The sequence below is a fragment of the Engystomops pustulosus genome, chromosome 1 (genome assembly GCF_040894005.1).
Source record: "Engystomops pustulosus chromosome 1, aEngPut4.maternal, whole genome shotgun sequence".
In the NCBI taxonomy this organism is placed as follows: Eukaryota; Metazoa; Chordata; class Amphibia; order Anura; family Leptodactylidae; genus Engystomops; species Engystomops pustulosus.
Genome location: NC_092411.1, coordinates 232,771,419 through 233,040,640, shown reverse-complemented (window position 1 = coordinate 233,040,640; position 269,222 = coordinate 232,771,419). Strand labels below are relative to the sequence as shown.

At 41.0% G+C, this 269,222-nt stretch overlaps 7 protein-coding genes, 1 long non-coding RNA gene, 1 other non-coding gene and 1 pseudogene across 11 annotated transcripts in view; 4 read left to right on the top strand and 6 right to left on the bottom strand.

Moving 5' to 3' along the window:
- LOC140105904 (uncharacterized) overlaps nucleotides 1–19,059 on the top strand; it is a 20,378-nt gene extending 1,319 nt beyond the window's left edge. Inside the window, exons 2-3 of the long non-coding RNA XR_011850684.1 lie at nucleotides 11,091–11,694; nucleotides 17,974–19,059. This is a non-coding gene — a long non-coding RNA (uncharacterized lncRNA). The remainder of the gene's footprint in view (nucleotides 1–11,090; nucleotides 11,695–17,973) is intronic.
- Nucleotides 19,060–27,754: 8,695 nt separating this feature from the next.
- On the bottom strand, nucleotides 27,755–48,073 carry PLRG1 (pleiotropic regulator 1). The gene is made up of 15 exons (XM_072120991.1): nucleotides 47,914–48,073; nucleotides 42,725–42,831; nucleotides 41,277–41,410; nucleotides 40,467–40,520; nucleotides 39,610–39,703; nucleotides 39,104–39,194; nucleotides 37,769–37,861; nucleotides 37,375–37,467; nucleotides 35,214–35,363; nucleotides 34,796–34,897; nucleotides 34,581–34,683; nucleotides 32,186–32,294; nucleotides 31,399–31,538; nucleotides 31,099–31,292; nucleotides 27,755–28,253 (listed from the first exon to the last, which is right to left on the bottom strand). Exons 1-15 carry the CDS (start codon nucleotides 48,043–48,045, stop codon nucleotides 28,194–28,196), a joined length of 1,656 nt encoding a protein of 551 aa, XP_071977092.1. The 5' UTR covers nucleotides 48,046–48,073; the 3' UTR covers nucleotides 27,755–28,193.
- On the bottom strand, nucleotides 45,595–45,687 carry LOC140087793 (Z30 small nucleolar RNA). The gene has a single exon (XR_011850034.1). It is a non-coding gene; the product is annotated as a Z30 small nucleolar RNA (small nucleolar RNA).
- An 8,537-nt stretch (nucleotides 48,074–56,610) lies between the features above and the next one.
- On the bottom strand, nucleotides 56,611–144,870 carry FGG (fibrinogen gamma chain). 3 transcript variants are annotated; one of them, XM_072121031.1, is made up of 11 exons: nucleotides 144,712–144,870; nucleotides 144,551–144,601; nucleotides 144,279–144,462; nucleotides 144,103–144,190; nucleotides 142,675–142,805; nucleotides 142,223–142,356; nucleotides 140,927–141,111; nucleotides 140,220–140,497; nucleotides 139,801–139,961; nucleotides 138,963–139,054; nucleotides 56,611–56,623 (listed from the first exon to the last, which is right to left on the bottom strand). In XM_072121031.1, the coding sequence occupies exons 1-10, from the start codon at nucleotides 144,778–144,780 to the stop codon at nucleotides 139,040–139,042; spliced, it is 1,296 nt and encodes a 431-aa protein (XP_071977132.1). In that variant the 5' UTR covers nucleotides 144,781–144,870; the 3' UTR covers nucleotides 56,611–56,623; nucleotides 138,963–139,039. The 3 variants fall into 3 exon arrangements, with proteins under 3 accessions (XP_071977132.1, XP_071977115.1, XP_071977125.1); XM_072121014.1 differs by lacking the exons at nucleotides 56,611–56,623; nucleotides 138,963–139,054 and having other exon boundaries at nucleotides 139,658–139,961; XM_072121024.1 differs by lacking the exons at nucleotides 56,611–56,623; nucleotides 138,963–139,054 and having other exon boundaries at nucleotides 139,658–139,961; nucleotides 144,551–144,598; nucleotides 144,712–144,867.
- Nucleotides 65,252–72,104, top strand: FGB (fibrinogen beta chain). The gene is made up of 9 exons (XM_072120975.1): nucleotides 65,252–65,381; nucleotides 65,483–65,503; nucleotides 65,954–66,145; nucleotides 66,490–66,673; nucleotides 68,387–68,614; nucleotides 68,812–68,925; nucleotides 69,253–69,375; nucleotides 70,891–71,176; nucleotides 71,440–72,104. The coding sequence occupies exons 1-9, from the start codon at nucleotides 65,295–65,297 to the stop codon at nucleotides 71,666–71,668; spliced, it is 1,464 nt and encodes a 487-aa protein (XP_071977076.1). The 5' UTR covers nucleotides 65,252–65,294; the 3' UTR covers nucleotides 71,669–72,104.
- Nucleotides 78,278–84,200, bottom strand: LOC140075288 (fibrinogen alpha chain-like). The gene is made up of 3 exons (XM_072120963.1): nucleotides 83,980–84,200; nucleotides 80,245–80,390; nucleotides 78,278–78,986 (listed from the first exon to the last, which is right to left on the bottom strand). Exons 1-3 carry the CDS (start codon nucleotides 84,095–84,097, stop codon nucleotides 78,702–78,704), a joined length of 549 nt encoding a protein of 182 aa, XP_071977064.1. The 5' UTR covers nucleotides 84,098–84,200; the 3' UTR covers nucleotides 78,278–78,701.
- Nucleotides 85,179–93,263, bottom strand: LOC140075284 (fibrinogen alpha chain-like). The gene is made up of 6 exons (XM_072120949.1): nucleotides 93,104–93,263; nucleotides 91,532–91,648; nucleotides 89,827–90,010; nucleotides 87,542–87,687; nucleotides 86,449–87,436; nucleotides 85,179–86,010 (listed from the first exon to the last, which is right to left on the bottom strand). The coding sequence occupies exons 1-6, from the start codon at nucleotides 93,158–93,160 to the stop codon at nucleotides 85,304–85,306; spliced, it is 2,199 nt and encodes a 732-aa protein (XP_071977050.1). The 5' UTR covers nucleotides 93,161–93,263; the 3' UTR covers nucleotides 85,179–85,303.
- LOC140075280 (fibrinogen alpha chain-like) lies at nucleotides 122,818–127,716 on the bottom strand (annotated as a pseudogene).
- A 21,875-nt stretch (nucleotides 144,871–166,745) lies between the features above and the next one.
- On the top strand, nucleotides 166,746–233,086 carry LOC140075277 (uncharacterized). The gene is made up of 21 exons (XM_072120921.1): nucleotides 166,746–166,817; nucleotides 170,548–170,832; nucleotides 171,872–171,972; nucleotides 172,832–172,901; nucleotides 173,806–173,936; nucleotides 181,763–181,851; nucleotides 187,466–187,565; nucleotides 189,953–189,996; nucleotides 194,066–194,143; nucleotides 196,801–196,997; nucleotides 204,742–204,800; nucleotides 205,145–205,251; nucleotides 206,479–206,584; nucleotides 213,327–213,426; nucleotides 221,069–221,108; nucleotides 221,491–221,542; nucleotides 222,374–222,485; nucleotides 224,769–224,852; nucleotides 225,634–225,757; nucleotides 229,928–230,018; nucleotides 232,234–233,086. The coding sequence occupies exons 2-21, from the start codon at nucleotides 170,625–170,627 to the stop codon at nucleotides 232,306–232,308; spliced, it is 1,968 nt and encodes a 655-aa protein (XP_071977022.1). The 5' UTR covers nucleotides 166,746–166,817; nucleotides 170,548–170,624; the 3' UTR covers nucleotides 232,309–233,086.
- A 13,969-nt stretch (nucleotides 233,087–247,055) lies between these two features.
- LOC140105830 (lecithin retinol acyltransferase-like) lies at nucleotides 247,056–251,048 on the top strand. The gene is made up of 2 exons (XM_072129967.1): nucleotides 247,056–247,822; nucleotides 250,764–251,048. The coding sequence occupies exons 1-2, from the start codon at nucleotides 247,289–247,291 to the stop codon at nucleotides 250,914–250,916; spliced, it is 687 nt and encodes a 228-aa protein (XP_071986068.1). The 5' UTR covers nucleotides 247,056–247,288; the 3' UTR covers nucleotides 250,917–251,048.
- The last annotated feature ends 18,174 nt before the right edge of the window (nucleotides 251,049–269,222 follow it).

Here is a 269,222-nt window from a genome sequence, read left to right as displayed (position 1 = left end):
AATGCAAAGATGAACCTATCTTTATTCCTCTTCTTGTTTCTGGTATTGTGTAAGAGTTGGTGTCTGTCTAACTGTGCTGCTTTCTCATACGCTGCACCAATTATATCATCCGGATATCCTCTAAGTCTGACACTGTCCCTCAGCTTAATAGACTGCCTCTGAAACGACTCATCGTTTATACATCTAAGATGGACGAATTGGCCCTAGGGTACAGCCTTTTTCACAATTTTCAATTGCTCGTAAAAATGAATTTGAATCCTTCAAATATGATGGAATATCCATCAAAATAGGTCTCAGAATCCAGTCCAAGAACCGGGAGAGGGATTCAGTCGCCGAGTCGATCCCCGCGACGATAGGTCGCCCGGCGGTCGGCGCGGCGACTTGTGGATCTTAGGGAGGGAATACCATAATGGTTTTTTTGGAAAAGCATGAAGAAGTTTCTCAGCCAGTCTCTACTGCATGTCTAAGAACAGTACGTAATTGGGAAATATATTTAGTTGTAGAGTTACTGGATAATTTGACATATGTTCCTCAACATAGTAGTCCCTAGACATGACCACTATGTTGCCCCCCTTGTCGGCCGGCTTTATAACGATTGATCTCTCCTTCTTTAAATTTTGTAGAGCTCTCCATTCTTCAGCAGGTATGTTAAAATTGTGGGTAGGGTAAATTAAACTTTTAACGTCCCTACACACCTGTTCATAGAAAATATCAATCGATGAGCCGGCCGGCAATGGGAGCTCGACAAAGCGCCGCAGTGCGCGAAATAGCCTGTTGCCGTGAGTTTGTCCTGTCATACCTCCTTGTCCTATGAGATGTAAATAAATTAAGAGTTTTTGGGTGAGTGCCGTTTGTTTTTTTCTATTTTTTATATTGAGATGCTGGTTTTAGCAGCTGAGCACCACCCGTGTTACTCCTGATACCCGGTAGATGTTACATGTGTCATCTCGCCACTGTAAACAGGTTTAGTAGTGCTGACGTACTCATTGGATGGTATGAACACCATCCTACATAGAATTTCTTGTGAACTCTATCTGCAATTATTTAATTCCCTTTTGCTCCCACTGTCATACACCCTCAAGCATATATACCTCTCCCAAATAAGGTTTATCCCACAAAGGAGTTAATCTAGTCCAGGGCACCAACTACTCTACTAGCGGAATACCCCAACCACCAACCTGGGTCAAGGTAGAGTGAGCCAGTGGAAGTATAGCAAACTTTGCTTAATAAATATGAAGGCCTGAGTAGTCTCCAAACTGTGCAATAACCTCCATCACCACTAGCAGCAATTGGTGTACCTTAGAAAGAAAGAGTAATACATCGTCTGCATATAAAGCAATTCTTTCCTCCCCTTCATTACATCTAAAACTGTATATGCCAGTATGTTGCCGTATCCAGCAAGCTAGTGGTTCCATAGCCAATGCAAACAGCAGGGTCCATTAAGGAACCCCTGTCGGATGCCTGTTGTAATGAAAACTGTTCAGATATGGCCCCATTTGCCCAAACACTAGCTGCTGGCGTGTGATAGAGTAGGCGAACCCATCAAATAAAGTTGAATCCAAATCCCAGACCGCCTACATGTATCACTATTCTATACTAACGAAGGCTTTAGCATCGTCTATGGAAACTACCACCGCTTCTTCCCACTCCTCTTTACCCGCTTGCAAATTAAAAAAGAGCCTTCTAAGATTAATTACCATGGATTTAGATGGAATAAATTCTGATTGATACTACTGAGCCAACCACAGAACCCAATCTATTGGCTAATACACTAGTTAGGATTTTTATGTCTGATGTCAAAAATTACACCAGCCTATAGAAGTCGGGAATTTGAGCATCTGTTCCATCCGTCAATAGCACTATTATCAAAGCCCCATAGCACGAGGCCGGCAAACTAACCTCAAAACTCTTCTTCAATGATTCCCACCACTGCCGCAGTAAGATGTCACCAGACTCCTTATATACCTCCGCAGTCAGCCCATCCCTGTGGCCTTGTCATTAGCCATTTCCGACCACCAATTCCAACTCTTCCAGGGAAATTGGGGCCTCCTATAAAAAGCACCAAAAACTTCCAATATTCCCTTAGTATTAGAAACTAAATGGCCTCCAGCGTCCTTTACCCCCTACACATAAGAATGCCATTTTTGTGCCTCCCCATTTGTCCCCTTTCTGCATAATACTTATCCTAAACATCTCGTAAACATACGTTTATTAGCTGCCTGTTGTATCAAATGCACATTTAACTGTTGCTGTTAAATCCTGCATCACCAGTACATCTGGAAGCCTCGCCAAATTCTCCACTAGGGCTTTTAGGGGTACACTAGAGTACAGAGGTGGAATATACACGACTACTAGCACACATTCCCATCTGTATATTTGGCCATGTACTCAGACATTCCAGATTGGCAAATGAAGAAAGACATGTAAAATGTAGTGTCTTATTTATGAGCAAGCTTACCCCTCTAGAGTAACTAGAATGTAAAGCATTATACCCTTGACTGAATCCCCCCTATTAACTAACTGTACAGTATCCTTTGCCAGATGCGTCTCTTTCAGCCCCACCACCTGCACTGATCAGTCTTTGATATTTGATCCTCTACCAACAAGCTAGAATTCTGGCTCTATTGGTGCTGTTAGTTTTTATTTAAGGAGCTCCTCCTACTCTGTATATTGTCTGTATATTGTGGACCCCCTCTCGCATCCCACAATATTGTGGGCCCCCTCTTATTCTCTCCAATATCATGGGCCCCCTCTCATATCCCACCATATTGTGGGCTCTCTCTCATACCCTCTCATATTGTGGGCCCCCTCTCATATACCACCATATTGTGGGCTCCCTCACATACCCTTCCATATTGTGGGCCCTCTCTTATACCACCCTTAAGGGCATAACTACAGTGGTAGCAGCCATAGCAGTCGGTATGGGGCCGCATCATCTGACTTGACACAAAAAAATAGAGGATATGCACCTTTATATACATATTATGCTGCACAATGTACAGTATAATATGTATGTAACATATATGTGATGTATATATGCTGTATATATGTGTGAGTATGTGTGAATCTGTGATATGTATATACAGTATGCGTGTATATATGCTGTATGTCTGTATATCACATTGTATGAGTGTGTATATGTAATGTATATTTTTAACAAGTTTGCCATGCGGCCCTGGCTCTCCTAATTATGTCCCTTTCCCCTGATATTGTGGACCCCCTCTCATATTCCTTTATATTGTGGGGCCCCTCTTATACTGGTTCACGTGGATCCATGCTGTTATACAGAGATAAAACTAGCATGCCCAACACTTGCAGCTACGATTTAGGGCTCCCTATAATTTATAAATGATTTAAAAATCATACAATGTGATTTTCTGGATTTTTTTTAATTCTGTCTCTCACAGTTGAAGTGTACATACAAAATACATTACGGTCCTCACCAATCTTTGTAGGTGGGAAAGATTGTAGGACTCTGGGGTCCTGAAGAAAGAATGGGAAGTTAAACGTAAACCACATAATACGGTAAATTAAGTTCCCAAACAAATTAATATCAGGCTTTTCATCTTAAACACGTTCCTATCTAAATTCTCTATATCTGTTGTATTTTATTGTATTTACTCTTATTGTTCACGAGACTTATTTATTGCTTCATTCATTCCTGGAAGGGTCTTGTGTAGTTCTTCCTATCATAAAAATAAAGCTGTCCCTGGGATTACTACTTGTTTCATCGTTAATTGGCCAATTGTTTTATAATAGTGTGAAAATGTTACATTTAATTAAATGTTTGTTATTCTCAGCAGAAATTACTGTCGTCCTAGTTACTTTTATGTTCTAAATGAATCCCTAACAAATATTTGTCTTTTCCCAGGACAGGGCTGATCATTTCTGTAGTTTGATGACTTTCCTACCTTTTCTTATAGCACAAGCATTACCCATCGGCTGAAATAGAACCTGCTGCTTTTCCATCCTAAACTGAACAAGTAACTAAGAGACTCAATGGGGGTCATTTACTAAGGGCCCGATTCGCGTTTTCCCGACGTGTTACCCGAATATTTTTGATTTGCGCCGATTTTCCCTGTATTGCCCCGGGATTTTGGTGCTCGCGATCGGATTGTGGCGCATCGCGCCGGCATGCATGCAGCGGAAATCGGGGGCGTGGCCGAGCAAAAACCCAACGGATTCGGAAAAAACCGTCGCATTTAAAACAATAAAAGTGTCGCTTGGGACGTGCTTACCTTCACTTGGTCCGGCACGGTGAACTTGAGTGCGTTCAGATGCTTTTCAGCACAGCAGCGCCACCTGGTGGACGTCGAAGGAACTACCTTGATGAATCCCGGCCGGACCCGAATCCACCGCAGAGAACGCGCCGCTGGATCGCGAACGGACCGGGTAAGTAAATCTGCCCCAATGGCTTATACACCATTTCAGAAGCCCATATGTTGGGATCTGTTGTAACTAAAACAATGCTGTTGGAATCATGTTAATGATGAGAATATCATCTTTCATATCTGTGTGCTACTAAATCACAAATATAAACAGTTAAAGAGATAGGGGAATATTTATCTGCAGCTCATATTCCCAACGTTGTCTTTGACCGTATCTTGGGCTCAGTAACTTATAGAACCGCAAGCCTGATGGGATTTGAAAAATGAGATGCTTATATATTGAGCTCAGCTTGGTGAGTGATGAAGTGATGCTCTTTTTCCAGGCTCTAAAAGTTACTCATCTCTTCTAAGCTCATTTGCATATTAATCTGGTGACACATTTATATAGGTAAACAAGCAAGTTTGAACATAAAACAGGGAATGATATGAAGAATATTAAATACCCTTCCTGAGGGTCCTGTTAGTTTAGTGCTGTAAATACTGGTGACAGTTTCCTTTTAACCACTTACCGACACCTGATGTAGTAGAACGGCGGGTGTCGGCTGCGGGTGAATGGAGAGGGCTCACGGGGCTGAGCTCTCTCCATAGCCGGTAAGTGTTCGTTGCATATTGCAGCAAACACTTACCGGTAACACCCTTGATCGGGTGATGGCTTCAAAAAGATGGGCCATCCATGACGTCATCAGTTGCCATGAAAGCCCCGGGTCTTCTGAAGACCCAACACTGTCTGATTTTAACTTATTCAGTTCAATGATCAATTGGTACATTGGAATGAATGAGAAGGAAAATCCCCATGCAGTATGGCAGTATATGGTAGGATCAGTCAGACAACCTTGGGTTATAGTATCCTAGGGGGTCTGAAAATATTTAAAAAAAATAAATGAAAAAAGTAAAAAAAAAAAATATTAAATTTTTTTTAAATTCTTAGTTTTATTTAAAGGGGTTTTCCCACAAACACAGAATAGGGCCCAACTTGCTGATCAGTGGGGGTGTCAGTGATGAGACCCCCACAGATCACCAAAAAGAGGGGTCCAATGGGGTCTCTCTCGGACCCCTCATTGCTCATATGACCGTTCTGCTCCATTAATCTCTATGGAGATACACACACATATATATACAGCATAAATACATCACATATATGCTATATATATATTATGCTGTAATATGTTTCCACCGATCAGCAGGATAGGGCCTAACTTATGTTCGTGGGAAAACCCCTTTAAAAAAAACTAAAAGTTCAAATCACTCCCCGTTCCCTAGAAGTCATATATATATATACAGTAAAAATCATAATCAAGGTATCGTCGCATCCTAAAATATAATAATGGTTTTGTCTGCTATTTGGAAATTACTATCAATTATTACTGTAGATACTCGAATATATGCTAACCCGAATATCAACTAATTTTACCCCAGTATATAGTTAGGCAGCCCCCCAGTATATACCTGGCCATTCCCCTACCCTCCAGTATATAGTTAGCCAGCCCCCTGCCACAGTATATAGCTAGCCAACCCCTGCCCCCAATATATATCTAGTGCATTGGTCACAGGCTCCCCTTAGTATATAGTTAGCCAGCTCCCAAGTATATAACTAGCCATTCCCCTGCCCTCCAGCATATGATTAGCCAGCCCCCTGCCCCAGTATATAGCTAGCCAACCTTCGTCCCTGGTATATATCTAGTGCATTGGTCACAGGCTCCCCCTAGCATGTAGCTAGCCAGTCACCCAGTATATAGCTAGCCAGTCCACTGCATTCCAGTATATAGCTAGCCAGCTCCCTGCCCCAGTATTTAGCTAGCCAACCCCTGCCCCCAATATATAGCTAGTGCATTGGTCACAGCTCCCCCAGTACATAGCTAGACAGTCCCCCAGTATATAGCTAGCCAGTCCCCTGCCCCCCAGTATTCAGTTAGCCAGCCCCCTGCCCCCAGTGTTAAGTTAGCCAGCTCCCTGCCCTTCAGTATAAAGGTGAGTACTGAGTTTATATTTTTAGATACCTGAGTATAAGTAGGGCTTTTTCAGCACAAAAACTGTGCAGAAAATATCGGGTTATACTTAAGTATATATGGTATATGATGCTTTGTCTATTATTCTTGTATTTTTATTCTTACAATGGTTTGGTTTATATAAAAGACATTTTATACAAAAAGCCAAATGAAAACAAAATTGTTATGAACAACCAAACTTTTCTTTGTGAAGATCTGCAGGGCAGTACATGTAATACTGCAGCCACATCTTTAGTTCCATTTTACTATAGAAGGAGTCTTTATAATTACATAAAAATGGAAAACAAGGCAGGGACAGATCCATCGTAAGACAAAAATGGATTCTGATGTACAGGCGGTCCCTTACTTAACACCCGACTTACAGACAACCCCTAGTTACAAACAGACCTCTGGATGTTGCTAATTTACTGTATTTTAGTCCCAAGCTACAATGATCAGCTGTAACAGTTATCAAAGGTGTCTGCAATTAAGCTTTATTGTTAATCCTGGTTCTTATGACAATCCAAAAGTTTTAAAATCCAATTGTCACAGAGACCAAAAAAATTTTGACTGGGGTTACAATTATAAAATATACAGTTCCGACTTACATATAAATTCGACTTAAGAACAAACCTACAGAATCTATCCTGTACGTAACCCAGGGACTGCCTGTACTTTTTTCATTATGAACATATCTGTTGGGCCTACATTATGGAGTCCATCATTTTGCCAAAAACAATTGAGCCAATGTATCATGCTTTATGTGCCTTTTTTTGGCATATAAGGCATGAAAAAATTCCTGGTGCATGCCATGGAATTGGAGACTGTTTGGCTCTTTTGTGTAACAAGTTCTACTTTAAAACAAATGGCAGGGAACATGGTGGGCCAAGGCAGTCATGCATTGACTAGACAAATTTACTGTAACCTAGAATCTACACCAAGTCCGGATTTCAATGCTGACTCACAACCTCTTAGTAACAGCTTAGTAATTCCAGCATGTTACACACAAGGTGAAGCGATTATTAAGATTGCCGCACAATGCGCCATTCTTAATACATAGGCCATAATGTGTTTTATATCAATCATCATTTCATATATCATCATTATTTTTCCTACAGACCATATTTTTAGCACAAAAAAGAACCTTGGCATAATCATGTCAAAGTTTAGTAATAATTTATGTGTTAGGAACTTGCTCTGGAATAAGCAATGGATGTAGAAGATGTAGAAGAAATTGTGAATCACAACATGACCCGGATCAATGAACTGGAACATGGAAGTTTCTTCTAAAATGGGCCATTTCACATGACAGCGCATCCTGTCATAGTCATTGAACTGTTCACACTTTCTAAAACTTGGTGAACATTACAACTTCAATGAATCTGTTTCCAGCTATGCTAAATCATGCCTCTGAGTGAAAACAATGGCCGTGCTGTCTTTCTTCCACTGTACGAGGAAATAGTGGAGTGAAGCGAGTAAGTAGGTCTTCCTCACACATACGCCATAAAACTGTGTGATAGAATTCGATAAAGTATTTAACTTCAAATAACTTAATCTATTAGTAAGCCACAGTACCCATATAAGAGACAGCACAAGGACAATGGGAGATATTGGGGGCGCAGAAGCCGTGATATAATCGCAAATGCTAGCTTATAGCTACAACTTGTGATTATTTCCCCCATTCCGCCAGGTCCATGCCGTGCCTGCGCACAGAAATAAACAATGTTGGATACATCAAGAGGCTGTCACAGGTGGCCCGCGACGCATATCGCAGGTCGCAGGCTCACCCGTGTCCCTTGGGGCTTGCAGGCGCGGCGCCAGCGCAGCTCACCTCTCCCCATTGCGGATCCACGGCTGAGCTCCGCGCGCGCCCTAGGAGACGGGGACGTGCACCGAGCTCAGCCCTAAGCTCCCCCTTTAGCTCTATTACAGTGAAATCCATCATTTTAGGCAGATGGAAAAAGACACACAGAAACACATTTTTTGAATGAAAAATATTACAAAGTTCCCTATTGTCATCTGCACAAAAGTTTAGTTACTTTTTAAATCAAAGGGCAATACTTTGGAATATGGTATATTTTTTCCATCTACAGTTGGAAAGACAAGAGAAACATATGTATTATGTTCCATTGCTTGTCAGCCACAGCCCTGACCATCAACTTACTACAAATGTGCAAATGAGCATCAATGACATTGATCCTGATAATATTCTCTAAGGACGAAAGTTCTAATAGCAACACCGGGGCCCACATTTATTATAGTAATTGCACCAGTTTTTGTTCTGGCTTTGCACTACAAAGAACATGCAATCTGCTTGCACATGTATTTATAAAGTGTCTGCGCCGGTTTTGTGTCGCGTCTGCAACGTGTCCGGCAAGACAGAAAAAATGTGCACCAAACGGGGCTTGTTGGTGCTTAGTCGTAGTTTGCTCCACATTGATTACTGATGTGCGCCACAATTCTGTCTGCACCACGATTCTGCACCATGAACGAGGTGCACCAAAAAAAAAATGGTGCGCACTTCCAGAGCAGTGCAGGAAGGGGTGGCAGATTAATGAAGACTGTGCAAAATTACTGAATCAGGCACATCCTGCACACTCCACAGGCAAAATATTTGATAGATGACGGCCCATACGTTTTTTTCATTAAAGGATTCACTGGGAAGCATTTAAGAGCAAAAGTGTAGGGCCCTCCTAATAGAGAAGACATCTTCAGCAAGCTATTCTCAGTACTATGTATCTGGGTTTATAATTGAAAAAATATATATTGAAATCCCACATCTAATGATTACGGCGCCTCTTCTCTCCACCAAGCTCATTCTGCAGATGTGGCTGACAGAAAGGATTGTGCTTGGTATGTAAAAGACACAATGGTGCCATGATAAATGGCATTACTACAATCCAATGGGTACCACCTAGACAGCATAGGAATAATTGTTTAGGACACAAATGAATATTTTTTTATCACATTCTAGCTCTGCAAAGTGTGAAAGATTAGAAATCATCATCATTATGCAGGCCGTTTCTCAGCATGTATTTGCCAAACAGAGGCAAAGAAGCGAAGAAAGATTACTTGGAGACAGTACTGAGGAGGTGCGCAATAAACTGCAAATACAATTTTTTTTTTAAGAAATGCATTCTGCATGACAAGTGGCTGCACTGAGCTTTACTGAATTTTATTACAGCCGAACACCTGAAAGCCATTGTTATTCACTGCAATGACAGCTACTGAGTAAGAAGAGGAGTAATGTAAACTAAAGAGTGGAAAAAAGTTATCAAGTACCAAATCTAACACCTGAGTAAAGGTCACTTGCCATTCACAGGATTTTTTCGAGGGACTGTTTATGAAAACAGTGTAGTACGGTCCACAGTTTTCATGACTCCTCTAGACTTCTACGGGTCACTGGTGTCCATTACAGACAGTTGGCTATTCTCATCTCAGCTATGAAAGGCTAAAACAGGAATCTGTCATCCCCTTATCCCCCTAAGCCCCCTAACAGTACCTTATGATGTACAATGCATGTCCCACAAGGCATATTTCTACGTGCCTGCACTTCTGAAAAATCATCTTTTATTCTCATGTAAAAGGCAGTCAAGGAGGTAGGGCTGCTTGTCCAGGCAGTCATCCTTACCTCCTGACCACCGTATGCTCTGCCCATTCCAAGCATGATATGTACCAGCCCCGCCTCCTAATGCCTGTCTCTCATTTTCCTCCAATGACACAATGCACAGCGACAATGCACGCTGAACATTGCTTCGGATCACAAGAGCACCACTCAAGTGCCCGATGTGCAGTGTGGTGCCATTATGTGTCTCGGCATTGGAGGAGAATAAGTGATGGAGAATAAGGGATTAGAAGGCAGAGCTGGCACCCCCAATTCTTGGATTGGGCAGACTTTATGGCGATCACGAGGCAGGGCTGCCTGACAGCCTGGACAAACAGCCTTACCTCCTTGTCTGCGTTTTACATGATAATAAAAGAAGATTTTTCAGAAGTGCTGACACTAGAAATATACAACATGAACCTTCAGGTAGGTTTAGGGGGATAAGGAGAATCACATGTTCCTATAAAAATTTAGAATAGATCTGATAAATTAATCAAAATCCTAAATACATTTAGGCCCCATACCCAAAAATATTCAGAAACAACATTATATTTAGAATGTGAGCTCTATGGTTGAATTCTGTACTAAATATTTCTGCATACAGGGTCCAAAACGCATTTTTTTTCTTGTGATTTCTTCACATGATTATTAGAGCTGCCATCTTTCCTATGTGTCTGCTATGCTCTGTTTACTGTATTTAGCCATCTCACAGCCACAGGCAGCTCTATGGAGTTGCCTCATTGAGGTCTCAGGAGATCTGTGGAGAAAATAAACTGTGGCATGATACCGAGATGTCATCTTGTACTGTAATTCTGTCTAAGATGTCATATATATCTCCTAAAAATGTTCAGCCATATATATTGCCAGCTATCAGGTTTTGGTAAAGAGGGATTGAAGGAGGCTTAGCCATAACTTTACAGTATTTGTTAATCAAAACAATGTCATTTCAACAATGTAATATTATTTTTGTCATTGAGTTTAAAATCTGATCAGCCCGGTCATTATACTATGTTACCTATATATAGACCTATCACGTCAGATAAGCAGCCATAATAGAGCTCATTAATGCACCTACATTACCCTTATCTGACACCAACTTTAGTTTTTTTTCAGCGCAAACCAAATATTTTCTTCATTCTCCCAAAATTAAGGATTTTGGTGAATCCACAACTTTTGGTATTAGTCCTGCATGAATTGCCACAAACCAGGGGAAACAGAACTATGGAAAGGGGGAGTTCAATGACCTTGGGGAGACCCTAGATGGATAGATGGCTTCGGAGAGTTGTTTCTCCATAGACCAGGAGAATCAGGCCTTGGTTGGGTCCTTGGATAGGAGGTCTAGAATCTGGTATCACTGACTGTGGCCAGTGACCTTATCTGGCGGTAGACTGTCAGCTCCTATTTGTTTCATGATAAACATCAGAAGTTTCTAAATTTATTCTCTTTGCTACATTTCGGATTGCCCTCATGCGAAATTTACATGATCACATAATCTTCAATTCACTATCCAAAATATGATAGATTAACACACAAATTATTTATTGGATGTCAGATTAAAAGAAAATCCCTGCATTTTTACCTCTGATTTCTATGTATAATAAAGTAGAAATCTTGTCTTGTTAGAGAACAATCAATGACTGCCTTATCCCCTGCACAGTCTTATAAAATGTCTAACCATCTGGCGCAATCATGTCACCGGGAAGGAACATTTGTCAAGGTAATAGACATTGCTTTGAAAATAAACACCATGGCTTAGCTGCGATTTATATTTCCGACACACGGCTTGTTATTGCATTGCAGGCACGTGGTCTCAGATGAATAGCTTTATGTTCCAATGTTAATGCTCTGAAGGTTTTATGAATGTGTTCTTAGCTGGACAAGTAAATTCTACCATGATGGCCAGAGATTGTTCTATGTATTCATTACAGTACTCAAGCTTCCCTCAGCAGGGAAAGAAATGTTAGTTTTTTCACTAGGAACAGGATTTTTAGTATATATGGGTCTTTCTTTTTGTTTATTTTTTCAATTACATGAGTGGCATACAGCTAAAAGGACTCACACAGGAGTAATAAAGAGGTTATGACTATGACTCTTTGGAGAGATCATCAACATCAATATCAGATCAGTAGGGGTCTAACAAATGCCCCCTCACTGTCATGTTGAAATGCTGCAGTTTCTTTACTGCTCTCCAGGCACAGTGCCATACACAGTAGAGTGGTCATGCTGGGTGTTGCAGCTCAGCTATATTCTCTTGTATGGTACTGCATAGTAACCGGGACATGTAACCAAAGGACATGGCCTGACAAGGACAGGCCTAGGAAGCAGAGCACTGTTGTTGCTTTGAGCTATGTGTCAGGTATCAGACCCCTACTAATCTAAAAATAATCTATCTTAAAGATAGAGAAAGCAGAGTTCTGTATAATATAGTTTTATAAGATTGGAAGGATTTAGTAAAGAGTAAACAACAGAGTAAACTTATTTGGGCTGTATTTTACCGGAACCCCCTCCTAATATCAGATTATCACTCCATAAACTGGCCGCACAGCCATAGAAGGTGGCCAAACTAGCTAACCACACAATTTTCAGATGTTGTTTCTGAAATGCCACTTTGGCAATCCAGTCCTCCCCCAATTGGAGATGTTGGAGGTGTCTGCAGCCTGGAAGGTCAAGGGCAAGCACTCTCTGGGGTATGATTATAATCTTGACAACCTGTTCTAATTTCAGGAAATTTGACACAAATAAATCCTTCTTCTACTGTTAAATTCAACTCTGACATATGCATTCAACTCTGATTGAAGCCCAGTTTCAGTGCCCTGAGCCCCTCTATGTATCCTTTGTTAGATATACAGTACACAGGACACAAGGACCTAGTGGACTCCTTTCTGCTGTATACACCCATTTAATTGCATGTGAAGTGGAGGGCACACACTTAGCAGCAGTACACCGTATCCCCATTCTAACTCAAGATTCCACCTCACACAAAACAGCTTGATCCAGTTCTATTTTATACCCCAAGTTCATCTTACACCTTGTAAAGGAGTTTTTGAGTGGTCACTGTCCGTATTATAGTTATTTATCCACTACTTATACTTATTTGCAAATGTTGGTAGACTTACAGCATTGAAGGTTTTGAGATGATAGGGTTGTGTTCTGTTCAGAAAGATTCAATCTAGACTTCGCGAAATATATGAAAGGAATGGCACTCACCTGGAAATCTTCTTCTTTGTTGTTTATTCAAAACATAGACACATCAATAAGGTTGGTAGAGAGGACAATTACAAGGTTTTTCCATAAGGAAGCAATGGCCATATAACCGTATATGATAACATTCTCACTGGACTCCAGGGAGACGCTAAGAGTCCTGTATACTTTATTATCTTATTTCCCAGTGTGAGTTTGTGCACAGAGAAAGGGTAATATTTTGTAGAAATTATGCTCAGCCATACAACTTTATATATAAAAGAAATCTTTACCCCTAATATATATATGACTCTTTGAAAGAGCATCATACTGTTCACTTTATATAGACTGTTATAAACAGTTTAAATTTATATAAAAGAGGACGCAGTTGTTCACATGACATCACAAAGCCCTTGTTCCAAAATCTGTACTGTAGAATTTTATGTATAGTGGGTATTGACTATAAAATCTTGAGTTTATTCCCAAGTGTACCTCAAAGGGCTTGTCCACTTTACGCACATCACAGCAAATAATTAATATTGTTTGTGTAACCAGAAGCTATACAATCTTCCAATACCTGTATCAATTCTTCACCGTTTTCCAGATCTCTGCTTGCTGTCATTCTATAGGAAGTTTTATTGTTTACTTCCTGTAGATAAACACCGGTCCATGATCATGTGATGTCACACAGGTGCATTGCTCATTATATTTTGCAGTATAATCAAAGCTGTGTCATGCTAATGAGCCCTGCACCTGTGTGACATCACATGACCATAGACATGTGTTTGTCTACAGGAAGTAAACAATGGAGCTTCCTGTTCCATGACAGCAGGAAGATATCAAGCAGAGAACTACAAAACGGTTTGAATTGATTCAGATAGCGTATTGGAAAATTGGAAAATTGTATAACTTTTCATTAAACAAACTATATTAATTATTTGTTGTAATGTGCTTTAAGTGGACAACCCCTTTAGCAAATATCATACTAAGGTCTCATGCACACAAACGCTTAATGGGGCGGGTGCTAGCCATTTGTGCCCAAGGCCCAATTACTTTCTATGGGCTCATCCAATGAGCGTATGAGGCCGACTGCCTGTGGCCACTGTAGATAGGGAAGTAATTTTCTATTGGCATCAGTGGGGTGAGCATCACTCACAGGTTGCCAAGAAGGGATCATGTTCCCCTACTTGTGGGACATGTGCATGTGACCTAAGCAATAGCACACAGACAATGAATTGTACATCAATTGAATTCACTTGGAGGTAATGTTTTTTTTTTTACTGCATATTTCATTACTGTTATGTCATGACAGAAAATACGATAGCACAGTCTAGTGATATACACATTGCATGGGTCTCTGTATAGTACAATGGAAGTGTTATCTCAAGTGTGGTGGACTAATAGGGGACTGGGAAAGGATGCATAATATATTATCTTTCTTTTAATGAGTGTGAGGTGAAAATGTGACTATTATTTCACTTTTAATAAGTTAAAAAAAATCACTATTTATAAGCTGTTAAACATGGAGTAGGAAGTGTAACTTAACTAAAATGAGGCCGTAATGTACTGGCACATCTCATTCCTAATGGGATGAATGGTTTTGCTTAACCCCTTCAGGTCTAAGCCATTTTAGGAATTTAGGACCAAGCACGATTTTTTAAAATTTGCCCCGTGTCATTATAGGAGGTTATACCTTTGTAGCACTTTAACATATCCAGGGGATTTTGAGATGCAAATTAATGGATCTTTTGTGTTTAGTTGTGAAAAAATGGAAATTTGACAAAAATTTCTAACAATTATTCATTTTCAAAATTCTAAATTTGTTTGCTTTTCAGGCAGATAGTCATAGCACCCAAGAAACCTTATAACTAACATTTTCCAAATGTCTGCTTTTTATCAGAGGTTCAGAATTGTGGGTGTAATTTTTCTCACTTTTATGAAAATCACCAAAACCCTTATTTAGAGGCACCTGCTCAGCTTTAAGTGACTTTGAGAGGCCTAAATAACAGTAAAATCCCAGTGAATTATGCCATTTTAGAAACTATACCCCTCAATCCGTGACGCATCAACATTTAGAAGTGTGTTAACCCTTAAGATGTTTCACAAGGGTTAAAACAAAATTTTAACAATACATTACTTTTAGACAAAAATTAAGCTGTCACAAGTTTGATACCCAATTTCTCCCAAGTGTGAGGATGCCCCATATGTGTTGGTAAACTGCTGTATGGGCACACAGTTGGAAATAGAACAGAAGGCGCCATTCAGAGCAGATCTGCATATTGTCATTTTACAGGCTGTTTATTTTTTTGTAATTTGGACATATGGGGGATTATTTTCTTTTGCGGATGAGATCCACTTTTCAGGAACATCTTTTAGGTGGCTAATAGATAATAATCAGATGTTAACTCCTTTTTGGTGGTGGTTAAAAAAAACATTCATTCTTGTTTAGGGTTTTTAGCATTTTTTTTTTTACTTTTTTTAGTACCATAAAATAATGTGTTATCTTTATTTTTTGGGTCATCACGATTACTGCGATATCCCATTTATATAGCTTTTTTATGGTTAACTTGTTTTGCTAAATATAGAACTCAATTTGTGAGATATTAGCTTGTTTTTGCATTGCCATGTAACAATGGGTAGAACATTTATATTTTTTTTTTAGGGCTTATTTTTTGCAGGGCAAGCTTTACTTTTTCTTGGTATCCTGTCAGGGTAAATGTTACTTTTTGATCACTTTTAATGCTGTTTTTATGAGGTCAGATGTGAACATTTCATAATTTTTGTGACATTTTGCCTTTTTTTTCACAGCGCTCACTGTACTGGTTCGGTGACAATTTTATTGTATGGGATGATACAGACATGATATCCAACATGTTGTATATTTTTTGTGATTTTCACTTATGTTGTAATAGATTATTATATGGGATGGAACTTCAGGGGACTTTTATTCTTTTTGAATAATTTTTTTATTGGCACTTTTTTTTGCTGTTTTATTCTGTGTAGGTGTGTAAATGTATATATCAGTGAATAAATGGGTGCACATAAGTGTAAAAATGTGTGTATGTGTGTAAGAGTATAATGTGTGAGAATACAAATATGTATAGTGGACCTCATTCAGAAGTCTGCTATGGGACCCTGCCTCTTCTAGTTACACTCCTGGTCTAAGATATATATACAAAGACACATATCTGTATATCATTTATAAAATGTGAAGATTTTTCTCAATGCAGCTGTCACAGATGCTCCTGCGACCTACGTCCTGCCCTTCTCTGCTCCCAGGACCCCCTCTGTCACTTGCCTTGATCCAGCACTAGCTTTGGCAGTCAGTCACACGTCCCCGACTCCTAGGGCGAGCGCGTGTCGGCTTTCAGAGATTTGAAGGGCCTGCGCGTTGATACTTGGCGCTGGGCAGCTTCCCATTCTGTTAAATTCCCGGCCCCTTCCTGTGTCCCCTGCTGGATCTTTGTGCTTCTATGCCATAAAGCTGTGTTCCTCGCCCTATGCGATTATACTGATTTCCCGTTGTAACCTGAATTCCGTCCCTGACTTTACTCCTGTGCTGCCTGTCCTGACCTACCACTACTTCCCCAACTCTGATCCTCTGCTGCCTATCTTGACCTCCTGCCTGTCCCCGACCACGCTTTTGCCTTATGACTCTGTACTACACCTTGGCTGCAACCACGGATAGAGTCGCTCCTGTGGAGCGACTTGGTGGTACCACGCCGCAGCAAGTCCAACCAGCTTTGCGGCGGGCTCTAGTGAAAACTTGGTGCCACTTAGACTCCGCTTCCAGGTGACGACTAATGCCATCGTCCGTGGTGGTCCATTGGGTTCACTACCCCTGGTTCCTGACATCAGCATTGTTCAAAACTTAGCCAATATCGATTTTATCAAAGCGCAGCACACGGCGGCACACAGAAAAGTGACAGTGAACCATATGATATATTTATATATCAAAATTAGTCCAAGTGAAACTACATTGAAGGTATTTTATTAATGCATTTTGCTTTTCTGTTTATTTTACTGTCCACTGGGACAATACTGTTTCTTAACACTGCAGTTTATTCTAATTTTCATTTTCTTGCTAAGTTTATGCAGATGTTAGATGTTTCACTTAGTTAAGTAAAATATTAAGTACACTTTAAACAATGGCTCACATTTGCTAATAGTTATGTATAAAATTAGACTAGACAGTCTATTAGTGGCTGATACTGGATGATAAATCGAATTCATCTTTATTAGAATGTTTAGTCTAAATTTTCTACCAATAATTAGTTGACTTACTTTATGTTGTATGGAGAATGGTCAGGAAACAAGGAGCAGGAAGGAATGATGTTGATACCTAATAAAATCTGGGATTAAAAATAATTGATGCGGTCCCATGATCTTTAAAGGGGTTGTAGCAAGTGGCTGAGGGTCAACTACTGGGACCCCCCACCAGTCAGTAAAGCGAGGTCCCATTCTATGTAGTTGAAGAAGTAGCATTCCAAACATGTGTCCTGTCCCTTCATTCGATAGAATGGGTGTGTCAGAAATTGCTGAGCTACCTTCAATAATCCCCTGTCTATTAGAGTATTGGGAGTTGCACTGTGTTCTGCAATTTCTGACACTCCCTTAGTACTGAATGGAAAAGCAGGACACATGCTTGACCTGCCACTCCATCAATTAGTGACAACACGACCCCCATTCTGATGAACGGTTGGGGTCCCAGCAGTTGGATACCCATGGATCTCATTGTTATTCTTATTCTTTGGATATAAGCTAACGATATTACTTTGTACAATTATTATAAATGATACATTACTTTATCCTACAGACCCAGCAGCCCATAAGAAGGAGAAGCACATCTGAAGATGGATTCTGTTTTTGTGTAACTTGACCAATTTTTGGACAATCCATGTAACATTGAGACTATATCTAAGACTTATAAAGTATTGCAGAGTTTATGGTTTGGATGTAGAAATATTCTCCTGCTTTACCCTTTCCCTTGTTGTTGCTAAAGCGGTCATTAATATGTATGCTGATGCAGGTGTATGAAACAAATTAGACTTTGCAAATTTTTACATAATGTGTAATGCTTCAGTGATCAGAGAGAAATCCTCGGAGCTTCCCAGAGAATTTTACTAAATATTTCTTGTTCAGAAGAAAAATGGATTTCAATTACTTTTTTGGCACTACAGCGTTCCTTGTGCTTTATCTCAGTCTGGCTCCCTGTACTTTCAGAAAATACAATGCTCTCACTTAATTACATTTATAGTGTAATGACCTGCATCCTCCTTAGCACACACCTAGTATCAGTGAAGAATTGGGCTCATTTATAACCGTACTTGACAGTTCTATAGGGACACTTCTTTATATTGAATGTGTTCGTGAATCAAAGTCTGTGCCCATTTGCTGATGAAATCTTTTTAAAATAAAAATGCTGTAAGTAAGGGAGCTCTGGTGTTTAGGAATTTGTCAAGAGGTCAAAATACAATACGAATTGGGTGGTAATTGGGTGACTACCCTGGAGGAAGCCTGTGCTATACAAGTGGGGATTCCTACCCCCTCCATTCACATGTCTGTGAATTAGGTAATGATTATTCTTTCATCACCCCTACTGCATTTTCCTTCTATCCAATGTATCGTATGGTATAATTTATGGATGACATTCACTGCATTGATCCTTCACTTACCTACTAGTCACCCTTTATTTAATTACCACCCAATTTTGTATTGTCTTTTAGATCAGACTTATGTAGGGGAGCTACTTTATACATGGTTTTCAATACTATTTGCACATTGTACTATACATGTTTACATATTAATGGATGTGAGGGGTGGTTTGTAGTCACATGCACATGGTGTGTGCTTTTAGCTGTTTTTAATTTTTGAAGTGTATAATAAAGATTATTTTGCATGACGTTTGTTTGAACAGACTTCTTTTATATAAAAAATACAAGTTTTGACTTTTCTCTACTTTGATCTATGGGACCTAACCCTTGATGTTGTAATACAGGGATAATACACACAGTAATATCATAGTACAAGCATATTGCACACAGTAATGTCTGGGCCACTGTCCTTTTGCTCCTAAATACTGCACTAAATTATAGTAAACTTTACATCACTGACCTGATCTCCTATCCCTGTATACAATGTTGTCCTATAAACTATAACTCAGAGAGCTTTACAGTTGTATTTGAATGTCACATTAGTTTATCAGATTTGGATTATCGACAAAGCGAAGGAAAGCAACTCTTACACAGTCACTTAAGAAAATGTGTAACAAGTCTTGAGAATCTTCTCTACAGGTAATCAATAATCCACTTCTAGACACCGCAGTAGATTTGTTCCATCTGGCTATGACCTCCGGCTTTGTTTGAAATCTATAGTTTAAAAATCTACAGTTGTCAAAATCCCTATTAAACCATATTATTAGTGAAAAACTGAAAAAATATATTTTAAAACAGAATATCTTCATGCCTGTCCTGGGAAGCACCACATGCAGGTGGGTGGTAGCATACACCGGCCTTCAGTAAGTGCACTAATAGGGTGGCTGTAGGCGATGCAGCATGACTATTGTTTCCAGATGATGTGATCTTCAGTCAATTACTGAATCGGAATGAAGATAACAACATTTTATTTATTCTCTTTTTGTTCATTTTTTTTCACCACATGAAGATCGACATTGTCTGCAGCTACTCACATAACTACAAAAGTAAGTCCACTCTATCCAAACTATTGTAAATGCCATGAATGATCAAACATTAATCCCTGGTAGCCTGGTGCCAGAAGATGGCAATCCTAGACAATAGCTCCTTTGCCATTCAAACTGTGTGATGCAACATTACTGAAAACATGATCTTGTGACCGATGTTCAATATTTGGTATTTTTTGTAATTGTTCCCAGGCCTATATCTTTATTTTATTATTATTGCTTTGCATTAAATGTGAGGTAAACGTTATTTAATTCGGTTTTCTCTTTTGTAAATGCTTTATTTCCAGCCAACGGTACTGTCTGGTGGCAATATGGTCATTCAAATGGATGGCCATACTCCCCATTCAAGTGAATGTACCAAAACGGTACGGGTAGCACGCAGCTGAAAAAATCTATCCATCTGAATGGGGCCTTAATGCTTTGCTTTTAATTTATATGTTCATTTCTAAGCAAGACAGAGAGAGCGATGCGGCTTTTCTTGTGGAGACTTCTCTTCTGGATCGGCTCCAGGTTTCAGTAGACCCCTGGGCGACAAAGTTTTTTAAACTTACATAGGGGGATTAAAAATTCAGAAGCTAAAACAGTCTCCTGTTCCCTTAAATATTCGCTAGTTTATCATCCAAAATAGCCCCTTCATCAGCATTTTTTATAAAGCCCCCCTTAGCCCCATGGTTTCCTTATGTACAGTCTTATGTGGGCCCCCAAGAAGCTCTTGGCCCCGGCACTTGCCCAGTTATGCCCGGTGCTGGCAACGGCCCTGCTTCTCTTATCTATCTTCCCCTAAGTGGTTAAAAAAAACCATATCGAAACTGGATTCAATATAATTCCTGTACCCAGGGCACAGCAATGTTGATAGGTCTTAGATCTTCATCAAATCCAATACAGAATAGTAGAATTACAGCCAACCACTACCAGACATCAGTAGTGTCCAGGGTTGGAGCCGGATTATATCTTATATAAACTAGAAAGTAAGATTGTCAGGTCGGTAAATTAATCCCAAACTCTTCTTGGTAGGTTGTGTGCACTCGGCCTGTGTCTTCACTGAGAGACAGCAGGGAGAAAAGTATCCAGTAACAGAGTATGTTTTGTGTGGAAAGATCATTGAGCGATGGCAGGATTATTCAGGATATGGCAAGACAGATGAAAATCCAGGCACATCCGCAATAAAAGAGGAGGAAATTTTATTTACAGACCCATCAAGCCTTCGGTTCACATACAAAGTCTAGTTCAGATTACATTTACAAACGTATTATGTCCTGCAAGGACTTCAGGAGAAGAAATTTGCCAAGTTAACATATTCCAATAAGCCACAGTAAATAACATGGGAAGAAGATGGCGAATTGCCTGATCCACTGGATCACAATGTACCATTTGGGATGTTTATACTGTTCTTCTTTACTATATACAAGATTTGATATGATCTACAGGGATTTTTATCCTAAATTTATCCAAACTCAACAAGCACAAATCCCCATCATTTCATGTATTCTTTTATTTATAAGACAGGGAACACAGGAAAATTCTGTGACTGCAGAATTACCAGGGACTGACTGGCTACACACTAAATGTATATACAGTTGAATCCAGAAATATGCATGTTCTCACTGTATGACATGAATTTAGAATAACCTTTTCCGGTTTTAGGTCAATTAGGATTACCAAAATTATTTATATTTGCCAAATGCCAGAATAATATGATATAAGTTTTAGGCATTTTTATTACTTAAAGTCAAAAGTTTACATACCGTACATTTTATTAGTACAGGCGGTCCCCTACTTAAGGACACCCAACTTACAGACGACCCCTAGTTAAAGACGGACCCCTCTGCACTCTCTGACCTCTGGTGAAGCTCTCTGGATGCTTTACTATAGTCCCAGACTTCAATAATCAGCTGTAAGGTGTCTGTAATGAAGCTTTATTGATAATCCTTGGTCCCATTACAGCAGAAAATTTTGAAACTCCAATAGTCACTGAGGCAAAAAAATTTTGTCTGGATCTACAATTATAAAGTATATAGTTTCTAGACGGCCGTTTCACGCTTCATCCGGTGTGTTTGTGTGTGCAAAGTCTCACATGAATGTACATTTTATATACCATTCTTTTATTACAATGAAACAATTGCTTATGATAAATGTCAATAAATAAACTCAGTGATTCTTTATTGACCTTCCACAATTTCTATGGATTGCAAAAGCTTTTCCATTCATTCATGTACATTTAAAGGAAACCTACTACTTGAAGTGGCAGGTTTCAGATGGAAATACCGAGCACCAGCTCAGGGTGAGCTGGTGCCGGAGCTTGTTTTTGTTAGTGTTTTAAACTGCGGTATTGCGGTTTAAAACACTTTTTAAACTGTATAGCCGGCGCAGGGAGGTACGCGCTCGGCGCTTACCATGCGCGCGACCGTGCGCGTGGCTACATAGGAAGTGAAGGAGAGCCGCGCACACGGTAAGCACCGAGCGCGTACCTGCCTGCGCCGGCTATAAAGTTTAAAAAGTGTTTTAAACCGCAATACCGCAGTTTAAAACACTAACAAAAATAAGCTCCGGCACCAGCTCACCCTGAGCTGGTGCTCGGTATTTCCATCTGAAACCTGCCACTACAAGTGGTAGGTTTCCTTTAAGTAGCAAGAAAGTTGCTCCATCAGCACCCAGTTTAGGGCACACAAATCTACTGAAAACACAAATGTGAATGTAACTTATCTTAATCATGACATCCAGTATTCACTGCCAGGATTATGGCATGAACCAGATGCAGATACATAATGTATGAAGTACGGGAATGCTGTAACCATATACATGAAATCTTCCTACGTTACATGATGTCATGTTATACAGAAAGTTTATAGCTCTGAGAACATGGATAAGATGATGTAACAGTCAGATAATAAATTATACTCTGTTCCGCTCTGAGGTTTTCATTTAGTCACTGCAGCCAGCGCTAAAGTGTCCGAGCTTTTCATTTTTGTTTTATGCAAACTAATGAGTATTCTGTCCTCATGTTACTGCATAAGGGCGTCAGTCAGAGGTCTGAATTACCTTGAGAATTGTATCCATCCAAAGTTCATAGCTCCACAATTGAATTTGGGGTTAAAGAAACATTATACAGGTGCATCTCAATAAATCAGAATATCAGTCAAAAGGAATTCAGCATTCAAAAATTCTATTCAATTTATATTATATAATATAGAGTCACCACAGAGTGAACTTTTTTAAGTGTTTATTTCAAGGTTGTTTATTAATGTTGATGATTATGGCTTACAGCCAAGAAAAACCTAATAGTCATTATCTCAGAAAATTAGAACTGTATAAAAAAATTTTGTACACAGAAATGTCGGCCAAATGAAAAATATGTGCAGTAGATGTACATACATTTGGCCGGGGCTCCTTTCGCATGAATAACTGCATCAATATCTTTATGTATCAAATGTATAAAAGTTACACCCTCAGGATTTGTTAAAAAGTGGTCCAAAGTAATACAATAAAACCTTGAATTTCTAATTATTTTTCGGACTATAAGACGCACTGGACCATAAGACGCACATAGGTTTTAGAGGAGGAAAAATAAGAAAAAATGTTTTTTTCCCCAAATAGTATGCTAAAATATTTAATAAAGTAACAGTAAAGTAACAGCGCCTTACGGTGCAGTGCAGCCATGTTTCTCTTTGGAGAGGGGCAGGGACAAGCAGCGCTCACTCCCTCCTCCTCTCCGGGGCACTGCCGTCTATCTTTAGATAGAATTATGCTGGAACGTAGTCAGGGGGTCTCAAGAGTTGCAGGGCTGTATAGGTATGAGTATACTGTATATAAAGAAGATTTTACAATTACATCGAAGAAAAACTTATATATAAATATATATACACTCACTGGCCACTTTATTAGGTACACCTGTCCAACTGCTCGTTAACACTTAATTTCTAATCAGCCAATCACATGGCGGCAACTCAGTGCATTTAGGCATGTAGACATGGTCAAGACAATCTCCTGCAGTTCAAACCGAGCATCAGTATGGGGAAGAAAGGTGATTTGAGTGCCTTTGAACGTGGCATGGTTGTTGGTGCCAGAAGGGCTGGTCTGAGTATTTCAGAAACTGCTGATCTACTGGGATTTTCATGCACAACCATCTCTAGAGTTTACAGAGAATGGTCCGAAAAAGAAAAAACATCCAGTGAGCGGCAGTTCTGTGGGTGGAAATGCCTTGTTGATGCCAGAGGTCAGAGGAGAATGGGCAGACTGGTTCGAGCTGATTGAAAGGTAACAGTGACTCAAATCGCCACCCGTTACAACCAAGGTACGCAGAAGAGCATCTCTGAACGCACAGTACATCGAACTTTGAGGCAGATGGGCTACAGCAGCAGAAGACCACAACGGGTGCCACTCCTTTCAGCTAAGAACAGGAAACTGAGGCTACAATTTACACAAGCTCATCGAAATTGGACAGTAGAAGATTGGAAAAACGTTGCCTGGTCTGATGAGTCTCGATTTCTGCTGCAACATTTGGATGGTAGGGTCAGAATTTGGCGTCAACAACATGAAAGCATGGATCCATCCTGCCTTGTATCAACGGTTCAGGCTGGTGGTGGTGGTGTCATGGTGTGGGGAATATTTTCTTGGCACTCTTTGGGCCCCATGGTACCAATTGAGCATCGTTGCAACGCCACAGCCTACCTGAGTATTGTTGCTGACCATGTCCATCCCTTTATGACCACAATGTACCCAACATCTGATGGCTACTTTCAGCAGGATAATGCGCCATGTCATAAAGCTGAAATCATCTCAGACTGGTTTCTTGAACATGACAATGAGTTCACTGTACTCAAATGGCCTCAACACTCACCAGATCTCAATCCAATAGAGCATCTTTGGGATGTGGTGGAACGGGAGATTCGCATCATGGATGTGCAGCCGACAAATCTGCGGCAACTGTGTGATGCCATCATGTCAATATGGACCAAAATCTCTGAGGAATGCTTCCAGCACCTTGTTGAATCTATGCCACGAAGAATTGAGGCGGTTCTGAAGGCAAAAGGGGGTCCAACCCGTTACTAGCATGGTGTACCTAATAAAGTGGCAAGTGAGTGTATATATACGCATTCCCCTACTTAAGGACACCCGAGTTACAGACGACCCCTAGTTACAGACGGGCCTCTCTGCACACTGTGAGCTATGGTGAAGCTCTCTGGATGTTACTATAGTCCTAGGCTGCAAAAATCAGCTGTAAGGTGTGAGTAATGAACAGGTGCATTGCTAGGGTGGTAAAAGATCTGGGGCATATATAGCGCTCTTACAGTAATGCCCCCTCCTGTACATAACCCCCTCACATGTGGTTGTGCCAATAACAACTTTACTGACAGTGTATACAGCTACAGAAACCACAAGAGAAATCCCTACTTTTTCCCTCCGGTGACTTTAGATGACTGATCTTCTCCATTAGGCCCTGCATCACCACATCTTATGTTCCTCATTGTCCCTACACCTTGGACAGTGTTATCCTGCTGCTGCCCCTAACAATCTCTGCCCCTACCCCAAATACTGTAAGGCTTGCATTTAATCAACACCAGGAGCTTGTTACCCATCACACTGGTTTCACTGAAAATGTAAATGAGATCAAACCAAGGCCTTCCCTAGTGCGAGTGTGAACATGCCCCAAGAAATGTTCCCCACACCATTACCCCCAGTAATGTGCCCTAAACAGCCCTCCAGTAATGTCCCCAATACAAACCCCTGGTATTGTGCCCCACAGCTACCCACAGTAATGTGCCCCACGCAGTAGCCCCCCATAGGTAATTTGCCCCCACGAAGCCCCCCAGTAGGTGATGTGCCCCCACACAGCCATCACCTCACTGATGCATCTCTCAGTGTGTGCACTGCTTTCCCCGGCAGGTAATGTGACCATGACATCATGAAAGGTCCTTCAGCCTCGGAGTATTATTCCCCAGAGGCTGCAGCTCCTGCTGAGGGCACGGATCGTGATGAGAGAAGAGAGGATGCCTGGTGGAGATTCAGGGCTCAAGCCCCGGATCTTTTAACCTAGTGACACCCCTAGTAATGAAGCTTTATTGATAATCCTTGGTCCCTTTACAACTAAAAATTTAGAAACTCCAATTGTCACTGGGGCAATTTTTTTTTTTTTTTTTTGCCTGGAACTACAACTTTAGAACAAACCTATGGAACCTATCTTGGACTGCCTGTACATATGGGAAATCTCATTTATTTCTGTATCGCCATCTTTTCAGAGGCATAACTTTAGTTTTTTGTTGACAGAGCTGGTTGAGGGCTTATCTTTTTGTGTGGAGAGTTGCTCTTTTTGGTGGCAACATTTTGGTAACAGCTTTTTACGATCACTTTTTAGAACATTTTTGTGTATGGATTTATGGAAAAATTAACATTTTAGGAAAGTTTTTCCCCTTACACGATTGACTTCAGCATGTAAGGCAGTGGTGGCGAACCTATGGCACGGATGCCAGAGGTGGCACAGAGAGCCCTTTCTGTGGGCACCCAGGCCTTCAACCCGACAAAGTTTGCCAGATAGCACTCAAGACTTTCTTCTGTGGCCCAATATAGACCAGAAAGTGCCATGCCTGGTGCTATTTTAAAGCAACATCCTTGGCTGCCAGGACTACAGGAGGAGCGAGAAGGTGTGGATAGAGATGGATTGTCATTGGTGCTCCCGCTCTGGCTCCCCTGATTCTTACTTTTCAGGGGACCCTGGAGAAAATCTACAATACAATTTTCTCCATCTTTCTATTGTATTGGTGAACTCAGGACACCAATACAATTAAAACCTGTGATACGGCAGGGATCAATAAGTTACTGCTTTGTCATGTTGGCACTTTGCGACATATATGTGTGTTTTTGTTGAAGCTTGGGCACTCTGTCTCCAAAAGGTTCGCCATCACTTAATCAGCTCGGCTTAATCACGATCTGAGGTATTTTGGGAGCAGATTCCAGTAGCAGGATATAATAGTACGCCATGGGTCCGGAAGTACTATTAGGTTGTGCATTGGGGAGGGGACCAGTGCAGTGTGCCCTTTTCACTTATGAAAAATATTGAACTAAAAGAAACACAACTCAGCTGATTGAAATGGTATTGCATGCTCTGAAACATTCCATTTATAAAAATGTGATCATATTTTGTACCTCTGGGTGTAGTCTCTTAAACATTAATCTTACTATTGTAAGATCATATAGCAACAGAATAGAATGACAAACATGAGACCTCAATAATGGCCGAATCAAACGTGCAGAAAGAGTCTGCTGTCTAACGGCTCATACTACAGGCTGTTTAAAATATACAAGACCCTGACAATACAGACATGAGAAGCGATATTTTGTGTAAAGGATGGCTATAATGAACACCAGGTGCCAGTTTTGCAAGGTTCTGATTGTGCTGCTTTTCCTTGGCATCCACTGCCACGCATTCTTCCATTTGGCTGATGAAGTGTAATTTGACTTGTGATATACCCATTGATGTGCACGGCTCGCAGACCTCAGACTTAATCTGTCTGAATGCATAAGCTGTAAATATCCTTCCTGGACTACTGCACAGAATTAACATTTTTAGGGAGAAGCTGTTTTGTTTAGATAATGCTATAAAGCTTAACCACATTCACCGTTACATCATTTCCATTTTCCTTACCGCAGCTTTAACCAAAAAAATTGGGAATCATTGATTGTTTCCTGTGTTATGACTTGAAGACGTAATCTGACAATCCTGGCACGTTGCTGCCAGCCATTGTCTCTTCTGCCTTGATAATAGTGAACATCTTACCTAAACTGCTTCCATTTTTGGGCAAAGACTAAAGGATCCATTTCTCCACTCCAGAGATGCCTTTATAACAAGCAAGTCACGTCGTAACCTCAGAACACCTCATTAACCAGCAACAAAATACCAGTGTAGACTCCGGCATATGTTTTATTGGGACAAAGGAAATCTGAAAAAAAACTTTTTTTAATGAGGGAAAGTTGCAGATAACATTTCAGATAAGGTAAAATCAGTTTTAAATAGAAGAGGGTGGAGGAATACGTTTCTGAATTCTCAATGATTGGACTATATTTACATTTGTTCACAATGTGCTTGGGTCTTTTTTATTTAAAAAAAAAAAAAACTAAACAAATCCACCGCACAACAGGTTTTGTTTTAGACATTGAAGCACTTTTTCCCTTAAATTGTGACAGCTTCCAGGGATTGCAGAAGGAATAGCCATAACAGGATGTATCAGAACACAATGATGAAAGGCAAAGGCCGCGGCCAATGTTAGGCTCCATGTTTGAAACAGAATCCATGCTATGTCAAAATACAAATTGAAACTAAAAAAAATTGCAGATGCAGCTTATTAAAATCTTTTCCTTTTGATAATTTCAGGTTTCCAGTTGATTGGATGGGTTTCTTCAGTCTGAAAAAGTGAAAGAGGAAAAGTTTAAATAACACGCTCAGATTTTTACTAAAGAGGTTCTTTAACCTCACTATGAAACATGAATGAAGTTGTTGAAACAACTTGGGGCCCAAATTCACACCTCAATCATTCCATCATTTTTCACATTAGTTATTGTGAGCCAGGACTGGGAGTAATAGAGCACAAAGGACAGGCCACAACTTATGAAACTATCCCCAATGCTAGGACTCCATAGATGAATCTTGAGAACCAGACCCTCAGCTCTCCCTCAAACAGGAATCCAGATCTCACTAATAAGTGGAGCATCAGACAAGTAATACACCCTGCCATCTCCGGGCAGAGATTGCCAAGCACTATGCTGCCCCATTTCCAACACTCGCATATAACTAAATGGAGTGGGAGGATGCATGCTCATCCTGATGCTCCACACACACACCACGCGATCTGGACCCCCTAATCTCATGATCGGAGAGTTCCCAGCAATCAGACACCCACTGATCATCTTGTTGCACACTATTCTGTGGATAGGAGATAACTTCATATGTCGGTATAAACCCGGTGAACTGTTTGCAATCTGTACACCAGGAAGAGGATCAGAAAACCTGATGCAAAAAACTGATCATTGTCCCTTAACAAAATACCTTTGTAATCTCATCTTTGCCATTATCACACAAAAATTGTCACAACTCCCCCTTTGAATGGAAGAGGTTGGATAACGATTCTGCAACGGCTTCATTAATAGTTCCTACTGAACTAATCCATTAACCAGACCCAGGATATCTAAAAACTAAAAGGTCATACAGACAACCACTCTCTGCCATCAATAGGTTTCATAATGTTACAGAAGAATCCTTTATTGCACTGGCTTTAAAGCAGCTTTAATAATTTATCTGGCTCATCATATAAAAAAAAGTGTGATCTTTCTAGCAAGTGACAGGAGCCCTTCACAAACCTAATTAAAAAGAAAGACCGCTGAGCAGAGTCTCATTAGATATCTGCAGACATGCAATGGACAAATGTATGAAAGGAAAACCACCAGCCCTGGACAGGCACAAGTCAGCACAAATCCAAATCTTTACTAATAAGGGGGGGGGGGGGGCTCCAAAAAGCTGGGGAACATTTATATCCTGATAGTGGCAAGAGAGGTTATAAACTATTTTTGTATCATCAACCAACTAAAAATATAAAAGGTACAGTGGGACTTGGCCAAGAAGTCCAAGTAAAAACATGAATTTTTTGTGTTCAGTGATCAGCAGGTTTTGGCAATATTACTTACCTTTATAAAAAAAACCTGTAACATTATGATCTTTCAGGGACTGTGCCAGCAGATTTAACCCCACTAAAAACTAAAATTTCCCTCAGGACGAGTATTAATGCCTTTTCTAAAATTCCTTCTAGAAATCTTTGAGTAGAGGAGTCAATTGAGTGCTGGGGGTGGAAGGCCTGGAACCATGGTATCAGTGTAAGGCTACATGCACACTGCCGTGTGCCCGCCGCACCGTAGCACGGCGGGCACACGGCAGCACGGGGAGAGGAGGAGGAGGTGAGCGCAGCTCACCCCCGGCCCTCTCCATAGCGATATATGGCCGCGGCGCCGTAATACGGGAAAATCTTTTCCCGGGCTACAGAGCGGTACGGTGCCGCACACCGGTAAACAGGCAAGATTTAAAGAAGGCCTGTTAGTCGATTTGGGACTCTAAACCAACTAGAAGTCATTATGGACAATAGGGCCCCAAATTGATCTTTTTTGAAATTTTTTAAAAAAAAAAACAAAATTAAATTTAGAGAGAACCCGTCAGTCAAATTAACCCCATAAACTATATATATTTTCATAAACTGCCATTAGAGAGCATTGCCTCTATCCCTTCATTGTCCCTCTACATGCCTGTAAGCCTAAGCAATGAGGTCCTAAAGCTGTATGCAAATGACCTGAGAGATGTCCAATGAGTCATTATCATATTCAGCTATGATATAGTAATGGTGTATAATGGTGTAATGGCTCCTACATGTGCTTCCTGGTGCTGGCGCCCCCTGCAGCCTGTGTGTGTATATAGGAGAGATAAAACAGCTCCAGGATGCAGCCATGTTATAGCAGAACATGTCAGGTACTTGTGTAGCTGATGTCTGTGTCTGTGTATTAAGAGGATGCAGGATGTCAGCAGATGCAGCACACACTAGCAATGCTTTACTATACATTACACACAGACATGAGCAGGGGGAGGAGAGGGGTAACAGAGGTGACATCACTGTCTCTGACCATGTGACTAGGTTACATAATAAAGAAAAGATGATTTTATAATGATTAATGTGTGAATTGACTTGATAAAGGCTGGGATGGATCCCTGTGAGCTGCTCCAACAGGTAGTGGTGACAGAATTAGCTGCGGAGACTTTATGACAGGTGTCCTTTAAATACATACCTAGATGTGAGATCCTGCGCCGACACCTCAACTCACTATTAGGGAAGTGAAGCCAAGACAGCATACCCAGCTTCACCGTGCGTGCACTGTACCTGCAGACGCTTGCACAGTGCAGACATGGTATAATGCTCTGGCTTCACTTTCCGGCACCATAAGGACCTGTGGGTGGTATAGCGTTTAAAATTTCCGCAACAAGCTCCCTTTTATATTAAAGAAGGGGATTCTAGAAAGACTATACTCTACCCGAGGGTCTGGTAACTTACTGGGGTTGTAGAGGCCATTTACCTTGAAGATTTTTTTAAAAACTGCAACAAATCTGCTAGAATTAATACATGGTTTAAGTGGTATCCACAGTGTGTATTTGGAATTAAAATAGAACCATCAATATAATTAGATCCTTATGGAGATGCACAAGGGAATACGTACCGCAGTATCATCCTCTCTGTAGACTTTTACAGTTTTGTCAGCTTCGGCAGTGATTAACCTACTCTCTGACTGGTCAAAGGTGCAGGCAAATATGCCAGATTCACTGTCTAAAGAGCCGGGCTGAACAGCAGCATGAATTCTCTGGAAGTTATAACCTGTCCGCCAGTCCCATAGGTGCATTGTTCCATTATCAGCTGAAAGCCAAAATTGTAAAGTGTTAGTCAGGACACACATGTAATGGTCTTACTAGGAGGTAAATTTAATGTTGCCTTATCAAAAAGCAGAAATTAAAAGCGGCACCTCCTGACACCAGCACTCCATCAGAATTGACGGCTAAAGTGTTAATGATAGCATTGTGACCGGACAGGTTCTGGATGAAGTTTCCATCAGGGAATTTCCACTGCTTAATATTGTCTGGTGACCCAGATGCAAATGTGTACCTAGAAGAAAAGAAACGATTATGGCATGTAGAAATTAAGTGGATAATTTTGGAATAGACATAGCGGCACAATAGGAGCTGTGCTGACTATTCCACCAGGCCAGAACTGCAGCCACGGCACTTATCGTGTCACACTGTGAGCGGCTCTGCATCCAGTGCTATTTCTGGCCTCTCTGAAGATGAGCTGCAGGAAAACATCTTCATATAGATATAGAGAGATGTACATCTCCATCTATAACCACACATTCGTCTTTGGATCTACACTTTAATCTCCCCGTAACTTATACGACTTCCGCTTGAATTTCATTTAGGATCAGTATGTACAGACCAAGAACTGCTGGTGCCCATACAGTTGGGAGCACATCCATGTCAACTAAAAGTGATGAGCTTCCAATAAAACACTATGACCACATAAATGATGGGACGGACAATATACAAGCGCTCACTTTACTCATATCATATGAACGCTGTGCTACATGGCAATTCCCAGACTGACACAAAGGGCTGGTGCTTCTCATCCCTGGGAACAGACACAGGAAGTGACAATATTCAGATCTCTGAAAAATTGTTTATAATGTGGATGTTCACGATTCAAGTCAAAATTCATTGTGCAATGTTTTTTATGAGACAAAAAAAAATGGCTCTTACTGTCTAGGATGCAATACAACAGCTCGGACAGACTTCTTGTGATTTGTCAGTGTTACGCGAGTCTTTCCACCCACCATGTCCCACAGCCTAATCGTGGTATCGTGGCTTCCTGGAAAAAAAAAAGAATCATAAGGGAATTAAAGTAAATGTGTATATGAAAGGAAATGGACTTGAACTTTGTAAAGGTTTATCTGCTGCCTATAAACTACAAAACCAAGTGAAGCTGAAGGCACACTGGTTGCGCTGCCTGATCGTACCACTAGAGGACAAGAAACATGTACAGACTGTGCATTTTGGGGATCGACAAACTCCTTCATATGTTGATGGCTACTAGGAGCAGCCCACTGATACAATTGTGCATAACAGCAAAGCGAGAGCACATCCGCATTGGCACTGCCCAGACAGGATCCCTCTACGTTTTTTTTACCCAGCAATAACTCTACAGAAATAATATGACTCCAGTTCCAATGCACAAAGCTGGTCACTCTTTCCTGTTGCCATTTTTTTTCAATGAATTTTATGAACAAAGGGCCACATTTATCACTTTTGTGCGCCTAAGTGTAGTAGTTGCGCCTAAATTCTGGCGCACTGTTTTGCCAGAATTATCACAAGCTACAACCATCTGTGATAAGTATATTTTCTGCCTCTTATTAATCACTTTACTTTAACACAGTTTAGGCGCAGTTTAGGCGCAATGTTAGATTCAGGCACTTACATGTGATCCTGCTACAAGCTCCTCTCTGCTTCTCCCACAGCCCAGAATGAAGATAACACTCACAGCAGCACCCAGGTGTGTGACACCCAGCACCCAGTTACCTCCTCAGCAGCACCCAGGTGTGTGACTCCCTGCACCCAGTGACCTCCTCAGCAGGGGCTTCTCCTGGAGGGGATCCCCCAGTGCTGGTCTCCTGCTGCACCCCTGTAATTCTGCACAGTATCCCCCTCAGACACTGTGCAGAATTACATGGGGGACACTTGTTTGTAGCATCTGCAACATTCTGCAAACTTTTGCAAACTTCTCTTCTCTCTTGCTGTGAGCTCAGGTTTTGCAGAATGTTTTGTAAATAGAAGGTGATGAACTGTAAATAGAGTCTACAGCTCCTGTCTGCAATGTATCTATTATATGTTCCAGTGTCTGGCTGAGCTCTGCTGCTAGAAATGAGCTGTTCTGCAAAGGGGCTCAGTGCTTTCTTCTCAGATAACGCCACCTTCGGGCTGGAGTGTTTTTGCGCCCGTTTTTGCGCCTAAATGCAAAAGTCGCACGTGATGAATATCATTAGGCGCAGCAAAACATCTGGAATTGAACGATAGATGAAGGAAAGGTGGTTATTTTATCTGCGCGGCTAATTTGACGTTTAATCGCAAAAATGGCGCAAAAACGGTGCGCCTAAACGAAAAGGCGCAAAAACAACAGAAAAAACAAGTGATAAATGTGGCCCAAAGTTTCAGTTTATATACATTATAACCGCATTATATATTCCACTGTACCATTCACATACCCTTGAGAATCCCCAGACAGAAACTATTGAGTCGATTGCATTGATCTTTCTACTACTGGGAATTGTTCAATACACTGTCTGTATACACTGCACATGTTTGTGCTGTTCTAGGATACTTGCATAAAAGTATACCTTGCCCGAAACAGCTGAAGGATAGTATGACCATTGGTTCTTCCAATGAAAAACCATAACTATTAACATCAACATATGTATGTAGGTGTAGGGCTACACAAACTAAATATATCAATATTAGGACAACTCTTAAAGAGAACCTGTATGCAACTTTCGATTTTTGGTACGATGCTGTAAAAATACGTCGAACCCATTTCCAGTAAAACTGTACATTTATATGCTTGTATATGGTGGCCGGGCGCTAGGTGTTTGAACTGCAGCTAGTGTACAACCACCACAGAAATGCAACGTGTGTCTGTATGCTATGCATTCTTTTGTGGATAGCATACTGACCCATTAATTCCTATTGATCTGTTCACACCTCCATTTTTTTCACTGCAGACCGTGAGAAAAAAAAAATTGAAGCATGCACTATTTTTTTCTCACATACGGACCACAGACCTCTATAGAAGTCAATGACATCCATATGTGGTCCATTTTTTTCTCAAATTTTGCTATTCGTCATTTTTTGCGGATGTGCAGCAGATATGTGCAAAAGTCTGTTTGAATTATTCTGTAATGAAGATTTATGTAGCCTTGTTCCTATGACAGCCCAAAATTATAAAAATTCTATTGTCACAGGGACGAAAACACGTCTACAAAATATACCAAGTCCAACTGACATACGTATTAAACTTCAGAACAAACCAACAGAACCTTGTACAGATCTTGTATGTAACCTGGGGACTGCCTGTACTGCAAGCAGAGAAAACAAAACTACTTACCTGTAATAATCTGAGGCTCTGCACCCTGGCAACGTACTGTAGCCACAGCATTGGTATGTCCGACCAGTGTATGGACACCCGCTTTAGTTCTTATATCCCAGACCTATGTCAACAATGATGACATTACATTAGAAAATGATGTTAGGAGTCACTAAAATAAAGGGGCCACCAATGAGACCCCAAGACAGTTAAGAACATGAACAGTCATAACTTACCCGTGCTGTAGAGTCTCTGCTGCACGTCACCAGCACGTCAATGGTGGGATGCAAGTCTAATCCATAGACTGCACTTAGATGACCGTGGTAATGTCTGATGACCTTGTCAGGGGACAAAAAAATAAATAAATCAGCGCCCATATTTTTAACTCATCATTTTAAGTGTATGGATTACAATATAGAACAAAAATAACTGAGCATCGCCTCTGGCTGCATGCGTAATCTTCTGCGAGATCATGCAGAGTAAAAAAAGCAGATGGTATTGAGAGTCAACAAATGCATAAAGCACAGACTGTTCCTCACATCATCAAAGGCATTTTCAGGTAAAACAGCTAGTAATGAGCAAAAGTCCATCCAAAAGTGGATGCATAAAGGGCTGTATCCCGTAGGATGGGAGTTTTATGGATGTAAGGCATACCTTGTTATATTCCAGATCCCAGCATTTCACCTGCTTGTCCTCGCCGCAAGAAAACAAATATGGGCTCCTGGCACTGACAATGACTCCCCGGACAGTGCTTATGTGTCCTGTTAAGGACAGCTTTAATTTACCACTTGCCAGATCCCAGATCTCGAGAGAAGAAAGAAATGAAGTCAAGCACTGAGTAGCACATCATTAATACTGCACGACACAAATAGTCACCATAAAGCAAGAACCTTATTAAAGAAATGGCATGAAAATCACACTCCAGCTGCGCTCTGTATTAGAGGAGATTTCTCATGGGACTAACCACAGGCTCTCTGATGGAAGACAATGCAAGCTAGACTCCACAAGATGCCAAAGTCAGAGCTTAGGAACGTGGAGCTGGACATGACAGTGACCAAAAGCATCTCCACACCTCTAGGCACAGACAGGGCCTTGTATTGTTACTAAACACACCCTGGAAAACTTATTGATAAATGTACAATTGTACAGCTTATTCAGACAGCCGTGTGTGGTCCTGGTAATGTAGTCCATGTCCAGCTCTAACATTAGGACCAACCAATTGCTTTGGTGAGCCAAATTACACAGTGCTGGAAGACAAATTCTGCAAAGCAAAGGCTAAAATGCAGCCTTAAAGGGGTTGTGCAGAGGTTGTAAAACATGGCTGCATTCCTCCTAAAAAATAAGTGCCCCGCCTATCCATTCTTCTCTATGCAGCTAAGTTGCAATATCAGCACAAACCATGGTCCAGTGTGGCGCTCTTTTTAATAGAAAGTTCCTTTAATCAATGCAAACAATAAATGATAACAGGAGTTTACACGATCTCCGATGCTTGAAAGACAATCCAAAATGGGAGAAGCCAAAGACCTTGTATAGCAGATGAAGTGACCCATATAATATCAGTCCTTATTTGTAGGACCCGGTTAAGGTCAATGTACATTCTCCAATATTATGAAAACTTGTTCTACTGATTACAGAAAAACAAGATGCGGGCGCTATAGCCCTTCCCCAATTATGACATCAGCAAAGGTAGAAATCATATTGCACCATCTAGTGGCCAAGAATGGTAAGTATTTTTAAAAAGCCCTTTAATTTTAGTATTCACACTCCCTAGACCAGTGGTGGCGAACCTATGGCACTCAGAGCCCTCTCTATGGGCACTCACACCATCACCCCAGAGAGGGTTCGCCAGACAGGACTCAATGCCTCTTGGTGTCCCAGGCAGCCCAGCACCCTCGAAGGAAGCTACAATGATAATCCAATCATCATCTCCTTGGTGGCCTATATTTACTGCTTAAATTGTCACATTGGCACTTGGCAAAAAATACCTGGGTTTTGGTTTTAGTTTGAGCACTTAGAGTCTAAAAGGTTTGCCATCACAATATTATTCACCAGTTGATATCATTATGGTCCTTCCATATATTTTGTGCACCAACATAGTGATTTTTATACCAAATCATGAAATAGTTGTTGACCATCTGTGCAACATAGCGATGCATTTACAGGTCACTCACTAGTAATTGCAACGCGACGTACAAGCCCTGATAAATATGGCCCTACGGCATTTTCAATGTTCAATTTTTATTCTCAATCAAACAGTTTGGACATTTCTGACTGGTGCCAAATGTTTATCTTTTTTCCTTCCTTTAACTGCAATGTGGACCATTTGTAGCTTAACTAGTTTGTAGGTTGTTTCTGATATAAGAGCAGTGAAATGTTCTGAGAAACACTTATACAGTAGGTTGCCTCATTACTATATCACCATGAACCTAAATTGAAGGTATACAAAATTAAGGTTTGTATATAATATGAGATTTCTATCAATTTAATTATGTAAATACAAAGTATCACCTCTAAATATGTCTGCATAGTGTGAGAATAGAGTGAATCCAGCTTAACTGCATGAAAAACAAAATGATGCGCTATGATTAGATGTACTTTGAGTTCAGTAAGGACACTTTAGCAATTTACTTAGATGTACTGATCTCAACTTCTAAACACCCCAACATGGAAAAGAAAATTGCCTTTCCTCTATTGCACGGAAAGCTGCTGAAGCCGGCATGAAGAAAATTACAAAGACCCAAGGGGAGCACTGGAAATTATACCCTTAAGCACTTTGGTTTAGTAAAGGAATACATCCGCAGCTATGGCTTCTTACCTTTATTGTTCTATCTGCTGAGCCGGTGACAAACCACTGGTTCCCAGGTTCCACCGCAATGCAGCGCACCCACCCCAGGTGACCACTGATGACCTGTGAAGGAACACGCACCACTATTACTATGCATAAAACAAATGTGATAAAATACAGATAAATAATAGATAAACTCAATGTGAGAGATTTACCATAAAACAGCGTTAAAACAAATCAAACACTCTAAAAGATAATATCATTGTATAATATTTGACAATTTATATTGCCATTAGGACAGTAACTATTAATATGGAAGAAACATAATCCCCGCTGGTTTACAATTCATAGGATACTTATTATATATAAATAAAACAGACATGACAGTATAACCGTGAAAAAGAAGGAATAGAGTAACACCTACTCTGTACAGCTTCCAAGGTGGATGCCACTGTGGTTTGGGCATGGTTGGGGCCTTCTTTGCCATTAATGCAGAGTTCTTCATTCCACCGGACTCCTAAAACAAATGAAGATATAAAATAACATAGCCCCCACATCCTGACAGCTCTGTCACCAGTGATAGAAACACAGGAGTTGGGTGGTAACAACATTAGAAAGCAAAAGACATGCACTAAATAGGAAACATTTTCAAATATTAATGGGGTGGTCCAGGAAAATGAAACACAAATGCCTTCATAAAAACACACACCCTGTCCGGTCATACGTGGCATTGCAATTCAGCTCCATTTACTTTAATGGAATGGAACTGCAACAGAACTCATGTACAAAATTGGCGCTAGTAAGCAGCCATAGTGTTCTAATCCTTTTATGGCTGTTGTCACACTTAAGGCTGCTGGGTAGCCATAAATTTATTAGTTTGGATAAAAATAAACCTTTATGCAAATCAAGCCAAAGTGCTCCAGGGGCGTCTCCACAGCCCCTCTGACCTCCCAAGGTCTGGCTCTTAACACTTTACCCCTGATCACTTCTCCCCGCCTGCTCACTCCCTCCCCAAATCTCGCGAAAGGACAAAGTATGTGATGTGAACTTCCGAAAGATTTAAGTGGGCAAGAGGGATGGGGTAGTGGAGGAGTAGGGGTGTGCTGTGGTGGTGTGAAAGATGCAGAGCCCCCAAAGCAACTGAATTTGGTTTATATTAAGATTAAAATTATTTTTTAGCCAGAGTACCAGTGCAGAACTTCCTCTGCCGGGAGCTACCGAGCAGCATTAAAGCACAACTGTAAAGTTTTTTTTTTTCCCACAAATCAATAGCTTCTGGGAATAACTTTTGCCTATTACCCTGATTACCTATATCCATATTATAACTTGCTACTTTTCACATATGAGAATTTAGTAAAATCATTATTAACTACGGAGTTACACTTTAAGGGTGAATACATTTACAGAGTCTTGGCAGGATTAACTACTTTTACTACTAAATCCTGCACATGTATAAATAAATCAGAGCTCACTTCTTATTCTCACAGATATGGCACCATAGGTGAGCTGATAAAGTTCTCAAAAGATTCAAATCCAATTTAACTGCAGTTAAAGACAAATATAAAGAAATGAAACACATGAAAAAAGTTAGAAAAAACTGCACAAAGACTGAGGCTAAAGCAGAGGGAGTCTGCTCCGTACAGTAGTGTGTAATGTATTGGCACTAGCCTGTGAATTACTAATGAAGAATAAATAATTCTGGATTGTGAAAAGAAAAACTGGAATTAATTATGTCAATTACGCAAAATATAAAACTTACCATTGACAAGCCAGGGGGCTGTGATCGCTCAGGATGTCCAGCATGTCTGTAAATATCTCCAATGCCAGCGGCAGTGCGATGAGCGTCCTGTCTGTGAACACAAATAGCAATCAGATAATGCAGGCTACCATGGCCATGTTACATCGTAATCATATATAAGAAAAGAATCAGCTCACCCCCATTTGTGAGAGTGCCAGTGTCTGCTCATGAGATCCCCTCACACCAGAGTGCTCATATAAGCTTCTTTTAAATAGCTCCAGCGTCAAACTATTAGTAGCAAAACTTCCATATTGAAGTCACATCCTTAACAACATACATGGCGTTTCAAACAGGCTCTGGCCATGACGGAGAACAGCTAGAGCGTATGAAACATGTTGGTATGGACAACACTTCCAGGTATCGTTTTAGGGGGGACTTCAAAAAAGACCACAATGTTTTGCTGCTAAAAGTTTGGTGCTGGGTCCATTCTAAACAAAGAAAATAGTGGAAAGTTTGGTAGTGGTTACCTTGCCTGTGATGGTGGAAGCGCCAGTGCCAAAGATTGTGCTGCGGATTCACTGGGCATCCTTTGGATCTGAGTGTCAGCTGTTAAGGCTACACCTGGGAATAAAAACATAAACCTGATCAACATCCCAGCAGTAAGTCATCATAACTGCCACATAATGTAATCACAAGACACACATTATAAGTGCTCCAGCTATCCTGTGGTGCATCCATCAATGCGTCAGACTCCAACCTGGTGACTATTAACTGGACTCTAAAAGCAGTCAAACTTAGGGCTCAATCAGATGACAGTGGCTGGTCCATGAATCCTAACCCATGTTGTCCCATGAAAGCCAACCACAGTGCTGAGGAGAGGACTAACAGAGCTATACAAGGAGTTCCTTCATGATTACAATCTGGCACTACTGTTCCACAGGTAAGTAGGGACTCCCTATATCATATAACTATAATTACTAGGAGCCCCTAATTCTCTTCATTATTAAACTGGTTATCAAATGAGTTCACAATCATTATAACCTATCAATATAATTCAGGAATAACAGTTTGGAGGCAGTTCTGCTGGGAGAAGGCTACATGCTGATAACAGGTTCCCTTAAACACAACAATTTGCATGATAATGTAGGAAGCCAGTATGTTATATTCTAGTCATACCATTAATATTTATATATTTTAAAATACAGACGAACCAATCCTCATCACGCAAAACTTATTTAGGCCTAGTTATCAGGGCCCTCTTATCAATGGAGTAGCCAGAGTCCATTCCATACATGAGACAAGTCCATAATAATAAATGGCTGAGTGAATATAAACATGCAACTCTGTAAATATGAGTGAAGTTAAAAAGAAATTCTTAAAATACCTGGTCCTGAAGGATATGGGTGTGTTCCTGTTACCATATAATCAGAGTCAAGCCCTAAAAAAAAAAAAAAAAAAGCATGTCAATGTTTTTCTTGCAGGAATATACAACTAGTGAAATTTATTGTCTTTAGCAACTGAAAATTCTTTAGCAACTGTGTCAAAAAAAAAAAAAAAAACCATTAACCAATAAGTATCAGTTTATAGGGTTGGAAAAGAACTGGTCCAACAAATCCAACATACCAGATTCAACAAATGTCCCCCTCCCCCTGGGGTTATTTTTGCTCTCCAGAAAGTCATCCAGGCCTCTCTTGAACATGTACAAAGTATCCGCCATAACAACCTCCTGCGGCAGAGAGTTCCATAGTCTCACTGCTCTTACAATAAAGAATCCCTGCCTATGGCGATGGTAGAAACGCCTCTCCTCTAGGCATAGAGGAGGCATATGGCTCCAGATCTCACCATATGAAAATCATAATCATACAAATAGCTCAATTTTGCACAGAGGTGCGTTACTGTGTATCAGAATAAAAGATTACTATTTTGGAGATGTGAAATGGATTCATCTACAAATAGCTATAACCTCCCAGCTGAGAGGTGGCACAGAGCAGATTTGTCACAATGTGTTTCCTCTGAAAGCTCTACATGCACTTACATGAACAGTAATGCCATGTATGATCTCTGGAACGACTAAAGAGCTACTGTACCGATCTCCCGGCTTTATGTTCACACAGCAGTGGTCTCGGGCTGTTGCACACTGTGGTTGTACCAGCCACCAATGGACACAACCAAATCACAGAAGGGTTGTACACACCTTGAATACTGGGATAATGTTCATATGAATCCCCAATGGCCATTAGACCCTTTTCACGATTTTCACGAAGTGTGGGCAGATGCAGTACAGGTCCATATTCGGTGCGTAACTTTACAGACATTTTCAGCTTGTGGCTAAGGGAGAAGGAAATACAAGAGTACTGAGTTAAGAACATATAGTACACCCATCCTTACACTTAACACTAATCACAAATTAGATTTAAAAAAAACCCCCCACAAAAACTGCACCAACTCCTGAATGAACAAGGTGACAGCAGGAGGCAGCACTGAGTTCTGCGTTATTTATTCCCAGGATTAACATGGTTAGACCCCCACCAAAAATACTGTAATGGCAAATCCTAGAGATGGAAATACTACGGTACTTTACTTGTGTACCTGCTAAGGTTTCCCTTAGAAAGAATTATACTTCTATAGTTTCTAATAGAAGGTTGTACTTTCAGAAAGTATGACTGTGGCAAGAGATAACTTCAGAAGAGTCAGGACAAACCTCAAAAATCAGGCACTTAAGTCCCCCCTAAAATGGTAATGGTTCCAGTTAAAGGAAATAAACCACATGGATTCAGTAGTTAGTAACTGAAGCATACTTTCACACGGGCAGGTCCCTCCTGAAACAGGATCAGTCATTTAGCTGCTTATTTTTTCGTGAAAAAGGACTTTTTAAAATATGCAAATGATCCTCTTGAGCTCGAATGTATGTTACAGAAGCCCCTTCTGGCTCGGGCAGCTGCTAATTATTCGCCTTCCATGCTTATGCCCACCTCCTCACTCCATTTCCCTGCCAGTGAGTTGGTGGCAGGCAAAAGAGACAACCAAGATAAAGGCTTCTGTCACGTACACAGGAGCCCCTGAGTCTCATTTGCAAATTTTCACGAAAAATAATCCATTAACAGCTAACGAAGATCAGCTAATAATAATCCTGTTTCAGGGGGCACACACCAGCGTATAAGTGTGCTTGAGTTAAAACCACTAAAATCCATGTAGGTGATTACCTTTAACAGTTTGGTAATAAGTATGATGACCATATGAAAGCCCCCACCAGCCAGAGAATATAGCAACCCCCTTCTATGCCATAACAGCCTTACTTAGCATTCAGGTATAATAATCATGTAAAGCTTTCCCTCTAAACAAAGCAGCGGGTACAACAATAACCTGTTTATTTCCCTGCATTATTTATTGTGCTGAGGCTCGGGAGCCTGCAGGACATGGGTAATTGAATTCCCCACATGCTGCTTGAGGAAGCCTTCAGACTCAATCAGATAGGTCTTAATTGTACCCCCCTTCAGCAGCTCCCCTGGCACAGCCATCTATTGCGCTGTAACTACGGATCACCAGCTCCTCCTAATGCGATATTTACGCACAAGCCATTAAGCTGAGCGACAGGCTTCATCAACTCATAAAGAAGGAAACCGAATGTGAAATGTATCTTACCTTACTTCATCTATAGGTGCCGTCTTGGCATTATCAGCCACAAACATGTCATGAGTCCTCTTCAAAGATCGGAAAACCAGGGTGTGGACAGAGTGCTTCTGCACGTCCTGCAAAACAGGAACAAAGACATAGGAATTGGTTGGGTTATACACATCCAGGGTTGGGGTAGTAAGGTGGTAATGTACCCACACAGCATGGTCTCCCTCTCCACCTTCCCAATAAATAAAGATGTGCTGTAGAATATAAAACTATATATAAAAAATATAGCAGTGCACATTGTATGTAACAGTGATGAGTGTGTTCCTATTTCTGTTTGTGTGTCTGAAGCAGAGCTGCGTGCGCAAATGTATGGGCGAAAGCAGAGCTGTGTGCGCAAATGTATGGGCGAAGCAGAGCTGTGTGCGCAAATGTATGGGCGAAAGCAGAGCTGTGTGCGCAAATGTATGGGCGAAAGCAGAGCTGTGTGCGCAAATGTATGGGCGAAAGCAGAGCTGTGTGCGCAAATGTATGGGCGAAGCAGAGCTGTGTGCGCAAATGTATGGGCGAAGCAGAGCTGTGTGCGCAAATGTATGGGCGAAGCAGAGCTGTGTGCGCAAATGTATGGGCGAAGCAGAGCTGTGTGCGCAAATGTATGGGCGAAGCAGAGCTGTGTGCGCAAATGTATGGGCGAAGCAGAGCTGTGTGTGCTCTGCTTTAGTGCAACCAACACATATTTCAATTGGTGTAAAATATATTTTCCTTTTTTGGAAGACTAAATCTGGAGTGCGTCCTATAGTAAGGAGCTTCTTATAGTCCAAAAAATACAGTAGTTCATCCTTTACACAATGTTGTGGGGATGCAGGGACTAGTAGCATGTTATGTAATTATGATGGGACTGTGCTCAGTTTGTGAAATGTGGCCTCCACACAGACCACGTTTCACGGACCTAAGGGTGATGAAAGTACTCACAGCACCTATATAGAACTGTTGACATTACACAATGGGGGTGTCACAGATCAATAATTTTGTAAGTTGCATGAGAAAACACACAAATACAATCTGCAAATTTATGGCTGAGTATAAGTGGGCCTGAAAATGATACATGCCCATGTACAAATCTGATGCATATTCTTCATCTCCACCAGAATACAGACACCAGATAATAGCATTAGGTCTATTAATAAAACACAAGACATTTGACGCATTTGCTTGCAGTGTAAGTGCCAGGAACCGGGATCAGCTCTGTGACTTTACATCAGCAGCTTTGTACAACTACTGCAGCGCCAGACATAAAACATGATCTGAATTACTAAGTGAATAGTGAAGGCATAAAGCGACTGCATCATAAACTGCAGCCAGCGTTACTAGTCTCCCAAGGGCAGTGTATTCTCATCACCGAACAGGCCACGTCCTGTATATAAGAGACTGGCACAAGGTCTGGAAGAGCCGGTGATTACTGCAGATCTAAGATATTACATTGAGATAGAAAATCAGAGGGACAGGATGAAATGGAGGCCTGAAAATACCAAAAATACAATAACTGTTGTCATTGGAAAAATAAAAGAGTAAAAATATACTCTTCAAGTGTTACCAATTAGCATTGGGAAATAACAATACTCTACTCATGTTTTCCACAAAAATCATATTTAGAACATTCCAGTGGAATTATGTTTATGCCATTTGCAACCATGTGTTTCCTGTTCCACTGCTGTTTATAATAACGCCTCCTCCGAATTCACGCACTACGGGCTATGACTGCAGGAATAACAGCAACTATTACTCAATTGTCATCTAAAGGGTTGATAAGTGGCTGTTAGGGACCCCCGAAAAATTCCTCCAGACGAGCCCTATTATTTTCTGCTTGTTTAAAAGTCAACTCAGGGAGGGAAAAAAGAAGGGCACGGAAACATATTTCTTCAATAAAGGAGGTTACAAAGTTTACTATTATCGTCTGCACTATTTATTTAGAAAAATGTGAACACTTTGAGGATTTAGGCAAACAGAAAACGAGATCCATCATCGATACCAAAAAATTGAGAAAAACTTTCAAAATATCACCTCTGAGGATTTGTCCATTTATGTATATTACATACTGAGAGAGATTTATCAAGCTAAATGCTCAGAACACACTTATTTAACATGAATAGCTTTGTAGGAGAGGCACAAGGCAACCTCAAAACGTCCCTCAAACAAATGTCACCAGCTTTTAAAGCAAAAAACAAAAAAACAAAAAAAACAATCAAGAACCTCAGGTGAGCGATGAAATATACTTTCGAGCATCTCCTCTTAGCTTTGGCACGGTGGGCACACGGCAGCGCGCGAGGAGAGAAGGAGGGGGTGAGCGCTACTCACCCCGCCCCTCTCCATAGGAACATATGGGCCACGGCACTGTGATACGGGAAAAACATAGGACATGTCCTATCTTTTACCGGACTACGGAGCGGTACGGTGCCGCACGTGTGCTGCACCATACCGCTCCCGTACCATGTCGTCAGCCCATAGAAGTGTATGGGGGACATATATCGGCCGTATATACGTCCTCCATACATGTGTGTGAATGCAGCCTTACACCTAATTTCACCCAGAAAAAAAATCATCCCCAAATTCATATGCAAATGATCTGGTCTAGAAAATACATGATAGGAGAATAGGAACTTCATGTTCAGTGTTCTCTCTTACTCTGGCTGCGCATAGGCTACTGGTAGAAGCAGATCAGGAATCTATCACTACTCAGCCCCTCCGAAAAGTTATAATCCAATGGGTATCAGCAGCATGTGGGGATCTGCATGCATCACAAGACCAAACATACATTATACAACGTATACACAGAGCTGTCATGCAGTAAAACCTATCCCCTAAGAATACCAGAAGAGTCCAGGTCCTGATAGTCACAGCTCAGAGAGAAGATTATGTATGCATTTACTGGTCAATGCAGATTTTACTCGTGCAATACCAGGTCATACTATATCTCATTCATCACAGCTGAAGACAAGTCAAGTGACTTCTGCACGCAGCATCCAGCATGCCTAGATTTCTCTGGCAAGTAACTACCGTGCCTACCAAAAGACAACACTCAAACACTTACTACCCAAACTTAACATTAAAGCAAAATTTAAAAACGCGCATTCACTGCAGCGGTAGCCTCTGCCAGAAAAAGAAAAGAAAAGAAAAAAGAACAGTATACAGGGGTATTCCGAGAATATGAACGTAGGCTACAAAAAGCAATAATGCTATAAATAAATGAATACAACACTCAATGCCATCACAGAGCAGAGCTTAAATAGTTCATTTTTATGATTCACAAAATTTTTATGGGCTTTCTATAGTAGGCAGAGTTATCTCCAAGATGTCTGCCATAGGATACTAGTTCTTAGTAATAGCTCATCCCTCTTAGTGCCTTAGTGCAGAACGGAAGTCCTTGTATTATACAGAAATATGATTCATAGACTCCGTCATACTGCATTCTGGCACTGTGATAGTTCATAAATTGCCTGTGCTGCAGTGAAAGTCCATGCATCCGATTTCTGTGTAATGCAAGGACTCCTGTCATGGGTAAAGTGTGCAGTCCGTGGGATCTGCCGCGTTACCCTGGCCTGCACATGTTTATCTGAATCTGGAGAGCAGAGAAAACGCCATGGGATGGATCTGCGACTTCTAAAAGTCTAAATCTGCGACTTCTCATACAATGGTGCCACACTGAGGTTGGCTGGGCATTTCATCTGTCACTATAGGGGTTTTCTTATGTAACTGAATTCCTGATTGTCTAACACTTATATTTCTTTTATTTTGAATTATGCAGTTTCCTATTGTCACCGTTACAGCATCCTCCTGTCATATCAATCACAGTCAAAGCTGTTCATAGTCTATTAAGGGAAATCTACCACCAGGATGAAGAATTGTAAACCAAGCACACTGACATACTGGTGTGTGCCCGCTTTGGCAGGATCTGCTCTTCCTTGAGCTTTTTATGCCTTTGTTTATATGAATAAAAGGCATTAAAATATTATGCAAGTGAGCCTGCTGGGTTCCAGACTCCAATAAAACCTGTTGAGCTCAGAGCCCCTCAGGCTCATTTGCATAATTTTAAATTCCTTTTTTGTACAAACAGGGAAACAAGTAGCTAAAAAAAGAGCAGATCCTGCCAGAGTGAGACACACAGCAGTATGTCAGTGTGCTTGGTTTACAACCCTTCATCCTGGTGTTACATGTGCTTTAAAGGGGTTATCCGGGTTTAAAAAATTTTTTATGGCCGGGCTGGGGAGGGATAGTTAAACATAATAAACATGTACTTACCTCCTCCGGCGCTGCCGATGTCCTGCGCCGCGGTCACTTCGATCCGTGCCCTGTAAACAAACAGGGGCACGGAAGCCGCGCACAGGGAGCTTCCGGTCCGCGTTGTGGACAGCTCCTCCCATCCGTCCCTACCTCTCAGCGTTGTAAGCGCTGGGAGATGGTGCGCATGGGAGCATCCGGCCGGCCGGAAGCTTCCTGTGCGCCGGTGTAATGAAACCGGCGCACGGAGAAGACGGGCCGCGGCGCGGGACATCGGCAGCACCGGAGGAGGTAAGTACATGTTTATTATGTTTAAATAGCCCTCCCCAGTCCGGCCATAAAAAATTTTTTAAACCCGGATAACCCCTTTAAGCCTGTGCAAGTCCCGCCATTGCACTTTTTCCCCCAGGACACTCCAATGACCACTATAAATCATCCCACAAAAAAGAAGTTTCTGAGGCAAGGCCTGTAAGACTATAGACAGTGTAGGCCTCATGCACATAGCCGTAGATGATATCTGCTGCAGAACTTCTTTGCGGTGAGCAGCTTGTGATCAGGAGGACTGCACAAAGCCTGTGCTGCTGATCTTAATCTGCCTGGCAAGAAAACAAATAAAAGACCTGTCCCACTACTATATCTACAGGGTGGGGGGATAAGCGGCGCTCAGGTACAGACACCGCTCATCTCCTGAGATATGGTTAGAAAACGAACCCTCTAGCTTTCGGACCTCACGCGGCACCCGTACATATCGGGCATTGGTATATAAAGGAAAATGCGTGCTGCATGAGAAAACCGGCTCCATAGCAGCAGCAGCAGCATGCTGAGAGTGTGAACAGCGCCAGAATGATAAGGAGCCCACATGTACAGGTGCTCAGCCCCGGCATATACAGTGTGACCATGCTGAGCCCTGCACCGTCACATACACACATCAGCCTTACCGCCACGACGCCCCACTCCCGCTGAGACATCCCGCCTGGTGACCACAAGCCTCGGGTGCGAAAATGCAGCGCCGCTCCAACACAAACCTGACCGGAAGTGACGCTCCACAAGCGGAAGACGATGACGAGCATAGAGGCGGGGGTGGCTGTGATGTAGCGCCCTCCCCTGTGTAGCGACACCGTGCGGCAAGGAGGTCTGTGCGCAGCGCCTAAGAGCTATTCCTTACACAGCAGATTAGGCTGCATAAATTATCAATTCATCTGCGATGTATTATTACAGTTTATTTTGCAGGTTTTTTTTATCTACGTTACTTTGTACAGACATATTCACCTTTAACCCCTTAAGGACGCAGCCTGTTTGTACGTTAAGGCTCGGTACTTTCTTTTGAAATTTGACCAGTGTCTCTTCAACGCTTTAAGATATCTCTGTGATTTTAAGATTGTTTTCTCGTGAGACATTGTAGTTTATGTTAGTAGTGTCATTTCAGTGATCCGTTCCTTTTTTGGGGGGTAAAAATTCAAAAATTTAGGAAAAATTGACTATTTTCAAAGTTTCAAATGTTATACTTTTTAGACAAAAAGTGATATTATTATATTATTTGTTGTTTCCATTTTTTTATGGATGTGAGAAGGTTTGAAGTTTTAGTAGCAACTTCTCAGATTTTCTTGAAATTTGAAAAATGCGAACTTTTTGGTGATCAATTCAGTTTGGAAGTGCTCTATAAAGGCTTATGTACTATATACCCACACAAGTAACACCATTTTATGAATCTAACATCTCAACCTATTCAAATCAGCATTTAAGAAGTCTGTTAACCCTTTAATTATTTTTCCGGAAGCATATGAAAATGGATTGGAAATTTTGAAATTTCAATTTTTGATTTCAATCTTTCTAATTTAGCCCTAAAATGGATACATTCAGAAGGAATTTGAGGTAAATATATATTCCTAATTTCTTGCTCTGCTTCTTCCGAGTACGGCAATACCAGACATGTGGATGTCAGCTGCCGTTTACCCGCACAGTGATGTCCAGAACAGAATTTGGAAGGCCAATACTGGGAATTTGGAAGGCCAATTTGGCTGCAAATATTTTGTGGTGCCACAGTGTAATTGAAGAGCCCCTGAAGTAAAAGTACAATAGAAAACCCCAAAAAATTTCACCATTTCGGAAACTAGACCCCTCAATGTTTACAGACTGGGCACACAGCAGGGCTGAGAACGGAAGGAGTGAAATTTTGATTTTCCAGCTCGGTTTTTACATGTTTGGATTTGGAGTGCCATGTCATGTTGGCAGGGCCCGTGAGGTGCCAGTGCAGTAGAAACCCCCAATAAATGATAGCATTTCGGAAACTAGACCCCTCAAAGAATTTATCGGTGGTTGTGGTGAGCATTTTAACCCCCAACACGCTGGTCAAAATTGAATGCAAATTAAATGGTGCAGAGTAAAAATTGCGTTTTTATCTCAAAAATGTCATTTTAGTGCCTCATATACCGTGCCCAACCCGTGCCACTTTAGACAAACATCCCAAAAATCATTCTGCGGGTTGTCCCGAGTACGGCAATACCACACATGTGCCAATAATTTACAGACTGGCACACGGCAGGGGTCAGGAAGAAAGAAGCACAATTTAGGTTTTCAAGCTCCGTTTTCACTAGATTGGTAATGGGGGGTACCCCCGAGGTACCAGTACAATAGAAACCCCCAAGTAGTGAACCCATTTTGGAAAGGGCACCCCTCAAAGAATGTATGTTGGGTTGTATGAGCATTTTAACCCCCAACACACTGGCCAAAATTGAATGCAAAGTAAAGGGTGCAGAGTAAAAATTGTGTTTTTATCTCAAAAATATCATTTTAGTGCCTCATGTACTGTGCCCAACCCATGCCACTTTAGACAAACACCCCAAAAATCATTCTGCGGGTTTTCCCAAGTACGGCAATACCACACATGTGCCAATACCGTATTTTTCGCCCTATACGGCGCACCAGACTATAAGGCGCATTAGTCCGATTCGCCTTATATATGTAATAATTCCATATATAAGGCGCATCGGACTATAAGGCGCGGGGTCCGGGGGCGTGGCGGAGGTCCGGGGGCGGAGCGGAGACCGGACGCGACGCCGAGACGCGACGGGATGCGACGCCGAGACGCGACGGGGAAGGTGAGCGGGGAAGGTGAGGGGGAGGTGGAGGAGGGCAGCGGACCATACTTACATAGGTCCCCGCTACCGGAGACAGCAGATCTCCAGCGGGAACTGCAGACCACGCGGCAGAAGTTGTTCGTGCCGCATGGTCTGCAGTTCCCGCTGGAGATCTGCTGTCTCCGGTAGCGGGGACCTATGTAAGTATGGTCCGCTGCCCAGCGCCATACATAGGGCGCACCGGACTATAAGGCGCACTTTGGATTTCCACGGAAATCCAAGGCTTTTAAGTGCGCCTTATAGTCTGGAAAATACGGTAATTTGTGAACCCATTTTGTGATCCCATTTTGGAAAGGGCACCCCTCAAAGAATGTATGTAGGCTTGTATGAGCATTTTAACCCCTAAGGTGCTGGCTCAAATGTCATACAAAGTGAGTAGTGCAGAGAAACAATTGTATTGCAATTTATCAAATATGCCATTGAAGTGACAGAAGTATTTTGCCCAACTCATGCCACTGGGTAAAAACACATCAAAAATCATTCTGCGGGTTACCCCGGTTAAGGCAATACCCCATAGGAGCCAATAATCTGTAGGATGGAGACACGGCAGGGCTCAAAAGGGAATAACTTGTTGGGAGCACAGACATTGTACATTTTTTTTTTCTTTTTGGCATCATGAAAGATTTGTAGATGCCAATAGGGGCCAGTAGAGTAGAAACCCCTAAGAACTGACCCTATTTTGGAAACTACACCCCTCCATGAATTAATCTAGGGGTATAGTTAGCATTTTAACCCCACAGGTGGACCCCTGAAAAAGTGCATAATGGATAGTGCATAGTAAAAAATATCCATTATGTCATTTTGTGCCCAGCTGCTGCCATGGGAGACAAACACCCTAAAAATCATGATGCATGTTTTCCCGGGTAAAGCATACGGGACAGTAATCTACAGGCTGGGCACATGGCAGGGCTTAGAAGGGAAGGTGCGGCATGATGTATAAGCTGTGTGTCAGGGTAACAACAGGGTACTCTAAAAATCCAGGGATGTATGATAAATTCGGAAGCAATCTTTCATACATAACCCTGGTTTTTCTGGGCATGTCTCACAGTGATGAATGGTGTCCTTCCGAATGCCATTTTTGGAGCACACCCTGCACCTCTTTTGTGACCTTCCCTTGCTGGCTGTTTGGGGAACTACTCCTGGAAAGTGCTGCCCTGGTACAATACGTGATGTGGCCTCACTTCCAGATGTGCTAGCACTCCCCCCTTCCTGGTCTCCAAAAAGAAAGTACCTTATTACCACCTCTTGAAATTCCAGGAAAGTTCCCCTGTGGCCGGCATATCGATGCAGCACATAAGCATTATACAATGCCATCTGCATCATGTGCACGGCCAGCTTCTTGTACCACACCCTCGACTTCCGCATGGCATTGTATGGCTGAAGCACCTGGGAGGGAGAGGGAGACCTCTCTGATTTCTGCGTACAGTGCCGCATGCCGCAGTATTTCTGGAAGTGAGGCACTTGAACAGGGTGGTGCTGGTGTAGAAATTGTCCAGGTAGAGGTGGTAGCCCTGGTCCAGCAGTGGGTGCACTAAATCCCACACTATCTTCCCTGTAACACCCAGGAAGGAGGGGGGGGGCATTCTGGGGGCACTATAGTGGAGTCCTTCCCTTCATATACCCTGAACCTGTAGGTATACCCTGATGAACTTTCGCACAGCTTATACATCTTCACACCATACCTTGCCCTCTTATTGGGCAGGTACTGGCGGAAGTGAAGTCTCCCTTTGAATTGTACCAGGAACTCGTCTATGCTCACATGTTTGGCGGGGGTATATGCCTGGGCAAACTTGGCACTAAAATGATCTAATATGGGCCTGACCTTAAATAACCGATCATAACTGGGGTCACCTCTGGGTGGGCACTGTGTGTTGTCAGTGTAGTGCAAAAACTTATGGATGGCTTCAAAGCGCATCCTGCTCATTGTAATGCGTAACATGGGGGTGTGGTACAGTATATCTGTGCTCCAGGAGTCCCTGATTGAAGGCTTCTTTACTATCCCCATAAGGAGTATTATGCCCCAATACTTGTGCATCTCTGCTGCAGTGACAGGGGTCCACCTGTAGGGTTGTGCATAAAATAAAGTGGGGTTTTGGGCAATATGCTGTGCAGCGTAAAGATTTGTCTGAAATATTATAACATTCAGCAGCTCCTCATCAAAAAAAAACTTTAAAAAGTCCACAGCTCTGAGCCCTGCCGTGTCAAAATTAATTCCAGGATGGCCCAAAAAGTCAGGGACCTGAGGGGTATAATTATCTGGGGCTACCCATGTGGGGTCAGTGGAAGCCCCAGACGCTTCTGCAGAAGTCCCAGAAACTTCTCCTGCAGAAGTCCCAGGCACTTCTCCTGCAGAAGTCCCTGGAACCCTACGGCGCCTTCTTGGGGGTCCTTCCAGGTCACTGGAAGATGAGCAGGAGGATGATGATAGGTAAAAGGGGACATCATCCCCACTAGCTGACTCGGTGTCAGAGGCAAGCATGTTATATGCCTCCAACACGGTGTACGTCTTCTGAGACATTGCACACAAAAAAAATAGAGAACGTACACTAGAAAAATTAGATAATGTGCACCAAACTACACGGATAAACCGCACAGATGGTACACACAAAAAATAATGCGCACCAAACTACACGGACAAGCCGCACAGATGGCACACACAAAAAATAATGTGCACTAAACTACACGGACAAGCCGCACAGATAGCACTCACAAAAAAAAAAGATAATGCGCACCAAACTACACGGACAAGCCGCACAGATGGCACACACAAAAAATAATGTGCACTAAACTACACGGACAAGCCGCACAGATAGCACACAAAAAAAAAGCTAATGCACACCAAACTACACGGACAAGCCGCACAGATAGCACACAAAAAAAAAAGATAATGCACACCAAACTACAGGGACAAGCCGCACAGATAGCACACACAAAAAATAATGCGCACCAAACTACACGGACAAGCCGCACAGATGGCACACACAAAAAATAATGTGCACCAAACTACACGGACAAGCCGCACAGATAGCACACAAAAAAAATAATGTGCACCAAACTACATGGACAAGCCGCACAGATGGCACACACAAAGAATAATGCGCACCAAACTACACGGACAAGCCGCACAGATAGCACACAAAAAATAGCTAAGTACGGGTACACCTACGGCGCTCTGGAAAAAAATATTACCAGGCACCGAAAAAAACCCTATGTGCACCGCGCAAAAAGGCGCTACAAATGCACTTAGCTTTCCCTAAGACAAACTAACTACCGCTAAAGATTCTGTGCAGCGCTATTCACACGGCGCACGGAAAAGTGCGTCCAGTGCAGAACAACGCTAACACAGCGCGCTGAAAAGTGCGTTTGGGTTCAGAAGGGACAGACAGGGAAAAACGGAAGACACGTGGGATCACACAAGGCGATCACACAGGGAACACACAGGAAAAAACAGATAGGGATAGGGATTTGTAGGGAACAATAGGGATCAGAACAGTAATTATAGTGTAAAAGTGTATTTTGGTGCACACAGTAACGCTCTTTCCTCTCTGCAACGATACCAAACCAAAATGGTGCCGCTGGAGGAAGACGAAGGAGCTAAAACCACGTTTTTTATCCCAAAATCACTGCAATTGGCCAGTCAGGTTTGACTGGCCAATCGCGGCGATCGGCGGGCGGGACCGTTTTGATTGGTCGGGTGACGGAGACAGGAACTCCTCCTGCCTCTGTCACCCAAGTCCCATCCCGATATCACCAAGTCTCGCGACGTGGTGACATTTTTAAAATCCTATGCGCTCGCACAGTAGCTGTACTGCCCTGAGCGCTAATAGTGGGAAGCAGCGCAGTACAGCTACGGCAGCTTCAGCTTACAACATATTTAAAGCCAGAATTTTTTATTTTTCCTGTGAGTTTTATGAGGGCTTTTTTCCTGTGGAAATATTTGTACTTGCTAGTGTCAGTATTTAATATTCCATGTATGGGGAAGCTGGAAAAAAAATATACAAATTACGATGACATTGTAAGCAAAATCCAGTTGTGAAGGGAGCACATTGATAAAGTTGTGTTATGTTTGAATCCCTGAAAACAAACATTCTGAACTTTCTGGAAAAAAATTGTAACGACTACAAGTGTACAAACCTGTGTAAGGTCTCAATTACAGAAATTTGGGAATTAATTTATCATTCATTTACTTCCCAACTTTTTTTTTATTGAGAAAGAGGGACAAAAGATGGACTGTTTTATGCCCTTATGATGGGGACAACAATCTGACCTAAGATGGTGACACCCAAGCACCACTAGCCTTTAATTGATCCCGGCGGCTTTGTCGGTGGCATTTAAATTGTTAACACCTTCAATTGGTGCTGGGTGTTAGTGGTGGTTGTTTGCTACACTATTCAGAAAACACCCCTCATACACCCACTGCTACACCATTCTGTGCCACACTGGGATGTCCTATTGTGGTAAGGGGTTAAAAGTAAACATTACAAAGAAGTTGTTGCTTTTGCGTATTGTTTTTTTTAAATGTTTGCTAACAACAAAGTGAAAACAATGAAACTAAACTAAACTTATAGAATCTCACGTCATAACAAAAGCAAAAATTGAAATTATAAACTGATGCAAAGGTTTTGTCATTTTACTTAACTGCAAAAATATGACCTGTCCCTAATCGGTCCATGTGTCTATTCATTCCCTGACTAGACCCTTAGCTTCAGGTGGAACATCCTGGACCTCCTAACTAACCTAATCTTCTAACAACCTTTCTAGTGATGTCTTCTAGTCAAATAAGCCAGTTTGGTGATGCTCACTGACCTAATATGGGGAGAAAAATGTGTGCTATGAAAATAACCCTGGTATCATACGGTAAAGTCAAATAACGAAGGAAGTAAAACAGATTGGGGCTCATTTACTAAAGGTCCGCGGTTCGCACTTTCATCAGATTTTCAGACGTTTTCGTGATTTGCGCCGCTGTGACAGCTATTTAACTTGGTGTTATGTCGCACGCGATCGGATTGTGGCGTAGCTGCGCTGGCCTTCATGTGTCAGAAATGGGGGGGGTTGATGTCGGACGAGCGTGGGATTTAACTTTCAAATTGTATTGCAAGACAATGCACTTACATGCACCATGAAGAAGAAGGTGAATTCTGTCGGACCTGAGCGGGGAAGCAACACATCGACAATATCAGGCGCACAATCTTAGTGAATCGCGGCAGAGTGCATTCTGGTTGGACAATGCACTTTCGAGGAACGCGCCAGAACAGGTAAGTAAATGTGCCCCAATATGATGCAACACAAAGGTCTCCTCGGCAATATTTTAGTAAAATTATTTATTAAAAATATATAAAAAATAAATGCAATAGAATGGAACCTACTCTTGGGGTTCGAAATGGATTAAAATAACACAATAATAGTTGTATAGATTCAAAACATATGAGGATAATAATCAAGTAACTAAAGAGATCACACACCGGAGTTATTCAAATCCTGATATGTTTTGAATCTATACAACTATTATTGTATATTTTAACACATTGATGTATTGCATGTTTTACAATATTGTGTTGGCCCCACGAGTAGGTTTGATTATTGCATTTATTTTTTTATATATTTTTAATAAATATTTCTACTAGAATATTGCCCTGAGGAGACTTTTTGTGTTGCATCTGCAACATCCCCCACCGGGGCCTAGCCTTTTCTTGGGGCCTGGAGGCAGCCGGGGCCCGGAATACCAGAGTGTCTAGCGGTTGCGGCCTAGGCACGCTAGTGTCACGGTGCTTGGTATAGGGACCGGAGGGCTGTCCTACAGCAGGTGCTGTTGGCAAGAAATGATGTAGAGGGAGAGGCTGTACTACTGGTTCTCCCTGGGGGAGCCCTTCTGTAGTGTGTGTCCATGGTAGATAGATGGAGCGCCCTTGGTGGTGATACAGCCTTAGCAGGTACCAGACGTAGGCAATGTTGTGCATAAAAGTAACTTACAATTCTTTATTCAACCAACGGTAACAACACGCCAAACTATTCTGTACAAGTTCAGTACAGGAGTGATCTTGGAGAAGAACCTCAGGAGTTGTGTCACCAGCCTGGATGCAGGGGAAGGCTGGGATGTAGCTGTGTCCAATCCCGGAAGCTGCAGCTTTGTCCTGTTTGTGGTTCAGTATCACTCAATGTGAAGTTGCTGAGCTGAGGCCTAGCAGGCCTGTGTGCAGAGCAGGTGCTCTAAAAGATGCTTCCCTGTCAGAAGCTTCTGGAACTCTCATCACTCCTCCCCTGACTAAGGGTTTAACTACTCCCTAGTCAGGTTGTCTCCTCCTCCAATCACACTCCAGTTACAAAAGGTGTAACATCATTGAATGGTGACATTAACATGCTTTTATCCCTTGCCTATCCAGGCAGAATCTACCGCTGCTCAATTACCTCTACATGTATTACATAGGAAAAAGGGCTTATTTGCAATTCCTCTGTCATGCACATTGGCAGGGACGTTGCACATTATACAGTATACTGTTTAGCTTCTTTCTATCCAGACCAGTGATTGATATGACTGGTCCTCCAAAGAGAGCTAGAAGTGAATAGGAACTTAGACATTGATGGTCATATAGTATAATCTCTGTTTGCTTAAGTGTCCCATTTTATGTAGTCATTATGTAGCCCTTATAATATCCTCACTTAAAGAATATCCTGCTTTTCTTTAGCCAAATCCTTCTAATGCCCCCTTTTCTGTAATCCCCTCCTCTTAACACCCTCTTTTTCTATAGGCCCGCAACTTTTTAACCCCCACACACACACACACACTTATAATTGCCCCTTTATATAATGACCACATTTCTATAGCCCCATCTCCACCCTGGCTTTCTGAAATACTATACAATGTATACAGTATTTGATAATTTTCCCTCTTTTTCTTATGGAAAAAGAATGAATCAATCTGGTCCCTTATCTGTCCCTGTGTCTCTAATTTCACTGAATAAACTGTCAGCTACAGGGCTGCTCCTAAAGGTGGAACAGCCTGCACCTTATCCCGACACTGTCCCTACCGTGGTTCCCATCAGTGATTGATTATATTGGGCTGAGGCACCTGCAGCTGGAGTCTTGGAAACTTCATCTTTACTCCTGAGTGCTGAGGTTTTGGAGTTTTCTGACAAGGAAAAAGTTCAGATTTTACTTTTTTTTCCACTGTAGAGAGCAACAGCATAGTCAATATATTTGCTAACTGTCACATAGCATTAAGAATACATAAATTATCTCACGCTGGCGCTCGCCGGCTGCACTAGTGCGCAGATATGGGGACAGGAATGCCCCCAAATGGCCCACTTCCCACCGGCCACACCCCCCTTTGGAAAGAGGAAAATAATGCCAAGTACTAGCAATAACCAATAATTTTTGCTTAATGCTGATGTAATATTTAGGTTCCTAATCCAGTCCGCAGATCATAAATCCTCATAAGAGTAGTAGTATTGTGATGTATCCATATATGTAGGATAAGAGCAGTAGTTCTGTGATGTATTCATAAATAGATGATAAGTTAACAGTAGTAGAACTGTTATATATCCATATATACAGGATAAGAATATTAGTACTGTGCTGTGTCTATATATAGAGCATTAGAGTAGTCGTACAGTGATGTATCCAAATATGTAGAATAAGAGTAGCAGTACCTTTTTTTTGGTGCACCTTTAATGTAGGGTGAGTGACACAATTTGGACATTGCATGGTAAATGTGGCGCATGGTCCGACAGAGCACTGGAACGCTCCCATCACTGCAGAAATTTTGCCTGAATTCTTTTTAGCTATTGTAATTGTAGATTGCGCCACTAGGGGGAGACAATGACTAGGACTAAGGATCATCACCCTCTAGAAAACCTCTTGTGGTTAGAGTGAGCTTGTGATGCAAGAATAACTTGACTATAAAATTGTTACAGCAATAATATATATATATATATATATATATATATATATATATATATATATATATATAAAAATTGTATTAAATATGTTGTCTTACAATCCGTTCTGATAGTAAAGCAAGAAATCCCCTGTTAAAGAGCAGTTGTTGCACATACTAGAGCAGTAGAAGTTTGTCTTCACTTTTCATTTCCTTTCATTAAAGGGGTATTCTAATCTGGGCATTCACATTTATTTGAATTCATCTGCCACATAGATATATTTATTTAAATTGAATTGGAATTTAAAAATGTTCCTGTGTGAAAAAAAATTTCCCATAAATGTAGTCATATGGTCCCTTAGAAACAAGATTGTTGTCCTTGGATACAACCACCACTTCTCCAGTCATTGCATTCCAGTCAAGAAACAAATTGTTTATGCATCCACATTGCCAGGTGGAGCTACTATATGTCCTAACACCGTCCTTTGGTTATGAATGTTGAATCCAGCAGGTCGGGGGCCTTAATAGCGCAAGTGTGGTCACTGTTGGAAGAGTTCAGGGTGGTTGTATCCAAGGTCTGCTGTCTTGTTTCTAAAGGACAAAATGGCAACATTTATGGGAAATGATCTTCACATAGGAACATTTTTTAATAACATCTAATCGAAGAAATGTTAATTTATGGCAGATGAGTTGAATAAAATGTACTTGTCCAGATGGGAATACCCCAGAAGAAGGAAATGACTGGTAATCACTTTCCACAGAGAGAATGGAATGTAGAACTGACTAATGTGTTCTTGTAAGGCTGAGGATTCTTCTTTATATGAACCTGAAAACATTGAACAGCGGAAGTTATTTAATTCAAATATAATTATCTGTTTCCTGTGAGTGCTATAGTCTGGGCCCCTAGACCACCTGGGACAAAAGACTTATTTTTAAGGTATAACTTTGTTACTTTTGTTCATGTTTGATATTTATTGTTTTAATTAAAGAAGACCTGTCCTGTCATGTAGGTTTTAGTAAATAAGTAAATTCCTCATTAGAATATGCCTAGAGGAGAGATAATTCTACCATTGTGATAGACAAAGGTTCTTTACTGTGAGAGCAGTGAGACTATGGAACTCTCTGCCACAGGAGGCTGTCTAGCAGATAATTGGAAGATGTTCATGAGAGGCCTGGGTGACTTTCTGAAGAGCAATAATATCACAATATATGGCAGTAAAACTTTGTAAGTACTGTACATGCTCGAGTATAAGCTGAGGCACCTATTGATTCTAGTATAAGCCTAGGGTTGGAAATGCACTGGTCACAGCCTCCCCCCAGTGTATAGCCTGCCAGCACCCTGCTCCCAGTATAGCATGCCTGCCCCCAGTACATAGCCAGCCCCATGTCCCCAGTATGCCCAGCTCATTAAAATAATAAACTCAGTAATCACCTTTCCGACACCCCCCTCCCCCGCAGGTCCTTTTCATGATTTCGGTGCACCGGCCATGACAGGTCTTGTGCGTGAGTGCTGCTGACATCTTACTGTGTGCGTGTTCTGTGTGCACAGACCTGACGCTGCCGGCGCACAAAAATCAAGAAGAGGACCTGCTGGGGACATCGGACAGGTGATTACTGAGTTTATTTTTTATATACCCGAGTATAGACCCAGTGGTGAAATTGTGCCGAAAAACTTATAAGTATAGATGGTAGTTTTTGTTGATTCAGGGAATTATTCTGACCACTATAGTAGGGGTTTGGGAAGGATTTTTTTTGGCATCAGCCTTGCAGGGTTTTCGCCTTTCTCTGGATCAACATTGTACAATGTAGAATTATTAGATTGGACTTGATGGACAGATGTCTTTTACATAACCTTATTTACAATACTGTGATACATGCACCCTCTACATCTGAACCTGAGAAATGGCGATGGATTGACAAGGTACTGTACATAATTGTAACATATTCTGGTTTAGGTTTATACGATTTTACCTCTTATTAAAACATTTTTAATGGGAAAAATGACAAAAAAAGCTTAATTTTCACATGTTCAGTTATTTCTCTGGAATAAAATGATTCCATCAAGTTAACCTCTACCCGCACCAGGGGGGTATATACTGCAGTGTATTGAATTGATGGGAATTTAAAGCACCAAAATGTACCCGTGCTATTACAGTAGGTGCCTGCCACAGTGGCCATGGTCAGGGTACTCAACGATCGCCATTTAATACCCTATTCTTCTTTTTAGTCTACATGAAAATCTTTGAAGGATCCACAGAACACAACTACAGTTCTGTAAGGGATTTATCAAAAACAAGTCAGCCCTTTGAAATGGCCTTGTTATGATACAGTATTTGTGATTCAAAACCCATGATCTAAAACCATGCAAATGCCAGTTAGATTGACTTAAGTGTTGTGCAATAATCCCTTATAGGATCTCATATATGTATATAAAATTCCCTTATTTGGTTATTCTTTGCCGATTCCCTGTGAAAAGGAAAATATTATTTCCATGCACACACAAGTAACCATACCTGCATGTTACACAGTTTTACTTCCATATCTGCACATTTGAGTAACTTGATGTTTGTTCTAAGCACAGAGGGTCAGGGACTGACAGACTGATGACACAGGACAAGGCAATCTTTGTACTAACATTTGTCCTTCAAATCTCTGTGGGCTGAGGAAGGTGCATTGCCCTTAGGACCAGATAGACAGGAAAAAAACAACCATATTTTTATTAGAAGTTATACAGGACATTGTAAAATTAAAGGTATAAGGGAATACAATGGGATAAATGCAAGGCTGCAATCACACTCAACCCCTTTGAAATCTTAGATGTCTTTCGCTCTTATTACGCTAATCTGTACAACATTTGCAACCAGTTTGCGGACATGGACAGCATGCAGACCGCATAAACTCATACATCTCCAATACTGCTTTTCCCACCCTGACAAGGGATATTATGGGGGTCATTTACTAAGGACCCGATTCGCTTTTTCCCGACCTGTTACCCGAATATTTCCGATTTGCGCCCCGGAATTTTGGCGCACGCGATCGGATTGTGGCGCATTGGCGCTGGCATGCAAGCGACGGAAATCGCGGGGCGTGGCCGAACGAAAACCCGACGTATTCGGAAAAACTGCCGCATTTAATAACCGAAAATGTGTCGCTTGGGAAGCGCTTACCTTCACCTGGTCCAGCTCGGTGTATTCCGGCACGTTCAGATGATTTTCAGCGCAGCGGCGGAGGAACTACCTTCATAAATCCCGTCCGGATCCGAATCCTGTTCAGAGAACGCGCCGCTGGATCGCGAATGGGCCAGGTAAGTAAATCTGCCCCTATGTCTTTAGAACAGCACTTAGATAAGGGTGAGATACCAAAACCCGGCAAGGATCTTATAGCCTACAATAGTTATAGACCTATATTCCTACTTAATGTAGACATTAAATTAGACTCCAAAACTTTAGCGAATAGATAGATAGATAGTTATGCATTGATGCTGAAAAAGCAATTGACTGAGTTCATGGGGGCTTCATACAGGCTGCTCTTTGACAGCTGGGCTTGGGCTTTGGTTTCCTGGGTAAAGTTGTGGCCTTACACTCTACACCTTCCGCCCAAGTCCGGATCAATGGTTCTCTGTCTACTTCCATGCCCCTACATAATGGCACTCAACAGGGATGCCTTTTGTCTCCCTTACTGTATGCTATCATCATGGAGCACTTAGCTGTGGGATCTGAATATATATGACATCTATGTGGGAGATACAGAATTTGAAAAGGCACGTCTATTATGTTTGTGCCGTGCCAGCACTTTGGCAGAGACTGCTCTGCAGGAGTCTTCTCTCCCGCCACTCAGACCCTCTCACGTTTTTTTTCGGAACCCACAGTTTCCCCCATAAATTAAATGCCTGGGTAACCGAGAGGCTCTCGGGCGGCATCAGCCTGAGCGCCTCTGGCACTTTCACATGCTAATAATAATATTTTGGTAATAAAAACATCTAAAAAACAGTCCCCCCACCCCCTAGACCAAACAAGCAGTCTAATGAGGACACTCTATCATCAGTAATCTGGTGATAGAGGTCCTTTAAAGGTTGGATTTGATGGACTGCGCCTTTTTCCAGCCTTATATACTATTATACTCTATCCACTTGTTATATACATAATTTTGTTCTGATAACATGATTATTTTGCATTACACTATGTACGGAGATAATCTTGTCATATATTTGTTTCTGTGTAATTATATGTTCATTATATCCATTTGCATATTCAATCCTCTGTTTATACCATACCTGGGGCCTCATATGGTCTCAATGTTCTCCATTAACTGTGTCCATCTAGTGGTGTAACCACTCTGTGTGACAGATATTTCCCCTCATTTGCATCCATCAGGTCCTGTGCGACTCATAGTGGTTTCAATTTGTATTGTTATATAATACAAATAATATACAATAATGTAATAATATACAAATAATCTAATATTATTGACCTACTTTTTGCACCTTGTATGCAAACCTCAACGTTTTTGAATAAACTATATTGAATATAAATTATAGGCTTGTGAAGTTGGTAGAGCTGAAAGTTTAGTGTTACAAAGAATGTGCAAGCCACAGGATAGATGATGCTAACAACCGTCTGTTTACTGTCTGTGTTATATAAAAAGCTTTGTTCTGCTCTAGAGATTTAGCAGTGATGCATCGGGCGCTGTTGCATCACAAATATATATATACGGATGACAGGAATTGATTTATTTATTCCGGTATTTCTGATTATTATTCCATAGAATGAAATTCATACTTCCAAAATATATTTCCTATAAATATATCTATTTCTATTTATTTGCATGTTAATCAATAAATTCAGGGGGCAGTGAGGGCAACAAACCACGGGATGCAGATACAGCTGAACCCATGGTGATGCAGTTAGCCAAAGGCTTTGGTCTCTGCCATCCACCATCCTCCCATCATTCATCTTGTAATAGCAGTGACTTCACCCTTATTAATGAGTTTTCTCTCTTTTTTCCATTCACACTACATTCAGAGAAGACATCACTGGTTATAACTAACTGATCGCTCTGTACAGCTGCCATACCAACAATATATATATATAGGTAACTACCATACATTGAACAGAACCACTGTATCTAAGCTGCCATTAAATAGGCATCCACCTTAAAGCAAATCAACCACATGGATTTAGTGGTTTTAACCGAAGCACACTTACACGCTGGTGTGTGCCCCCTGAAACAGGATCCATTCTTCATTTAGCTGTTAATGGCTTATACTGGTAGCAAAAAAGACTTTAAAAAATATGGAAACCAGCCTCAGGGACTCCTGTGTACAACACAGAAGCCCCTTGCAACTTAGTTGGCTGCTAATTATTCACACCTTGTTTCATACTTATCCCACCTATTCCCTTGCTTCCCCTGCCAAGAGAGTTGGTGACTGCAGATGGAGCCATATGGGGCTTCAGGGATGAACAAAGAAACCTCCGAGGCTCATTTGCATTTTTTTTTCCAAATAAGCTATTAAGTTATTAAACTGATTGTATTTCAGGAGGCACAGGAAAGCATATAACCCAGGGACACTTACTTGTAGATCCAGATACAGTGGGGTTTATTTACTAAGGATCGCGGATCGCACTTTCGTCGGACTGTTCACGGTTTTCGTGATTTGCGCAGCTTTGACAGGTATTTAACAGGGGTTTTGCTGGGATTGTGTCGCACATGATCGGATTCTGGTGCAAGACAATGCACTTACATACACCGGGAAGAAGAAGGTGAACTCTGGCAGACCTGAGCTGGGAAGCGACACATGTAGGATACCGGGCGCACAATTTTAGTGAATCGCGGCTGAGTTCATGATCGTCGGACAGTGCACTTTCATATACTCTGCCCCTGCCTGACCTGCCTTCTGGCCATTGATTTTTTATAGGTTTACTTGCCTTACATACCTTTTTTATACTGCGGTATGGTATACATTGGTCTTCTTATACTTATTAAGCACATTTGTATACTTGGGCAGTGATTGGGGTTCTCTGTAGGGAGGGTGAGTAAGGTTTGTGGGGTTCCCTGGGCACGCGACTAGTCCCTTTCCCATTGGGTGATGTGCTCGATTGTAGCACATTTTTATTTGATTTTACCTTGTATGTATCTCCTTTTTGTTACTAATTTTCTAATAAAGATATTTTGTATTGGCCACATATTTCCATCGCTTTCTTTTTGTGGATTTATAGATTTGGTATTTAGTATCACTATTGAATTCCAAATTCTGGTATAGTAGCAACACTAATCACCCTAACTCAACTTAAATGTAAGGAAATAATAGGTCTGACAATGATAATCTTTAATATGACAACAATTGGAAACTGTCCTGTTGTTTATTGTTGTTGAGGTTATATGTATGCTGCATTCTGATGATTATATAATATATACTAGATGCTGATAATCACTTGTTTATAATTCAGCCCTTCTGCCTCATAGAGTGTAAGTTTTTGTGAGCAGGACCATCACTCCTATTGTATTCCAAGTCCATATTATTCATCCTATCATCCATCCTATATCCTCTTCCTATTGGTTATCCGGAAAACACCAGATATATACTGTACCAAGCTCCAGGCTTTACTGCATAAGATGGCGTCTGATGGCTGGTTCATGCAGCAGCATTTTTATTTATCAAATTAATTTTATACTGTTCCCTTATAAAGAATGGCTGGACCATTATACAAGCTCTTTACCTCATCCTCATAGACTGTAATCTCTTGTGATCAGGGCTCTCACTTCTATTTTCCATATGACAGTCTGTATTCTGTAATGTATTTGTCCCCTATGATTTGTAAGGAGCTATGGAATATGATGGTGCTATATACATAAACATTATTATGATTATTATTATTATGTCATTAACCTGTATTTTGTTATTGTGTTTTTACATGTACCCCATATTCTGTAAAGCAATGCGGAATATTATGGTGTTAAAGAAAAGAAAGATTTATAATTATTCTTATTCTTATATAATTATTATTACACTACAATACCAGAATGCTGATCATATTAGGGATTGAGGGTTTTTTTTTATTTTTAAGTGGGATAAAACAGAAGACAATAGTTTGTCAATTTCACCAGTTATCAGTGGATTTTTTGTAATAATTCGGTCCGCCTACACATCCTGAATAATAGTTCCCATAAGTGATGGGGTTGGTTACCTATTAACACTGCTGTTGTCTGTGTGTAATAGTGTCCCTATAAGAGCACACACAGGGATCACGTGTCACTACCTGGAGGCTATATAACAAGAAGCTTACACCCATAGAAGCTATCACAGCTCAGCATGGCTAAATTATTGAGGGTGGTGGTGTTACTAGTCCTCTGCACCACAGCGGTGTGGTGCGCCAGTGATTATGATGATGATGAAGGGGTAATTACATAGTTGTAACAACTGTATTATAATGCCTGATCTTATGTATGACCCACATTTTGTGCCATGATTTTTAACTGTTCTTATCCTATCATTTACAGGAAGAAAAAACAGCAGGAGAGGTAAAAATGCACATTTTATACAATAGTAATATCATTCTTACCTTTACAATACATTATAAATATCTGACCGGAGCTCAACACCAGGTTTTTCAGCCACTCTGTAGAGGGTGTTCATATACAATGTGAAGATTTTTTGAAAAAGTCTAAAAATATAAGTTTGTAAACAGTTTCTTTTGAGACTTTTTCACAAAATCTTCACATTCCGGTATATATATATGTATGTATATTGTATTGCTTACTTCGTTTACATGTAAGTAGTAAAAAGCTGCTAAAAATATGATGTTAAATTTGTTTAATTTGAATAACCTAATAATTATTCCAATATTAGAGATATATTTATGATATGAGGATTTAAAGTGTTACAAATCTCTCCCATACCTAAAGTAAAGATTAAAAATATTAGCAATGATTTTAAAAACGTAATGCTTAATAATAAATTATTTTTCTCAGACTTTAGATCCAAGAGGGCACAGGCCACTACCCCCCGGACAAAAACTAACCCCAACCAGGAGACCACCTCCACCACCAGTCAGTGGAGGTGGCTACAGAGCCCGGCCAACCAAAGCCCCAACCAGAGGACAGAAGAAAGAACCCGTAGTGTTTCCTGACCAAGGAGGTTGTAAACATCTCCAGGAGGAGCTGGTAAGAACATCTTGTAATGAATTTTGGGTTTCTAAAAATATGATTATTGAAATAATATGTAGAGTTGTATAGAGTCCAATAATGTCAACTGTACTTAAAGAGTGTATAACAATGTATGGGGAACAAGGTATACAAGCAGTGTGTTGTAACAATATTTTAAGTACATAGGTATAGCAAAAGGAAGGCTATCTTGCTAAAATATTATTACTGTTGAGTCTATAGATGAGGAATTCTGACACCAGGAAATGTTAGGGAAGATGTTGCATAAACCTCACTTTAATAAGACCACAACATTTTTGGAGTGAATTTTGGTTTTTCTTTGATACATAACTCATGTTTTTTAGGGAGTATTATGTCCCACCGGTTGTGAATTGCGTACCAATCTTCTTAAGCAAGAGAGGAATGTCAAAACATCTGTGAATGATATTCGTCCCAAAGTGGAGTCATTGTCACATTCATCAACTAATATATACACGTATGCCTCTCTCCTTGGAGAAAAATTCAAAGAACGTCAGGCACTCAACCAAGGTAAATTTTCTGTTGTATCTCAACATATGGGTAATGGTAATGTTAACGGGTTGTCCCATTTCAGCAAATAAATCTTATTGTTTGTATATTGGAAAGTTATAGAATTTTGCAATATAGTTTTTGTATCAATTCCTTACGATTTTCTTGATCTCTGCTTGCTGTCATTCTTTAGAAGCTTCGATGTTTAGTTCCAGTGGACAGAAATCTTACCATGGTCACTGAGGTGCACATCTCGTTGGTATATCAGAAAGTAATTGGAGCTGTGTGTTATAACGAGCCGTGCACCTGTGTGACCATGGTCAGATTTCTGTCCACAGGAAGTAAACAATGAAGCTTTCTGTAGCAGGAAACCAAACAGTGATCTAGAAAAATGTGAGGAATTAATACAGAAAGTATATTGGAAAATTTCATAACTTTCCATTATACAGACATTCACATTTATTTGCTGAAATGGGAAACCCCCTTTAATTGCATGTCTACATATGTTAGAAATAAAGTGTTTAAGTATACAAAACCTCCATGTGACCTTTGTATGTTCACCATATCCACTGTATAAGAACAGTATCTGTAGAGAGGGGTGAAATCATTGAGTCACATTTATTCCCTTATGGTCAAAAAATCACCGTCTTGTACAAATACATTAATAGATTAGCAATGACATAATTCAATATTAAAGGGACCTTTAATGAATGACCCAAAGATATATTTCTTACTATTCAAGATGATTTTTTAAGTTACTTAAAACATGTACATGTTTAAAAATGAGATTATTATTAATGTTTTTGGTAGTTAGTGGCCCTGAAATTGTTGGTAGATAACCCACTGTGATCTCCAGTAACATCTTTGAGGGTGAGATTACAACAGTTTAATGCACATTCTGTGAATTAACTCAGTTATTGTGTGTGTTGTGGCAAACACCGAAGACCCTAGCATTCTTTTTAAACTAAAATTATCCACTTATGGTTTCAGCTGAAGTCCTAAAGTTGTGTTTTTCCCAAGGAATGAACCACTCTTCATATGGTTTTTAAACCTGCTAATTCATTGTATGCAAGTAAAGTTTTTCCCCCCAGATTTTAACATATCATAAATACTGCTTCCCTCTTCTTTCCACCAAAAAAATAAAGCGCCACAGCTCCAACAGTCCCCCAGACCCTCACATGTGGCACCAAATAGCAATCGTGGCAGCAGTCACTTTTTGGCTGTCAGCAAACAGTAAAAAGTTCATTTGGGGGTACACAGGACCGCTGTTCTCCTGATCCTTGGGGTCCCACCATTGGGAACCCCACCGTTTAGCATGTTATCCGCTCAGGTTACCCCCCCCCCCCCATCATGCTGCTTATTTTATAACATTTTACCATGGGAGTTTACTTTTCCAAATTTTAGAAGGTATTTCTCATAATTATGACTTACAAATATCCCAAATTACAGCTGTCTATTTCAATTTGAATGCAATGTCTGGGTTAGAATACACAGGGCAAAATGTTTCCTTATTTCACCTAATGTATAGAGCATTTGTTTATTTTTTTAAATTATAAATATTCCTTGCGTTTTTCCTCTATAGTAGATAATTGTAGCTATATATACCGTATTATTGATGTGAATGGATTTTGTGGAACACTTCGTCACTTTTTGCCTGTGCGAAGAAAACCCTTCAATCGGTTTTGTAGAGCCCTGATCAGTACATCATGTCAATGTTACATCTTTCCATTTTAGAAAATAGTAACGCTATCAATGAATACAGTGTAGAGATAGAGGAACAGTACACCTACATGAAGGAAAATTTGGATAACAATATCCCATCCAACATCCGCATCCTCCGCCAAGTGTTGGAGAATTTAAGATCCAAAATCCAGAAAATGGAAGCCACCATTTCCTCCCAGGTGGAGAACTGCAGATCTCCATGTACTACAACCTGCAATATTCCAGTGGTCTCTGGCAAAGGTATGGTCTACTTGTTCTCCTAATGTAACAAGATGTGTTAACAATACAATATTCATTCTGTGTAATGAGCAAGATAATGTCCCATATTCAATTGTTAAAATGGTGGGACTACATTAGATAGGTCTTCATGCATTTTATAAATTCTCAAACTATTTTCTCACTGTCTAATTGTTAATTTCTTCCGTGTGTAATTACAGAGTGTGAAGAAATCTACAGGAAAGGTGGAGAAACATCAGAGATGTATCTCATACAGCCAGATGCCTTCTTCAGACCATACAAAGTGTACTGTGATATGACCACACAAGATGGTGGTAAGCATGTCAATAATACAATACTTATATAATAAGTAATAGATTTTAACAAACCTCTAGCCTAGTTGGTCGACGTTCTATGAAGATATTGCATTTCCAATAAATGTTGGAAAAGACTTTTTAGGGCACAGTCACATGCTCTGGCAACCCCCATCGATAGGATAACCCTAAATCAATGCTGTGGAGGGGGATAGTTCGCACATGGTTCCTATAGCATGTGGCTGTGCTAACATAGTTTAGTGTAATCTACTCTCATAATTTATCTGTTCATGGATCTGTGATTAGGATTGTATTATGCAGAAATGAACACAATGTTGACATTTTTAGGATGGACATTAATCCAGAACAGACAAGATGGCAGTGTTAACTTTGGAAGAACATGGGATGGCTACAAGAGTGGATTTGGAAATATTGCTTTCAATGGAGGAAAAGGAGTCTGCGATACACCAGGTACATCTTAGTTACATCTTTTATATGGGCCATGGTCACTGACGGCTCAAATGAAAACATAAACAGACAACATATTTTTAATTTTTTCAGTGGAAAGTTGATCCATGCCACTGAATAGTCTAATCGCCTCACAGAGTGGATTTATCAAGTTAAATATACTATATGTTTAAAAACGATACACGGATACACTGCTCACTGAGGGAGAAGGAATAAGCCAAAAAAGCCATTACTAGCAGTTATTACTGACCACAAAATGGCAGGAGATGGATGATCATCTGATTTTAACTGTCCACGAAATATCTACCTTCTACCACCTTAATAATAAAATCATGAATACTAAAGACTAATTGATAATGAAGAGAAATTGGTAATGAATACTAAGGATTATATGATCCTTTATCTCTGACCATTTTATGGACAGGAATGGCAGCTGACATGGCAGTTAAAGACATTTCTGAACCAAGGGCTTTACACATGAAGAAAGCAGTGCAGAACTTTTAATACATGTATATTGATAAATTACTTCAATTAAAAAAAAAAAAATATATATATATATATATATATATAAATAACAAGGAAGCAGCAGTCCTGAATAAAGTAGTTGGCTTTATTCCCCCATGATGCAAGGCACAGCGTTCAATTATCATTAGAGCCATTGTCACACAAGTGTACACCTGAAAGTCAGCACTTAAAAATGGCTCTTATGATAAGCTGAAATGTTGTGCCTTGCATCATGGATGAATAAAGTCCACTACTTTCTTCACGAGTTCTGTTCGGTCCATTCTAGCTTGAAGCGTTCACCCAAACCTAGGACTTGATCCTTCACACAGTGCTGCTCCTACTTGTTCTCTCTGTACATAATTTACCTAATACACACAGTCTTCGACTTAACACATAGCTTACAGATAACCCTTATTTACAAAAGGACCTCTCTGCCCACTCTGACCTCTAGTGCAGCTCTCCGGATAATTTACTGAACTTTACCCCAGCTGCAATGGTCAACATAAGAGTTATCAAAGGTGTCTGCGAGTTAGCTAACCAAAATTATGAAAAATTACTTTGAAGTTACATTTACAAAATATACCAGTTCATACAATTTCATACAAATTCAACTTAACAACAAACCTACAGAACCCATCATGTTCATAACCCCAAAACTGCCAGTATCCTGACCATATATATTACAAAAAAAATAAAGTTGGCCAATCTGATGTGAACATTATTTCATGTATGTCAATAGCATATGGTTGTGGTGTCGTAGTCATGTTTGTTGGGAGGGGTTTCTTTTTTTTTCTTTAACCCTGTGGCGTGCCATTAAAATATAAACTTTTTACTGACCTTGTTTATTGTATGACAGAAATAATACCAGCTCCCATTATGAAACAGATATTTTGCAACCTATGACTATCATAAATGTATACACTGTGACCAGAGGGACATGACATGGGATGAAAATATTTAGTAGATATTTGTCAAGTGATTTCTGTGAATTGAACAATGTGTGATTTACTTCAGGTGAATACTGGCTGGGCAATGACAGAATTAGCCAGCTTACTAACCTCGGACCCACAGAATCTTTGATTGAAATGGAAGACTGGGATGGCAACAGAGTTTCAGCCAAGTACACTAGTTTCACCGTGCAAAATGAGGCAAATAAGTATCAGCTCTCTGTCAATGGTTACCAGGGTAATGCTGGAAATGCACTCATGGAAGGGGCTTCAGAACTAAGAGGAGAAAACCGAACCATGACAATACACAATGGAATGTTCTTCAGTACTCATGATAGAGACAACGATGGCTGGTATGTGTATCTATTCATTTACTAGTCCGAATAGCTTTCTGTTATAGATTTATAGCCTTATACTGATCATCTCAAAATTTTATACTATGTTAAACTAATAAATTGTCACTTTCTCTAAAATCACATCTTTCCTGTACTTGAAAACCATGTGTAGATGGCATATTATCACTTCCTAAACCCCTTCTCTTTAATTCTGGATATTGCCATTATTTATATCAAATTTGTAATGTTTATATACTCATTATAAAAAAATTTCTCTCCAGGATACATGCAGATCCAAACAAACAGTGCGCCAAAGAAGATGGCGGTGGATGGTGGTACAACAGATGCCACTCTGCTAATCCTAACGGAAGATATTACTGGGGTGGACACTACACATATCAAATGGCAAAACATGGCACAGATGATGGTGTTGTATGGATGAACTGGAAGAGATCTTGGTATTCAATGAAGAAGATGAGCATAAAAATCCGCCCATTCTTCAGCAATTAAGTAACTAAAATACCAACAACAACAGAAGACTGAAGAACAGAAGACTTCATCAAATACATGAACACTTAAGGTCACCTGTCAAGAGGATGTTTTAGAAATTGTTCTGGGATCAAATAGAAAAACCTAAACAAAATAATATATGTGGCACATGATTCATAACATCCCACACTTAGATTTCCCACTGTAGAAGTAATGTACTCAGCAATGGAATTTCAAAATACTCAATGTCGCCCATCAATGAGAATTACTTTGTTGTAAAAAGGGCAACAATTTGCTGACTTTTCCCATTTTCTTATTTATGACTGAATATTTGGGTTTTATTTGTTAGCAAATTCACTAACTACATTAAAAGAATGAAGATACTGTGGAGCAGGATGATCAGTGCTACATGTTGTAATGGTGGCGTCATATGAAACAATAAAGATGCTGAAGTCTATAGTGATTGGTTTTTGGTGTTTTTTAATATCCTGTGGCTGTAAAGCCCTACAGGGGAGTAACTAGGAGAGATATATACATAGTTACAAATATTTACATATTTACAAATGTGTACAGATTTCTACACCTGTATATAATCACAATCATTTATACAATGAAATATAAACACATTTGTATATGAATATATACACACATTCTACACTTTTACACACATACATACATACATACATGTATGCATAGACACACACATACACACCATAAACACACATACTGCATATACACACCTACATTTATACGCTCATATACACATGTATGTACTCACTGTCAGTCAGTCTTCTCTGTTATGTTAATTATTTTAAGCATAATATGTATATAACAGTGCACAACCTCCATTCTTTAGAACTGTGCTTCAGATTCGGTGGCCACTTAAGACCCCATAGCAGCTACTATGCCTGCTACCCCTGTTGTTACGCCCTTGAAGCCTGATTATGTTGGACCCAGATGCATATGGTGTCTATAATTTAAAATCTAACATCTGTTCAAAAAATATGACTCCCAGATGTTTCCATGAGCTCATACTAGTAAAGGGGGAGAAAGCCTTTTATCCTCTTGGGCGATGTGCCTCTGTATACTGTATGGAAATACAAGGTTACTACCCAACTGGTTACTATGATTTGACTTACATATATGGGCCATCTCTATTCAATGTTTGAGAACAATACTATTAAAAAAGGTCAGCAATATCATATTGGTGAGAGTCTTATAATTGGATCCTTGTTCTTAGCAATCAATCTATGGTGAAGTTAAATATAGGAAGAGGACGCAAGCTGTTGTGTTCTCTGTGTTGTGTCCAGACAGCGTTACTGCGGATCAGCCAATATTCAAGTTATTGCACATCTCAGATTCTGTCATAATAACTTATCATAACATTTACCTAAAGGAGTCAATGCAAAGCCTGGTTTACAACTGGTTTTATTACAGAACTGTAAAACAGTAAGTGATTACTCCCTGCCACACTTATCTAAATATAAAGTTTGTGTTTTTTTTAAATTTGATATTACTGCAGAGGGGACAAAATAATATTTCATAAAGGTAAGTAAAAAGAAAAATCAATATCCTTTGCAAGGCACTGTCCTCAGGATGAATATAAGATTAAAAACTTGTTTCAGATCCAAAACGGATCCTTCTTCAGTTTCATCTGAAAGACGTTTTCAATTGTATCCTACTTTTATATTGGTTTTACCAATAATTAACCTTTTAATCCTGTGGAAATAGTTTTTCCATTTTACTTACATTTATGCATATCAACCAGTTACAGAAAAGACACTGAATCCTGGGTGCAGCACCCACAATCCAATATGAGTGTATGATGGGGGAATTTATCATGGCCTGTATGCAAATGTGTTCTTTGTCTCGTCAGAAAGGGGTGGGGAACAGGCCGAGGCCTCAACTCAGGATCACATGCTTCACATTAAATAATTGCTTGAAAAATTGTGAGTCTGGACTAGCTGAGTTATAGACCAAAACAGCTACATGTGTGGTACTCCACAAACTTCTCATAGTGCTGCTGTATGCCTTGCGCGCTACACACCTCCAACCCAAATGGGAAATTTGGATCTGGTCATCTCTAACAGTGACCAGAATAAAGACGTCTATTATGCAGTCTTCTGCAAAGGCTCTGCTGAGTTTATAACATGAGGTAAAAAAAACATACTTAAATTGATGTAACTACAACTTGGCAATTCAACTGAATTTCCTTTCAATAGATGCAATCTAGGCTGGAAGATGTTATGCAGCCATAGTATGCATGATGTATGCCTGAGCTGCTTCATTCTACAATAATACTTTTATCTTTTAAATTATGTTCAGTATAAAAAGTTTTTCAAACTTTCTCAATTCTACTTTGTCTAAATATTGCCAGTATTATATTAGGTATGGCACACCCTGGTGTTCCATTTTAACCCACTCAAAATGGTTACCTAATATGCCTAGTAATGGTGAGAAGAAGCCTTTTCCAGTGTACTGATTGTTAGTGAGCTGCCTGCACAATAGCACTGTGCCATTAGAAAACAAAAAGTTCCCCATAGTGGGACTGTGTGGCCATGCGTAGCCACTGATAATGGACACATTAGGGGCAGGTCCTGAAAGGGAATTTAAGAAACAACATAAAAAGTCAAAATCGAGAAAATAAATTACTACACCCATATTTTCTGTTCCCTTTGGTGATATGGGTGTTGCCGGGTTGGTTGTCTGATTCAGGGAAGGACCATCTACCTGTACTGTCAGATGGGGATCCTGGGCTAGAGCACACATCCAGGCTCCTCCAATCTGACAGTAGATATGCTAAAATAATTACCCAAATTATTTGTGAGAAAATGCTAACTTTATCAGATTCAGTGGAGTGGCACTTATAGAGTTGGAGGTGATGCAGGTGGTGAAATGTCCTCTTTATCACAATGAAACACTGTTCACATCTGAATGATTTCATCAGTTTATTTTTTTGCATTAGTTATTGTTAAACAAAACCATAAGTCACTTTAGTGATATTTTCTACATATAATGGAACGATTTTCTTCTGGTCACGTGGTTTTGGCTCAGAATAACTGATGCAAAATGACAAAATAACTGAGGTGTGAAATGGAACTTAAAATGATACTGCTTTAATCCATGGAGCTTTATCCTAAGCATCTGTATATAGGTTAATGGCCCAACATTTATCATAAATGATGCAAAGTGCAGTTTGGCTGTGTGGTGTGCAGGGTGTGCCAGATTCATGATTTCTGTTGCACATTCTGCATGAATCTGGGGCCCCCTGCATTGCTCTGACAGAGTGCACACAGGGCGTGCAACACAATTCTGTTGAACACTGCATGATAAATGTGGCACACGGTCTGACGGTGCACCGGAACGCCCATTTATGTGCAGAATTTTGTGTGGGGTATAGTGAAGTGCGACACATATGTGGCATGGACACTTCTTAAATACATTTGCAAGCAGTTTACACTAAAAAACATGCAAAGTCCAACAGAAACTGGTGCAAGGGCTTCAATAAATCTAGGCCAATTTGTTTTCTTTTTCTTAAATGGATCCCGCAGTTCAATTCCAACTTTCTTGATCCTTGTCTCCCCTGATCTGGTAAGAATGGAGTGAAAGTCAGAAGCCCTATACACATTAAACAATCAGTTTAACCCACCAAAAGGGTTGAATTTGCCTGATTTACATATAATATATTTGGAGCCTACATACTAGAAATGTACAGTGTGATACCTAGCTGATATTATAGAAATAACATCCAGCATCCCATTAGCTTTGAAGACAAAGTGGCAAGAGATATCCGTGATATTTGGTAATTTCTAGAGCTTGACCACCTTCCTGGGCCACAAGATTTTGCCATTGCTTCGATAATGTTGGGCTTCAGCGTAGACTGTTCTCAAATGAACCATATCTCATCTCATCTTATGTTAACATTTTGTAAGTTCCCCTTTGATATTTAAACAGCGTATTTGCTGAATTTAAGTCAATAACTACCTGAACTTTGGAGCACTAAACTTTTGTCAGGTTGTGAATCAAAGTTTCTATTTGTCAGTATATAAAATTGTGCGAACAAGGTGTAAGAGATTAGCAACGATGTACTAGTGCTATCTACCTGCAGGAATAGGGACAAACAACATACATATCTACATTTTGTTAATTTTTTGTTAATGGTTCTTGATGACCAAATAATGTGGTAAAACATCCAGGCATAGGAAGCCCTGTCTCTCTGTCACATACCTTAGTTACCATGTTTGCTATTGACCACATCTTCTAAAAATATAAACCTACCATGATGAGGGTATTTTATATTCTACAACCATGGTCCTGCCATTGATGGTGCAGTGTAGTATCTGCTGGATGGGCCATTAAAAGTTGATCTATGGGGGCCAACACTAGGCACCCCAGAGTAACCAACAGGTTGAAAGCATGGGACCCCAAGGTGAAAGAAAACAGCTCCATATCCCTGTTGTGCGCAGAAGCTGTCACAGCAGTCGCCACTCAATTTCATGGTGTATTTTTGTTTACCACATTCATAATATCTAATTGGTATGGGACTTAGGTGTCAGCCCCCCCATGTGTAGGCCATCAATATAAATTTTAAGGTAACCCCCCAAATATCCCCCCAGACTAAGCGAATTGCGCGAAACACGTGTCAGGGCTGGTGCTCACTACCTCTGGTCGGTAATTTGTATTTATGTAGTTACTGGTCTCCTATTTTCCGGTTCCCCACTCTATGTGCTTTTTCCCCTTGGGTGGGCTTGAGTGGGTGTTATGAACACTAATCTTACAGCTATGTTAGCTTATATTTCTACAAATTGTTTTACATTCTATACATAGGACTACTATACATAGGTATACTATAGGATTGATACCAGGGTAGTGTCTGCCATTTTATCTGTTGTTGCTCCAAATATGTCTTTTATATTTTATATTTAGTTTACACAATAAAGATTACCTGCATATACCTTATTTTGTGTTATTTGACTACTTTGTGTAAACTTAGAGATCTCTTTTTGGTGTTCTATATGTGGGGTGTCTCTGCTTGGCCCAGCTCTTTCATCCCACCATACATAGGTTTACAACCCCCAACATACCGTATGTAAAAGTCAGTTTTTCTTGTTAGAGCAAAAAATAGCAAATGAGCAATGAAATGACTTTAATTATCATTTTTAGAATTGTTATTACAAAATTAAACATAACAGTGATTGGTGATATGACAATGAAGCATGCCTATTTTATGTATATTTTGGGAGGGGATTAATGTGACTTTTTGATCAGTTTTCCTGTAGACTTGATTGACCTAGATTTTCCAAATTTATGAACTATTTGAAAAATTAGGTACATTTTCATGTCTGTCCTGTGATATTACTCCACTTTACCCCTTTTTATACTGCATTTCATATGGTCAACATAGATTGGTTAATTTTCTTTGACTCCAACCAAGAACCATTGTTTGTTTTCCACTTGTTGCCTGTTTCTTGCTTTTCATGACACAAAGGAAACAGTGGCGCACGGCCGCACACTCACAGAAAGATAAGGCATGCTCTATCTTTTTGTGGTTTGCAGCGCGGATTGGTGACACTCATGCGTGGCACCGTACCACCGCCGTCCCGCCATTGTCGTCTATTGGGGCGCATGTACGTCCTTAGGGTCATTTATTACCCAGTCTACATAGGCTGCTTAAAAGATACCAATGCTTTTTTGCAATGGAAAAGATACAAAAGTAGTTAAAGGGATAAAAAAAAATTACCTAGTAAACCACTATCGGTATGAAGTCAAGCAGATGAATGCCTTGGAGTTCATGTTTCCTTCACGGACCATCGTGGTGGCATCATCCGGAAAATCTACATTTGTAAAGAGTTAAGAACTGATGCCAAGTAAAAATGACAAATACCATGAATTTAAAAAAACGGCTTTTCTATGCAATCCTCTTACAGTGGCTATTTAAAATATCTTGCAAACATGTTCTCTCCAACTTTTCAAAAATGAATGGGTTTAAAAAGCCCAAAATGACCTGTTTGTAATATGGGACAATGTTAAAGTTTTGTATAACCATTATTTTAAATGCCTTCCATATAGATAGTGACAAAAGTATAAAGAGTGTTTACAGCATATGATGATGAAAACCTCAGGTATAACTAGTGGTAGAGGGTGTCACAAAAAAGTCTTGTTCAGAAAATTTTTGTAGTCACTGCTAAATATGGTACAGAACTATTATACTATATTATTTCTCTACAGCCCAGATCTTGTTTATTTCCCAACAAAACACAAATTTCAAGGACATTTAAAAAAAAAAAATCAGGCCACACTCAGAACATTGAACTCCAATGTAAATAGGAGCTAGATGAGTTTAGTAAATGAGTCACTATGCAATGATATGATGGACAAGGACAGGTTATTTATCAGAATATTATCATTCATAATGCTTAGGGACAATGGGGAGGTTATCATTTCTCTTCAAGCTCGTTTTTTTTCTTGTTTCACAAATTTATAGTTTTTTTGTTTGCCTGGTGTTAATATAGAAAAGCATAAGTTTATGACATAAGTCCATAGAATTTTCACAGCAATTAGAAACATATACAAGTCTACACTTATATATGTAGAACATCAAACGCCTGTTCCATTTTATACCACTTTATTTCAAAGGTTTTGTTTTATTTCATGTCAAATATGCAAAAATACAGTAGAGGACTTAGTGATATACAATATATAATAAAGTAACTGTAGTTTCGGTAGGCACATAGATATGTTACAAATCTATTATAAACACTGATTAAAAAGCAATAAAAAATGGTTGATAAAATGGTTAACGGGATAATAAGACGCAAGTAAGGACTTGCTCTTAAGACATTATATTGTGTAGTTATCCGTCTATAACAGTGTTCCACTACACAATGAGTGGATATTAGGGCCCATTGTTTTACATAATGTTTGAGTATTGTATTGTATTTTTATTGCTTTTATTGCTTATAGATAATATGATGTTTTAGTTTATAAACACTTGCACTATGTAGTTATATACATATGTAACGCAAGGAGTTCAGATTATGTTTTAGTCACTTCATCATACATCTTCTAATATTAGACTACATTGGTCCACACTGTCAAACATCTCCAGCTGCTTCATCTCCATAAGCGGCCAAAGTTTTTTGAAGTTGGCTTCATCCTTTTGTACACGAGGGTTAACCAGGACAATTTTATGCAGCTTTTTGGTGTTATCATCTATTGGATAATTCCTTAAAGAGTCAAAATCCTTTTTCCAGGACCCATCATTTTCAAAGTTGTTCATGAAAACCTGGACATTTTGGCATGAACCTTTGCATGTGCGAATCTTGATTTCAATATCAACCTGAAAAAGGAACAATGTTTTTAAAATACACTTTACAAAAATCCAGAACCATCCCTATTAAATAAATACAGAGAGAAAATTGCATCACTAGTTGTTTAATAAAATGAAAATTTATATAATTTATATACTTTATAATTTATATACTTTCTGTATCATTTCCTCATGGTTTTCTAGATCTCTGCTTGCTGTCATTCAACAGGAAGCTTCATTGTTTACTTCCTGTGGAAGTAAACTGATCTGTGGTTCTGTTGTCATGTGAGCTTATCCATTGTTATCAGTATCTGGAAAATTCTCCAAATGTTTTCTTCATTGAGCAGTCACATTAAAGGACACCTGTCATCAGGTCTGTGTCACTAGTCCTGTCACCTCTACCTGTTGGAGCAGCTCACAAGGATCCCATCCCAGCCTTTATCTAGTTATTTCATACATTATTCATTGTAAAATCATCTATTCTTTATTATGTAAATGAGGCTGGTCACATGGTCAGAGGCAGTGATGTCACCCCTGTTACCCCTCCCCTCTCCTCCCCCTGCTCATGTCTGTGTATGATATAAAGTAAAGCATTGCTAGTATGTGTGCTGCATCTGCTGACATGCTGCATCCTCCTAATACACAGAGACACAGACATCAGCTACACAAGTACCTGACATGTTCTGCTATAACATGGCTGCAGCCTGGAGCAGTTATATCTCTCCTATACACACACAGACTGCAGGGGCCGCCAGCACCAGGAAGCACATCATTATACAGCCTCACATTATTATACAGGATGTCAGTCAAGCACTGGGGGTGTGGCTGTACCTCCCACTCATGAATAAGCTGGACAGCTTGAATATGCTAATGCTTCATTGGACATTTCACAGGTCATTTGCATACAGCTTTAGGACCTCATTGCTTAGGTTTATAGGCATGTAGAGGGACAATGAAGGGATAGAGGCAATGCTCTCTAATGGCAGTTTGTGAAAATATATTTAGTTTAGGGGGGTTATTTTGCCTGACGGGTTCTCTTTAATGACAGAAGTCCATGCTCATGGATCATAACAGTGATGAACTCTCAAAAATCACTTGCTTATTTCTTGCATACCTTGAATTGAGTCTTTATACATGTTATACTGTAAGTGAATAAGTAGTTTATGAACCTTCTGGGCATGGAATAGGTATGGCCTGTTCTTTATATAAGCATATCTATGCTGGGAACTAAGTACTGCATCTGCTGTATGTATACATTAGTAATATAGCTAAAATGAAAGCTACTTACCTCCAATATTTTCATTATTGCAAGCTGATCTTCTATCTTGGTGGAGAGGTGTTTGACTTTTGTCATCTGTTCGTTCACCTTCATTTTAAGATCAGTAAGTCTCTTCTGTAATTGATTTCCAATTTGGGCAAAACTGTTCAGTTTTTCTAATAAACAAGATGTCCAGTATTTTGAAAATCATGGGAAAAGAAAAGTTCAGTTTCTCTAAATCCTTTGAGGGAATATTCCTTTTTGGCTTATAGAGGTACACATTGATAGTGACATGCTACCATGGACACTTTATTATTAACGTACATGTATGTTAAGAAATAGGATATGGAATAGTTTTAAAATTTATATATGTTGCTACTGATATGGTACTTTTCTATTTGACATGTACAAGGCTACTGCTGTGTTTGGGGTTTTTGTCATGCTTTGAAAGTTATTTAATTAAAAAAAAAAAAAATTCTTTAAATCCACATGCCACAGGAGTCAGTAAGTCAGTATGAGTACAGTATATCCACAGGGTATTCCATATCTTGCTAGTTGTGAGTGGTAGTTGTGACTAGATGCACTAGTGTACAGAGAATGAGCCTAGAGATCAGACCTCTATTGTCATATCCTTTTCATATATCACAAAATAATTAGATGGGATTGTGCCTTTAAAAGATTTGAATAAAATGATAAACATGCAGTAACAAACCATTATTCCCTTTTTAACACTTTTATTATGTTTGTTTTACATTGATTTATATGTACTGGCAGCAAGTCAGAGTGAACTCCAGGTTTCAATAGGCCCCTGGGAGACAGAGCCTCAGTGGGCCCCTTTGCAGTGAACTCAGAAATTCTGAATCTAAAACAGTCTCCTGTTCCCTAAAATATTTCCTAGTTTATCATCCCCAACAGCCCCATCATGGTTATTTTATATAAAGCTCCCCTCACTACCTATGGATCCAGTATGTGGGCCCCCAGCAGTTCTAGACCTCAACACTTGCCTAGGTATGCCCAGTGCTGGTGCCGGCCTGCAGCAAGTGTTGAACTCCCTACTGAGCAACAACATATTAGAAATGAAGCATTATTTGTTGTCAATCAGTGGACTATGTAATGTGTGAATGATTCTGTTTTTGTGGTGGCCATTCCCACTGCAACTATGGCTGCCCATACAGAATAATTGCAAGCCAACTCACCTATTTTGACTGACCATCTAATGTTTTTTTCTTTAGCTATCATGTACACAAACATACTTTTTTCACATGTGTGCCAGCCATAGTTTTTGCATCCTCATGGATTCTATGTGCTCATATAGACAACTGTGGTTTCCCCAGCCTCTTGTATGAGAAAAAAACTCAGAGCAAGTCCATTTCTGTTTGCAATTCTTCTCTCTCTAGAAGTGTATTGGAACGTGATAAGTACAGATGCAACACACATGCCATCTTTGGACAGTTTAAGGGTTTTGGAAAAGCTACAGACATCATTTGCCTGGCTTCTGTTTTTTTTTTTTTTGCAGATCCCAAGTAAGTGGATGACATACAGGTGACGCACAGACCTATGGCTCGTGGGCAGTGGAAAGAAACCTTTGTGTGCAGATAGCCCTTGAGTCATACGGATCCACTAATCAAGAAAAGGGGAGTCAGTTGTAATAGTTGCCTTCCAAATAAGCAACTGGCTGACCACTTTCTAATTTTTATATGCAAATAAGCATTACAAATTATGTGCCCACCAGGAGCATAACTACAGTGGTAGCAGCCATAGCAGCTACAATGAGGCCCAGAGTTTCAAGGGGCCCCATGACCTGACCTGACACACTAAAGAATGGAAGATGTGCATTATTATATACATATCATGCTGTACATTATAGGGCAAAATAAGTAATATAACAGTGCACATCTTTCACAGATCACAGCATGAATTAGCAATTCAGAAAAAAAGGGTGGGGGAATGGAGAATGACACAACTAGGGTTCTCTAATCTCTAATTCTTGCTGATTACTTCCCCCATTTGGTGAGCAGCTACAGGGACAGACCTGTGCAAGTGTATTAATGTATATATATTAGTGAATAAATGTGTGCACATAAGTATACAAAAGGGTGTAAGAGTGTGTAAATGTGTGAGCACAAAAATATACATATATTTTATGAGGAGGTAGAGGGGCCAAATTGAGAAGTCTGCTATGGGCTATGGGCCCTGCCTCTCCTAGTTATGCCTGGTGCCCACTCTTTCCTACTTTCTCCTCTTAGCACAATTGAGATTCTCATGCTACTCATGAATCTCTATTTCACACTTTAGAATTTCTTAAGAAATACATGGTTATGTCCTCATCTTAAAGTGAACCTGTCACCCCATTTTCACAAATACAGCTAGTGGCTAAAGTCTTATTAACTAACTGACACTCTTCTTTTAGCTAAACATTGTTTCCGTTACATCCCCATAAATATGTTATGCTATATTCCCTGGCATCAGAAGGGGTGTGTCCTGCTTGAAAAACCCCTCCCATCTACCCCTCCCCATGCCCTATGCCCCTTCTAAGTATTCAGCACTTCATGTCATGTGGCCAGGGTGATGTCATTGAGGCATGGGGAGGTGTAGAAGTCTATGGAGGGTGGGAAGGAATAGAAATCCATGGAGGCTGCTGTGATTTAATGTGATCATGTGCATAAATGGGGTTCACGTTACAGATGTAACAGGACCTGTCACTTAGGAACAAGGAGGCAGGGTAATGTAGTAACCACTGAATATTCAGGGCTTCATTGGACTAACTTAGTGTCATTAGACTCACATGAGGTGAGTTGAATATAAGTTTACAACTGAATTTATAACATTGCATCCATGGAAATGAACCATTTAGGGATAAGTTCAATGTTTTTAAATCATAGTTTTTAATGAAGTATTTATGTTATGTGGGTTAATTTCAATGGCAGGTTAATGTAATGTATGTGAACCCCTAATTGAATGTATATCACTATTATATTAATGGAGCTATATAAATAAACAATAATAATAATCATAATTGCTGTACAAAATTAATTTGGAAAGAAGGGTGCTGTATATAATATAAATAATAGAGAAACATTCTATATAATATAATTATTTTGGGGCACTGCATATAAAATAATTAAGTCAGGAATATAAGCTATAGTTAAAGGGACATTGTCTCCAGCTTTAACACTACTAAACTGCCATTATACCGGGCTACCCAGCATACAAATCTATGACAGCTTGAGCAATCGTGAGCCTCCTTTCACGTCGCTCCATGTCCCCTTGGACTGGAGCCAGAGGAAAGGGGATAATAATTCTATATTTACATGGCATAGCAATTAGCAATCTATTTAGTGCTCTAACCTCACCCACAAGTTTTCCCATGAAGTACAATGTCCCTAATGTATATTTCCCCACTTTCATTGGGTGCCACCTATAATGCACAATCCCTTAATCTTTGATCTGTAAGAGTTGTGAATTGTTGGCTTTGAAACATATATATGGGGGTAAAACTGGATTACTTGATGTCACGAAAAGAAACCACTTCCCTTGATATTATTGGAATTAAAGTCAAGTGGCATTACAGGTATATACTGTATATATATTAATATCAGTTCAGAAGGAGCCCAAATGTTAAATGAAGCATCTCCCTAAATGTATTTCTCCCTTGAATCTAGGCCATTGGCTGCCTACAGTAGTGTACATTTGTATCAAAATTTTAGTGAATGACTTATTCCCTATTTGACCCTATGAATTAGGTTTAGCTATTGCTGTACTTGCCTTTCTCGGTAAGCATGTTTCGATCAGCAACTTCATGAAGCTGTTTTAATTCTGAAAGGATTTTTATATTCTGAGAGTTACTTGTCACCCAGGATTGTTTTGCAGCTTCCACTCGCATGAAAATCTCCTTCTCAGTTTTGGTAATCAGGCCTTGTACCCTACACCCATTTGGGCATTTGCTGACCTGCCAATAAGGAGAGTTTGAGTCACTTCTCTGGGCTTTTTCATAGTGTTTATTGATCAATCTTAATACTTGTTGGTATGTGTGGTACTGCTATACTATAGACAAGTGATGGCGAACCTTTTAGGGACTGAGTGCCAAAACTACAAACAAAAGCCACATATTTTTTACAAAGTGCCAAATGCCAATTTAAAATAACTAAAGTAACTCACAGGTTTCAAACATATTGGCGTCCTGAGGACACCAATACAGTAGAAAGAAGATCCCTTAAGGCCGGTTCCACACTTGCGAGTGTGGTGCGATTAACTCGCATCACACTCGCAATGCATGCTGCTCGGATCGCACGGCCCGAACGCTGCACACTGGGACTGAACTGACATGCTGAGTTCACTCCCGGTTCGCAGCGTTCAGGCCATGCGATCTGAGCAGCATGCGTTGCGAGTGTGATGCGAGTTCATCGCATCACACTCGCAAGTGTGGAACCGGCCTAACTGGATGAATATCATGTCCGGAGAAGGATCTACAATGATAAGTCAGCACCTCCTTGCTCCTCCTGCACTTCTAGTCACTTTAAAATAGCGCTGAACGTGGCACGTCCTGAGCTGCCTGTGACTGCAGGAGAAGGCATTGAGTCCTAAACGGTGACCTTTGTGCTGGGTGAGGGCCTGGGTGCCCACAGAGAGGGCTCCGAGTGCCACTTCTGGCACCTGTGCCATAGGTTCGCCACCATTGCTGTAGACTGTCCATGGTACTTGGTGGATGAGCTATGGAGCATGAAACACAAGTAGGATGATATTTCCAATCTAGTGCAACGCATTACTACTATTGCACCTTACACTTCTAGCTGTGTGATAATTGAGTATTATATGGACATGCTAAGATTTTATGCATACTACAGCTATTACAGAATATGACACTCCTTTTATGACTTGTATTATGTCATTTACACCGACTTCCACTAGTACTATGACGACTTTTTTGAGATGAGAACAGGAAAAAAAACACAAGAAAGCGTTAATGAGAGTGAGTTATTTAGTCTTCTTTTCAGTAACAGTTTCTATATATTAAGCCAGGAATAATAATACAAAACACATAACACAATGATGCTTATGGGAGTGCAGTATGAAATAATCAAAGAAAAATTTACGCAGTGTCTACAGGACGAATTTTCATTCTCACGGTTTTCAGGGAGTAGTCAGCTGGTTTGAACAAAACCCATACAACTCCATTTTCAATCTCATAGGGCACATTATTTCTGGGATCATACTGCCCTCCCCTATAATAAATCCCATTAAGATTGGCTGCCTGGCAGTTGTTATACCACCACCCCCCTCCATACATTTCTGCACAATTCTCCTCCCACTTGTCACTGTCCCTATCATGTGTGCTAAACTTCATGTTGGCATGAGATGTAAATTCTCTTTCATCTTTAGAGCCTTGCACCAGGGCATCTCCAGCAGAACCGTCATAACTATGGACTGTAAGAGCATATCCCTCTGATTCGGATCCTAGGTGGAAACTGTATTCTGCATAAACCTCATTCCCTGACCAGTCTTCTAACTCAATTCTCAAAACTGTTTCATTTTGACTCAATAGGTGGATGTATTCATTTCCCAGCCATAGTTCTCCTTTCCCATTTGCATCCACAGATCCAAATCCATTCTTGTAGTCTTGCCAAGTCCTGTTAAAATTCACAGATCCGTCTTCTCTTTGTTGAATCAAGACCCATCCTCCTAGTTGGGTTTCTTGGTCGCAAAACACTGACAACTCTTTATTGGATCCTTCTGGCCTGATTTTGAAAATGCCACTTTTGGCACCAGTACTGTGTTTCTGCAGGATATCAGCACAGTCTAAAAAGAAATGCATTTTATCTTGTTTACCTGGATTATTATGGTAATTGTCGCACAATGATATGCTTAAAAACTTGCTGACAGTGTCTTCTGACTTCCTGGGGTATAGACCTACATAGGAATAGTATGTGGATGTTTCATATTTTGTAAGTACTTCATATGGTATTTTGTATGACTTTTTGGTTCTTACATCTGAAATGTAGTAAAGCTTTATAAACTTTCACTGAAATAAATCAAGACAGTGAATATGACATTTCCAATAATAGGTACTATTAGTGTCTTGAAGCCTAACAATGAAAAATGTGTCACTGCAGATTTTTTGTTTTCTCCCCTGTAGGCATTCTAGTAGATATTGTTGTAGTTTAATGCTGGATTATGTGTTTTCCCAGCTTAATATTGAAACCTAGCACTGCCACTAAATCCCACAATTTGAGTTACCTTTCACAGTGCAATCGTCAGTGTTTTTCACTCCTGTTGGTATACTGCGGGCCGAAAAATCAGGAATGTCTTCATCACTGTTCTCATGCTGGATCGGGCCAAGGTCTTCAAATACTGGCCCACTCTTTAGTTGTTTGCTTGACTCATATCCATCCTTCGTGCTGCTACTGCTGTATACTGTCTTAGTAGAAGTGGATGAGGTTTTCACTGGTGTAAAACTAGGAGAGCCAAGGTCTATATGGCTGAAGTCATCAAAATCAACATCTGCATTATCAGAACCTTGGGTTTTGGAGCCACCACTAACACTGCTGCTGCCACCACTCACAGTCTTCCCACTAATGAATTCTTCCCAGCTTGGAATGTTGAAACCTCCTGAGCTACCACCCCCTGTCACCCGGATGGTATATGTGCCATCAGCACTTAGTTCTCCCTTTCCTTCTTCCTTGAGCTTTTCTAATTTTTCACACTCTTCTCCACCACTGATCACTTCACTAATTTCTTCCCTAGTTCCAGTAGGTCCCTTGACTATTTTCTTTTGAATAGTTTTAGTGCATGAAATAACTCGGGATTCTGAAGTCACTGTTCCCCCGGTTTTGCTAGGTTGAGAAGTTTTATCATTGTAATTGACAACAAATTCAGTAGTTTGGGAAGGCTGTTTCACACCACCCCCAACAGGTGAAGTAGACACTGGCTGTCCAGTTACCTCTTTAGATCTCCCTTCTAGAACAAATGAATATTGGTTAATGTCAGAGAAAAGTGGAAACTTTTCTTTTTCCTGAGCCAGTGCCTTGTATTTGGAATCAACAGTAGAGTCTTTCATGGGTCTCATCTTGAGGATAGGAACAGGATCCACATTGGGTCTTAAATCGGTGGATTCTGCTTGCAAGAGCTGTTTCTGTATATTTTCATAGCTTTCACCATCAACATGGAAGTCAACTCCCTTTGCACATGATCCTTTGCAAGCACGAAGTTTAATATCGATATCAACCTAAAAATAGGAGCATAACATTAGGGGATCATGTTATCTTCAATGTATTTATGAGGTAAATTCTGTTCTTAGTTCTCAAAACACAAAGAATTATTAGTGTCTTACCTCAAGGCGTTTTATTTCCACCACTTGGTCTCTGAGGCTCCCCTGCAACAACTTGATTCTTTCTATCTGTCTGGACACCTTTACTTTCAAAACATCAATTTTTTGCCTCAGGCTCTCAGACACCTGGTTATATGAGCCATCAGTTTCTAAAGAAAAGAAACATTTGTCACATTTTCAGTAGGACATTTAACATTTGTGTTGTCCTTAAAGGGAATCTGTCACCAAGGACCTAATTTTCACTAAAGACTGGTTGTAGAAACCCATTACAGCTACATTGCAAATATGCCTTTCTGCCTTCTTTAAGCATTTGCATTACAATATAATTGTGTGTTATAACTTTTCTGGTGGGAAATCCTCCTCAAAAACTGCAGCTTGATAGGGTCCTCACAATACCGTTTCACTGGCTTTTATAGTGTTTTACTAGTGGATAACGATAGTTAAAAATCTATTCTTAAAAATGTTTAAAAAACATCAAACCAGCCTGCTTTCACATTTCACTTCTAAAATTAAATGATACAATAAAGAATTTAAAAAAGTTACAATATATAACAATGTGTGGACTGAAAAATGAACTCTTTCCCCCCAAAAATAGCACAAATTTATTAACAAATCTAAATGTAAAAAAATGTCCTATATATATATATATATATGACATTCATATATTAACAATGGATTTGAGCTTCAGCCTTATTCAGGCTTTTTACACAGAAAAGAGAAACACCAATATTTAAACATACCAGGGCCGATCCAGCGGCGCGTTCTCTGCACAGGATTCGGGTCCGGCTGGGATTTAAGATGGTAGTTCCTCCGCCGTCCACCAGGTGGCGCTGCAGCGCCGAAAATAATCTTAACGCCCCGGAATGCACCATCCCATAGAAGGTGAAGGTGAGCGCTCCCCAAGCGACAACATTTTCGGCATTTAAATGCGGCGGTTTTTCCGAATACGTCGGGTTTTCGTTCGGCCACGCCCCCCCGATTTCTGTCGCGCGCATGCCGGCCCCGATGCGCCACAATCCGATCGCGTGCGCCAAAAACCCGGGGCAATTCATGTACAAGCGGCGCAAATCGGAAATATTCGGGTAACACGTCGGGAAAACGCGAATCGGGCCCTTAGTAAATGACCCCCATCATGTCTTGAATGCACAAAAAAGTAATTTCTGACATACACAGTTTAAATTGCAACTTTATGGGGGATAAAGGGCCTGGCGTAGAAATAAGCACAACCCGCGACTTTTCACGTATGAAAAGTCGCCGGCAGCAGCGAGTGCGCAGGCAGTAACGCCCCGTGCTGGCCCACTCCAGTCCGGCCGCGCCCCCCGCTCGGCCGGCCGCGCCCCCCCTTAACGCCCCTTCACACCCCACTGGCGTGAAGGTGGCAGATTGTGAAAAATAATCGCAAAAGCTAGCAATAAGTTAGCATTTGCGATTATTTCAGGGCCTCTGCGCCACTGGCGGTGCGCAGAGGTCCTGATAAATATCCCCCTATGTTCCTATTGTCACACAAGGGGTCCGGTGCAGTAGCTGAAATCTATGCCAACACAAAACACCAGTCTTTATACATCCCACCCTATTCCAGAAATCTAAGGGTGCAAATGATAAAACCACACAAATCACCTTAGGGTGGTTTCACATTGGCATTTTTGCTCTGCTTCCAATGCGCATCCGTTACATTTTGTCTCCTGTTTTGCTTCAGTTTTATCTGCGCATGCACAGAAAAAACTGAAGGTTTAATATTGCTTTGTAAACACCTGTTCAGCCTCATCAGTGAAAAAAACTTGATGTTTCATCAGTTTTTTGCAGACCCATAGACTTCTATTACATTCCGTGATCTGCATCCGTGAAAATCAATGGACATGTTTCAAAATATTTTCAACGGATCAGTGAAAAAATAAGCCAATGTGAAAGAGCCCTTTAATTTCTCACATTCAAACTGGTTAGTGTCTCTGGTTCACATTGAGAGAGATCTCATTTTGTATAATTAATGCCATAGCTCATCGGATTGGCTTGTGACTTGATCAATTTATTCTGTATTTTTCAATCCCTGCTTCTTTCAAGCATATGGTCATTGAGAGTTTAAATGTGAATTTATTCCTAGTAGACAAGGGCACAGTAACCCTTTATTTTCTCTGGAGGTTTGTTTCTATGTGTTATATGAAAATAAATGGTTACCACCCCCTTGGCTAGTCTGAGCTAATTCACATGTAAATTACAGCGGGCCATATCTTTTGAAGCGGTATTACTGTACTAGCGAGTGACTATGATAGATGGACAGAAATTATACTTACGTTGGGCTGCAACAAGTTTATCCCTGATTATTTTGTATACATCTTTGGTTCTGATGTCAATCAAGTCATGACTGTTTTGACCATCCTTCAATTTCTTCTTAATTGCATCAATTCGATTGCTAAATTCTTTGTCTGTACTATCAGATAAACCTGCAATTCTGCATCCTGAAGGACATTTGGGACCCTGCAGGGATAAAACACAACATTAATAAACAAATTAACTGTAAGTAGAAAGACATAAGATTCCAAGAGACTGATTACAAAATGCATCATAAGAATTCCTTCATGTCTGTCATTGCTTCTACAAAAGATCACAGTCAATGAACTTGACTCCATTCGATTCCTAAAATGAGCATAGAGTTGTCATATGAGTGCAGGTGTATTCATGTGTTGTGGTTGAGGTCCAGTTTAAGAGCATCTTTCACCATCTCAACCAAATTCAAATCCTGTATTAAATGGATTTTCCATGAAAATGTAAAGCCACATGGGGCCGGGCCTGAATACTTCCAGTTTTAAAAGAAAACATACAATTGAAATTAAGCATGATAAAGCAAGGAATCATAGATCCGGGCACTGTGACTGTTATTCTTCTTATATTTGTTATCCATGGCCTCCTTCCTTCTAAAATTAACTTTTAAAATTATGGTTATGAGCCAAAAGGACTCTCCTCCATTCTGCATATTTTACCAGTTACATGAAGTATATAGTCTGTGCTGTATGAGCACTAAGGGTTAATAGCTTCTCTGCACATTGCAGAAAATGGCAAGTACAAGGTGGGGAAGGGGAGCAGCATGAGGTGAGGAGAAAGATAGAGGAAGTTCTATAGAATCACAGACTGGGGTGGAGGAACTGGGGAGTTCTTGTACCTCACTTTTCTGTATCCACAGCAATGATTACATTCAGCTCTGCTAAATGCACTGCGTGAGAACTATCACGTGACCTCACCATCCTTCCTCCTCTTTCAGCAGGGATCACAAGCCCCTTCCCACCTGTGAGTCCATAGAGTTGGTTACGGGATGGTCTGCAGGGCTTATCAGCACACAATCGGTCCCAGCACTGACCACGGCGGTTACGAGCTCTTGTCAGCAGTGTAATTGAGCCATCTCCATACTCCCCTTACTGCTGTATGACATATATAGTCTTACAGCATTATGGAAGAGGTTAAAAATGTTGAAAAATCAGTACTCAATGTTGTGCAATCTGATAGGGGCATAGATATGAATGTGAGCTGCAGATACAGGTCTAATTCCTGACTTTGTCATTAGCTACTTGTAGCTGCAGATGTATAAAACACAAAACCCAAATTATGGGAGTTCTCATCCTCATTCTAGGTGCAAAAAGCTCAAATTCCAGGCATCTAAAAGGATGCTCCTCATCCAGGCTCTAAAAGTGACTCATCTTAGGCAAAACGTGACTCATCTTTGCTCTCTTGCAGGTAAATGAGGGAATGCTAAAAAAGACATTTCATAGCCTACCTTATGGTGCTGTTCATTAAGCGTGGAAATTCAAGTTACTGGTTTACTGTATTTAGAATACTTATATTATATAATCTCTTATATTTATTTATTATTTTTAATAACCGTTGGTTCAGTAGAGAAGACCATTTCTCTTCTACTGTGATATGACTGATAGGTTTCTATAACTATTATATATAATGGCCTGAGCAGCAATATACTGATAGTAGTGTAAGTAGAACAGGTCATACCCAGTCATCATCGGAACAGACTTGCCAGTTGGTTTCTTGTTTGCATGTAGAATCAGATTTCTGCTCCACAATTCTGGGACCACGACCAGTTGCTCCAGCCTCCTCAAAGGTCTCTGACTAAAAAGGAAAATCTACATGGTTATGCTGTCATAGTGTGCTTGTAAGAAATAAAAAGGTTGTGTTCATATCCAGCCAGGAACACTATAATAGGAACTGCATAAACCTATTTTGTCAATCTTTCTCAGGTAACACTTCCTTTTTCAAGTAACATACAGTATGTGCCACCATAATTTTGCCATTGTTCTACTCCTTTACATTGGAGATGTGAACAATAAATAAAGTAAAAATATGTAATTAAAATAGTTTAGGGAAAAATTTATATTATTATTATATTTATTATTATAAATATTTTTATATTATTTATTATTATTATAATAGAATTTATATTATTATTATATTTATTATTATAAATATTATTATATTATTTATTATTATTATTATTTATATTACTCCATACAATACAAATGACTACAGAATTTATAGGCGATTCCAGCTAATTGATATTTAGGAGCTATTTATAGGATTGGTCATTATTATCAGATGGGTAGGGAGCCCATAATGTGATATTGATCACATATTCCATAGATTGGTCATCAATATCAATTTGCTAGAAAGTCCACTTAAATGCAGCAAATAACTGGGCAATATGTAGGAACTAAAACTCCTAGGGACTTCTGTTTCACCCGATTACCTTCCAGATCAGCTTGTGTATTACAGAAAGTATACATGTAAGGGCTGATTCACTCTACTATCGCTCAGTCTGTGAATCGTTAGTCCTGTTTCACGGACTAATCACACTGCCAGGGATATGACTCAGAACATCATAGTGATATATAATACAAGGAGTCCCTTCTTCTCTACAGTAGCAACATTGTAATCATGTTAACAGTTAGGCAATGATGTTCTGCAGGGAAGCAGGGGCTCTCCACATCATATATCACTATTCATGGATTGACCACGGCAATGTGAAACAACTATAAATATGAAAAACAGTTAAAATAAAAAGCTCATTTGCTTCTGGTAATGTATATAAATATGCAAATATGTTCCTGGAAATCTATTCTAAGCATCTGAATGTGGATGTTTCTGCAACAGGTGCATAGATTTATGTGAACTGCATTCAGATTATCACAATTATCAAGCAGAACATATAGAATGAAAAAACCTTTAGCCTCTCCCGAAAATGCTGAAATTTATATAGATAAACAAAATATGAAAATGACTATGAAATATTTCTTATGTTATCGACATAATAGTAAATTTTATATATATATGATATAATATTAATATAATATGAATATATGTATGAAAGCATTCACAACATGTGAATTTTATAGTCATTTCTAAAATGACTATATTATTTTGTATGTTGCTATATATATAAAATGACTACTGATAAAGTTACCAAAATGGCCAGAATCACAGTTCACATGTTGTATACTATGTATCTATCAATAGATATATATATAAAATACATGTTGGAAATATTTAGGTAAATGAAAGATGCCATACCCATGTGGTGCTCACAAGGCAGAGCAACAAGGTTACAAGTGTTGCTCTCAGCTTCATTTTGGCTTTGGCTGAGTGAAGACTATAGTGAAAAGTTTGTTGCTCGGTGTCTCCTTTATAATCCCATCCTCCACTCTGTAATCATTATCTGGATTTTCCTGTGTTTACCAAACTAATAAGACCTATGGACTGCTCCATGTCACTGTCCTGGTCCGTTATTGCTCAAGTTGCTGAGTAAATTTGCTTTTGCTGCAGTTCACATATTTGCCCGGAATTATAAAAAGTGGTGCTATCTGCCTTTGTGCAGTTTTCCTGACTTATGTGGAGGGTGTACCAGATTATACAATAATGGCGCACGGTGTTGAATTATCTGCCGCTTGCGGACACAGTTTTTATTTTTGGTCCACTTTCATTATACAGCTTGCGATGCAATTGTGTCGAGTTGCAATAATAAATGTGTTGCCATCTTTGACTAAGCATTACCACGCCCCTTTAGGTGCACAGATTTAGCCGTGATACAAAAGTGCTGCAAACACCTCATAAAAACATGTGCAAGCTCCAAAGACATTCTTTTTAGTGCAAAGATAGATAAAAAAACTGACACAGACACATTGATATATTGGGGCAAATTTAGTTACCTGGTCCTGTCGCGAACCATGATTCGGATGGTCCGACGAAGATGAAGTTCGGCGCGATTCATGAAGCTCGTACGCCCGATTTCCTGCATCCGTCGCTTCCCCGCCGAGGTCCGTCGGAGTTCACCTTCCTCTTCCCGGTGCTTGTAAGTGCGTGCCCGCCCCCTGATTTGTGTCGTGTGCAAGACGGCACCAATGCGCCAAATCCGATGGTCACAATTACTTAATTGATGCGGCTGGATGCATCACAGGAGTGTTTCAGTCACCTAATGGCCACACTCTGGCCGCTCCATCTAGTCACATACTAATGTCTTTGTGTTTGTTTCATTTAGATGTATTTTACTATAAACTGTTGCTACTTCTGTACCAAAAATCTGCGACAAATCCACCATGATATTTGGGGCTTTAATGGGGTATTCCCAGGAAGACAAGTTTCTTATATATACTTAGGATAACAAAATCACATTCAAATAATTTCAGCATTTCACAGATATAAGTCCAACCTGTCTCTATCAGTCCTAGTGTACATAATTTCCGTTGCCCCTAGACACGATCCTGTAACTTCTGGCCACCATCTCTGATTTCTGTGTGAGATTGTGGAGCTGACATTTCTATGTCTCTCTGCTGTGTTGCTGTAGCCACACCCCATGCATGGAGCTCAGAAACATTTGTTTCATTACTCATATTACTTACTTTCCTATTGTATAGATCTGAGTTTGTGCAATAGAAATAAAGATTATTATTAACAAACCTTTCTTATCAAAGACCAGAATATGCAAATAAGCTTTAAAGGGCACCAACCACCCCGATTCTTCCTATAAAGGTAGAAGGGGTGGTAGGTGGATGGATGGGACGTGAGGATAGCCCTTTTTTGGGCTAATCCTCACGTCCCGGGTGTCTTTTAGAAAACTTTATTGTAGCTATATGCAAATTTTTTTATGCGGCTACTGGGGCATGGAGTAGCCGGACATGAGGCTACTAGTCGCGGCTACTCCACGCCCCAGTAGCTACGTTACTCTGCCTACCAGATAATCTTCGGCGCGCAGCTCCTGCCCATGCGCAGTAGTTCCGGCCCCAGAGCCGCGGCACTGATAAGTGTATGTGTGTGTCTGTATAGGTGTGGTTGAGCTGAAATTTTTACCCCACGCTTACCAAAATCCACTTATTAACCACCATACACATGAGCCATTGTCTGCTGCTGCTGTGATTGGTTGCTATTTTGCCACAGGTTAATATTAGATCTGAGCTGTGATTGGTTACTATAGGCAATGAGTATAAGACGCTTATGTATGAGTTAATATGGATAGAGACAGAAATAGGGTGATATTTATCAGAAATGTCTGTGGTAAAACTATTCCAGTTGCCTATGGAAACCAATCAGAGATCAGCTGAAATTTTATAAACAGCTGTGGAAAAATGAAACACAAGCTCTGATTGGTTGCCATGGGCAACTAGAACAGCTCTGCTCTCAGACACTTCTGATAAATCTCCCCATAGAGTCAGAGACATTCACAGTCATAGCTGGAAACAGTCGGAGACAGAGACAGTCAGAGGCACTCAGAGACAAAGATTGCCAGAGACAGTCAGAGAAAATAAGACAGAGACAGACAGAGATAGTCAAAGACAGACAGAAACATTTAGACAGAGACAGTCATAGACACTCAGAGATAGAAATGGTAAAAGACAGTCAAAGGGACAGGGGCATTCAGAAACAGAGAAAGTTAGAGACAGTCAGAGAAAACTGGAGTCAGAGATGGTCAGAGAAAGACAGAGATAGTCAGAGACAGACAAAGACAGTCAGAGACAGAATCTGTCAGACAGAGACAGTCAGAGACAGAGATGGCCAGAGGCAGACAGAGATGTTCAGAGACAAGGATGGTCAGAGAAAGTCAGAGACAGTCAGTGAGAGACAGAGAGACACAGAGACAGTCAAAAAGAGAGACACAGAGACAGTCAGAGAGATAGCTTCTTTACTATAAAAACTGTGAATCTGTGTAATAGCTGACTCCTTGTGTACTTCCTTTCCCCTCAACCGTCTTCCTTTTCTTCCTTGGTTGAACTGCATGGACAAATGTCTTTTTTCAACTGTACTTACTATGTAACCTCTTCATTAAAGTTACTATTCAAAAGTGTACTTTCAAGTGACCTTTACAGAGTGATTTTTGTAGTAAACATGATCATCCATAGAATTACTCTGAATTATTTTTGGGAAGAAGCCACATAAATGAAATTCATTCTCTTCTGGTTCTAGAAAATCCTTACATTATAAACCGATTAAGAATCAAAGCGTAACTGTAAAGTTATGTGACAGAACTGCTGGAGAGATCTTTGACAGCAATTCCAGTGAAGCTTGTATCATGCTTCTGGCTTCTTCCTAGCCCGTGATCTAGGACTAATAGATATATGAGACTATCTGTAAAATCCTCTCAGCTTCTGAAGTGGATGGGGCTTCCAGTTTGTGACATCAACTAAGGGCAGTGAGGCCAGAGCACTAAGGGCATTCATGTGAACGTGCACAAACCCAGCAGGCACAGAATTAGCTGCTTGTACAGTGATGTAGTGCAGAATAAGACACAGATCTGGCAGCCAATATTAGCTAATATTCTGCAGGGTTATGTATGTCAGTCACATAACCTTAGAAATGATAGGTTTTTGAAGTCCAAAGTGCCAAAAGTTTAGTGTTACAGAGAAAGGGCAAGCCACGGGATAGATGATCCTTACAACCATGGTCTGTTTATTTTCAGTGTTGCACAAAACGATTTGTTCTGTTCTAGAGATTTAGCAGTGATGCATCGGGCCCTGTTGCATCACAAAGATAAATATACGGTGACAGGAATTGATTTGTGTATTCCGGTAATTCTGATGATTATTCCATTGAATGAAATATATACTTCCAAAATATATTTCTGTATGTATGTATTTGAATTTATTTGCATGTAAATCAATAAATGCAGGGGGCATAGAGGGCGACAGCGTAAGGAGATCAGTAGCTTTTTAATGTCCTGACTTGCTAAATACAGTCAAGTAGCTGAGGTTACACATACTGTATATATGCAGCAGCAAAGGTTTCAGTTTTCTATTTGTTCTCCACTATATTCAGAGAAGATATCACTGGTTGTAACTAAGTACTTACTTTTCACTGTGTACAGCTGCTATACCAACGATATATGATTGGTAACTCTTATGTACAGAAGAAAACCACTGAATCTAATCTGCCATTACATTCGTCTTAACGGAAATCAACGACGTGGATTTAGTGGTTTTAACCCAAAGACAGAACTTAGCTGTCATCGGCTTATTTTTGGAAAAAAGACTTATAAAAATATGGAAATGAGAATAAATCATCTGACTTGACAAACAACTCGAGCAATAATGGAGAACCTCTAATTCAACGCAGCAGCTCTTCCTCTCCACTGGCCAATGAAGGGACGAGGCCTTCTCCAGCAAGATTTGTTTATGGAAAAGAGATTTTTTTCATGTTTCATTGTTTATCTGACTTATTTGGCTTGTGAAGTAATGGAACTGATCCCCTAAGTGGATTTAAAGGAGACTTTTCACCACCTCCACCAATTCCAACTCTTTGCATGTATTAATTGAAAGTGTTCCAAAGTTTGCCTTTGGTACAGTTGGAATTTCTCCTTTAGTCCTCATTGTTGTCAAACAATCAGTGCTGTCAGTTTTGGCCTCAAATAGGCTGATTAGGCACTTTACTGGGAGTTCCTGGACTAGAGTAACTTGGTACAACACACAATGACTATGGCAGGGGTTTGAGAAAAAAAATCCAACTATGCAGGAGTGCAAAGTTGACGGTTAAAATAAGTTTGCTAGAACCTGTATCATACAAGTGACCCAATCGCAGGTTCCTTCCTCCATGGAGATGATGGAATGGTCAGTTCTGGCTCCATCCACAGTTGGCGCCATGCAGTATCTGGGTGTAGTCATAGGTGTCAGTCAGATAAATAAAGGGAAAACCCCTTTAAGCGTAGAAATGAATACCAGTAAAATAGTCTATTATCACATGGTATGCTGTATGTAGCACACCATCTTACATACAGCCGAAGCAAATTGGTTATCCATTCATATCATGTCCACCTATTGTTCATACTCAAAGGATATACGACCTAGGTACTGGTTTGATTTGGTGAGTAAAATTACCTTAGGAAATTACTGTGCCCTGCTCCTAACCTCACCCAGACTTAGACATGCAGTTGTCCATGTTCAGCAAATGACTGATATTGTTTGTATAATTAAATGTTATATAATTTTTCAATACACTTTCTGTATCAATTCCTCACAAATTTATAGATGTCTGCTTGATGTAATTTCATAGGAAGCTTCATTAATAACTTACAGTGGATAGAAATCTGTCCATGGTCATGTGATGTCACGCAGATCTGATTACTCGCATGTCATAGAATGAGCCATGCACCTGTGTGATATCACATGACCATGGACAGATTTCTATCATGATTACTCTCATGTTCATACAAGAAATATGTTGAAGTGGACAATCCCTTAAAAAAAAGGATGAATGGTAATACACAGTATATTCACAAACATGTATGAAATAATGACAAAAACATTTTGATAAATGATAAATTTACATAGAGTACATACTGAGGACCACATTGCTATTTTTAAATACATTTTTACTAAATTATTATTTAGTTTACCTATTCTTATGACAGTGTTTGAGCTGAATGCATAGATGGATACATCATAATTTTCACTCCTTCTGTATCCACTGTAGGGGATACCAGTGGTCGGCAGATCCGTAGATCATTATGGTGTAGTAAGTTTGAGGAAGCCTAGCTGTGGCGTGCCCAAGAAATGCGCCTGTCACAAGGATCAGGGTCATTTGAAGTGGCCCAAATGGATACTTTGTCAAAGGGGTTAATTGGGTTTTTTAGTTTAAATAAATTCTTCTTAGGATAGATGATCACTTTGAGGTTGGTGGTGACTTAAAAATGAGGCACCTATTGCCTCATGCAGCCAATGTGCCCATTTGTTATACCTCTGGATACCAGGATGGTGATCATGCACAGCCACTTCAACATTTTTATTTTTTCTTGTTGCAAAGTATCAATTTGTTATCTAGTATCACTATTGAATTCCAAATTCTGGTATAGTAGCAACACTAATCACCCTAAGGCTGCATTCACACACATGTATGGGGGACGTATATACGGCCGACATATATACGGCCGATATACGTCCCCCATACACTTCTATGGGCTGACAGCATGGTACAGAAGCGGTACGGTGCAGCACACATGTGGCACCGTACCGCTCCGTAGCCCCGGAAAAGATAGGACATGTCCTCCTCTCCCCGCGCTGCCATCTGCCCGCCGTACTCAACATAAATGTAGGGTTATAATAGGTCTGACGATGATAATCCATGGTATCATGACAATCAGATACTGCACCATGCACCTAATATGTCATATCTGGTTGTTTATTGTTGTTGAGGTGCTATGTATCCTGCATTCAGATGATTTGTACAGTCACATTGTGTGTACTAAATGCTGATAATTCACCCCTTATTTCCTTATAGCTTGTAAGGTTTTGTGATCAGGGCCATCGCTCCTTTTTGTCATTAATGTTATGTGTTATTGTGTTTGTTCTTGTACCCCATTATCTGTAAGGCATTGTAAAATAGGATGGTGCTAAAGAAATAAAGATTTATGGGACACTACAAATGCAAAAAATGCTTATAATTTGATCATGTTAAAACGTTAGGTTTTTTTTTGAGGGCTGAAACAGAAAACAAAACAGGTGGTCCCCTGCTTAAGGACACCCAACTTACAGACGACCCCTAGTTAAAGACAGACTTCTCTGCCCACTGTGACCTCTGGGGCAGCTCTCTGGATGCTTTACTATAGTCCCAGGCTGCAATGATCAGTGATCGCAGAAATGATCGCATTACAGCAAAAAAATTTGAAAATCCAATTGTCACTGGGTCCAAAAAAAATTTGTCTGGAGCTACAATTATAAAATATACAGTTCTGACTTACAAATTCAACTCAAGAACAAACCTAAAGAACCTATCTTGCACATAACCCGGGGACTGCCTGTAATTTGTCAATTTCAAAAGTTATCAGTGTATGTTTTGAAGTCATGCCACTTCAGACAGAGTCCGCCTACACATGCTGGATAATAGTTCCCATAAGTGATGGGGTTGGTTACCTATTAACACTGCTGCTATCTGTGTGTAATAGTGTTCCTAAAAGGGCTCTTTCACATTGGAGTTGTTTTTATGGATACCTTACAAAGCCATTGTTTTTAATGGGTGTTTCCACATTGACAACGGATCAGTGAAAAAAATAAAGCCAATGGAAAAAATTATTCAAAACAAGTCCTATTTTTTACGGATGTGGATTATGGAAGCCCATAAGTCTATGTGTGAAAAAATTTACATGAAAGGTGGGGAGACATCAGAGATGTATCTCATACAGCCAGATGGCTTCTTCATACCACACTCAGTGTACTGTGATATGACCACAAAGAGTGGTCCAAAATAATTGAATATATATTAGATTTACAATAAATGTTTGAAAAGGTTTTTCCTAACCCCATGTTGGGTAAAAGGTATCAAAAAAGACTAAAGGGGCGCATAGTAACCATAGCTCCTGCTTCACTGTGCAGCTACTCCACGCCCCTGTAGCCTCTAGACAAAATTTGCATATACCAGCAAAACCAATTTGTTACAGACAACACTAACTACAACCTGGATATCACACATATTCCCCGCATAATTTCTTGACCTTCCTCTATTAGAACACCAGAACCCAGAAATACTATACAAATGAATACAATTTTATTAATTATCAATAAAAGCCACATATACATTACATTAATTTAAAACCATTAGATATAGTGTGACTCCAATAAGTTGTGATGTGTTTTAATTAAATCCACTACATAACCTTCATATATAATACATCAGGGCATGTCAATTCATAAAGTTTCACATTTGCATCAATAGTGTGGGGCATAGGTAAAAAGTTTTTTAAATATACATCACCAAACATATACCTGGGCACAGTGTCCGCAACCATAATAACTAGTGCTCCCACCAATCAGCAGATATGCATCAATAATTGCAAACATACCCATGATGATTCCTACCGGGAAGAATAATGGATAACCCCAATAGTGAATAATATAACATACATACACAGTTCTGGTACCCTAAAAGTTTGAACAAAAAAAGCATGTGGTTGGAAACATTATAGGAACCTGTCATAGAATCTATCTTATTAGGTAGATCCATGATGGTTGGTTTCCTTTAAGAAAACCCAACTTACAGATGACCCCAAGTCACAGATGGACTTCTTTGGCCACTGTAACCTGTAGTGAAGCTCTACGGATGAAAGTTTACTGAACTTTAGACCCAGCTGCAACCGCCAACATAAGAGTTATCAAAGGTGTCTGCAATGAAGCTTTATTTTTTATCTTTATTCCCATGACAACTTTTCATGACGAAGGGGAGAATGAAGAATGACAATACACAGTGGCATGTTCTTTAGTACTCTTGATGGAGACAATGATGGCTGGTATGTGTAGAACCTAATCTAACTATTAATTTAATAATCATACAATCATACTGATTGTCTCAAAATGTTATACTAATTTAAACTAATAATTGGAGACAAACAAATGATCAATCGTCACTCCTGCCATGGCCTTACCTCCCAAGAACAAATGGATCCTGCAGTTGAATTCCAACTTTCTTGACCCTTATCTACTCTGATATCTGGGAAGAATGGAATGAAAGTCGGAAGCCTAATAGATTTTAAATGGTCATCTAAACCCACCAAAAATGTTGGATTTGCCTGATTTACATATATTTTATTTGGAGCCTACATACTTGAAATGTAAAGTTTGTTTAAATTAGTTTTGAACATGACAATGACTGTTATAGGCTTAACTTCCCAACCATAGTCACAAGCCTCTCATTCAGCCAAACCAGTTCCTTATGTTGTACTGAGGAGAAGTAATCAGGACAAAACTGTGCTGCCTACAGTTGGGAGTCGGTACCTTCTGGAATAGATATACTGGTTTGGATTTTATCCTGCATCATATCATTAGGCCTCTTGTAGGTCATGCTTGATGTCAAAGGAGCTGCCTTACAAGGTAGCTAAAAGAGGCGTGGTTTTCCCTATCCCATCCTGGGAAACGTATTTGCATATTTTCCCAGATGACTTTTATATTAAGACAAGAGATATCCGTAATATTTGGTCATTTCTGGAGCTTGACCAGCTTTCTGGGCTACAAAATTTGGGCATTGCTTTGATAAAGGTGGGCTTCAGCATAGATTGTTCTTAAATGAACCATATCTTATCTCATTTTATGTTAAGTTCCCTTTGATATTTAAACAGCTTATTTGATGAATACAAGTTAATAAATACCTTAACTTAGGAGCATTAAACTTTTGTCAGGTTGTGAATCAAAGTTTCTATTTGTCTGTATATAAAATTGTGTGCACAAATCTGTGTTTTATCTGCTGAGACATTTAAATATTAAAATAACGAGGTGTAAGAGATTAGCAACGATGTACAACTAGTGCTATCTACCAGCAGGAATAGGGACAAACAATATACATATCTGCATTTTGTAAATTTTTTGTTCACACTAGGGACCCCAGAGTAATCAGCCGATTCAAAACATGGGAAATAGCTCCATATCCCTGTTGTGGTCAGAAGCTGTCACTGCAGTCGCCACTCAATTTCATGGTGTAGTTTTGTTTACCACAGGCAAAATATTTGATTGGTATTGGATTCATTGTGTAATCCATCAATATAAATTCCTAGCCATCGCCTTTAGGGTAACTCCCAACATATGTAAAAGTCAGTTTTCCTTGTCAGAGCCCATAAGTAAAAAATATCAAGTTCATTACAAAAGCATTTCAGATGTGCAAAATAAAATGACACAAATGATAATTTTTTTACGTTTTCATTACAAAATGAAGCATAACAGTGATTGGTGATATGACAATAAAGCATTAGGGCTTCATACCTATTTTTATGTATATATTTTTTGGGGCGGGATTTAACTATTATGTGATTTTCTTGTAGACCTAGGTTCAGTCTACCGCAGCTGCTTAAAAGAAACCATTGCTATTTGCAGCAAAAAGACTAAAAGTGGTTAAAGGAAACATATCAGAAGAAAATAACCTAACAAACCACTACCAGTAGGTTGTCAAGCAGATTAACACCTTCCAGGTCATGCATCTTTCATGGATCATTGTAGTGACATCATCTGGAAAATCTACTTTTATAAAGTCGTCGTATAAGGTTAAAGTTCCCCCTATGATGGGCCTACATCCACTAGACCTCATAAGAACCAGTTTCTCTTACTTTTTTTTTTTTTTTTTAATTTATTATTTTTTATTGAAATTTTCCATAACAATACAGCTGGAATAATAACATTCAGTATAACTTTCCACATCAGAATGATAATGAGTTATAGTGACGATAATTCGCAAACTCCAATTATGGTTTCTTATAGCTGGATTCTCCTGGGCACATTGCCTTGGTCATTGTTTCCTAGGTTTATAGACCTTGGTGCTGTTCCTGAGGTGTCCATGAGATCTGTTAGTCCTGCTGAGCATCGAGGTCAAGAGGGAATACCTCAGAATACCCAAACAGGGATCAAGTAAATCTTACTCTGCGAGTTAGGTTAATAGCCTTTGTTGTCCGGTTAGATGCTTCTTCATATCAGTTATGACATGGAGTTTACAGTAAAATGTTATTCACGAACTTTAACAATAAACTATACCATTAAACAACTACAAACTTGACCTGAGAATGCCTCTGTTGGATGTAATGCCTTTAACCTTGTGTAAATTGCTTTATTCTTTATAGTAAGCACTGTCCATCCACCCTCCCCAATCTCCCTTCCATTTATTATAGTTCCTCTCCTGAAAGGTTATAGCTTTTTCGTATGCGCAAGTAGTGTTCATTTGCCCAATCATTTCTTCTATATTAGGACTAGTTGCTTCTTTCCAGTGTCTGGTGATTACTAACTTTGTGACCATTAACATGTGTGCTATTACTGTCTGGGATTTAGTTGGTAGCTGATCTACGTCCATGAGAAGAATGGCCATGGCTGGTTTTAGTATTAATTTGTTCCTCAGTATGTTAGATATAATATCTGCTGCCTTTTCCCAGAGATTTCTAATCACTGGACATAACCATAAAGTGTGAAGGAGTGTCCCATTATTTCCGCAGTTCCTCCAGCACCAAGGCGAGGATTCCGGGAAAATCTTATGTAATCTTGTAGGAGTGAAATACCACCTCATATGTGATTTAACTATGGCTTCACTATGCGAAACACATCTAAAACATTTACTAGCAAAGTAAATGGCCTATTGCCATTGTTTATCTGTAAATTTTTCTTTTAAATCCTGCTCCCACCTCAGCATATATGGTAACTTATGGAATGTCGCTTTATCGTTAAGTATATTGTATATTGTTGATGTCCCTTTTGTGACACCTGGTGTTGAACCAAATAGTTTCACCAGGTTTTTGTTTATATTATCAGCACAAGTGAAAAATTAGTTAAAACTTAACTTTTACTGTATATATTAAAATTAAAATTCAAAGCTCCACACAAAGATACAAAACAACATTTTCAGATGAAGAAATGTTCCACAATTCCTGCTATAACAGTTAGAGCAGGGAAAATCCAGGGACCTAATAACCCCACATTTTTGCCTTATCCGTGAACAATAGATTAGCAGTGCAGATTTGAGTTGTCTAAATGCGTACCTCTGCAACACTTCAATTGTTTATTAGTCAGAGGATCAGATAAAGGGTTATGGTCCAAAATGCGACACTAAACAACAATATGGAATGTTCTTACCATTGCTGTCTTGAGGCTGGGTGCGTTGATCCAAGGTGCTGCGGCTCACCTGGTTTTGAGTCCAGCTCTATGTAATTGGATATGGGGGGTTCCTAAAGGTATAAGGAGACCCTAATAATCCCTATTGCACCCTGGCCCACGTGAAATATAGCTCCCGCCCTTACAAGGGCAGTCCCAATTCTGACCCTGGTACGTTTCTATCCTCGCCCTACGCGTTTCATACTTTGATAGGTAATCATCAGGGGCTTAAAATGGAGGTCTAGGGGTAAAGCAGGAGTCCCATGCATACGTCTTTGCGTGGGACTGGGTCAATCAATATCCCATTGAGGAGGTCGTTGGGGCGTCAGAGTTTCTACCCCTCTCCCCTCAAGGAGGGAAAACAACAGTATGGGAGCCGTGTCTACCGCTGGTCGTATCAGTCAGGTTTTTGTTTAGCAGAGGAGAGGGATTTGTGATGTGCTGTATAAAATTCCGTATTCTAAGATATGAGTAAAAATTGTGTATTGGAATCATATACTTTGCCATCAATATTTCAAAGGAGGAAACCTCTGTTCCTGACATTATGTCCTGAATGGACTGAATTCCCTTTAGTCTCCATGAAGATATGTCTAGGTTGTCTATGAGGAGTTCTAGCATTTCTATTGGAATTTGTTGTAGCGGGAGTGGATCTTTTTCAGATGTATCGAGCGATGTTGTTTTCCATGCCTGATCAGATGCCTGAATGGTTACTAGTGGTGTGTGTGGGGTATTGGTTTTCCACATGTGGGACAGAATCCTGAGTTTTAAAGGATGGCCTTTCTGGTATTGCTTCTCGATCTCACACCATGCCTTCTCATTAGAGTTGTGCCACCAGTATTGTGATTGGTCGAGGATAGTTGCAGTATAATAATCTTTTAAGTCTGGAACCCCCAGTCCTCCTATAGACCTATGTTTTGAAATGATTGAGGAGGCCACTCTCGGGTGTTTGCCCTGCCAAATAAATTTTTTAAGTTGGGTCTTGGTCGTCCTAAAGAAGAAGTTTGGAATGGGGATTGGAATTGTGCGAAAAAGGTATAAGTACTTAGGAAGGACCATCATTTTATACGTGGCTATACGTCCCAGCCATGATAGCATTATTTTCGAGTAACTGGTGAGTTCTTTATCAATTGCAGCTGTCACTGGTATAAAATTGTATTGCATGAGTTTTGCAATTGGGTGTGTGAGCTGTATACCTAAGTAAGTGATCTTTGTGTCTTGCCAGTCAAGAATGAATTTTTGTTTAAGAGAAATTAAGTGATCACGTGGTACATTTATGGGCAGAATTTGAGATTTTGTGTTATTGACTTTATAATATGAAATTTCTCCAAATAAGGTCATAACCTTGAAGATATTTGTAAGGGAGTTCTCTATGTTTGTGACGATCAGAATAATGTCATCGGCAAATAGTGCTATTTTGTGTTCTGATTTTCCTATGGAAACTCCTTTAATGTCTGGGTTGGTTCTTATAGCCACTGCTAGGGGTTCTATTGATAGTATGAATATAATGGGGGAAAGACTCACAATGTTGCATGAGATTTATTACTCTTCTTGTGTTGTCATATGCCTGTCTTTGTGGTGTAAATCCTGCCTGGTCTCTGAATATCAGATTGGGTAATACCAGTTTAATCCTGTTGGCTAATATTTTGGCATAAATCTTGACGTCAGCGTTAAGTAAGGATATGGGGCGGAAATTAGCTGGACAGTCTGGATTTTTCCCTGGCTTGGGAAGAGTGATAATCACAGCTTCCAACATTTCTTTTGGGAACTCTCACTAGCTGCTAGTGAGAAAACTCTTAGCAAATGAGGGGCTATGATATTGGAGAATTTTTTATAGTAAGCACCCGGTAGCCCATCCGGTCCAGGTGCCTTATTAAGGGGGAGGGATTTGATGGTTTTGATAACTTCCTCAGTGGATAGTGGGGTATTTAGTGTGAGGAGTTGTTCCTTGGAAATTTTGGGTATTTCTAGGGCTTGAAGAAAGTTTTGTATTAAATCTGTGTGAGTATTTGGTGTTGAGTCCTCTTTGGCGATATTGTATAGCTTGGAGTAATACTCCATGAAAGCGTCTGCTATTCCCCTAGGTGTCATGATCTTTTCCCCTGTGTTCAGGTGATATATAAAGGGAATTTTTGATTTTTGTGTCCTTTGTTTTAAGCGACGGGCAAGGAGGGCTCCCGCTTTGTGATCTTGTGAATAATATTTGATTTTCATTTTATGTAGAGCCTTCGTATATTTGTAAAGCAATAGGTTTCTGAGCTGAAGCCTTTTTTCATTTAACTCATTAATGAGAGAATGTGATGTTTGTGTTTTATTTTGGCGTTCTAAAAATTGTATATGCATTAAAATGGCATTTACTTCCCTCTCCCTTTCTCTTCGCAATCTACTTTCTATTTTAATTAATTCTTCTTTGACAAATAGTTTATGTATGTGCCATGCTGAGAATGGGCTCACTTCCCCATTATCGTTTAATGTGAGGAATTCTTTAATTTTCTTCTCCAAATTGTTAGAGATGTCCTTAATTGCTAAGGAAGATAAATTGGCTCTCCAAATGAAATCATTTTGTGTGGAGAAGGAGTCTTGAAAGGTTGCCTCTACTGGGGCGTGGTCTGACCATTTTATACTCCCTATAGTTGTAGATTCAATCCTATCCAGCATGTGTCTATCCGTTAGGATCATATCGACGCGGGAGTATGATCTGTGTCTGGGTGAAAAATATGTATAGTCACGTTCTGAGACATGTTGTACCCTCCACGCATCATATAAGTCATTTTCCCAAAGAAACGGGTTGAGGGTAAATTTCCTATGCGTTGTTTTGCTTGAGGTGTCCCAGTTGTTGTGTCCTATTGTATATTCCACGTTGTTTATGGAACATGTTATTATTATAAATCTACTTTGCGGATCTACCACAGTATGTAGGATGTTGACCGCTAACGTGTTTTTGAACGCTATAAGAACTCCTCTTTTCTTTTTTATAAAAGAGGAGAATACTATCTGAGGGAAACGATTATGGATTAATTTAGGGGTTTTTTTTGAGCTAATATGTGTTTCCTGGACACATATGACGTCTCCCCCACATTGCATGGCCTCCTTCCACAGCATTGCCCTTTTGAAGGGGCTGTTTAGCCGTTTGGCATTTAATGACACTATTTTAACTCCAATTAAAAACAAGGATGTCTCCGCTTAGGTGAAGAAGTTGAATAGTGAATCTATACACAGGAATAAAGCATTTTCCGATTACCACAAAGATAAACATAAAATTTGCATTCAGGTCACATAACAAACAGGTGTCCAACCTAGAACTAGTGGGCACATCAAACATTAGAGCGGTACTAAGCATGAGCATGTTAGTACTGAATCGGGTACTTATCCTAGTCCCGTGGAAACGTGAGAGGGACCAAGTATCTCCACCGACCGTCTTCTTGATAGTAGATCAGCCCAAGAGTAACAAGAGAGTTCTATGATCGCCATTCTGGATCCATTCTTGATGGAGGTTTTGGGTTGCTCCTTGCTGCTTGTAAGTCTTCTTTGGGTATGCCCCAAGACACAAGGAACTCCATTCCTTCTTCTACCGATTTTATCGCTGTGATGGAATTTTGATGTTTAATCAAGACTTTGGTGGGGAAGCCCCATCTATATGGAATTTCGTGTTTTCTTAACATGGAGGTGACCGGTAAGAAATCTCTCCTGGCCTGGAGTGTGGCTGCTGATAGGTCTACGAACAACTGGATAGAGTCATAAGGAGCCTGCAGAGTTTTGGTTTTCCTAGCTTGAGCTAGCAGTCTTTCTTTTACGTGATAGAATGAAAATCTGGCTAATACGTCCCTGGGGACTGAGTCGGGCAGGTTGGAGGGTTTTGGGACCCTGTGCGCTCGGTTGATGCAAAGTTCGTATTCAGCAAGATCCGGTAAAAGTGCCTTTGTCATTTGCTGTACGTAAGATTTGAGATGAGCATTAGGGACAGTTTCCAAGATTCCCCTTATTTTTACATAGTTACGTCTGTCTCTATCTTCTGAATCGACCAGCTTAGCCTGGATAGTTGTTACAGACTCTTCTAGTGTGTTATGCGCATCAGCCAGATCATTAAATGTATTGGCATATTCCGCCATTTTATTTTCCACATGTGAGACTCTGTCCCCCAGCTCATCTATGGAGGATTGCAGTGGTTTTATTAATGAAGATAAGTCTCTCTGGAGTGAGGACCTTAATGCCTCTAGCATGGCTTTGAGCATGTTCTCTGACACATTTTTGTCAGATGCTTGGAAGGATGCAAAGGTGTCAGCTTCATTGTTATGTAGTATGACGCTGTTAGTGTTATCACCCACCTTCACAGTGTTAGCGTCTTCATGTTTCTTTGCCTTTTGTTTGGCTGGACTGCTGGTTGGAGTTCTTTCTCCACTTGAGCCTGAGGATGCTGGAGATCCTGAGGCCTCCAAGCTGCTCTGCACCTGCAGCATCAATGGTGGCATACTCCCCTCATCTTCCGTGCCTGCTAAAGAAGAAGGTACATTGGGGGATTGTCTGGACCAGTGCTCCATCTCCCCGGGATGTCAAATAAGGGAGAGGATCTGCTGGGAGTGGGTCTGGTGGAAGGGACGACCCGTTGAGGAGAGACCTGTCCTCCCCGGAGATTCAGCGGTGTTGCGCGGGAAGCTGCTGCACGAGAGGCTGCCGCGTGTGTGCTGGGGTCGGCGCCATCTTTAATGGGCCCGGGGTCCATGTGAAAAAAGTGCCGGATCGGCTTGTCGGGTGCTCCTTTTGCCCCTCGCTTCCTGCCAGTCTGTCCCCCGATGCTGATGGGGAGTTTGCTCGGCATTCTTACTCCTTGGGCGCTGGTAAGTGTCGCTGTGAGCGGTTGGTTTAGCGGAGCTCGGCTCTCACGCGGCCATCTTCCTTCGCGGCCAAGCCACGCCCCTCATAAGAACCAGTTTCTGATGTACAGAATCACAGGCAGGGAGGGCTTGACTGAGCCCTCTGACCCTATGACTTGAAAAAAACATTTTACATCACACTTTAAAGTTGATACCCTGAGCCATGAAAGGGACATTATCTAGAAGGTGTTAAGATGCTGGACACCAGTTTGCTGACATGTTCCCTTTAAAGCCAAGTAAATGTAACTAAGTATCATGAAGTTAAGATTTTTTTTTACTATGCCATACTCATACAGTGATAATTTTAAATATCATGCGTACACGCTCTCTCCATCTTTCCATAACTGATTTAGAGAAAAAAGCCATAATGTCATAAATGACCTATTTGTTATATTTTGTAACCAGAATCCTGAAGTCCCGTCACCCAATAAACTTGTATGTATCTGCAGAGCCGGATCTCCATTGGCGCTCCTGGAGCACTTGCGCCGGGCCCCGGGTTCAGCCCTCTCTCTATGGGGCCCCAGCATCTGGCGCTGTAGATCCGGCCCTGTACACAAGAACATGCTACAGGGGCCCCCGCAAGTATCAGCTGCTAAGTATGGGGCTGCTAAACGCTATTAGCAGCCCCATACTGACACGCACACACTATATGGTACTGTGCCTTTAAGGCACAGATACCATAGAGTGGCAGAAGTGCAGGCAGAGCGACCTCTGCCTGCACTTTCAGTCCTCCACAGACGGCCGATCTATGACTCATAGATCGCGCCGTCTGTGTCTCCACACTGCAGGGAGATGAAGAGCCTGGATGCAGATCATCCTGTCAGCGCTGCGAGGGATCGTCTGGAAAGGTGAGTGAACTTTTATTATTTTATTGTTTTACAGGGGCCCAGAAAGGAAGATAGAAGATAATTTATACATATTAAGGGGCAAATGTATAGTGGAGGGGTGTATTTATATATGGAGGAGGCACTGTATAGGAGACAGTAGGGGGAAGCCACTGTATAGGAGACAGAGGGGGGTGTAATTTATATATAGAAGAGTCACTGTATACGGGGGGTGTATTTTATATATGTTGAGGAGCAAATGTATAGTGGAGGGGGGTTATTTATATAGAGGAGCCACTGTATGGGGAGTGGGGGGTGTAATTTATATATAGAGGAGCCACTGTATAGGGGACGGGAGGAGGTGTCATTTATATATAGAGGAGACACTGTATAGGGGACCGGAGGAGGTGTCATTTATATATAGAGGAGAAACTGTATAGGGGACCGGAGGAGGGTGTCATTTATATATAGAGGAGACACTGTATAGGGGACCGGAGGAGGGTGTCATTTATATATAGAGGAGCCACTGTATAGGGGAGGGGGATGTCATTTATATATAGAGGAGCCACTGTATAGGGGACGGGAGAAGGTGTCATTTATATATAGAGGAGCCACTGTATAGGGCACGGGAGGAGGTGTCATTTATATATAGAGGAGCCACTGTATAGGGGACGGGAGGAGGTGTAATTTATATATAGAGGAGACACTGTATAGGGGACCGGAGGAGGGTGTCATTTATATATAGAGGAGCCACTGTATAGGGGACGGGAGGAGGTGTCATTTATATATAGAGGAGACACTGTATAGGGGACCGGAGGAGGGTGTCATTTATATATAGAGGAGCCACTGTATAGGGGACGGGAGGAGGTGTCATTTATATATAGAGGAGCCACTGTATAGGGGACGGGAGAAGGTGTCATTTATATATAGAGGAGACACTGTATAGGGGACCGGAGGAGGGTGTCATTTATATATAGAGGAGCCACTGTATAGGGGACGGGAGGAGGTGTCATTTATATATAGAGGAGACACTGTATAGGGGACCGGAGGAGGGTGTCATTTATATATAGAGGAGCCACTGTATAGGGGAGGGGGATGTCATTTATATATAGAGGAGCCACTGTATAGGGGACGGGAGGAGGTGTCATTTATATATAGAGGAGCCACTGTATAGGGGACGGGAGGAGGTGTCATTTATATATAGAGGAGCCACTGTATAGGGGACGGGAGGAGGTGTCATTTATATATAGAAGAGCCACTGTATAGGGCACGGGAGGAGGTGTCATTTATATATAGAGGAGCCACTGTATAGGGCACGGGAGGAGGTGTCATTTATATATAGAGGAGCCACTGTATAGGGGAGGGGGATGTCATTTATATATAGAGGAGCCACTGTATAGGGGACGGGAGGAGGTGTCATTTATATATAGAGGAGCCACTGTATAGGGCACGGGAGGAGGTGTCATTTATATATAGAGGAGCCACTGTATAGGGCACGGGAGGAGGTGTCATTTATATGTTTGGGTTTAGTTGTTAAGTGGCGGTTGCTGTATAGCAGGGGCAGCTTTATATAAATGAATGTAAATGGCAGTGTACAGTGAGTGGCCTATAGCAGGGGTACTGTTCATTCATAAATGGGGGTGCCATATATAGCTTTAGTAAGTAGGTGCTGTGTATATATATCCAGGTGCCATTATACTGTGATTGTGGTATCTTTAAGGGCACAGATGTGCTGCCAAGAGCTGAAGACATCTAGGGGCGAATTCATCACAGCTGGAGGAGTTACACCGGATGAAGAAGAGATCCCAGTCTACAGGGGGCGCTATAGAGGCTGTAATGAGGTTGTAATGAAGAAGACCGTAAACAGATTATTTATAAAATTATAAATTATATTAAAATATTTTTGTTTATCTGCAGAGCATTTCATTTTTAATTTGAATACATTTTTTGGTACTGGTTTTTTATTGAGTATGTGTTAGGTGGTATTATTTTGCAGTGGTAATGGTAGCGGTCTGGTGGTATTATTCAGTCATACCGCAGCGGTAATGGTAGTGGTGTGGTGGTATTATTCAGACATGATGCAGGGGTAATGTTAGTGGTGTGGTAGTATTATTCAGACATGATGCAGTGGTAATGGTAGTGGTGTGATGGTATTATTCAGTCATGATGCAGTGGTAATGGTAGTGGTGTGGTGGTATTATTCAGTCATGATGCAGTGGTAATGGTAGTGGTGTGGTGGTATTATTCAGACATGATGCAGTGGTAATGGTAGTGGTGTGGTGGTATTATTCAGACATGATGCAGAGGTAATGGTAGTGGTGTGGTGGTATTATTCAGTCATGATGCAGTGGTGATGGTAGTGGTGTGGTGGTATTATTCAGACATGATGCAGTGGTAATGGTAGTGGTGTGGTGGTATTATTCAGACATGATGCAGTGGTAATGGTAGTGGTGTGGTGGTATTATTCAGTCATGATGCAGTGGTGATGGTAGTGGTGTGGTGGTATTATTCAGTCATGATGCAGTGGTAATGGTAGTGGTGTGGTGGTATTATTCAGTCATGATGCAGTGGTAATGGTAGTGGTGTGATGGTATTATTCAGACATGATGCAGTGGTAATGGTAGTGGTGTGGTGATATTATTCAGTCATGATGCAGTGGTAATGGTAGTGCTGTGGTGGTATTATTCAGACATGATGCAGGGGTAATGGTAGTGGTGTGATGGTATTATTCAGACATGATGCAGTGGTAATGCTAGTGGTGTGGTGATATTATTCAGTCATGATGCAGTGGTAATGGTAGTGGTGTGGTGGTATTATTCAGACATGATGCAGTGGTAATGGTAGCGGTGTGGTGGTATTATTCAGACATGATGCAGTGGTAATGGTAGCGGTGTGGTGGTATTATTCAGACATGATGCAGTGGTAATGGTAGCGGTGTGGTGGTATTATTCAGACATGATGCAGTGGTAATGGTAGTGGTGTGGTAGTATTATTCAGTCATGATGCAGTGGTAATGGTAGTGGTGTGGCGGTATTATTCAGTCATGATGCAGGGGTAATGGTAGTGGTGTGATGGTATTATTCAGACATGATGCAGTGGTAATGGTAGTGGTGTGGTGGTATTATTCAGACATGATGCAGTGGTAATGGTAGTGGTGTGGTAGTATTATTCAGTCATGATGCAGTGGTAATGGTAGTGGTGTGGTGGTATTATTCAGACATGATGCAGGGGTAATGGTAGTGGTGTGATGGTATTATTCAGACATGATGCAGGGGTAATGGTAGTGGTGTGGTGGTATTATTCAGTCATGATGCAGTGGTAATGGTAGTGGTGTGGTGGTATTATTCAGACATGATGCAGGGGTAAAGTTAGTGGTGTGGTAGTATTATTCAGTCATGATGCAGTGGTAATGGTAGTGGTGTGGTGGTATTATTCAGACATGATGCAGTGGTAATGGTAGTGGTGTGGTGGTATTATTCAGACATGATGCAGTGGTAATGGTAGTGGTGTGGTGGTATTATTCAGACATGATGCAGTGGTAATGGTAGTGGTGTGGTGGTATTATTCAGACATGATGCAGTGGTAATGGTAGTGGTGTGGTGGTATTATTCAGTCATGATGCAGTGGTAATGGTAGTGGTGTGGTGGTATTATTCAGACATGATGCAGGGGTAATGTTAGTGGTGTGGTAGTATTATTCAGTCATGATGCAGTGGTAATGTTAGTGGTGTGGTAGTATTATTCAGTCATGATGCAGTGGTAATGGTAGTGGTGTGGTGGTATTATTCAGACATGATGCAGTGGTAATGGTAGTGGTGTGGTGGTATTATTCAGACATGATGCAGTGGTAATGGTAGTGGTGTGGTGGTATTATTCAGACATGATGCAGTGGTAATGGTAGTGGTGTGGTGGTATTATTCAGACATGATGCAGGGGTAATGGTAGTGGTGTGGTGGTATTATTCAGACATGATGCAGTGGTAATGGTAGTGGTGTGGTAGTATTATTCAGACATGATGCAGGGGTAATGTTAGTGGTGTGGTAGTATTATTCAGTCATGATGCAGTGGTAATGGTAGTGGTGTGGTGGTATTATTCAGACATGATGCAGTGGTAATGGTAGTGGTGTGGTGGTATTATTCAGACATGATGCAGTGGTAATGGTAGTGGTGTGGTAGTATTATTCAGACATGATGCAGTGGTAATGGTAGTGGTGTGGTAGTATTATTCAGACATGATGCAGTGGTAATGGTAGTGGTGTGGTAGTATTATTCAGACATGATGCAGTGGTAATGGTAGTGGTGTGGTAGTATTATTCAGACATGATGCAGGGGTAATGGTAGTGGTGTGGTAGTATTATTCAGACATGATGCAGTGGTAATGGTAGTGGTGTGGTAGTATTATTCAGACATGATGCAGTGGTAATGGTAATGGTGTGGTAGTATTATTCAGACATGATGCAGTGGTAATGGTAGTGGTGTGGTGGTATTATTCAGTCATGATGCAGTGGTAATGGTAGTGGTGTGGTGGTATTATTCAGACATGATGCAGTGGTAATGGTAGTGGTGTGGTGGTATTATTCAGTCATGATGCAGTGGTAATGGTAGTGGTGTGATGGTATTATTCAGACATGATGCAGTGGTAATGGTAGTGGTGTGGTGGTATTATTCAGACATGATGCAGTGGTAATGGTAGTGGTGTGGTGGTATTATTCAGACATGATGCAGTGGTAATGGTAGCGGTGTGGTGGTATTATTCAGACATGATGCAGTGGTAATGGTAGCGGTGTGGTGGTATTATTCAGACATGATGCAGTGGTAATGGTAGTGGTGTGGAGGTATTATTCAGACATGATGCAGTGGTAATGGTAGTGGTGTGGTAGTATTATTCAGACATGATGCAGTGGTAATGGTAGTGGTGTGGTAGTATTATTCAGACATGATGCAGTGGTAATGGTAGTGGTGTGGTAGTATTATTCAGACATGATGCAGTGGTAATGGTAGTGGTGTGGTAGTATTATTCAGACATGATGCAGTGGTAATGGTAGTGGTGTGGTAGTATTATTCAGACATGATGCAGGGGTAATGGTAGTGGTGTGGTAGTATTATTCAGACATGATGCAGTGGTAATGGTAGTGGTGTGGTAGTATTATTCAGACATGATGCAGTGGTAATGGTAATGGTGTGGTAGTATTATTCAGACATGATGCAGTGGTAACGGTAGTGGTGTGGTGGTATTATTCAGTCATGATGCAGTGGTAATGGTAGTGGTGTGGTGGTATTATTCAGACATGATGCAGTGGTAATGGTAGTGGTGTGGTGGTATTATTCAGTCATGATGCAGTGGTAATGGTAGTGGTGTGATGGTATTATTCAGACATGATGCAGTGGTAATGGTAGCGGTGTGGTGGTATTATTCAGACATGATGCAGTGGTAATGGTAGCGTTGTGGTGGTATTATTCAGACATGATGCAGTGGTAATGGTAGCGGTGTGGTGGTATTATTCAGACATGATGCAGTGGTAATGGTAGTGGTGTGGGGGCACAGTGTGGTCATTTATGGTGTGAGGGGTATATATGATATATGGGGGGCTCAGTGTGGTCATTTATGGTGTGAGGGGTATATATGAAATATGTGGGGGCACAGTGTGGTCAGTTGTAGTGTGAGGGGTGTGCATGATATATATGTGGGGGCACAGTGTGGTCAGTTGTAATGTGAGGGGTATATATGATATATGGGGGGCTCAGTGTGGTCATTTATGGTGTGAGGGGTATATATGAAATATGTGGGGGCACAGTGTGGTCAGTTGTAGTGTGATGGGTATATATGATATATATGTGGGGGCACAGTGTGGTCAGTTGTAGTGTGAGGGGTATATATGATATATATGTGGGGGCACAGTGTGGTCAGTTGTAGTGTGAGGGGTATATATGATATATATGTGGGGGCACAGTGTGGTCAGTTGTAGTGTGAGGGGTATATATGATATATATGTGGGGGTATAGTGTGGTCAGTTGTAGTGTGAGGGGTATATATGATATATATGTGGGGGTATAGTGTGGTCAGTTGTAGTGTGAGGGGTATATATGATATATATGTGGGGGTATAGTGTGGTCAGTTGTAGTGTGAGGGGTATATATGATATATATGTGGGGGTATAGTGTGGTCAGTTGTAGTGTGAGGGGTATATATGATATATATGTGGGGGTATAGTGTGGTCAGTTGTAGTGTGAGGGGTATATATGAAATATGTGGGGGCACAGTGTGGTCAGTTGTAGTGTGAGGGGTATATATGATATATGGGGGGCTCAGTGTGGTCATTTATGGTGTGAGGGGTTTATATGAAATATGTGGGGGCACAGTGTGGTCAGTTGTGGTGTGAGTGTTATATATGATATATGTGGGGGCACAGTGTGGTCAGTTGTAGTGTGAGGGGTATATATGATATATGTGGGGGCACAGTGTGGTCAGTTGTAGTGTGAGGGGTATATATGATATATGTGGGGGCACAGTGTGGTCAGTTGTAGTGTGAGGGGTATATATGATATATGTGGGGGCACAGTGTGGTCAGTTGTAGTGTGAGGGGTATATATGATATATGTGGGGGTATAGTGTGGTCAGTTGTGTTGTAAGGGGTATTTAAATATATGTATATAGGATGATGCCAACCAGGTCTGTTTTATAAACCTGCAGAGATGAGTCTTGGCTGCAAGAAGTCTCCTTGAAGATTAGACAGGAGGGAAGAGACAACATCAGGGGCGTCACCTGAGGACTGGGATCTACTACTATATAATTACTATATGCTGGTACATACTGGCCTGTCTGTGTAGGTTATCATATAGTATTGCAGTATTATCCAGTCATTATGTAGTGGTGATAATCAGGATGTAATGTTATTATTTGGGCCTGAGGTGTCATTAGTGATATTGCCCTTTGCTCGTGGTGTTCATCAAGTTCATCAATAAATGGAGTTTATATGTGTTAAATGATTGGTAATACTGGTCTGTGTACAGAGTCTTGTGTTCAGTATCAGGATGTTGGTATTTTATTTATGTTGTGGTGATGCTGTGGGTTGCAGTTTCGAGGCATCTTTTGGAATAGTTTGGAATATTGGTTTTATGATAGTTTTAATTGGTAACAGTATTGTGGTATCATTATCTGGTAGTAGTATGGCGCTGATATTTGTAATAGGATAACTATGTGGTATCTTTTTTTCACATATATTATATACATATGGAAGGGGGCCCCGTGTTGGCTGCCGAGCTGGGGGGCCCCATCTTAAATGAGGTGCTCCGTACCGCTGGGACCCTTAATCTGGCCCTGTGTATCTGTAATATGGGCCAATGTTATCCGATGGAGGTTTTTATAAGAGGTATTTTAATTTCCTACCATCTATACCGGTAAACTTCCACTTGGAGGAGTCATGTAAAGAGCTTCGGAGGAGGGTTGTAAAGGGATGTAGATAGATTGCTTTCATTACTAAGATGTAAGCTTGTGGGCTATGTAGTCATGTAGACCCATTATGGCTGGATGATCCAACTCTCCATCACCGGCCTGGGACCGCTGGACCATAGATCATCGCCAGGCAAAAAAAAACCTGCAGTTGAATGATAAATGTGAATCCTCTTCCCTATTTATGGCAGGGTTGGAAATATTGACAGTCAGGAAAGAAGGATTCTTCCCTTTATGACTAGTATAAGCTATTCTCATTATGTTATATACACCAGAGAGTGAAAAATGTATAAAGGGTGTTTACAGCATATGATGATGAATACCTCAGATATACCTAGTGGTAGACGGTCATGTATAGTCTTGTAAAGTCAAGAGAATGTTTGTAGTCATTGTTATATATGGTACAGAACTATTATACTATATTATTTCTCTACAGCTCAGATCTTGTTTTTTCCCAACCAAACACATATTTCAAGGACATTGTTTGCAAAATCAGGCCACACTCAGAACATTGAACTCCAATGTAAATAGGAGCTAGATGAGTTTAGTAAATGAGTCACTATGCAATGATATGATGGACAAGGACAGGTTATTTATCAGAATATTATCATTCTTAATGCTTAGGGACAATGGGGAGGTTATCATTTCTCTTCAAGCTTGTGTTTTTCTTGTTTTCGCAAATTAAATAGCATATCCTACCCTGTTTCCCTGAAAATAAGACAGTGTCTTATATTATTGTTTGCTCCTAAAGAGGCACCAGGTCTTATTTTCAGGGGTCGTCTTATTTTTCCATGAACATAAGTTTACATTTATCGTTGAATTCCGAGTTTGCTGCTGTATTTCTTGTGACTCCATTTCTATTAGAATCATTGGCCCCAATCTCTCATGTTTAGTGAAAGCACTTTCCATAAATGACCCTTCTTATCCAGGTAGCTGCCGGTATCACATTTGCAGCACAACAGTCAGTGATTTACTTCCATGAATCCTTCCCCATGTCACAACTTTCTGCAGCATCTAAAACATTTCCTAATACTAAATGTATGGCATGGGGGGAGCTGCTGCAATGACTGCCGCTAGGTCTTATTTTCAGGGGAGGCCTTATATTTCTAAGCCTGAACAAAATTGTACTAGGTCTTATTTTCGGGGGATGTCTTATTTTAGGGGAAACAGGGTAGATATGAGTGGATGAAATATTCTCATTGAATACTTTATTCAATCCCCTGTCCTCTCTCATCTCAATCTATTGCCCAACCTGTGCTCTTCGATCTGATCTTAGATTAATCTCTACCTTAATTGGAACCTCTCACTCAAGTCTCCAAGACTTCTCTTGAGTAGTACTTATTCTCTTGAATGCCCTACCCCGGACTAATACCCCAAATTTACAAACGTACTTAAAAACAATTTCTTTAGTCAAGACTATTACATTTGTTAACTTCTTGAAGTTTCAACTATCTTTACTAACCCATCCGGTGTGCTCATCCCATCCGTTATCCAGCAACCACCAGACACCAAGCTCCAGGCCTCTCTGCAGTCCCACTCACCTTGGACTTTATATATAAGATGACGGCTGATGACTGGACTATTTATTATATTATATTTTATTTTGTTCTATTCCCTTATGAAGTATAGCTGGGCCATTATATAAGCTTTTTACCTCTTGTGTTGCCCCTCATTCTCATAGACTGTAAGCTCTTGTGAGCTGGCCTCTTACTCCTATTGTTCTACATGACTGTTTCTGTTCTGTATTATTTTATTTGTACATGTCCCATATGATTTGTAGAGAGCTACAGAATATGATGGCACTAGATAAATATAGATTACTGCTGAAAGATTATTATTAGAGATGGGCGAATTGATTCTAACAAAGTGGAATTCGTTTTTAGAATTTCAGCATTTATTAGCAAAATGGCTGTGAGCACAACGTGTTACATGGGGCAGAGAACTCTGGGAAAAATAAAGGAACACCCTCGATCACATGTGCAGACATGCCAGCCAATCAGCGACCAGCAGGCATTCCCAAAATTTCAATTATTTTTTGTTGCTAAAGTTGATATCAAGAAATCTGTGTCAAATCAAAATAGTTGATTAACCAATATTTCAGACAGAGGCGGCAGGTGGACAGGCACAGATCGCAACAAAGTAAGGGGACGTCGCAGCAGGGGTGACTCTGTGAGGCCAGAACTGCCGGTGTCATGTAAGGGCTTTATCATCATCTTCAGGAGAAGAGGGTGTCAGCTTGCGCTTCAGGCAGCGAAGCAGGCAGCAAGTCACTATTGTGACCATGAGTCGGCAGGGTGGCAGCAGTGCATGGACAGGAGCCAAACGGCCGCGGGGTACAAAACCCGCTTCGCAGGTCCAAGTAAGCAGTGTCACAGAGGCTCAGCGAGGTAGCGGCATTAGTGCAGTGCGGTGCGGTAAAATCACCAACTCGGCGGTGTGACACCAGAGGAGCCGAGCGTGTGTATATGCAGAATCTGCGGGCAGAAAGTGAAGCGTGGCCAGGGAGCTAACATTGGCACACCGACCCTGCAGCAACACATGCAATGTCACCATCCAATGGCCTGGAAGAAACGTGTCTCAGATGTGGTGGTCCATCCTGCCGCCGCAGCAACAGCAGCAGCACCTAGTGCCACACATGCCATTTCAGCCAATCAAGGCTCCAGCACCTCTGCTGAAGGGAGCTGTTTGTTTTTGACATCATCTCCCAATCCAGATGCTCCTGCTCCTTGCTACAAATGAAGGATGTTGCAGGCAGCGGATCGCTTTCCATGTTGTCTCCAGTCAAACTGTCATGTCTGTCACAAGTGCTCAGTGGGAACCTGCTTTCATCTGGTGCCAGTGGCAATTTTGCCAATCCTGGTGTTCTCTGACAAATGCCAAGCATCCTGCACAGTATTAGGCTGAGAGCACAACCCTCATCAGTGGACGTCAGGCCCTTATTCCATCCTCATGAATTTTCTAACGGTTTGTGCAGACACATGTACATTTGTGGCTACTGGAGGTCATTTTGCAGGGCTTTGGCAGTGGTCCTTCTGTTCCTCCTTGAACAATTTTTAAATGTATTGTATTACAAATATCTAAAAATGGCGGTTGGATTTTAGGGGGTATATATATATATATATATATATATATATATATATATATATATATATATATATATATATATATAAAATACGAAAAAATGGCAGCACTCCGAGATTTCAATGTGATCAAAAATATACTATTTTATTCCAGCATGTGCCATGCTGGAATAAAATAGTATATTTTTGATCACATTGAAATCTCGGAGTGCTGCCATTTTTTCGTATTTTATGTGTTGGAGGAACTGTGATCCCGGTTCTGGGAGCGTGCACCTGAGTAATAACCCCCCTTTTTTTGAGTGCTGCTAAAACTTTTTTACTTTTTATATATATATATATATACGGGCAGGGCCGGATTAAGGGTGGTGGGGGCCCCTAGGCACAAACTGGTGGGGGCCCTTCCAACAATGTTTTTTGAAGTATAAAGCCTGCCAGACTCTTTAGTATATAGCCTGCAGCCCCCTGTAGAATACAGCCACCAGCTCCCTGTAGTATACACCCACAAGCCCCCTGTAGAATTTAGCTGCCAGTCCCCTGTAGAAAATGGCCACAAAATAATAAACTTCATACTTACCCTCACCTTCCCTTCCAGTGATCCCATGATGCTCTTCCTCACTCTTCAGGCAGCCGCCGGCCACTGAAGGCACAGCTGCCATCGCTGGGGGAGATTGCTGATGCACTGTTTTGGCAGCAGCATGTAATGATCAACTGACTGTTGGAAACTGGTGGAGGCCCCTTAAAAAGTGAAAGTGGTGGGGGCCCCGGGGCTAGAGTCCCAGGAGCCCCTCCTTTAATCCGGCCCTGTATACGGGGCTGTGTCATTCCAATACAAACAGATTATCAGTTATGATGCTGGGGGTCAGACTACATTCCGATATGGATGACCTGTCTTAAGGATACTTCATCAATAGTATATTACTGGAATAATAATCCAAATGTTCAGTGGTCTATTTTTTTACTACATCTCAAATGTACTATAGCTGTACAATGAAAAATGTAAAATAAGATAACTCCCTAAATGTATAGGCAATGTCCCTATAGACTTAGTCTGTATTTGACCCTATGAATTAGGTTTAGCTATTGCTGTACTTGCCTTTCTCTGTAAACATGTTTCAAACAGAAACTTTATGAAGTTGTTTTAATATGTGTAATGATTTTTATATTCTGAGAGTTACTTGTCACCCAGGATTGTTTTGCAGCTTCGACACGCATGAAAATCTCCTTCCCAGTTTTGGTAATCAGGCCTTGTACCCTACACCCATTTTATGACATGTATTATGTCATTTACACCGACTTCCACTAGTACTATGACGACTACAATTGTTTGATATAAGAACAGGAAAAAGAACACAAGAAAGCGTTAATGAGAGTGAGTTATTTAGTCTTCTTTTCAGTTACAGTTTCTATATATTAAGCCAGGAATAATAATACAAAACACATAACACAATGATGCTTATGGGAGTGCAGTATTAAATAATCAAAGAAAAATTACGCAGTGTCTACAGGATGGATTTTCATTCTCACAGTTTTCAGGAAGTAGTCAGCTGGTTCGAACAAAACCCATACAACTGCATCTTCAACCTCATAGGGGACATTATTTCTGAGATCATACTGTCCTCCACTATAATAAATCCCATTAAGATTGGCTGCCTGGCAGTTGTTATACCACCCCCCCCCCTGTATGTATGGACATGTCTGCACAATTCTCCACCCACTTGTCACTGTCCCTATCATGTGTGCTAAGCTTCATGTTGGCATGAGATGTAAATTCGCTGTCATCTTTAGAGCTTTGCACCAGGGTATCTGCCGCAGAACCCTCATAACTATGGACTGTAAGAGCATATCCCTCTGATTTCATTTCACTGAATTAAATCTAGAAAGTGAATATGACATTTCCAATAATAGGTCTATTAGTTTCTTGTATTACTGCAGATTTTTTGTTTTCTCCCCTGTAGGCATCCTAGTAGATCTTGTTGCAGTTTAATGCTGGATTATGTGTTTTCCCAGCTTAATATTGAAACCTAGCACTGCCACTAAATCCCACAGTGCAATCTTTAGTGTTTTTCACTCCTGTTTGTACATTGTGGGATAAAAAATCAGGAATGTCTTCATCATGCTGGATCGGGCCAAGGTCTTCAAATACTAGCACTCTTTAACTGTTTGCTTGACTCATATCCATCCTTCGTGCTGCTACTGCTGTATACTATCTTAGTAGAAGTGGATGAGGTTTTCACTGGTGTAAAACTAGGAGAGCCAAGGTCTATATGGCTGAAGTCATCAAAATCAACATCTGCATTATCAGATCCTTGGGTTTTGGAGCCACCACTAACACTGCTGCTGCCACCACTCACAGTCTTCCCACTAATGAATTCTTCCCAGCTTGGAATGTTGAAACCTCCAGAGCTACCACCCCCTGTCACCCGGATGGTATATGTGCCATCAGCACTTAGTTCTCCCTTTCCTTCTTCCTTGAGCTTTTCTAATTTTTCACACTCTTCTCCACCACTGATCACTTCACTAATTTCTTCCCTAGTTCCAGTAGGTCCCTTGACTATTTTCTTTTCAATAGTTTTAGTGCATGAAATAACTCGGGATTCTGAAGTCACTGTTCCCCCGGTTTTGCTAGGTTGAGCAGTTTTATCATTGTAATTAACAACAAATTCAGTAGTTTGGGAAGGCTGTTTCACACCACCCCCAACAGGTGAAGTAGACACTGGCTGTCCAGTTACCTCTTTAGATCTCCCTTCTAGAACAAATGAATATTGGTTAATGTCAGAGAAAAGTGGAAACTTTTCTTTTTCCTGAGCCAGTGCCTTGTATTTGGAATCAACAGTAGAGTCTTTCATGGGTCTCATCTTGAGGATAGGAACAGGATCCACATTGGGTCTTAAATCGGTGGATTCTGCTTGCAAGAGTTGTTTCTGTATATTTTCATAGCTTTCACCATCAACATGGAAGTCAACTCCCTTTGCACATGATCCTTTGCAAGCACGAAGTTTAATATCGATATCAACCTAAAAATAGGAGCATAACATTAGGGGATCATGTTAGCTTCAATGTATTTACGAGGTAAATTCTGTTCTTAGTTCTCAAAACACAAAAAATTATTAGTGTCTTACCTCAAGGCGTTTTATTTCCACCACTTGGTCTCTGAGGCTCCCCTGCAACAACTTGATTCTTTCTATCTGTCTGGACACCTTTACTTTCAAAACATCAATTTTTTGCCTCAGGCTCTCAGACACCTGGTTATATGAGCCATCAGTTTCTAAAGATGAGAAACATTTTCAGTAGTACATCCAATATGTGTGTTGTCCTTAAAGGAAATCTACCATCACTGATCTACCTAATAAGGTAAATTCAATTGCCGGTTCTTTTAGTCTGTCCCAGCCATATGGTGTTTTTGATCAAACTTTTAGTTCAGTAGAAGCTAGTAAAAATGTTATCTTGGATATATGTAAATTTTTTCTAGAGGCTACTGAGGAGTAGCCACGCTATGGAGCACGAGCTACGGCTACTCCACGCCTCGGTAGCCTCAGCTCCCTGTATCTGTGTGCACTATCTGTGTGCACTCGTCTGCGAATCCAGAGTTCTGTGCATGCGCAGAAGCTGTGGCTTCATAGACGAGTCAGAAGAGCTGCTGTGATGCAACCTCGCAACCGGAACCATAGCTACTGCCCAAGCGCAGAACGATAGCTCGCTGCAGCTGCATGCTGAAGAGATGCTAGATGGAGGGATGGAAAGAGGCTACTGGTGCTTGGAGTACCCATATCTCCCACTCCATGACATGGCTACTCCACAACATGGCCACATCCCAGTAGCCTCTAGACAAAATGTGCATATATCATAGATAACATTTTTACAACCTTCTGCCGAGCTTCAGATCAAAGCCTTCTTCAGGCTATTAACACAAAAAAACCCCCTGAAATTAAACATACCAGGGCTGACATATCGTGTCTTGAACAAGTGCACAGCACCATTTCTGACATGGGCAATTAAAATTGCAACTGTATGTCCCTTTTGCACCACAAGTGCCACATATGGGCAAGGACAAGGACGGTCCAGTGCTATAGCAGAAATCTATGCCAGCATAAAATGTCAGTCTTTTTTTTTTAATAAATTTTTATTGAATAATGTCAGTCTTGATATATCAGCCTCACCATGTTCCAGAAATACAAGGTTGCAAATGATTAAACCACAGAAAATTAAAATGCACAATTTCTCACATTCAGACTGTTAAGTGTCTTTGGTTCACATCTGTGCTGCTTTTTGAGAGAGATCTCATTTTGTATAATTAATGCAATAGCTCATCTTATTGGCTTGTGACTTGATCAATTTATTCTGTATTTTTCAATCCCTGCATCTGTCAAGCATATGGTCATCAGGAGTTTAAATGTGAATTCATACCTACTAGCAAAGGGCACAGTAACCCTTTATTTTCTCTGGAGGTTTGTTTCTATGTGTTTTATAAAAATAAATGGTTACCACCCCCTTGGCTAGTCTGAGCTAATTCACATGTAAATTACAGCGGGCCATATCTTTTGAAGCGGTATTACTGTACTAGCAAGTGACTATGATAGATGGACAGAACTTATACTTACGTTGGGCTGCAACAAGTTTATCCCTGATTATTTTGTATACATCTTTGGTTCTGATGTCAATCAAGTCATGACTGTTTTGACCATCCTTCAATTTCTTCTTAATTGCATCAATTCGATTGCTAAATTCTTTGTCTGTACTATCAGATAAACCTGCAATTCTGCATCCTGAAGGACATTTGGGACCCTGCAGGGATAAAACACAACATTAATAAACAAATTAACTGTAAGTAGAAAGACATAAGATTCCAAGAGACTGATTACAAGATGGATCATAAGAATTCCTTCATGTCTGTCATTGCTTCTACAAAAGATCACAGTCAATGAACTTGACTCCATTCTATTCCTAAAATGAGCATAGAGTTGTCATATGAGTGCAGGTGTATTCATGTGTTGTGGTTGAGGTCCAGTTTAAGAGCATCTTTCATCCCTTGACCAAATCCTGTATTAAAGGGGTTTTCCAAATGTAAAACCACATGGTGCCAGGGCTGGGTACTTCCAGTTTTAAAGGAAATCTACCATCTATGTTAAACCATGGATTCATGGATCCTGACACTGTAACTGTGGTAATCTTCATTTATTTCTAATCCATGTTCTATAGAACATAAAACCGCAATTCCGTGAGATTCTCATCCGTTAAACACCTTAAAGATTATTATTGTAAGTGCTATAGAGCTCAAGTTAGGGGCACCTAAAGTGATGCATTCCATCCAGCCTCTAAAAGTGACTTCTCCCAGGCAAAAATTCATCACTCATCTCTTCTCATTTGTAAATGACTTTGATGATGATTTTTGCTGGTAAATGAAGGAATGCTAAAATAGATCACAGTGAAAATATGTCACATTGTGGGTTTGAAGAGCTGAGAATGCTGTAACCCAAAGAAAATATTTCGAACTTGTAATCCATAATTAATGACTGAACGTTACTTTTGGCATTATAGATGGCCTGAGCAGTAATATACTGATAGTAGTGTAAGTAGAACAGGTCATACCCAGTCATCATCGGAACAGACTTGCCAGTTGGTTTCTTGTTTGCATGTAGAATCAGATTTCTGCTCCACAATTCTGGGACCACGACCAGTTGCTCCAGCCTCCTCAAAGGTCTCTGACTAAAAAAGAAAACCTACATGGTTATGCTGTCATAGTGTGCTTGTAAGAAATAAAAAGATTGTGTTCATATCCAGCCAGGAACACTATAATAGGAACTGCATAGACCTATTTTGACAATCTTTCTCAGGTAACACTTCCTTTTTCAAGTAACATACAGTATGTGCCACCATAATTTTTCCATTGTTCTACTCCTCTGACCAAGCGGAACAATGGAGATAATACAGATGTAGATAATAAATAAATAAATAAATATGTAATAATACAATATTATTAATTAGCTAGAAAATCATCCGCTTGCTGATCAAAGTGCAAGGGACGCAACATCATAGAGATATAAAATACAAGGAGTCCTTTAGTCCCTATGTTAACAGTTTGACACTGATGTTCTGCAGGGAAGCAGGGACTTTCTGCATCATATATCACTATGATGCAGAGGCTGACCATGGCAGTGTGAAACAACCATAAATATGAAAAACAATTAAAATAAAAATCTCATTAGCTCTCGTAAAAGTAAGTAAATACAGGTCTCATTAACTGCAGTTATGTTCTGGGAAATCTATTCCAAGGATCTGAATGTGCATTCTTCTGTAGCAGGTGCATAGATTTATGTGAACCCCATTCAGATAAATTGAATTGTCACAATAGTCAAATAGAATGAAAAAAACAATAGTATGTACAGAAAATGCAGAAATTTACTTTTACGACAATAACAAAATTTGAGAGCTATAGATAACAAAATATGAAAATGACTGCTGTTATCTATATATATATATATATATATGCATAGACATTCTGCTCAACATGTCAACTTCATTGTCATTTCTAAAATTAATATATTATAAAAATAAATAACAAAACATTTTTGTATTGTTGCTATATATATAAAAAGACTACTGATTAAATTACCAAAATGTCCAGGATGACAGTTCACATGTTGTATATTATGTGTCTATCAATAGATATAAATATAAAATACATGTTGGAAATATTTAGGTAAATGAAAGATGCCATACCCATGTGGTGCTCACAAGGTAGAGCAACAAGGTTACAAGTGTTGCTCTCAGCTTCATTTTGGTGTGAAGACTATAGTGAAAAGTTTATAGCTCGGTGTCTCCTTTATAATCCCGTCCTCCGCTCTGTAATCATTATCTGGATTTTACTGTGTTTACCAATGTGCTTCTCCATGTCACTGTCCTGGTCTATTATTACTCAAGCTACTGAGTAAATCTGCTTTTGCTTTTCTGCTGACGTTTGCATGTTGTCTTTTACAAAGAAAAAATAAGAAAGATATACAATGTGGGAGGAAATGAATAAACATGTCAGAAGTAAATGTACTTCATGGCCACCTCCTAATCAATAATGAACCCTCTGTGACACATTATATTGCTCAATGTTTCTGATCCAAATTACGATAAGGAAAAGACAGACAGTGGTGGCCAAAAGCATTGACACCCATAAAATTCTGTAAGATGATACTCAGTTTTTTCCAAAAAATGATTGCAATCAGAAATTACACACCAAACATAAAAAAGAGGGTGGACAAAAGTATTGGCACTGTTTGAAAAATCATTTGATGCTTCTCTAATTTGTGCAATTAACAGCCCCTGTAACTTACCTGTGGCACCTAACAGGTGGTGGCAATAACTAAATCACACTTGCAGCCAGTTGAAATTGATTAAAGTTGACTCAACCTCTGCCCTGAGTCCTTGTGTGCACCACATTGAGCATGGAGAAAAGAAAGAAGACCACAGAACTGTCTGAGGACTTGAGAATCAAAATTGTGAGGAAGCATGAGCAATCTCAAGGCTACAAGTCCCTCTCCAAAGACCTGAATGTTCCTGGGTCTACCGTGCCTAGTGCCATCAAGAAGTGTTAAGCCCTTAGCACTGTGGCGAACCTGCCTAGATGTGGACGGAAAAGAAAAATTGATGAGAGATTTCAATGCAAGATTGTGCGGATGGTGGATAAAGAACCTCGACTAACATCCAAACAAGGTCAAGCTTCCCTGCAGTCCGAGGGTACAACGGGACTGTAAGGTAGGATACCCAAGAAAAACCCACTTCTTACACAGAAACACAAAAAAGCCAGGTTGGAGTTTGCCAAAACTTACCTGAGAAAGCCTAAAACATTTTGGGAGAATGTTTTCTGGTCAGATGAGACAAAAGTAGAGCTTTTTGGGAAAAGGCATCAACAACTTCTTCAAAGAAAAGAACACGGTCCCTACAGTTAAACATGGGGGGGGGGTCCCTGATGTTTTGGGGTTTCTTTGCTGCCTCGAGCACTGGACTGCTTTACCTTGTGCATGGTATTATGAAGTCTGAAGATTACCAACAAAGGTTGCAGCATAATGTGGGGCCCAGTGTGAGAAAGCTGGGTCTCCCTCAGAGGTCATGGGTCTTCCAGCAGGACAATGACCCAAAACACACTTCAAAAAGCACTAGAAAATGGTCTAAAAGAAAGCACCGGAGACTGGTAAAGTGGCAGCAATGAGTCCAGACATGAATCCCATAGAACACCTGTGAAGAGATCTCACAATGGGAGTTTGGAGAAGGCACCTTCAAATCTCAGGGACCTGGAGCAGTTTGCCAAAGAAGAATGGTCTAAAATTCCAGCAGAGCATTGTAAGAAACTGATTGATGGTTTCCAGAAGCAGTTGTTTGCAGTTATTTTGTCTAAAGGTTGTGCTACCAAGCAGGGCCGGATTAAAGGAGGGGCTCCTGGGGCTCTAGCCCCGGGGCCCCTACCACTTTCGCTTTTTAAGGGCCCCCACCAGTTTCTGACAGTAAGCGACTCAGCTGAGTCAGTGACTGTCTTTGTGTGCGATGCGCAGCAGCTGGTGGCTGCCTGCATCGCACATAGGGGTCTAAGATGTCAGCTGTGTCAGTGAGACACAGCTGCCATCCCTGAGGGAGTTCACCGATGCATCCGATCACTATATGCTGCCGCCAAAATATTGAATCTGCGATCTCCCCCAGCAATGGCAGCTGTGTCTTCAATGGCCGGCTGCTGCCTGAAGAGCGAGGAAGAGCCTACAGCATTGTGGGATCACTGGAAGGGAAGGTGAGGTAAGTATGAAGTTTATTATTTTGTGGCCATTTTCTACAGGGGACTGGCAGCTGTATATTACAGGGGGCTGGTGGCTGTATATTACAGGGGGCTGGTGGCTGTATAATACAGGGGCTGGCAGGCTTCAAACTACAGGGAGCTGGCGGGCTTCATACTCCAGGGGGCTGGCAGGCTACATACTCCAGGGGGCTGGCAGGCTACATACTCCGGGGGGCTGGCAGGCTACATACTCTGGGGGACTGGCAGGCAACATACTCCAAGGGACTGGCAGGTTACATACTCCAGGGGGCTGGCAGGCTACATACTTCAGGGGGCTGGCAAGCTACATACTACAGGGGGCTGGCAGGCTATATACTACAGGGGGCTGGCAGGCTATATACTTCCAAAAACATTGTTGGAAGGGCCCCCACCAGTTTGCGCCCAGGGGCCCCCACCACCCTTAATCCGACCCTGATAGTTATTATAGGGGAACTATATATAGTTGTTATAGGGGGGTGTATATAGTTATTATAGGGGTGTATATAGTTATTATAGGGGTCTGTGTATAGTTATTATAGAGTGACTGTATATAGTTATTATAGGTGGGTGTATATAGTTATTATAGGGGGTGTATATAGTTATTATAGGGGTGTATATAGTTATCATAGGGGGTGTATATAGTTATTATAGGGGTGTATATAGTTATCATAGGGGGTGTATATAGTTATTATAGGTGGGTGTATATTGTAATAGGGGAACTGTATATAGTTATTATAGGGGGGTGTATATAGTTATTATAGGGGGTGTATATAGTTATTATAGGGGTGTATATAGTTATCATAGGGGGTGTATATAGTTATTATAGGGGCACTGTATATAGTTGTTATAGGGGGGTGTATATAGTTATTATAGGGGTCTGTATATAGTTATTATAGAGGGACTGTATATAGTTATTATAGGGGGACTGTATATTGTAATAGGGGACCTGTATATGGTTATTATAGGGGTGTATATAGTTATTATAGGGTTATGTATATTGTTATTATAGGGGTATATATAGTTATTATAGGGGCACTGTATATAGTTGTTATAGGGGGTGTATATAGTTATTATAGGGGCACTGTATATAAGTGTTATAAGGAGGTGTATATAGTTATTATAGGGGGAATGTATATAGTGATTACTGGGAGCTGTATATAGTGATTACTGGGAGCTGTATATAGTGATTGCTGGGGGAGCTGTATACAGTGATTGCTGGGAAAGCTGTATACAGTGATTGCAGGGGGAGCTGCATATAGTGGTTGCTGGGGGAACTGTATACAGTGTTTGCAGGGGGAGCTGTATACAGTGATTGCTGGGGGGCTGTATACAGTGATTGCTGGGGTAGCTGTATACAGTGGTTGCTGTGGGAGCTGTATATAGTGATTGCTGGGGGAGCAGTATATAGTGAATGCTGGGAGAGCTGTATATAGTGATTGCTGGGGGAGCTGTATATAGTGATTACTGGGGGCTGTATACAGTGATTGCTGGGGGAGCTGTATACAGTGATTGCTGGGGAAGCTGTATATAGTGATTGCTGGGGGAGCTCTATATAGTGATTGCTGGGGGAGCTGTATACAGTGATTGCTGGGGGAGCTGTATACAGTGATTGCTGGGGGAGCTGTATACAGTGATTGCTGGGGGAGCTGTATACAGTGATTGCTGGTGGAGCTGTATATAGCGATTGCTGGGGGAGCTGTATACAGTGATTGCTGGGGAAGCTGTATATAGTGATTGCTGGGGGAGCTCTATATAGTGATTGCTGGGGGAGCTGTATACAGTGATTGCTGGGGGAGCTGTATACAGTGATTGCTGGGGGAGCTGTATACAGTGATTGCTGGGGGAGCTGTATACAGTGATTGCTGGTGGAGCTGTATATAGCGATTGCTGAGGGAGCTGTATACAGTGGTTGCTGGGGGAGCTGTATATACTGATTACTGGGGAGGCTGTATATACTGATTACTGGGGAGGCGGTATATAGTGATTGCTGTTCTCTGTCTGGACTACATTCAATGGGGGCCTCCAGCATGTTTTGCGCCCAGGGGCCCCCACCAACCTTAATCCGGCCCTGCTACCAAGTATTAGGCTGAGGGTGCCAATACTTTTGTCCAGCCCATTTTCGGAGTTTTGTGTAAAATTATCAATAATTGGCCATGTACAGGGTAACGTGGGTGTAATAAAATAAGTTTGTTATCTAATAAAGATTATACAACAGAAATGAGGTACCACTGATTTACAAATCTGAAGAAAACCCTAAAGCATGCGCATGTTTTGTGTGTTACAGCCGGGTCCTGCCAGAAGAGGATCGTGCAGGACCGTGGCGTGTTAGGGGTTAACACCCGCGATCGGAGATTTCGGCTTTAATATATAGCCAACACCAGCAGCTTCTGGCACCAGAAGCTTGACGTAATAGTATTGCATTTTGGGGGAACACACCTCCCGCGATGCAGTACTATTACTTCAAATGTCGGTAAGGGGTTAATACTTTCTACTAGTCTACACAGATACAGTACTAATAAACAGAATGTGTAACCCATGATGTAAAATGAAGTAAGTGTCATGGGTGTCGCTGCGATCTCACGTCTCTGATTGCAGGCACACCCGTGCCCCTCTCTGTGGCAGCACCCATCCCAGCCCTCACTTACCTCTCCACGCTCCTGCTTCCTCCTTGTCCGGTCAGCGTGCGGCCCCGCTCCCCGGAAAATCCAGAAGTGGCCAGCACCAATCAGCGGTGCGCTGGCCTTGAAATCTTCGAGAGCAGTATGCACGCCGGCGTGTGCTAGGGTCATGGTCTGCTTTGGTCCAGGGGGTTCACTGACCCCGAGCCCTGACAGTAAGAAGTGCACAGTTCACAAAACTGTCCCTAGAAGAAATTGTTTCTTTCTACCATAGGGGAAGTTGGGGAGGGGGCAAACTGCTATGGGCACAAAAAATAAAACTGCAGGAGGGAGAAGGGAAATAGCATGGGCCTGCACTTTTCTGACAAGTACATTTTTAAGGGCAGAGGTGTTGGCTTCTGTTAGGCTGAGTTGTCTGCTGGACCACTTCCCCATTCATGTCTGGGGAGCTGATCACATAATCTCATAATGTCACCGTCATGTGATCAATCTTATGAAAGAAGCATCCCCTGTCCTGAAGAAAGTTTGAGAACTGGAAGCCAGAAAAATGTTGGGAGTTGTAGTGACTGATAATGCTGCGTAGTCTGCACTATTATTTGGCTTTAAAAGGATATTGAAGGAAATAATTACGTTTATTTAATTCGTCAGACAATTAGCAATATAGAACCTGACAAACTCTATACTGTGACTATTAGCGTCCCTGCTTCTGCAGCTGAGGTTATGATAGAAAATGTCCTGTAGGCATAGCGTAGTCCTGCGGACTTCAATTTAAATGCTGGCGGCGCAGGACTGCCACCATTTTCCTGAAGATCATAATTTGGTGTCACAGGGAGCGACACAAAAATAGTGCATGCGCTGAAAGCATTTAAATTAGGGCATGCCAGCACCAATCACAGGTGTTAACAGCGAGAGGTTTGTTGAGCCAAACACTGAACCAGGACCTCTAACTTAAAGGGGTATTCTCGTGAAGACAAGATTCTTAAATATACTCAGGATAATAAAATAATGTATTCTCTAATTCAATGATATTACCAAAAAAAACTGAATTTCACAGATATAATTCAAATCTGTCTCTATCAGTCCTGGTGTTTACAATTTTGGTTGCTCCAGGATCCGACCACAAATCTTCTGACTATGGTCAAGCAGGGCAGATACTTCTCATGAATAGCTTCTGCTCTATGCACCCTGCAATGTGCTCTGCCTCCTGCTCCTCCCTCCCTGCATTACAAGACAAAATCGGACATAGGCAAATCCTGCCAGTGAGCAGCAGTGTGAGAAGACTTACTCTACAAACTACAGATATGATAAGGGGGCATATTTATCAGGACCTTTGTGCCATGCGAGCTTATTGCTAGCACTTGCAACTATTTTGCCCTCTCCGCCACTTCCACGCCAGAGGGGCGTGAGGGGGACTCGCTGCCGCCGGTGACGCCGGCTGTGTTTATTTCTACGCCAGGCCCTGCCTGGATGTATCCCGCAGTGGGGGGCACAAGCGGCAGGGTATGCTAAATGTTCCCCAAGATCTTTATAGCGGGGAAGGAGGTACAGCAGAGCTGACTCTGTGTATGTTATATCTGAGATATAGCAGAACTGGAGTGTCATTGTGTTTTATCATCTCTCATCTCTGATCCATCTCATCTCTCTTTTTCTATGTGTCAGATTTTAGTGAATGTTCAGAAGCGAAATAAAAGTCTATACCCGCTGTACCCTGATCTAACAAATTGTCAGCAAACAGCATCTCATAGCACAGAAGAATCATGAAGTGTCTGCTTAGAGAGTCCCCGTCCACACTCTGGAATCTTACACTGACCATCACTGAGTTATAGGAGCTAAAACAGCAATAAAACTGAGTAAAATTGTAAAGTAAGGGGTTAAAAAACATAACAGATATGCAAACAATTAACTTTTAATCACCATACAAAAAGGAAAACCGCGCAGGAGAGAAAATGAAAGTCTACAATTTTCACAGTCCAAAATAGAGAATAAATTGCCCTCTGTGTCTACGTTGCTCACAGGTTTCTTTCTGGCAGAGAATACCACACAGAGCAAAAAAGAGAAACAGTGCCTGTAGGTATCCGATTCAAATATTTAGGAGTAAAGATATGCTTGTAAATTCCACAATGTCCACGCAAATGGTGTGGCCAGATATCGGTCCCCATTACATTCTGAATGAGGCCTTAGTGTGATTCCATTTTTATGTCTTTTTATGAATAAGTCGGCAATATGATTTTTTTTTTCTATGCAAAAGATGTTATTGTATTTGCTGTGGCTAAAATAATTTCCCTTTCAGGATTATTAAAGTTTTTATCTATATATAGGTATGGAGTCTTGGATAGGGTTGTAATATTACCACTGTACAGTGCATTGGTATGGCCATACTTGGAATATTTTGGATCAGTACTGGGCACCAGTTCATAAAATGATGCCCTGGTTTTGGTGAGGGTACAACAAAGAGCCACTAAAATGCTGTTGGAGGATCTCAGTTAAGATAAAAGATTAAAATAATTAGATTTATTTAGTATTGAGAAAAAAACGACTCATGAATGACACAATCAAAAGACAAGAGGCACTGGGGCAGATTTACTTACCCGGTCCTTTCGCGATCCTGCAGTGCGTTGTCCGACCAGGCGCGATTCACTAAGATCGTGCGTTCGAGTTCCTGCATATGTCGCTTCTGCGCCGAGGTCCGCCGGAGTTCACCTGCTTCTTCCTGGTGCATGTGAGTGCTGATCTTGCGACACATTTCCTTTTTTAAATTCCGCGGTTTGTCCGGATCCGTCGGGTTGTCCGACGGCCACGCCACCCATTTCTGTCGCATGCAAGCCGGAGCCGATGTGCCATAATCCGATCGTGTGCGCGAAAAAACCTGGGGGAATTCAGGGCAAAAGAGAAATATTCAGGAAAGTGCGGCGTTCGGACCCTTAGTAAATGAGGCCCACTGTCTCTGTCTGGAGTAAAGAAAGTTTAATCTCCAAGGCGACAAGGCTTCTTTACTATAAGAATTGTGAATCTGTGGAATAGCCTGCCTCATGCGCAGGTCACAGTAGGGACAACAGAGAGCTTCAAGAAGGGTCTAGATGCCTTTTTACAGACATATAATATTGTTGGTTATATTATAATATAGAATTGTGTACTCCCCTTCCCCTCAGCCCTGTTACTTGTCTTGCTTGTTTGAACTTGATGGACAAATGTCTTTTATCAACCGTACTTACTATGTGACCTCTGCACTAAAGTTAATCTTTATAAGTGTGACCTTAACAAAAGAATTTTTGTTGTCAACATGATCATCCATAGAATTACTGTGAATTATTTTTGGTAAGAAGCCACATGGATGAAATATATTCTCTTCTGATGCAGGAAAACCACTACATTAAAAACCGATTGTTACTGAAGATACAGGATACAGAAAGATACAGAAGTTACAGGAAGTACAGGAACAGTACATTACTGGATAGTAGTAAATTGGGTCATGGCAATCAATCAAAAACTAGCTTTCATTTTCCCACAGCAGCTTATAAAAAGAAAGCTAAGCTCTGAATGATTGCAATGAGCAACTAGAACTATTTTGCTCTCTGATTGTTTTGATAAATGAGACCCAGGTCAAAGATGACTATCATTATACTGTACCAGTTTTCTGAACAATGTTCAGTCCAAAAGTATGGCCAATAATATAGTCTGTATTTCACAGAATGCCCATTTTTTCTGAAAGTAGGGGTAGTAATTTCTGATGCAAATAAATCTTTGGAGTTCCTTAGCCCTTCTGTGATGCCCACCACAATTGTAAATGGGAAATAAAAAAAAGCGTATAGCATATTTATTCTTTTTATTTACAAAATGAAGTCATTATTATGTGATATTTTAAAAGTCAATACAGGCGGTCCCCTACTTAAGAACACTCGACTTACATACGACCCCTAGTTACAAACGGACCACTGGATATTGGTAATTTATTGTACTTTAGCCCCAGGCTACAATAATCAGCTGTAACAGTTATCACAGGTGTCTGTAATGAAGCTTTAGTGTTAATCCTGATTCGTATGACAACCCAACATTTTTAAAATCCAATTATCATAGAGACCAAAAAAGTTCTGGCTGTGGCTACAATGATAAAATATACAGTTCCAACTTGCATACAAATTCAACTTAAGAACAAACCTACAGTCTTGTATGTAACCCGGGGACTGCCTGTATATTATTCAATATATTCTCTTGGGTGAAATGGACATATAGGCAGTCACCTACTTAAGGACACCCGACTTACAGATGACTCCTAGTTAAAGACGAACCCCTCTGCCCCCTTTGACCTCTGGTGAAACTCTCTGGATGTTACTATAGTCTCAGACTGCAATGATCAGCTGTAAGGTATCTGTAATGAAGCTTTGTTGATAATCCTTGGTCCCATTAAAGCAAAAAATTCTGAAACTCCAATTGTCACTTGGTCAAAAAATTGGCAAAAAAATTGTCTGGATCTACAATTATAAAATATACAGTTTCGACTTACATACAAATTTAACTTAAGAACAAACCTATGGACCCTATCCCCAACCCAGGGACTGCCTGTATATTGCAAATGTTTTTCTTGTCATGGAAAATGTTTTTTTTTTCTTTTTATTGCATTACGTAGTTATTTTACTTATAAATAGGTGCCATAAAAGGTGTCCAGAGACCTAGAGAAAGCAACTTAATTTTTATTTTAAAAAAAAAACTGTTACAGGTGAAAATAGTCCCTGGCTGGTTGATTTGGGTCAGCACATGATCACCAGATCGTATTTTACTGCATAGTATTATATAAAACATATGATTGTGGCATAGAAGGCAGATGCTTTTGCTGTTTTTGTGGTGTGATGTGTCCAAGCGCAACCAGAAATTTGTCCCCAAATGACACAGTTGTAAAATGTCTATGTAACCCACCTAGTAAAGGACCCGTGGGGGTAGCTTACTCTCAAATTTATTTTATATGGACTGATTTGGCAAGCTCTGTGCAGCGCTGCGTAATCTGTGTGCGCTATATAAATAAATGATTATTATCATAGAGTATATTCAGTTTTTGGAAGTGTTTTTTTCTAGTTCAGCTATAGCCACACCAAGCTCAGTCATCTCTCTGAGGCCAGTTGTACATGGCAGTATTGTGGTCAGATTGTTACATGAGTATTTGTGAACCAAAACCAGGTGTGGATCATACAATGACAAACTATATTGAAAAAAATTGTACATTTTCACTGTTTTAGACCCACTCCTGCTTTGGGCTTCTGACTTCTTTTATAAAGTACTTGCCAAAATAATGAGGTGTGAATATGGCATGAGAAGAAAGTAATGGGTGAAGTTCATTTTGTATGCAATATTCACTACACAACATTCACACTGACCTACTAACACTAAAAAGTGTATTTCATTTAGCAGTATCCCTCGGGGAATATATCCAGACTGGTGTTTTTCATACCCAGAATTTGCCCATTACCGTATTTTTTGGACTATAAGATGCACTTTTTAGCAAGAAATAATCTTGCTATAAAGTGCCTGCATCTTATAGACCGGAGGTCAGGAGGATCCAGCACTGCCAGACCTTCCTGACCTCTGTAATGGAGATCGAATGATGCCCTGAAATAGAGCTGCACCTGATCTCCCTGAGAGGAGAGCCTCCGCACTGCTCTCTCCTCTCCCCGATCACTGATCACATGCTTCTTAGATCACCACATACTGCTGAGAATGGGGACAAGCTGCGCTAGGATAGGGAAAGAAGAAGAGAGGAAGGGGTTCTCTGTGTGTATAGCAGTGCAGTGTGTGACTACCCCTGTATAGTAGAGCTGTGTGTGTCCTCCTGTGAATAGCAGAACTGTGTGTGTCTTCCTGTGTATAGCAGTGCTGTGTGTGTCTTCCTGTGTATAGCAGAGCTGTGTGTGTCTCCATGTGTATAACAGAGCTGTGTGTGTCTCCATGTGTATAGTAGAGCTGTGTGTGTCTTCATGTGTACAGCAGAGCTATGTGTGTAAATGTATGGATGAAGCAGAGCTGTGTGTGTAAATGTATGCATGTAGCGGTGCTGTGTGTGTAAATGTATGGATGTACACAGAGCTGTGTGTAAATGTATGGGTGAAGCAGAGCTGTGTGCGCAAATGTATGGGTGAAGCAGAGCTGTGTGCGCAAATGTATGGGTTCAGCAGACCTGTGTGTGCTGTGCGTTAGTGCTATCAACAGGGATATTTGCATTGTTGTAAAATATATTATTTCTTTTTTGGAAACTTAAATCTGGGGTGCATCCTATAGTAAGAAGCATCTTATAGTCCAAAAAATACAGTATATGACAGGGCAACGGCCCCATCATAAATCAGGCGAATGGACAGTTATCCCTGTAAAGTTCAGTAGTCCAGCAGAGTCCGGTGGCTCCTGCCTTTTCCTGAACCCTGACCACAGCGATTTTTTATTTATTTATTTTTTGGAATGTAGTCAGGAAAGGGGTAAACATTTCCATTTCTACAAACCTTTTTACACAATTGGAATAGAAAAAACATTAATAAATGCTCCTGATAGAATCTAAAGCGGAGCTGTCAAATGGAATGACCCTTTAACTAGTCAGATAAAATTAAAAATCAGATATTTGTGCTATCTGCTATATGCAAATGAAAATACTCAATAAAATATATATTTTCAAATAAAATATAAAGACTTTATTTTTTTTAATGATAAATGTAATTTAATGTGACTTCTTTCTAAATGACATAGTGCAATATCCAGACTGAAAGATCTGGTGTATTCCATATTCAACAAATCTGGAGCTTTTATTAAAATCTGTCATTTATATGTCCCCTCCCTACAATGAAAGAAAACAAAAGATTAAAATATTGCAACTCACCTACACATTGCAGCAAATAGAAGCCACAGCAGCCAAAAGATTATATTCTTGGAGCACAGGCAAAGCGTTGCAAGCCAGAATTAACATGTTTTACAATTCTTGCACAAGTAGAGTTAATGGTATGTATCATTTAATAGTTATTATAACAGCCATTGACATAAATGGTGTTTTGTAGGGTGTGAAGAAAGTAAAAATGTATTATACATGTCGTAATGGGGTTGGATTTCTGTATGACCATTAAGAAAATTTCTGTCTACAGACATAAAGATCACAGATTTGCTGTAAGAAGGGTTTAGGGGGACCAAAACTGTAACTCTTTGTGGGTCCTGACATGAATAGGGCTGAGCTGCAGTACCAAGCACAGCTGAATGTATGGATGAACAGCTCTTGGTGGATAAGCAATGTAAGGAGCAATACAGCTTGCTCAATGGTTCAGATATTAAAAATGACAAATCGTTAGGAATGTATTATCAATTCAATTAATGAAGATATAACTTAAGGAGTCAAAGCAACAACAACAAGAAGCGCTGCCAAGAAAAGCATTGGCCATAGCAGACATGATAGATTCCATATTTGAATACTTTATTTGAAAAAAGAACTACGTGAATACATGAAGCATGAGGTGTGATATTACATCAAATGTTCACTGTGGAATAGGTAAAAGATTCAGAATTCTAGAAATCTCCTCGTTTTTGAGATCCAACCTTTGTATCCTTTGAAAACTGCTGTTCATCATCTCCATATCGGCTCAAAGGAATAATCTTCATTGTTGTTTTCTTCATGGAGTACCAACGGCTGCGCCATGTGGCCCAAATAATTCCATTGTCATAACCATTAGGAGTATCAGCTTCAGAGTAGGTGCCGCCTAAAAGTAATCAGAAAGGTAACAATTAAAATCTTCTAGCATTGACTGGGGGCAACAGATAGTAAATACTGATACTGTGTGGGAGCCTTTATGTTTAAGGGAACAAAGTGGGAGCTGAGTTAGCTTGGCCACTACATAGAGAACGGAGCTGCATTCTCTGTGTTGAATCAACTGATCGGTAGGAGTCAAACACACCTGATATTGGTAAGAATACATTTTGAATGTATATGAATACATTTTGTTTTTCTAGGCTCTTACCTTGGTAATATTTGCCATTGAGGTGACCAGCATGGCATTTGTTCATCCACCAACCAGAGCCATCTTGCTCAGCGCAGTTGCCCTCATATCTATCGTTATCTTTGTCATAGGTACTGAACTGCATGCCATTGTGAGAAGTGAAGAACTTGTCACTGGGGTCATCTCCAAAATCAAAGCCATCAAACGCATCTCCGGCATCACCAGCAATGAAATATGCATAGGTCAGACGGTAATTGTCCTTTTCAGAACCCAACCTGAATGTGCTATAGTCAGCTGTGCTATATTGGAAAACAGAAGGAATATTTTAAGTTAAAAAGAAATAAATCTTTACAATGTCCAATTTCAATTACAATTAGGTCTTAAAGCTTTATCATCAACTATACATTTAAGAAAGTAAACATACAAAATGATCCTACAACAGTCTTAATCTTTTCAATACACAACTAAAACAGAGAATCCACACTTATTGTGAGATTGGAAGTCTATGACCTTGATCTTACTCGCTCTCTTGAAGGGAGCAGAAGTCATGGGCTTTTTTCTTATGTAAACGGGCGCACCGAAATTAGCTTAGACTGGTAGCTCAATCTTTTTTGGCAATCCCTTTGTTATTAACCAAGATCTCGGTCTGACTGAATTGTTGAAAAAACCATGTAAGATGAAGGGACATCTCCCAAGATAAAATAATATTTGCATAAAATATGCATTACCTCTTATGACCGCTCCAGTCCTCCAGCTCTATCCTCAGAACGTATGGGATAGTAGATTGGGTGCTCAGCAGGTGAATCTTTTCATTTCCGAGCCAATACTCTGTTGTATCAGTCGGTGACAAATATCCAAATCCTTCTTTGTATTGGATCCAGTTTCTGTTGAAGTCCACGCTGCCATCAAGCCTCTGGGTAAAAAAAACATATAAATGAACAATACTAGGCAGCGTTATATGCCAACTAATAGATGGTATAAGGTTAGACTAGAGAGTTTAAACATGCATCAGGTGTATTTTAAAGGGACACTGTCATCAGCTTTTACCCCATTAAATTATAAACACCCTCAGGTAGAATGTGAAATATAATCTCTAGAATTCCCTCTTTTGTGTCACATATTGCCCGTTTACCTAAAAAAATTCCCCCCAGTCATTTATTGCTTTAGATTTGTTACTTTATATAGAGAGATATGAATCTCATGATTCAGAATGCCTGTGACTTGTGGTTCTTTAGATTGAGGCAGCTAAAGGCGTAGATGGAAATGTGAGTGTCAGATCTGCTTGTATCTCCAGAATCATAAGACTGATGAGATCTGAAAAATGAGACTTGGGTACTATAGAACCAAAGATACGAACAGACGTCTGAAGTGACACTTCACCTACAGTCTTTAAAACTGAATCATCTCAGGCAAATATGACTCTTCTCAGTTCATTTTCTCAGCTGTAGCTGAGAAATGAGATGCACATGTCAGGCGCACTGGAGAGGAGAAGCGAGCGCTGGTCACTCCCTCCCCTCTCCATAGTGAATAGTGGTGCGCGGCCGTTCTTGTGGCCAAAGATAGAGCAGGCTCTACCTTTTTTGCGGCCACGTTGTGCTCAACGTACCAAGCCCAGACGCCATAGACGACTATGGGGGGAGCGTATATGTGGACGTAAATTTGCGGCTGTATATACGTCCCCCATATGTTCGTGTGCATGGACCCTAAAAAATTTGGTCTTGGATTTTTCATCTCTGTTGACATATATGTTTATTATACAATTCTAATTTCCATAAGTTTATTATTCCTCATAGAAGTTTGAACTTAATTGACAACTAGGTGTTACTAGATGTATCTATGCACACTGACCCTGTTCAATCTGTCCTTACACTGCCAGGACCTGAACCTTTGCCAAAGTGAATGCTTGACACACAGCTGTCAATTTATCTTCTGATCTTTTTAAGGAATAACACCTGCATTTCCGTCTATTCAATATCCCCCTAAATACACATTAAAAATCCCATTTGGAAGCTATATGCACTCACCCTTTGAAGGACGGTCCATGCCCTTCCAGATGGCTCAATTTCACAATAAATCAAAAATTGTTGCTTGGCTTTCAGAGGCTTAACATAATAAAGGCCGCTGGTCCGTGCTCCTTTGTTTGCAATTTCTTGACAATCTGGAAGACAGAACATTATCTTAATAACGCTTATTAACCCCATGTTAGGATTGTTAGGTAACAAACTGCGGGGTATCAGATGGATCCAGATTACGCAACCATGGAGTCTATGGTGGAGATCTTTTGGAAGAATCTGAGAGCAAAACCGTTCTAAATGCCCATGGCAACCACTCAGAGTTCAGCTTTAATTTTATAAACTGCAGTGCAAAAATTTAAGCTGAGCTCTGATTGGTTGTCACGGGCATTAAGAACGGTTTTCTTCTCAGGCAGTTCTGATAAATCTCCCCAATATTGAGTCCCCTTCAGCTTAAACCATACCTTTGCCTGTGAGCTCCTGTATTTGAACAGTATCTTTGCATGGTTGTTGGCATTGGCTTTCCAGAATTGATATCTTCTGTTTCAGAAGAGAAATTTTCTGTGTGTTTGAGTTAAGTATGTCTTGTAGATCTCTATGAAAAAAACAGAGATTTATCATAAGGTCACACAGATGTTTATGCATTAAATGTCTTTCATAATACAAAAAATTTTTTTTTGTAAAGATCATAATAAATTGCATAATGAATTGTAGGATAGAATTATTATTTTACATAATTTTTCTAGAGAGCTTGTAATCTAAGTATCTGGTTTGAGGCAAATTTACTGTGATATAATTAGTAACCTGGTACTTTCCTTTTAATTTAAATTGTAGCTAGATTAAAGAATACAGAAGGTAACTACCTTCTGTATTCTTTAATCTAGCTACAATTTAAATTAAAAGGAAAATGTTTCTTTACAACCTCAAATTTCTTGTTCCTTTTAGCCCTAAAAATGTCTCTCTATCTCGGACATTTAAGGAATACTAATAGGACATGCAATACATTTTGTCTGATCCCACTAATGGAACCAGCACCAGCAGCAGCATGTATATGGTGGGTGAACTCTTGGGGCTCGGCGAACTCTGATTCTCCAAGTGTGAAAACACCAGTTATATGACAAATTCTCATATAACTGCTTCTAGTTCTTAAAGGAAACCTACCACTTGTAGTGGCAGGTTTCTGATGGAAATACCGGGCACCAGCTCAGGGTGAGCTGGTGCCGGAGCTTATTTTCGTTAGTGTTTTAAACCGCGGTATCGCGGTTTAAAACACTTTTTAAACTTTATAGCCGGCGCAGGCAGGTACGCGCTCGGCGCTTACCGTGCGCGCGGCTACATAGGAAGTGAATGAGAGCCGCGCACCCTGAGCTGGTGCCCGGTATTTCCATCAGAAACCTGCCACTACAAGTGGTAGGTTTCCTTTAAATTTTCAAATAACACATAATTAAGAAAATAGTGAAGAAGGTGACAAATATATTGAAGGATGGAAGACTGTGCTACTCCGCCGTGTGCAAAAAAAAATTCTATTGGATGTTGACAAATCCATCCCATCCATTGTACAGCCTATTACAGTCTCGAAGTAGCTTCAGTGATCAATTCATTGAAAGGAAATGTGGAACTGATAGGTACAAAAAATCATTTATGCTGGGCACTCTCCGTAACTGTGGTCAACATGCAACATGTACTATGTGTGCTAATATGGGTAAGGGTATATAAGTGTAAATATCACACGTCTTTTTATAATTTTTATCTATGTGTTTTAATCTGATGCGACACATTATTTTCCCCTTTGTGGACAATAAATTGCTATTATTATCATTATGTTCTTTGTCCTACTATGTCTCTTTCAAAGTCTGAGGACTCTGCAGGTGTCATCCTTTATGTATACTTACTGTATGACCCGTTCATTTTCTATAACTGTCCTCTCATATCTTGTGATGTCATCCAGCATACTTCTGGATTTCTGTGTAATGTCTTTTCCTTTATAAGAAAAAAATATATTAAGGATATTAGAGAATAACGCCATAACAGTGTAAATGTCTAACTGTATGTGAGCGACTTTTCTTACCTTGTTGACCTGTTGGGGGTGATGTCCCTTTTTGTTGCATTTCGGTCACCATTATAGTAGTAGTGGATGTTTCATTTAAAATGCGATTTAGAAGTCCTTCAAAATACTGCAGATCTGTGTCTACCTCTGAGTAGTATCTGGTTAGAAAGTCTGAGACTCCACATGTGGTTGGACAGTACTCTCCCTATGAGACGGGAAGACGGGAAAAGTTAAACTAAACTCTTTAAGACGCTACAGATCTCTTACAGATATATTGTACGTAATCTACTTACAAATCGCTCATCTAAGATGCAGCAGTTATCTGTGTTTGGTACTAGGCTCTGCTAAAAGAAAGAATACATGTTATCTATTTAATGATAAGTGGTATACACTCATTAATGTGAGAATGAATGGTTAGTTAATCTGTTCATGAAATTTGAAGTGATATACTCACACAATAAGTGCTGGAGAAGAGGAGTACGGATTGGAGAAATAGCACTCCTTGGTGGTATAGACGTAACATTGTAGCAGGTCTCTGTTGTCCTGTACCTGCTTAGCTGGATAACTCCAAAAATGAAGTGGAGCTCACAGGTTACTTCTGTTTTATCTGCTCCCTCTGGCCGGTAGAAACTCTGCAAACAGGGACAATGAGTTGTCCAAAGGTCAAATAAAAGGGCAATAATGTAGAGCGTAGGAGGTGATGACCCTGAGGAGAAGAGAACATTGGTCACTGTGATGCGAGTGAACATCATACAGAGTGTTAACTCTTTTGTAGACATTTATCAAACACTTTTTTGTAAATGGGGAAGTTGAACTGTGGATTGCATAGTTGCTCAATGTGTTGGATTTCCAGTAATATTTTGTGATGTAAACTACCTGGATTCACAGGTTATACATACTATGAACATGGCGTGGTGATCAGTGTTTATTCATACACCAGTGGCAATACAAAGCGACGTTTCGGCTAACTCCATGTAGCCATTTTCAAGCTTGAAAACGGCTTCATGGAGTTAGCCGAAACGTCGCTTTGTATTGCCACTGGTGTATGAATAAACACTGATCACCACGGAGTGCTGCTCTCCCGCTGTCTTTTTTGGATCTTTCTTGAGCCTTGAGTCGGGCCCATAGAGCTTGCACCCACCTGGATCTTAATCCGACTGCTTTACTGTGCCGCCCTCACCCCTTTCTTTTTGTTACTATGAACATGGAATATAGTAATACACATCACTCAGGGACAAAAAACATATGTTTGGAGGATGGCCTACACTATACTACTTACAATTGTAGGGTGATTTGAGAGCTGGTAGAAGACTTTTTAACTAAGAAGGAATAATTCACAGAAAGAAACATGGATGCTTGTATGACATGAAAAGGTTTCTTGTGAAAATACATTTTCAATGCATAAATGTGGGTCACTGTACGAGTTTTACAAAATGTGCAGGGCTTTGCAGTAAGACGTCATTCACACGAGAACATGTGTAAATCATGGGTCACAAAAAACAGTCCCATGCTCTGTTGTTTGTAGCCCCAGCGTCACACACCTGGTGTCACAACCTACACCGACCAGGCACACTTGCAGTTTGCTATTTTTTTAATGAAATAAAGACAATTTCTTGGATTTTATCTTGATGTGCCCCGGCTTTTCTTCACTTTTTCTAAGGATCGGTTGGATGAAAATGTCAGGTCTAATTTTACAACACCAATTTGTAGACTTAAAGGGGTTGTCCACTTTCAGCAAATAATTAATAGGGTTTGTGTAAGGAAAAGTTATACAATTTTCCAATATACTTTCTGTATCAATTTGTCAGTTTTCTAGATCTCTGCTTGCTGTCCTGCTATAGAAAGCTTCTATGTTACTTCCAGCGGAGAGAAATCTGTCCATGGTCACACAGGTGCACGGCTCTTATATCACGCAGTTCTGATTACTCTCTGTGTGACCATGGACAAATTTCCATCCACCGGAAGTTAACATAGAAGCTTTCACTAGCAGGAAAGCAAGCAAAGATCTTGGAAACATTGAGGATTTGATACAGAACATATATCGCCTACAATGTTGCATCTTGTTTCTACAATTTGAAATACAATTTGAAATGTTCCCACAGCTGAATTTTATGCAGATATTCAGAAAATTTGGGTTCACCTGGAAAAACTGGCTGATGGGCTGCTGAGCCGATGGTAGCAGCACATGTGCACGACCACTTTCCCTAGAAACGTCACTCCATGACGTTACAGGGATCAACAATCCTAGGGAAAATAGTGAAGCCAACACGCCACCAGCATTTAAATGCCAGTGGCAAAGTTTGCGGGTGTTAGCAGTGTATTTGGGTTTGAGTTTCGGTATCCGAACCAAACTTTTGTTCCATGTTTGGCCAAACTTTGCAAAGCTTTTGACTGACAAGATCTTTATTTTCAACAGAATCAACTGGGATACATTTGGAGATATATGTCATGTTACTTCTTTTAACCCCTTAACGACAAGGCCCTTTTTCATTTTTGAGTTTGCATTTTTCACTCCTCACCTTCAAAAATCCATACCTTTTTTATTTTTCCATGTAAAGAGCTGTGTGATGGCTTGTTTTCTGTATATCACTTTGCACTTAATCATGACAGTATTTAATATTCCATACCGTGTACTGGTATGCAGGAAAAATTTTCCAAATGCAGTGAAATTGGTGATAATTTACTGTATATACTCGAGTATAAGTCGACCCCAATATAAGCCGAGGCTCCTACTTTTACCACAAAAAAACTGGGAAAACTTATTGACTTGAGTATAAGCGTAGGGTGAGAAATGCATTGGTCACAGCCTCCCCCCCGTATATAGTTTTTTAGCCCCTTGCCCCCAGTATATAACCAGCCCCATTATATAGGGAGACCTCTCCCCCTGCATATAGCCAGCCCCTGTATATAGCCAACCCCCTGCCCCAGTAGCCAGCCAGCATTTCCCCATTATAAAAACAGCCACCTGCCCATTATATAGCCAGCCCCCTGCCCCATTATATAGCCATCTCCCTGCCCATTATATAGCCAGTCCCCTGCCCCATTATATAGCCAGGCCCCTGCCCCATTATATAGCCAGATCCCGGCCCCATTATATAGCCAGCAAGCCTTTCACCATCCCCATTCATAATGCTAAAATATTGTATGTGATAGCTGCTGGTACACACTATGATGTCAGAGGTGGCTGATGTCACAGCTTGTGTGCTGGACCAGGACATGGATCTGCCATTGCCAGATGGATAGTGGAGAAGACCTGTAGGGGGAATAGGAAAGGTGAGTTTTGACTTTTTTTTTTTTTTTACTTGAGCATAAGCTGAGTTTGGGTTTTTCAGCACATTTTTTGTGCTGAAAAACTCAGATTATACTGTATGTGGTATATAGGTATTATAATGTTTTCATACAAGAATTAAAACCTTGTGTAAAAAAAATAATTTTCATTTTGCCATCTTCTGGCACTAATAACTTTTTTATACTTCAGTGTACGGAGTTGTGGGTGTTGTCATTTTTGCAACTTTTGATGGCATTTTCAATGCTATTAATTTTCAGGACTGTGCTGCTTTTTGATCACTTTTTATAGATTTTTTAATATTTTTCTAAATGGCAGAAAAGTGCCATTTTCGACTTTGGTTGTAATTTTTCGCTAAAGGAAACCGTTATAATATTTTAAAAGATCAGACATGTTGGGACATGGTGATACCTAATTTTTTTTTTTTTTTTTTACTATTAACTTATTTTCATAATAGTTCTAAGGAAAGGAGGAGTGATATTAATTTTTAGTTTATTTACATTTACATTAATTTTTTTTAATTACATTTTAACCTTTTTTTATTTTATTTTTTTACTATTTTTCAGACTCGGAGGGTATTTTAACCCTGGGTTGTCTTATTGATCTACAGTATGGCAGTATATGGGGATTCTACACATCATCTATTCCATTGTGCAAATCACACATTGTAATACATGGGCTAAAATCAGACAGCCTGGTCTTTGTATGACCAAAGGTTTTCATAGTAACCAATCACCCCCCCCCCCCCATGTCCATGCGCCACCGGAATTAAGATGCCTCTGCCTGCTTTGCCGGATGCATATACCGGGTTAACACCCCCTAGCAGTGCTAGCCCTGACCAAGGTTGTTACCAGTGGATGTTTGCTGCAATATGCAGCAAACACCTATCTTGTATGGAAAGGGATCAGCTTGTGAGCACTCTCCATACACCCGCAGACAATGTGTGACGAACAGATACGTCACACATCGCTTAGGGGTTAAAAAATATAATATAAGTGACCAATCATATTTAGTAAACTAGGTACAGGTTATAAAAATGATCTAGTGAGCTATAAGTAAATGGGTCTTCCTTTGTGTCAGGACACGTTACAGTACATCTAGTTACATTGAAGAGCCACTTCCTATGTGGCAAGAGCTTCAGGACATTATGCAATCATATGTTGTATGTGACTGGACAGCTATGAAAGCTGAGAGCCAATTGCTCAATGTTAGAGATAGGAGACTAAGGTATGCACTGTTTTCCTAAAGGAACAATGTGTAAAGTCTCACACTAAAAGTTACTCTTGGCCTAGGCTTATATTTTGAATCTCATTAATTAAAGCGTAACCATCATTTGAGATCATTTTTTATAATGTGTGTGGGGGGATTTTTTTAATACAGTCATGGCAAAAAGTTTTGAGAATGACACAAATATTATATTTTCCCATGATCTGTTGCCCTCTGGTTTTTATGTGAGTTTGTCAGATGTTTTATCACATACAGAAATACAAGTGCAATCATATTATGAGTAACATAAGCTTTTATTGTCAGTTAGAATGAGTTACTGCAGCAAGTCAGTATTTGCAGTGTTGACCCTTCTTCTCCAGGACCTCTGCAATTCTCCCTGGCAGCTCTCAAACAACTTCTGGACCAAATCCTGATAGCAGTCCATTCTTGCACAATCAATGCTTGCATTTTGTCAAAATTTGTTGGTTTTTGTTTGTCCACCCGTCTCTTGATGATTGACCACAAGTTCTCAATGGGATTAAGATCTGGGGAGTTTCCAGGCCATGGACCCAAAATCTCTATGTTTTGTTCCCTGAGCCATTTAGTTATCACCTTTACTTTATGGCAAGTTGCTCCATCATGCTGGAAAAGGCATTGTTGTCACCAAACTGCTCTTGGACGGTTGGGAGAAGTTGCTCTTGGAGGACATTCTAGTACCATTCTTTATTCATGGATGTGTTTTTAGGCAAGACTGTGAGAGAGCTGGTTTCCTTGGCGGAAAAAGCATCAGGGACAGACTGATATTCTGCAAAAGGTACAGGGAGTGGACCCCACACATGAATGGTTGCAGGATGCTTTACAGTTGGCATGAGACAAGACTGGTGGTATCGCTCACCTTGTCTTCTCCGAACAAACTGTTTTCCAAATGTCCCAAACAATCTGAAAGGGGATTCATCAGAGAAAATGTCTTTACCCCAGTCCTCAGCAGTCCACTCCCTGTACCTTTTGCAGAATATCAGTCTGTCCCTGATGCTTTTTCCGGAGAGAAGTGGCTTCTTTGCTGCCCTCCTTGACACCAGACCTTGCTCCAAGAGTCTCCGCCTCACAGTGCGTGCAGATGCACTCACACCTGCCTGCTGTCATTCCTAAACAAGCTCTGCCCTGCTGGTAGCCCCATCCCAAAGCTGAAACACTTCTAAGAGACGGTCCTGGTGCTTGCTGGTCCTTCTTGGGCGCCCTGGAGCCTTTTTGGCAACAATGGAACCTCTCTCCTTGAATTCCTTGATTATGTGATAGATTGTTGACTGAGGTGCAATCTTTCTAGCGGCGATACTCTTCCCTGTTATGCCAGTTTTGTGCAGTGCAATGATGACTGCACATGTTTCTTTAGAGATAACCAGGGTTAACAGAAGAGAAACAATGATGCCAAGCACCAGCCTCCTTTTAAAGTGTCCAGTGTTGTGATTCTTACTTAAAGGGGTTGTCCGAGTTCTGAAAAAAAGCTAATGGTGGCAGGGAGGGGGCTGCTTAAAAAAATAAAGTCCTAATTACCTTCCAGTGCCCTCCGGTATCCAGCGCTGCTGTCGCTCCGGTCCGGGCGCCATGTAAACAAACATGGCCGCCGGAGCAGCGCTGGACTCAGCGTGGCCGGACGGAAGCTGAATCCAGCACCTTGCTTCATGATGTGTTCAAGGTCATGTTCAGGCTGCGTCTCCTACATAACTTCTTGCAAACTACAAACAGGACTTCTTATGGCTTCTTTCATTACAAGGCTTTCTACTTGCCCCTCATCCTACATGGCTAATAGCTGTCCTGTTCCAAGACTCTCCCACACTAAGATACTCTGGCATACTATCAATACATTTGCACTGACAGTGGGCAATACTGCCCCCCCCCCAAAAAAGGGGGTTTTAGCTGCAACACACTTTGGGTGTCATCGTGGGCAAGGTCCTTCTCTAGGTTATGATCTGCATTTAGATTACCACTTTTTGCATAGCACTGTATGCACTTTACTTCCCAGCAGTATGTTATTTGCTTTATCGTAGCGGGCTTGATACTCTATAGACATCTCTATCTCTTGTTGCCATTCACCTGGTTTAGATCAACGCCCATGTAAACATTGATGTTATTTGGTGTCAGTACTTAAAATCATGGATTTTTATCTTAACCTTATTTTCATATGATTATGAAATAAAGGTTTCAAATTTTTATACCCTATTAAGCCTATTTTTGTATAGATTCAGTTATGAAAAGGGGTGTGGCTAATTAGGAATCAGAACATATCTTCAGTGGAAAATGGTAGTAGCCTAAGTGGCAACATACCCCACCAAATTAATGCAGTAAAGTTTTGGCTTTTTTCTTGCATTAGTTGTTTTGAATATCTGTTGCAGTGTCAAACTGTCTAGTCTAGCTTTGTACTGTCGAAGGCTACATTCAGGCGATGTATGCCCGCTGTACCGTAGTACGGCAAGCCAGGGCAGCCATCAGGAAATTCGGGGCCCCATACAGCAAAAGTGTCTGGGCCCCAACACACCCCAAAACCGAACAAGCCTCCTGCCCCCCGCAGTGACCTTTCACAAACAGGGTTTGAGGCCTGTTGCTACGACAAGGCACACTCTTCTGGTAGATTGCCAATAGGAGTCATACTATTGAACGTCACGTGCAATTTTTCACATTTTCATAAAAAAAGCTAAATCCTGCTATTGAGGGACCTGCTCAGGTTTCAAGTCACTTTGAGAGGCCTAAATAAAGTAAAACCCCATAAATTACTCCATTATAGAAACTACACCCCTCAACGTACGTAAAACAACTTTTATGAAGTTTGTTAACCCTTTAATTGGTTTACAGGGGTTAAAACAAAATCGGATGCAATTTCGAAATTACATTTTATTTGGCTAAATTAATGTGTTTTTCATAAAATGTACAAATTCTCAGTGGATAAAATTCCAAAACGCTCCTCAAAATTTGATCCCCCATCTCTCCCGCGTATAACAATACCCCATATGTGGTGGTAACCTGCTGTATGGGCACACGCCAGGGCATTGAGGGGGAGCTGCGCCATTCAGAGCAGATTATGCATTGTCACTTTTTATTGGCTATACAATCTTTATTTTTTTGGCAATTTGGACATTTAAGGGCTTATTTTTTGCGACATGAGATGCACTTTACAAATACTTCATTTAAGTGGGTCTATAGCTTTTCGATGAGATTTTATTAACTCTTTAATGTATGGAGGAAAAGAAAATTGTCAATTTGGGGTTTCTTTTTTTTGTATATTTTGGGGGTCGTACACCATACACTAAAAATACTATAATATTTTCATTCTATAGATCACTACGATTACGGTGATACCTCATTTATATAGTTTTTCATTTATTTTTACAATTTTACTGGAGAAAAACTAATACAGAGGAAATCTTATTTGTTTCTGCATCGCCATCTTTTCGGGAACTTAACCTTAATATTTTTTGGTTGACAGAGCTAGTTTAGGGCTTATTTTTTACGTGTTGAGTTGTTCTTTCAATTGGTACCATTTTGGGGCACATAACTTTTTTTGATCACTTTTTAGAACATTTTTGTAAAGGGAGTTTATGAAAATTTATATTTTTGGCGAGTTTTTCGGGTTTTGTTTTTACGGCGTTCACCGTACGGGTCCAATAATGTTTCTGACTTATTGTACAGATTGTTACGGACGCGGTGATACCAAATATGTGGGGGGTTTTGGTGATTTTCAGGTATTTTTACTTTATTAGATGTGTATAGGGAATGTTTGTGTTTAGGGGACTTTAACTCTATTTAATTAATTATTTTTATTAAAAATTGTGTTTATTCAGTGTTTTTAACTTTTTTTTCTTTACTTTTACAGGTTAGCTTGAACAAGTGATCCACTGATCACTTGTTCAAGCTATTCTTCACCTAATACAGTGTAATACAGATGTATTACACTGTATTATGTGAAACACTGAGCATGCTGCGCATGCTCAGTGTGTCACAGCCGGGTCCTGCCAGGAGGCACGGACCCGGCACCCGGAAGAAGATCGCGCAGCCCCGGGCACCGGCAGTCCCGGGGCTGCGATCAGAGCAGCGGGACCCCCCCGGTAAGCGCCGCGGGGGGGTCCGAATCCTGTTAAATGCCCCTAGCACGCCGCGGTCAGCGCGACCGCGGCGTGTTAGGGGTTAACACCCGCGATCGGAGAAATCTCCGATCGCGGGTGTTAGAGGAGGGTGTCGGCTATAATATATAGCCGACACCCGCAGCTTCTGGCCCCGGCTCCATTCAGGAGCCGGGGCCAGAAGTTTGACGTACTATTACCGCATATTGCGGGAACGCACCTCCCGCCATGCAGTAATAGTACGTCAAATGTCGGGAAGGGGTTAACCAGCGGCCCCCGGCGCCTCCACCCCACACATATTGTGCAGCACAGACCGCACAGTCTGCGGCCCACCGGCTGGGCCCCCCCTAGTGTCTTAGAGTCCGGGCCCCATAGGGCAGTACCAGTTGTACTGCCCTATCGGCGGCCCTGCGGCAAGCATACATCGGCGCTGCGGAGAGGAGCAGGGGATCACCTCTCCATAGGCATATATAGTGCAGAGCGCCGTATCACGTAGAAAGATAGGACATGTCTTATCTTTCCATGGGCTACGAAGTGGTACAGTGTCACATGTGTGCTGCACCGTGCCGCTCCTGTACAGGGCTGTGAGCCCATAGAAGTGTATGGGGGATGTCGGCTGTATATACATCACCCATACGTGTGTGTGAATGCAGCCTAAGTTTTACAAAGATTTAGTTAATCCCACTCCTTACCCCTCAGATTCCAGGCTCTGTATACAAAGAGGAATGGCTGTAAAATTTACCTAGTTTTAATTCAGGAATTGGCTGAGCACAGCTTACTTGCCCCTGTAAACAAACAGGGGCACTACATAGAGAAACCTTGGTGGAGGACACCAGGAGGGACAGAGGAAGTAATGATAATAATAATCTTTATTTATATGGCACCATCAAATTCTGTAGCACGTTACAAATAAAAATTACATGATTAATTTTTATGCATCTCTAGCCACCACGCCCCCTACCCGGCATATCTCTACTTTTTAATATCTCTCAGACAACCCTTTTTAAACACTGTGATTGACATCATTTTAAATCTGACCAAGACTATGATTTGACATATAAAATCCTCTGGTAGTCTGGTATTCAGACTATCCTTCTGCCTTTAAATAGGAATTTCCGCTGTACACTGGAAGAAGGAAATCACAGGTGCTCTGGAGACGGGCCCAATCCCTTTTAATATGTAACTTCAGCCACACTGTTATTGTATATTATTTGAGAATTTATTGAAGATTCATAGCAAACATCCAAAAAGTGATGTTTCAGTCATAAAACCAACCTTCATCAGAGGCACGTCAAAGGCACTTAGGGAAGATATGGCAACGAGTAGCACAGGTACTGCCCTGTGATTTTGTACTGCAGTTGCCCTCTTTGTTGTGACCCAGCTCTGGAGACTTTTTTTCAATGCTTGAGGGGATTAAGCTCAGGGACTCTGTCTGTGTCTTCATTTGGTTCCTAGACCCTGCATTACCAAAGTTTAAATTCTGCACTGGGATCCACAAAATAAAGCTGATTGTGCCTAAGATTTTTTTCTGCATTGCGTATATAGAATTTTGATAAATCCCATGCACTATACCTCAATGCATCATGTGTGCATGCCCTAACCCTATGCTCAAGTCACCACCTATAGAGACTGAAGACTGGCAGCAACATTTCTCTCCTTTGCCTGCACTTTGCATAAACTGCTCACACAGTAGCGAGTGACTAGGTCAGTAGCTCACCTTATCTTCTTACCATTTATGGTAAATGACAGTTTGAAAAAGAACAAAATATTATGTCTAGTGCAAAGATTTTTTAAACAGGTTGTGTTTGTTTAGTTGTGGGCGAAGTTAAAGAGATTGCTTTGCTTGTTTTGGTAACGCGTCTACAACCAAACTTTATCTAGAAGGCTACCTTTGTTTACCTTTAGAGAACAAGCAGACAGTGTACATTTGTAAAACTTTATATTGAAAAAAATTAACTTTCTTGGTTACCAAATATTAATTCACGCACAGATTCTAAATATATACCAATTCTTCCCATTATTATAGACAGGCTGGTTAATGTTATTCTGCTTGTCATTAAACCCTTCAATGACTTCGCATTAATGCTATATTTGAGTTTAAATTTTTTTGTACTAATTTATTTAAAAAAATGGAAATTTGGTAAAAAATTTTACTTTTTTTTTTTAAATTTGCGATTTTTTGATTTCTAAATGTTATCCTCATCATACAGTTAGTCTAACCATCCAAATTGGTCATTAACTGACGTTAAAAATATATCTGCTTTGTGATCACATCATTATTTTATATGTTCATTTATTTTATAAGGATATTAGGAGGTTTACAGTTTGAACAGCAATTTTCGAAATTTTTAAGTAGATTTCAGATTAAATATTTTTAGACAATTCATCTTCATAAGGGTTTTCAAAGTTCTATTTATTAGAAACTCCCCACAAATCACCCCATTTTTAAAACTGCACCCCTCAAACTATACAGGAAAAAAAGAGAAAACACTCAGAATCTTCTGTGCAGTTTCTTAAGATAAGGGTAATACCCTTCATGTGAATGAGTGCAAAATTGAAGGAGCCATTGGGCTTTTAGAGGGCAGATTTTGATGATGTTTTCATGTGCCTTTTCACATTTGAAAATTTCCCGAGGTACCAGAACAGTGAACCCACTCTATAAATGATCCTATGTTGGAAACCACACCACACAGAGAATTTGTCAAGGTTTATATTGAGCTTTTTACGACCACAGATATTTTATAGCGAGTATTTACATTGGTTTGTGTAAGTAAAAATCTTTTTCCAAAAAAAACCTTGCTTTGGCCCATAAATTTTTATTTTTAGAAAGGGCTAAAGAAGTAAACGTACCCAATAGTTTGCTACCCAGATTTTCTAGAATGCAATAATATCCCACACGTGATCACAAACTGCTGTAGGGACGTACAGTGCGGCTCAGAAGGGAAGGGGCATCTATTGGAGGATTTTGCTATAACAGATTGCAGGTGCTATTTCCCAATTACTGAACCCCTAAGAAAGAAGTTCAGTAATGAGAGGACCCATTTTAAAAACTAGACCCCTCAAGGACAGTAACACTACATTTGGGGGTCAATACACAATCTGATCGAGTGCGCCAAAATCCCAAGACAATTCCGCCCAAATCGGTAATTGTTGGGAAAGTGAGCGATTCTGACCCTTAGTAAATGAGCCCCAATATGTGCTGTTTGTGTGGTGATTTTTATTGTATATATATATATATGTGATGATGATGCATCTGTGCATATGATGATTTATCCGTATACATACCACTAAGGCATCACCCCTGCAGGACTGGAGCACTGTGTTGGTAGGGTGAAAACTAAAGAATCCAAACAATGAATATTCGGAACAGCAGCTGAAAAACACAATAAAAATTCCTCCAAGGCTTAGATATCCAGCATACTCCCACAGGTGGAAAAAACTCAAGTTCAAATTTTATAAGGAAAAGATTTCTTTAAAGAGGACCTGTCACCCCATTTATCGCCACTAGGAGCTGCTTACGTTAGTGCTTGAACAAACTTGATTTCTACCCCTGAGGAAGTCTCCTAGCAGGAGACGGAACGCGTGGGGAGCCCTCCACCCCCTCCACCTTCATTCCGTTACCTCACTCAGTAATCTTTTTTCCACCGACCAGAACACCATGGTTCCATGTGCAGCGTAATGTATCTAGGCCTCATGTAGGACCTATGTACTCTTTTGTATATTATGCACTTTAACTATGTCTATTCTTTTGTCCACTGATGGGACTAGCTAGCACATAGTCAGGTGTTTACAAGTTATTTTCGGGAATACTATATTCAGTGTGTGAGGGGGTATTGTTGGTGTACACCTACCCGTGTAACCAACGTGGCATTTCTTGTATGTACTCTGTACTTTTTAATTGTTTTTAATCGTGAGCTTATCTTGTATATTATATGTGGTAACCCAATAAAGATTGTTAATTATTTTTTTGTACCTTGCCCCATGACACATTGGTTTTTGCTTGTGGTTTGTGCTTGAACAAACAAGCGGGGTACAGTGGGGGTACAGTGTAATTGTCGGACAGCTCGCAAAGATGTCCGACGTATTCATGAGGGGGCAGGGTTGGGGCGTGACTAGGGGCGGTGACTGCCGCCTAGCGCGCGGCAGTCAATGCCGGCCTATGGAGCGAGCGGGGCGGTCCGGGGTAGAGGCAGCGCCTCTGCAAGCTGTCCGATGATTACACTATACCCCGCTGCAGTGTTTGATAGCGTTACCGGAGGTTTCCAGTAACACTATCACTCTAACACTGCGGCGTTTGATCAAGCACTAGGAGCTGCTTACTTTAGTAAGCAGCTCCTAGTGCCGATAAATGGGGTGACAGGTCCTCTTTAATTCTTAATCTGTGATATTTTTGATCCAGGCCTCTCTTGAACATGTACAAAGTAGCCGCCATAACAACAGAGGCAGAGAGTTCCATAGTCGAACTGCTCTTACAGTAAAGAACCTTTTTCTATGGCGATGGTAGAACCGCCTCTCTTCTAGTTGTAGAGGATGCCCCTTGTCCTGCCCCCAGGCCTAGGTCTGAAGTGATCTTCAGAGAGATCGTTGTATTACCCATTCAGGTATTTGTACATTGTAAACTGAATGGTCAGTACTGAATTAATTTTTTCTTTACTGGGGGGCAGTGTATGGATGGTGGCACACTCAGTTTCCTCCATCAGGTGGCGCCTGCCCCACCCAGTGGAAGAAACGGGCATGGAGCCAATGTAGAATATTTTCAAGTTAAACTTTCATTGTAATTACAAGCATATCATGATAAGCTGCCTTTCATTTTGAACAATAAAAGATAAATAGAAAAAAATGTTCTTATATTATTGTGCTGGTCTGCAGGGTGAATATCATTTGGTCCTCAAAAAGTCCAATATTGCAAGATAGCTCATCATAAGCTAAAAAAAATCCACCCCTCAGTCATAAAAGTATTTTAATTTTAATAGTGTGAAAAAAAAATATAAAACCACCAGGTATATGGTATTATGACAAATTAACCCATTATTGTATTAAAAATTGTTAAAACAAAGACAGCTTTTGAGCCCGATTACCATGCCCCTCCATCACTCTGAATATTTTAGTAAGTGTTCTGAACTGTGACTTGGCTACTCTTGCTACTTTAGGGGACACAGTGACTTGGCTATTATGGGTGACACAATTGGCTACTGTGGGGGACAGTGTGGCTTGGCTACTGTGGTGTGCACTGTGACTATTGGCCACAGTGGGGGGAACTGTGACATGGCTACTGTGGGACAAACTGTGACTCGCCTACTGTAAGGGAACCTGGGACTTGGCCACGGTGTGGGGAACACTGGGACTTGGCTACTGTAGGGGTGCTATAACTATATAGGCTACTGTGGGGGCAGAATAGGGATTTCTCCGGTAGCAACAGCACTGTATTAAGTTTGTAGGTGGTAAAATCTTTGTAAAAATAATAAAAGAATGTAGCACCTTCCAGATAAGTAAGCTATACATACCTCACTGGGTGGATCCAAACGTCACCCATAAGCATTCAGAATAAAGTTCAGTACGACCGGAGCACAAAGTGTCTGATCTAATTCTTTCTTGCTTCTCACACACCTAAAATCTCTTGTGATTCGTGAAGCAATCCGACCAAAAAAACTACAGTGAGAATAAGATGCCATTCAGACACAAAACCGCTACCGGGCTATGGGGGATATCTGAGGATAAGAAAAAAACGGTAGCGGTTTCGTGTCTGAATGGCATCTTATTTTCATGGCTGAAAAAAACTGACATGACAACCAAGTTAAAGAAAATGAAAGAGATTCCTCCAATGGGTAAATGCTGATATTGCCAATAACTCACAATTCTGCAGCATCTCCTGCAGTCCCTCTCTGTTTTCTTCTGATACGTACAAGGAGAGCTACATGAAAACAATTATATACTATTGTATACTAGATTTATCATCCTTTATCAGACACTATGATAAATTTGGTGCAGTTTAAGGCTGTTTGTCTAACTCTGCTGGTTCTGTATCTAGGTAATAAGCCTTCCTCTGGTCGTGCATCTATCTAGTAAGTTTGGCTCGTGTGCTGTTTCTATGCAGTAGGCTTGGTTCTGGTAATGTACTAAGCTTCCATTCGGTTATATATACAGGCGGTCCCCTACATAAGAACACTCGACTTACATACGACCTATAGTTACAAACGGACCTCTGGATATTGGTAATTTATTGCACTTTAGTCCTAGGCTACAATAAATAGCTGAAACAGTTATCACAGGCGTCTGTAATGAAGCTTTAGTGTTAATATTGATTCTTATGACAACCCAACATTTTTAAAATCCAATTGTCACAGAGACCAAAAAAGTTCTGGCTGGGATTACAATGATAAAATATACAGTTACGACTTACATACAAACTCAACTTAAGAACAAACCTACAGACCCTATCTTGTATGTAACCCGGGGACTGCCTGTATATATATATATATATATATATATATATATATATATATAGTAAGCTTTGTTCTGGTGCTGCATCTATGTAGTAAGATTGGTTCTGGTATTTTATAAATTTAGTAAGCTTGGTTCCATTGATCATTTTGGGTGCTGATAATGTTTTTATTTACTAAGTTTGGTTCCAGTGCGGCATCTATGAAGTAAGATTGATTTTGACAAGGTCTCACTATAATTCCCTACATTTATCAAAAACAGTGAAGTGTGCAGGGTGCACCAGATTCATGAATTGGGGCACATGTTCATTATCTGGCGCCCCCTGGAAATGTGCACCATTTTTATTTTGGTGCACTTTGTTCATGCTGCAGAATTATAACCATTATAAAGTTGTTCTTTAGTTAAATCTCAGAGTTTCTGACTTCATTTGAGTTCAACAATGAATGCTTAGGATTTACCCTACTGCGAACAGTGGATATTTTTACAAGTAGATTAACTGGATACAAAGCCATTCATTTTGTTGGTCTAAAGCACAATCTATTACCTTGAAATTTTAAGTTTACTGAACTCTTTTAGTCAAACAGAAAATGCTGATCTTCGAAATAAGATAAGTAACATTCAAATATTTGCTGCATATTATGAAACTGCATGACTGACACTTTAAGAGCTTCAGTATTAGACAAAGAGGAAGCACAGATTGGACATCTGTTAATCCGCTCCATTTATTTCTAAGCGCTGTTATGATAAGTTTCTGCTACACTGGCCTCATTGTTATCATGTTCATTGGGAGCAACAAAATTGTGGGATTAATTACCAGTTTCCATAATTTCTGCAAATTCCACTGGAAGCAACGATTCCTGACACCGGCTAAATATTGGTATATCAATTAGTGAAGACTAGATAGCATGATTTTATCTGATCCCTGAATGTGGCCAATAAAGGGGTTCCCTGGGATTACAGAAATTCCCCAGGTTATGTAGGTTTGTTCTTAAAGGGAACCTGTCACCAGCCGCATTGCTTATAAACCAAACGTATCTTATATGTTATCTGTTTCCTAGCCATGTAATTATAAATTGCGAGCATAGCCTTTATCCGGAAAATAAAGATATATCCTTGAACAGCAGTCAAACAGGCAGCGACCCTCAAGGCCGCCTCGTTAGGTAACCCCCACCTCCTTCCCTCCGTGGATCTGATTCAGGTCCTGCCCCTGATCTTCGGTGCCTCCCCATCCTCCAGTGGTCATTTTTCAAATATCAAGCATGTGCAGTGCGGCTGTCATCTCCCCTTTGGCCATGCGAGTACCTGGAGGGAGAAACACACACTGGGCATGCACCGATTGGAACTTCGGCGCCATGTACCTGCTGCTTTGTGCACGTCATGTGAGCAGATTGGTTGGCTAGCATAGTTGTTTATGGTCTGGGGGGCTCCTAAATTAAAAATTGTTTACAGGTTCTGATTACAAGTATACAGCCACGGTCCTGTTACTGCACTAAAACTCATGGAGTAACAGGAGCCTGGCTCTATAGGCACATTATATGCTGCAGACACATGTTGCCAGCCATCGACCTTTGTATACAAACAAAAGCCGGCAGTGACGGCCGCCATCGCAGGAGAGCAGGGGCAGAGGTAAGTATTAGTTCCTTTTTTATTTTTAGAGACCCCCAGCCATATATAAAACATCTATAATCCCAGACAACTTCTTTATGGTCCATTACAAATGATAACCTCACATTTGTACATGCAGTGCCTCTACAGACAGGGCCATATCTTTAGCACATAAAGCCAATGTGCCATCCATACACATCAGTGACCTTGCAAGAAATTTTTTGTTACTTTTTTTCAATTTGATCAGTAAATCTTCTGGTCTAAGTATACACTACTTTCAGAAACAAAATTGACACTAATCTGACATGTTTTCTATAAATATGATTCCTCAGGGTCAAATTGACCTTGAACAATATTTTAAGATGTTAGCAACAGTGAAGATAAACATTTTCAGTAATAAAGGCTTTTGACAGATCTGCCTTTCTACACATCCCTAAATACCCTTGTCACTATTCACAATGTCCTGGCTTGTATTTGGTCTTTAATCCTTTAATCTATTTAAAGAGTTCTTAATGTACTATTAATGCTGATTATGTTACTTATTGACTTATTGTGTATTGACCCTGATTGTAATTTCTAAATAACAATATTCTACAAGGAAACATTTTATCTGTTTCTATCTGTCTCTTTTTAGCTATTTTATCATATATATAATTTTTTCATTCGGGATTTCATTATTCTGCTATGTTATCAGCGCAGACGAGGAAAATGGAAGGAATGGATGGCAGAACAGACACTAGGAAAATGGAAGGAATGAATAGTAGAACAGACACTGGGAAAATGGAAGAAACAGATGGCAGAACAGACACTGGGAAAATGGAAGGAACAGATGGCAGAACAGACACTGGGGAAATGGAAGGAATGGATGGCAGAATGGATACTGGGAAAATGGAAGGAACGGATAACAGAACGGACACTGGGAAAATGGAAGGAACGGATAACAGAACGGACACTGGGAAAATGGAAGGAACGGATGGTAGAACGGACACTGGGGAAATGGAAGGAATGAATGGCAGAATGGACACTGGGAAAATAGAAAGAATGGATGGCAGAACAGACACTAGGAAAATGGAAGGAACAGATGGCAGAACAGACACTGGGGAAATGGAAGGAATGGATAGTAGAACGGACACTGCGAAAATGGAAGGAATGGATGGCAGAACAGACACTGGGAAAATGGAAGGAACAAATGGCAGAACAGACACTGGGAAAATGGAAGGAATGGATGGTAGAACGGACACTGGGAAAATGGAAGGAACGGATAGGAGAACGGACACTGGGAAAATGGAAGGAACGGATGGTAGAACGGACACTGGGGAAATGGAAGGAATGAATTGCAGAATGGACACTGGGAAAATAGAAAGAATCGATGGCAGAACTGACATTGAGAAAATGAAAGGAACAGATGGCAGAAAGGACACTGGGAAAATGGAAGTAAGGGATGGCAGAATGGACACTGGGAAAATGGAAGGAATACACATTAGAACGGACACTGGGAAAATGGAAGGAACGGATGGCAGAAGGGACACTGGGAAAATAGAAGAAATGGTTGGCAGAAAAGACACTAGGAAAATGAAAAGAACAGATGGCAGAAAAGACACTGGGAAAATGGAAGAAACGGATGGCAGAACGGACACTGGGAAAATAGAAGGAATGGATGGCAGAACAGACATTGGGGAAATGGAAGTAATGAATGCCAGAATGGACACTGGGAAAATGGAAGGAACACATATTAGAACGGACACTGGGAAAATGGAAGGAATGGATAGCAGAAAGGACACTGGGAAAATGGAAGGAACACATAGCAGAATGGACACTGGTAAAATGGAAGAAATGGATAGCAGAACGGACACTAGGGAAATGGAATGAACACATAGCAGAATGGACACTGGGAAAATGGATGGCAGAATGGAGACTGGGAAAATGGAAGAAACGGATTGCAGAATGGACACTGGCAAAATAAAAAAGGAACGCCTAGCAGAATGGAAAATGGAAGGAACACATAACAGAATGAACACTGGGAATATGGAAAGAAGGGATAGCAGAACGGACACTGGGAAAATGGAAGGAACAGATGGCAGAATGGACACTGGCAAAATGGAAGGAACGGATGGAAAAACGGACAATCAGTGCTACCCAAAAGACTACAGTCATGGCCAAAAGTTTTGAGAATGATACAAATGTTAATTTTTACAAAGTCTACTGCATCAGGTTTTATAATGCCAATTTGCATATACTCCAGAATGTTATAAAGAGTGATCAGCTTAACAGCAATTAATTGCAAAGTCAGTATTTGCCAAGAAAATGAACATTTTCCCCCAAAACACATTTCAACTTCATTGCAGGCCTGCCTTAAAAGGAGCAGCTAACATTGTTTCAGTGATTGCTCCATTAACACAGGTGTGGGTGTTGATGAGGACAGGGCTGGAGATCAATCTGTCATGATTAAGTAAGAATCAAACCACTGGACTCTTTAAAAGGAGGCTTGTGCTTGGCATCATTATTTCTCTTCTGTTAACCATGGTTATCTCTAAAGAAACACGTGCAGTCATCATTGCACTGCACAAAACAGGGAAGAGTATCGCAGCTAGAAAGATTGAACCTCAGTCAACAATCTCTTGCATCATCAAGGAATTCAAGGAGAGAGGTTCCATTGTTGCCAAAAAGGCTCCAGGGCGCCCAAGAAGTACCAGCAAGCGCCAGGACCGTCTCTTAAAAGTGTTTCAGCTTTGGGGTACCAGCAGTGCAGAGCTTATGAGGCGGAGACTCTTGGAGCAAGGCCTGGTGTCAAGGAGGGCAGCAAAGAAGCCATTTCTCTCCAGAAAAAACATCAGGGACAGGCTGATATTCTGCAAAAGGTACAGGGAGTGGAGTGCTGAGGACTGGGGTAAAGTCATTTTCTATGATAAATCCCCTTTGGAACATCTGGAAAACAGCTTGTTCGGAGAAGACAAGGTGAGCGATACCACCAGTCTTGTCTCATGCCAACTGTAACGCATCCTGCAACCATTCATGTGTGGGGCGGCTTCTCAGCCAAGGGAATCGGCTCTCTCGCCGTCTTGCCTAAAAACACATCCATGAATAAAGAATGGTACTAGAATGTCCTCCAAGAGCAACTTCTCCCAACCGTCCAAGAGCAGTTTGGTGATCAACAATGCCTTTTCCAGCATGATGGAGCACCTTGCCATAAAGCAAAGGTGATAACTAAATGGCTCAGGGAACAAAACAGAGAGATTTTGTGTCCATGGCCTGGAAACTCCCCAGATCTTAATCCTATTGAGAACTTGTGGTCAATCATCAAGAGACGGGTGGACAAACAAAAACCAACAAATTGTGACAAAATGCAAGCATTGATAGTGCAAGAATGGACGGCTATCAGTCAGGATTTGGTCCAGAAGGTGATTGAGAGCTGCCAGGGAGAATTGCAGAGGTCCTGAAGAAGAAGGGTCAACACTGCAAATATTGACTTGCTGCAGTAACTCCTTCTAACTGTCAATAAAAGCTTTTGTTACTCATAATATGATTGCACTTGTATTTCTGTAAGTGATAAAAACATCTGACAAACTCGCATAAAAACCAGAGGGCAACTGATCATGTGAAAATATAATATTGTGTAATTCTCAAAACTTTTGGCCATGACTGTATAATCTGGTGCCTTGGACATCTGCATCCATAACATGTGAATGTAGCCTAATTTGTAGTTTTCATAAATGCATAAAATGGATTTGGACAAGTCCATATTGCCTCTGGGGACAATAATATAAAAATGAGCATTATAGGCCGCATTAGGGGCAGGTGTATTAGATACATTGTTGATATTTTTACACTTCTCATTTTAGTCGAGGTTTGTGTGCGGCTGTCAAACTTTCTCTTTTGAACCTAAATGCTCATACGAAATGTAAGTCACCATTGGTCAGATATGTTGTAGATATTTTTACCAGAATCTTTTTTTTTTATTAATTTTTGGTTTTCTAAAAGTGTTTTTAGAAACTATACTATTAATAGTGCAAGGATCAGATCTACTGTCATTTTCTGCAGATCACCACAACTACTGTCTTCATAATGGATACTTACTATATCATAATTTACACATGGGAGAAGCCTTTGTGGTGCTTTCAATCACCATGTAGAAGCTTTAGCTATAACCACATTGAGCAGTTAAATGCACAAGGCAATCTAGGAACACACATGTCCTCAGCATACTGTATGGCTGCTGTCTGCATGAGTCAGTGGTTTGTTCCACTCTCCTCATGTGTAGATCCATCTGAAATCCTTCTAAACACTTTGTGCACTTGGATGGGCTTCAAGCACTATAAATACTTTGTGTCCAGTTAGACATCTCTATTGCACGCCTGTTGTAATGTTAAAAGCCTCGGCTGCATGGTGTCTATTATTGTATATCTCTGTCACTTCTCATGACTTCCAGGGGACATCTGCACTCCTTATATAACGAGCTTCCACCTCATCTTCGGTCTTACATTGTGACCTTGTTATACACCAGTAAGATTGTGCTCTAGATTACAGATTGGCAAACTGGACCTCTGTTAAGACATCAGTTAGGGCATAGATATCAGTCTATTCTTGACCTGAATATTTTTTGACAGTAGAGCTGGATAACCTGTGTTCCCCAATTTCCACACCACCATCTGTCATCAGGATAGGTATGTATGGCTGTGTTATAGTACAGTCGCAGATCAAGGAACAGCTAACACCTTGTCATGCCGAGAATGGAGTGCAGCAGTAATTGAGTGTCATGGGTATGGAGGGGCACTATGTGGCTGTCATGGATCTGGGGGCACTGTGTATATGACACGGTTTATGAGACGGGCACTAATAGCAAGCATCCTGGCTAAAAGAGGTTACCAGGACCTTTATATTGATAGGCTGACAATATCAAATGAATTAGGGTCCAACCCCGTCTTCTATTCAAAAAATCTGGGTGCTGGTCATTTGGATCAGGTGGTGGGCACCTGAGGGGCATGTTGTTTCCCACCGCAACCAAAAAATCATGTCATCCAATAATCTTCCCATGATTTCCCGAAAAAAACAGGTTTCAGAGTATAGGGGGGAGATTTACTAACCTAAATATTTAGACAGCACAACCTTAACTTTTTTTAAATAGATAAATCTCCTTAAATGGGGCCATCAGTATGAGATCAGAAGGTCTGGGCACCGGTACATCTGCTATAACTCGAAAGCCAATGCTACTGCACTCAATAACTGGACTTTTTGAAGTGACAATTTTAGGTAATGCAACAGTTCAAGACAATGAGACACTGCAGCACCTTAATATTATGTAGGGCTCCTGTGTGCTACCACTGGATTAAGGGCCCCCTATGCCACCCCTTGTTATGGTCACTATAGAGCGCAGCATAGTCCAGTCCTGTATCACATGTGATGGCAGTGCTCCTCCCCTCCCCCACACTGGAGCCCGTCAGCAGCTGCACAGTACCAGCCTCCTATAGGGCTCCATATATAGCAGTGTACATGTACATCACACATACGGAAGTACCGGCTACGGGCAGCAGGGGGTCTACGCTCACATTCTATACGGAAACTTACACGGAACTGACACAATGTACAAACAACAGGCTCCACCTGCCATCTACTGGACGGCGGCGGAATTACAACAGAGCCGCCCTGCTTTATGTGTGGACTGATCCAACTTATGAAAGAGGGGGGCGCCACTATGTTACATAAAATTTTTTATGTTTTATTACTTTATCATTTTAAATAAGTAATAAAAGTAAAGCAATAAGATAAAGTTTTCTCTATAGTTACTGAAAAAGTTCTCGTTTTCCGTCCCGATGTGCTTTGTTTTACATTGAGAGCAGTAAGATAACCCCTATTTGAATGTGCTGGCTGGGTGAGACTGTCATGGTCCTCCGGATGAGCCGCTACGGCTGTGGAGTAAGTAGGAAAACTTTAGTAAAATGCGGGGAGTTGGCGGTGCCCGGCGTTGTGCCCGGTGCTTGTGCCTGCAGTGCCCTGCACTGTGCACGGGCTGCGGAGCGGGAGGATTCGCCGCTCTGCCCGCTCCGGGGCTCGGGGGTCTGAGCATTTGTTTTGGTCCTGGCTCCAGGGCTACCATGTCACCTCTGGTCACACTGTGATTTATCAGTCCATTGTGATCGCAGTAGCGCTTGTAGCATCCTGTTCACACCAGCCGCACGGCCCCAGGTCCTGATAGAAGTTACATTGTATGTTATGCAATCATGACACTGCTTGTGTATAATAAAGCTGCATGTGGACCTGGTATAACTTACACTCTGAATCCTGCACACATCAGGTCCACATATGTGACCTTGTGTATGTGTAATGGAGGACCCAAGAAAACGCATATGCAATGGCATAATAAGAGAAGGTTCCCACTACATTGGCAGGTTGCGTCTGGCATATAAATCCTAAGGATGTGTTCACATGTAGTGAATATTGTGACTATAGTACACCACTGCAGGGAATCTATCAGCAGTTTTATCCATAAAAAGCTGTAGACAATGCTGGGTATCAGTGTAACTATACATGTGTGATGTATATTGTGAAGAATGCAGTTATATTCTAGGATTGTAGCTGGATTCTGGTGTTTGACAGGGCACCCCCCCCCCTCCTGCTATAAGTCACTGCTGTAGCCACCTCTGTTTGAACACTACAGCAATTACTCAAGGGAAAGCAGGGGTGCACCTCTCAGTTGAGCCTCTGGCCTCAGGGTGACACCAACATCAGAAAGGTGGATTTTTCACAGTCCTTCTGCTACTAATAATACACACAAAGGTATGGTTACACCAATGTCCAGGGCTGATTCCTAACACTACCTGCAAAAATGCATACAGCAGACTACTATGCAATGATTGTGCAGAAATTATATGCATGTAAATCGACTAATCGAATAATTCACAGTGGAATCAGGATATGCACTACATGAATTACATAAACCATTTGCATTATATATGTCATGCATGTAAATGCCTTCGGCAATGCTGCTGGAGAAATTTAAATCCAAGCGGCGGCCCCTGTGATGTCATTGGGGTGCGGCGATCATTTACTATGACAGCCTCGGGTCATACAAGGATTCGAGGCTGCCATGTTTTATCCCATCTATTACAATGTGCGATTTGCACATTGTAATACATGATGTTTTAAATTAGACAACCTAGGGTTAAAGTACCCTAGGGGGTCTGATAAACAGTAAAAAAATAAAGTTAAAAAAATTACATAAAAAAAAACCCTAAAAATTCTAATCACCCACTTTCCCTAGAACCGATATAAATATAATCCGTAAAACAGTAAAAAGGTATCGCTGTGTCCCAAACGGTTGCTCTATCAAAATATAATAACTGTTATTCCCGGCGTTTAACCCAGTAACAGAAAATTAGTTTCGAGGTCAAAAAAGCAAATTTTTGCCATTTTGAAAAATATAAAAAATTCAATAAAAAGTCATCAAAAGTCCTTAAAATTATAGCTTTGAAAACATTATCAAAAGTCGAAAAAATTTCACCACCCACAGCTCTGTACACCAAAGTATGAAAAAGTTATTAGCGCCAGAAGATGGCAAAACAAATTTTTTTTGCACAGGTTTTAATTTTTGTAAATGTATGAAAACAATATAAAACCTATACAAATTTGTTGGTTTTCTCATGATCACACCGACCTAAAGAATAAAGTGAACATATCATTTTGGGCACACAGTGAAAGCCTTAAAATCCAAGCCCACAAGAAAATGGCGCAAATGCATTTTGTTTTTGCACCAATTCAATTTCATTTGGTAATTTCTTCCCGGGTGCATGGAATATTAAATCAATGTTGTGTGTGAATACACACCAAACGAACAGCGCTGGCTATATAGTATAACATTTTATCATTATTTTGAAATAGGGAATATTTTATGCACATACACAATTATATCTGTTGTTCTTTTGTTGTTGTTGTTTTTGTCTTGGTTACATTTGGAGTAATTGGTTGCAGTTTTACCTTATTGTAAATTGCACAGTTGATACTCCAGTGATAACCTTGCACCCCCACCCCAGGCCTAGCATGAACCCAGCTTTATTTTTATGCAAATATTTGTAAAAGTCTACCCTCTTCACTATTGTGGCACTGCCTAAAAGTAATGCACAGTCTGCAAGTGAAAGCTATACATACAAAGAGACCTTTGTCCTTTCCTCGTGCTGGTGGGAAATGAGCCTGCGCACTGTAGATGTATAGTGTAAATTATTTACAGGAGGCCCGGGAGGTAGTATGGGAAGCTATACACTGCTGTCACACATTGTACACACAAACTGCAACATTTAGGACACTTTGTATTTGTTTTGTTTTTTATAATTATATTTATATAAAGTTTAGGATTGTGGCGATTGTATACAATGTTCAAAATATAAAGGGAACACTAAGGCTATATGCACACATGTTACTTTACTTGCGCCTCCTTGCGTTTTTTCATGCATTTTGTTTTTTCCATTGAAGTCTATGGGAGAGGGAAAATCTGTATCAATGTGCGTTTTTTCTGTGGAGAATTCCCTCAGCCTGAGGCTGCATTCAAACGTTCCGGTAACCTATGTGTTGTCTTAGCCTCTTGATGTATGCGGAGAGACGAGGGGGGTGTGGCCGCTATCTGCGCCGGTGGTTGATAAATCTCCCCCCGCATTTCTATCCTTCCCGCAGAAATGTAAAAATGGTAAATGGAGCATTATTGTATAGTCACATAAATGGCCATCTATGAAATACATCGGGCATAAAGGAGTGGGAACCCCTCCCCTTGGTGAACTTTGTATACCCTAATACCTTAATAGAATGTATAGACAGGGGTTGTCACAATAAGGCAATAATTTTAAAGGGTTTTCATCCATAACATAATAATGGCTTATACAGGGTCTACTCCAGGTTTCAGTGGGCCCCTTTGCAGTGAACTCACATGGAGGCATTAAAAATTCAGAAACTCAAACATTCTCCTGTTCCCTAAAATATTCCCTAGTTTATAATACCAATCAGCCCCCTCATGATTATTTTATATAAAGTTCCCCTCACCCATAGGGATTCATTAGATAAAGCCTCCCTCACCCCCATGGATTCCTTTATGTATAGCCTTATGTGGGCCCGGGCATGCCCAGTTCTGGCGCCAGCCCTGGGCTTATACATAGGATAAGTCGTGAATATGAAATAGATTGAGTGTAACCTTTATTGATCACAGCACTAGAAGCTTGGTTCACCATGTCAGGGCCGGCGCTAGCACTGGCCATACCTGGGCAAGTACCGGGGCCCAGAGCTGCTGGTGGGGGCCACATAAGGCTGTACATAAGGAATCATTGGGGGTAAAGGGGGCTGTATCTAATAAATTCATAGGGTGTGAGGGGGGTTTATATAAAATCACCATCAGGGGGCTGTTTGATATGATAAACTAAGGAACAGAAGACCGTTTTGAATGGCGCCACGTTAGTTCACTGCAAAGGGGCCCACTGTGGCTCTGTCGTCCAGGGACCTACTGAAACCTGGAGTGGACCCTGCACCATGTAGTGGTCCTAGCAGTGGGGATGTTTTGACTACACATTCACAGTCTTAGCATTTTTATCCCCCTATTGCATGTATGTAGTTGTATTATCGGTGATGTCGTTTTACTTGAAGTAAACACTAGTCTTTTATTTTACAGGTTGCGTAGCAGTTGGACACGAGGACTGAAAGGGGCCTGCTAAACATCTGCAGTATCTCTCTCTTCCTTCCTCAGAGATGGGGTGGACTTTTTTTGTTTTAGCACGAAGGTGCATCCCATCATGGAGGCCAGAAGCCGGGCTTCTGTACAATCCAGTGAGCCGGACCTGCATACGACAGCTATCTGTGGGTTCTGTAGAACAGGAATGTCCACCTTCCACCCAGAGACGCCCTCCAGTAAGAATTGGCTGTGCATCTGGATTTTGGGGTGATACTGCAGCTTCAGGTGCGCATATAAAATATTTTTTTTACAATTAGTAACGTCTCTGACTAGGAAGAGGGGGAAAAGCAGTTGACAAACACTTCAATTGGCAGTTTTTCTCCCTTAAGAACAAAAGGATTCGGAATGTTAACATCTAAGTATTCTGTCCAAACCTTATTTTATCAGACATTAAGGTATTTGAGGAGCAAATTATAGACCATGGACAGTTACTCATAGATCCAGGCAGTGTGACACTTACATTTGTTATCCATCTCCTTCTTTCTTCTAAAATCATGGGGCTTTACCAGAGTCCCGCTATGCTGTAGCTTCACAGGCTGTTACACTGTCTCACCCACCCCACTGCTCCCTCAGAACTTTACTCTCCCACTGCCTGCTGTAAGTGGTATGGAGAAAAGTGCTCCTGCACTCAGAACAGCCTGCGAAGCTGCTGCACAGGGGGGCGGGGGGGGGGGGGGGGGGGTTCTGGTAGCATAATTTTAAAAGGAAGGATGAAAAATATAAGAATATTAATACAGTCACAGTGCCTAGATTTATGAGTAAGTGTCCATGGTTTATCATCCACAATTTTGATGGTAGATTTCCATTCACATTCAATAGCAGCCTTTCTTTGCTTCTTCAGATTTTTGCTTGTCAAGGGAGACATTTCTTGTGTTGGCGCACCATCAGTGGTACCAGTGAAGGCGGCTGGCAAACTTGTTCATTGTAAGAGTAGTCACCTTCTCTGTCTCTGTGAGACTGTGGGGGCTGACTTAGCCAGCTCACATCTGCATCTGAGTTTTCCATTATGAAAGAGCATAGTGGAAACTAAATACCAAAAGTTTCTGTTTGCTTCCCATTCCCCATAGAGTAATATTTACTGCAAGCCCCCTTCTATCTGTCCCTGTTAGTTATAAAGGTAAGAGAAAGACAATTGGGAGTATATTTGGCCATTCCTATCCATAAGGTACAATATACTTATAAATTATATTATGATACATATTTATGCACATAACATAATACTGTAACCTATATAAAATGTAATATGTTTTCACTTTGTTTCTAGTTCCGCAGCTCATTTATGGAGGAAAGTTAGATTTCTTAGTTTTTGACTACCTCTCTGAAATAACAATGTCTCTTCTGGCAGCGGTAAAAGCCAAGTCCCCTGTGAGTATACTGACTTGTACAATTTCAGCTTTGCTTTAAGGAAACCTAACATCTGGAATTTACTTTCAGAAGTAGTTCCCGATGCAGATTCTCCCTTCTGGCCCCGTCCCCAAACTGTTTTTTACCTAACTCTGGTATGCAGCCTTTGGTAAAATAAACTTCTTAATTACAGGGGCTTCTGGGGGAGTGAAGTAGCCCCAGAGAGCTCCGTAGCGAAGGCTACTCAACTCCCCCAGCAGCCCCTGCAGATCTGCCTACCTGCTGGTCTTTTTTGTTCGGGCGCATCTACGGCAGCATGCAAGCGCAGTAGCTCCTGTTTCACTGCCGGCAATGTACTCGCATCTTGGGAGTTCTGCGCAGAGATGGCAGGCAGATCTGTAGGGGTTACTGTGGACATGGAGTAGCCTTCACCCTTGGAGCTATCTGGAGCTATCCACGCCCTCATTAGCCCCTGAAATTAATTTGCATAAAGAAAATATAATAATAAAGTAAATTAAAGTTTATTTTAGCAAAGGCTGAAGTTAGGTAAAAATGGTTTGGGGACAGGGTACCGAGGGGGAAACTTCAGAAAGTAGATCCCTGATGGTTGATTTCCTTTTACTTGTTTTCTTGTGTAGTAATGGGTAGTCTACCACCTCCCTCAACCAGTTATAACCAATAGTGGGATTGAGCACTTATACTAGAGATCTTCTTTAGTAGTGCCGATACATTTCTTCTGTACCTGGAAGAGCAAAGTAGTAGTGAAGGTTTTGCTTACCTTGCTTACTAACTTTCATGCATTTAGAGCAATGGCTGTAAATGTACAGTATACTTGTGACCCGGGCTGAATTGTTCTGATAAGATTACGTTGTACTTGCAGAATCTTGGATTTACTCCTGACTTTGTACACACAGCTATGGCCCCATATCTGAAAGACCTTCACAAGTCAGGTATTGTATGACCTGTGTATGACACATTCATTTGTTAAGTGATTTTCTAATCCTATTCTATTGTTCAAACTTGAGTGATACAAAGTTTCTATTTTGCCTCTTTTTTTTTTCCTACTTTATTCAAAAGTTGAATAATTCTCTCTTAAAGGGTATTCTCATCGGGACATTGTCATTTAATATAATTCACCTGCAATATACATATTTTCTTCAATTTAATGTACCGTATTTTTTGGACTATAAGGCGCACAAATAATCCTTTGATTTTCTTAGAAATCAAAGGTGCGCCTTATAGTCCTGTGCGCCTTATATATGAACCGTACTTACAGACAACAGCTGCCTTGAACTGTGCACAGGTCTGCCACCTGCTGGTCATTCATCCTTACAATCAGGTGCGCCTTATCATCCGGTGCGCCTTATATATGAACCTAGACGTTTTAGCAGGCATTTATTGATGGTGCGCCTTATAATCCGGTGCGCCTTCTAGTCCAAAAAATACTGTAATTAAAAAATGTAGCTGTGAGATCCTAATTTTCCATAAATGGAGACTTAAGGTCCATTAGAAACAAGATTGTTGTCATTGGATACAACCATCTCTGCTGGAGTGATTGGACAAAGAAACATATTGCATATACACAAAATTGCCAAATCCTTCTTAATGGAGGATCACCCCATGTTTCTCCTAAGACAAATTTATCTGATGAGGAGGGTGATGGTCCAGGCGGGAATAACAGTGCTACGGGTGCACCAACTGCCTCATTAGGATAGGGAGCCAAATGGGAATTTCTCAGAAATGGCAGAACGGACAGATAAAGCATTTCTCTACAGCATATTACCAGCAGATTATATACTTTGCAGAGGGAGTAAACTCCCCAAGCTGAATATAATAATGTGACTATTTTTCTAGGTATTCGTGTCATCAGTAATGCCGGAGGTACAAACCCTTTGGCCTGCGCTGCTGCTTTGCATGAGATTGTGAAGAAAAGTGATCTTGATTTGAAGATTGCTGTAGTCTCTGGAGACGACTTGATGAAACAGGTAAGCCTTTAGATTTTTGTAAAACAAAAAAAGGAAATTAAGGTGTTTGTGCAACACCCCTGCCAAAGCATGGACAAAGGAGTGTTTGCAAATGAGGCCCTTTATCTGTATCTCCCTAGCAGGTGAGCCTGCGCAACTCCCCTTAGGGATAATGCAGTCATTGTTGGGCATCGGCAGCTGTAGATACTGACTGTACGGGCAAGGGTTAAGAGATGTGTGATATGTCATCCAATTGTATTCCTTTATGTGAACTGGAGTGCGATTGGAGAGTGAGCCACCACTTGACCAGGAGTGAACAAAACCCCTGGACAGGGCGGAGCAAAAGGTCTTAGGCCTGAGCCTTGCTTCTGAGCACATGCTCTCACCACATGAGCAGCTCTTAGGCCCCAGCTCTCCTAGCAGGGGCGTTGCTAGGGTCATAAAAGATCCGGGGCACGGGCCCTAAGTCGCACGTTTCAAATTCTCTGCAGCCAATACCCCCACATGCTTTTGCTGCATAAAATAACAAATTTTATCATATGCAGCTATAGAAAGATCTCCCCATTTCTTATATCCAGTCATTGTGGCCCCAAAACTTAAAAGGGTATTCTCTAGTATTTATAACATATGCACAGGATATGTCATTAATACATGATAGATTGGGTTCCACCTCTGGGACCCATATCCCCAGCCAGACAGAATGCAGAAATTCGACCCACTTTAGGGCACCTCCTCCAGGAGACGCGATGTAATGAATTTATCTCTCAGCCCCATTGTGCAGCGTTGTAGGGTTTGTAGTGGAGCAAGGAGCTGACAGCACTGTGGACTGTTCCATTACTCATCTCTGGATCTCTATATTTTCCATGCCGTGTACTGGGAAGCGGGAGAAACATTCCAAATGCAGTGAACTTCAACAAACAAAATACTTTTGCACCATTTTTTTGTGGGCTCTGTTATACGGATTTTACCTAACGATGCCTCCCCTTTTTGCTTTGGGTCGGTGAAATTATGGGGATTCCAAATTATACATGTTTTGTTAGGCTGGCGCCACACGTGGCGCTTTGTCTGCGCTTTCAAACGCAAACAAAGTCGCGCCCACCGGGGCGGGCCTCGGCCCGATTGCATCGCGTTTCTATGGAAACGCCTGCGATCGGGAACGAGCCGCCAGTGTTTTGCGTCTCGTTCCCGTGTGGCGCCGGCCTTAGACATGTTTTAATAAACTTTAGAAAACCTTTTGTACAAAAAAGATTTCTTCAACTTGACATATTCTGACACTAATAACATTTCCATTCTGTGGCATACAGAACTGCATCAGGTGTAATTGTTTGCAGGAGGTGATGACATAAACATTGATACCATTTGTGGAACTGTACGACTTTTTCATACTTTTTATCCGCAAAATGGCAAATAAATGGTGTTTTGGGACGTTGCAATACCTGACATGTTTGTGACTTTTACTCTTATATTCGTTCTTGGGAAAGGGAGCCGATTAGAACTTATTTGTTTTTTACTATTTTTTAGACTACTTTAACCCTAGTTGGTCTTGCCGATATCATCATATACTGCCATACTACAGTATAGCAGTATATGGCATTTTTGAACATGATTTGTTACAATGTTCACTGGTACATTGTAACAGATCTGCATGAATGACAAATGATCCCAGCCAAGATTGTGGCGCATGTCACAGCTTAACCTGTGACATGTAAAGGGTTAACACCCGCGATAGGTACCAGCATTGATTGATTGATGGGTGTTTGCTGCAATATACACCTGAATGTTCATGGCATGACACACGCTGCACACAGCAGGCATATGTACTGGAGCCCACTGAAAGTAATGGGGCTGTGACTTTACATGGTGATTGAAAAAAGAATGAAGCTCACAGTAACATTACACATTGTGTGCACAAGGCCTTATACACCCTAGATACAAGTTCACTCATAAATAAACAAAAACATCTGAATACTAAACTGTGTATAAAGATGAACACACAAATACATACACTATATACATGGACTACATTGTGGGAATCCTCCTATAAACCACTGTGTTTTATGCAGAGGAATGCTAAGTGGTAGCTCCTCTGCTGTGTGCTGCAGCCTCCTCCCTCACCCTCCGACACTGGAGCCTGCACACACATAGGGCTTGTGTGAGGAGCTGCTGGGGGAAGGGCTGCAGCAGAGGGGAGAGCTGACAGCCTGTGGAAGGGGTATAAGAGGCTGGAGGAGAAGGTTCATGTGCTGTGGGGATGACGGGACCTGTTTCCCCTCACTGCCCCTACTATTAGTCTGAAGCAGGAGTCTCCAGGAGAGCTGGGGGCGGGGCCTCTGTGATGACTGCTTCTCTCTGCTCCGGCTCTCATGTCTCTGCTCACAGACATCCGGGGCACAGGACAAAAGATCCGGGGCCTGTGCCCCAAATCTTTCCACCTAGTGACGCCCCTGTCTCCTAGAGAGCACATCTTCCAGAACACACATTGAGAGAAAGAGAGAGTGTCTGTGGACCTCTAGCAAAGACACACAGCAAAACCCAGGACAAGGGATGCAGCCTCCATCCCAGCCTGTATCTACTACCAGGCTGTAGTAATCTACTCCTGAGGATCACTCTCCGTGACCACTCCAGTAATCCGGAATCTCCAATAATCCGGCATCTGACACAAGACCGTTTGGCCCGTTGCTTGCAGTTGTTCTAATAAAGAACAGTGAGTTATTTTGCACAACGTTGCCTCCGTCTGGTCCATGGATACGGCTTTATCACCATCACTGGCTCCCCATCCATTACCCAGGGACTTATATTACAGACACTCAGGGGTAGCCCCAGGGAGAACCAGTACATCATCCTCTTTCTCCATATTTCTTGCACACACCACCTGCTGAAGACCTGCCAGGCTGTAGGACAGCCCTCCGGTCCCCATACCAAGCATCGTGACATCAGCGTGCCTAGGCCACAACCGCCAGCCACTCCGGTATTCTGGGCCACGGCTGCCTCCAGGCCCCAAGAAAAGGCTGGGCCCCGGTGGGGGGTGTTGCATTTGCGATAGGTAAAACATAATTTACTGTACAATAGGCTTAAAATGCAAAATTAATATAATCTCGTTCCCACTGACTTGTTTGGCCAACAGCTATTTCTTATGACCATCTCCCTCAATACAAATGCTTACTCAGATTAGCCAAGTGTGCATGTGCATCTCTCAGGATCGGGTAACCTCCAGGAACAGCCACTGAAATAATTTATCAGAAGTGTCTAAGGTAAAACTGTTCTGGTTGCCCATGGAAACCAATCCGAGCTTAGCTTTAATTTTTTATAATAGCTACAGGAAAATAAAAGCAGAGCTATGATTGGTTGCCATGGGCAACTAGAACAGTTCTGCTCTTAGATACTTCTGATAAATCTTTTAACATGTCAGATCATTCATTCTTATGATGGAGACTAGTGGGGGTCCTAATATAAATAATATGGTGGGACACTCTAAACAGCTTTTCTCCTATAGCATAGAGGCCTCATATTGTTTTGAACTCTACAGATATTGTAGAGGAAATTCCTTTGTACAGCAGAGGGCTGACTATATGTTGGGGGGGCTATATACTGGGGGTATGGGCATGAGCTGGCTATATACTAGGGGGAAGGGTTATCTGGCTGTATACTGGGGGGCATGGGGCTGAATAGCTATAAACTGGGTTGAAGCTATGACTAGTACAGTTCCCAACCTAGGCTTATGCTCGAGTCAATAGGTTTTCCCATTTTCTGTGTTAAAATTAGGTACCTCGGCTTATACTTGGGTTGGCTTATACTCAAGTATATATGGGTAATTATTTTCTATAGGGGTTTTTGAAGTTGTATTAATAGAAACCCCCACAATTCACCCCTTTCTAATAATGTTACCACTCAAACTATTCAAAAGAGCACATAGCAAGCTTATTAACCCATTAAGTATTTTACAAAAATTATAACTAAATGAAGGTTTTATTTGGAATTTTCTAATTTCATTATTTATATATTTGTTTGTTTAGTCCCCTGTAGTATATAGCCTGCCAGACCCTGTAGTATATAACCTGACAGCCCCTGTAGTATATAGCCTGGCAGCCCCCTGTAGTATATAGCCTGGCAGCCCCATGTAGTATATAGCCTGGCAGCCCCCTGTAGTATATAGCCTGGCAGCCCCCTGTAGTATATAGCCTGGCAGCCCCCTGTAGTATATAGCCTGGCAGCCCCCTGTAGTATATAGCCTGGCAGCCCCCTGTAGTATATAGCCTGGCAGCCCCCTGTAGTATATAGCCTGGCAGCCCCCTGTAGTATATAGCCTGGCAGCCCCCTGTAGTATATAGCCTGGCAGCCCCCTGTAGTATATAGCCTGGCAGCCCCCTGTAGTATATAGCCTGGCAGCCCCTGCTGCAATAATGCCTTCAGGAAAAAACAAAAAGTGTATTCACCTTCCGATGCTCCTCCAGCAAGTCCTCTTCTGTACATCGATGCCTGTGCACTCATGTTATGTCACTCAGCTCAGCTTATACTCGAGAATATATGGTATATTGAGCAGTTTCAAGAACACCCCACGTGTGGATGTAACCAGCTGGGCACATGGCGGGGCACGGAAGGGAAGTAGCACTATTGAGCTTTTGTAGTGCAGATTTTGATTTTAGCTTTCAGGTGTCATGACATGTTTGCAGAGCCTCTAATGTACCAAAAACCCATTCCACCCAGAGAACGACTGCATTTTGTAAACTTTTTATCAAGGGCACAGGGGGTATTTTAACCCCTTGCTGCCGATGAACGTTGTAAGTTGTAGAAGACGACCCCCCTAATTTCCTGTTTAAATATAGAGTTTAAGATATATTCGCCGTATAAGACTACCCCTTTTCCAACGCATACAAAACACCGGTAAAAATAAAAAAAAAACATTTGAATTTAACATGGTCCTTTTTTTAATTTAAATTCTTATGACATGCAGGTATATAGCAGGAAAACTGTCGCTCATAAACATAAGGCATACAACAACAACATTACCATTACAGTACAGGCCCCAGTAGTATACAGCACTGCCCCCAGTAGTATACAGCACAGCCATCAGTAGTATACAGCACTGCCCCCAGTAGTATACAGCACTGCCCCCAGTAGTATACAGCACAGCCCCCAGTAGTATACAGCACAGCCCCCAGTAGTATACAGCACAGCCCCCAGTAGTATACAGCCTGCCCCCAGTAGTATACAGCACAGTCCCCAGTAGTATACAGCACAGTCCCCAGTAGTATACAGCACAGCCCCCAGTAGTATACAGCACAGCCCCCAGTAGTATACAGCACTGCCCCCAGTAGTATACAGCACTGCCCCCAGTAGTATACAGCACAGCCCCCAGTAGTATACAGCACAGCCCCCAGTAGTATACAGCCCAGCCCAGCCCAGCATTAAAAAAAAAAAAAAAACTTATATACTCACCCTCCGGTGGCCCCGATGTGCTGCGCTGCTCCTCAGATGTCTGCGCGGCTCGTCTTCAGTGTTCCGTGCCGTCTTCTTTCTTCTGCTGGGAGCCGCCATTGATCTTCCCCGGCAGGCGCCTAGTATGACGCGCCGCTGCTGGGAAAAACATGGCGGCGCCCAGCAGAAGAAAGAAGACGGCGAGGAACACTGAAGACGAGCCGCGCAGACATCGGAGGAGCAGCGCAGCACATCGGGGCCACCGGAGGGTGAGTATATAAGTTTTTTTTTTTTTTTTTTAATGCTGGGCTGGGCTGGGCTGTATACTACTGGGGGCTGGGGCCAACAGAGGTTGAGTATGCGCCCCGATGTCTTTTTGAGGCTGCCGGCAGCCATCGCTGTGAAAACACCCGCGATTGGTGCTAGCACCGATCATGGGTGTTACCGGTAAGCCTTTGCTGCAATATGCAGCAAATACTTACCAGCTATGGAGAGGGCTCAGCCCGTGAACACATTTGCGCCATTTTCTTGTGGGTTTGGATTATACGGCTTTCACTGTACGCCCAAAATGACGTGTCTACTTTATTTTTTGGGTCGGTACGATCATGGGGATACCAAATTTGTATAGGTTTTATAATGTTTTCATACATTTACAAGAATTAAAAAAAAATTATTCTGCCATCTTCTGGAGCTAATAACTTTTTCATACTTTGGTGTACGGAGCTGTGGATGGTGTCATTTTTGCTACTTGAGATGATGTTTTTAATGATTACATTTTTTGAATTGTAGGACTTTCTGATCACTTTTTATTAAATTTTGTATATTTTTCAAATTGGCAAATTTTTTTTGACTTTGGGCGCTATTTTTTCTGCTACGGGATTAAACGCAGTGAAAAAGCGTTATTATATTTAGAAAGATCTGGCATTTTCGGACGCAGCAATACTTAATGTGTTTATGGTTTTTACAGTTTATTTATATGACTTCTAGGGAAAGGGGGTAATTTGAATTTTTAGGTTTTTTTTTTATTATTTTTTTTAACGATTTTTCAGACCCCTTATTTTTCAAACCCGACCGTATACTGCCATACTACAGTATATGGGAGTATATGGGGATTTTCCTCTTCGTTCATTACAATGTGCAAATCGCACATTGTAATAAATAGGTTAAAACGTGACAGCCTTGGGTCTTCAGAAGATATGAATGTAGAGAGGTATGTAGATTCTTGTTGCTGTCAAATGAAATGCACTGCACTACATAAGTGGTGCAGTGCATTATATAAGAGATCAAAAGATCTCATGTAAGTGCCCCCTTGTGGAACAATGTAAAAAAAAAAAAAAAATTTAAAAGTAAAAAAAAAAAAAAAAAAGTTTCAATTAAAAAAAAATGAATAAAGTGAAAATAAATGGAAAAAAATCACATACACAAAAATGGTCACCCCTTTAAAAAAAGTTAACACACACAAATTTTGTACCTTAACTCTATACTAATATTTATCCCCCTACGAGATAAAAAAAAACAATGCCAAATGTCAGATTTCCGTTCTTTTTTAAATATACAGCACAAAAGAGTTAATAAAATTTTACCAGGAGGGAATATGAATCCCAAAATTGGGAAACTGCATTTCACCCCCAAAAAACAAGACTCGTACAGCTATTGTGACTGAAAGATATAACGTTTATAGCTTGTTGAATGCATTGATAAAAAAATGAAATGGGGCCTGGGCAAATATGGGCGTGAAAAATGGGTTCAGAGATAAGGGGTCAGCAGAACACTAACACAATGTCAATTATGTTACCATTATGTTTGGTAAGTGTAAATGTTAACATCAATATAATATGGCAAATCTCCTGGGCTGTGGTATTGCAATTCAAAATGCAATGTACGTGCCACATGTGAGCGCAGCGTGAGAATTTGGTCTCAGTTGAGAATTTCTTGTCTCAAAAAGTAGCAAAAGAAACCGAAGAGGAAAAAATCCCCCTCCTACCTCCCCTCCTACCTCCCATGTACATTTAGGACAGCTGTATATAAGCAAATTTGTTGTGACGTTTCTGTATGGGATTTACCTGACTGCACCTACAACTGCTGTACTGAGGTGACGTCCTGAGTTCAGTTCTGCTGTGTTAATCCCGCACACACACGAAGTGTTGTAATAATCTTTCTCATGTATATCCTGCCTACATGTGATGTTCATTACCTAGTAATATTTAGATATTACATATTATAATAAAATATGGATGTTCTTAAATGGGGTTAGGGGTAAACTATAGAGAAACATGTTGTTACATGTCATTAGTTTCCTGAACTGGTATTATGGAGTAATTAAACTGTTCAACTAACTGAACTGAACTGAAGTTCATTTGTATCACTATCACATTTCTTACTATTATGAATAAATAGTGAAATTACTAGTGTGCTGTATTTTTGGTTTACAGAAAGATGCATTTAAAGAAGCTGGAATCACTGATATGGACAGCGGGAAGCCTTTTCCTGAGCATGTTCAAAGCATGAATGCTTACCTGGGGTAGGTTACTTTAGCTTTTTTATAAGAACTGTTTTTGTGAATGCAACTACCATCGACTCAGATTCCTCCCATGCCCCCAGTAAAAGGACATTTACCACCAGGATGAAGGATTGTAAACCAAGCACACTGACATACTAAAATAATGTAAATAACTCCTTATTAACGTAATGAAGAAGTTTCACGATAACATACACTGACATTCTAGGACATAAGAAGCTAAAAGAGCGGATCCTGCCAGAATTGGCACACACCAGTAAGTCAGTGAGCTTGGTTTACAACCCTTTATCCTGGTGGTAGATGTCCTTTAGCCCCTAAAATACTTTGCATTGTGAAAAAGCAACAACAAATCTTTCGGTAGTGACAGATGCCACTATGGGGCTTTGCTAACTAGCTTACACCAGACATACACTCACCGGCCACTTTATTAGGTACACCATGCTAGTAACGGGTTGGACCCCCTTTTGCCTTCAGAACTGCCTCAATTCTTCGTGGCATAGATTCAACAAGGTGCTGGAAGCATTCCTCAGAGATTTTGGTCCATATTGACATGATGGCATCACACAGTTGCCGCAGATTTGTCGGCTGCACATCCATGATGCGAATCTCCCGTTCCATCACATCCCAAAGATGCTCTATTGGATTGTGATCTGGTGACTGTGGAGGCCATTTGAGTACAGTGACCTCATTGTCATGTTCAAGAAACCAGTCTGAGATGATTCCAGCTTTATGACATGGTGCATTATCCTGCTGAAAGTAGCCATCAGATGTTGGGTACATTGTGGTCATAAAGGGATGGACATGGTCAGCAACAATACTCAGGTAGGCTGTGGCGTTGCAACGATGCTCAATTGGTACCAAGGGGCCCAAAGAGTGCCAAGAAAATATTCCCCACACCATGACACCACCACCACCAGCGTGAACCGTTGATACAAGGCAGGATGGATCCATGCTTTCATGTTGTTGACGCCAAATTCTGACCCTACCATCCAAATGTCGCAGCAGAAATCGAGACTCATCAGACCAGGCTGTAGCCAATCTGCCTCAAAGTTCGACGTACTGTGCGTTCAGAGATGCTCTTCTGCCTACCTTGGTTGTAACGGGTGGCGATTTGAGTCACTGTTGCCTTTCTATCAGCTCGAACCAGTCTGGCCATTCTCCTCTGGCATCAACAACGCATTTCCGCCCACAGAACTGCCGCTCACTGGATGTTTTTTCTTTTTCGGACCATTCTCTGTAAACCCTAGAGATGGTTATGCGTGAAAATCCCAGTAGATCAGCAGTTTCTGAAATACTCAGACCAGCCCTTCTGGTACCAACAACCATGCCACGTTCAAAGGCACTCAAATCACCTTTCTTCCCCATACTGATGCTCAGTTTGAACTGCAGGAGATTGTCTTGACCATGTCTACATGCCTAAATGCACTGAGTTGCCGCCATGTGATTGGCTGATTAGAAATTAAGTGTTAACGAGCAGTTGGACAGGTGTACCTAATAAAGTGGCCGGTGAGTGTATATACGTGGTACCGTGTACATATAGTGTGTTGGGCAGAAATGCCGCCTCTACAACCTAAATGTTAATGATGATAAACGTAGAAGGAATGTATATGCAGATATTTAACGTGAAGGGAAAATATGCAACGTTTACCAGGACGGGATAAGGAAAACTAAGCCTCTTTTAGCTACCTCGTAAGCGCCTTAATAGGCAGTCTCCTTAATGAGAACTCTTACTTCCCGACCCTAGTCACAAGCCTCTCACCCAGCCAAACCAGTTCCCTATTCTGTACTGAGGAGACCCAATCATGTAGAAACAGCGCTGTGTACAGTTGGGAGTCTCTTGCTTCTGGATTAGATATACTGGTTTGGATTTAATCCTGCATCATATCATAAGGCCTCTTGTAGGTCATGCTTGATGTCAAGAGAGCTGCCTTACAAGGTAGCTAAAAGAGGCGTGGTTTTCCTTATCCCATCCTGGAAATCCCCCTAATGGAGCATCCATGGCTGCAAGACTCCACATGCCTACACCGTGGCCTTAATTGGCAGTCTCTGTAAGGAGAACTCTTACTTCCCGACCCTGAATGTATCTAGCAGAGCAGTGGTTCACTAGAATATTCTACATGATCATTATTGTAATTATACATGCACCCTTTCTGCGTGTAAGCAATATATATGAGAATAAAATGCTGACCAGCAGTCCAAACACATTTAGAACCATGCTTATCAAACATCAGAGGTGAAGACCTTTCATTGTGTAGGATTCCCAGATGGAAAATTATAGTGGATCTGTCAATATTTCTTTGGCTGTTGTTTCACTTTAGAAGTTTACCTAGAGTATCAGGGACTTTCCCATTGATCTTTGTTGAATTTGTATGCAAATTTTGATAAGGCTACATTCACATGATGTATGCCTGCTGCACCGTAGTACGGCGGGCATTCATCGGTGCAGGGGAGAAGAGGAGGGGATGAGCGCCGCTCACCCCTCCCCTCTCGATAGCGGTATATGCCACGGCACTGTATTCCAGGGAAAGATAGGACACAGTGGACAGAGAGGTCTGTTTATAAGTAGGGGTCGTCTGTAAGTCAGGGACTGCCCACATTTATTCATCTTATTTAGTCCTGTAGCACACAACCGTGATCCCCTCACGGCTCACCCCAGCGATGTCCATAGGAAGTGACTAATTTACAGCATGGCAGTCAACGTTTTCATGCTGCAGTTAGACATGGTGAATGCCCTGCGCATCACCACACCACGAGCGTGCCGAAAAGAGCCTATGAGACTGTGAGTTGGCCGCAGTTTGCTCATGCCCTTTACACATGAAACGTGGTAATCTTATGTCTGTCATCAATGGACTCCTTCCTTTACAATCAACTTTTAAAATTATGGTAATGGGAATCAAGGGCTCTGGGGGGGATTACCAGAGCTCCTCTTTGCTGCACATTCACAGACTCATGCTCTCCCCTGCTCCCTCAGCATTTCACCCTTCTGGTCTCTCAGCATTTCACCCCCTTTGCCTGCTATAAATTTACACTGTGGGAGGAGCAATCTTTAATAGCCTGTGAAGCTAGAGCACGGAGGGGCTCTGGTAACGACCACAGGAACCCTTCTGGCTCATTAGTATAATTCTAAAAGTTGATTTTATAAGAAAGAAGGCCATAGATAACAATTAGAAGAAGATTACCACAGTCACAGTGCCTGGATCTATAAGTAAGTGTCCCTGGTTTATTATGCTGGATGTTGATGGTAGATTTCCTTTAACCCCTTCCCGCACCTTGACGTGATACTACGTCATAGGATGCGGGTCGTTCCCGCACCTTGACGTAGTATCACGTCATGGCGATCACCCGGGCTCAGAAGCTGAGCCCTTGCGATCGCCGCGGGATCCCAGCGGTACGCGGTAGCTGGGATCCCGCAGTAACAGCCGGGATCGCGACTATCGCGATCCCGACTGTTTAACCCTATAGACGCCGCGGTCATAGTGACCGCGGCGTCTATGGTGCATCGGCACGACGATCGGCACCCTCCGTGCAGGACACGGAGGTGCTGATCGTTGCCATGGCAACCCTGAGGCCCATCAGGTCCCCTGGGCTGCCTATGGCAGCTGCCTGCTAGGATCGTGCACTGTGCACGATATAACAGTGCAGCTGTCAGCCTATGCATTCGCATAGGCTGACTATGTAATATGCTGCAATACATTAGTATTGCAGCATATTACAATGAAGAAGTGATCAAATGATCACTTGTTCATGTCCCACCCTGGGACAAAATAAAACCGTTAAAAAAAAGGTGCAACTAAAAAAAAATTATCTAAAAAGAATAAAAGTCCCCTTAAGTCCCGTCCCATGCAGTAATCAAATAAAACATAAAAAAAATGAAAATCACCAAAAAAACACAACATATTGGGTATCACAACGTCCGTAACAACCCGTACAATAAAATAAAATGGTCACTGAACCCGTACGGTGAACGCCGTAAAAAAAACACACAAAAAAACCTCACACAAATTATAAAATTTTCACATCTGACCGCATAAAAAGTGCATAAAAAGTGATAAAAAAGTAAAATGTACCCCAACATGATACCAAGAAAAAGTACAGCTTGTCCCGCAAAAAATAAGCTCTAAACCAGCGCTGTAAACAAAAAAATATAAATGTTCTGCCCATTGTTACATGGCGATACAAAAACAAGCAAATTTCTCACAAAATGAGTTCTATATTCTGCAAAACAAGTTAACCATAAAAAAGCCATATAAATGGGGTATCGCCGTAATCGTGATGACCCGTAGAATAAAGATAACGCATTATTTTTATGGTATGGTGAACGTCGGGGGGAAAAAATGCTAAAAACCATAAACAAGAATGATTTTTTTTAACCACCACCAAGAAAGAGTTAATAAAATCTGATTATTAGCTATTCGACCCCCCCGTAAATTATGTACCTGAAAAGTGGATCTCATCCACAAAAAAATAATCCCCCATATGTCCAAATTACAAAAAAATAAACATTTTATAGCCTGTAAGATGTGACATTGCAGATCTGCTCTGAATGGCGCCTCCTTCCATTCTATGCCCGGCCGTGCGGCTGTACAGCAGTCACCACCACATATGGGGCATCCTCTGACTCGGGAGACGTTGGGTATCAAACTTTGTGGAGTTTTTTGTCATGTAATACTTTGTGACAGTTTAATTTTTGGCCAAAATTAATATGTTGTCTAAAAAAAATGACAGCTTGTAAATTAGACCTCCATTTTGTTTTAACCACTGTGAAGCATCTAAAGGGTTAACATACTTCTTAAAGTTGATTTTTTTACACATTGAGGGGTGTAGTTTCTAAAATGGCGTGATACATGGGGTTTTACTGCTGTTTAGGCCTCTCAAAGTCAGTTAGAGCTGAGCATGTGCCTCTAAATAAGGGTTTTGGCGTTTTTCCTAAAAATGAGAAAAATTGCTCCCAAAATTCTGAACCTCCTAACAACCTAGAAAAGAGAGAAGATGCATAAAACCCTGTTCCGATATAAAGCAGACATTCGGGAAATGTTAGTTATAAAGTTACTTGGGTGCTATGACTATCTGCCTGAAAAGCAGAACATTTTGAACTATGAAAATGAAGAATTTTTAGAAATTTTTGCCAAATTTCAATTTTTTTCATAACTAAACACAAAAGATATCATCAAAATTTTAATATTACTTTGAAGTACAATGTGTGACGGTAAAACAATCTCAAAATCCCCTGGATATGTTAAAGTGTCAAAAAGTTATAACCTCCTATAATGACACAGGGCAAATTTTAAAAATCAGGCCTGGTCCTGAAGGTCTAAAATGGCATAGACACGAAGGGGTTAATGTACCATTCATGTAGATTGGAGACATTCACATTACCATGTGATGTCCAATGTCCTTCAGCTACTTCTGTATTTCTGGTACGTATACAGGCTATAAAATCCTCCACTTTTACGACTACAAGACATTCACAGTGCAGTGACTGTACATGAATTGTATGACATTTCTGGTGCTGATCTTTGTTATATTACTAGAAAGATCTAAGCTGTCAATATGCTCTTACTTTTATTTAAATTTTTATTTTAATGGATAACAGTATGCTACTTTATTTTTCTACTAGGGCAAGACCTATTAGCAGAGCTCTGGATCTTGGGGCTGATATTGTTATCACTGGGCGATGTGTAGACAGCAGCCTTGTTCTGGGACCACTAATACATTCTGTATGTATCTGTGTCTGTTTGTTATTTGTCAGGTTATGTAAACTGCCCAAAGAGCCCTGTGCTATTGTGATATGGTAGTTGTTTAATAAGACCATGTCTGGCACACCCGACTGGCTGCGCCATATTTATGTAAGCCATTATTAATATCGTATGTTATCAAGTACACCCAAAAATGGCATAATGCTGACAAAAGGGATTGTACTGCAAGAAACAAACCTTTTTGTTAGGATGATGTCCGGCAGGAACCCCTATTGTTATCAAAAACACTTGGACCCAAGGCTCAATCAGCCCCATTACTGGGACACTTTCACCAGATTTGACCCCACTAAACTACTATCCCCCTTAGGCTTCATTCATATGACCTTTGTGGGAAAATACATACATCAGCTGTATATACGTCCTCATAGACAGCAGTAGGCTCTTGGCAGTGGTACAACTGCATTGTACATCGTGAAAAGATGGAAAGGGGAGGGGTCTGCAGCTCTCGCCCCCTCCTCATCTCCAGTGCATGTTCCGTTGCTGGGCAGGCATATGTTAGTATGAATGTAGACTTAGGTAGAGTATGAAATATTCTTTATGGAATTCCCTCCTTTATGTGAAATCTCACCCTTTTAGCCATAAAAAACTGTACTCCAAAGTTATGAGCAGAGGAAAATAATATACAGTGTGTATATATGTTGCATGAGATGAGTCAATTTTGAAGGCTAGAGTCACTTCAGACTCCCTATCATTTGTTCTACAATACCATGATGTCATATTGGGGCAGATTCCTCCGACGTCCACCATTTGTCGCTGCTGCACTGAAGTTCATTGGAGTGCACTGAACTTCACCGGCCTATTGTGGGTGCAGGTAAGCGTGTGTCAAGCGACACTTTTTTTTTTTTTTAAAGCGGCGGTTTTTCCGAATCCGTCGGGTTTTTGTACGGTCGGGCCCCCGATTTCTGTTGCGTGCATGCCGGTGCCGATGCGCCACAATCCGATCGCATGCGCCAAAATCCCGGGGCAATTCAGGGAAAATCGGCGCAAATCGGACATTTTCAGATAACCCGTCGGAAAAACGCGATTCGGGCCCTTAGTAAATGACCCCAAATATCTTTAAGACTGCATCATGATTGTGGTTTTGGGAGCTACAGAATTGGATATACAGGCAGTTTAAGAAACGAATGGGATTCTTAGCTTTTATATAACTTTAGAAGCAAATTTCTAGGTACTATAAAACCATAGATAAGGAGTATGAATTGACAGCCCCCTGTTGCCCCTAAACTTGACTCATCTCAAGCAAAATATGACTCCTCTCCGCTCAGGAGATTTTTTTTGTAGGTAAATGGTTGAGATTTTATTTAAGAGATTTTATACCTTACCTGAGGGCACTAGGGGGTTTAGTGGGGTAAAATCTGGTGACAAGTTCCCTTTAAGTATGTAAAGTGGTTTGAGTATATTATATTAAATTTTATCTGTGATGCCAAGGCACAGTTCAGATCTCTGGTATGTCTTCAGTTATTTGCATCAGTTATTGTTAGCCATAACCAGGTGAGGCTACTGTTGTGTGTGTTTTGACCTTACCCAGTTTGGCTCACAATAACTGCTGGAAATAACTGAAGACATACCAGAGATGTGAACTAGCCCTTAGTAAATTAGATGAAGGGTCCAGAGCATTGGTTGCCGCTGTATAAAAATAGGTCTTTCGAATGAAAAATTTTAAACAATCTTGGTTTCATCTGCTGTATACTTCTGCCTTACTACTCTTCTGGCTTTATTTGTGGTCTGTTTGTTATCATTTATGAATATCTTACTCCAGAATTCTGGAATTACAAAACAGGGCATCACTAAATCTATCCTTAACACAATGCCATCTCTGACTTTAATGGGATCAATACCTCTTTACCACATTGTAGAATTATTTTAAGGGGGAAAAACTGCACTCACACACATCACCACATGGTGGTGCTATTTACCTGTACAGAAATAGCATTTTTTCTTCAATTGTGGGAATTTATTTTTCTATACATTATGTATGATCACAGCCTATATATCCAGCATACAATTGTTTTAACATTTCCTTTCTGCTGTCCGATTACTCTTGACATAATGCCCATGGCAGATGGTGTTATAGCATTAATTCATATTTAACAATTCACTGAACCGTTCCAAAACAACAGTGTTTGTTTATTTGCTCGGGTAAATACAGCAGGCATTTATGTATTTATGTACTTTAACATTTCTGTATTTTAAGTGTTCATTGTAATTATTGTACTGTAATAGATTTCGTCAGTTCTAGCACTAGTATAGTGTTACACACTGGAGAAGCACCTTTATTTTTTATCCAATGAATAATTTCCACTTACAATGAAAGCTTGTTTTTTTTCCTCTCTCTGTCTTCTCTGTAGTTTGGTTGGAAGAGAAATGACTTTGACCTACTTGCTGCTGGAAGGTAAATCTAGCCATGTTTTGTGTTGTGGAATTTGGTTACAATCTAAATATTTAATATCTGAAACATTGTACAAAGATTTTCCTGGAAATGGCATATTTGAAGCCAAAAACAAATACAACATACTTAGGGTACATTTACACGAGGTATGCCCGCCGTGTGCTGGAGGTGAGGAGGAGGTGACCCCTCCTCCCTCCATAGGAAATAGCGGCACACGGCCGCACATCCGCCGAAAGATAGAGCTTGCTCTATCTTTTTGCTTTGTGCGGCCCGGATCGGTGCCACACATGTGCGGCACTGGATCCCCGCCGTGCCGCTATTGGCGTCTATGCGGACGTACATGCGGCCGCATGTACAGCCCCGCAGACGGCAGTGTGATTGAGCCCATAGACTCACTTGATGAATTTAGATAAAACAAAAAATGGAATTGAACATAGAAAACCAAGTCACAGACAAATTGCAATGATAAAATCCCCAATGTTTTTTTTTAGACGGGCTCACATTTTTTTTTTTTATCCCCTTAATGACCGCCCTATCGGCTTTTTACGGGGGTCATTAAGGGTACTTCTGCTGATGCGATGTCCATACCTGGCACTAAAACACGGGATCGGAAGAACTCAGATCCCGGGTGTTTAACCCGTTACATGCTTGACCACGGCGTGTAAGTATGTTCCCCATGGATCGGACCCCCCCGGTGAGCTTACCAGGGGATCCTATCCATTCTGCCACAGCCCCGCGGTCCGGCGAGTGCCCCGAGGCTAGCGGCTCCTCTTCTTGTGGGGTTCCGCCTCCTGGCAGGACCCGGCTGTATGTAACTGAGAATATGTAACATGCTCAGTTACTTACACTGTAAGGAGCTTAAAGGGGTATTCTCATCTGGGCATTTACATTTAATTAAATTCATTTTCCATATGTAAACATTTCTTCAATCAGATGTTATTAAAAAAAATGTTCCCGTGTGAAGATAATTTCTCATAAATGTAGTCATTCTGTCCCTTTGAAACGAGATGGCTTCCTCGGATACGACCACGTCACACTCTGGAATCGGTGGGCAGATATGCGCTATAGAGCCCTGCCGGACCACCAGGATTCTGCAATCATTACTACAGGGTGGCTGCGGGACATGCAGTAACTCCCGGACATTTCATATACCAAAGCCTTTTGTTTCGTTGTGTATTCCCTCCAGCAGAGGTGGCCGTAACCAAGGAAGCCATCTCGTTTCTAAGGAACCACATGGCTATATTTATGAGAAATTATCTTCACACAGGAACATCTAATTGAAGACATGTTCATATATGGCAGATTAATGAAACTGAATGTGACTGCCCAGACGAGAATACCCCTTTAAGCAAACGATCGGATGAATGCTTGTTCAAGCCTGAGTATGGAATATGTAAAAAAAAAAAAAATATTTAAAAGTAAAAATCATTTTATAATAATTAAATAAATAAAATAAAAGTCCTATAATCTCCCCAGTTACACATAAATTGTCAAATAAACTATATAAAACACCAAAAAAAGGACATATTTGGTATAACCGCGTTTGTATTAAACTGTACAATATATCTAAATCAATATTATCAATATTATACCCGCTCGGTGAACAACGTTAAAAAAAAAAAACCCGCAAAACTTCCCATAATATACAAGTTTTCAGCAAACACCATCACAAAAAATGTCCTAAAAAGTGATCAAAAAAGTTATGCGCTTTAGTATGATACGTCTGAAAAGAACAACTCTTCGCAAAAAATAAGCCCTCAACCATATCTATCAACCGAAAAATACAGAAGTTATGCCCCTGAAAAATTGTCGATAGTAAAAACAATGTGATAAGAAAAACTATATAAATGAGGTATCGCCATAACTGTAGTGAACCAGAGAATAAAGATAAAGTATTATTTTTACTTTATGGTCAGCGGGGGAAAAAAGTGCTAAAAATCCAAAATAAAAATGGAAGATTTTGTTTGTGTCCCCCTTGAAATAGTTAATAAAATCTCATGAATAATTATCTATACATTTTATCTCACTTCGCAAATAATAAGCCCTCATATGTTTACCAAAAAAATAAAAATGTATAGCCAGTGCAATGTGACAATACAAATCTGCTGTGAATGGCGCTGCTTTCATTCTGTGTCTGGCCATCGCCCGTACAGCAGGTTACCACCACATATGGGGTATCAGTACACTTGGGAGGAATTGGGCATCAAACTTCGCAGAGCATTTCATCATTTTATTCATTATGAAACTGTCAGTTTTGGCCTAAATGAATGTACCGTATGTACTCGAGTATAAGCCGACCCGAGTATAAGCCGAGGCCCCTAATTTTACCACAAAAAATGGGAAAACCTATTGACTCGAGTATAAGCCGAGGGTGGGAAATGCATTGGTCACAGCCCCCCCCCCCAGTATATAGCCACCAAGCCCCCAGTAGTATATAGCTGCCAGCCAGCCCCCAGTAGTACATAGCCTGTCAGCCCCTGCCCCCAATATATAGCCTGTCAGCCCCTCCCCCCAATATATAGCCTGTCAGCCCCGGCCCCCAATATGTAGCCTGTCAGCCCCTGCCCCCAATATGTAGCCTGTCAGCCCCTGACCCAATATGTAGCCTGTCAGCCCCTGACCCAATATGTAGCCTGTCAGCCCCTGACCCAATATGTAGCCTGTCAGCCCCTGACCCAATTTGTAGCCTTTAACCCCTTGCCCCAATTTGTAGCCTGTCAGCCCCTGCCCAAGTATTTAGCCACCAGCCCCTGTGCCCTCTTAAAGAGCCAGATCCCCGGCCCGTTATGGAGCCGGATCCCCGGCCCGTTATGGAGCCGGATCCCCGGCCCGTTATGGAGCCGGGTCCCCGGCCCGTCTTTTTTTTTTAGCTTTTTGACTCGAGTATAAGCCAAGTTAGTGTTTTTCAGCACATTTTTTGTGCTGAAAAACTCGGCTTATACTCGAGTATATATGGTATTTTCCAAAAAAATTCTAAAGTTTCTAAATCGCAGGTCCATATTGTTTTCAGCCATGTGAAACACTTGAAGGGTTAATAGACCTTATTATTATTATTATTATTATTATTACACTATTATTTGGGCCTTTCAAAGTCACTTGAAAGCTAAGTTGGCCCTCAAAATGTGAGTTTTGGCAATTTTCATGAAAATGAGAAGTTCTGCACCTCATAACTTCGTAGAAAAATGACAGGACACATAAAATATCATCTCAACATAAAGCAGACATTCCGTAAATGTTAATTATCAAGCTTTTGGGTAGTTTTACGTCCTGTCTGGAAAGCAGAACTCTTCAAACTTTGAAAATGAAGAATTTTTACAAATTTTTGGCAAATTTTCATTTTTTTTTAGAGCGAAACGCAAAACGTATCACTTAAATATTTTCAACTAACATGAAGTACAATGTGTCATGAGAAAACATTCTCTAAATCACCAGGATATGTTAAGCGTTCCAAAGTTATAACCAATTATTGTGACATATGTCAGATTTGAAAAATCGAGTTTTCGCTGACCAAAGTCTTAAAATTTTTCCAATAGTGCTGTGAAAGGGCCCTTACTGCTGACCAACATGGTGTGCAAAATATAACCCTATCAACCAGCTGCCTACCTGCGCACCTTCTGTAAAATCTGTAAGGGTGCTGTCACAGGCGGCGCTTGCAACGCAAGCCAAACATCAGATGCTTGTTGCCGATCCACACATTTCACTGGAAATGCAGATGTGATTGGCTGAGCCCTGCCCCCGTTGCTTACATTTTCTGAACGCTATGCAAGTTCTGCCTAAGACCACACCATAACTACTATGCCATCTAATTTTACAAGCCAATATAACTCACTGTCTGAGGGTGCCCTGAAGTCATTGTATTGGTGCCAAGTGTGCCAGGCTCTCGATGAGTTTACCCGCCTGTCTCCGTCCGCGTCCGACTGATCACAGACAGGGTCCACACTCTCTATACTAGCTCAGTCATTTAGTTGGTTGTGTAGTTTGTGTTCACCCTTTTATGTATATTTGGTAACTTAAAATAGGTTCTCTAAAAAGAAATAATTTCTAGTATATTAATGTCTAATGTTCTTCACAGTCTTGCTGGTCATCTCATTGAATGTGGTGCACAGTGCACTGGTGGGATATACACTGACTGGCATCTTGTACCTGACTGGTAAGTTGGATACACGTATATATGATAATTGTTTCTGTTACGTTGCCATTTACTGTTTTAATATTTTGAATTAAAGTGGCTTATCATATTTTTGTTATTATATTTTTCATATTTTTCTACCGTAAACTTATCTGTCATAGAAACAGCAATGAGTTCCTGGGGTGCTGAGGAGGATTGAGGATGGATAGCAATAAACTGAACTAAAGATAAGACATGAGATGGATTCTAGACTTCCTATAGGCAGTGTAACATAGTAGTCACAGATCACAGCTCTGCCCTAATGGAGTTGAGAAGCATAGAAGCAGATGATACAAAATATAAAGAGCAAGTCAACTTCAGGAAGTTATGTGACATTTTTTCCCCTTACAATATCCACACAATATGGCACCTCATAATGAGAATGAGAAAGTGAATATATATGTATCACATTATTATTATTATTTATTTTATTTCTACTTTTACAAGTGACTTGCAACCATATCTATGACTGTTTTATGTTTCATATTGTCTAATAACCCAAACGTCTCTTGCCTCATAATTTGAAGATCAAAAATTGCTACATTTGATTATAATGGTCTATAATTACTGCTCACTTTTGGATAGCTAGTAACCCTGTATTCTACAGTAGCCACAGGAGAGTGTGCTGCCACTTCATGCTGTTTATTTTACTTGTGTCTGGATATAAGCCCTTGTTGGTATAACAGTGGCAGAGTGATCTTACTACAGCGGGGAAAGCAGATGTCTTATAGCAACAAATTATGGCGGGTTTTGACAAGGCATTACCTAAGCACATTGTACGCAGTGTACAATTCAGTTACCATTTTGGAAAATCAAAGCTGAGTAAAAATATGTATTTGTGTAGATTAAAAGATAAAACAATTTGTGTAGATGGATATATACCTGCATAGTGAAGAAGTATTGTATCCTAGCTTGTACTGATGGTTAGGGAGGCTTCTATCACACATTTATAATGGGAAAGTTTACAATTCTTATGCTTATACTGTCCTTCCAGCAGGCAGCAATAGGACTCTATCTAGCGGCCCATGTGATGCTGTGTTAGAATTCCTAACAGAGTATTGTAGCAGTTTTGATTTGATGAAATGAATGCCCCTCATACTCTGAACTACTATTATGTACACTGCTATCAGAAAAGGGGTGCAGGGAATGGAAAATACAATTTGTAGTGCGTTACATATATGTCTATATTGTAATATCTTGGACAATCAGAAATTCCAATAGCCGTTGTCCAAATTAATGTTTGCCTCAGGCATCTGCCATTAGGGGAGAGTCAGCATATTCCCACACTTTTGATAAATGGATATGAGTGATTTTTCTCTCGTGTGTGTGTGTGTGCACCCTTTGAATACATGCACATGCAGGGGTGAACCTAAGCTCTCTGCTGCCTGAGGTGAACTAGAGAACGGCGTCCTCTCCACCCCTTCCAGTAGTAATAGTAAGTGGGTTCTTCATGCAGTGTCTCACACTCATGCTGACATCAGGTGTGAAGAGACATTATTTTTAAGTGGCAGATCCTGCTTTGTAGAAGGTAACTGCAGCCCTGATGCTGCCTCCTATTTTTCTGCAGGCGGTGCTGCCTGAGGCAAGTAGCAAAACTCGCCTCATGGCTGGTGCAACCCTGTGCATTTCACAGACTGCAAACAATAGATCCGTAGGCCCATGTGTTATTGCCGTGTGAAGTCCGCTTACTTGCCTATGACAACAATAAAGACTGCAACACTGAGTCACAAACACTGGCACAAATAAGAGTTTTCAGTTTGGGCAGTCAGCTCCAACACAACGCTGTGGAAACCACAGCTGTGTGTATGAGCCTATAGAAATTAATTTGTCCATGTGCTATCTGTTAAAGGGGTTTGCCCATGAAAGAAAATTGTCAAATTTCAATCCCCTAATGATGTTTACAAAATAAAGATAATTTTTAACCCCTTACTTTACAATTTTACTCAGTTTTATTGTTGTTTTAGCTTCGGTGATAGGTCAGTGTAAGATTCCAGGTTGTGGGCGGAGCCTCTAAGCAGACACTATAGGGCACATTTACTTACCCGGTCCTGCAGAGTTCACGAAAGTGCATTCTCTGACGATAATGCACTCTGGCGCGATCCACTGAGATTGTGCGCCCGACATCCTGCATTTGTCACTTCGCCGCTCAGGTCCGACAGAGTTCACCTTCTTCTTCCTGGTGCATGTAAGTGCGTTGTCTTGCGACACAAATTGAATCTTAAATCCCGAACTCAGTCCGAATCTGTTGGATCGTCCGACGGAAGCCACCCCCACCCCACCCCCCGATCGGTTTGTGCCACAATCCGATCACATGCGACACAATCCAAGTGCAGACCCCTATTAAATACCTGCAAAAGCCGTGCAATCCCCGAAAACTGTGAACAGTCCGACAAAAGTGTGATCCGTGCAAAACCAGAAGCGACTGAAATTGTATAATCCAGGACTGATACAGACAGGTTGTACTTATATCTGTGAAATGCTGTATTAGTAACAGTGAATTAGAGAATATGTTATTTTGATATCCTGAGTACATTTAAGAAACGTGTCTTCGTGGGAATATCCCTTTAAGATAAATAGCACACAGGGCTAATATGTTTAATTTTCCTTTAAAACTAATTAAAGTTTTCTTCTCTTACCAGGCACAATATTGGCTTCCCAATAGTGGAGTGTACTTCAGATGGGAAGTTCACCATATCAAAGCCTCGGGACACAGGCGGACTTATCTCTTTTGGCACTGTAGCTGAGCAATTAGTTTATGAAATTGGAGATCCTGAGCATTATATTCTGCCAGATGTATCCTGTGATTTCTCCCATGTTTCTATAAGTGAACTTCAAGGTGAGCATGCTACACTACATAAATATTAACATCATCTTATTTGGATGACTTTAATATATGATAAATTTTATAATTTGCTAATAGAATATGTTTACATAAATACAATTCTCTCAATCCACATAATTTCATGTGAATTATAAAAAATAAACTTATAGATAAGCTTAATGACCTTCATGGAGACATTAAAGGGGGTTGTACTTACCCTGTCGAAGTTTGTCATTTGCCGTGTGACCTGCCAGACTTGAGGCTTCTTGTGACTTCCGTTGCCCTGCTGGATTCTGGGATGTTGAGGGGCCATAAAGTCATTTATCACTGTCCGGCCCCCTCATTCCACCAGGGAAGGGGAGGCCGCTGCTGGACATGTTATTAGTGAGGTGAGGTCGCTGCTGGACATGTTATTAGTGAAGGGAGGTCGCTGCTGGACCTGTTATTAGTGAAGGGAGGACGCTGCTATGTAAAAATCCCTAAGACAAGGGGTCATTATAGGTGCGTGGGGGTTGTTATAGACAAAGGGATATAATGTCCTTTCTCTTTAGCCTTTTCTTATCAACACATTAGAAGGACACTACAGAAAAAAGGGCAGCTGGATGAAAGGGGGCATTTTAGACCAGGCGCTGCAGGAAAGGTGGCATTATATGGGTTGTGTTTAGATATAGACTGTTTGCAGAGCACACAATTTTATTTTCCAGGGACCATGGTAAGAGGGTTTACCCGGCCCTGGAAAAAAAAACATTTTGGATGCAGCCAGGCCCCAGATACAAAAAGGTTGGGGAACACTGCCTTAGAAGATTCCACCATACTGTTCCTAAAAAAACATGCATGTTTACCTTAACCAAGCTTCCAATTGTAGGGAGTAGTGCGTGAAAGTGGCAGCAATTGCTATTGAATGTGTATGGGCACCTTAATGTTCTCATAAGAAACACATAAGTGATTAGTGATCACTTTAATTTTCATTTACAATTTCATCATTCATAGAAACATAAAATTGTTCTCATAGCGATCATAGCGTTCACTGTGACGTCTCAAGGGAAACACCCCCTTCATCAGACTGGTGAAGGGGGCATGTCCCCGAGATGTCACAGTCTGTGGCTCACGTGAAGCGTGAAGCATTTGGAGGAGTGAAAGTCTCTGCCCGAGGTAAGGATATGTGAGTTGTTCCACTTATGAACTTTGCGTTACGCTAAATTTATTGGCGATCCACTAAATGAACTATTTGGAATTCTTATACTCTCATTGATTATGGTCTACAAGATCTGCAAGCTATATTGTTGTGTTTATTCACTATGAGAACGATTTTATGTTTCTATGAATGCTGAAATTGTAAATGAAGATTATGAAGTAAACTGATAAAAGTTTCTGAATAAATTTCATGGTCATTTTTTGGACACTATTCACTTATGTGTTCCTTATGAGGAAATTGGAGATCCTCTTGTCCTAGACTGTTTTGTACTTTTTTGCATTACCTCCACGTATTATGCTTTTTGTCGCACCTTAATATTCTTACAAATATCTGGTTCCAGTATCCTTTTTAAAGTGTAGCATATCACAGTAAAGTATACTATTATTTTTTAATAAAATAGATAAAAATACTCCTAACTGATTTTTTTTAAAGTTCTTCCCCACCTCCCACGGCATTCAAATAGTTGGCTTTAGGACTAAGGATAATGTGAACATACTAGCCTATACATGAACTCCAATTTTTTTTTACTTTTTATTTCAGTCAGTTTTAAATGTGAAACTTGCACTTTAAAAATCCTTTTTTATCCTCTAGAAGTATGCACATCAGGATTTATGGATTACCATCTGATGGTTATAGTACTGGTTTTTAAGTAGGGGGCAGATTAGGAATGTAAATGTTTACCTAATGATGTATGTTCTGTTGACCAATAGTCACGATTATATATTTTTCAGTGTTGATGTGCAAAAATGTATTTTAACCTCCCAATGAACTTTTACCTTGACAAAAACTTAATATAACATGCCTGAACTTTAAATGAACTTCCCAGTGAACTTTCTAAAAGTTCTCTGGAGCGGATTGTGAAAACTTAGATCACTTATACATTTTAGACTCCAGTGCTTTGTCACGTACGGCAAAAGCAGATTGGAAGAAAATGTCTTTTTATTCGCCATTTATTTTTCGTTAATTGACGTTATCTGTACTGTACATAGTTCCTGTGGACTCTCTATGAACTGAAAGTGAACTTTGCAGGCTGTGTTTTTCATCTGTTTTATTCTCCCAAATTTAAAGTAATAAAAAAGGTAAAATCATTCAGTGTTGGATGGAGGGTGCGCAGTTCTGCAGATTGACAGTTTTACACTTTTTACCTATGCATCAAATGCAGCAAGTCTTTGGTTGTAGGTAATCATTCCTCTCTCGTGTGCTCTTCTGTGCTTTGTACCTTCCATGAATACAGATGTGTTAGGTCTAAAGTGTCCTGTTTAGAAGCTATATCCTTAGGGGCCGAAATAGCTATGTGAAGGATACACTTTTGTTTGTGTCCGTCGCATAATTAATTGCTTATTTGCATCAGATCCGTCTGTAAACCTTTTACAGGCCTAATTGTGCTTCCGAACTATTGCATTAACAGTGAGTTGACCATCTTCAGTCACTAATTTAAGACTGCATTCACATTACCTGAATAGATTCATAGATTGATGCTGGCAGACAGTATTTATTTTCCTCTGTCTGCACAATGTACATAGCATCCAGCAGGAAACACTCTGGAGAGTGCAGTATACACAATGTAGGTTGAGTCAGTGGACACAGTTAGGTTATGGGGGACAGATGCAGCTGTATGGAATCCATTCCCAGCCTCCACTGAGTTTATACTGTGAGCGCTTCCCTGCTGATGTAACTGTACGATTATAGACGGTTACATCACACCTGGAACATTGGCAGCAACTGCCACCGATGTTCACTCCTCGTTCAGTTTTCAGGGGGGAGGGGCTGAACCAGAGCACATATCCCCCTGTATAAGCATACAGGGAGATAGGAAGAGACTTGTAACGCAGCACATCCATAAAAACTTGAAGCTTTATTAGGAATACGTTAAAAACATAGCAGTATGGAACGGATTACCGCCTACGCGTTTCGAGCAGCCTCCTGCTCTTAGTCATGGCATGGTAACAGTGAATTGAAGTAAAACTTAAAAGGAAAACGTTCACCAATGAGCTATCAGTGGGGCGTGTACTTACGTCACATGATGGGAGCGTGTTTCCATGGAGAGGCGTCCCGGGACCGGAAATAACAAGAAAAAAATGAATCCAACATACCGGTTTGAAAACAATATATAATAATGGACAATAACCACGGGAAGACACCTCCAGAGGGACACGCAAAACACACGGAAACTGTAAGTGCACTTACTTTGACAAAAAGTCATTCCCTCAATGTTGTATTAGCAATGCTTCTTAGTTAATGAAATATACGGAAATTGTAAAAAGATGTTATACCAATGGAAAAAAGCTTAGAACCACTGAGCAAAATGAAAGAAACACATATCTGGATGATTTCTGGGGGTCACAGACTACAGAAAAAATGACAAAAGTAATTACAGTACAATAATGAACTGATAATGTAAACACGGCCATATGTACAGGATCACAAAATGAAACATCCATACACATAAATATAAAAAAGATACATAACAAGTGAATGCAAATGTGCAAAACGGTATGATGAAAGTACTGTCGCATTTGATATCTTAATAGAAGTAAGATAGATCCGTTCTAGCATTTAGACCTGTCAGTACACGTGTGCCCAAACGAAAAATCCACAGAGCTTCTCTTTGTAAAAGGATTTTTCTTATGTCTCACCCCCTTTTAGGTGGATGAATTTTCTCTATGCCATAAAATTTAAGAGAGGACAGATCCCCAGAATGCACACTTGAAAAATGCCTGGATGCACCTGACATATTGTGTAGGGGATTTTTTATACTATCCCTTAGGTGTTCAGCAATCCTGGTTTTTAATTTTCTAGTTGTGCATCCCACATACAGAACATTGCAGCTGATACATTCTATAACATAAACTACATACGTAGAATCACAGTTGATGAAAGATTTTATGTTGTATGTTTTAGAAGCATCTGCTGTTCGAACATGTATTTTTGTTTTTATTATTTTGGTTAGTGAATTTTCCCCTCGTAAATAAACTGGGCGAAAGTATAGAGCCTAGAGATCTTCCTTTTTTGGATACAAAATTGCATCCGTCTTTTAGAATGGCATAGAGTTTGTCATCCTGGTAGAGTATGGGCAAGTTTTTTTTCAAAATACTGACAACCTGATCATAATCTATACTGTATCGTGTGGAAAAAGTGATATTCTTTTCTCTCGGAGATGCATTGGATCTGTTAGATCTCTTAGATGGAATTTTATTGGGTGAGAGAAGGTCAAGCCGATTCTTCTGATCATTGATTTTAAGAGCTCTATTTATCATCCATTTGGGATAATTTCGAGCAGATAGTCTAGAACTTAATACTCTGGTTTGCTGTGAATAGACCTCCTCTTTTGAGCAAGCTCTTTTTAATCGAGTATATTCACCCACAGGAATCGATTTAATTGTGTGCATAGGATGACTGCTAGAGGCATCCAAAATAGTGTTTCCTGCTGTGGGTTTCCTATATAGATCTGTAAAAACCTTTTTATCTATGGAACATGCTTCGAGTGTTACATCGAGAAACGAGATTTTATTCTCCTCCACATTATAAGTGAAACCCAGATTCAGGTTGTTATTGTTGAGGTAGGCGACAAAGTCTGGCACGGACGGCACATCTCCCGACCACACAATGAGTATGTCGTCGATGTACCGCCCGTACCAGACGATGCTACCCCTGAATTGGTTCCGATCCGAGTAAACATATTCTTCCTCCCACCAGGACATAAAAAGGTTCGCCAATGAGGGCGAAAGACGAGCCCCCATTGGCGAACCTCTTTTTTGCAAGAAAAACATATCATCAAAAGAGAAATAGTTGTGTGAGAGTAAAAATTTGACTGCATCGATAATAAACTCACACAATTCTTCTGTATAGTTACTGGATTTGTACAGGTGGTGTGCTAGGGCTACTATGGCCAAGTCATGAGGGATGGAGCTATAAAGGGCATTAACATCACATGTGATCCACATGTAGTGACTTTGCCAGACAAACGATTCAAAAGAACAAAGTACTTCCTTACTGTCTTTGAGGTAACCTGGTGTGGTGGTTACTACACAATATGTCAGGTGCATCCAGGCATTTTTCAAGTGTGCATTCTGGGGATCTGTCCTCTCTTAAATTTTATGGCATAGAGAAAATTCATCCACCTAAAAGGGGGGGAGACATAAGAAAAATCCTTTTACAAAGAGAAGCTCTGTGGATTTTTCGCTTGGGCACACGTGTACCGACAGGTCTAAATGCTAGAACGGATCTATCTTACTTCTATTAAGATATCAAATGCGACAGTACTTTCATCATACCGTTTTGCACATTTGCATTCACTTGTTATGTATCTTTTTTATATTTATGTGTATGGATGTTTCATTTTGTGATCCTGTACATATGGCCGTGTTTACATCATGAGTTCATTATTGTACTGTAATTACTTTTGTCATTTTTTCTGTAGTCTGTGACCCCCAGAAATCATCCAGATATGTGTTTCTTTCATTTTGCTCAGTGGTTCTAAGCTTTTTTCCATTGGTATAACATCTTTTTACAATTTCTGTATATTTCATTAACTAAGAAGCATTGCTAATACAACATTGAGGGAATGACTTTTTGTCAAAGTAAGTGCACTTACAGTTTCCGTGTGTTTTGCGTGTCCCTCTGGAGGTGTCTTCCCGTGGTTATTGTCCATTATTATATTTTTTTTTCAAACCGGTATGTTGGATTCATTTTTTTCTTGTTATTTCCGGTCCCGGGACGCCTCTCCATGGAAACACGCTCCCATCATGTGACGTAAGTACACGCCCCACTGATAGCTCATTGGTGAACGTTTTCCTTTTAAGTTTTACTTCAATTCACTGTTACCATGCCATGACTAAGAGCAGGAGGCTGCTCGAAACGCGTAGGCGGTAATCCGTCCCATACTGCTATGTTTTTAACGTATTCCTAATAAAGCTTCAAGTTTTTATGGATGTGCTGCGTTACAAGTCTCTTCCGATTTTACACGTACCACACCTGCAAGCCTGGCAGGCAACGCGATTGCACTCCTACTGTCCCGAATTCAAGGGATTCCCTTGCCGTGTCTCTCAAAAACTTGTGAATATCCAAGACCTTGGAAGGGGTGAGCTGCACACTACTTTTCTTTTATTTTATCCAACTAATACAGGGAGATACTTTGTAGCTCCCCGTTGTAAATATAAAACATTGTGACATAACTTTAAAACGGATGGAATAAAACATGTTGTTAATCTAGCCTATATAGTGGACATTATTGCACAGCTACATTTTGCAGACTGTCAGATGAAGATAACTATAATTTTACAAATTGAAAAATGAATTATTTCTAAGAAGCTACTGCACACTGCTTTAATATTGCAGGCACCTATCTGTGAAATTTAGAACAATTCATCTTCTCATTTAGAAGCATAATATTTTTGACCATTTTTTATTGGCTTTAATGATGCAACAACTGTTGCCCTTACCTGGGGCTTAAAGGCAAAGCCCCATCCCTTTGCTTATAAGGCCCAAGGATCCAAACTTGCATGTGTGATGCAATGAACTCGCATCTCCTGCCCCGAACGCTGCAAACCGGGACTGAACTGACATGCTGAGTTCCGTTCCGGTTTGCAGCGTTCAGGCCAAGAGACCCGGACAGCACGCGTTGCAAGTATGATGCGAGTTCATCGCATCACACTCGCAAGTGTGGTACGGGCCTAAGTCTCTCAGCTATTTACACATGAATGGCAAAGGCACCAAACACACAGTTATATGGATGTACCTTGTATGCTACCAAGTGTGTCAGAATAACCACATCAAGTCAGATATAGGGCACCTGAATGATACCTTCTGATTCTCACATGATATTATCAACCAAAATTGGAATGGTGACACAGAAGAAACTCTTCAAATGAGCTTGGACATAAGCTGGCACTACAGTACACTACAATTTTACACAGTGATCTCACTATTAAAAATTAGTGAAGCCATTAGCGTAGCTAATGAAAGAGTAGCTAGACATTACTTCGCCACAGTAGGCTCTGGCTGCAAGAACAGGCTTCTCATATATTATTACTATGGAGCCAGTGATAACATAAACAATTGCATCTGCTTCTTTAAAATGCAGAAACATATACATGTATATATGTGTGTGTGTGATATATATATTGCATTCATTACTTATAGTATAAGTAATGGATCACATTATCCTTTATATGCAACAGGAAATGTATATTTTTGGTATGTGTAGGGGACACAGGGTTTTTAGTTGTAAACTCATAGTTTTTAGCCAGAGGACAGTATATTGTAAGTATACAGTGCCCAGTGAAATTTTACTGGATGCAGAGCGATGCTGCAAAAGTTGAAGACATCTGGAAGACATTGTGCAATGATTAGTAAAGGCGGAGAAAAGTTATCAGGAAGTTCTGTACTGGATGGAGAAGACACATCTGTGAGTTTGTAGATGCCACTTGCCTGTGCCATTACTGTAGTCACCAAGTATCCTTCTAGTTTGTAAATAAGTGGACAACACTGAGCAAAAAAATAGATGACCTGTACAATGTGCACAAAACAAACCTCATCCAACTAACATTTAACCTGTTTTTTTAGATGCTGAAGCAGTCTCTGTCGAAGGAGCCCGTGGAGTGAAACCTTCCTCTTTTTATAAGGTTTTATTTTCTTTAAAAATTTCTTATGTATAGTGAATAGAAATAATGGGGGTCCAGTACCGTGTTAAAGGGTTATTCTCATCTGGGCATTAACATTTAATACACCTGCTATATAGATACATTACTTTTATTTGATGTCATTAAAAACAATGTACCTGTCTGGAGATAATTTCTCTGAAATGTAGTCATGTTAACCCTTAGAAATTTCATTTTGCATATGAAATGACATGGAGTACTGCAGTCGTCCTATGGTAATGAATGCTGTAAGCAGGTGGTCAGGCAGGGCTCAATAGTTATCCATTTGGACTACACTAAAATTGATTAACTGTAATAACTGTAACCAGGTTTGTGCCACTTACCCTGACGGATATAGAGCCACAGCTGTGTGTGCAGTAGGAGGACCAAGGTCAGCAGAAAAAGGAAGACGCACTGCAGAGAATATTCTAAAGAGGTAATAAAACTTTTCTCAAAATAAAGTACATGCATACCTTCAGGCTTACTCCCCCATCCCGTCTCAACTCATGGATAAGCATGGACAGATGCAACTTCGCATTGAGCAGTCACGTTGCTAAGGCTTGGCTATATCTTTTGTTTATCAAAATATTAGATACATCTAATAATTTACCAGAAAACTTATTTTAAGGCCCCTTGCACACAAACAACGGCTCAGGCGAGTATAAAGCTGGATGCAGGAGGGGTGAGCACTTCTCACTGCTCAACTCTCCATTGGAAGCCCGAGCGGCTTTTAATTTATGTTGCTCACCGCACCTTTACGGGGTGCCTTATATGTCTATGGGGGCTGTGATGTGGCTGCCAATTGTTCGGCCCCTATACACTCGTGTGTATACTCGTGGGGCTTTAATGTCTGACTTTAGATTCTATAGCTTCTAGTCATAGGTTTTCACCAAACTTCATCTTATGCGACATGCACACTGCCGTTGCCCGCCGTACCGTAGCAAGGTGGGCACACGGCAGAGCGCTGGGAGAGGAGGATGAGGTGAGCGCTACTCACCCCTGCCCCTCTCCAAAGGGATATATGGCGCACATGTGCTGCACCGTACCGCTCCCATAGGGCACCGTGCGCCCATTGCCGTCTATGGGGGGGGGGCGTATATCGGACGGATATACGTCGGCCGTATATATATATACGTCCCCCATGAGGCAGTGTGAATGTAGCCTTAATTGTATCATTCTTGTACCCAACTACACTGATCCTTCAAGTTATAATATTAGTTTGTTTTGGGGGTGATCACTGTTTGATATATTGTAGTCTGAGACGCCTAGATCTATAGAAGATGGGTAGCTTATTCTAAACGTGGCACGAAATTAAAAAAAAAATCTCGACTAAAAAATTGAAGAAACTGACAACTTATTATAAACTTGGAATACACTGAAAAAATATTAAACTTAGCACCACATCCGGAAACATATATATATACGGCTGCTCCTACTTCACAGCCTTTCCTACTGCAAACAGTTTTGTACTTGAATTTTACCTGTGTCCCTTATATTCTTACTACTCCTCTGAATCTGTCATATTTTAATTACGCAGCATTTTGGGACTGTGCAAGAAGCAGGTTTGTGCTTTGCAGATTTTGGCCAGACAAGGTGACATTCCAAATAGAGTGACCCGTTATTAATATTAATATTGTTACCTTTCCGTTTCCTTTATCTTTAGAACTCGAGAAATGTTTGCACAGCTTGGTCTGGAGGATTATAGCGCAGTACATTTGCAGATAATTGGTGCTGAAGATGTATATGGTCCACACGCCAGAGGCAAAGATGTAAGTGTTTCCAGTCTTTTGGTTTGTGTAGATGTGCATATTAGAGAAAGTATAATTTGTTAAAGGGAAATTTAGAAAATTACCTATTTGTTAATCTCAGTTTTTAGGAATTTCTAATGATTTTCTTTTCCATGTTGCTGACTATATTTATTAGAAAGTAACATATTCTACGATTTTCACTTTGGCCTCAAGGGCTAATAAAAGATAGACACTTACTACCATATTTTTTGGACTATAAGGCGCACAAAAAATCCTTTGATTTTCCCCTTATAGTCCTGTGCGCCTTATATATGAACAGCTGCCTTGAACTGTGCACATGTCTGCCACCTACTGGTCATTCATCCTTATAATCAGGTGCGCCTTGTAATCCAGTGAGCCTTATATATGAACCTAGAAGTTTTAGCAGGCATTTATTGATGGTGTGCCTTATAATACGGTGCGCTTTATAGTCCGAAAAATACGGTAGTTCTTTGGGGTTTATTTGGCTGCAGTCACCTCATTTATGTGACAAACAACAAAGATAGGATTACACAAGAAGATAACCCAAGTACAGTGAACACCAGCGCTACATCCACTATTCACAATAGGTGATGAGTAAGGAACATCCATAAAGGAAGATAACATAAAAGTCAAAAACATGCCACTAAAAAAGGGTTGGACCTTTTCCTCCTTGCTAATTTTGTAACTATATGTAACTATGATGTTGCCACTGTGACTGGTTATTTCTGCAAACTTTCATATTTTTATAGATAATTTTGGAATTTTTAATCAAAATTTCTGGATTAAAAGAATCCAGCTGAGTGTGTTTCAACAACTGATCAATCTGTTTAACTCTGTCTCTTCAGAAAATATCACCCATGGCCCATGGACTTTTTTAACCCCTTAACGCTGAAGCCACTTTTCACCTTCCTGACACGGCCCATTTTTTCAAATCTGCCCTGTGTCACTATAAATGGTTATAACTTTGGAAAGCTTTAACATATCCAGTTGATTTTGAAATTGTTTTTTTGTGACATATTGTACTTCATGTTGGTTGAGAAATTTAATCAATATGTTTAGTATTTATTTATGAAATAAATGGAAATTTGGCAAAAATTTTGAAAAAAACAATGTTTTCCAAATTCAAAATTTTCTACTTTTTGGAAAGTTGGTCATATCACTAAAATAACTCGATAACTTACATTTTCCATATGTCTGCTTTAACTTGGCATCATTTTTCAAACATCTTTTCCTTTTTTTAGGATGTTAGGAGGCTTATAACTTTAGGTGCAATTTTTCAGATTTTCACGAAAATCATCAAAACCTACTTTTGGAGGGTCAATTTAGTTAGAAGTGACTTTATAAGGCCCACATGACAGGAAACCCCCACAAATGACACCATTTTAGAAACTACACCCCTCAAAATATTCAAAACAACCTTTGGGAATTTTGTTAACCCTATGAACGTTTCATGAGGGTGAAAGATAAATGAAAGTGAAATTACAGAAATGTAATTTTATCTTACTATAGATTCATTGAACACTAAAATTTGCACCTTCACAATGGGTTAAAAAGGAAAAAGCATTTTACAATGTTGAGGGCAATTCCTCCTGAGTATGCGAATACCCATTTTGTCACTGTACCCTGCTGTACGGGCACAGGGGGGGCACTTGGAATGGAAAGAGCGTTGTTTCGTTTTTGGAGGGCAAATATGGCTGAAAAAGTTTTCATGTGACAGGATGCATTTGGAGAGCCATAATGGTACCAAAACAGAGAAAAGCCCCAACAAGAGACACCATTTTGGAAAGTACACCCCTTGGAGAGTTTAGCAAGGCGTAATGTGTGTATTTGCCCCAACAGGTGTTTGATTCAATTAGGCCCCAAAAAGGAAAAAGGTGAAAATTTTCTCAAAAAAGTCACTTTTACCCCAAATTTTTGTAAGCCACAAGGGATAAAAGATGAAACACCCCCCATAAATGTGTAGAACTATTTCTCCTAAGCACAGAACTGCACCACTTTTGCATATAAAATGTTGTATGGGTACGCAGTGAAGCTCAGAAGGGAAAGAGGGGCTTTGGCCTTTTAGAAGCCAGATTTGACAATCATCCTTTACATGTGTCAGGTTGCATTTGGAGAGCCCTAGTGGTACCAAAACAGAGGGGAACCCCAACAAGTGTCACCATTTTGGAAAGTGCACCCTTTGGAGAATTTAGCAAGGTGTAATATGTGTATTTTCCCCTACAGGTGTTTGCTTCAAATAGGTCCCTAAAAGGAAAGAGATAAACATTTTCCCAAAAAAGTCACTTTTACGGCTAATGTGTACTAGCATTTCTCCCAAGTATAAAATTGCCCCACACATGCAAATAAAATGTTGTATGGGTACGCAGTGAAGCTCAGAAGGGAAAGAGGGGCGTTGGACTTTTAGAAGCCAGATTTGACAATCATCCTTTACATATGTCAGGATGCATTTAGAGAGCCGTAGTGGTACCAAAACAGAGGGGAACCCCAACAAGTTTCACCATTTTGGAAAGCACACCCCTTAGAGAATTTAGCAAGGTGTAATATGTGTATTTGTCCATAAAGGTGCTTGATTTAATTAGGACTTAAATAGGAAAAAGTTAAAAATTTTCCTATAAAGGTCATTTTACTCCTAATTTTTTATAGCCACAAGGGATAAAAAAAAATGTAATAACCCCCCCAAAATGTGTAAAGCTATTTCTCTCAAGTGTAGAAGTACCCCACATGTGTATATAAAATGTTGTATGGGCGCACAGTAAAAGGAAAGGGGGATGTTTGCCTTTTAGAAGCCAAATTTGACAGAAATGTTTGACATGCATTTGGAGAACCCTAGTGGTATAAAACAGATAAGAATCTGAAAAGTGACCCTAATTTTTGAATGCACACCCCTTAGAGAATTTTGCAATGTGTAATATATGTATTTGCCCCTACAGGTGAATGATCCAATTAGGCCCTAAACATTAAAAAGGTGAAAATTTTCCTATAAATGTCACTTTACCCCTAATTTTTGTAAGCCACAAGGGATAATATATTAAATAACCCCAAAAAAGGTGTGAAACTATTTCTCCCGAGTGTAGAAGTACCCCACATGTGCATATAAAATACTTTATGGGCGCACAGTAGAGGAAAAGAGGGATGTTTGTCTTTTAGAGGCCAAATTTGACAGAAATCCTTCATATGTGTCAGGATACATTTGGAGAGCCGTAGTGGTACCAAAACAGAGGAAAACCCGAAAAGTGACCCTAATTGTTGAATGTACACCCCTTGGGGAATTTAGCAAGGTGTAATATGTGGTGTAGTGTAATACAGCACTTTTGTACCAAATCTTGTTTTTTCGTAGGGAAATTTTCGGCAAGTGTTGCTCTTATTCACCCTAGCGATGCCCATTGTGACGAATATTGCTGCTTTTGGCTGGACCAAATCGACCAGCCAATAGCGGCAAACATGGACAGAGGGGGGCAACAAAACCCCTCTGGACCGCAAGGCAAAATTGGTGGCTGTCAGGAACAGCCGCCACCCTGCCCCGATCACCGTGTCTACAGACATGGAGACCGGTATTACTGATGTCATAAGTAAATTCGCTGCTATTGGCTCGTCTGAATTGATGAGCCAGTAGCAGCGATAATAAACTGGGGGTGTGTGGGGGGGACGTAACCCTTCTGGTCCATGGGGCAGGATGAATGGCCGTCAGGAACAGCCGCCATCTTGCCCCGATCACTGTGTCTGAACCGTGTTGGCAACTCACTACCCGCCGCACCGTTCTATAACAATGCGAGTTGGGAATAGGCTATACAATCTTTATTTATTTTTTAAGCAATTTAGACAAATAAGGGCTTATTTTTTGCGAGATGAGATGCACTGTAAAAAAAACCTTCATTTTAGTGGGTTTTTAGCTTATTGAAGCAATTTTATTAACTTTTTACGTGTGGAGGAAAATAAAATCATCAATTCTTGTTTTGGATTTTTAGCATTTTTTTGGGGGGTGTTCACTGTAGCATAACAATAATATATTATCTTTATTCTACGGATCACTACAATTACGGTGATACCTCATTTATATAGTTTATTTCATATTTGTCCAAATTTATTGAAGGAAAACTAGAATAGAAAAAATTGCATTTGTTTTAGTATTTCCATTTTTATAGCAGCATAACTATAGTATTTTTTGGTTGACGGAGCTGGTTGTAAGCTTATTTTTTGCGTGACTAGTTGTTCTTTTCATTGGTATCATTTTGGTGCTTGTAACTTTTTCGGATAACTTTTTAGAACATTTTTTGTAAAGCAATTTGATAAAAAGTTTAAATTTTTGGCAAGTTTTTGGGTTTTTTTTTTACCACGTTCACCGAGGGGGTCCAATTATGATTATGATTTATTGTACAGATTGTTACGGACGCAGCGATACCAAATAAGTGGGGTTTTTTTTGTGATTTAGTGTTTTTTATACTTTATTACTTGTGTACAGGGAAATGTGGTGTTTGGGGGGACTTTCACTTTCTTTTATTATTTATTTTTATTTAAAAAAACCTTTATTTATTTTTACTTTTTTTACAGGTAATTACATCTAAGCTTGAACAAGTGATCTTCTGATCACTTGTTCAAGCTTTTTTACAGGTTACACAGTGTAATACAGATGTATTGCACTGTGTAATGTAAGACACTGAGCATGCTGCGCATGCCCAGTGTCTTAGAGCCGGGTCCTGCTAGAAGGCAGGGACCCGGCACCGGGATGAAGATCTCGCAGCCCCGGGCACCGGCAGTCCCGGGGCTGCGATCGGAGCAGCGGACCCCCCGGTAAGCGCCGCGGGGGGGTCCGATTCCCTTTTGTTAAACTTTGAATGCCTCTAACACGCCCCGGGCAGCGCGTGCGCGGCGTGTTAGGGGTTAACACCCGCGATCGGAGAAATCTCCGATCGCGGGTGTTAGGGGCAGGTGTCGGCTATGATATATAGCTGACACCCGCAGCTTCTGGCCCCGGCTCCGTTTAGGAGCCGGGGCCAGAAGCTTGACGTAATAATACTGCATTTTGCGGGAACGCACCTCCCGCCATGCAGTACTATTACGTCAAATGTCGGGAAGGGGTTAATATAAATAAAGAAAACATTTTTTTTGGAGAAATTATCCGGTCCTGCCATGTGCCTGCCGTCCTTGACTTTCCTAAACCTAAAATAACAGAATGTTCTTCTTTCCTCTGGTTCAGTGCAACACCTTCTGTCATCACCAGTCTCTGTAGACAGAGTGTATAGCAATGACCCCATGTCAACAGCACGTCTCTTCTGAAGCCCTATGCGAGCCGCAACCAAACACCAATAAGGCCAGTTATGACCTGCTGAAGAACATGAGGTCATTGCTGCAGCCACCAGAAGGTGCTGCACTGGACCTGAACAGACAAGAGAGACAAGTAGGAGCCTTTTGTGTTTGTGAAAATAATCATAACCCCATACATCCTCTTTAACATACTTGGAAATATTCCCACTGAATAATTGAGCATATGTTTACTTGTGTTTATTGACCTTTCTTCCATTTTTCATATTTGGAACATTGTGGGATAATTGTACAGAATGCCTTATCAGTAATTCCTCCTAAACTGTAATTTTACCATGTTTCCTATATGTCATAGTGTGAAATTTTAAGAACATGAAAAATAAATATATAACAATTTTTATAGGAACTTAAAGGGGTTGGCCACTTTTCGAAAATAATTAATATTGTTTGTGTAATGAAAAGCTTATACAATTTTCCAATACTTTTTGTATCAATTCCTCACAGTTTTCTAGATCTCTGATTGCTGTCATTCTGTAGGGTGCTTCTATGTTTACTGCCAGTGGACAATAATCTGTCCATGGTCATGTGACGTCACGTGGGGGCATGGCTCATTATATCCCTTGTCATGTGATGTCACACCGGTCCATGGTTCATTATAACATACACTTCTGATTTTTTTCTGTGATAGTATTCAGCCACCATCACATGAACATGGAACTAGTTTTCAATGACAATGAATGTTGAATGTCGGCAAGCATAGATCAAGAAAACAATTTATGAATTAATACAGAAAAATACATTTCTGAGATATTTCCATTTCATGCAGTTCCCTTTTTATTATTAGTATTTGGAGGTAGACAAATATCTCTATGCCCCCGATTTCTCTTGAAATGAACCTCTTCTAATATCTCTTTTCTCTGTTTATTCCTGCTCCTTGCTCTATGCCCCCCATACATCAATGTTGCCCCTACATATCTCTTTATGTCCCCTTCTACACAGCTTCATTTCTGCCCCCTCCTCCCTTATCTCTCTATGTGCTCATATCAATTTACTTGCACTTTCTTATATCTCTATACCCACCATCTCTCTACATTGCCCATCTATCAAAGGGAAAAGAAGTAGCTGTCAGATGCTGGAGAGATGAGTTTTGTTGTTAGCGCGTCCCCATTCAGCTGTAAGCTCCTCCCTATTTCACCTATATGCCCCACCCCATTCAGCCATAATCTCTATCCTGGGGTGGTGTGAACATCAACCCTCCCCTAAATTTAAAGAGTGGTTGTGGTAGAATAGCATCCTCTGGTAGCTGGAACTAAGAGTCCCGCTTCCAGATTTTGTTTACCGGTAATTTTTTATTTAATTTAATATATCTTAATACTTATGTTAAATATGGTTATAACATCTGTACACAGGAATGTAATGTGTATAATATTTGAGATGCATCCATTTCTGTACTGTAAGTAATACATTATGGCACTTTTTTCAGCTTGTCCGGGAAGCAGTCATTTGGCTTGGTGTTCATCACAAACAGAAAAAAGCCCTAGAAATCTTTGCAAGGGAAATTGCACCTGCAGGCACTGGAATGGGTAAGTTTATGTGTACTAATCCTGTTACCTGATTTATGATATTGAATGATGAAAAAGGATATGCATGGGTAATAGGAAGATACAGGTTTCTATGCTTTGCCATCTAATAAAGTGTGGCAGATGTAGAAGTCGCTGTTTTTTCTTGCCATTTTAAAGCAGAATTTAATTGTTTCAGGGCAGTGGAGTTTGAGTTGGTGACATGATAATATGGACTGACTCAAACTCTACAAACATATAATAAATTATAAAGATTATGACATTTCCTTTAAATGTTTATTCTATTTTTGATCTAAGTATTGAGGCCACGGTTGAGCAACATTTACTGGTCTCATACTGCTGAACTTTAGGGGTCCGCCCAGTAACCAGTACCCTAGATGCACCGACAACCAAAGTACAGCACAAAATGCTACCCCAGAAATTATAAATGTAACAGTACAGCATTAAATACCACCCCAGAAACTAAATACAGACGGTCCCCTACTTAAGAACACCCGACTTACAGACAACCCCTGGTTAGAAACGGACCTCTGGATGTTGTCAATTTACTGTACTTTTACCTTAGGCCACAATAAACAGCTATAACAGTTATCACAGGTGTCTGTAATGAAGCTTTATTGTTAATCCAGGTTCTTAGGATAACCCAACATTTTTAAAATCCAATTGTCACAGAGACCAAAAAAATTCTGGCTGGGATTACAATGATAAAATATACAGTTTCGACTTTCATACAATTTCAACTTAATAACAAACCTACAGACCCTATCTTGTACGTAACCCGGGAATGCCTATACTGTATTTAGAGCAGACAAATAATACTGGAGACCCCATAGCACTTCTCATTAGACTATAACTGTCAACGGGGTGCGGACCTCAAATCCTGGCTTGACAGGCCACATGTTCTAGACTTTTAGTTTAGATGAATGTGGCTGCACTTTATGTACATGCTCAGTAGTGAAGCTTCTCTGCTACAGATCAGAGGAAGATATCTGCACTTAATTCAGCACTGATAGAGTAACCAGAAAAACAGGACTGTGGAGTCAGAGTGGCGGAGTGAGAGTAGGTGACCATTTTGGTGGAGTCAAAGTTAGGCAAATTGAGGAGTCGAAAGTTTGGCAGGAATTAAAAACAACAAATTCCATATAAATTTAGATTGTCCATTTTTTATGATATCATCAGAAAATGCCCACACGCAGAATTCTTGTGCTGGATGACACAGTGAGAACAAGTTTGTGAAAAGCCATGTATGTTCAGAGCACACAATGTTATACCAACAACTATATTAGGAAGTTCAAGTACTCAAAATGTATTTTAGTCATAATCCCTAAATCCCACGGTTTACTTATTTGGCTGGTTGTATTTCTTTTGTATCCCTTATTTTCTCAACTTTGCAAAATTATCTTTCTCTGTAAGTGAAGTTATCTCTTTATGTAATTAGCAACTATATTTTGGAACATGACCTTTAAAATATTCTTGAACTGGGCTGTGAAGATACTGAGATGGCTGTGTTTTTGTATCTAAAGATATATTTACACAAGAGAGTTCAGTCAATGGTCAAATGCTCAATTTCAGTTAATTTAGCAGAGAAATACAAGTGAGCTCACTAGGCCGCTGATTTCCAGTTGTCTGAGGCTAAGCTTAAATGGCAAGCTTGCAAGATTTCAGTAATTGTCTCTGTAGTCTCCAGTGTTCACTAGGATATAAAACGGGGGACCTTGTAATTTATTTTAAACACACGCCCATAAATGCAGCCCATTGGCACTAAAAACTGCATTACCCCATTGCCATTTGCAGGAGTGTGACTGTCCATCATAATTTAGGATACTTTTAGACATGTAGATCTGGCCAAGTCCACACCACTGTTCATGGCATCCCTTTTCAGTTGTTTATAATAGTTTTTTCGTTTTGTGTTTTTCAATAAAAAATACATGAAAAAAACATTGTTTATAAAGGCAAAAATAATGCTTTTTTGCCACTATGAATGACTAACGCTTAGCAAGTGGGAAATTTGCTTACATTCAAGTCAATGGGGATAGATGGTAAATGGAAGGTCTTCATTTACCATCAGTTACCGTTATTCTATTCTGTAACAGAATACAACAACGGGCATTACTAGCAGTGGTGTGAACTAGGCAATAAGAAGATAAATTGCAGAAAGAGCAAAAAGCATCAACATTTACCAGTTTTATAGCTGTACATAGTCCATACAAAATGAAATGCACACCGGCCACTAGCTCGGCAATATTCCTAAATTCTTCAAAAAAGTAGCGGCGGCACTTTTGATAATTAAATCCAAACATTTTTATTTCAAAAATAATAAAATCACATACATATCATTCATGGCAGGTGATATCAGAGACGTTTTATATGTTTAGCGATTAGGAACACAATGGAGCACATTTACTTACCCGGTCCAGTCGCGATCCCGCAGCACGTTGCCCAAAGAGGATTCGGGTCTGCCGGGATTCACTAAGGTCGTCCGCTCGATATCCTGCATGTGTCGCTGCTGCGCCGAGGTCCGCCAGAGTTCACTTGCTTCTTTCTGGTGCATGTGAGTGCTTGATCTTGCGACACAAATCGTTTTTGAAATTCCGCGGTTTTTCCGAATCCATTGGGTTGTCCGTGGCCACGCCCCCCGATTTCTGTCGCATGAAAGCCGGCACCGATGCGTCGCTATCCGATCGCCTGTGCCAAAATCCCGGGGCAATTCGGCGCAAAACAGAAATATTCGGGAAACCCTTGAAAGTGCAGTGTTTGGACCCTTAGTAAATGAGCCCCAACGTTCAAAAAGCATAAGCTTTCACCTGCATCGCATGATTTGTATGCATTGAACGAGAGGTGCCTGAGGAATATTGGAATATCATATATTTGCTTGTGTAAATGGCAAACTAATCTGATGGACAAATGCCTCATTTGCCAGAATACTGGTCTGTCATACAGAAAAAGCTATCTACCAAATAAAGTGGGGAAGATTTATCATATGCCAGCATTAGGTGCAGCTGTACCTGGCATAGAATTGCTCTATAGCCCGCACCCTTTCAGGCTGGTGTTCCGGCACAGGATCTCTGCAGCTGGGCAGGGCCCCCTAAACACAGCATTGAATATCAAAAACCATCACTATGAAGTACAATTTGTTACATAGAAAACACGGCCTTTGTACATGGAAAAATAAAAAAGTTATACTTTTTTTAAGGTGGAAACACAAAAACAAAAAGTTGTTAAGGGGCTTAAATATATCTTAATACCATTATGGTAACTGCACCTTTCCATTGATTTCATCATGCCCCATATGTGAAAACTGCTAAAAATATAGGGCGCAAGGGACAAATTCTGCTTTGCTTTAGATTTAAGAAGATCATACCATATGGAACAATGGAATCTGGTTTTATCCTACAAATAAATAGTCAATTGAGATTAATGTCTTCGCTTCTAAGATCAATCTGATTGGTCTGAGATCTGCGACTTAACTCGTATATGGCTCTGAACATGTACATCACTAAGCATAACAGAATGTTGTCTAGGCAGGGACAAGACACAATCTTATTTAATTAGAAAACATTAATTTAATTAGAAATAAAACATTTTAATAAAAAATTAAAAAAATAATCAATATTTTCCCCAAAATGTTACTGTTTTGTGTGCTTTCATTGTTGTATTGCCCTTTACTAGTATTTCCTGCAAAGAAAAGGCCAAAGGTCTTGAAGAGTAATATGTTTTTTTGTTTTTTTGTATGGAGATTGGTTAATTGCCTTACTTTTACAATTTCTGTTCCATAATTATCTGTAAGCTCTACCAATATATAGAGTCAGTGTATGTGCTGGTGACCTGTAATTCACATTGGACTGACCTCCATTTGACTCCACAATGGCAGCTGCTCAATGTAGTTTGAGATTTCAAAGAGCTTCTTTATTTATAAATATTATGACTGATAACAAGTACATAGCAAGTTGAAGACACTTTGCAAAAGAAGTCATAAGTTTAACGGTTTGACCTACTCTCTGTTTGACCCCACTCATACAGATAATAGCTGACAATGTCAAGACCTTTCCTAGCAAAAAAGGGCAATGGCTTGGTGACAGTCTATTTCCCTATACATGTCATCAAAATAACACTGTTGACTGCAAGAGATATGGATCCATTCTAACATGAGACCCTCACTTTCCCACAGTTTGGTATTCACATTATAATATAAGATATAGTGAAATATGTAAAGAAAATGCTGCATTAAAAAGTAATGTTTTGCTAAACATGCAATGAAATTTGTAAAGAAGAACTAATTTTTGTACAGAATTTTAAAAAAATGTTGTTGCCCATTTTTGCTTTTCCTTTCTGAAGACATTTTGCTTGATATGTTCACAATCTTGAAGGGAGTACACCACCTCCGCCAACAGTTATAATCTACTGGTATCATGTTGCAGGGGAATATACTGTGATTTACATCATATTTTTAATTATTTATCTCCATTATGCCATTACCAAGATATTCCCAATTTAATCTGAATGCTAATGAGGCAGGTGGCACACTGGACTGTTTCCTCAGCTACCTGGACAGTGCTGTAGTTTTATGAATCACCTCCCTCTACTTCAAATTCATTTCTTTGTGGTCATAGCAATTTCAACCGCTTGACATTGAAAAGAACAGAGGGGGCAACTCCAAGAGGACAAGTGAAGGGGCAGGGAGTCAGACGGCATGGGGGAAATATATATATACATAATGTGTGTGTGTCAATGCTGAAGACTTCACCTGATTTGGTGGACTACATCCACATCCACGGATATTTTTTTAAACAAAATGGATGACAAGGGTGTGTCGAGGAGTTTTTATTTTAATAAAATATATTTCCTAAAATTTTTTTTTTTTTTTTTTTCTAGGCAAAACTCGGCTTACACCCATTACCAGGACCGTGGCCTAGTGTAAACCAGTAGAAAAGGGTATCATTATCCCCCTTATCATTACCCTGGTACCCAATGCCAAAAACAGTGGGCACTCACATTTCAGTAATGTCAGGGTACTGCTGCAGCATTTGGCTGGTTATAGAAAATGAGGACTCTATACCCTTTAAAAAAAAATAATTAATTGAAAATAAGAAGATTAATTTTCCTAACCAGCCAGATACAATAAAGCAGCAGCACCCTGACATTACTGGGATGTGAGTTTTTGGGCCAACACAGCCCAACAATACCATCCTTGAGGCCACCCCAGTACCTAATCATCTATAGATGGTCAGTGTAATGATAAGGGGGTTAAGTTTTGAGTTAAAACACACACACACACTTATATTTTATTAAAATAAAAACTCCCCAACACACTCCTCAACATTTTATTAAAAAATAATCCAGGCCATGGATGTAGTCCACCGAATCAGTCTACAGCATTCACGGAAATGACAGACAAAAATAGCCGGGCGGGCATAGGGCTGCGTGCTGGACAGGAGAAGGGGTGACTCCTCCCCTCTCCATAGAGCAGGGGCGCACACACGGGAAAAGATAGAGCATGCTATACCGCTGCCAGGCCACCATTGCCATCTATGGCGAAATATGTGAATGTACCCATATACACATACATACACACACATACATACATACATACACTCACCGGCCACTTTATTAGGTACACCATGCTAGTAACGGGTTGGACCCTTTTGCCTTCAGAACTGCCTAAATTCTTCGTGGCATAGATTCAACAAGGTGCTGGAAGCATTCCTCAGAGATTTTGGTCCGTATTGACATGATGGCATCACACAGTTGCCACGGCTGCACATCCATGATGCGAATCTCCCGTTCCACCACATCCCAAAGATGCTCTATTGGATTGAGATCTGGTGACTGTGGAGGCCATTTGAGTACAGTGAACTCATTATCATGTTCAAGAAACCAGTCTGAGATGATTCCAGCTTTATGACATGGCGCATTATCCTGCTGAAAGTAGCCATCAGATGTTGGGTACATTGTGGTCATAAAGGGATGGACATGGTCAGCAACAATACTCAGGTAGGCTGTGGCGTTGCAACGATGCTCAATTGGTACCAAGGGGCCCAAAGAGTGCCAAGAAAATATTCCCCACACCATGACACCACCACCACCAGCCTGAACCATTGATACAAGGCAGGATGGATCCATGCTTTCATGTTGTTGACGCCAAATTCTGACCCTACCATCCGAATGTCGCAGCGGAAATCGAGACTCATCAGACCAGGCAACGTTTTTCCAATCTTCTTCTGTCCAATTTCGATGAGGTTGTGCAAATTGTAGCCTCAGTTTCCTGTTCTTAGCTGAAAGGAGTGGCACCCGGTGTAGTCTTCTGCTGCTGTAGCCCATGTGCCTCAAAGTTCGACGTACTGTGCATTTAGAGATGCTCTTCTGCCTACCTTGGTTGTAACGGGTGGCGATTTGAGTCACTGTTGCCTTTCTACCAGCTTGAAACAGTCTGCCCATTCTCCTCTGACCTCTGGCATCAACAAGGCATTTCCGCCCACAGAACTGCCACTCACTGGATGTTTTTTCTTTTTCGGACCATTCTCTGTAAACCCTAGAGATGGTTGTGCGTGAAAATCCCAGTAGATCAGCAGTTTCTGAAATACTCAGACCAGCCCTTCTGGCACCAACAACCATGCCACGTTCAAAGGCACTCAAATCACTTTTCTTCCCCATACTTATGCTCGGTCTGAACTGCAGGAGATTGTCTTGACCATGTCTACATGCCTAAATGCACTGAGTTGCTGCCATGTGATTGTCTGATTAGAAATTAAGTTTTAATGAGCAGTTGGACAGGTGTACCTAATAAAGTGGCCGGTGAGTGTACATACATGCAGTAAATAAATATATATATATACATATTTCTACCTGCACACATGTATATGTACATATACACAGACACATAAGGTAGCCATAAGACTGGAGGTGGGCGGACACGGAAGAGGTCAGTAAAGGAGGTGGTCGGAGGAGGAGGGTGGGCGAAAAGGCTGGGACATCATTACCGTCTGTAAGATGGAGGGTGTGGCTGTCATGCGGGCGTTCATGGAAGAGGTGGATGGAGGAGGTGGGTGGAAGAGGCATCACATTGCTGTCATTAGCACGGGGGCGTGACTGTGATGCGGCCGTTCATATCGGCGGCAGAGAACCCTGGGGGTGGGGTTTTGACATCAGAGGCTGTGACATCGGTGGTGGCTGTGTAACGGGAAGGGGGTCCTGAGGGTCCAGGCCCCCGAAGCTGGTGGCCGCTATGGTGGTAGTTACGCCACTGGTCAGTGGCTTATTTTTTGTGCAAAAATACTATGTTTTTTGCTGATGGTTTCTACTAGTGGCCACATTTATTCTGATGTGCCCAATATGATACTCTCTGATGTTGAACTTGTAATTCTCCAACACACACGACCTGGCGGGTCTCTGATCCAAAACAGGATTATTACCCCCACCCACTATGTGCTGCTAGTGTATTACACATATTGATATAACAGTCGCTCTCTCGCAAACTGTGCTTTGGCCCCCTGCGCGGGGTCATTGCCTGTATCTTAGCCTAACTGTTATACTCTTTTGGTAGAAGAAATTCAGCAAAATCTAATAAACTGTATTTAAACAAAAAGACTGATGATATTCAAAATACTTCACAATACTTAAGCTTAACTATTCTTTTCTTGTTTCATAGCCCCAGGTCTCACTGCTGTTGTTGGTGGACGGCCTCGCATGTGAGTTTTACTACATTTCTGTACACTAAGGTATTGTTTGTTTGGACCACATTTCATGTTTCATTGCTGATTGTGATCTTACAAAAAAGTAAAACCCTGGAGTTGATAGTATGGAGAACACCAGAAAAACTACGTTTAAAGGGGGTGTCTACTTGTACAACACTATCTCTTAGTTTGTAGGACTCATAGAATCAAAGTGAGTGAAGCATTTCTGCTGCTGCACCATAACATAATGCTTGGATTAATCTTATTTTGACTAGAAATACCATTCAGTAAAATACCTTGATACAAGGAAGCAATTTTCAAGTTTCATTATTCTACCATTTAATACACAGTGTCCTGGAGTTGTGGGTTACTAATATGCCTTCATTTGCCATCATAGATCTCCCGTCCTGAAGCCGTTTTTCTTCCTTTACCCCAGGAAAAATGTGACTGTAAGTGAATATGACTATTTACAATCTTATGTTTATTGAATTAAAATGTATTTTGTAAATACTGGAAGCAGCTAGTTACTTATAGTAAAAATCTAGAAAAAGTTCACACTTCCGTTTTGCAGGTTCCTTTACATGTTCCGATATTAATAGCTGAAAAAATAGCACCGCAACTGGCAACTTTTGCCGACAGAATTGGTTTACGTTCACCTGAAAGGAAATCTACCAGTTCAAAAAAGTAAACACCTACACATATTCAATTACACTACTCTTCATCCCAATCCCGCTTGTCTTCACTAATATTTACACGCTGGGATCACCTGAGAAAAACGAACTATAAAAAGCAGCATGCCTCCTGCGTGACATCACCTACCTCTCCAACATGGGAGAAGGAGGCATCTATCACACAAGAAGTCGTGAATTCAGCTTGGGAGCATGGGAGAGGGAGGTTGAAGAGGTATGAATAATTATGAACCCGAAGCATCGGACATCTTGTCCTAGTTTTTCGTGCTGCTTTTTATAACTCTTTTTTTCAGGTGATCTTGGCGTGTCAAGATTAGCTAAGATAAGCACTGGTATGGGATGAAGAGCAGCGTAGGTGAGTTTGTGTAGGTGTTTTTTTTTTTTCCTTTTTTGAACTGGTAGATTTCCTTTAAATCTCATGCTGCTGTAATGAGTGTTACAGCAGAGACACAAACACAGGTCTGAACTAGGCCTAAAAACCAAAACATTTTTGTTACACTGCTGCTTGCTAATCAGAAGTTTTACATAATCTGTAGTAGAAAGTATCTGTTAGATGTTTTCTGTTTCTATCTATATACATACATCTTTCAGATTGACATTTTCATGGATGGAAAACATATAGAAGAGTTTGTGGATGATCACTCTTTCACTGTAGATGAGTACATTTCTGCCGTAGAGCCTATAACACCAGAAGTGCCTAAAGGTATTTGGCCATTTTCATCTTTGATTAGCTAATTGATAACATTTACAGTAAAACCTTTAACCACCTCCAGCTCTTGCATCCATTAATAGGCTCACTGATCTGTGCCCTGATCGCTGTTTGTCTTTAACTCCCTCCTTCCCCCATGGTTACTGGGTAATCACTGCAAATAGATTTGTTGCAAAGCCCGTAAGAAAATGTACAACTACATACAATCGTGTTTGAAATTTAATTCCAGCTTCTCATTACGTTGCACTTACTAAATTAGGCACTAGAAACTTCTAGAGCCCTAATAAGCTTCTATCAACTGAGTAAAAAATCAAAAATGGGGTTTTAAGAATGCAAGGAATTGGAGTCCTAGACCTTCTTCATAGATTGATGTCTTTCCTTAGGCTAGATTATAAATATCTGATTGACTGTGGTCCATCGCCAAGTCCTATGTTCTGTGTTGACTAGACAAAGTTTACACAGGTCATTAGATTCAGGTTAGCGGGACTAAGGTATTACCATACACAGCCAATAATAAAAAATACAATAGCCTCTTAATACTAAAGCACTACAGGCCTTGTTAAATAAGCGATAATTAAAATATGGCCTGTTCCCGGGTTACGTATACAGGTTCTGTAGGTGGTGCTGTCTGAGGCAAGAGGCTCAGCTCACCTCATTGATGGTGTACCCTGGCTTTCATAGGATGACAAGGATTAACAATAAAGCTTCTTTTCTAACACCATTGATAACTCTGCTGACCATTTCAGCCTGGGACTAAAGTTCAGAAAATTACCAGCATCTAGAGAGCTTTATCAGAGTTCATAGTGGGCAGAGATGTCCATTTGTAACTAAGAGTTGTTTGTAGGTTGGGTGTCCTTAAAGGGGTATTTTCACAAAGACAAGTTTCTAATATATACTTCGGATAGCACATTCTCTAATTGTACATAATTTCAGTTTCCCCTAGACACAACCCTGTAACTTCTGACTTTGGGTCAGGCCGCTTTCTTGGATGTGTATGTGACTCTCCATGCTGTGTGCCTGTAGACACGCCACCTGCACGGAGCTTAGGGCACATTCACATGGCCGTCTGCGCCCGCAAATTTGCGGCCGCATGTACGTCCCCATAGACGGCAATAGCGGTGAGGCGCAGATCCGGCCCGCACACCGCAAAAAGATAGAGCCTGCTCTATCTTTCGGCGTGTGTGTGCGGCCGTGCGCCGCTATTCTCTATGGAGGGAGGAGGGGCCACCTCCTCCTCCTATCCAGCACACGGCGGTATGCTCGCACGGCGGGCATACCGCTGTGTGAATGTACCCTTACACTGATCATTTCCTGTCAGCACATCCTGAGCAGAGAGAGAGAGGCTGAAAACTACCAGTGGATAAGTGCTCCGGGGGAAGGGGAATACAGGCACGTATCTGTGAGATGCAGCAGAGCTAAAAGTGTAACTGTGTAAAAGTCTGTCAGCCAGTGTCTGTCATGCCTCTGTGTATTCTCATGCATCTCTCATCTGTCTCATCTTTCTCTCTATGTGTCAGTGTGATAGTACAATGTCAGAAACCAGATAAAAGTGTATATACACCTGTACCTTGATACTCTAACCACATTGTCATCCCACAGAACTAGATGGATAATAATGTGTCTGCTTAGAGAGGCCATGCCCACACCCTGGGATTTTGCGCTGAGCAACCTAGGGCAGTGGTGACGAACCTATGGTACGGGTGCCAGAGGTGGCACTCAGGTCTTCAGCACTATTTTAAAGCAAAACATCCTTGGCTGCCTGGGACTGCAGGAGGAGTTAGAAGATGTGGACAGAGCTAGATTATAATTTGAGCTCCTTCCATGGGCCCTGCAATTCTTCCGAAACAGGGGAACCTGGAGGGTAACTACAATAATAATTTTTCCTCTTTCTACAGTATTGATGTCCAATGCGATTTAAAGCTTTGACAAAGCAGGAAGCAAGTTATTGTTAAAATTGCCATGTTGGCACTTTAAAATAAATAAGTGAGTTTTTGTTGTATTTTGGGCACTCGCTCTCTTAAAGGTTCGTCATCACTGGCCTAGGGAGTGATCGGAGCTAAAACAGCAAAATGATCTTTATGGTTTTAACATCATTAGGGGATTGAAATGTGAGAATTTTCTTTTGTGGGAAACCCCCTTTACTCAGGGGAATGCGTGTAATCTGTTAGTGGTCTTTACAGAAAAAGTTGCCAAAATGATGCCCCCCCTTTTTCAGTTCACTGCAGCTATTCAGAACTAAATACTCAGAATACTGATATTACTATAATCTTTCTGCAGACTTGCCAAGTGGTCCATATACATATCGTTTGGAGGAACTGGCTTACACTAGAAGTGGAGACAAAGGAAACATTGCAAATATAGGTAACAGTACTTTTTTATTATTATTTAATATAATATATCAGCACTGAATTTACATCCGAATGTTGTAAATTATTTTTAATTTTCTTTATATTTAAAGTATTCTGTATACCGTATTTTGCGGCTTATAAGCCGCACCGGACTATAAGGCGCATTAGTCCGATGCGCCTTATATATGTAATAATTACATATATAAGGCGCATCGGACTATAAGGCGCGGGGTCCGGGGGCGTGGCGGAGGTCCGGGGGCGTGGCGGAGACCCGACGGGACGCGACGGGGAACGCGGGGAAGGTGAGGGGGAGGAGGGCAGCGGACCATACTTACATAGGTCCCCGCTACCGGAGACAGCAGATCTCCAGCGGGAACTGCAGACCACACGGCAGAAGTTGTTCATGCCGCGTGGTCTGCAGTTCCCGCTGGAGATCTCCGGTCTCCGGTAGCGGGGACCTATGTAAGTATGGTCCGTTGCCCTGTGCCCTGTGCCATAGATAGGGCGCACCGGACTATAAGGCGCACTTTGGATTTCCACGGAAATCCAAGGCTTTTAAGTGCGCCTTATAGTCCGGAAAATACGGTAATAGATTTGGTGTGAGAAAATATAAAACACCAACAATCTGCCACTATTGGACCGTTGAAATACCACACTATTATTTGATATCATTTTACATTTCATATTTACAAAGTCCTTATGGCATATCTTGTATGTAGCTTCAGACTCACTCAATAAAGATGGACTCTTGTGTAGTTTATTTGTAGAGTTATTGCTGTCTTCTTATACTGTAGGTGTTGTTGCTCGTCACCCGTTATATTACCCCTATCTAAAAAGAGCGCTTTCATCGCAAGTTGTGGAAGAATACTTCCAGCATTTACTTCAGAAAGATCAGCCTGATGAGCAGCTTGTGTCCAGGTATGTACATCTACAGGGCATCGTTTTGGCACTGATTTCTTTATATATGTGTTGTATCTGTACACCTCTGTAATGTGTTAACAGTGGACACAATCTACAATCCACACATGATGTGACCGAGCAGCTCCTCTGGTGCATGTGGAAAACTGATCCTGTTTTGTTTTGCATTTATAGCAGCATATTTTAATGTGTTCATTGTGACTTATCACAAGACATGACTATGTGTTCTCAAACTCATATATTGCGGCTCATTTACTTACCCGGCTCCTGGAGTTCACGAAAGTGAATTGTCCAACGATAATGCACTGTGCCGCGTTTCACTAGGATCGTGCGCCCGATATCCTGCATGTGTCACTTCCCCGCTCAGGTTCAACAGAATTCACCTCCTCCTTCCTGGTGTATGTAAGTGCATTGTCTTGTGACACAATTTGAAAGTTAAATCCAGCCCTAAGTCAGAATCGGTTGCATCGTCCAACGGCCCATCCCCCAATTTGTGTCGCATGCAAGCCAGCGCAGCTGCGCCAAAAACCAATAGTGTGCGACACAATCCCAGCGCAGACACCCTTTAACTTCCTACCCAAGCCGTGCAATCCCCAAAAACGGCAAACAGTACATCGCAAGTGAGATTCGCAACCCTTAGTAAATGATCGTATTGACCCAATGAATAAAGTAGACATGTCATTTAGGGCGCACAGTGAAAGGCGTAAAATCCAAGCCCACAAGAAATGCTGCAAATGTGTTTTTTCATCATTTTCACTGCATTCAGAATTTTTTTCCCGCTTCCCAGTACACGGCATAGAATATGAAATACCATCACTATGAAGTGCAATTTGTTACGCATAAAACAAGCCATCATACAACTCTCTACATGGAAAAATAAAAAAGTTATAGATTTTTGAATGTAGGGTGTGAAAAATAAAGACGCAAAAATGAAAAGGGGCATGGTCCTTAAGGGGTTAAAGGGAATGGTTAGATGGAGACGCTAAGACACAGGGATAGTTCCTGGTTGATATGTTGTCATTGGACAGTGATGGCGAACATTTTGAAGACAGAGTGCCCAAGCTACAACCAAAACCCACATATATGTCGCAAAGTGCCAACATGACAATTTAAGCAGTAACTTATTGATTCCTGCTGTATCACAGGTTTTAATCGTATTGGCGTCATGAGTTCACCAAAACAACAGAAAGATGAAAGATTGTAGCTTTTCTCCAGGGTCCCCTGAAGAGGAAGAATTAGGGGACCCAGAGCAGGAGCTCCAATGACAATCCATCTCTATCCACACCTTCTCCTTCCTCCTGTAGTTCTGGCAGCCAAGGATGTTGTTTTAACCCCTTAATGACCGCCCTATGGGGAATCTACGTCGGTCATTAAGGGCACTTCTTCTGATGCGACGCCTTTCTACGGCAGCGCGTCAGAAGATTTTGGGACATCGGTTCAGTATAGTGCCGGTGTCGGGCTGTGATATCACAGCCCAGACCCGGCACTGACACCCGGGATCGGAAAAACTCCGATCCCGGGTGTTTAACCCCCCGTAAGTGTTTAACCCCTGTGCTTACTGGGGGATCCGATACCTCCTGCCGTAGCCCCGGATTCCCGAGGCTGCCGGCTTCTGTCCCCGCCGGGTTCCGCCTCCTGCCAGTATCCGGCTGTATGTAACTGAGCATGCTCAGCATGCTCAGTTACTTGCACTATACACTGTAAAACAAGTGTATTGCAGTGTAAAGGCTTGAACAAGCGATCGGATGTTCACTTGTTCAAGCCAAAAGGTGGAAAATGTATAAAAGTAAAAATATAAATATATATAATTTTTATAATATTTTATAATAATTAAATAAATAATTGAAATAAAAGTCCCATAATCTCACCAGTTACACATAAGATGCAAATAAAGTATATAAAACACAAAAAACGTACATATTTGTTATCACCGCATCCATATTAATCTGTACAATAAATCAGAATTGAACCCGCTCGGTGAACGACGTAAAAAAAAAAAAAACACGAAAGACTTCCCGTAGTATACAATTTTTCATCAAACACCATCACAAAAATGTTCTAAAAAGTGATAAAAAAAAGTTACATTCCCTAATATGATACGACTGAAAAGATCAACTCAAAAAATAAGCCCTCAACTAGATCTGACAACAGAAAAATACAGAAGTTAAGAAAAAAAGGGCTAAAAATCCAAAATAAAAATTGATGATTTTGTTTGTGTCCCCCTTGAAATAGTTAATAAAATCTCATGAATAAGCTTTAGACCCCCAAAATGAATTATCTATACATTGTATCTCATCCCGGAATTAATAAGCCCTCAAATGTTCGCATTACCAAAAAAATGATAATTTATAGCCTGGACAATGTGACAATACAAATCTGCTGTGAATAGCGCTGCTTCCATCCTATGCCCGGCCGTGCGCCCATACAGCAGTTTACCACCACATATGGGGTATCAGTAAACTCGGGAGAAAGTGGGCATCAAACATTGCAGAGTGTTTCATCATTTAATTTATTATGAAACCATCAGTTTTGGCCTAAATGAATTTCTTTTCCAAAAAAATGTAAAAGTTTCTAAATCGCAGGTCCATATTGTTTTAATGAATACCAATTATCCAGGCAATTTAGTAAAAAGACAAGGACTGCTACCATATACCATATTGTTTTAATCCATGTGAAACACTTAAAGGGTTAATATACTCAATAGAAGTTGTTTTACCTCTGTTGAGGGGAGAAGTTTCTGTAGTGGGGTAATTTATTGGGTTTTACTATTATTTGGGCCTTTCAAAGTCACTTGGAAGCTGAGTTGTCCCTCAAAATGTGAGTTTTGGAGATTTTTATCAAAATGAGAAAAATGGCACCTAAAGTTCTGCTCCTCATCCAATAAAAAAGGGGGGAAGCATAAAATATCGTCTCAACATAAAGAAGACACTCTGTAAAAGTTAATTATCAAGCTTTTTGGGTAGTTTTACTTCCTGTCTGGAAAGCAGAACATTTCAGACTTGGAAAATGAAGAATTTTTACAAACTTTTGCCAAATTTTCACTTTTTTTCAGACCGAAACGCAAAACTTATCACTTAAATTTTACAACTAACATGAAGTACTATGTGTCACGAGAAAACATTCTCAAAATCCCCTGGATATGTTAAATTGTTCCGAAGTTATAACCAATTATCGTGACACAAGGCAGATTTTAAAAATCGAGTCTGGTCATTGAGCTGAAAACTAGTTTGATAAGGGGTTAAAATAGCGCTGAGCATGGCATGTTCTGGTCTAGATCGCCGCTCAAATAGCCTAGTGCAAAATCTGCTGGAGGATAGTGACGATAAATGAATGGGTAATAGGACTTATAAAGGCATATATGGTTTGTGAACCACTGTTACTGCTACATTTTATGGAAATTCATCTTTTGTAATGTTTTCTACATTTTCAACTCTTTAATTGTAAATACTATAGCACAAAACTGAAGCTAGATTTATAGTGCTAAGCTTATTTTTACTTATATTTATTTGGAAGTTCTGCGCAGAGCACCAAAAAACCCTACTTTCACTCTTATGAAGTAGAGTAGGCAATATGTAGGCATTGAGGCCTTAAGGGGGAGTTAAGGGGGGTTCCCTCATGTGCCAGACTTATTCCCTTTTTTGCAGGAAGATATATCCCAGCATTCACAAAAATAGAAGTCCTTCAGTCACTTGTGTAAATAAAGTGGTAATGGACACTGATGGCCACCACTTCATTCACGTCTTTGTGGTTGATGCAGAAAATCTGTAGTTAGGGAAGTACCTTTGAATTATCCTCTTCTCAAACTTCTCCTAACTGCAGTCATGTAAAGAGGACAATGGGGGTTTGAGACACCAGTTTTAATGTTTATAGAAGACCAAGTTATTAAAAATATATCATCTATCCTGTAGATGAAACCGGTAGAATATCCACAAGACTGCCTGGGGTTGGGTGCCTAGTGAGGAGTGCAGCTTAACCATCATTATACTAGGCAGAGGATAGTTCAAGAAGGATGGCTATGCAGCCGTGACCTATAGTTTACATACTTTTTACATTTTGCAGTAGATCATTGGCTACTTGGCAAGAACCGGTTCTTTTGAATGGGTTACATGGATTTAGTTGTATGAACAATTACCAGACTACATAACTGTTTGTTTTATTACTTTTCTACAGGTATGAGTTGCCCGGAATATATGGATTAAATTTCGTTTTGAAGAATGCATTAGGCGGTGGTGGCATCGCATCACTCAGGAGTGACCCACAGGTACAGTACCAGTGTTGAAACTATTAACTCCTTTGTGACTGAACATCTTCTTTAGATGGTGGACAGTTTAGGTCTTAACACTGCAGTTGCTGCTGCGTCTGCCTCTGCCTGGATCTCAGGGACAGGACTGTTGGAGACGCTAGATAGAAGGCAGAAGCAGCTTAAAACCTTCTTCTGCCTTGTTCTTTCTTAAAAAACATGACGATGAACATGCACTATGTAATAATTAGAGGCAGCCACAGTGCCCTATCTTTAAAGTCCCAGTGGTCATGTTAATGCTGTGTGTAAAGGGGCTAGGCAGACCTGCTGGGTCTTATTAGAATATATACAACCCCCACAGAGGGTTATTTTCCCTTGTAACTGTCTTATAGATGCTTATAGTTACAGTAGAAAACTTGAAGAAAACTAAAAAAAAAATTGTAAAAATGTATTTATTAATAAGCTAATTTGTAAGCAACAAAAATTACTATTCATTAAAAAGCCAAACAATAAAGTTATGGCCCTTAAAAATTGCTGATCCTAAACCTATTTTTTATTTTTAATTAGTCCTCAACAATATTTTTTTTTCTAGATTTTGGTTTAAAGGGAACCTGTCATCAGGAGAACCGTTTTCTGGCCCCCATAGAGAATAGTGTGTACATTGCCAAAGTGTTTTTATAAACTTCTTTTAATCTCTTTTGCGATAAAAGGCAAAGTTAGATGAAAGTTTACCTCTCTGCAGAGCAGTGTCCCATGGGAGTGTCCAGTGAGGAGTGGTTTCCTCCCTCATGATCTGGAAAACTGCTCTGTCATGTGTCTTTTTCAAATTTAAAAAACGTCCATAACCCTCCTATTTGAAATATATGTATGGGCAGGGGGAAACGTTTAGCTAACTTTTCTTTTAATCGGAAAAAGCCACTTTATAAAAACACTTTGACAATGTGCACACTAATCTCCATGTGGGAGACAGAAAAAAGGCTCCTGATGACAAGTTCCCTTTAAATCTTGTTTTAAACTTCTTCCCCCACAATCTCTAAAACTCCATGGCCTCTCCATAGGGCAGAGTTTCCAGCAGACACTTTCCACCTCAGGTACTCTGGATATTAGCTAGTGGCCATATATTGGATAATAGGAAGATAATTTTTTAATAATTCAGCTTATATGATTTCTCTCTTTTAGCTGACATACTCGCTTGTTTTGAACTCATTCTTTAAATTATAAATATAGGTAAGAGGTAGGGAAAAGGGACAATAACAGAGGACGGCGCCTCGGGTGATAACGTCATGTAATCGGCAGATGTATAGAGATGATCTAGGGTGCTCACCTTTAGTCTCTCTTGGAGTCAAGCAAATTGAATAGTTGGAGTAGGTTCACATCCAGGATTCGATGGTCTCCAGGTACAGACTGGTGTAGTCTCCAGAGATAGGTATATTGCTAGGGTAAGCAACTAAAGAGAGCAGCTCTCACAACTTCAAAAAACCGGACACCAATAAGGGCCGGTTGTACAATGCATATGGAAGAGTGGTAAAAAGACTGAAGTACACATGGAACGCTTATAGTGCCACTACCCAGAGAAGAAGAATTCTTCCAAGATACCAAAAGGAGTATTGTCAAAATAGTAATTTCTTTACCTTTTTTAAAATAAAGTTCCAAATTTCAACAAGTCCAAAATAACGCGTTTCGGGTCCACAACCCTTTTTCAAATAACGGACAGAGCAATTGCTCCTTTATTTGAAAAAGGGTCGTGGACCCGAAACGCGTTATTTTGGACTTGTTGAAATTTGGAAATTTATTTTAAAAAAGGTAAATAAATTACTATTTTGACAATACTACTTTTGGTATCTTGGAAGAATTCTTCTTCTCTGGGTAGTGGCACTATAAGCGCTCCACGTGTACTTCAGTCTTTTTCCCACTCTTCCATATGCTTTAAATTATAAAGACAGGAATAAAGAATCAAGGTCTCCCACTGACTATAACAAAAGTTGTTGGCGCTTTAGTCCAAGTGTCATCATATTTGCTCTAAAACATCGGTGGTCAAGACCTGTCGGAGGTCTATAGTAAATGAGTCTGAATACTCTAACCTATAAAGATGTAAAAGTATGTGATCAACAGTCATTTATGTGCAGTCATAACATTTCAAGGGATAAAAGAAAGTTTTCTATTTGAATATATGTAATTCATCATAAATACTTTTCTTGTATATTAATACTTGTTCTTTTCTTATTTTTTTCTTCAGGGAAAAGCATTTGGACAAATGTTACTTGACCTTGAGATAACAAACGTCCCTGATTTAAAATCATTGATCGACTAACCTAATAGAGTTAAATGTTCACTGGATTTCTAATATAGAGAATAGAAATTTCTCTGTTCGTAGAGAAACATAACAATGGATTAATAAACAAGAAGCCATTATGGTAAATGCTAGTTAGGCAAAGTATCTATACTTAATAAATGAGGCATGGAGAATATATAGGATATATTTTTATAGCATTTATGTAAAGAAATGTGTAAAAGGTGTCACGGACCTCACCGATTCCCTGCAGTTGCCATTCCAGTAGATCCCAAGTCCCTGAAAGACATCTACTTCCTGATCCTTCTTTACTTAGGCAGTAAGAGAGACCAGAAAGCGGAGCATAACAGGGGTCTGGTAAGTGCAGAGCAGGAACAGAGGGGGATATGTGAGGTGGAATGACCTTTTCATTTTCTATTTCAGCATTCAGAAACTGTTTAAAAAAACACAAAGGATATTGTCTATTGGTTAAATGCAAACCACATTTATATCGTTTTTGTTTTTTATTTATTTATAATCATTAAAGGAAAATTACCAGCAAAATCCATCATGATAAACCAGGGACACTTACCCATAGATCCAGGCACTGTGACTGTGGTAACCTTTTTTATATGTTTTATATATTTGTTATCCATGGCCTCCTTCCTTCTAAAATCGACTTTAAAAATTATGGTAAAGAGCCTAAGGGGCTACCTTAGCTCCTCCTGTGATCTGACTTTACAGGCTGTTACACTGTCTCAACCATCTCCTTCTTCAGCACTTGTGCAGTGAGCACTTCCTGCTCAATACAAAAATTCTACACCAACACTTCGCTGTTGAATAGATCTGGTGCAGCCTCTTTGCAGTACTAGAATATTTTATAATTGATAAACATTGATTATAGATGTATTTTTTGCCATTCCTTTACAGATCTTTCCAATGTATTGGTTTGATTTTTCTGTTCCTTCAGTTTTCCGTGGTTGAATGGAGTAGTCTGCTCTACTTTTCTCTCTGACCCACAGTGCATGAGGATCTGACCCCAATATAAAACTTTTTTAATGTGTGCTTATGGTTAACAAATAATATTGCAATACAGTATTCTCCAGGGACCCATTTAGAATTTGTCCATATATTATAAGAAATGGTACTGGTGTTATTAATGAGCAAAACTTATTTTACTGCTTGTTCTTTGCTCATGACTGCCATAGATGAATTTAGAAATATGCCCAATGTCTGGAAGGTGCAAGATGGCTATCCACATGTACAGAAAATAGAATAAAAAATATGCTTGTAATGGATGAATATGTATAAGCTTGTAGGTGTGTCCAGGTGTCACTTTGGAGAATATAGTATTTGGTTTGTGCAATGTTCATCTAGTGCAGTGTTAATTTGTGGAAAATCCTAACTCGTTTACATGAAGCATGTCCATGGATAGGAAAATGTACATATCAATGACTGCTTTCACTATGTGTAACATTACTAACTGTACAATAAAACTATAATTCTTCTAGGCTCACATCAAACACATGGTACATTTACATTGTATTTTCACTTCCAGCCTGACATTGGTAATGGAGAAGTCTTCTGCACACTGTTTTGAGCAGTTGCAGATCAAGCTATAAATGACTGAAATGTTCTGAATAACACATTGAGCAGAATAATGGATTTGAGAGACATTATTTGTTTTAAAATGCCTACTAAAATAATTAATAAATAAAATTTTTAAAAAATTAAAAAATACCTTGTACAGTATGTCAGTGTGAAATGTTATTACCCAGATTTTTATAAAATACTGGTCCAGACTTCCTGGTTTGAAGATGTTGCCATGCAAATTGACTTTCCACAATTCCCCCCCAGCAGCATGGAAGGACAGAACCTTAGATCTGTTTTATTTGAATGGTATTTGTACAGTCGGCAGAGGTCACACATTAGTTGTGAAATAGCACTTGATTGGGCAGAGCCCTGAGGTCTTATTATAGCCAGGATTGAAGGCAATTGTCAGACAAGTTACTATTTATCATATGAATCCAGATGTGGGTGACGGATTCATGAAATCAAATTTCAATCTATGCCAGTTCCGCAATGGTGCATGAAAAACCCCAATTATCAAGCCGTATATGATACTATTAAAAACATGGTGTTCAGAAGACATCTGAAGTAAGACATCGGGCATAAGATGTCTGTTTAAAGTGGATTAGAAAACAGTTTATTAATGGCTGGAGGCCGGGCCAGCACCAGGTTTCCGTAGGCCCCTCGGCTACAGAGCCTCAGTGAGCCCTTAGGAGTGCACTCAGTGAATTAATATAAAGAGGCTGCAGCCTCCATGAATTAATATCTAGATTAAATACACATAAAGCACCTTATTGAGGCCAGTAAATAAAATAATAAACGCTAACTTACCTCAAGAACATCTCTTCTGGGGCTCTTCTCTTCTGCCACAATCTTCAGTGCGGACGCATTCGCCGTGAAGTCATCACGCCAGGCAGGCCAGCATCTTAAGAGCACAGGGAGAAATTCACTGTCTCATTGGCAATGCCGCTACAATTACTTTTACCTACAATCCGCTTGGGGCGCCGCCCCCGTCACCTGAGACCTCTGTCAGACGCTATCTTTCAATTACATTGTCGACATAAAGGTGCCGTTGCGATATAATGGAGTTTTCTGAACATAGTGGGCCCTTCTGGTAGCTCTGGGGCTTTGGCACTTGCTTGGTTAAGCCGTGTGCTGGCGCCGGCCCTGGCTGGGGCTGTATGAAAAGAACAAACATCTTATACTTTCCTCTCCCAAGGCCCCCATTCTCCCGGGGCAATGGCCGTTACTGCAGAATATTCAGGCAAACAGAATCCGGTAGGAACGCCCATCACCACAGGAGAACGGGAGCATGGAGAGAGGTAGGTATGAGTTGTTTATTGTTTTAATACATCCCAGCCATATATAAATGGGGGGTTGTGGTGAGATATTTTGCTTGTCAGGATCTTCAAACAAGACATTTTTAGCCTTATTTCTTCTTTGGATCTTTCTCGCAAGAAGCAGGACCTATTTAAAGTTTTCTTTGACATATGTTTACTGACATGAAATTGGAAAAATACCTCATACCTGGTAAAAGATGCTCTGAATGATTCCCTCCACCTGAACATGTACCGCGCAGGTACAGAGTAAATGTCCATACAGTATGTATTAAGCATTTGTTTACAGCCTGTGTTCTGGGTTGGGATGATGTGGTAAGCTTGGCGTTTTAAATGATGCAAATATTTAGCTTTTGTACCCAAGATTAGCATGTTCTACTTCTAAGTATACTGGATCAAAATACTCAGCCTTTTTACTACAGCTTCTTGGTATTTTTTAAATTCTAATTAACACTTAATGTTTTGTATTCAGAATAAATTTTACTTTTCATTATGCTACACGTTGTCTTTCATTTAATAAATAATCATGTTAACCTTGTCCTTGATTCAATTAACCCCTTACCATGTCCAGAGCTCAATGCCTTGAATTTGAACTCAGTACCCTTCTTCTCCTCTGTGGGCTTACAGGGAGACTGTCACCTGCTTTTACCCCACTAAACTACCAGTACCCTCAAGTTGATAGTGAACAGTTTACCCAGTGTACCAGAAGATCCTCCGTTGGGCCCAGGCTCTAACCTAATACTGGAACCCAGAGACACAGAGGAAGATATCTTAATTTGGAGACTAGTAGGGTCAATTTCCTATGGGATGAAGGGTGGCCCACAGAAAAATTTTATCTGGTGGGTCTGAGGAACCCCAGTCCCAGTCTGTGAGCATATAGCATTTACTGTATATAGAGTAAAAGCCGAGACCCCTAATTTTACCACCAACACTGGGAAAACCTATTGACTCGAGTTTAAGCCGAGGGTGGGAAATGCATTGGTCACAGCCTCCCCAGTATATAGCCAGCCCCCAGTAGTATACAGCCAGCCCCAGTAGTATACATCCAGCCAGCCCCCGTGTAGTATACAGCCTTCCCCCAGTAGTATACAGTCAGCCAGCCCCTTAGTAGTATATAGCCATCCAACCCCATGTAGTATACAGCCAGCCCCCAGTAGTATACAGTCAGCTGGCCCCATGTAGTATACAGCCAGCTGGCCTCATGTAGTATACAGCCAGCTGGCCCCATGTAGTATACAGCCAGCTGGCCCCATGTAGTATACAGCCAGCCCCCATGTTGTATACAGTCTGCCCCCAGTAGTATACAGTCAGCCAGCCCCCATGTAGAATACAGTCAGCCAGCCCCCAGTAGTATATAGCCAGCCCCATGTAGTATACAGTCAGCCCCTATGTAGTATACAGCCAGCCCCCAGAAGTATGTACAGCACCCTCTAGTATACAGCCCCAGGAGTATACAGTCAGCCAGCTGCCATGTAGTATACAGTCAGCCAGCCCCCAGTAGTATATAGCCAGCCCCATGTAGTATACAGCCAGCTCCCAGAAGTATACAGCCAGCCCCATGCAGTATACAGCCAGCCCCATGTAGTATACAGCCAGCCAGACCCCAGTAGTATACAGCCATTCTTGTTATTTCTACTTTGGCTTTGATTAGTAGTATATTTTAAGTGTGTTTCTGTTTCATAGAAGGTTCCATTGCCTCGTCACTCCTCTTACATGGGTTGAAAACAGGATCCCACCTCCCGGACACTCGTGGGTTTTCAGCGGAGAGAGGTGATTCGGGATTAACTGACTGTGCCTCCCTACATTTGACCTACACCGGTAAAGGGAGATTGTTCCCCCCTCTGATTTCGAATTGAGAAATTTTTTCTCTTTCTTTTTTTAATTTTCTTTTTGATTCTCCTCTACTGACTGTGCGCTTTGTTTTGTGTGTGTCTTGTCTCTCCCTGTCCAAGTGGTCTCCTCCCCTTGTGTTTCTGCCACACCAATTGGTGGGCCAACGTTAGTGATTTAGAGCTTTCCCCGGTTATATACTACATAAGTGTGTAGGGTACACACTACGCACCCACTGACTGGCTCATCATGGTCCAGCTCCTGACGCTGAACGTGAAAGGGCTCAACTCGGCTCGAAAGCGACGTTTAATGCTTATTGAGCTGAAGAGTTCCAAAGCAGATGTCGTGTTCCTGCAGGAGACGCACTACGGCACCACAGGCACTCTCAACTTTGCCAGGCACCTCTATCCTGTTTCCTATATGGCCTCCACAGACAGTAAGAAAGAGGGAGTAGCAATCCTACTCTCGACCTCCTGCCTCATTGTACCCGAATCAGTGACAAAGGACCCTAATGGTCGCTACATTATTATCCAGGGCAAGATGTATGGTTCAACCATTCTTCTGTGCAATATATATGCTCCTTATACGTCCCAGGTCAGTTTTATCACCAAAGTATTGAATAAGCTAGCGAGGTTCTCACCAGCACCATTACTGCTGGGGGGCAATTTCAATGTTATCTTTTCAGAAAACATAGATCGATTAGCGATAGACCCCAGCCCTGTGACTAGATCGCAAGGCAATATCTCGGCAGCCTTTTGTAGTGTTTTCAGGAGATTTGCGCTGTCTAACCTGTGGAGATTGAGTAACCTTGGAGACTGCTCCTTTACTTTTTATGCTGCCCCCCATGGCACTCACACCCGTATAGACTACTGGTTCGGAGATATACAGATTCTGAGTATGATGCAATCCACAGAGGTGGGGGATATATCGTGGTCAGACCACGCGCCCGTCCTCTTACAGCTTAGAGAGGATTTCTCTACAGTCAGGGCCTAAATGAATCCCTTCTTAAAGGGGTATTCCCATCAGGGCATTTACATTTAATTAAATTCATTTGCTATATGTAAACATTTCTTCAATTGGATGTTAATAAAAAAAATGTTCCTGTGTGAAGATAATGTCTCATAAATGTAGTCATTCTGTCCCTTAGAAACGAGATAGCTTCCTCGGATACGACCACGTCACACTCTGGCAGCGGTGGCCAGACATGCGATATAGAGTCCTGCTGGACCATCAGGATTCAGCAATCATTACCACAGGACTGATGTGGGTCATGTAGTAACTTCCGGACATTTTATATACAAAAATAATTTGTTTCTTTGTGCAATCCCTCCAACAGAGGTGGCCGTATCCGAGAAAGCCATCTCGTTTCTAAGGGACAACATGACTACATTTATGAGAAATTATCTTCACACAGGAACATTTTTTTTAATAAAATCTAATTGAAGAAATGTTTATGTATGGCAGATTAATGAAACTGAATGTGAGTGCCCAGACGAGAATACCCCTTTAAGAAACCATTAATTAAAGAAGAGCTGGACATTGCCTTGAGAGAGTATTTCCAGTTTAATGAGGATTCAGTCCCCTCTGTATCTATGGTGTGGGAGGCCCACAAAGCAGTATTTCGAGGCCATTGCATAGACCAGGGGGCTAGGCTTAAAAAAAATAGATCCCCCCTAGAAAAAGAACTGAGGAAGGAGTCAGTTCAGGCAAGCAGGAAGCAGTTCTATTGGCGAAACCCACAAAGAACCGTCTTCGGCAATTAATTGAGGTAAGGGAGCAGCCTAAGGAAGTCCAGACCCAGACGATAGAAAAGTTACTGGTATTTACCCGACAGAGATACTACGAGCAAGGTAATAAGCCCCACTCCTTACGAGCAAAGCAACTGAGGGAAAATAGGGTTCACCAAACCCTGCATGTTATCTGAGATTCTAAAGGAGGCTTGCTCCATGATCCAAGAGAAATTCATGACTTATACAGGCAGTCCCCGGGTTACGTACAAGATAGGGTCCGGAGGTTTGTTCTTAACTTGAATTTGTATGTAAGTCGAAACTGTATATTTTATAATTGTAGATCCAGACAAAAAAAAATTTGGCCCCAGTGACAATTGGAGTTTAAACATTTTCTGCTGTAATGGGACCAAGGATTATCAATAAAGCTTCATTACAGACACCTTACAGCTGATTATTGCAGTCTGGGACTATAGTAAAGCATTCAGAAAGCTTCACCAGAGGTCAGAGGGGTCTGTCTGTAACTATGGGTTGTCTGTAAGTCGGGTGTCCTTAAGTAGGGGACCACCTGTATTTGAAACTATACTCTTTGCCTAATTCCCTGCCTTCAGATGAAGAGCTTAGAAAAACGGTCAGAAAGGACTTCTTGGGTTCCTGCTCTCTCCATGAACTCCCCTCGGAAGCTATTACTTAGTGCAGATCTAACGACAGAAGAAGAGATTGAGGAAGTAATAAAGGGAATGCCAAACAGGAAATCCCCAGGTCCGGATGGACTGACATATCTATACTATCAAACCCTTTCCTCAGCGTTGTTGCCCGTGCATGACCAAGGTATATAATGCCTTCTTGCAAGGCGATCCTATACCCACGACCCTTACTCATTCTTACACCACTCTTATTCCTAAACCTGGCAAAGATGCAACTGATTGCACCAATTACAGGCCAATTGCTGTTTTAAACACTGATTTAAAAACCTTCACAAAGTTGCTGGCTAATTGGCTACTTCAGTGGATTCCCCAACTAATTCATTATGACCAGGTCGGGTTTGTAACATGCCGCTTTGGGTTGACAACACTAGGAGAACAATTGAGATTGTAGATTTAGTCAACAAAAAGAGCGCCCTTATCCTAAGCTTGGACACCGAGAAAGCGTTTGACCGCCTCAGTTGGCCTTTGGAACATGTTGGATTAAAGGGCCCCTTCCTCTAGGCTCGGAAAGGGTTGTATTTGGACCCCATGGCTGAAATTAAACTTCCACATGCTTCCTCACCACCTCTGCGGATCAAAAATGGTACGCGACAGGGTTGCCCACTCTCTCCCCTCTTGTTTATTCTTTGCATAGAACCCTTAGCCTCTATCATTCGACAGGACCCCAACATTCATGGTGTTACACTTAGAGATAAAGAATTTAAACTGGCACTATTTGCGGATGACATTTTACTCACCATAACCCAACCCCTAATCTCCTCGCCTAACCTGCCAGTACGAATATTACACCTCTCAGGTTACAAGGTTAACACCTCCAAAACTGAGGCCTTAACACTCAACCTCCCACAAACACCGGTGGACCATCTCAAAACAACATTTAAATATTACTGGAAAACTGATGCCATCAAATATCTGGGAATATTTCTAACCCCTTCCTATACTTCCTTGTATGCACAGAACTTCCCTTGCCTTTTTAGTCAAATAGGGACCCTACTCATTAACTGGAACAGCCTTCCACTGTCCCTCTTTGGCAGGTTAGTGGCAGTGAAAATGACCATTTTACCTAAATTGCTTTACCTTTTTGAAACACGGCTAATCTTTCAAATCAGGCGTAAACATTGCAGAAAAGTTACATTATGGCGGAATTGATGTTTTAAGCATACTCCTCCTGGAAGAGACAACTTAAAAATAAAATGTTTAGTCTTCAAGGAAGGGTTAACAAGTAGTAGAAGTAGAGTTATATGAAGCTTTGCGTTCAGGCTACAGTCCACCAGTTTGGATCTTGGCTACTTTAGATATTAAACCCTCATGGCCATTGCCCTTATTTGACATTTGTTATGTTAACTGCTTGCTTCGATTATACAGCACAGGGGAATATTTAGGCACAATATAAGGGTAATTATGTGATTATTATTATTTTTTATTATTTTCATGGTAACATTTGAAATCACTTGAACCCATGTGTTACAGATATATCCCTAAATAGTAGAAAAAGACTGCACAGCCTGAATCTTGAATCTTCCTCAATAGCTGAATAGCACAGTTGCATAACTTAAGACAGAATGCTTATTCAGTTAGTTCTTGCATTGAATATTCTTTATTTGCATACCAGATAATGAGGAGAGTTGTGCCTGTGCCTGCAGTGTCCCATAACAGAAAAGAGGTTTTCTTTGCTAGAAAGTGTTTCCAACAGCAACAAAAAGACAGTCTTGGTCTAACCATTAAAATTCAACATTCAATTCCCCTAAAATGGGAAATTTCTTATTACAAGGAGATTGCAAAAGTATTCATAACCATTCATGTTTTCCTAATTTTGATTGGTTTCAGCCACAAATTTCATTTAATTGATACTTTGTGTTGCTCTGTTACATAAAATATCAATTGTTTTGGAAGTGTAAAGGAAATCGATGTATTTTTTCCAAAATGTTGCTTTTGAAAAGTTTGGCATGGATATGTATTCAGCCCCCTGAATAAAATTCAGCAGGGGGAATTTATGATCAGCCGATACATTTTTGATCTAACTTCCTGCTAGTGCATGTTGCTCGGGATATATGAAGAGGCTCCAATCAATTGTGCACCCAGATGAATTCTACGTCAAGTCTTTCCTGTAATAGATTTGCAAAAAACTTGGGCCCCCTCTCCACCTACGGCCAGTAATTGTGACTTTCACAAACTGGTGAAAAAGCCATGATAAATTTCCCTCAGTGCGTCCAAACGCAGTGAAAGTGGTTTAATTAATAAATAGAATATACACTCACCGGCCACTTTATTAGGTACACCATGCTCGTAACGGGTTGGACCCCCTTTTGCCTTCAGAACTGCCTCAATTCTTCGTGGCATAGATACAACAAGGCGCTGGAAGCATTCCTCAGAGATTTTGGTCCATATTGACATGATGGCATCACACTGTTGCCGCAGATTTGTCGGCTGCACATCCATGATGCGAATCTCCCGTTCCACCACATCCCAAAGATGCTCTATTGGATTGAGATCTGGTGACTGTGGAGGCCATTTGAGTACAGTGAACTCATTGTCATGTTCAAGAAACCAGTCTGAGATGATTCCAGCTTTATGACATGGCGCATTATCCTGCTGAAAGTAGCCATCAGATGTTGAGTACATTGTGGTCATAAAGGGATGGACACGGTCAGCAACAATACTCAGGTAGGCTGTGGCGTTACAACGATGCTCAATTGGTACCAAGGGGCCCAAAGAGTGGCAAGAAAATATTCCCCACACCATGACACCACCACCACCAGCCTGAACCGTTGATACAAGGCAGGATCCATGCTTTCATGTTGTTGACGCCAAATTCTGACCCTACCATCCGAATGTCACAGCAGAAATCGAGACTTATCAGACCAGGCAACGTTTTTCCAATCTTCTACTGTCCAATTTCGATGAGCTTGTGCAAATTGTAGCCTCAGTTTCCTGTTCTTAGCTGAAAGGAGTGGCACCCAGTGTGGTCTTCTGCTGCTGTAGCCCATCTGCCTCAAAGTTCGACGTACTGTGTGTTCAGAGATGCTCTTCTGCCTACCTTGATTGTAACGGGTGGCGATTTGAGTCACTGTTGCCTTTCTATCAGCTCGAACCAGTCTGCCCATTCTCCTCTGACCTCTGGCATAAACAAGGCATTTCCGCCCACAGAACTGCCGCTCACTGGATGTTTTTTCTTTTTCGGACCATTCTCTGTAAACCCTAGAGATGGTTGTGCGTGAAAATCCCAGTAGATCAGCAGTTTCTGAAATACTCAGACCAGCCTTTCTGGCACCAACAACCATGCCACGTTCAAAGGCACTAAAATCACCTTTCTTCCCCATACTGATGCTCGGTTTGAACTGCAGGAGATTGTCTTGACCATGTCTACATGCCTAAATGCACTGAGTTGCCACCATGTGATTGGCTGATTAGAAATTAAGTGTTAACCCCTTAACGCTCTGCGCCGTAGCTCTACGGCGCAGAGGTATAAGGGATGTATGAAGAGGGCTCACAGGCTGAGTCCTCTTCATACAGAGGTGGGAGTTTTTGCATATTGCAGAAAACCCCCACCGCTAATAACCGCGGTCGGTGCTTGCCATCTTTGTTACGATCGCCGCGCCCCCGAACGTCATCGGGGGGGCGGCGATCGGTTGCCATGGTAGCCTCGGGTCTTCGTTTGACCCGAGGATACATGGCTTTTGCATATCCATTACAATGAGCCTATGGCTCATTGTAATGTATAGTGTGCAAAAATGCCATATATTGCAATACTGTAGTAATACCTAGATGTTCTAAAAAATAGTGAAAAAAAAAAAAAAAAGAAAAAAAATTAATAAAATATTAAAAGTTCAAATCACCCCCCTTTCCCTAGAACGGATATAAAACATAATAAACAATAAAAATCCCAAACATATTAGGTATCGCCGCGTCCCAAAATGCCCGATCTATCAAAATATAAAAACGGTTACGGGCGGCGGTGACCTCCGAGGCAGTAAATGGCGCCCAAATGTCCGAAATGCAACTTTTACACCTTTTTACATAACATAAAAAATGAAATAAAAAATGATCAAAATGTCACACAGACCTCAAAATGGTAGCAATGAAAACGACGCCTCATTTCGCAAAAAATGACCCCTCACACATCTCCGTGCACCAAAGTATGAAAACGTTATTAGCGTCAGAAGATGGCAAAAAAATTTTTTCTTTTTTGTACAAATTCGTTTAATTTTTGAAAATGTATTAAAACACAATAAAACCTATATAAATTTGGTATCACCGCGATCGCACCGAACCAAAGAATAAAGTAGGCGTGTTAATTGGAGCGAAGAGTGAAAGTCGTAAAAACTGAGCCCACAAGAACGTGACCTTTTTTTTCAATTTTTCCACATTTGGAATTTTTTTTCAGCTTCTCAATACACGGCATGTTAAAATAAATAACATTACGGGAAAGTAAGATTTGTTACGCACAACTAAGCCCTCACACAGGTCTGTACACGTAAAAATGAAAAAGTTATGGATTTTTGAAGTTGGAGAGCGAGAAATGAGCCGAAAAACCCTGCGTCCTTAAGGGGTTAACGAGCAGTTGGACAGGTGTACCTAATAAAGTGGCCGGTGAGTGTATGTGTATGTAAGTTATTCTCAGTATTTTTGGAGTATTATTGAACAAACAGTATCATGATGAAAATCAAAGAACACAGATCTCTGGCTAACTTACCAGATATGGCTGACCACCAAAATTGACAGCCCTTACGTGGAGAAAGGTAATCAGAAAAACAGCCAAAAGATAAGTTGTGAGAATCTGTCCAAAGATAACAAACTGTAGACATGTACATCATATATCTGGCTTTTAGGGAAGAGTGGCAATAATAAATCCCATTTACAGATTTGAAAAGCTATTTATGGGACACAGAAAGCATATGGAATGGCCTCCTCAGGCGCTGGTCACAGCAGAGACAGCAGAGATCTTCAAGAAGGGTCTTGATGGCTTTTTACACCTAAATAACATTGACAGTTATGCTATTTAGAATTGCTGCCCCTAAATCCCTTCCTCATCCAATCCCTTCTCTTCCTTGATTGAACTTGATCGACATGTGTCTTTTTTCAACCGTATAAACTATGATACTATGATATGGAAGAAGGTACTCTTGTCACATTTGACATAAATTGAACTTACTGGCCTAAAGTATAGTGCCACCTGAGCCTGAACACACCATCCAAAAGGTGAAACATGGGGGTAGCCGCATCATGCAGTGAGGCTTCTCTGCATCAGTAGGGACTGGGAGGCTGGTCAGAGTTAATAAGTAGGTGGATGGAGCTAAAAACAGGGCAATCCTGGAAGAAAATCTGTAATTGAAGCTTCCCACAGGACACCCAAAGCTACAATGGAATAGTTTAATCAAAGCATTTGCAGGCGCACGGCGTCAGCCGTCTTGTTATGTTGCAGAATTCTACTAAAATTAGGTTTTCTCCCATCATTCTTCGCTCAATTCCAAATAATGACAATGTGAAAAAAATTGCATTGACATAAATATTCAGATCGTACTACATACTTAGTTAAAACACATTGGCAGCCTATGTATGATACCATGGTTTGAACAACTGGATTTGGGAATTTTCAAAAGAAATGTGATAAAATATGATAATAATAATTCCTCTATTTACATAGCGCACACAGATTACGCAGCGCTGCACAGAGCTTGCCAAATCGGTCCCTGTCCCCATGGGGCTCACAATCTAATCTACTTATCAATATGGGAGTACCCGGAGGAAACACACAAACTCTGCAGATGTATGATTTAAAAAAAAATAGAATCTCTGTGGTTTTATCTTTTTCCTAATCTTGAATATCTCCTTGACCTAACTGCAATGAACACCCCACAGGTGTGAGTCCTTCAGGGTATTTTTTTTAGTTTGCAAGCTGGGCTCTCATGAATTTTTACTGAGATTAGGCTCCTTTCTGGCCACTCCCCCATAAAGTCTAGAATGGTAAATTTCTGGAAGATTTTCCCGTATGTAAACAGGATCTTTGAAGCTCAGTCACAGTGATTATTGTGTTCTTGATGACCCTTCCCTTACCAAAGCCCTTCTCCCCAAATTTCTTAGTTCAGTGGTGGTCTAGGAAGAATCATGGCTGTTCTAAACCTCTTCTCTTCCATTATATCATTATGGAGGCTTTTGTGCTCTTTAAAGTGAACTTGTCACCAATAATGTCATTTTTAGCTGGCAACAAGTTCCAATGGCCTATGGCACTGATGGCTAACCTATGGCACTGGTGCCAGAGGTGGCACTCAGAGCCCTTTCTGTGGGCACTCAGGCCATCACCAGAGATAACTGCAGGTATCTTCCTGCAGTCCCAGACAGCCCAGGACTTGCTGTGCACAGAGCTATTTTAAAGTGACAGCTCTACCTGGGACTATTTTCTGCTTTATTGGTGTCCTCAGGGGCTGGTATCAATGGAAACTGTGACGGAGAAGGGAGTATAAATCACAAATTAAATTTCTGTGTTGGCACTTTGCGATAAATAAGCGGTTCTTTGTTGTAGTTTGGGCACTCGGCCTCTAAAAGGTTCGCCATCACTGGCCTATGGTATGTTGATTTTAAAAAATGCCTTTGTCAGCATTCTGAAATATTTTGGCAGGTTATAATAGTTTGATTTAAATGACCTGGCTCCCAGTGGTAAGTCCTGGGGGGGGTAGCTGCAGCCTATGTGTGCATTCATGCATTCTTCCTCTCCTCCACACCACCCCGCTGCCTCCCCTGCCTCCTCAAAGCACATGACAGGAAGTGGGAAGGGGTGAAGGAGCTGCATGAGTGTGAAAGAGAGGAGACTGACACAAGCACACACAGGCTGCTGCTTCTCCTCCCCCTCGCTGTGGACTCACCACACGCTGCTGGCAGGGAGCCAGGTAATGTGAATTAAACTTATAGAAGCTACTGAAATAATTCAGAATGCTGGCCTTTTTATAAAATCGGAATAGCCAAAGGTATTGTAACCTGACACTACCGAAAAATAACTTTCCTGGTGACAGGTTCCCTTTAAGTGCAGATGTCTCTGAGCTCTATCAGAATTTCTTGTATTTTGCCCTGATATGCATAGCATCAGCTATGAGACCAGTGTAAACTTCATCACAACTGCATCGACTGCATAGTAAATAACTGCATACAGTTAAACAGGTGAAGAAGATATTACTTGAATAGTTAAGACCTATTATATAGATAACAATAGATGTGGTGATGCCTCGTCTTTACATTACATAAAAATAGAATGAAACGGGAATGAGATGAAAATTGTTATTTTGTTACATTGTTATTTTGATATCTGTTGTACATAGATGGTTAGTCCGGTTAGTATCCTTTCACCTACATCGGTATAACATGCAGTCGAGTTAGGGGCAATAAAATGTGGGAATTCTGTCCATAAATATGATTTTTTTTAAAAACCATGTACTGCATATGGGAATAGCCAAACATTCAAAATGAAAAGGAAGTGGAAAGAAATTTCAAGCCTTCCAGGTCTGTATGAAAGTGTTGTAAAGCTTCATTCATGAATCAGCCTGTTATCCACTGTGGAAAATCCCTGATGTAGCATAGGGAGTGCCTGTTCTGTGAATCTACTCTGCAGAGAGCTACGAGTGAAGTGCTACTGCCGGCTTAATGTTTATGTCTGGAGGGTTTGTTCCAGTGATACATTAACGAACCGCTCAGATAGCTGCCAAATTCTATGCAGCCAATCGTGGCCACAGAGCTATGATGTCACTTCAAAACACAGAAACCTTATAAATATTCTGCAAGTTAAAGAGGCCAGAGCATCTCTCCCCCAGCGTACGTATAGGTCTCCGTTACAGAAACCAGGCTGAAAGCAAAAAGTGACAGGATGAAAAGTTCACTCTTAGACTTGCTGGTTCTTCTCCTTGAGAAAATATCACTTTTCACCAACTTTAAGCTTTTTAGCATGCCAGAAGAGGCACAAGGGGATTCACATTACCAGGATATATCTTTTTTTAAGCGAGGGGACTTACTAGAGGTCCCCAGGACTCTGTTTGTTCACTTTGGGATCTACTTGGGAAATAACAAGGTTGCCCATCTGATGCCTGATATCCTTCCTGCTATTTCAGATGACAAGTATCTGACTGGGAAAGTTGTCACCAACAAAAGACTGATCCTGGGCGTCTTGGCTAAAGTGGCTAGTATAAGGGTGGACACTGTGCAGGACTTTGCCTATGGTGGAAGAATAATAGTTAATCACATGGACAAAAGTTTCAAGGCAAAACCTCTTTCTAATGAAGACGTGGCTCAGAGGGCTGAGAGACTGGTGGGGGCCACATCATATAGCCTGCTGTGGGACAACTGCGAGCACTTTGTCACTTATTGCAGATACGGGTTTCCGGTGAGCTCTCAGACTGATAAGGTAAATTATAATTTATGGTCAAGATGGTATCAATTGAATGGAAGCCAAAATACTACTGAGAACTTTCTGAGCTGGCATCCTTATGATGAGGGAATGAATGGCTATTTTTGGTGGGTTAAAATTCTGTACATCACAAGTTTTGTTCCTTAGAGTATAACAACTTTACTTGTATTATTGTGAACAATGAATAAAACATACTATAGACAGTGGCCTCCACAACTTCAATACCCTTGTTGGTGACGCATTGAATAAGATAGGAAATCTCTTCTAGCTAGGACTGTCATAAACAAATATACCATGCAGAATATCATAATAGTCAGCAATGAATAGTGGTTTTCATTGGTGGTTTAAATGCGAAACAATTTTCACTACTAAAATTCAACTAACCTATTAAGTACAAAGTGGTGCAGTTGGGTTACTATTGTGTCTAACTTCCCTTTAAAAGGGGTGGAAGGACCAAGTTCTTTGAAGTTTCTCTTTAAAATTGTCTATTTTCCCTTTTCCCACAACAGAAAACATATTTGCATATTCCTTACCCAGAGTCCTAAGCAGAGCATATATGGCCTCTAACACTCTGTATACCTAGAAAAGGCACCTGTGAAGGTAATCTCCCTAAGGAGTTGGTAAGAAATAGTGAAATGAATATGCAAATATTTTTTCATAGCTGGAAAAATAAAATGTAACTTAAGTGCTCCCTCAAATAATGAAGCCCATTATACATTAATGCCTGCCTTTAAAGAAGCCGAGTGACATGACATGGGATAGTAGCCAAAACAGTAGAGTACCCATTCTGTTAAAATTTGATGTATAAGTGCAATGTTTATGCAATGATTACATGCAGATTTCTTCTGTAAAAGGAGGACATACATATGGGATACATCGATTTATCAGATGTGAGAGCAGCACTGCTCTAGTTGCCCATTGCAACCAATCTGAGCTAAGCTTTCAAATTTCCCAGAACTGTTTATGAAATGAAAGCTGACCTCTTATTGGTTTCCATTGGAAACTAGAATAGTTTTACTGCAGACACTTCAGATACATACATCTCCCTCGTAGAGATAATATCAGAGGAATGACCCAGATAAAAGTAACAATCCGCCCTGTGTCACTGGCTTGTGTGGTAGTATTTGTATGGATATAACTATCTATAGCTATAACAGCAGATCTGAATATGAGGTGGGACACTCAGCTATAAGAATTTGGTTCTTTTTAATAGAGGTGAAGCAATTTAGTGTTATTAATTAGAGTCAATGTTCAGTAGATCCACTATAGGGCTTTACTGTCAGCTTAGATAAAAATAGACACACGACTGATGCCAAAACTGCTCCTGTAGGAAAGTATTAGTTTAGTTTTAGTTCTGTGGTCAATTTCTCTCAAGGGTTTTTATACTGCTCCAGAAACAAACAAAACTTTTTCACAGGCCGATAGGTTTTGGTCTTCTGAATAATAATAATCCTTTTATTTTTTAGTTCTGATGTATAAAACATATGGAGAGATCAGGCAGCAATTCAATCCACAGTAACAAAGACTGGCATGAAGTTGGCAGATAGTCCGCTTCTAGGACAGTAGCTTTAGTTTTCCAAAAGTTTCAGGCTTTTTTTGTACTGTTACAAGCCCACTTCTGTAGACTCGCAGTCGCTTGCTCATAAAACTGCACTTTATAGACATTTGCCTGGCCTTGTAGTTTTACTGCAGAATCTGTGCCAACTTTTTTTTTTTTAATTCAGAGCCTGCATAGTAGTCTACATAGGGCTGCAATGTGTAGTATAGACTGAATCAATACAGACTATACAATGTACAGTTACTATGTATCTGCATCCATTTTGTATTACTGTCCTTGTCATGTTTTACTATTCCAATATTCTGGCTACATTATTTCGGTGACACCTTGGGGACATGTTACACCATGGGCTTATAGACATACACTGACAATATAGGATGCCCAAAACAGTTCCAAGGACACAACAGAAATGGAGGTTTCTAATATTGAAACTAGGAAAGTAATGTAACGAAAAAAACTTTCTATGTAATGAAACCAAACTCTGTCACTTGATTGATTTGCTGCTGCAGTTTTGTGCTGTTCCTGCCCCAAAAATCCCCCATTGACAAGTAATAGGAGAGTTTCTTTCAGGATTTCTCTAGATTTCACATTTGAAAGTTGAAGCTATTACAGTCCATGATTTGCTGACCGGACCCACATGAGATTTGTCTGTAGTGTATGTGCGTGGCCTCATCTACTATCCTTCTTGGGGTTTTTCCTTAGGATTCTCCACACATATGGATTACGTGATGACATGCATTGTCTGATGCCATCACATTTAGCTTGAGATGAATGACTAATTTCCTAGTGGTAACCCACAATTACACAAACACATTAGTTCCAGTAAACTATGATGACTTGATGAGATCCTGCCATGTTTATTGTCGGTAGAATGACTGAGCTGTTTATCTGATCACATTTACTCTCTTCTAGTAAGACGTTGAAGTGAGTCTACTTACTTCCAAATTACCCCAAGAGTGAGGGTAAGCTGTATAAGCTTTCTAGACATATCTTCAGTTATTTTAGAGAAAGTTTAATTTTTATCTCTATGAACATTATCTGGGACGCCTTCGGGGCACTGCCAATGATTGCAGTCCACTAGAGAAAGAAGGTGCAAAATGATAAAGAAAGGTGCATGAGCAGACATGGCGGTGCTCATGTTATACCAAGAATTTCATTTGCATAAAGATGAAAAAGAGAAATTTTTCTAAAGTTGCAGACTACTGGTAAACAGGAAAGCTTTGTCTAGAAATCATGAAGTACCCTACACAGTACTGGTTGTACAGGTGGTAGTCTATCTGGACTTTGATTCCACACACATTTTAATCATTATGTAACATGTTTTTGTGGTATTCTGTATTCCCCTTCTACATTCTAATAGATACTTTCTTTTTTCACTAGTTTTGTGAAATCGTCAAGAAGATCATTAGAGATCAGAGAAGTGTTTTGGTCTGCGCCGTGTCAGGACTCGTGCTAACGCTATGTCTGGGACTGGATCCTTCAACAACCCTGCCGTGTCTCTTCATCACTTTCACACTATGGATGGCAAGTTAAAAGCAGTGGGACTTGCAGACTGTAAATAGTACTTCATGTAATATATTGTATTTATAATGTATCTGTATGACAAGTCAAGTCATATTTACTCACATATGTTGATCTGTAAAATAAAATGTTTTTACAAAATCAGTTGAGATGTAGTGGTACTTTTATGTTTAGGACATGTCATGACTAGAGATGAGCGAACATGCTCGTCCGAGCTTGATGCTCGGTCGAGCATTAGGGTACTCGAAACTGCTCGTTACTCGGACGAATACTTCGCCCGCTCGAGAAAATGGCAGCTCCCGCCGTTTTGCTTTTTGGCGGCCAGAAACAGAGCCAATCACAAGCCAGGAGACTCTGCACTCCACCCAGCATGACGTGGTACCCTTACACGTCGATAGCAGTGGTTGGCTGGCCAGATCAGGTGACCCTGGGATAGACTAGCCGCTGGCCGCGCTGCTCGGATCATTCTGTCTCTGGATGCCGCTAGGGAGAGAGCTGCTGCTGGTCAGGGAAAGCGTTAGGGTGTTCTATTAGCTTACTGTTAGGCAGGAGTGATTCTCAAAGAACCCAACAGCCCTTCTTAGGGCTACAATAACGTTCTACTTTTTTTATTTTAATTTGCATCTTTTACCATTTTGTGAGGAATTAGCAGGGGGACTTGCTACCGTTGTGTTTAGCTCTTAGTGGCACACATATCCATAGCAAAGACCGAAGTGGGAAAATTCAGTAGGGGTTGGATTTCTATTAGGCAATAACTCAGTGTCATCTCATCTGGCATAGTAGTGTGCTTCCTTTGATACTTGGCTAGAAAATAGCCATAGGAGAATACAAACAGCTTCTTGAAGCCTACAGTAGCGTTCTATATATTTGATTTCTGGTTGATCTGCTGGTGGCTGTAGTTTCTGCAGTGCATGTACTTGCCAATTCTGAGCAATTTGTAGTGAGACTTGCGACCGCTGTGTTCTGCGCTTAGTGGCGCACATATCCATAGCAAAGGCCGAAGTGGCAAAATTCAGTAGGGGTTGGATTTCTATTAGGCAATAACTCAGTGTCATCTCATCTGGCATAGTAGTGTGCTTCCTTTGATACTTGGCTAGAAAATAGCCATAGGAGAATACAAACAGCTTCTTGAAGCCTACAGTAGCGTTCTATATATTTGATTTCTGGTTGATCTGCTGGTGGCTGTAGTTTCTGCAGTGCATGTACTTGCCAATTCTGAGCAATTTGTAGTGAGACTTGCGACCGCTGTGTTCTGCGCTTAGTGGCGCACATATCCATAGCAAAGGCCGAAGTGGCAAAATTCAGTAGGGGTTGGATTTCTATTAGGCAATAACTCAGTGTCATCTCATCTGGCATAGTAGTGTGCTTCCTTTGATACTTGGCTAGAAAATAGCCATAGGAGAATACAAACAGCTTCTTGAAGCCTACAGTAGCGTTCTATATATTTGATTTCTGGTTGATCTGCTGGTGGCTGTAGTTTCTGCAGTGCATGTACTTGCCAATTCTGAGCAATTTGTAGTGAGACTTGCGACCGCTGTGTTCTGCGCTTAGTGGCGCACATATCCATAGCAAAGGCCGAAGTGGCAAAATTCAGTAGGGGTTGGATTTCTATTAGGCAATAACTCAGTGTCATCTCATCTGGCATAGTAGTGTGCTTCCTTTGATACTTGGCTAGAAAATAGCCATAGGAGAATACAAACAGCTTCTTGAAGCCTACAGTAGCGTTCTATATATTTGATTTCTGGTTGATCTGCTGGTGGCTGTAGTTTCTGCAGTGCATGTACTTGCCAATTCTGAGCAATTTGTAGTGAGACTTGCGACCGCTGTGTTCTGCGCTTAGTGGCGCACATATCCATAGCAAAGGCCGAAGTGGCAAAATTCAGTAGGGGTTGGATTTCTATTAGGCAATAACTCAGTGTCATCTCATCTGGCATAGTAGTGTGCTTCCTTTGATACTTGGCTAGAAAATAGCCATAGGAGAATACAAACAGCTTCTTGAAGCCTACAGTAGCGTTCTATATATTTGATTTCTGGTTGATCTGCTGGTGGCTGTAGTTTCTGCAGTGCATGTACTTGCCAATTCTGAGCAATTTGTAGTGAGACTTGCGACCGCTGTGTTCTGCGCTTAGTGGCGCACATATCCGTAGCAAAGGCCGAAGTGGCAAAATTCAGTAGGGGTTGGATTTCTATTAGGCAATAACTCAGTGTCATCTCATCTGGCATAGTAGTGTGCTTCCTTTGATACTTGGCTAGAAAATAGCCATAGCAATAGGATAGGATTGTTTGGTTTTAAAAACTCAAAAAAAAACAAAAAACACAAAAAAAAAAAAAAACACAAAAAAACACCAAAAAAAAACAAAAAGAAGTAAAAAAAAAAAAAAAGTTATAACTCTCATTTTAAAAATGTTTAACCCGAGGGCTAGGGGTAGAGGACGAGGGCGGGGACGTGGGCGTCCAACTACTGCAGGGGTCAGAGGCCGTGGTCCTGGGCGGGGTGAGACACCACCTGCTGATGAGGGAGCAGGGGAACGCCGCAGAGCTACACTCCCTAGGTTCATGTCTGAAGTTACTGGGACTCGTGGTCTGTTGAGGCCAGAACAGTGCGAACAGGTGATGTCGTGGATTGCTGACAATGCTTCGAGCAATTTGTCCACCACCAGTCAGTCTTCCACGCAGTCCACCCATGTCACCGAAATCCCCACTCCTCCAGCTCCTGCACCTCAGCCTCCTCCCCCCCAGTCTGCCCCCTCCCAGGAAAATTTGGCATTTGAACCGGCATACTCTGAGGAACTGTTTTCTGGACCCTTCCCACAGTCACAAACCACTTGTCCGGTTGCTGCTGAGCAATTTTCCGATGCCCAGGTTTTCCACCAGTCACAGTCTGTGGGTGATGATGACCTTCTTGACGTAGTGGAAGTGTGTAAAGAGGTGTCCGACGATGAGGAGACACGGTTGTCAGACAGTGGGGAAGTTGTTGTCAGGGCAGGAAGTCCGAGGGGGGAGCAGACTGAGGGATCGGAGGATGATGAGGTGACAGACCCAAGCTGGGTTGAGAGGCCGGGTGAACACAGTGCTTCTGAGACGGAGGAGAGTCCTCGACCTGAACAGGTTGGAAGAGGCAGTGGTGGGGCCAGACGGAGAGGCAGGGCCAGAGCTGGTGCATCAGCGCCACTGTCAACTAGTGAAGCTCCCGTGGTGAGGGCTCTTGCGGCGAGGGCTAGATCTTCAGAAGTGTGGAGGTTCTTTAAGGAAACACCGGATGACCGACGGACTGTGGTGTGCAACATTTGCCAAACCAGGCTCAGCAGGGGTTCCACCACTACTAGCTTAACTACCACCAGTATGCGCAGGCATATGAATGCTAAGCACCCCACTCAGTGGCAACAAGCCCGTTCACCTCCGGCCGTGCACACCACTGCTCCTTCCCCTGTGTCAGCTGCTAGTCAGCCCCCTGCCCAGGACCCTGGCACAAAAACCCCATCGTCGCCTCCACGATCCTCCACAGCATCCACCAGCGTTCAGCTCTCCATACCCCAGACGCTGGAGCGGAAACGCAAATATAGTGCAACCCACCCGCACGCCCAAGCCCTTAATGTGCACATCTCCAGATTGCTTAGCCTGGAGATGCTGCCCTATAGGCTAGTAGAGACCGAGGCCTTTCGCAACCTCATGGCGGCGGCCGCCCCTCGGTATTCGGTCCCCAGCCGCCACTACTTTTCCCGATGTGCCGTCCCAGCCCTGCACCAGCACGTGTCAGACAACATCATCCGTGCCCTGACCAACGCCGTTTCTGACAAGGTCCACCTGACCACGGACACGTGGACGAGTGCTGCCGGGCAGGGCCACTATATATCGCTGACGGCACATTGGGTTAACTTGGTGGAGGCTGGGACCGAGTCTGACCCTGGGGCTGCTCATATACTGCCGACGCCGAGGATTGCGGGGCCTACCTCGGTCCAGGTGTTTCAGGCCTACTATGCCTCCTCCTCCTCCCACCCCTCCTCCACCTCCTCCTCCGAACTACCATCCGTGGGCACGGCGCCATCAGTCGGTAGCTCTAGGCACAGCAGCAGTGCCGTCGCTAAGCGACAGCAGGCGGTGCTCAAACTGCTGAGCCTAGGCGACAAAAGGCACACCGCCCAAGAGCTATTACAGGGCATCACGGCGCAGACTGATCTGTGGCTGGCACCGCTGAACCTCAAGCCGGGAATGGTTGTGTGTGACAACGGCCGTAACCTGGTGGCGGCTCTGCAACTCGGCAGACTGACACATGTGCCATGCCTGGCCCATGTGTTAAATCTGATAGTGCAGCGTTTCCTCAAGACATACCCCAATCTGTCTGATTTGCTCACGAAGGTGCGCCGCATCTGTGCGCATTTCAGGAAGTCCAGCCCAGATGCTGCCACTCTCAGGGCAGCGCAGCGCCGCCTCCAACTGCCCGCTCACCGACTGTTGTGCGACGTGCCCACGAGGTGGAATTCAACACTGACCATGTTATCCAGAGTTTACCAGCAGCGCAGAGCGATTGTAGACTGCCAGATGTCAACTTCCACCAGAACTGGTAGTCAGGTCAGTCAGCTTCCTCAAGTCTACAATGAGGAGTGGACGTGGATGTCTGATATCTGTCAGGTGCTGAGTAACTTTGAGGAGTCAACACAGATGGTCAGTGGCGATGCCGCCATCATCAGCCTCACCATCCCGCTGCTTGGCCTGTTGAAAAACTCTCTGGTCAGCATGAAGTCGGAAGCTTTGCGCTCGTCACAAGAGACGGGGGAAGAATATTCCCTTGTTGATAGCCAAAGCACCCTGAGGTCTGTTTCTCAGCGCATATCGGAGGAGGTGGAGGTGGAGGAGGATGAGGAGGAAGAGGAGGAGAATGTTGGCGAGACACAAGAGGGGACCATTGTTGAGTCCTTCACTGTTCAGCGTGTATGGGCAGAAGAAGAGGAGTTGGAGGAGTTGGAGGAGGAGGAAATGGACAGTCAGGCCAGTGAGGGGAGTGAATTCTTACGCGTTGGTACTCTGGCGCATATGGCAGATTTCATGCTAGGCTGCCTATCCCGTGACCCTCGCGTTCAAAGAATTTATTCCAGCACCGATTACTGGGTGTTCACTCTCCTGGACCCACGGTACAAGCAAAATCTTCCCACTCTCATCCCTGGAGAGGAAAGGAGTGTGAGAATGCATGAATACCAGCAGGCCCTGGTGCACAAGCTGAAACAGTATTTCCCTTCTGACAGCGCTAGCGGCAGAGTGCGTAGTTCTGCGGGACAAGTAGCGAGGGAGAGTAGGCGAGCAGGCAGCTTGTCCAGCACTGGCAAGGGTACGCTTTACAAGGCTTTTGCCAGCTTTATGTCACCCCAGCAAGACACTGTCACCTGTCCCCAGTCTCGGCAGAGTAGGGCTGATCTTTACAGAAAGATGGTGAGGGAGTACGTAGCTGACCATACCATCGTCCTAAATGATCACACAGCTCCCTACAACTACTGGGTTTCAAAGCTGGACATGTGGCACGAACTGGCGCTGTACGCCTTGGAGGTTCTTGCCTGCCCTGCCGCTAGCGTCTTGTCCGAGCGGGTTTTCAGTGCAGCTGGTGGCATCATCACCGATAAGCGTACACGCCTGTCGACTGACAGCGCTGACAGGCTGACGCTTATTAAAATGAATAAAGGCTGGATTTCTCAGAATTTCCAATCTCCACCAGGTGAAGGAAGCTCAACCTGAATAATTGATCCACTCCTCCTCCTCCTCCTCATTTTTCTCCTTCTCCTCCTCTTTGTACAGTAAAGCAGAGGAAAATGGCTATTTTTTGACAGGGCCCACTGGCTCTTGCTATAGTACTTCATGCATTTAATTTTTCTGGAGGGCCACCTACCCGGTCCTCTGTTTGAAACAATTTTTGTGAGTGCCACATACAGGCACTCAATCTATTCCATTTTTCTGGAGGGCCACCTACCCGGTCCTCTGTTTTAAAAAATTTTTGGGACTGCCACATACAGGCACTCAATCTATTCCATTTTACTGCAGGGCCACCTACCTGCTCCTCTGGTTTGAACAATTTTTGGGACTGCCACATACAGGCACTCAATCTATTCCATTTTACTGGAGGGCCACCTACCTGCTCCTCTGGTTTGAAACATTTTTGGGACTGCCACATACAGGCACTCAATCTATTCCATTTTACTGCAGGGCCACCTACCTGCTCCTCTGGTTTGAACAATTTTTGGGACTGCCACATACAGGCACTCAATCTATTCCATTTTACTGCAGGGCCACCTACCTGCTCCTCTGGTTTGAACAATTTTTGGGACTGCCACATACAGGCACTCAATCTATTCCATTTTACTGGAGGGCCACCTACCTGCTCCTCTGGTTTGAAACATTTTTGGGACTGCCACATACAGGCACTCAATCTATTCCATTTTACTGGAGGGCCACCTACCTGCTCCTCTGGTTTGAAACATTTTTGGGACTGCCACATACAGGCACTCAATCTATCCCATTTTACTGGAGGGCCACCTACCTGCTCCTCTGGTTTGAAAAATGTTTGGGACTGCCACATACAGGCACTATCCAAATTAAATTGTCTCCATAGCAGCCTCCACACGTTGTCTCCATTGCTACCTCCAAAAGTCGTCCATATAGCTGCCTCCATACATCGTCCCTTTATCAAACGAGGTGTGTCAGGCAGAAATTTGGGTTGTTTTCATGGATTCCACATCAAAGTTGTTAACTTTGTCGCCACCCTGCTGTGTTATCCACAAAATATACTGGCAAACTTTTACCATTTAGGGATATTATTTCAGCGCTTCTTGCGCATCTGTTTACATTCCCCTCACCCGGCATATCCTAAACTTATAAGAACGCTACTACACTTGATCTTATACAAAAGGTTCTTAGAAGTGCTGTTTGGGGAGTAGCCTAGAGACAGGGGCTTGGATTGGCGAAAGCTCGCCTGGCAGCGGAACGCCAGCTCCATGCGCATCATGCGCTTCTTGCGCATCTGTTTACATTCCCCTCACCCGCCATATCCCAAACTTATAAGAACGCTACTACACTTAACTTGGTGCAGGCTGGGACCGAGTCTGACCCTGGGGCTGGTCATATACTGCCGACGCAGAGAATTGCGGGGCCTACCTCGGTCCAGGTCTCAAAGGCCTACTATACCTCCTCCCACCCCTCCTCCACCTCCTCCTCCTCCGAATTACCATCCGTGGGCATGGCGCCATCAGTCGGTAGCTCTAGGCACAGCAGCAGTGCCGTCGCTAAGCGACAGCAGGCGGTGCTGAAACTGCTGAGCCTAGGCGATAAAAGGCACACCGCCCAAGAGCTATTACAGGGCATTCCACATCAAAGTTGTTAACTTTGTCGCCACCCTGCTGTGTAATCCCCAAAATATACTTGCAAACTTTTACCATTTAGGGATATTATTTCAGCGCTTCTTGCGCATCTGTTTACATTCCCCTCACCCGCCATATCCTAAACTTATAAGAACGCTACTACACTTGATCTTATACAAAAGGTTCTTAGAAGTGCTGTTTGGGGAGTAGCCTATAGACAGGGGCTTGGATTGGCGAAAGCTCGCCTGGCAGCGGAGCGCCAGCTCCATGCCAAGATCCAACTAACATAGTTTTAACTGCAGCACCTTTAATCTACTACTAGTTCACTGCCTCCATACATGGTCCCCTTATCAAACGAGCTGTGTCAGGCAGAATTTTGGGTTGTTTTCATGGCTTCCATGTTAACTTTGTCGCCACCCTGCTGTGTAATCCACAAAATATACTGGCAAACTTTTATCATGTACCGATATTATTTGAGCGCTTCTTGCTCACCTCCTTTGGTTCCTCTCTGCCACCCATTGGTTTGAAGCCTGAGTCCATTTAGGGTATGTCGCCATGACACTCTCTAGCCTGCTGCCGCTGCCTCTGCATGCCGTCCCCTATAGTGTCAGGGTCAATTATTGGATGTTTTAGATGCTATCTAGCTTCATTCTGTCACTCTGTCATGGCCATGCTGTTGCCCATAATTTTGGCATAATGGTGCGATTATGCAGCCTCAGAGGCATCCATGCATGCTGCCCCTGCTGTTTCCTGTCCATTTCCGTGGTGTTTCCATCCTTTTCTGAGGTTCCCAGGTGTTTGGCCAAGCTTCCCTGTGCAGAGCCTTGGTCCCCTTGAAAAATGCTCGAGTCTCCCATTGACTTCAATGGGGTTCGTTATTCGAGACGAGCACTCGAGCATCGGGAAAAGTTCGTCTCGAATAACGAGTACCCGAGCATTTTAGTGTTCGCTCATCTCTAGTCATGACGTTATTACTAGAAGATAATGTAACTTTCACCAGTGTTTCCACTGATCCATTCGAGTAACTAGTGCTAATCTGCTTTGCATGTGGATTCTATAATTACTGGTCTTAAAGGGGTTGTCTCAAAAATGCAAGTAAATTTTTTAAAAAGTTTACTTTAATTTCGCAAATGTGAAATTAAAATCAGATTTAAAGAAACACAATGGGGCTCATTTACTTACCCGACTACTGGAGTTCACCGAAAGTGCATTGTCCGACGATCACTACAATTGTGAGGCTGGTATCCTGCATGTGTCGCTTCCCCGCTCAGGTCCGACAGAGTTCACCATCTTTTTCATAGTGCATTAACTTGTGACACAATTTGATAATTCAATCCCATGCTCAGTCCGAATCAGTTGGATCATCCGATGACAAGCCCCCCAATTTGTGTTGCATGGAAGCCAGCGCAAAATCCCAGCACCGACACTTGTGAAATACCTGTCCAAGCTGTGCAAAACCCTAAAAGGCGAACAGTCCAACAAAAGTGAGCAGCTCGACCCTTAGTAAAAGGGTAAAATTTGTTACTAGGGTCACTAGCAGTTGGATAAAATATTTGAAATTCTTAAATTTTTTAGCACCATAATGGAATGGCAATTCACTGTCATTTATTGCGATTACATTTTGGTGCAAAAAAGACTTTTAGAATTTCAAATTGTTAATAAAATTAATCATTTTACTTATAGAAAGCTTCTTCTCCTGCCCTGAAAGATGCTGTAATATATTCCCCAGTCATATAACTGCCACGCTGCTCCATAATAACTAGCAGCAACACTACTAAACACATGGAAAGATCTAATTCTATGCAATAAGGCGCTGATGGATGTTCCGTGTTATCTCATTAATATTAATCCTACTTCTTTATATTTTCAGTAAGAGCAGTCTGCAGGGGGCTACTGACTGCTGAGATCAGTTGACTGTATGTATGACTTTTATGTATACTGTAGGAACAGTGGCATGGTGGAAGGAGATGACACACACCAATTGGTCAATTGTGGCAGGGCCAAGGCAAGGTATTATTAGGGTTGTAGGAAATTGCCAGCAAGTGTGAATCCTCCCGATCTTCCCACTTTCTCTGTTTATTGCCCAACATGGGGGGTGTAAATAGCCAATTACGTGTGAAAAAGGAACATCTGCACAGTAATATTCACTGTTAACTAGTTATGAGCGACACTCCATAAAGTTGGCATTTAAATCCTAGTTGTGCACAGGTGCCTCCATTTTAGTTGGGAACATGCTCCCTGTGATGGCATTTAAAGAGTTAACACCCCTGATAGGGGTCTTACTGGCATAGAGGGGTTGAGCCAAATCTGGGCCCCCAACTTCTGACTAAAGCTTATATATGGGGAACTGAACCCACAAAGAACTTTGTGGTTCTGGTCTACTCAACACTACTGTTAACCCTTCCATAGGAGATCACTAGCCTTTTGGGTAAAACCTCTTTTAAATGTAAAAGAAAACAGATATACTATATAAAGAGGTAGTTCCGCAAAACACCTATAACAGGAATAGGGAAAATAAGGTCCCCTGAAGTGATGTTAGCAATGCAGTTTAAAACTCATGGGTACAGGTGCAAGAGGTCAGTTCATACCTAACAGAAGTAATCCATGCCCAATTATCCTGCCGGGCTGCTGCTAAGGATTAAATTATATACTGTAAAATTTAAAGGGAACCTGTCACCAGATTTTCACATATACTGTATAGCTAGTGACATGTTCCTATGGCCCTATTAACTAACTGACACCCCTCTTTATATTCCCTGGCATCAGAGAAGGCTTGTTCTGCTCAGCCACCCTATCCCCTATACTCTTCCTCATGTCTTCTCAGTATTTTATGTGACTAGAATGACATCATCATATATCATTTAGCCTCTTAACATAAGTAAACTTTACAGCATGCATATATCTGATCACAGCAGCCTCCATCGATTGCTACCCCTCCCCATCCTCCATGGAATTCTACTTCTTCCCATCCTGGATGGAAGCCGCTGTGATTTCATGTGATCAGATACATTTCATGTGATCAGATACATTTCATTCTGGTCACATGACTTTAAGTTCCCAATGATGTAACAGAGCTCTCCATACAACAAAATATCATAGCCTGTCAATCAGGAACAAGAAGACAGGGAAGTAGAAATAACTCATGAATATTAAAGCCAATGCTTTTAAACCATAGTTTTGAGGTATTTATTTTGGGTGGGTTACTTTGCATGACAGGTTCACTTAAAGTTTTGCCCTTTATTACACAGCAACAACTTTTATAATAAGGCAGCTTAGATACAGCTGCTCAGCCAATTACATACAATGAAAAGGAGTAAACTTTTCTCTGTCACTCAACAGTATCTTCCATACAAACATATGTGGAGAATACTATAACCCTTGTAGGGCCTTTTACTTCATAGTCCCCAAAAAAGACCCATTGGAAACTATGACTGCTTTCACTATGCCATTACATGACTGCAATGCTACTAACTACTCCATGTCTACCTACAGTATGTTCCATTTACTTTATGGAACTTCCAGGGCATCAAGGTCGGACCCCCGGTATCATGCACCCAGCCACTGCCCTGTTTCACAACAGATTTAATTAGTCATGACATCAGTAGTACTATATATTGCGTTGTATGAAGAAATGGGTTTCCAGCTAATTAAGGTGAAAAATAATTGGTAATAGGATGTGATTCATGTTTATTTTAAACATATCCTGTTGGGAAATCTCCTTTGTAGTTTGACACAATATTGGGGGAATATTGCTACACTGTTACCTCAGCCAGTACAGATATATAGCCATATATAGACCGAGAGAATCCAGAAAAATGACCTGTAAATTGTCAAAAAGGACTATCCAAATCCAATCTGGAAAGATTTCCTGAGCTACAATATTGATGGTCTCTCCATATTATTGGTTATCAATGTTTGAACTAGGAACATCTTACCCTCAGCAATCACAGCAGAGTAAGGCACAAACTTTTATATATTTTTTTCCAAGTAGAGTGGCTCATCCATGCAGGGAACATTCAATGTCAGTGTCAGTAAATCCAGACCTGATAATGACCCTCTGTTTTCATAAGGGGAAAGGTGGTTGAAAAAAAAACACATAAAAGAAATATAAAATGACCTATTCTATATTTTAGTATAATTCTAGTAATACCTCATATGAAGATGATTTAAAGGGGTTCTACGGTCACTAGAACCCCTGACTAAGCTAGATGAGGTCTTGTCTTTGCTAGATGAGCAGTATTTTTCATTCATAACTAGTCATGAGTGGGTTTGTAGAAATTCAGGTTTGAAGATTTCGATCCAACATCAGGAAAAAATATGGTTCGGGAACCAGTCTTGACCCCAAACCAGACCAAGAACACAAACCCCATGGAAATGAATGGTGACGCAAATTTTAAAACCCAAAAATGACTGTAAATGGGGGAAGTAGGAGCTAGAGGACTGCAAAATGGGGTAATAACAGGGCAGTTGCCCTGGCAAAAATGGCTAAGCAAAGTACTTAAAATAATAGCGGAACATAAATAAATTTTGTAAACAAATAAATAATTATAAATAAAAAAATTATTAGAAAAAAATACTCTTAATGTTATTGAGGTTAAGACTCTCTAGGTGTTCAGACCCAGTTATTCTCATAGAGGTAAAAGAAGCAATGGGAAAACCACACACCCTTCCTCTCACTGCCATTAAATCCAGCTCATGCGGTATTTAACCCCTTACGGACGTGTGCATATCTATACATCACACGTCAGTTCCCCCTGTATGGAGAAGGCTCACGGCCTGAGCCCCCTCAATACAAGGTGGGCCAGAGGCATTTAAATCCCAGCAGCACTTGAATGCCACCATCTCGGGGGGCAGTGATCATTTACTATGACAGCTTCAGGTCTTTGTAAGACCTGAGGGTGTCTGAGTTTAATTTATTCATTACAATGTACGCTTTGCACATTGTAATAAATGATTTGATAAATCCCCCAGATACTGCCATACTACAGTATCAGAATATAGTATCACAACTAGACAACCTAGGGTTAAAGTACCCTACTGGACCTGAAAAATAGTTAAAAAAATGAAATTCAAAAACCTAAAAACTCAAATAATTCCTGTTTTCCTAGATCTGATATAAACCAGTAAAAATCTCAAACATGTTATGTATCGCCGCGTGCCAAAATTTCTATTCTATCTAACTAGATAAATTAATATTATAACTAGAGATGAGCGAGCACTAAAATTCTCGAGTGCTCGTTACTTGAGTCGAACTTTTTCCGAGTGTTCTCGAGTGCTCGTTTTGAATAACGAACCCCATTGAAGTCAATGAGAGACTCGAGCATTTTTCAAGGGGACCAAGGCTCTGCACAGGGAAGCTTGGCCAAACACCTTGAAACCTCAGAAAATGATGGAAACACCACAGAAATGGACAGGAAACAGCAGGGGCAGCATGCATGGATGCCTTTGAGGCTGCCTAATGGCACCATTATGCCAAAATGGGCAACAGCATGGCCATGACAGAGTGACCGAGTGAGGTGAGATAGCATCTAAAACACCCAATAATTGACCCTGACACTATAGGGGACAGCATGCGGAGGCAGCGGCAGCAGCGACATACTCCAAATGGACTCAAGCTTCAAACCAATTTAAAAAATTCCTTTTGGCGAGGATAACGTGTAGCAGAAACGGCGTTGGTCAGGGCACGGATGATGTTGTCTGACACGTGCTGGTGCAGGGCTGGGACAGCCAAGTAGTGGTGGCTGGGGACCGAATACCAAGGGGCGGCCGCCGCCATGAGGTTGCGAAAGGCCTTGGTCTCTACCAGCCTATAGGGCAGCCTCTCCAGGCTGAGTAATTTGGAGATGTGGACGTTGAGGGCTTGGGCATGTGGGACTGTATTTCCTGCGCATGGAGACATTGGTGGATGCTGTGGAGGATCGTGGAGGCAAAGGTGTTGTTTTTCGCGCAGGAGCTGTTTGTGCCAGGGTCCTGGGCAGGGGCTCACTAGCAGAGGCTGCAAATGACACAGGGGAAGGAGAAGTGGTGTGCCCGGCCGGAGGTGAACGGCCTTGGTTCCATTGAGTGGGGTGTTTAGCATTCATATGCCTGCGCATACTTGTGGTGGTTAAGCTAGTAGTGGTGGAACCCCTGCTGATCCTGGTGTGGCACAGGTTGCACACCACAGTCCTTTGGACATCCGCTGTTTCTTTAAAGAACCTCCAGACTTCAAAAAATCTAGCCCTCGCCACGGTAGCTTCACTACGTGAAACATTTGGCGCTGATGCACCAGCTCTGGCCCTGCCTCTCCGTCTGGCCCCACCACTGCCTCTTCCAACCTGTTCTCGTATAGGACTCGCCTCCGTCTCAAAAGCACTGTGTTCACCCGGCCTATCGACCCAGCTTGGGTCTGTCACCTCATCATCCTCCGATCCCTCAGTCTGACTTCCTGCCCTGACAACAACTTCACCACTGTCTGACAACCGTATCTCATCATAGTCTGACACCTCTTTACACACTTCTTCCACTACGTCAAGAATGTCATCATGACCCACAGACTGCGACCGGTGGAAAACCTGGGCATCGGGAAAGAACTCAGCAGCAACCTGACAAGTGGTTTGTGACTCTGGGAAGGCTCAAATGCCAAATTTTCCTGGGAGGGGGCAGACTGGGGGGAAGGAGGTTGAGGAGCTGGAGGAGTGCTCACTTGGGTAACATGGGTGGACTGCGTGGAAGAATGACTGCTGGACAAATGGCTAGAAGCATTGTCCGCAATCCACGACATCACCTGTTCACACTGTTCTGGCCTCAACAGTGCTCTACCACGAGTCCCAGTAACTTGATACATGAAGCTAGGGAGTGCAGAAGAAATCAGACAGCAACCACAGAAGATGATTGCTATGACTAGTTTCTAACCTATACTGACAGCACACAAAAGGATTTTGTGCTGTGACTGAGTGTGTCACTTTAACTTTTGAAAAACGCTAATGTAGCCCTAACAAGGGCTGTTGGGTTCTTGTAGAATCACTCCTGCCTAACAGTAAGGTTCTTGTAGAATCACTCCTGCCTAACAGTAAGGTTCTTGTAGAATCACTCCTGCCTAACAGTAATCTACTAGAACACCCTAACGCTATCCCTGACCAGCAGCAGCTCTCTTCCTAACGGCATCCAGACAGCGAATGATCCGAGCAGCGCGGGCAGGGGCTAGTCTATGCCAGGGTCACCTGATCAGGCCAACCACTGCTATCGACATGTAAGTGTACCACGTGATGCTGGGTGTACTGCAGAGTCTCCAGGCTTGTGATTGGCTCTGTTTCTGGCCACCAAAAATTTAAACGCCGCAAGATGACATTTTCTCGAGCGGGCGAAATAATCGTCCGAGCACCCAGCAGTTGCGAGTACGCTAATGCTCGAACGAGCATTAAGCTCGGACGAGTATGCTCGCTCATCTTTAATTATAACGTTTTTGGGGTGCACAGTGAAAACTGTAAAATCCAAGCCTACAAGTAAACGGAAATGCACTATGAAGTGTAATTTGATATGCAGAAAACAAGCCCTCATTTAGCATACAGCATGGAAAAATAAAAAAGTTAAGGATTTTTTATGGTGTGTAGTAAAAAAGGGCTGTTATGTAAGGGTTAATGGATTTCCAATATGAATCCTGCTAATGCAGAACAATTTTTTAACAGTTTTTATAAGGTTTTCAATATTTATATCATTCAATAATGACAAGTGGTGAGACAAATGTAATCACCTGCGCAGAGGTACAAAGTTGCATTTTAATGCAGACAGTAGCACAATAAATGAATGGTGATATATGGAGAGATTTATGACAAGCGTCTGAGAGTAGGACTGTTGTAGTTGCCAATGGCAACCAATTAGAGCTCAGGCTTTTCTAAATTAAAATTTAAAAAACCTGAGCTCTGATTGGTTTCCGAGGACAACCAGCACAGTATTACCTAGCACACTTCAAATAAATCTCACATACTTATATAAGGAATATACGGTAGTCAAGACGTTGGCTCTACGAAGATATGATGTTCCACAGAGCAAGAAAATCATGTACTTCATTCTTGACTCATCACAGGTGTGTCTAGACAATGTAAATCTAGCTAAGGCAGAAGCCAAGTTGTTTGTTATAGTTGCCCCGTTTATCTCAATGAACATGAGGATGCCCAAGTTGGCTGTGGACAGGTGAATGTTGCTAAATACATGCTCTGACAGCACACTAGCCGCTGGTCAGGGCAATATCTCCAAGTCATTGAGGGTAAGCTCTGGCCAAGTGTCCTATTTTCCTATCCAGAAATTGAACTGGAAGGACCCATTCTGCAGTACCAGGAGACATGTCAAAAAATTATCTTACACCATGTGAGTCACAGTCAACCTCCTGGTATAATGTGCTTTATCCGTTGGTGCTGGAAGTTGAGGAGAGCTGAAAATTTCACATTGTGGCCATGCTAACTTGAGGTGGTGCTTGTCCGCCTGCCACGTTGGCGACTTCCTTCTCCTCATGCACCTCTCAAAGTCAAATGGAATTCCCCCAGTAATGCCTCTACCAGAGTGCATTTCCCTCATTTTTCTCTAGCTCTCTTCTGGTGGAATAAAGAATCTATTGGGACTATCCTTGTAGCGTGGATCCAGCAGGGTGGCCACTGAGTATTTGGAACTGTTGATTCAGGAAACTCGGATGTCATTACGCAGACACTGCAGCATGTATTGGTTGATGTGGGAAAGACTGCCCAGAAGCACGTTGGTGGGTGGAGTCTCCTCCTCCTCAACTGCGTTCCCCAGCCATGCTCAAGTGATGCCCATGGGGTGCTCTGGGTTTCCCCCTGCTGTAAGCAAAACTCCTCCTCCAAAACTGTCTGGACAGTGCATCTTACCACTGGTCCAGCAACCCACCCTGGAAGCCATGTGTGGAATGGCTTGACCCCTGTTACCCTTCTTTTTTCTCTTGTCCACCAGTACATCCTCCGTCAGTACATCCTCCTCCGGCCTGAAGAGCTTTTTCAAGCAGGCAGAATATAGTGATGGTAGTGCTGCTGATGGTGTTATCAGTGCAGACCAGATTGGTGACATATTGAAGGCAGTGCGGCTTGACACAAATGTCCCTTATCAAGGTCCAGTTGTTGGTGGTGCTGTTGGTCACTACTTTGACTCAGCTGGAATTAAAGTATTCCTTGTTGCTTACACACTCTTTACAGCAGTCTGTGGTACATCGTGTGGGGAGGTGGAAGAGAAGAGCAAAGTTCCTCTGTAGTGCATGTAGGGTAGCAGCAGCAGGGTGTGAATAAGAAGTGCTGTCCAGAAATCCTAGGTGGTGGCAAAATATGAGCCAAAGTGCTTCCTGCCTTAGGCCCAGCCGCCAATAGATTGACCCAATGAGCAGTTAAGGAAATGTAACAGCCCATGTTTACTCATCTAAATGTTAGTTGTGAGGTGCATCTTGGGACTAATGACATTGTGCAGCTCACACCTGATCTTGTCCACAGCCTGTTGGTGCAGGGAGGGGATGGCCTGGCAAGAAGAGTAATTGCGGCTGAAAATTACATACTGTGGGAAACCCTTTGCCATTAGATCTGTAAAGCTGTCCTTCTTGACTAGCTTTTGAATGATAGCATTTCATAGACCAGCAATTGGAAATGCTTCCATTCAGGTACTAAGGCTAGTGTGTGAGATGGCATGGAAACTTCCTCTTTCTCTCTATGATTTGGGGAATAGAAACTTAATGGATGGTGTGGACAGAGTTGGTCATAGTGACAGTGGTGCTGCTGATGGTAGCATTGTACCCTCCCTTTGCGGGAAGACAGATGGCCCTGTCACTCTGAAAGCGCTGGTAAAGGCTGAGCCAACTGAAGCAGCAGAGGGAGTCACAAGTGTTTCCTTGCAGTTTTGGTGTCTTATCCACTACAGCTCATGTTTACTTTGCATATTTGTGATCATACATGAGGTGTTTAGATTGTTGAGACTTTGGAGGTGCTTTGTAGCAGGCACGCTGGGTAGTAGCAGGCAACTTCATGGCTATGGGCTAATCACTGCACCTTGGCACCCTATTGTATGTTCTGCTGGCTGCCTTGGCCCTCCTGACCACCACCTCCTCATCCAAATCACTGCCTTCGATCCATGTTGGGTCAAGGACCACATCATAAACCCTGGCATCTTCTACCACTGAACCTTCACCATTGCCCATCTTCTCAGTCTGCACAGAAAACCACAACAGTCGGAAGTCGGGTTTCATCCTCGTAGTAGATATCTTGTCATGTTCCACTATCGACATCTTCATCTTACAACACAAGTTCTTTGGAATCTTACAACTCTATGCCTGCAACTGGGTCAGGGGCAGGTGGATGGGCCACATAATCCCAACCAGAAAAGAGCACACATCATGAGTGACTGCTCTGTGACTTTTGGCTGAGACAGCTTTGCTGTTTAGTAGGGGGAAGAGTCTGAGCTTTCAACAGAGGTTGAGCGTAGTTTTAACAGTAGCATTGCTATTTAAAAAAAAATGGTGGCAGTGAATATGGACTCTACAACTGAAGTATATATGAATTTTCCAAACAGCGGCCCTTCTTTTTTGAAAAAATGGACGTAGTGAATAAAGGCTCTGCAATTTAAGTGTATACGGATTTATACTGCTATTTTGATAAAAGAGGCGCAGTGAATATGGATTCAGCAATTTAGAAGTGTATGGATGAAACACACAATGGTACTGCTATTTTGAAAAAAATGGATGCAGTGAGTACAGACTCTGCAATCTAGTAATATACAGATTTAGTAAGCAGTAACACTGCTAATTTGAAAAAAAAAAGCATTCAGTGAATATGGACTTTTCAATTTTGAAATCTGCGAACAGTACCACTGCTGCAGATGCATTGGATACAAAGTCTGACATTTAGAAATGGATTTAACAAAAACTGTCACTGTTATATGAAAAAACAGATGAAGATGAAGATGATGAAAATTAGGGATAGACTGTTGCAGGAAGAGTGTTGCTATTTCT

Coding starts and splice junctions, on each gene's coding strand:
- FGG (XM_072121014.1), bottom strand. CDS start 144,780: ATGTTACGTCTATACCACCAAGGAGTGCTATTTCTCCAATCCGTACTC. Junction 144,191..144,278: donor ACCCCCAACAGGTCAACAAG/GTAAGAAAAGTC, acceptor TTTCTTATAAAG/GAAAAGACATTACACAGAAA. Junction 142,357..142,674: donor ACAGGAGCTCACAGGCAAAG/GTATGGTTTAAG, acceptor TCTGTCTTCCAG/ATTGTCAAGAAATTGCAAAC.
- LOC140075288 (XM_072120963.1), bottom strand. CDS start 84,097: ATGCGAGTGGAAGCTGCAAAACAATCCTGGGTGACAAGTAACTCTCAG. Junction 80,391..83,979: donor AAACATGCTTACCGAGAAAG/GCAAGTACAGCA, acceptor CTTGTTTATTAG/AAAAACTGAACAGTTTTGCC. Junction 78,987..80,244: donor CAATAATGAAAATATTGGAG/GTAAGTAGCTTT, acceptor TTCCTTTTTCAG/GTTGATATTGAAATCAAGAT.
- PLRG1 (XM_072120991.1), bottom strand. CDS start 48,045: ATGCTCGTCATCGTCTTCCGCTTGTGGAGCGTCACTTCCGGTCAGGTT. Junction 42,832..47,913: donor GGGAGTGGGGCGTCGTGGCG/GTAAGGCTGATG, acceptor CCTGTTTTGCAG/GACGTGCAGAAGCACTCTGT. Junction 28,254..31,098: donor ACAGAGAGGATGATACTGCG/GTACGTATTCCC, acceptor TCACTTTTTCAG/ACTGAAGAAACCCATCCAAT.
- LOC140105830 (XM_072129967.1), top strand. CDS start 247,289: ATGAAAAGTTCACTCTTAGACTTGCTGGTTCTTCTCCTTGAGAAAATA. Junction 247,823..250,763: donor TGAGCTCTCAGACTGATAAG/GTAAATTATAAT, acceptor TTTTTTCACTAG/TTTTGTGAAATCGTCAAGAA.
- LOC140075284 (XM_072120949.1), bottom strand. CDS start 93,160: ATGAAGCTGAGAGCAACACTTGTAACCTTGTTGCTCTGCCTTGTGAGC. Junction 87,688..89,826: donor TAAACTTGTTGCAGCCCAAC/GTAAGTATAATT, acceptor TCTTTTCTTTAG/AAACTGATGGCTCATATAAC. Junction 87,437..87,541: donor TGGAAATAAAACGCCTTGAG/GTAAGACACTAA, acceptor TCCTATTTTTAG/GTTGATATCGATATTAAACT.
- LOC140075277 (XM_072120921.1), top strand. CDS start 170,625: ATGGGGTGGACTTTTTTTGTTTTAGCACGAAGGTGCATCCCATCATGG. Junction 187,566..189,952: donor TGGGACCACTAATACATTCT/GTATGTATCTGT, acceptor TCTTCTCTGTAG/TTTGGTTGGAAGAGAAATGA. Junction 230,019..232,233: donor CACTCAGGAGTGACCCACAG/GTACAGTACCAG, acceptor TTTTTTCTTCAG/GGAAAAGCATTTGGACAAAT.
- FGB (XM_072120975.1), top strand. CDS start 65,295: ATGGCTAAATTATTGAGGGTGGTGGTGTTACTAGTCCTCTGCACCACA. Junction 65,504..65,953: donor AAGAAAAAACAGCAGGAGAG/GTAAAAATGCAC, acceptor TATTTTTCTCAG/ACTTTAGATCCAAGAGGGCA. Junction 69,376..70,890: donor AGGAGTCTGCGATACACCAG/GTACATCTTAGT, acceptor GATTTACTTCAG/GTGAATACTGGCTGGGCAAT.